General features: G+C 33.2%; 7 protein-coding genes across 20 annotated transcripts; 4 read left to right on the top strand and 3 right to left on the bottom strand.

The window, feature by feature from the left end:
• Nucleotides 1–35,344: 35,344 nt before the first annotated feature.
• Nucleotides 35,345–40,680, bottom strand: LOC105345993 (uncharacterized). Its single transcript, XM_011454445.4, has 4 exons — nucleotides 40,489–40,680; nucleotides 37,707–37,958; nucleotides 36,106–36,238; nucleotides 35,345–35,936 (listed from the first exon to the last, which is right to left on the bottom strand). Exons 1-4 carry the CDS (start codon nucleotides 40,663–40,665, stop codon nucleotides 35,458–35,460), a joined length of 1,041 nt encoding a protein of 346 aa, XP_011452747.3. The 5' UTR covers nucleotides 40,666–40,680; the 3' UTR covers nucleotides 35,345–35,457.
• A 14,704-nt stretch (nucleotides 40,681–55,384) lies between these two features.
• On the bottom strand, nucleotides 55,385–57,726 carry LOC105340558 (uncharacterized). Of its 3 annotated transcripts, none has more exons than XM_066079381.1 (5): nucleotides 57,266–57,726; nucleotides 56,815–57,066; nucleotides 56,554–56,686; nucleotides 55,884–56,057; nucleotides 55,385–55,853 (listed from the first exon to the last, which is right to left on the bottom strand). In XM_066079381.1, exons 1-5 carry the CDS (start codon nucleotides 57,437–57,439, stop codon nucleotides 55,459–55,461), a joined length of 1,128 nt encoding a protein of 375 aa, XP_065935453.1. In that variant the 5' UTR covers nucleotides 57,440–57,726; the 3' UTR covers nucleotides 55,385–55,458. The 3 variants fall into 3 exon arrangements, with proteins under 3 accessions (XP_065935453.1, XP_065935454.1, XP_011444988.3); XM_066079382.1 differs by having other exon boundaries at nucleotides 55,388–55,823; nucleotides 57,266–57,717; XM_011446686.4 differs by having other exon boundaries at nucleotides 55,388–56,057; nucleotides 57,266–57,720.
• A 13,422-nt stretch (nucleotides 57,727–71,148) lies between these two features.
• LOC117692749 (uncharacterized) lies at nucleotides 71,149–72,383 on the top strand. The gene is made up of 4 exons (XM_066079380.1): nucleotides 71,149–71,261; nucleotides 71,407–71,495; nucleotides 71,612–71,781; nucleotides 72,045–72,383. The coding sequence occupies exons 3-4, from the start codon at nucleotides 71,623–71,625 to the stop codon at nucleotides 72,300–72,302; spliced, it is 417 nt and encodes a 138-aa protein (XP_065935452.1). The 5' UTR covers nucleotides 71,149–71,261; nucleotides 71,407–71,495; nucleotides 71,612–71,622; the 3' UTR covers nucleotides 72,303–72,383.
• A 3,618-nt stretch (nucleotides 72,384–76,001) lies between these two features.
• On the bottom strand, nucleotides 76,002–252,132 carry LOC117692745 (fibrinogen-like protein A). 9 transcript variants are annotated; one of them, XM_034481637.2, is made up of 7 exons: nucleotides 251,880–252,122; nucleotides 250,814–251,756; nucleotides 250,651–250,726; nucleotides 250,410–250,543; nucleotides 248,236–248,332; nucleotides 247,601–247,765; nucleotides 246,324–246,780 (listed from the first exon to the last, which is right to left on the bottom strand). In XM_034481637.2, the coding sequence occupies exons 2-7, from the start codon at nucleotides 251,693–251,695 to the stop codon at nucleotides 246,527–246,529; spliced, it is 1,608 nt and encodes a 535-aa protein (XP_034337528.2). In that variant the 5' UTR covers nucleotides 251,696–251,756; nucleotides 251,880–252,122; the 3' UTR covers nucleotides 246,324–246,526. The 9 variants fall into 9 exon arrangements, 5 of the variants coding, with proteins under 5 accessions (XP_034337528.2, XP_034337530.2, XP_034337531.2 ...); XM_034481639.2 differs by having other exon boundaries at nucleotides 250,814–250,851; nucleotides 251,880–252,121; XM_034481640.2 differs by having other exon boundaries at nucleotides 250,651–250,716; nucleotides 251,880–252,119.
• LOC105342159 (complement C1q-like protein 2) lies at nucleotides 85,434–192,701 on the top strand. Of its 3 annotated transcripts, XM_066079377.1 has the most exons (3): nucleotides 85,534–85,781; nucleotides 185,287–185,510; nucleotides 192,185–192,701. In XM_066079377.1, exons 2-3 carry the CDS (start codon nucleotides 185,465–185,467, stop codon nucleotides 192,595–192,597), a joined length of 459 nt encoding a protein of 152 aa, XP_065935449.1. In that variant the 5' UTR covers nucleotides 85,534–85,781; nucleotides 185,287–185,464; the 3' UTR covers nucleotides 192,598–192,701. The 3 variants fall into 3 exon arrangements, 1 of the variants encoding a protein (XP_065935449.1); XR_010712064.1 differs by lacking the exon at nucleotides 185,287–185,510 and having other exon boundaries at nucleotides 85,434–85,781; XR_010712065.1 differs by lacking the exons at nucleotides 185,287–185,510; nucleotides 192,185–192,701 and adding an exon at nucleotides 85,983–86,129 and having other exon boundaries at nucleotides 85,434–85,781.
• On the top strand, nucleotides 197,029–216,429 carry LOC105326188 (perlucin-like protein). The gene is made up of 4 exons (XM_034481644.2): nucleotides 197,029–197,277; nucleotides 211,464–211,564; nucleotides 211,669–211,768; nucleotides 216,178–216,429. The coding sequence occupies exons 1-4, from the start codon at nucleotides 197,121–197,123 to the stop codon at nucleotides 216,408–216,410; spliced, it is 591 nt and encodes a 196-aa protein (XP_034337535.2). The 5' UTR covers nucleotides 197,029–197,120; the 3' UTR covers nucleotides 216,411–216,429.
• Nucleotides 252,133–270,797: 18,665 nt separating the features above from the next.
• LOC117692746 (galactose-specific lectin nattectin-like) lies at nucleotides 270,798–285,750 on the top strand. Of its 2 annotated transcripts, XM_066079378.1 has the most exons (5): nucleotides 270,798–271,058; nucleotides 272,010–272,093; nucleotides 277,331–277,431; nucleotides 277,536–277,635; nucleotides 285,114–285,750. In XM_066079378.1, the coding sequence occupies exons 1-5, from the start codon at nucleotides 270,914–270,916 to the stop codon at nucleotides 285,347–285,349; spliced, it is 666 nt and encodes a 221-aa protein (XP_065935450.1). In that variant the 5' UTR covers nucleotides 270,798–270,913; the 3' UTR covers nucleotides 285,350–285,750. The 2 variants fall into 2 exon arrangements, with proteins under 2 accessions (XP_065935450.1, XP_065935451.1); XM_066079379.1 differs by lacking the exon at nucleotides 277,536–277,635 and having other exon boundaries at nucleotides 270,802–271,058; nucleotides 285,114–285,250.
• Nucleotides 285,751–288,358: the final 2,608 nt, after the last annotated feature.

The following is a 288,358-nucleotide window of genomic DNA, read 5'->3' as shown; positions in this document are numbered from 1 at the left end:
AACCATAAGCCGCTGCCTTTTCATGTTTAGAAGTTGATGACCGAGCACAAACTTGTATTGTGACAAACAGACAGGAGAAAATTCAAACGGAGGTTTGTCCCCTTTCTAAAACAATATACTATACTGTAATCAGTAAGACACTCGATCCTTACAAAACCAACTAAAGATATCTGTGTCTTTTTAAATCAAAATGAAAAGTCAGAAATGTTTGCGTTTTTCTGTTTAGTTACAAAAGTTTTACACTTTCGGCAAATATGCAGTTTATAAATAAACGCACTTAAAAGCACGGTTTATCAATTCCAATTAATTTATTTTCTGACCAGGTCGGACAGTAAACATGCATTTTTGGAAACATTCATTAGTACGTGATAAGAAAAGCTAATTTAGAACATACACAAGATGTCGACGCGAAAACGTGAATAACGCGTTCGGAGAGAAAAGAATGAAAAACTCAGTTTGACAGAGAAGTTTGTAAAATGAGAATCAATATACCATAAGTTTGTCGGCTTCTCGCAAGACAGATGGGTCACCTAGCGGTGTGTGTTTTGTTTGTTTAATACGATCATTACTCACTACGAAAAAGAAGCTCGTGTCTATGGTATGATATGCATAGTCTGATAATGATTTAACTTGTATGGCTATCACCTGAATACTTTCAAAAACTCGTATGTTTTCAGTCGAGGGACTCCGGAAATAATGGTCAATTGCTAAAGAGCTATCATCGATTGTCATCGACACCGATACGCAGCCATGCTCATAAAATGCAGATAAAAAATTCTGAAAGGTGACTGAAAGGTAACTGAAATATGACTGAATGGCAAAGCTATGCCATTCAGTCACCTTTCCAGACCATTCAGTTAACATTCAGTTGACTGAATGGCAGAGCTTTATCCTGTGATTTCCCTTTTACGGCACAAACACCCGTTTACATGAATTCAGTCAATTTTAAACAAACCTGCCGTGTTGCCTCGTTCTTAACGCTGCTTTCCTAAATTACTATTCCCGCGCACCGGCGCAAATCCACCTCAAACGTCCATTGTGTATAAATATCCATAGGTAAGTCGCCGTTAATCATTTTCAAATAACTTCTTTTTGATATATTATCATGCTGACAAATGTTGAGTCTATTGTACATCGCAAAATTGCTGTTAAAAACAGCTATTATACCTTTAAATGACCCCTGAAGTTTTTATACATTTGTCAAAGTCATTAAGTGACGAACAGGAAGACTTTTATAACATGGTAGGGGGGTATTTAAACGTAAATGTTCAATTTTATCTTTTTTTTTAAATTCAACAAAAGTTTTAATAATTTTGTATTTAATTGCATCGATTACCAAAAAATATCTTGACATGACTTTATGTTGTGTCATTGTATTTTTCGGAATTATTTTTTGTCTCAGTACTGATTTTGTTTTCTACTCTGTACTTTCGGTTTATTAAGCGCGAGTTTTGTTTTGGTCACAACTCCCATCAACAATTTCTTCTAATTTTAAAAGGCAACCCTTTAAACATTTTTAGACCAGTATTCTATGCTGGTGTTTATTTTAATAATTTTTGTTTATATCTGTAATAAACGATATCGCTAGCGCTATTTTTAGTATCTGTTAGAGTATCTTGCTAATTTTAGCGCAGATTTTTCTAGGCTTTTTATGTAGAACTACAAACAGCCAGAGCATAATTCCTTTATGTGTAACAGTGATATAGGAACAGTTCCTTTATTGTTTGTATCAAAAGAAAGCATAATTGTACATTTTTCAGCTTTCACAGATTGTCCCTCAAAAGGGCCGGTGTCTGTCTCCAGAGTGACGCTTTTTGATAAATAAAGAAACAGAAACTTTAAGACGTTTTGTTTAACTGACTAAACACTTTAGTTATTCCGAACTTGACATCATTGAGATGGGATCCCGCTTAAACAATGAAAAATAAAATGAAAGCATTTCAGAGGATTTTACTTTGACATTGACCTAATTGACATAGAAATTTCCAGAGTGGCATATAACTTTTAGTGAAGCTCATTACCCTTGCCAAACAGACTTTTTGTGGTTTAATACCAGCAATATAAAGCCAATGGAAATACTGTATACGTATTACATTCAACGTGTACGATATTTGGCGGAAATAGAATTTTCAAAAACTTGGCGTTGATTTGAATTAGTGGATTTTATCCAATGAAAGATTTGATTTCGCGGATTTTTTTTTTTATTAAATTCTGCTATGTAAAACCAAGATACGCTCCCTTTGTGTACAAAAAACAAGAGCCAAGAGTCCTTACTAAGATGAGTACTAATCGTGAAACAGTATAAACATTGGCTCGTGTAGGCATTTTAACCCGAAGACGCACAAATCTTTTCAAAACAATCATGCTGCGAAGTAGCCTTAAAAAACAAATGAAGTTCCGCCGCCTTCTCCCGATCTACCAGATCCACGGACAGCCAAATCTCAGAATGATTCACAAACAATAGTTGCAGCCAATTCGGGAATTAATTCCATTTCAAGTTCTTCCGTTAAACGACAGCGCCTAGCGTGCAAAGAATGCAAGGCATGCCGTTGATCACGGTGTGGCTATAGCTGCTAGACTCTTTTCAAAATCATTGCCGATAAATGTAAACGAAAGCACCATACAAAACCTGAAGAAGAATTTCTTCGAATTAAAAAAAAACCCCAAGTGGTTCAGATCCAACGACGCTTACTGAAACTGAACGCAGGGCACTGCTACTCTTGGGGAAATTATGACGATAATGTTAAAACTTAGCTTGAATACGTTTGAAATTATGGTGGATGTGCAAAGTGGACCATCAAGAAATTAGGACAGATACTCAACGAGTACGGTGATCCAATAAATATCTCTAAAACCTAAGCCCAGTCATTTTTACGCAGGCATAATTATGTGAAACGCAAGGGCAGGGTAAATTGTGGTCTGAAACTATATTATAAAGAGATATGCTAGGATATTAACAATTGACCCTGAAGCTTGGTTTATAGTCACTGCACACCCTTTACCAAATAGCTCTGTTTATGCGAAGCATGTGCCAGATAGTGTAAATGGGAAAGTATACAGGCTCAGAATTTTTGGCATGGTCTGATATGACCTTTATTCTTGACCGAGAGAAGTCGTTCAAGGTCACTGCGCATTGTTTGACCAAAGGCTCTCTGTATATGTAGTATGAGCCAGATTGGACCAATGGGAGATAATTAAGATCCGGACAAGGATTTTATTGATACTATCGCTATGACCTTAACTTTAGATCTAGAAGCTGGGTTCAAGGTCACTGCACATTCTTTACCTAAAAAGAGCACTTTGTAGGTAAAGTAGAGCCAGACTGGGTGAAGGGGAGAGAAGATAAACCCAGGACAAAGTATCTCGGGCGGTCAGACTGATTAATATATAGAGTGCCCACAAAGCGGGGCCCTAAGTTGTGTCCAATGTTTACATGTATGTGTTGGGGGGGGGGGGGGGGGGGGTGAGCATGGAATTGATTATAATTCGGCGGTTTGTAATATTCATAATGCTGCGCTCACCCCAGCGGTCGTGCTTTACAATAAACTAACTTGAAAACCATGTGTAGTTTTGAAACTAACTGCACGGATGCCAACGATAATTTGGTCTACTGCCATGGCCATTATATCTTAAATTTAAATAGAACAGTTTACAACCATTTTTGGCTTTCCACTTCATATTGTCTAATATGCAAATGGCATTTGTAACAAGTAACTAGTACACTGAACTTGGCAAACGAAATACTTAAATTTTACAATGTATTAAAACAAGATTATGAAGATCGCCGACGAAAATTTTTTTTCATGGATAAGAAACTCATTTAATACTAGCCCCTCCTCCCACTTTGAATGATCCTCCTCCCACTTTGAATGATTTCCGATGCTCATGCATACTATTTTAGTCTTCCTTAATAATTGTTCAACTAACTTTTTGACAATTTTAATAAAAAATTCGTATACCTGTCAAAGAAGTACAATTAAAATCCATACAAAGGACTTCTGGATTTTTTTTATTTGCAACTCACGTATTTTTACCCGGGGAAATTAACAGGAACGAAATTCGATTTTTGGAAAAAAAATCTTTTGCCTCTTCGCACCATTTTCACCAGTCCCATAAGGGAAAGTTTAGTAGTTTGTTTACAACCCGTTAAAATTGCCACTCTCTAACTGCATGTGATTTAAACATAATTCACTTTTCAGTTAGCGTGTTAGAGAAAAAATCTGAGACAAGTAAAGCAAAACCATCAGTGATAAATCGTCTAAAGATTTTTATGATATTTAGTATTTCCACTGATTTGTCCAAAGCTATTATAAAAGTGCAAGTTTTTGAATGTGAGAAAATATTGCATGTTATTTAAACCCGAATTTTTCCCGTAGAACTACAGATATGCAGCTAAATCCAGGGTTGCTTATTATTAAAGCAAATGAAAGAAACACGAGATAAAATAATTTGTTCTTTTTAGGTATCATTTGTGTTTATTGTATAATTTACTATTTATATGACCATAAAAAGGACTTCATCATTGTACTGCAGAAATACTTTTTAAAATTATTTTTAAAGTAATCTCCGTTTACAATAAAGATGCCGTGTCGTGAATTGCTGTCCTAAACGAAAAAGCACAAGAAAAGATATTAAAAAATAACAACTTTCTGATCTGTCAATATGTTTATAAGCATTGCATGGCGAAATCATCAGTTAAATTGAAATAACTGTTTTCATTCACCCCATTAAATCTCGGAAGAGAGTACATTTTAGATTAATTTACGGCAATTTCAGCAAACCAGTGTTTTCTAGTATTTCCCCCATCGCCAACGTTTTATATACTTGGCAGTTCGATAAAACAACATAAAACGATGCAATGACAATCACTAGAAGCAATGCGCATCAACTATGTTTGTACTAGATACCGTGATTATCATATTGCGGCGTTTAAACCCCAAAGGACAAAGATACTGAATTGATAGAAGGATCAGACTGGTGGATATCAATGAGATATGAAATGTGCAACTTGTGTTGGACGTACTGAAATGAATCAAAACAGAATCTTTCGGCGTCAAAGGGAGCTGATCCTAGCGGATATATGTAACTCTCATTGCGTGACATTAAACAAATGACTTGAATTAATAATAATGAATAACATGGAGTAAAACAAGTAAAATTCGTTGGATAACCATTATCTAATCGAACTTCAAATATTATTACGTCCTTTACTGAAAGTTGTACAAAGTGCAACAAACCTAATCTTCATGTGTCTGTTTGATTCCTATTATGGCGTATCTGGACTTAGTCTAACATTTTTTATATGATATTGTGTTTACATGTGAGTTATATATATAATAATTTAATAATAACATTAATTAACTTTACACAGAAAACGAGTACTTCTCCGAAAGTCGCTCTCTGCTATAGTACACGTATATTACCTACATAAATCGTTGTGTTTCTGTTTTATTTGAACGAAACATACGTTTTCAACACCACTGTAAATGAGCGCAGTAAGACCATTCAATGAACATGTATTAATTTTGTACATTTTAAATCTGGTGTTAACTATTTTCTATAATTTGATTACGAAAAAATACGCAATATGTCCGTAATGTCTTCCTTTCCAATCTTGATCGCCAAATTTGTCCGCGATATAATACATGTATGAAAAATATATTGATCATTAAAAAGCTAGAATTTAAATCATTACCGTACTGGTTATGTGTATACAGTGTAGTTATGACACAACACAAAATAGTACTATGTAATAATGTTTAAATGGTGTCAGATGGCAAAAATGTTGATCTTTTTTGTCCGATAAGGTAAACTATTTTGAAAAACAATAATGAAATCAAGAGATATTTGTGAAACACATATGTCCCCTTCCTTCTCTTGAAGACCTCTGCGAAGAAATGAATAGAAACTGCAAATAATTGGAGGCTTTCAAAGTCCGATGGACATATATTCTCAGTCGATCAAACCTAACATCGAACATGGCCAAGGTATAATTATAATAAATATGTATAAAATTTCATTTCAGTAAGTGCTACCTCTCAGAGAAAATGAACGAAAACTGGAATTATTGGATTTTTTCGAAGTCCAAGGGGTGTAAATCTGTCATAAATTGATCGGTTGTACCCAAATCGACCTTGACCTAGAAAATGAACGGAAATTGTTGGTGGACCGACCGACCGACAGCAGCAGACCAATATGCCCTTCCTTCTTCGAAGGGGGACATAATAAATGTCCTGTACAAGCAACCTTCGGGTTGTAGCCAAATGGTTCCAATAAGGATACATGTAATAGTGGCTTTCTTTAATTGTTTAATTGTATGGAGTTTTTATACTTCAGTTTAAAAAATTGTTAAAGTTTCAACACTCCATCTCCTCGTTTTGAAATAAGATTTTATACATATCTATTTTTCGCCGGGCAATAATGCACGGATTCGTCGCTTTAAAAGTATCATCCTTACAGGATCATTGTCAAGGACATTCTAACGTCATAACTAAAACAAAACTTGATATTCACAGCAGTTATTTAGCATTGAGTTTTCAGAATACATGAAGATTTAGTAAAACATTAAATGTAACATGGATTCTTAGATTACGGTTTTATTTAATAGATAGTATACCATCTTATATTAGAGTTGGGGCACACCTCGGAAAGGTTCGATTTTCCCCCTTAAATTTCAATGATCATAGAAACTTTAGGCATTTTAAAACAAATTTTAGAAAAGACAATAGCAAAGCTAAAAGTAGGACTTTAAAAGTATTCGAATTATCGCTTATTCCCGTCAAAGAAAAGAAGTAAGTAGTCGTTTGCAGGGTGACTTATTTTGAATGACCATCATTCTTAATTAGTTTCAATAAAATCCGTATTTGTTTTGTAGAGAATGTTAAATTGACAATGAAAATTTATTTAACCAAACCTGTTCGTAAATAAAAACTTTTTCACAATAGTGCTTATGATCGAGCTCTACTACTGCATTTATGTTTTATTTTATTGTGACGAGAGAAATCTTAAAATTATATTCATCTCACCATTGCAGTTTGTGAACATTTTTATATTCCCGCCCTAATTATGACGTTGTGCCCTAATTATCACGTTGTATTTTGTACGAAAAGGGACCCACCTAAAGACGAAAAAAGAATTCATAATTCAATAAAATCAACTGTAAATGCGTCCCGTTCTTCTTTTTTGAGTATGTTTAAAAAACATTGTTTTGCATCTAAAAATCCTGTTCCAGTGGTTGAGGTTTTGTCAAATATCACACATTTTTAATCTACACGTGAACTTTCCAATTGACAGAAAATTAGATAAGTCAATTCGTTCAAACGATATTTTGCCACATGTTTATTTAATAAAAATGTCAGTTTCCAAAAAGAGTGTTGCTTCGTGCCTGTCTTGTAGACTAGTTACATATCTAATCGGCATTTTTAACGATTATATATATCAAATTACTTACGAACGCTGCAACCCCAGAGACAAGCATAGAGGACAAAGAGAGTGATATTACAATGCGCTATAAGATATCACCCATTAGTGTCAAAGGAATTCGGTGTCTTCGACATGGCAGAAATTATGTTTATTGATCTTGTAGTATATGGTTTTTTTTAATTTGGCTTTCAATAGTACGGCGGCGTGGAAGGGCCAGATGAAAAAATAAAAAATTCTTATTTGTTCGGACAAATAAGTTATTTGTTCGGACGAATTACGATTTGTTCGGACGAATAAGTTATTTGTTCGGACGAATTACGATTTGTTCGGACGAATTAGGATTTGTTCGGACGAATAAGTTATTTGTTCGGACGAATTACATATTTGTTCGGACGAATAAGTTATTTGTTCGGACAAATTAGTTATTTGTTCGGACAAATTATTACGATTTGTTCGGACGAATAAGTTATTTGTTCGGACGAATTACATATTTGTTCGGACAAATAAGTTATTTGTTCGGTCGAATTAGGATTTGTTCGGAGGAATTACGATTTGTTCGGACGAATAAGTTATTTGTTCGGACGAATTACGATTTGTTCGGACGAATTAGATATTTGTTCGGACGAATTAGGATTTGTTCGGACGAATTATGATTTGTTCGGACAAATAAGTTATTTGTTCGGACGATTTAGGATTTGTTCGGACGAATTATGATTTGTTCGGGCGAATTAGATATTTGTTCGGACAAATAACTTATTTGTTCGGACAAATAAGTTATTTGTTCGGACGAATTAGGATTTGTTCGGACGAATAAGTTATTAGTAGTGGTACATGTATGAGAGAGAGAGAGAGAGAGAGATGTCATAATCATGGATACATAAATGTGAAAAGTCTAATCAGTTTACATGATCATGCGCGGATCCAGAAAATTTTACCGGGGTAGTGGTGGTGGTGGTGGTGGGTCTGATAGATAGTTTTGTTTGCGGGGTGGGGGTGCAAGGCCCCCGACTACCCCGGCTCTAGATCCGCGTATAGATGTATGCCAACTGTAGGCAGCGCAGGTTTTTTCTTTGTTAACTATAAGTTTTATTTCGCGCAATGCCAGAAGAAATGATTCCAATAGTTATAATTATATGATTCCGCAGGTGGATTTCGATTGTCGATGTTTATATTGAAAATGTAGTCATTCTCCTGTTTACTTGGGACACTGGACATACGAAATTATCTTTCGCCTTAACTTTATACATATACATGTATACGATCAAAGTTAACTGATATGCTTCGTGGAATTGTAATAATCGCACAATTACTTAAGTGACTTATAAAACAAACTAGTTTTTACTTATACTTTATAATATAAAGTCAGCAAAATAATCTATCGGACCCACCACCACTACCCCGGTAAATTTTTGTGGATCCGCGCATGATCATGTAAACTGATTAGACTTTTCACATGTATGTATCCATGATGATGACATCTCTTTCTCTCTCTCTCTCTCTCTCTCTCATACATGTACCACTATTAATAACTTATTCGTCCGAACAAATCCTAATTCGTCCGAACAAATCCCAATTCGTCCGAACAGATAAGTTATTTGTCCGAACAAATAGCTAATTTGTCCGAACAAATCCTAATTCGTCCGAACAAATAAGTTATTTGTCCGAAAAAATCTTAATTCGTCCGAACAAATAATTTATTTGTCCGAACGAATCCTAATTCGTCCGAACAAATCCTAATTCGTCCGAACAAATAACTTATTCGTCCGAACAAATAGCTAATTCGTCCGAACGAATAAGATTAATTTTTTTTCTCATCTGGCCCTTCCACGCCGCCGTACAATAGCACATATTATTTCAAAGTTAAAACTTCAGTACTTTTATAAAAAGGAGTATCGAAGTACAGTTTTCATCGAGACAAATTGTTTAACATTCGATATCTCAATAGTGTAATCTTTAGCTAAAGGCTTTTCGGAAAAATAAAACAAGACACTGTATTTTGCATACTTACCTTAATGTAACACAGCTATTGATTATTTTTTTTTTTTTTTTACTTTTTTAATCTTTTTTATCCACTTTTAAGAAGAATTTTCTAGAAATAACTCAAACTTGTAAATGTTGAAATGTTCTTTTCCAAATAAGACCAAAAGATTGAAGAATGAAACAACAAATGCATTCCCAGTAAGACATGGGGACAATTTCTGAGACACCCTTTCATTATTTCTCGGAATGACGTCCAAGATTATATTATTAACTGGGGGAAAGACCTCAATCTAGCTTCATACGTCATGACCACTGTGCTTCCGACATTCACTAATTAGTCTTCCTATTTGATCTATTTCTTCTACAGTTTTGACACCCTATTCCACAGAGCTCGAGACCCGATGAGTGCAGACGACGTCGACCCGCTGATGCTTTCAGCCATCATAATTCTTGAACATTCGAAAAGACAATAAAGTCATATATGAGCAACTTAAGTGTAATGAGTCACTTGTTTTATACTTTACTATCAGTTGAAACAATCATTTTTCGTTATCTAGGTTATCTAATTATAATATCGGTACTGTTCTAGGTTATTATAATATCGGTACTGTTCTAGGTTATCTAATTATAATATCGGTACTGTTCAGAAAATAAAATTCAAAAACACAAGCGATTGTGCAGACTATCTGTACAAGAGTTGATTATAGATATAAAATATGAAATTGATTTGTCATGTTTACAATGTATGTTTTATACATCAACCATATACAACAGTGTTTACACACAATAATTGTGTGCACATTATTAAAATCTCATGAGATGAAACGGCGTCTCTTCTTCTATGGCTCTAAGTAGATATAATCGAATTGTCATTTTTGTATCGTATTTTATCTACAACCAAATACCAAATAAGCTTATTCTTCAGAGAACCGCACTTCTAGAAGCCACCGAACAAATTAATCAGTTGGGTATACACGGAATCTCATTAAAGAAATTAATAACGAGAATATATATATGGCAACGCGTTAGGTGGAGAAAGCCAAACGCAGATCGTAAAACTGTGCAGAACTCCATTGGGCATAGGATGCAAAATTTGTTTTCTGCCACATTGACGCCGAAGAGATCGAGGGAAAAATCTAATGCGATGTGTTCATTAATTTGATTTGCCAAATGCCAATTTCAGCTCAAATCTCTGACAGTTGCTCCAAGGTTGTCGCTGCAAGCATGACTTGAAACTAAAACGCGAATCATCATGGAATTACTGATCAGGTCCTGAATAGACTCCCATCATTGAATCTTCTTGACAATAAGCGTGTTTATAGACAACATGCCCTAGACATATGTGATGTGAATATGCATCGGGGTTTACTTTCCCTCTAAACTATTTTTTTAATCAGTGTATTATGCCTGCCCGTGGCAGGTCATTAGAAGAAATTTGTTGTTCTCCCAACTGATGAGTTCTTAATGGTATCGGTCTGAAGGCATACATATCTATTAGACGCTCTCAAACATCTAACTGGTCATAACTATGATTTGAATACGCCCAGGGACAACTTAAAGATAAAAGATCCCACTCTTAAACTCAATACGGACGAAAAGTCAGCATTTGAAATATTACACATAAAGCTAGTTCTAAAATTGATATTACAAGAATAGCTCGCAATATATGATGTGGATACGTTTTGTTGATAGTTACCTTGACGTACATGTAAAGCTTTAAGTTTACGACTCCAAAACAAACCACATACGCATATTTAAACATTTATTAAAACTATTATAGATGTAGAACTATAGATCATTTGAAATTGTATTCCCTTAACTGTTGTAATATTTTTGACTTTTTGGGTGACAGGATATGTAGCAGATAGAATAAATGCAAACAAGAACTTGTTAATTCGATGAACTAGGATTTTTTCCATGGTGGCATATTTCTTCCATATAACTTTTGGTTTACATAGCTATTTCGTCGAATCACGTTAGCTATCTATAAAAAACCAACATAATTTTTAGTTATGTCGATAAAATACTAACTTTTTTCGCGTCTAGTTAAGATAATTTATCATCATTATTTGTGAGAGCTATCACAACTATAACGAGAACATCTTGCTGAAAATTTGCTGCTTTGACCAATGCTGCCATCCACATAGCTTTTAGTCACAAGAGCTTTCCACAAACGAAATTAAATGATTAACACTGTATTGATAGATTAAGGAGTTGATTTTATTAACAATGCTTATTTAACTTATTAAACAAATTATGGGGACGGATGTTATTATAACATTTATATTTATAGGGTAAATATAAATGTTGTGAAACATAACAAGAGGCCAATTGGCCTTAACGGTCACCTGAGTAGCATATATCCCATACACAAACTTGTCATGGAGTCTCATATATGCATCTAATTAATTAGGTTTCATACTGGAGTAGAAAAATTATAAATTTGTAATGACGACCACATTTCAAAAAGAACTGTGAAACCTATAATTTGGGTGAAAATCTAAAAGATCTGGTCTACAAAATCATGAATTAAGTTTACCTTTCAGGTGTGTGGGAGTAAAGAAGATAATTTTTTAACGTTATATGCATTAACATCTATACATCCATTTTGGCCCCACCCTAGAGCCTGAACACCTAACAAAGGGGTCATGAATTTCACAATTTTAGTAGAGGCCCTCATGGACATCATAACCATGTATTCAGTTTTTTGCTCACGTGTGGGAGTAGAGAAGAAGATTCAAAACATTTTTACTATATGGCCATATTGGCCCCACCCTAGAGCCTGAACACCTAATAAAGGGGTCATGAATTTCACAATATTGGTAGAAGGCCTCATGGACATCAATCATAACCATGCATTTAGTTTTTAACAAATATATATGGTAGTAGAGAAGAAGATTTTCTAAGATTTAATACATTTTTACTATATGGCCATATTGGCCCCACCCTAGAGCCTGAACCCCTGACCAAGGGGCCATAAATTTCACAATTTTGGTAGAGGGCTTCATGGACATCATAACCATGCATTTAGTTTTTAACAAATATATATAGGAGTAGAGAAGAAGATTTTTAAAAATTTGGCTTTTTTGTATATTTGGCCCCGCCCGTGGTACCCCAGGGGTGGTAGATCCATGAATTTCACAATTTAGATTCTTCTTGCCATAGAGATGCTTCACACCAAAAATGGTAACGTTTTCAAGAAGAAGTTAAAAATGTAAAATTGTTAACGCACGACGACGGACGAAGACCAATTGCAATAGAATTAAATAAAAATTAATATATCAAATGGGAATTAAATGTAATATCAAGCACACTGTCAACTGCTTTTGATACATACTAAGAGTAAGGCATAGGATCAGTGTAGGAATGGATATTTGCATCATTTTGCTTATAAAAATGAATCCTTATTGATATTTAATTCTATTGGTAATAATTATTCAGATTCCTTGACGTTACACACCTTAGTAAAGGCTATACCCTTGTGACCCTTTATCATAGTATAAACAAGAAGTTCAAAACAAAAAAAATTATCGGTAGAAACTATGGTTACAAACACTTATGTGAATAGCAACATCGGTCAATGCAATAATATAAAGCCGAAATACCAGATAGTTACCTTCTCAAATCAAGAAAGCGAAAGTTGGAATTTGTTGTAATAACATGAAAGAGAAGATAATTATGTTGACCTAAAATTAAAGGATGGCAGAAATATGCCACCATAGATTTACTTTGCCTTTTAGTGTTACAAAATTAATATTGACCGATTTCATTTTTTAAGTAACCACTCTTCGAACATGCCTCTCATTCGTTGAAAGGGGGCTCAAATAATCGATCTGGAATCACCTTAATTCAGTAAATATTCGTAGATGTAAATCAAAATTTTCTTCGATTAAAACTCTATGGTTGGCAATTTTCCCCCTAAATATCCCTGGACAGAAAGATTATAAGCATTGTATGTAAATCACGAGCTGAAAGGAGGTAAAAAACTTTTTCTATCTTACGTATTTATAACGCGTGTTTAAAATGGTTTGGTGAAAGGTTTGAAGAGTACTATTTAACTATTTGACGGTTTGGTTACTTTGAATTTGAGAAAACTTGCAGCGACGTATTTGACACCTGCGTCATAGTTGTGTCCTATTGATCTTCGCGTATACATATCTGTTAACGTGCGAAGTGTGTCACGTGCTGGTGTTTAAGTTTAAAAATCGTTCAGCCTATGAGCATCGAATAAGCAACCTGAAGGTAACTAAAAACTCGTTTATAGCATAAGTGAGGAAGAAGAAATAAAATGTGAAATTGATGACCGAGCCCATACGTTTTGAACACAATATTCAAAATTGCTTAATCAGTTATACATGAGACCAGCAATAATACATCAAATAACTTGTAGTACATGGGCAAGGTAAGAAAGTGTACGTATCAAATACAACTTGTCCAACAGTCTATTTAATGGTCTCTGTGTTTTGATAAGGTATTTATCTCAAGGTTTGATATTGAATATGCATTCATTCTTTAAACGTTTCTTTTTTTAATTGTATATTATCAATTTGTCAAAATCAAAGTAGTAAAAATCTACACTTTAAATTCTCCAAATATGGACTGATTTGGTATCTATTGACATATAGTTAACATTAATTTTTCCTCTTTAATTTTTTAGAGCCTTGCAGAAAATCTAATACATACATGTAAAATATACTCTTCAAAAAAAGAAACGCATAGCATTATTTTTTTCTTGAAAAATAGTTTTAAAACAGTGTGCAGTTTAAATTATTTTTTTCCGAAAATTGATAATAAAGGACTGTTTTGAATTCAAACTGATTGTTTTGATTAAAGGTAATTTAAAGGGACTGTCCTGAATTTTGGTCAAATTTGTACACGCTCGCTTTTCACGAAAAGCAAATTTAAATCGACAACGCATGCTTTTAATGCTAAACTGCGTCTCTGGACATTTAAAAATCAGAGGTGTTCGATGTAGAAATCGGTTCTTTCTTTAGACAGTAGACTAGCACATTATGCCACGTCTAAATGAAGCCCAGCGCAACAATGCTATCGGTAGATTAGAAGCAGGTGAATCTCAGACAGCTGTAGCGAGGGTCTTTAATGTAAACCAGAGTACCATTTCTCATCTTCGGAATAGGTTTCGACAGCATGGGTCAACCCGTGACCTTCCAAGGTCAGGCCGACCAAGGGTCACAACTGCTTCTCAAGACCGCTACATCAGGTTACAGCACTTGCGTGAACGATTCAGAACAGCAACCTCAACTGCTTCATCCATTCCTGGAGGGCGTAGAATCTCCGATCAAACAGTCAGAAACCGACTACGAGATGCTGGTATCCGAGCAAGACGTCCTGTAAGAGCTGTTGTTTTGAACCGGCAACATCGTCAAAACAGGCTTCAGTGGTCTCGCACGCATAGGGTGTAGCCACAGCAGCGCTGGAATACCGTTTGGTTCAGTGATGAATCAAGGTTCTTGTTGCACCGTGCAGATGGTCGAGCAAAGGTCTACAGACGACGACATGAACGCTTTGCGGCTAATTGCGTCCAGGAAGTCGACAGATTTGGAGGCGGAAGTGTCATGATGTGGGCTGCAATATCCCATACCGGAAGAACAGACCTGGTACACGTAAACGGTACTTTGACGGCTCAGCGTTACTGTGACGAAATACTGCACCCACACATTGTTCCAATAATGCAGAATAATGGAAGAATTGTTCAACATGACAATGCCAGACCGCATACAGCAATACTTACTACAACTTTCTTACAGACAAACAACATTACTCTCCTTCCTTGGCCCTCCAAATCACCAGATCTGAACCCAATAGAGCATCTTTGGGATGAACTAGACAGACGTGTCAGACAGCGGCAACCTGCACCCCAGTCGCTGCAACAACTTGTGCAAGCGTTACAAGCAGAGTGGACCAACATTCCCCAGCGACTGATAAGGAACTTGACGTCATTAATAGGGAGACGATGCCAGGCCGTTATTGATGCCAATGGTGGGCATACAAGATATTGAATATGTGTGACCTTGAACTTTTGATTTGCAGGAAACTCCTATTGAAAATGGTCATTCAAAACTTTATGTGATGTTGAATTAATTTATTTGATTTAAAATATCATATAACTTTTTTATATTGTTTGCCTTAGTATCTACTAAAATGACTTCATGCGTTTCTTTTTTTGAAGAGTATACTATGAGAGTAAAAGCAACTGCATGTAGACATAATTTTGCCCCCTATAAAATTTTACCTCCTGCATAGATTAGTGTGAACATTTTTCAATATGTTAAACACAATCTGAATATGTGCACCTGCAAGTTGTATTAAAATATGACAAGTTTTTCTTTTTCATTTGCTTATCCTTTATACATGTATTTTACACTTGGTTTCTGGGGAATTCAAAATTTAAAAATTGTTTCTAATAATAAGTTCTTCTTTTTACTTTTAAATAATGTTTGTTTTGTGTTTTTCTTTAACTTAACAAGCTCATTAAGAATATCATAGTTCAATGGGACCGATTTAATGATCTTGTGTTGCATTGTACGAAAACGTGGGGGGAATTTTGAAAAGACTAATTATAGCATCTATTAAGACTTTGTTAAGAAACGTATTCAAGGTTTAATCCACAGAATACGGTATTCAAAACAGTCGGTATTATCCATTTTCTCTCTGTACTTCTTATGGTCATAAACCCAAATAACATAAAAACACTCTTCGATGAAATAAATTTAGATGATAATAAAAACAAACTGAGCACTAAGGATTTAAGCAATGTATCGTTGACAATGCGACCAATCGATAAATACATTAATGCTTGGCATATTAAGACACGCCATCATGTTGTTTAGGAATATAATCCCTGAATTTAATAGCCAGAAAGAGATTCATTTGATTCGAATAATAGATACAACGAAAAAGAAAAAAATCAGCTTTTATGATAGTAGCTGGATGCGTGCTGGGATCGTTATAACAATGTCGGTACTGGTACCATCAATATATATGGCTACATTTGATGTTTATCCTGAAAAAAAAACCACGATGGAAATATGTTCAAATAAAGCAACATTATTAAGGAGAAGATAAAGGAGGCCTTGATATGAGAAACTAATCGAGATATAAATCAAACCAAATTCACGCATGCAAAACCATTTGATATGAAAGCAAATGACAGTTGTTCCAAATTTGTCAGAAACGAAAAACCAGTAATAGGACTTGATTGTTATTTTGCGTTATTTAGCATCTAAAGTTCAAGAAGGAAACAGAGGCAGCTTTATTGTGGTTCAGGATAAAAACACATTTATACATATAAAAACTAAGAAAAAAAAAGAGTTATCATATTCAAAGGCAATAAATCTCTATACACTCTACTGGAATATATCATTTTTTTTATTTTTTAGCTATTGGATGCTAGCGGTTTTTATAACATAAACTAGTTCTCATTTTTTGGTCGAATAACGCAATGCTTTTTTATCCAGACCGATATTTGTTATATAAGGCATTTTTAAAGCGCTAAGCATAGCTGCAGCGCTTTTTTGTCGCCAGATTTCTGATCCTACTTCCACTTTCGATTTTGCATTTCCGAAATACCGCCACCTACTGGCGGATGCTAGAAAAGTCGTACCCTGGAGAAGTAGTACTCGGGAGAACTCATAACTATGCAGTAGGGAAAACATTTCTTCAAGTTATCCTGCATGCAGATACATTTGTTCTATCAGTATTAAATTGGGAATAAATTCAATTAATGAATATTATTATTATATATCGGGTATGGGTGCTCCTAAGGATATCACATTCATGATAATGATTTCTTTCCAATTATAATTTTTGGGGGGAAAATGCATTTGTTAGTGTATTGTGGAATAACTTAGCAAAAACACATGTGCATCCATCAAGGCGTGAGAGTTTGTTACGTCGAAGTTACACGTGAGCTTAATAAGCACAAGACCATAAGTCAAGAACATTTCAACCTTCTTCCCCTTAAAAAAACATGCATAAAAAATTCAAATGATCTTGCATTATTACAAAATTTGGATCGTCAGACACCTTACACATGCTTTTTCATTACATAAAAGATTATCCCTTGTCGCAGGTGGAAATGGCCCAAATTCGAAGGAAAAATCGGTAATCATTTTTCCTCAGCCCTGTTTTGACGTGACCTAAGATGAAATACTGTTGTGACATTTGAATCGGCGTCCATGACAACACCCTTTAAATTAAATTATGTTGGAACACGCTACTTTTTACGTATGATAAGATGTGAGCTAGAGACGTCATTAAATTTATTGATATACCCTAAAATATACCGCAGAAGATACTGTCTATGATTTAACACTTTCTTCCCGGCTTAGCGCTTTCCAGTACTTTAAGTACTTTGATTTGATATATACCATTGAAGTTTCTTCCTAGTCGAACGAAGACAAATTCTAACTGTAACACAGTCCTCTCTGTTATGAATCATCTAGCATAGCAATAACTTGGAAGTAAGTGAAATTCTAATGTGAAAGTTCAATATATTTATCTTAAACAAAAAGGTTAATGAGCCATAATCACCCACAAATGTTTTTATCAATATTGTCTTAGACAATATTGCATGCTAGCTATTATGATCAATGACTCAATAGTAAATATTTACATGAAAATTAAAATATTTTATTAACTAAAAGAGATTTCAAGAAACTTCATCGCAACATAACATAAGCAGTTTGAAGACGATTTTTATTTAAAGGGGTCTCAACCATTTAGCCAATTTTAATTAGATTAATTAAGGTTATCATTTTTAAATTCAAAATTTTCCAATTTTGACGACAAAATTATAGTAAATTAAATTTGAATGTCACTTGCACAGATTCGAAATATGCATTGCATTTCACGACATTTCAACGCTAGACAAGTGAAAAGCTGTCAATGTGACAGCAAACCGGGTTTTTGTTTTATGTGAACTATATCCATAATCCATGGCAACCCTGAATTCATAAACACTTACTACCGTATCCAGTTAAATAGAGTACCCTATATGCAACATTTACCCTATATGCAAAATATTACTAAGTTCAAAAGCTGGTATTTTTTTTTAAATAATCATAAATTAAACTCCTAGCAATATGCAAACCTCTGATATATATACAACTGATCTGCAAAAGTACAACTTCCTATCTTAAAAAACTGTAGGAGGAGTTATCCGTACAATGAGGGTACCCTTTTGGCAGCCGCCCGCCCGCCATTTTCACCTAATTTAAAAAACCAGTGATACTACTAACCAAATACAGATTAAACATCTTTATTTGCACTAGAAACTGCTGATATGTAACTACAGCTTGTTTTGCTGCCATTAGAACCTCATCACTTGGTTTGTTTTCAAAACAACAAACATCTTGATTTTGTTTAGAACAAATTAAGGAACATATGGTGTCATTGTTTAAGTCTAGATCTGATCTCATCTCTGTTTGATTTTTCTTCAGCATGGAAAAGATTCTCTCTGGATCAGCATCGCTGACAGGTATCACACAACAAGCTAAAGCTAATTTAGCCAGTAGTCCAAATCTGCATTTGCTACTAAATGGTTCCATAACTTTGGCCATCTGGCTCCAGACTTTGTCAGCTCTCAAGTCAGCAGGTGGTAGCTCTTCTTTTGGTGTTTGCTGATAGTCCAGAAATTCCTCCTGTAATTCATGCAAACTGCATGTATCACCAAGAATCTGGGGAAATCTTTTAGCAAGTTTCAAGACTGAAAATAAAATATGGAAATGTTTAGGATCGGATATTCAACAATGTTATGAATTACAAAATATAATATTTGATTTAAAAATAAAATACTTACCACAATCAGTTTCCAGTTGTTCTTTAAACTCTGGGTTCAAAAAAGCCATATTTTTCAATGCATCATCATGGCAAGGGAACTTTTGCAGCATTTGTTTGGTTACAGCCATGTAGAATTCCCTAATGATGCTGAAATAAACATTTGAATAGTGTATTATGTTTACATTCGAAATAATGAATTTTTGTAATTTGATGAAGTTAATCAAAGTATTGAAGTACTGAAAGCCGGGCTCTTTTGGTGTGTCTATGCATATTGTGTAGTAAAGACTGAAAATCTCAATCAATCTCTCTCTCTCTCTCTCATGCTTTTAATGTCGGCAAAGCGTCAAAGAGCGACCAAATTTTGTAAGTGGCTTTAAACAAAAATATGTCTGTGTAGTAGAAAAAATTCAACAGTTGCTGCCTTGAATTTTGCAAGAAGCGTTATATATACATGTATCAATCCCCATTTCTTCAACGCGCAGCAAAGAAATTCATGGAAATTCATACGCATCGTACATGTATGTGTCCAAAATACATAATCTGTTTTTAAAACACGTTATTAATAAGAAAACTGATACAGATTGACAATTCTAGCGAAATTAAAAACAAAAGAAACAAAATGCCAATACTTTTGACAAAACTTGGCTCTTCGTGTAACTATTTGGTATGGCGGAATCTTTTAATTTGACGCTATTTGGTTTTTTGTTTATTTTTTAAGTTGTGCTATTTATAGTAACAATGGCGATTTGCCTGCCTACAGCCAGGACTCTGCTTTCAGCAGAGCCCGGCTAAAAATACAGTTAAACGTTAATTTGAAATTGAAGCGGAGATGAAGCAACAATATTGTAAATCTTTCTGTGCTCAATATATATTTTATTTCTTCACTATGAGCAGGTATATTAATTTACATTTCTTCAGACTAAACCAAACCGAATTTCTTTCCAAATCATAGTTCCATGATTATACACCTCTTTTTCACACCGCTCATAATGAATCACCTGTTTATTATGAAAATCTAGGATAATGATACTAATTAAAGTAATAAAGACGAACCTTATTGCTCCTATATATTCGAATGATTATTCTATGGTAATAACTTTTCACTCCTTTCATACAGAGCTTGGTTGGTGGTGTTAAATGAGAGCATACTCAAAACTCAAAATTTTATTGATACATGTTTATCTGAAAGCTGCTTGGTCCGATTTTATACTAAATTTTATGTACGCTTTAGAATGATGAGTATGCTTAGTATGTGTATAATAAAAGGCATTGCAGTAGTTTTCCCAATCAACTAAGCCATATTTCAAAAGGAAAAAACAAAATTTATTTACCAAACAAATATTACATACAAGGTTCGCCCCTTATTTAGATTCGCTCCCTACGTCGACTCAAATTTGATGTGTTACGACTTTGACATTCGCTATAAACAAAGAAAATAAGAATTCAAAATTGATTTGGCAATTGAAAAATAAACATGCGTACATTTTCCCACTAACATGTTTGAAGTTTGCTTTGTTTTCAATCGATACATAAAATGCGGATTGAATAAACTCAATCAATCGGGGGAGTCCGATTCTGCTGGGGGTAAATAAATGGTTTATACGGAAAATTAACTGATATTGTAATGGCCAAAAAAATCGCGGACCAACCAGCAGTATTCTGTCTGTTAAAGTGTACATGTTTCATATATATTCTAAAGCATTTAATTTCATGGATTAAATAAAATATTTTATAGTTGGTAGGATGCATACTTATTCTATCGTGAACTCAACTCCTTTCATTGCCCAATGGTTCAGTGTTTTTCTAATGTTTCTTGACTGATGTATCGCATACAATGGTGATATAATAGTTACTAGTATCGCATATGTGATATTACTACATATTTAGTAGCTCCGCTTGTTTAACCTTATCGGTCAACTCGAAAAAGATGCATTTTCACGTAATGTTTTATTTTACGGCCAAACTAACAACCCACCATCTCAAGTTTACAATTGAGTAAAAAGCCTATCTGAATTTCTACAAGCCAAAAATACCCCCTTCTCGCCATTAGAAAGAATAACACCGTTAAACAGCTTAAGAAAACCAAATACACAAATGAGGAAATATTAAGGCAAATCAATTTTCAATTCAGCAGGTATCCATATCTATAATAAATTATCTTCAGGACCATGTAAACCCACGGTCATTAAATGCAATGTGCAGCCGATGTAGACTATGTATGTGATGTGATACCTGCATCCACTGAAAATATTCAGCTTCATAGTAAAAAAAAAAAGATTCCAAATATGAATATTACGAAGATTCTATTGATGACGACGCGTTTTTTTTACATGGTGCGAAAATGGCTAAACTTCTGCAATATTGATGGTATACATGCACACATTCACTGCAAAACCGATAAGGGAAGTTTTAAGACACCATTTGACAAATCCGTTGCATGATTGACACCTCGAGCATTGTTGACTTTGACACTCGGAGGCTTCGCCCTCTCGTGCCAAAAAGCTTCGCGATATATTGCATCAAATTAACTATAACATACAAATCATTATCATTATTTTGACTTCGATGAACATGAAATAATAAAATATGGACTCGACAACGATATTTTGAGTTCAGTGAGTATTAATGAAACTTCAGTTTTTTTTACCGGGGCCCATAAGTGCACTCGTCCTTTAAATGAGAAATATTGAGATTGACCTTTGTTTAAATCGATCGAATAAAGAAAAACAATGAACCGTAGCATTCTGAATTCCAAATCGAATGAACCTGAATTTTTCCAGACTTTAAGTTCATTATTACCGAACATTTAATTCTTTTCAGTTTTTATACAAATATTATATCTATTATTTCTTGATTTAAAAATATTTGTTTCATAGTCAAGAGCTAGATGCTCCCTATCAATCTTGATTTAGTATATTTATCTCACTGCATACAAATACCACCTGCAATGTCATGCTAGGTAGTACTAAGAAATTCATTTCGTATACTTCGTTTTAAAGAAATCCCTACCTGCCTACTCCATTTTTTTATGTTACCGGAACCACACATTTTTTTCATTTGGCCTTAGCAGTTCATATTTGTTATTGAAAACGCGTGTGCAACAAAGAACCGGGGGATAACTATTGTAGATATTCCTTAGGCTAATCAAAAACATTAGGCTTATCAAAAATCTGTGATTAAGAAAATTGTGCATTTGATTCACTTTTGATTTGCTCAGACAGAGCAGCCGAATCTCAAATCGAGCCCAGAAACGTGTTTTTTTTTAACAAAGTCGTAGTTAACTTTATATAGATATCTGTATTCTCTAAGACATTTTAGATTCAGATCGTGTATATGATTGCCCAGAGAAACTCTCAGTTAATGTAATATGAAGGTTGTAGAAACATACATGTAACTCCTCAATTTGCAACTGTTATAAGGACGTTATATTCCTCCTAAAATTCTTTGAGATACCCACTGGTGCATGACCTTGTCCGAACCTACGTCCAAGAACTGGAGCCAGACAAAAGAAGAAATATGATCATAATGCAAAACGGAACCAATACAAAATTCAAAAAAATTAATCCAAAATTATTAGAAATTGAGAAGGCCCGTACACAGGAACTAACTTCAAGAGAATTTCAGATACAGCGAGGTTCTTCTGGAATCTGGAGACCAAAAAATTATCCACTTTTTTCTTCTGACTAAAACGCCTTACCATTGGAAGACAGACATTCTTGAATATATACTATTAGTCAAAATGGAAAATGGAAGTTAATTCTACATAACAATTTATGTATATTATTTTTTCTGACATAATTAAACTCGTGCTTCTTATATATGCGTATTTTCATTTTACTAACAGATGTTTAACTGCACAGCTTATCAAGGATCCCTCACGCCCATGAGGTAGCTAGATCGCCAATTTTTAGAAGTACATGGTAACTATCTGGAATGTAACTTTGTAAGTTCAACCTTAACTTTCAACCATCTGGGACTGGGAATTATTTTTGATACGTCAGACAATCTCACAATAGATGCGCGGAAAATTAGTTATAACCCAAGCAACAAGATGCGAGGGGTATTATAATAATGATTTAGACTGGGCCGTCACTCAGTAAGTCCTGGGTTTTGTTTTTTGACAGCGCAACGTCTTTAAAACCGCTGTACAGACTTTGCACATATTAGTATGTAGATATGTGTTTATTACAAGGAAATTCCGATTCCAGTATTTTTTCTTGAAATTTCGGCAAAATTATTGACGTGTATATTTAAATTTGCAGAAAATTTCAATAGGATGGTTTTTTGTTAATCATTCCTCTTTCTTGAATTATTTTGAGTATTTAATGCGTATCCTGCCATTCATCCCGTGTAGCATTGTAAAAGGGGAGCTTGGGGTCCGTAAGCTTCTTTATTTCTTCCTCGATGTGGACACAGAGATGTATTCATCAGTTGAGTTTCGATTTTAACCTCGATCTTATGAGTCAGACCACCTCGGCAAGAGACTTCTTCCCAAGACCTTCTCAGCCTTCACTCAGCCTTATCACCAGAAGTCTTCTAATGATATAAAGGATTTCTCCTATACTCTGATGATCCTGCTCTTCAGCCACCATGTACGCTATTCTATGGAATCTGGATAGGGCAATGTTGCTCACTACCGTTCCATCAAGGTTGGGGTCGATAATGCAATGGAAAACCCGGTTAAAAATATAATTGAAATAAAATTCAGAGGAAAAATCTCAGGTGAAATATTCAAGTATATTACAATAATTATATCAGGAGTCAAGTCGGCTTCAGGAAAAAAATCATCAGTTTAAAAAAAGCAGTTGATTTAAAATACTTGGAAAATGAAATAATATTTTTTGGTACCTTAAAGTTATTCCAAAACAATCAGCAGCAATTAATTACACGATTCAATTTTCCTTTTTATTCAATACGATACTCAAAATGCTTTTTTTCAAAAAGTATTATAAAAAACGATGATGGAAGTCAATTTGCCACGAAACACCAACTTTGATAATGTTTTGAAGTCATCATTTCTTGTGAAGACTTGTTTAATTGGAGAAAGGCGCATTATCAGTAGTTCTTCAGAAATCACAGTGAAACTAACCCAAACGTCAAAAGGGAATATTGTATTGCAGTGCCACGGTCTTTATTACTAGACGTATACGATTTCACGGTTGATCAATACAGTCCAAAATTATTGCTGAATTTTAAAGAGCAAAAGATTGGTCTTCAGGGTCATTTGAGTAGAAAACAACCATGTGAAGGATAAAACAAATGGCAACAATTTAATACTGTGATCAAGGATTATCAAGAAATATCTCTTTCGGATTCCCAGAGGTTATTTTCATGGATTGCCAAATAATTATAGTAGAGGAAACTAAGTTCCAATTTTGAAAGAATGTATATATCTATATCTCATGTTGAAATATTGAAAATATACTTATCTTTACATAAACCGACATTAAAACACTAGAGGTCTTGAACCTTAATGGTCACCTGAGTATAATAGAACATTGTATGGATCCATTGTTTTGAATTCATAAACTTTCCCTGTAGGTTGGCTTCGTTCAACACCAGATCAAGGGAATTTAACAATCGTCACAAAAGTGCCCTTACCATCCTTACAAAGCACTTTCTCCTCTAATTATATAAATGTCAAGTATTTTTTATGGAGAGAATTTGTTGCATTTACACTTTATGCTTAAAGTCGTCCCATTCTGGCCATTCCAGAGTCCCAGAACCAAGGGTCATGAATTTAACATTTTTTTCTGAAAACCTCTACGCTCATTTTATTCATGCAGTGAAAGTGCCTTAGTATTCAGATGAGAATTCGTTTGCAAATTGGCCGAATGACTGCATTTTAACACGACCCATAGGATTCGACGTTCACAAAACTATTTTGAAAGATGCTTCTTTAATATTCAATTTGTCTGCTAGATGCCAACGCTGCAATGCACATCAGTTATTACCGCTACATTATCTTTTCTTGGATTGATATACATTGTTAAGTATATAATTCATTCATCTACAAATTATTCACCCCTAAATGGGGTCAATATAGTTAAAATGTTTTAAAAAATTCGAACAAACCACGACGACATATGTAGGGTAACGACAGGCCAAAAAATAAAGTATATCTTATGATATATTGTCTAGTCTATAAAGCTACGGCTTTTATGATCAAATATCAAGAATTTTGAAATTATTCACATGGATTAAAAAAATTGATATAGAAAGCTAACATTATACATTATCTTCCAAATGCCTTCACAAAAAAATGGACAAATAAGACGCCACTTATGCAACTGTACTCGCCCAAAGGGTACTCATTATAAACTCACTAAAATGTGAATATTAATTAGGCAGCGCAAAACATTTTAAATAATGCAAACGTTTGACTGGGAAGTCAACTTTTTTGATTTAATACCTCATGCCTTTGTTTGGATCAACCATTTTCTGAGATCGACCTTAAATATAACGATTCCAGGAAAAACTGAGAAGAAAAATTACGCATATGGAAAATTGAATCACCAATCACAGACGGCTGTTTGACACGTCATGTTTGATTTCTACCCGATACAATCAAAATTTGACAGATGTCGCATGCCTGATGATAGATTCGAAAGCAAATGATTCTATGGTTATTTGTTATCAAAAAAATTAAAAACTGTTCTTCTTTATCGTGTCAAGAAAATATTACGTTTATTTTCGCATTAAACCCCACTTTCTCCAATATTTGTCCGTGTTTCAGGAACTGACTGGCTTAAACAGTGCGGCTGTCACGATGAAGGAAAGATTATAATGAACAGATAAGAATTATTTATCTCCCCTTTGTACTGCAGGATATCGTCACGTATCCTTAACGTTTGCCATTAGGTAACCAAGTTGTATCATACCTCACGTGATAAGGGGCAATTCTTGTTCATGCATTAACGTTGCAGGAGTATTAAATGGTGTATTGGCATGTTCTTTTCTTCCATAATTATTTATTGCTCAAATCTTCATTGATTTTCTTTCGAATTCCGGCGTTGCATCCTTGAAGTTAACTTGTTGGTTAAATCAAAGATTTTTTTTCCAGAAAATAAAAATTTTAATACACTTACGTAACAAAAGTGATATATATCTTGATAATATAAAACATAATCATTTCGTGTAGATGGTTTTGAAGTCACAAGAATATACTCAAGACCTCACACTCACGTCAGTATATATGCAATTTGCGTTTTGACTATAATTCATTTCCATTGTTAAAAAAACAACTCTCCCATCAATGAACCGTCCTCATAATCTGTGACTTCAGTTGACTGACTCACTTTATATCAAATAACTGAATAGCCGTGCATATGATTTTGATGACTTACTTACAGTACAGTACAGTAGCATTAATGAACTGTTTGGTACAATACTACATACTGCAAGTAAATAAAAGGTAAACATCAAATGCAGAAGTCATTAACTTTTCAAGTTTTAAAGGTTGAATATCTACATGTATACACAATCTGTATGAAAATTATACATTGTTTCACCACCTGTAGTATTGTAAATATTTATTTTGAGACGACTGAATGGTAAAGGAATTAGCCATTACATCATTCTAAAATTTTAAGATATCATTTAGAAAAGAAAAGAAAAATCAAGATATTTTACCTTGTAAGTTTGAGTATTTTCCTGTAATGTTATATGGAACTCTTCTTCGAAAGGAGATCAGTACAGTATAAAAAAACAGCCACGACCATCGTGCAGTCTTAATTATTGTATGTTTAGTTTAAACAATATTTATTTAGTAATTAGCATCATACATATTACAGCAACAGTGTATAGGAGATTGAGAAACAAGCCAAAAGACTTATGTTAATCTCGCTTTCGTAATATGAAATATTCATGGAACAGCCATATTAACATGTTATTTTGTTTTTCTTAACGAGTAGGCTAGATATGATTAAACGATTATTTTTTAAGAAGTACATATCAAATAGATTATGTAAGATTGAACGTTTTATTTAATCTAACAAAATTAAATATTGGTACACAAAACGCGTGATTACGTTTATATTTGTATTCATGGCGCTTGTAAAAGCCAAGTGTGTTCAAAGGAAACTGAACGTCGCAAATTTCCAATGCAAACATTGGCGTAGCTACCATGCATGCGTATATGACTGAGCATTCACATCATTTGGGGAAAAAAGAAAGAAACTTAGTAAAAAAAAATAAAGAAAAAAATTAAAAAAAGAATTCAAGTATTAAGGTCCATACTTAGTTATTCCATCAACTTGATTGCGTCACCCGGTCCTACTTTATCTGGAATCTTTGTATCGACATCCCAGCGGTCATCGACAAATCTATCGATGCTAAATAAAGACGTCTTAAGTACCAAATATAGACATGCAGTGTGGTTTTACAGTACCGTATTAAAGAAACAGTACACAATGCATGTACCTAATAAAGCAAAGATTTATTTTGCATTTGAACTTAGATTAACACATCATGTAAATTCCCCCTCCCCCCCCCCCCCCTAGAATATCGCAGCTTTTTTGAGATATTCATTACCATAAACTAGGTGGAAATGAACTTAAGAATAAAAGCTTTGAGTGGGTCAGCAACAAACGTTAAAAGATTTTTCTTCTTTTCGTTTTTGAAGAAGTTTTGTGATTTTATTATATGCCTAAACTATAACCAAAACAATTTTAACTGCCTAAAAATATGCTTAAATAGTGAGCATTCCTTTCAATTTCTGCAACGATTTTTAGTGTTAAAAACTGTCAGAATCCATGAGCTTCCGGGGCCTTGGCCCCCACCAGGCTTCGCCCTGGACCCACTGGGGGCCTCATGGCGGCCCTTAGACCGCCTGCCATCTTAAATTGCACTTCGTGTCTGGTCTAGCTACGCCACTGGCAAACCTAAGCCTGATATGGGGAAATATACATTGAATGTAAATATTTGTTATTTAACTCTTTTGCGATATCTGTAACAAGATGCAGTTTGCTAAAGATAATTTTCCATTTGTCTCAATTTAACAAAGTCAACTTAAATCATCATAGATTTGTGTTATACAACTATCAAATTGTGACGGTTCTTCTGACCGTCGGTGATTTGATAACATTGTTGAACAGTTGCAGTTCTACGACTGAATGAAATTACGATGAACCTCTATATTTTTTGTAATATTATATCGATCTCTCTACGCCTGATAATATGTTTAAGATACGCCTTTATCTAAATTATAAAACGGTTCTACCAAGATTTACCTTATAATTTCATTACTTTTATTGAAAAAAGATAATTTTCTACAATTACATAAAGAGGTATTTTTACATAAACATGTATTTTAAAACAAGAGGCCCTGATTCATAAATTTGTCTACCATGAGGGAGGAGAAAAAGAGTGGCATGCAACTCAATAACATGCCACAAGTTTTTAATACCAATTTCTCTTGATACAGAATCATTCTAGGAAAACGATGTTTGATACATAACCACAATCAGTAAGCAGCGCCTCAAAACAAGAATCCCTTATTTTAAACAACACTTTATTTACAATCTAGTAGCAAAAACACACGTACAATCAGCGAGACATGAGATTTTGTTTGGGTCGAAATTACACACGTGCTTGAAAATCAAGCCTGGTCCTCCGGAAACAACACAAATCAAAATTTCAAATCTTGCGGTGATACAAAACTTGGACAGTCAGACACATTGTTTTTCAGCTCATAAAAATCAGCTTCTGTCCCGCGCGGAAACGCTCCAAATTCAAACGAAACTTCGGGAATTATTTTGCCAAGGGAACCTTCAGGGAATAACTGTAGTGATACCTTAAAGACAAACCAACATGGAAATGCCCAAAATCTTTAAAAAAAAAAGTTTTCAAACCTTATCACTTATCATTTCGGTTATTAAAATCTAATAAAACAAGATAATTTTGGTCTACTGATATATGATATAAAAACATTTATTAAACAGATGGAATTTCAAAGAGTTTAATTTCTCGTGTAAAACTTAACTGTTCTCCTCCACATTCGCTTTGCCCGGAAGCAAATCTTATGGTACTCTGATACAGTTTCTCAATATAAAAATCACTCTCATTCCCACCACCGAAACCACTAACCGAGGATGTACTTTCAGTAAAGGCCTCGTTGCTTATCTTTATGAAGCAATTTGTTTGCCTACTAGTGGCCATAAATTTAAATTGAATAAATATTTACTCAAAACTAATGGTCCCTGGGGTGGAGTCTTGAATTATTGCGTTAATGTTCATCTTTTCCTACATTTTTTAAATATCATATTTGTTAGATAAAACTGAAAATGTTTACTCACGACATACGACGACGAACGGAGGCAGATAGCTATAGGTCACATGAGAGACTCAGGTGCCCTTAAAATTAAAGTCATATACACTTATGATTTTATTCAAGACCCAATCTACTTAATGTGATCACTGTAAATAGGAAAAAAGTAGAAAGTTTTTTGCTACTTCCAAAAAGTATCGATTAATAAGGTATTATCAGTTTCACTGCTTATTGATGATAGTGTTATGCATACGGGCTATTAAAGGGATGTCAGTGGATTTAAACAAAATGATAAGGAGCATATTGAACTCACAATTCCATCGTCGCAAATTTTGTAGTAAACATATCAAGCCCCTCGTATCATTTTTTCACTATTCGATGAAACCGGAAACAGCAGAGTTATTTGCATGCTTTTTGCCTTCTAGGCGTGATTAGAGTCGTAAATCTGTGGACCTGCAAGGTACTTCGGCGTTTCTGCTGGTCGCCAGCCTCATCAAAGCGTAGAGATCCGGGTAATTACGTATACAATCTTACTTGAAATATGTCTTCTGTCACATTTTCATCATTAATCTGAAATATCACAAACGTCATGTTTAGCAATTCTATTGATTTTTATACCACATTAGAAACCCTTCTTTGAGCTGATGCGTTTGTAAAAAATTACAGAATCGTATTATAATAACGTGTCAAGAAGCGACGTCTATGTCTCTGCCATACCATTGCCTCGTCAGTACTAAAATTACTTACTATATAGGATATTGTACTCAACCCATTTTAAATCAACGTAACATTACAAACATTGTACCTACCAATAAACTAATTTTCTTTTGTATTTTTTTTGTTATATAATTTTATTATCTTTAGAGAAACATTATATGTTATATATTTTTATTATCTTTAGAGAACACATAAAAATTCCGGAATTTGATCCCAAAAAATTCAGGTTTTCTCATAGCACATATTCATACTTCTGTCATTATTACAAATGGTGTGCTATCATCCGGCTGATTGGAAACTTGAAGAAAATTCTGAACAGACAATTTTGAAATAATGACGTTTCTTGCAAGATCATTTTTTTGGTAAATGAGATATATGCACGCATCGACAGTAAATTCCCAGGTGAAAAAAAATGTTTTGAAATAACTATCATGTTAAGCTAGGCTATGGGGAGCCATCAATCCATAAAGGAAGGGAGACAGGTATATCTCCGTAATACACTTCTCCTGTACATGTATAAGGCTAGGCAAAGAGGGAAAGAGAGTGGGTGGTATGTTATTAATATTATTATTAATATTAACAAGAATAGAATTCCTGGGTCCCCCGCCGGTCAAGCAGTATACTAGTATACTGTATATTGGAATATTTTCAAACATTCAGGGCTGTTCCAGAATTAAATGTGTGGGGAGGTAGGGAGGATCATTTTTTTTACCCCCACCACCCATTTTTTTCCTATTTTTCCTGTCGCAAATATTTCCAAAATACTACAATCTTAAAGAACTTGACCAAAGTATTAGTGGTATAAACATTTGGTATAAATTTAATGAAAATCCATCAAAATTTGTAGGCATGAGAGCGCTTACAGGGTCACAAAGTCCCATAACTCCAACAAAAAGTATCGACCAATGCTAATTTTCGAACTTGACCAAGGTAATAGTGGTATAAACATTTGGTATAAATCTAATGAAAATCAGTCAAAATTTGTAGGCATGAGAGCGCTTACAAAAAAATGTGATAAATCCGTCACAAAGTCCCATAACTCCAGCAAAAAGTATCAACCAATGCTGATTTTCGAACTTGACCAAGGTAATAGTAGTATAAACATTTGGTATAAATTTAATGAAAATCCGTCAAAATTTGTAGGTATGAGAGCGCTTACAAGGTCAATTTTTTGATAAAACGGAGTCATTATTGTGGTCAAAGTCCCATAACTCCAACAAAAAGTATCGACCAATGCTGATTTTCGAACTTGACCAAAGTATTAGTGGTATAAACATTTGGTATAAATTTAATGAAAATCCGTCAAAATTTGTAGGCATGAGAGCGCTTACAAAAAAGTGTGACGGACGGACACACGGACGCACGGACGGACGCCCGGCATTTCTATGTCCCCGCTCCGCGTTGTGGTGGGGGACAAAAACATATCAGAACATGTAAATGAAATATTAATAGGACATTCATGGCTTTTTTCAGTACTCATCACAGGACAAAGCTATGCCATTCAGTCACCTTTCAGTAACCGATCAGTCACCTTTCAGTTCACTGAATGGCAGAGATTCATCCTGTGCATATGGATTTTATGTGTAGCATTGATTAGTTCCAATAGTGTAATTCCAGATGGCATTAGTTTGGAAACGTATATGATTTCTTTTACAATTATAATCATATATGTTGATCACTTAGTAGCTTGTTTTTATTATTAAAAAAAAATTACATTCCTATTTTCTTTGTGGTAGCATTACAAATGTAAATTGTGATTTATAGTCCAATACAGGTTTAAAATGATGCAAATGACGTATTGTACGCAACGGAGTATATATGCATAATTAAATGAAATAAAAATAACGACGTAAAAATGTCATTAGTATAATATGTAATTGTAAGTTGCGGAAAAATATACAAAATGTAAGCAAGATGGAATCATTCATTGGTTATTATTTATCATAAAGCCCAAAGAGCTTTATTGGATTTTCATAGAACGATTCCTTATTCCTTAATTCACCTTGATCATTTCCTTTATACTGTATATGTTGTAAATAGATACATATCGGTGGTTTCCAACATAATATTGGAAAATAAATAATAAAATACTTGTTTTTGATCTACGAATTTTTACAATTCAAACGTGGTTTAAAATGTCTACCCTCTCCAAACATTTTTGTTAAAAAAAAGTCACGCTGATATAATTATTTGTTCAAACCAGATTGCTTAAAGAGAGATAACTCATAATAATCGAACTGAAAATTTTTAATACTACCAATCAAAACGTTATTTTAAAATGTCTACCCTCTCGAAACATTTTTGTGAAAAAAAGTCATGCTGATATAATTATTTGCTCAAGCCAGATTGTTTTAAGATAGATAACTCACAATAATAGAACTGAAAACTAACAATTGTCTTTTTAATACTAACAATCAAAACGTTATTAAGGATAATTCTTGGCTGCAGGTCTGTAGTTCTAGTGCTGAAAAATTCAGACGGACGACCTGGGAGCTAACGTTCCGTGAAAAGTTGACTAGCAATGTACAAGAACTTTCGCTTATTTTAGACTGATTAATCTTACTTCGGAGACATTCAGTACAAATATTTAATTTTGAAAAATATTCCAAAGACATTTAACTACATCTATCGTCTCTTTACTTGCCTCTGCTGTTCTTTTGAACACCATCATCAGCCCCGTAAAATTAAGTGGTGTAGCCTATCTGCGCGCCAAATTGAGGACTTCAGATCTGCACGTAAAAATATACGTCGGTTTGTGTGTTTAAGGTGACTCTACACACAAGTGCATTATTTGATGAATCGATAAAGAATCTTTTTTGAGGAATAATTTTATAAAAAAGGCGAAGTCGGCTCACAATTATTTTGTATATTTTAACAGAAAACGAAAATATTATTTTGGCGGCAAACAGGGTGTTTTAGAGCTAAAATGTTGGCATCAACTGATGCACAATACAGTTTGCCAAAAATACATGTAATAGACGGACAAATATAGTCTGGTACTTGCCCCCGCCACTGCGTTTTCACTTCGTTTTGGGGTCAGGTAAAAGCCAGCGCCATTTTCACAATGGCGACCTCGAGGACTGGAAAGAGGTAGGAATTTAGCACCGAAGAAAAAATCGAAAATATCTTCTTATGACTGAAAATTAATTTAACCAACCCATCCCAAGTGTAAATGAGAATCAATTGTATCGAAAAATGTAGTTTTTTGAGTATGCCAGAGCCCTTTTATTTATTAATCAGTTTTTTGCAATATTTACAAACCCCCGAATTAAATCATTAAATATCGATCTATATTTAACCAAAATTGGCTTAACTTTTTTGATGAGTTGACAAGTTGACCTAAGCTATATACTAATATAAATCACCAAAGAATCCGCAGGGCCACGCTTGTACTATAGCTCGAATTTCCTCTACGACAATCATTAACATTATTTTATAAGATTAAGCTTTGAATATTTAAAAAAAAAATGTTTTGCATAGTTTGATAAGGACATACATGATGATATAAATCATTTATCAATAGTTGATACATCCAGTCCTTTTCCAAATTAGGACAAATAAACTCTAAACTATTTCTGACAAAAAAATATTTAATATTAAAAGAAAATCAAGAACCCAAGATATTTTTTAACCTATGGATTAAAATTTTAAATCAACTGTCACATTTAACAATTAATTAGTTGTTGTACAATCATATTTCAACAAGAAATTGAAACATAGTGGAATTCAAGAAAAAATGGAAAATCTTTAATTCGAAACGATCTTGTTTGTAAGTAAACTGATCCCGACCAAAATTATTCAAATTTGGAATGTATCACAATTTTGCAAAAATTCCAGGTATAGTTTAGATGAAGAATGGTTTGTTCATTTACTTATCATATACTTCAGGCCCTGACCTAATTTATGGGCGGTGCAATATTCGCCATTACGGTTCTGACAACGGTTAACATTTACTACACCGACTTTGTCTCGTTGTGTGTTTGGAACATCAACAAAGTAGCAAAAAGTACTAGAAAAAATTCTACACTATTCAGTATTTTCCATCTTTAGTTTCTAACGCACTGCATTGCACTGCACAGCTAATCTTTAAGGAGCTTAGGCATCAAACTTCAAAGAAAACCAACTACCTTTACTACTTTGTTCATATTTTGACCGATTTTATTGAAATAATGCTGTTCAAAATTCTGTAAGATTTCATTCATGATATGAGATTCCTATGCAATGCTGTAAGATTCCTACGCTATGCTATTTTGAATTTAAATGAAATGTTATATAATATAATAATTTGAATAACACATCATTGGAATCATACAACAAAAAATTGGAATCTTAAAGCATATCACTTGATTCTCATTCATCATAGCATAACATAACCTAGCATTGCATACCATATCATGTAATTTCATATTATATCATCATATAGCATTTCATTTCAATTCTTCAAAGAATAGCATAAAAGTGCAATGCGATGAGATTTCTGTGCAATGCTAGGATATTTCTATGCTATTAATTTGTTAACACAAATTACTACTTTGTTATAACAAAATACTAATTTGTTATAAACTAAATAGCTCTTCCCCTATTGTGAATCCCCAGTCAGCCATAACTTCATCGTTTGCATTTAACGACATGTAGTCTGACGTTTTGGTGATAAATCTATTATTTGCTCTGCCCCCAAAACACTTTGACAAAAATATCATGTATGCATTTGGTGCTATACAAACAATAAATGTTAATGTATTGTGTGACTTGTAACTGCTATAAGTTGCGGTCCTGGCTTTCAGGGACAGTGGCCTCTGAAGGTGCACGTCTGTAAAATCTATGATGACTGTAGTTTTGGAATATGTGTTTCAAAAAGAAGTTGTTAGAGATCATTAAATAGCATCCTTTGGCAACCATATTATCAAATATTTCAATTGAACATCCACGAATTAAACATTCTGCTATCAAGCTAATGAGAAATTCCAAATCGGTTCCCAAAGACTTGAAACTGTAAACCTGAACGTAATCGAACTAATGTTATGAAAACTTGTTCTTCAATTGATAATAAATAAGGTCAGTCTTTGACATGTACCCTCATTATATGTCCTAAAGTAGTAATACGCCACTCCTATTTAAAACTTCAACAGTTCATAATGAATAACATGATTGGTTTGCAATTTTATTTCCTTATTTACAGTCTTTTGTTATTATTCTTTCAAAAAAAAGTGTAACAGTAAATGTTAAATTTCTTCATGAATTGCTAGATTAGAAAATAAAGTAGGTATAAGTTAATTGCAATCACAAAAAAGATTTACGTGGTACAAATCCGCTCCATTTTTGACAAGAAACGCGCAAAAATCCGGTCCTAGGAAGTCGTCATAAACTGTTTTGACTTTGCAGATGGCATTTTTTACAGAAGGGGCAGTACAGTTGCATGTTACGGTTTGGGTATTAGGTAAGGGTGTCGTACGTGGAAGTGAAGGTGATTTTGTTAACCAAGAGTTATCCCCTGGGATCGGTTTTGCTGTTATCGGAGCTTGCGTTGCTGGTTGCGCTGTCGCTGGACGTGCCGTGGCCGGTTTATTTGTTGCGGGGGCTTGTGTAATTGGCATTGCAGTGGCTGGTCTGACTGTTGCAGGTGCTTGAGTTGCAGTGTCGACCCCGCCACTGCTTGGCAATATCTTAATGTCGGCGCAATTCACGAACGTCTCTTGTGGTCCGCAACCAAGTTTGTATTTTTTATTCGGACATTGTCCCCAGGAATTACCTATTAATGAAAAAAGAACAATAAAAGCTTTTATGCACTGTTACGCCTGGCTTCGTATTAAACTTAAATTGTTGAATCGTCTTTTTATCAAGTGATATTAATACTAGTTTGCCGTTTTTAGTATTAACATTTTAAAAACTGAAAAATAACAATGTTAAATGTACCATACCTGCCGTGTACCACCATTGAAAAACACAATGGTCACAGGTAAAATCGGGCGGAAGTTGCAGTTTCATGGGAAGTTTGGACCAGGTAGTTGCTTTAACTTCATAATAGTCTTTGTATGTTCCGTTGTCTATCACCTGTAGATTCATTACGGTATATCCATTTACAGGCATGTATATAATATAAAATTTAAGTGAAAATTATAATACTTTTTAATTAACGTAATCTATTAATAACACGAGAAAAATATTGACTGAATAGTGTAACAATTGTCAAACACGTTCAAGATAATACAGGAACATAAGCTGCACATAAATTGATTGACCTCTGATTATTTTAAAGCGACTTTTAATTAATTGTTTATATATAGTAATGGTTAACTAGTTTAAAACTCCATCCAAAGGACAAACACTCGAAATCTGCGTTCGTTTGAAAATGCGTTAATATTAAAGCTGCTTGGTCCGATTTTATATCAAATTTTATGCACGCTTTTAAACGATGGTTATGCTTAGTATATGTATAATAATAGACATAGCAGTAGTTTTTTCTAGTCAATTAAGCCAAATTTCAATGAAGAAAAATACGTACAATATTTGCTAACAAACAAACGACATAAAAGGGTACCGCGTTATTTCGTCCCATGTTAAATTTCACCCCTGATGACGAGACGGGTATCATGGTTGTATTACGACTTTGACATCGTATTAAATAAAGGTCTAAATAATCAGACAAATTACAAATAAACAGTTGTTCGTTTTGTTCGCTAATATTTCTGAAGTTTGCTTTCTTTACAATCGATGCATAATATGCGGTTTGAATACTAGTAACCCCAATCATTCGGGGAACGAAACCAAACGGTTTTCTTTTCTAAAAATCCCCGTGATCCACTTTGGTTTGTTTTTTCGTTTGCACAAAAAGAAATTATTTTCATTTACTTTGAATATTTCTAACTTTGAAAGGAGACTGATTCTGCTCGTGTAAATAGGAGAAAGTCCATAACTTTTTAAGATAAATGGTTTGTATGGAAAAAATTATCATACTGTAATAACAAAAAATTCGGACCAAGCAGCTTTAATAGTTACACATTTTGTATGTTACACAATTTTAGGACTTGCAATATACACGAAGCTCCTCATTAACCAATTTTAAAATGTTCTTAAAATGTTTAAAATGTTCTTCCATGAAAAATAAGTTCGGAGGTATTCTCCTAAGTTTCTTTCTTGGTATCATACTTTTAAAATTCAGGGTAAAATATATCAATTGTTTTGTTACATTCTTTCGTTGCTAAACATTCCGATGTTCATAAATACCCGTATTATTTAAACTACATCATTAAATATAATTTAAAAGTCAGAGTTTCTTTCGAGTCATCCGGATCCTCCCTATTATCATGAATATCGCCAGCAAGTTACGGAAATGGATGCATGGAAAATAGTTAAATTGATAATACGTTCTTGAATTGTAATATTTATTTTTATATTTAATACGTGTAATCATGGCACCACACTCCAAACCATATAACACTTTTGAGTTTCCTTATTTCTAATTCATATGAAAATTTGGCATAATTGTTAGATATCGGGAGAGGGGAAGGATGCATCTTACCTTTAATGGAGTTTTATCCAAGCATTCTTGTGTGACCTCCTTGCTTTCATCAGTTTGCTTACATATTTTAAAGAAGAACTTTCCCCTGTGTGGAGCTGTTAGCTCGACCATCACATCAATTTGTTGTCCCTGTGTGTACGTCTCTGTGATAAAGCGCGTAGCGTAGCGGCCACCCGCCTCGTGAGGTTTTACTTGTGCATCGTAGGCGTCGCCACAAATCCCACATTTTCCCTCGTTTCTTTTCCACTGGGTCTTAAAATTAAACAAACATAGTACTTGAATGTATATAATAGTGATTATATATATCACCGTGAAAAATTCACTGTTCAATTATAACTTTATTTTGGACTTTACTTTTAAAATTTAACATATGTTTTTAATATTTTCTCACAGTCTATTTCTTACAAAGTTACTTATTTAATTAGTGATTAACACTTTTCGGACTCTATGTGATTTCAAAGAGACAGAGTGCCACGTCTCAAGGACTATTAATCTCTTAAAACAACAATGTGAAATTATCAGCTTTACATGTCTTGGACATCAAAGACTCATTGAGTTTATTTAATTATTTTATATCTGGGAACCTTTCACTCAGCTTACTTATGTCATCACCTGTCAATTTATACTTATTGTTCAGATTCTTATAAATAATTATGTACAATTGTCAATGGGCAGTCTGGAATACGGCGGCCAGCCTTGGCCACGTCCGACTCACCCAGAGTCTTGAGTCCGGAGGCCACTACTGGCCATATCCGACTTGTTTGTAACATGTCTGTCTGTTAAAATGTTATAATGTTGCCATCGTTAAATCTCGTCAAATAAAAACGGAATCCTGCATCAATTGCCTGTTTATTTCTGTGGAACTGTATACTGGTGGACCTTCGGGAATACGGTAAACCTACCCTTCGTTTTTACCTTACGGCCCACAGCGCGCCTCAACCTTATACTTTATACCCTTTACGCCAACATTCCCTCATCCCGTCCGTACTGCACACGGCGGATATACAGCTCCAGAAGAATTTCCTAGCACCGTAGAAACTACGCGGTCACATAAGGTACATTTGACCCCTTATCAGAAATATTTTATTATAGAAAATTTTCCTATTTTCTACATATTGTATCTTTATATTGTAATTGTGTTTCAAACTATTTCAGGAACAAAATGCACAAAACGTAACTAATATCTTTTGTCACTATAAAACCCATTTCGCCGCAAGGAAATACTTTCTTTCACTTGATAATCAGTTTCGTAAATATTCACACTTATCACGGCGATGAGTGAAATATCTATCTAGTTAAGGTCAAACAAATTTTACGTAACAAATCACTTCTCAATTAGAAATTTCTTTTGATGTTTGATCTACTCAGTTAGTGTCAGGTCATCGGATTAAGCCCCTTTGTCTGAACCCACGCTATACCTATCTTTTTGTCAAGAGGCCCTCGCAAGGGAATCCTCTCTTATTTTTATTGATACAATAAGTAATTAACCTATAATGTACCTCACCTGGTCTAAGTCGATTTTTGTCCCAAGATCCCAGCGCGTCACTTTATGCTGGACCCTTGTGGAATAAATATCTTGATTGTATATCGACTCCATTTATCAATTACAGGTAGGACATTATTTTATATACATTTTAATATGCATTTTTACTACAACTATTTGTCTTTTTAAAGGGTAAAAGATTCAACTTTTTCTGTCATTGAATTTTACAATATCTTGAAATTACATTTATATACATGTATATTACATGCTTTGATAAGAAAATATTGTTAGCCAGAAATATTAACTTGAATGTTTATTTTCTCAATCATTTTATGTTCATAACCATTTTCCCATCTGTTCTTTATATTTTATTATTTGATTTATTTTTGATTTTCTTACTTATCAATTACCCCGCTTTTTACTTCGATAATTGCTAACGCGTCTTCCGGAATAACCACGTGATTGGTTCTAAATTTAGTCATTGTTTATACTTCCGCCCAAGAGGAAATGCGGGTTTTACAAATCTATTTCGTTAAGAGAATGCGTATTTCATTATATAATTACAATCGATCGTTCCTAAATTATAATGTAAGTGTTTAACATGTTTATTTTTATCTACGCTTTCTTTTATTTGAACTTAAGATCTATATTTAACTTTAATCACTTTACGTCTTTATTTCGGCTCGTCAACATAGCCGAGTACATGTGTACTCGCGCTAAGTATAGGTTCGTAGCTTACTACTACATGTAAATAAACATGGTTGACTTTTCAATAATTATGGTCCTCATCATAGCCAAGCGATCTCTCCATTTTAGTTAATTTTCCCCTTATTTTAATTTTTATTTATAATCATATGATATAGCTATGTACTTATAAAACACAGATTTAATGTGGTCAATATTCACTTAGCATGTGTATATGTTACAATTGTGTTAGAGTATGCAAAGACTCATTTTTATTGTGGTCCTTTTTATGTTGCATCTCTATACATATTTTGTAAAGACTCATTGTTTAGTACTCTGTTTTATTTGTCATCACTTTTATCATTTGTTTATAATTCACTTTATGCTGGACCCTTGTGGAATAAATATCTTGATTGTATATCGACTCCATTTATCAATTACAGTACAGAAAACCAACTTTAACAACAACAATCCTAAGCACAAAACATTTTCGTGACATATATGACGCTTATTACGACAGAGTCCTTTCATCGTTAAAAGGATTTTTGTACCAGAATTAAAAAGTTCACCCCATTTGTTGTAGACGATACTTTGCTTTAAGAATCAATACATTACCCTCTTTCCACCACAGAACAGTCCCATATCACGGTAGTCTGCCTTAAATCTGTTTCTTCCGTAGGATCGCCACAAAGACCCCCGCTGGCATGGTTTCATTAAACGTCCATGAGCATCAGCATGTTTGGCCGACCAAAGACCAAGAGTGCAGAAAATTAAGAAAATGTACGGCTTCATGCTGTGAGAGAGAAATCGAATGATGACTCGGGGTCTCCAGCGAAATTTTATTGTGACCTCCACCTACGTGAAGGAAACCAAACACTAACCCTTCTTAACCCGCACGCAAAAGAATCTTACAACTCAGGCTTTGTATTGGTACATGTATTTACTGTTTAAAACGTGATTTGGTTTCAGATAGATTTAAAGAAAGGAATATTGTTATAAACTGAAAACATTTCAAAATTGGTTGCTATCACGAACTTTTATATACAAGAATTCCTTTAACAGCAACTTGAAACGTGTTAGGGCAACATAAGACGCCCACTCAATTAAAAAAGTTTTATTTTAGTTCAGACGTTTACGTTGAATTAGGAATGACATTAGTTTTTTGGTTTTTTTTTAAATTTCATTTGTTAAAAAAGTAAGGAATTGCAACCAAATATTAAATGAAATTTTATTTTGATTATCTAGATTACCAGAAATATATTTCGATGTTTTGGGCCTAGTATTCTCTGTCTATCAATGTTGTAGTCAACTTGTTGTTAAAAGTCAACATGTAGTTAAAAAACCATTTTTAATCCTAAAATTTGAAATTTAAACTCTGAAAAAACCAAGCTTTTAGAAAACACAAAAAATTAAAAAACAGTTTATAATTCAATTGCTCTCACAGATATTAAAAAGTATTTCATAAGTAAAGGCAACACAAACAAAACCATTTTCCATCAATGTTAAATACTCATTTATAAATAGAAGAAAATTTCTGTCCAGCATATAGTCAAAATAACCTATGCATAAAAACATAGGGGCTTTACGGAATTGGAATTCCACTTCGGATATCTCAAACCCCTGGGATATCTTGAGGTCTCCCATGTTCGAGATACCGATATTTGCCTGTATAAACGTTTTTACTCCAGGAAAAAAATTAATTTATTATATATGATTCTTTTTATAATACATTTAGCATGTAATGAAATAGTTCATGTTGTTACTGGTATTTTACCATACCCAATATTATTAACTGAATATTTTTAAAACTCAATTATCACTCTCAAAATATACAGTATAAAATGAAGGATTAGTCTAAATGGTCGTTATTTAAGCTGAACATTTCCCATTCTTTATATTTGCATTGCTTAATAACATTTCTAATTGTCAACTAAAATTAGAATGTCAGTCGTTTTTAGCTCACCTGAGCTGAAAGCTCAAGTGAGCTATTCTGATCACATTTTATCCGTCGTTCGTCTGTAAACTTTTCACATTTTGAACTTCTCCTCTTAAATTGCTTAGCCAATTTCAACCAAATTTGGCACAGAGCATCTTTATGGGAAGGCGAATATAAATTGCAGAAATTAAGACCAATCTTTATTCCAAGCGGAGTAAACCTCGAAACTGTAGAAAAAAGGGGGTGCATTTTTAAACATCTTCTTCTCAAGAACTACTGAGTCAAATTCAACGTATTTAGCATAAATCATCTTTAAAGGAAAATTTAAATTGCAAAAAATAAGGGTTAATTCTGTTTCACTTTTGAGTAATTTATGAAAATAATAATGACACAGAGAGAATGGGGGTTAATCAGTCAAACTTCGGGCTCGGTATTGCATATATCGAAAACCAGTTTAGAGGACCAGTCTATGTTAGAAGCAGTCATCTTGAACAAAGATGAATTTGCTTGTTAGTCCCCTACCGGTTTTCATCGGAGGGGACTATAGCTTTCCTCTGAGTCCGTCTGTCCGTCCGTCGGTCTGTCTGTCCCAATTCAGTTTTCCACACTTTGCTGCTGTCTGTCGGTCGGTCGGTAGGTCCACCAACAGTTTCCGTTCATTTTCTTCGCAGAGGATGAACATATTGGGATGAAATTTGGTATACAGGTTTATCATGATAATATCTAGGTCAAGTTCGATATTGGGTACGATCGAGCAATTTTCGACAGAGTTATGGCCCTTGGACGTAGAAAAACTCTAGTTTTTTGCAGTTTCCGCTCATTTTCTTCGCAGAGGATGAACATATTGAAATGAAATTTGGTGTACATGTTTATCATGATACTGTCTAAATCAAGTTTGATATTGGGTACGATCGAGCCATTTTCGACAGAGTTATGGCCCTTGGACGTAGAAAAATTCTAGTTTTTTGCAGTTTTCCCTCATTTTTCTTCGCAGAGGATGAACATATTGAAATGAAATTTGGTATACAGGTTTATCATGAAAATATCTAGGTCAAGTTTGATTTTGGGTATGATATAGAAATTTTCGACAGAGTTATGGCCCTTGGACTTAGAAAAATTCCAGTTATTTAAGTTTATGTTTATTTTCTTTGTGGATGTTTCCAAGGGAGGGGGGCATTTATAAGTGTTTCACAAACATCTCTTGTTCTCTATGCGTTTGAGGAATAATATGAAAATTGCTGAACAGCTTCAAAATGTCAAACTACAGATCAAGTTTACACTTTTGTAGCGTCTGGTTGACATATTTTCGAGAAAATTAATTTTTTATATTCCAATTTTTTAATGATCGGATTCGATATTCTGCATAACAGTGCATTGTTTTCACAATTTCCACAAACCGGTAGGGGACGTGTATTGCTTATGCAATACTCTCAGAATGCTTGTTGTGCAACGGTTTACGTGCGAAGGGAATATTTGAAATATCCAAAATATATTTGTGCTGTTTATGTGAAGTAAATTGAGGTTAAATATTTCAATGCGTGACATTTCATTTGTGACGGAGATTCAGCTTGTATAGTTTTTGTTTAGCATGTTTATTTTCTTTCTATTCAACTTGAGAGGTACCATCGTTTTTATTTTTAGGATTTGAAATTTTGACGTGTAGACCAGTAATTCAGACAGCTGATTGTTTACATATACCTACGCAAAATCTTATGCACTAACAACATATCATAAAATACTATTCATTATGTTGGTACATGTAATTAGGTATGATCTCTACGTAATGGTTGATTAATGCAACATGTTTTATTAATATGCCCCGCAATTTCAATCTAAACGGAGATTATTTTCGCTCCTAGAAATATATAATTATATATATATATATATATATATATATATATATATATATATATATATATATATATATATATATATATATATATATGATGAACAAAAATTGTGTTTTTACTTTGTTTTAGTGCATTTTTCTTTTGTTTTAATTGTTTACAAATTTCTATTACTTTTTCTATACTAATCTGAGAGTCAATGTTCGAGTTACAAGCAAGATACAGAGCTTCGCGCTCAATGCTACTGTATGTTTGTACACGAAGCTGAGGCCATGCCTTAGTTCGTTCATATTTTAAATGCAGCTATGCTGAATAGAAAATACCAAGTTTAAAATTCTTAAGTTGAATTTAATAAACTCACGTGAACAAAAACCTGACTCAAACCAAGCTATCAATGTTTAATGCTTATAATTCAACGATTGACGCTGAAATTTTGGTTGATCAATAGAAATGTCTTGCTAAACGGATGTTATGCTGTAACTACTTTCTGGTGCCTCTTCTTAAACGATGAATTGCTTAAAATCTACATAAATTTTGGATAGTTTTTCGAACACAATAAAAACGACGTCTTTTAAAGAGTTTCCATAGTCCTGACTCATTATTATTATGGGAATAAAAGAATTATCGTTTGTCTTAAAAAAATAGTACAACGGAAAATCATCTTTGTAGATAATTGTTGTGTTTTAATAAAGATGAAATTAATGGATGGGCCTTGGTACAATAGAGCGGCATGCCTGCCAATACACTGATTTTAATTATAGCTCTTTAACATATGTGACAACATTTTTCAGTTAAGTTTATTCATCAGTCAAGTGAGTAAGGATATGAAACGTCATACGAAACGAATTCATGCCTGGTAAACGACAATCATTTATAATCGAGAAGGCTAATTAAAATTTTCAATGTTATTAATTAGAGGAATTGAGCGCATTTATTCTGGTGCATTGAGGTACACTTTCTTTTTTCACATATATGATTTTTAAAAATAAAATACAATAACTAGCAAGTAGAGGAGGGAGAAATGCTCTCATGTATTTTAATCGTTTTATAAATTAAAGTGATGGGGGGATTAAAATAAAGGGAACTGGAAGATAACCGTGAACAACTGAAAATTTAATTATTTATATTGCATATGATTTTTTTTCGGTAAAAATGGCATTCCATAAAGGTAAATATGTCAAAGATTAAGTATATGTAAAAACTAGTGGGTATTGTTTTTTTTTTTTTTTTTTTTGTTTTTTTTGTTTTTTTTTTTACAAAAAACACGTCTCCCCTTCTCCCCAAGGATTGTAATATGGGGCAAATTTAACATTTGAAAAAGAATGATGTCAGCTATATGTTACCCAGACCCAGACAATTTTATTTTAACTTTTTCTTAATTTGACCGTGAGTAAAACATGGTCAAGGTAATATTTAAATCAATAGCACATCTAAGTGTATTATTAATGTTCTTTGTTTAAAGTTTGAAGTCCTTCTGTCAAAGTATACTCAGAAGTTGAACAATGAAGTTTTTTTCTAATATGACCTTGAAATAAATTTTTTAGGTCAAGGTCAAAATGTTTGGCAAGGTTCAACTAGGTTATATACCATCTATCTATGATACAAGTTAAAAGTCTGTATGTTAAAGGAGTCATGTGTTATGGTCCGGACAATATTTTTTATGAAAAGCTTGACATTGAAGAACAAAATAAATCAAGGTCAAAACTTTTGGTGGCGTGCACTCCTTCTCAATACCATCTACCTATGTATCAAGTTTGAAGTCTTTGTGTCAAAGGGTATTTAAGCTACGGCCTGGACAAATTTGGATGAAGAAGAATAAGAACTAGACACGATCTCGTTGCGAGCAACGAGGAGGTCTTCCGTCCGATTTTTAAAAGGTAAATCACGTCATCGCCTTAATTTTCGACAACAAAACATGATATGGAAATAGGAGTGAAGTACTAATGCTTACCTGTAATGCTTTTTATAAGTTCTCGTACGTTGCTTTTTTAAATACTTGCATTTCTTTCAATGGAAATTGACAAGATTAAACTTTTTTACCTCTGGCCCCTAATATCCCTAGTTAGGTAACGCATGAGAAAATCATTATATTGTAAGGATATATAAACGTATTATACCTAAAGTCTGTCCCAAGATATTTTTGCCACACATTCTCCTTAATTATTTGATATTTGTAAATATCTCTTGATTCAGACGATGTTCATTCGATAGTATGAAAAAATCCCAAGATTTCCCTTTTGAAACGCCCCCTCTAGCTTGTCAGGTTTTAATACACGGCTAAAAAAAGAACGTCTACGGGGATTTTGCATTGCATCAGCCATTATAAAGCCCGGGTGATAACTTTAAAAAATTGTGCTAGATATTCCTAAAGACTTCCGAATTGAGGAAAGATGTAAACATTCCCCATTATAAATATCCGTAGGAAATCTGTTTTCGATCCTGTGAATGTTTACGAAAGAAAAATGGTAATTTGTAAATGAAGTTTGACCCCTAAAAACGTTATTACCTAATTACGTAACACATGTTAAAATCAATAGATTTCTTGGATACATAACAGTTGAGATCGACACAAAATTTTAAATTTTGTTTAATTCATGTGATTTTGAATGACAACAGTTGTGAATGGAATTGGAGATCATTGTGGAGAATAAGCAGGTATTGAAAATAATTAATGCACATGATCATGCACATGACAAATAAAGTGTCTTACACATGTAAATCTTAATGTTAAAGCTGCTTGGTCCGATTTTCAATAAAATAATTGTAAGCTTTTAAACGATGGTTATGCTAAGTATGTGTGCAATAATATACGTTGCAGTACATGTAGTTTTCCCTGTCAATTAAGCCATATTTCAATGAAAAAATTATGTACATGTTGAAACTCGTTGAATCCGGATGTTGTTTATTACGGCATGCTGCCCAATCCGGCGACATTATTCAGCCCCTTGACATTTTCCCATCATTTTTGTTTAAAAAAAATTTGTGCAATCCGGATCCTATCTATTCTGTTAACCGGCGCAATGAAAAAGCCTACTGCATATTATTAGTGAGAGTTATCTCCCGTAGTCCGTCCACTTATCGATCGATCGGCCTTCTGCGAGATATCAATGCTCAATTATTGACAAATTTTTCTGTCGTTGCTATTGATTTAAACAACTGTTAATATAGACCAAAGAAGCAACTTTTTTCAGTTAATACCGTAAAGTCTTGTTATGAATTGCAATTGGATAATTAGATTATAGTTCATCCAATTTTTTTCAGGCCGTGATTCAGGATACTGCGGGAGTAAGACTGCCGATATCGTTTGTTATCCCCGTTGCATGGCTACACGTACAGAGTTGCATATTATTCTGTCAAAATGCTCAATTTTTTTTTTATATAAAATTCTCATTTATATTAATATTTATCTATTGTTTCCCTGCATCAAAACAGTTCTCGCCATCAGGTATTTCAGCCACCTGTTGACTTGTTAAGGTTTTGTTCAACAATTTACGGTTAAGCATGCACTTTTCAGGTAAATCGGATGTTTTAAAGGTTATCAATAACGACGATTTAATTCAAGGATTTCCATCATATGTATTCCGTTATGGATTTATTGTTTGAAAAAAAATATTTAAAATGAAAATTTGTACCGTAAATAAGATCGATGAAATCTATTATAATTCAGAACAATTGAACATTTTGCAAGAATACACGATCAGGACCTACTGCATTAAATACTAAAATTAATTTGCAACAATATCCTCTAAACCGGATGTTGCCTAATCCGGCCATTTTTTTTTTCAGAACCACCCTCCGCCGGAGTAGACAAGTTTTGTTGTGTATTCGCAAAATAATCGACATAAAAGGGTTTTGCGTTATTTCGCCGCGTGTTTAAACTGGCCCCTTACGTCGAAGCTAGTATGATTGTATTACGACTTTGACATCTGTTTTTCTTTTTATATAATCTATTATAACATATAAAATATACAGCATGACTATTTAAACAAAAATAAAGCAGTGTACATTTGTTCATTAATAGTTTTGATGTTTACGTTGTTTATAATCATTGCAAAACATGCAGGATGAATAAACTCAATCATTCGGAGGATGAAACCCAACGATTTCCTTTTTCAAACATTCCAATGATGTATTTTGGTGGGTTTTTGTATGCCCCAAATTTATTTTTATTTACTTTGAATATTTCTACGTTGAATGGAGAGCACTTCCGTTTAAATACGTCTATAAATTTGTAAGATTATTCATTAGGTTTGCAAGGAAAATTATCTGATACTGTAATGGCCGACAAATCGGAACATGCAGCTTGAAGAAATTTCTCAACTTATTATACCTCGAAACGTTATTTCAAATCAGGCACCAAACAATGAAGGGAAATGGAAATATTCGGCGGATCCAAATGTTAAAATATTCTTATGATAAAAATTGGTATTTATGGCAAACAGATTAATCATTTTTTATCTTAAAGATATAATCGCACCTGTGTTTTGTATCCATCTCTTTTAAACTCTTTGTAGCCAAATCTGTCAAAATTCGCGGTCGTTTCACCCTCTTGTTGCAACCCCAAACCCCGCTGAAATGTTCACAATCGATGCGCTGATGAACGAAAGACTCGACTAGAAAAACTTGCTGCATGGGCCGTCTAACATTACTAATTTTAATGATGAATTCAGAAACTTTTACATTTCAAAAAAGTGTCATTTTTTGTTAAGTTACAGGAACATTGTCATTCATGCACATAAAATTTGTACAAATTAAGTTATAAGTTATTCAACCAGTGTTTGAAATTTGAGACCGTTCTTGAAATATTTGGGAAAGAAATTTTAGGGGTCATCCTTTCATCTTCTTATCGGGCCCGTGTAACAAATTTGAGCCATTTCCGAATAAATGTGTGCAGAAAATCGTTAATAAAAGAATGCAGGTAACGGGAGCTTTTAACACGGGAGGGAGTGCTTTAAAACTCATATTTACATGTATTAATTTACCTTGTAAAATTATCAGTCATAGGCATTAGATAACTGATATTGCCTGATTGGCGAATTTGATTTGGCCTATTGACTCCATGACATCTACAATTTCGCTTAGTTAAACGTACACATTTTAAAAAAATTGTATATAACACTGGCGTCGGAAGCAAATTGAAAGTGTGGGGGGGGGGGGGGGGGGGGCTAGACTAATCCTCAGAAATATTGAGAAAAAAGTAATTCCCAAAATCATGGAAATCCTAATCCGGGGGGGGGGGGGGCTGGACTGCATCTGAATCCAACTTCTCAGTCTTTCAAGGTATATTTAGGAACAATAATCTTTCCTGCGAGAAAAAGTGGGGGGGGGGGGGTTAAGCCCCCCCCCTAGCCCCCCCCCCCCCCCCCCCGGTTCCGACGCCTATGTATAAGCATGTACTCCAATCAGGTGTTGTACTTTACAGAACGTTTTTTACGCGATCGCCGAGCGCTTCTTTTTGGGGAAGAACAGTCCTAATCAGACACCAAATACATAATACAGCATACAGACGTTTTTATTAATATAATTATATATAATTTATGAATAAACTATTTAAGTGTGCTTGATTCGATTTGTATTAGACAATTAATCTACTAAGTCTAGTGTTCGCTACTCCATCTTCAACTGTCCGAATACAGTCAAAACTTTTACAATGAATGTACATGTACATTACATTTTTAAAACTCACATATTCTTTCAGAATCAAAAAAAATTAATTAATTTATAAATGAATAAAATCAGCAATGAGTTTGCTTTTTAATGAATCTGACTACCACTGAGAAGAGGTTATACCAATATTGTGACCCTTATTATTTTATGGCCTGAATGTAAATAAAACCTCAACTTGTTTAAAAATGGTTTGTTTTATCGTGCCCGTACCTACCGCAAGCATGTAACATTGGACTTCTTAAGCTGCCTTATCTCGAACGCTTTTTAAATATATTTCAACTTTTACTTACTACATCCTGCTTAACACTCTCTCTCTCTCTCTCTCTCTCTCTCTCTCTCTCTCTCTCTCTCTCTCATAACTCATAAAAATTCTAATATTTTGTTAGCCAAATGAAGTATCACATTATCATAGATATGTGAATATCGCCAATATTTTGTTGAAATTGGTAGTGTAATGCATTTAATTCTCAGCAGCAAAATGTCACAAACGGACACAAGTGAATTTATTAACATTTCAAATCGTACGACTGTAAAACCTACAATTGTATTATATTCATTGATGGCAGCTTTTTTTTCCTTTTATTATGCGAACTATGATTTAAATCAATGGTTTGATGCATCGTTAACCAATATAATTGGAAATGAAAATAACAACGAATCAATGGGCATTGGAATGTGTGATAACGTATAAACACGAGAAGCATGTGTCCTACAGTGAATCGGCTGTCCACTAGCGCGGCATCTCCTCGGCCCGTGTTTAAGAAAATGTACACTCAACGTGGTGGGTTTGAACTGTTAACGTTTGCAGTTTGATAACTGAATTTTATTTTCCAACAATAAAACTGTTTCATGACATAGACAAGAACACAAAGAACGCCTTTTTTCAATGACAGCCATACTATCTATTTTTTTTTTTTTAATTACGAGAGCAAAACAGCAATACTTCGTAGGTAATAATATAGTCTTTTTTTATTTACTCTTTAATATCGTTAAAATCTGAATTCATTGTGTTTGCAGCTACATAAATAAACCCGTGTGTGCATTACAACAATGCGTATATCTTGTGTATTGGATAACGGCAGACCGCTCGCTAGTCCAGCCGCGACCTATTTTCTCGGCCACGGGCAAGGATCGGATACGTATAATTGTTTACATACATGAAGCTCGGAATACAGCTAGCAAGATTTTAAATGCGACTCAAATACATTGCATAGAAGCAATTCTTATACACATAATATATTTCCCTAGAAAAGAATTAAACTGTTTAAACACTTTCCGAATGCAAGCTAGTACACTGTCTATGGTATTAGGTAAAGGTATAATCTTTTTTATTTACTATTAAAATCATTAAAATCGGAAGTTTTGTGTTTGCAGCTACATAAAAAAACCCATGTGTGCATTACAGCAAGACGCAAATCTTGTGTATTAGATAACGGCAGACCGCTCGCTAGTCCATTCGTGACCTATTTCCTCGGCTGCGGCAAGGGATCGGATACGTAATTGTTAACATACACAGTTCGGTATACAGCTAGATTTTAAATGCGACTCAAATGCATTGCATAGAAACAGTTCTTTTATCCATAATGTGTTTCACTAGAAAATAACTAAAATGTTTAAACACTTTCCGTGTGTAAACCGGTACCCTTTATGTCAGTTATACGCACAAATACCCCGTTTATTTGCCAAATAAAACACAAATACATGGTAACAAGTCTGGCTTTTTACACACATATTACGCAATACCCGAACAAAATATTATTGTAACGACATTAATAAGATTATAATGAACAACTTTTGCCGCGACAGCCATATCGAAATCTTAACCGCTTTTGAGTTATAAAGTGAAAACTTTGAAGGGTTCTAGGTCCTTAATTTGAGGGGCCAGCCCCTTTTTCTAGGAGTCAAACAAAAGATCTTGTAAATATAAATTTTTGTTCTTCTACATGTCTTAACAAAATATTTGTGAGAAAAAAGATAATCTAAGAAAACCAAGCAAAATCACAACGCTTTTTTCATCTCATTTTTCGAGCCCTACCGAGCTTTAGCGCCTTTTGTGCCTGAAATTTATTAATGCCTTATTACATATCTACAATCTTTTGTCTATCGTTCCTGAAATTTTGAACTTAATATCTTTTATAGTTTTTGATAACTCTCTTGGACAAGCCGACACTCTGAAAATCAAGAAAACGTCGATATTTCAAAAACGGAAATGACGTCATCAACCAAAAAAATTTCCGATCAAGTTTAAACTAATGTCAATAAGATCTGCAAATTTTATTAAAATCGATCAAACAGTTTTCGAGTAATCGCTGACACAAAATCGGTAAGAAAAAAAAAGGAGAAGAATGAGAAAAAAAAACCGAAGAAAAACAATAAGGTCTTCCGTTGGAAACGGAAGACCTTAATAAGAAAGTTGACAAAAACAATATGTCTCCCCTTTGAAAGGGGAGACATAATAAGTGTAAAATTCAGATATTCATTTGTGGTTAATCTACATAGGGGCCATATGGCACAATATCCTTTGAACACCCATAAAAAGCCAGTGTTGCTCAGGTGAGCGATGCGGCCCATTGGGCCTCTTGTTATAAAATATGTTCGAAACTTTAAAGAGTTTATTTGACAACTTTAAGCAAAAACATGGTACGACCCTTGACTACTAAACAAAAAATTGTAGAGCTCTCTATCTTTCTAATAAATCGATAACTGGCATTCTGTTGAGCACCCGGAGTTATGGTTGAGCATTAGATATACTTTTGTCGGGCAAACATCAACAAAAGAAAAATGGAGAAAAGAAAACTCAAATCGTGACGATGCATCTTTAAGCGGAATTTCGACCTTTATTTCAACTCAATGCTTAGCTGGCACTATTGTCTCCACCGACAGACGTGTCACCCGAAATAATATCCTATTTAAAATATGATTTATAAAAAAAAAAACAATGCATAACAAAAACAAATACAAAACAACTTTGATAATGCCATGATAAACTATCTGTATGAATCGAAAGGCGATGTTGTTGAAGAAAAACAAACAAAAGCGCATTTTGAGAGGCTTATGAGATAAAAGAGGACAACATTCAATGAAGCTTTTTATTTTAAAAGTTGTTGATAAATGATTTCCTAAGAATTACTACCTTGAAAAATCCTTCAGGTGGCTACGTCGGAAAATCACGATTTGGATTAAATTGTAGTATTTAAAATTCCAGTGGCCGAAGAACGTCCTGGAAGAATTAAACGTTCATCGGCCACTTTGAAAAGTTTGCACTGGACATGGTTAAAAACCTTAGAAAGTTAAGGGGTCTGTCTTAAAAACAATTTGATTTATTTTATATGCACTACTAAAGTCAGTTGGACGTCCATTGATGCAATTGCAAGTATTGGCGGTCTTAAAATGAATATAAATAAAGTCCTATAGACATTTAACATGTGACTCAGAAGAGAACCGTTTAGTTTCACCCCCCCCCCCCCCCACCCCGAATGTTTGAGTTTATTCAACCAGCATGTTATGCATCGATTGTAATTTGTAAACAAAACAAAATTAAGAAATAATAGTGAACAAAATGTACAAGTTTGTTTTTGGTTTGCCAAAACTTTGGGACCCTTATTAAATGCGATGTCAAAGTCGTAATAGAACCATCCCAGCCTCGACATCAGGGGCAAATCTTTATATGAAGCGAAATAACGCGATACCCTTTTTATGTCGTTTGTTTTGTAAACAAATTTTGTACATGATTTTTTTCATCGAAATAAGGCTTAATTGACGGAAAAACTACTGTTATGTCTATTATTACATACCATGCATAGCATAACCATCATCTAAAAGCGTACAAAAATTATTATATAAAATCGGACCAAGCAGCCAGTCCATCCATCACTAAGGCGAATTTATCAAATTTGATTGATCTATACTACATCAAATATGTGTTTTAAAGTTATTATGAGGCGGACGTAAATCAAACTAGGGAGTATGTACATGTATTTAGTACATATTTTTTTGCACTTAAATTTTTTTTAAAGAGTTCTCTGCCCTTTAGGAAAAAATTTTAAAATCTTTTTCTGAAAATATGTACTGTAAATTATGAATGATTATTATAGCATATTCAAAGAAAGGAAAAGCTTTTGAAACTATTTACCAAGAGAAATGTGAGAAAATTACTTGTACTAAAGACTTCAATGTTAACTTTGACACATAAATTAAATTAGTTATAATATTTTTTTTTAATTTCAAAGGTGAATCTTAATTACTTAATAAACCCCTTAAAATCACACTAAGATTTTAGCGATCAAACTTGCAATCCATTGGATATGAAATATGATTCTTATGCATGGACTACCTTAAAAAGTGTTTTAAGTTATATCAAAATATTTTTTCATTCTGCTGGCAAAGAAGAGTTTTATTTATATATGCTAATGGTACATTTTTATCTATTTTTCACATCAAATGTCATGCACTACATTGTAGCAGTAAATGACGTCAGACGTGACGCTTTCTTGCAATTCAGCAATCGAAACATCGCTCGGCCTTTTCCTTCAAGTCGAGAAAAGGCCGAGCGATGATCCGATTGGTAATTCAGTCAAATTAGCTAACTAATGTGGGTTTTTTCGTATCATTTTTTGAGTGGAAAACGCAAGGAGCAACTTTAAACAAGCACACTTTTTCAATAACAGTTGTTAGTGTTTGGTGGATAAATTTTTAATGTCATTGAGTAAAATGCATTATACTAAGCAGTTTTCTGGAAAAAGAGTAAAAATGGCGGAAAAGATTAACTTTATTTTGGTTAATCAAATCTAGAAATAAACAGGTAGTGAGAATAATTCTAGCACAGGTCCATGCACATGACAAATAAATCGTCTTTACTTCCTCTTAATGTTAAGAAAGTTCTACACTTGTGACGACCTCAAAACGTTCTTATGAATAAGGCACTTTATGAAGAAAGGATATAAAAATTCCTTGGCGGATCTCGATGTTAAAAATTATTCTAATAATAAAACAAGCATTCTGAGAGTATTGCATAAGCAATACACGTCCCCTACCGGTTTGTGGAAATTGTGAAAACAATGTACTGTTATGCAGAATATCGAACCCGAACGTTAAAAAATTGGAATATTTTCTAGAAAATATGTAAACCAGACGCTACAAAAGTGTAAACTTGATTGACATAGTTTGACATTTTGAAGCTGTTCAGCAAATTTCATATTATTCCTCAAACGCATAAAGATAAAAAGTGTGTAAAACTGAAGTGGGACAGACAGACGGACGGACAGACAGACGGACGGACGCAGAGGAAAGCTATAGTCCCCGCTGGTGAAAACCGGTAGGGGACTAATAATGTATTGATGACAAAAGTAGATTTATTATTTTTATCTCTTACAGATATACAGTTCGCACTTCTGTTTTGTTCCATCTGTTTTGATCAACTTTTAGCAAAATATGTCGAAATTCGTGGTCTTTTCACCCTTTTGCTGAAAGTCACTGAAATATTTCCAATTGTGCTGTTGAAAGAAAAGCTGGGCTTGCAATATTTACTATATTGTCTGTCTAAAACTGTTAGTTTTGGCGATAAATTGAAATTTTAAGATTTCACAAAGCGTAATTTTTGCTTAGTTCAAGCTTAGTTGTCATTTCATGGAATTTGCGCAAAATGAGCTGTAGTGCCTCTTTAATAATTCGCAAGTTCCTTGGCCTCTACAGGTTAAACGAAACCACATATTTGGTTACGCCTGCATTCTTGAAAACCGTGCAGTAAATAAAAAACATAGTAATGAAAAACATTTCTTTCTCTCTCTCTGAGATTTCTTGAAAATATTTGCTTTACTTGACGATATCCGAACGCACTTCTATTATTTTTGTTGATATAATGGACGATATATGTCTCGAAGCATTTCAGCCAAACTTGATAACTATAGTTACTATGTGTACCGATTTGTCACTTTCCAGGCATATTCTATATTTTCTGCCGTAGTAAATGAAAAAACAAAGCAGTATTTTAAAAAATAACAAATTATTGCAAATTTACTACTTTTAATTAGAAAAGACTGTAGAAAAGATTGCTCATTTGAAGATGTGATCAAAGTTCAGAGTATTTGATCATTTGAAGCTTTGATCAAAGTTCAGAGTGTTTTTATTATAGTATTACTAATTGCAGTCACAGACGAGTTTTACGGCATCAACATAGGCACTGTCTTGCCTGAGGAAACTGCAGAGGGCTGGTCCTAAAAGACATTGACCGGAACCTCCGGATCCGCTAGAGCTTGAATATTTGCAAGTACAGGAACAGAACAGAGGCTTACAGTTAGGCGAGTTGGCCCTGCAATATTGGTCGCACCATGTATCGTATCCCCTATTTCCTGCAAACACACCTGCAGCCGTACAAGAGAGGTACTGTCCAGCAGTGCAGGATGTGACAATACCCCCGGGGGATACCCTTGGAGTCGTGCGAGGAGCCTGGGTTACTGGAGCTTGTGTTACAGGTCGCCATGTCGCTGGGGCCTGAGTTGCAGGTTGCCATGTTGCTGGGGCCTGAGTTGCAGGTTGCCATGTTGCTGGGGCCTGAGTTGCAGGTTGCCATGTTGCTGGGGCTTGAGTAGTAGGTTGCATTGTTACCGGAGCTTTTGTTGCTGGCTGCGGATTCCCGTCACTCGGCGTGATTTTGATGTCGGCGCAATTCACGAATGTTTCCTGTGGACCACAACCTTTGCATCCAGGCTGTCCTGGAAATTTTCCCCAACTGTTGCCTTACGTTACAAAAGAAACATTTTTAGCCATTCACTTACTGTGGAATCATTAGATTTCGTGGTGGCTCAATTTTCGTGGTATTCGTGGGTACCTCTCATCCACGAATTTACATCCTCCATGAGTTAATAAATGATGGTAATTAAATCATATTTCTTTTGTAGGTTTATGAGAATGCACGAAAGTTCGTCCCCACGAACCTGTAAAATTTAAGGAATCCACGAAAATTGGCCCCCACGAAATTTAATGATTTCACAGTATATAAAATTCCTAATTTTAGCTGGGAAAGTCATTTTCAATATAGTGTACTTTTTAACGACAATTCTTTTCCCTTTTGTGTAATATACATGTACGTTTTGTTGGATTCAATGTTTGTTGTACAATTTAAAAAAAGAAAAAGATAAAACTATACAATATTATATAGGATTCGACAATAGTGTTTAGAATCATACACACAGCACTGATCTACATGTACCATAGATATATATATTGCACTACCTGTTTTGTACCACCATTGGAACACGCAATGATCGCAAACCATATCAGGGGGAAGCTGGACCTTCAAGTTCACCTTAGCTGCACCAGTTTCTTTAGACTCATAGTAATCTTTTGCAACGCCATTTTCTATCACCTATAGTTAAAACATCGAATAAAATTTTAAACTAGTACAATCCTGCACATCCTTTCCAAATGTTATCTTTCTAGTAATTCGATATCATTGTACATTGTTTTGATATTCATACATCATTAGTAACGTACCTTTAATTGGTTTTGATCCAAGCATTCTTGGGTCACCTCTTTGGTCTCGTCAACTTGTTTACACACTCTGAAGATGAATTTTCCGAGATGTGCAGCAGTCAGTTGTACCATTACATCAATTTGCTGTCCCTGGCTGTAGGTCTCTGTTATAAATCCAGTTGCAAAGGGACCGCCTACCTCATGGCGTTTGAAACTAGAGTCGTATGCGTCCCCACATACCCCACATTTCCCTCCGTTTCTATTCCATTGTACCTGTAATATTTTTTTCAATAAGTAATTTTAAAATTCGACCGAGCAAATGACAATAACATATTTAACTTTTTATAAAATTATTAATTATTAAAAACCAATTAAATAAATTGACTGAAATGTTGTAAAAACGTTCCTTATTCAACTAATTGCCCAAAACCGAAATACTAGTTCATCAGTGAAATTGAACAAATTTTCTTACTTGCGTTCCACCGCAAAAGTTGCCCATATCATCGAAATTTGACGCGAATTGGTTTTGATCATAACACCTCCACAGAGAGCCTCTTTGGCATGGCTTCATCAAGCGCCCATGAGCATCGGTATCCCCAATCAGGGTCATAACAACAAAGCAGAGAATTAAACGAAGACTCGCCATCTATCCCTCTGGATTTATAAAAACTACTGGTGTCGGTACGAGACATTTGCCTTATATTAAACCACGGTCCACCCACAAAGATGAAATACAATACAGTCTTATTTTCTTTTCTTTGTAAAACAGTCGCACGCAATCAAGGTAAGGCATCATTGAGCATTTTAGGCCGACCAAAGGCCAAGAGTGCAAAAAATAAGGAAAATGTACGGCTTCATGCTGAGAGAGAAATCGAATGATAACTCGGGGTCTCCAGCGAAATTTTATTGTGACCTCCACCTACGTGAGGGAAACCGAACACTAAGCATATTAAACCCGCACGCAAAAACAATCTTACAACTCCAGCTTTGTATTGTGATTTACTGTTTAAAACGTGATTTGGTTTCAGATAGAGTTAAAGAAAGGAATATTGTTATAAACTGAAAACATTTCAAAATCGGTTGCTATCACGGACTTTTATATACAAGAATTCTTTTACAGTAACTTAAAACGTGTTAAGGCAACATAAGACGCCAACTCAATTAAACAAGTTTTATTTTAGTTCGTTTACTTTGAATTAGGAAAAACATCAATGATATTTTTTTTCACATTTCATTTGTTAAAAAAGTAAGGAATTGCGTGTAATCGCAACCAAATATTAAATGAAATACATGTATCATTTTAATTATTTAGATTACCAGAAGTATATTTCGATGTTTTGTGCCTAGCATTCTCTGTCTATCTATGTTGTGGTCAACTTGTTGTTAAAAGTCAACATGTAGTTAAAAACCTTTTTTTTTTCATTCTAAAAATACGAAAAAAAAAATTAAACTCTCTAAACAAAAAAGACCAAGCTTTTAGAAAACACAAAAAATTAAAACCCTAATAGTTTATAATTCAATTGCTTTTCACAGATATTAAGTATTTCATAAGTAAAGGCAACATTAACAAAACCGTTTTTATACTTTTTCGACCTTTATTTCAACTCAATGTTTTGCTGGCCCTTTAAGAAAACTCCATAAAAATTTTACACTATGATTGAGATTTTTTTAATTGTGAAAATAATACAAATTGCTTAACTCTTTAACAAATGAAATACAGTTTATGAATGGTAGTGACATTAAATAGATACAAAGCATTAAGTTTTCATTCACAATTTTTATAGATTTTCTAGTTCGAATTTCCTCTATCAGTTTTCAAATTACTACCCATTTTTGATTCAATATAACAAAAAACTAAAGATGATAATGCTAAAACATTTATAGCATTAAACTAAGTAAATTGACCTTTCTCTGCTAGCATAAAATTTATATGAGGTCAATGATCATAATTTTGAGATATGGTATCTGTTATCATTTTTAAGCATTTTTTAATATTTTTGTAGTGTGCGCCATACAATTATCTAACGAAAAATATTTCAGTGGAAAACAAAATCTGAAATTTATTCCGAATTTCCTCTGTTTTGCTAAAAAGTCAAACTTTGTCAGAGCCTAATTCCACAATTTAGTAAAAATATCGATTGTTATGTCAATAATAATTCATTTCATGAATACGTTTTGTATTTAAAACAAATTTTACTCATAAAATTGAACTTTTAAACAATCCGGATTTGAAAACTCAAACCCTGAGTAAACAACGTCCTTAAAATATGATTTATAAAAAACAAAAAGTATGTCCAAATACCAAACAACTTTGATAATGCCATGATAAACTATCTAAAAGATATGAATCGAGAGGCGATATTGTGGAAGAAAAACAAACAAAAGAGCAAATTTGAGAGGCTTACAAGATAAAAGATGAAGCTTTTTATTTAAAAAGTTGTCATTAAATGATTTCTTTAAAATTACTACCTTGAAAAATCCTTCTACGTCGGAAAATTACGATTTTGATTGAAATGAAGTATTTAAAATTCCAGTGGCCGATGAATGTCCTGAAAGAATTAAAGGTTCATAGATAGTTTGAAAAGTTTGGACTGGACATGATTAAATGTGCTTAAATAGTTATGGGTCTGTCCTAAAACCAATCTGTTTATTTACTAAGCACACCGTATGTCAGTTGGACGTATATTTATGCAATCTCAAATATTGGATGTTTTAAAATGAATATAAATAAAATCTTATAGACATTTAACAACCTTTAGACCCAATTACAATTGTTGTGTAGATGATCATCTTAATTTTCAAGAAAAATGTAGGCAGGCGGGTTTATGATTATTTTTGCATTAATTTGGCAGAGTTATTAACTAATTACAAGTTACCAAAAAATTGTAATATCAACACGAAAAGTAATAAACATTGGTTGTAATTTTCAATGCACAGTAGACTACATGTTGCATCACCCCGTATTTATACCCATAAAAGATATGACAATCGAATAATCACAAAAGTGGTTAACTGAGGCTGTGGAAACGTCTTTTGAATTAAATGATTATCATTTTAATGTCTCCGGGGTTAATTAACACGATCGTGAACTCAGAATACAGGTCGACTTCAACTCTTTCGGAGGAAATTCCGGCGAAGTTGCCTATCTTAAAGCGAGTATTTCGCCCATGTTGATGCCCCAGACAATCAAAATGATTGTAAAACAAAAAAGATGTGGGTCTTCTAAAAGTATTAGAATAAAATCAGGTTTCTTTTTAACTATTTGTATTCTTTTCAATGTGTTAAATAAACAGTTCAGTCGGAATTTAATTGGGTCGGTCGCGTTAGGGGACACAGAGATATTTTTAATTTTGGCCTTGGCCTTTTATTTAACTCCGGTCCACCCACAAAGATGAAATACAATACAGTCTTATTAATCAAGGTAAATCAACGAATTTGAGAGGTTGTTCATTTTTTGCTGAGTTTATGTTCTAAATGAGGATTTGATTTCAAATAGAAACTAGAATAAAGTTTTTTTTGTTTGAGAAAAAATGTCGTGATAGTAAATAAAGACCCACACAAATTTCATTATAATTAATGATTTACATCAAGAAAAGTGTTCAATTGCTCACTACGTAGATATTTTCTTAGTATTTCGTGCAAGTTCGTAAATAAAATACCGGTAGCTAGATCCTTTACCCAGAGAAATACAATGTACAAGGGTTGATCCAAAAGTAATGTCACACTATGCACCGCGCTTCTCATTGGCGCTGTATTGTATAAAATGATACATCAAAGTTTTCCATATCAATATTCTAATTTGAAGTAAAATTTTTATTAAATTTCGCTGAACACCTATTGATGTTTAGAGCATGATATATAAATAAGTCTACACTAATTTTTAATTTGTTTAACTATTTTTTTGATTTCTCTATTTTGATAAAGGCAATTTACTAAAACGTATTAGGTATCCATTTAAATAATAAGCAAAATATGCAGATATTTCTTGCGGCATTTTGATTTTACCATTTAGTGCTGTGTCACTCTTTTCCTGATAAATGGAATTAATACATTTTATTGTGGCCCAAGTGTTCTTATTTTGAAATCTGGATTTATAGTCAAAACTTAGCATTGTGGTATATTATACGTGACATCAGTGCGTCAAAAATTTAGGTCTTTTTTAAGGTTTAATGAATTCATGAATAAATTACATGCTTCAAAATTTGAAATAGCCCCAAACAACACAATTTTTTAAAACAGATATTAACTTTTTTCTATATATGTTAAAAAATTAGGGATCGTTATCGTCCATTTCGGATATGTACACAATGCTTTTTGTGTCCAGGTCAATGAATAAAACGACTGGACATGCGAATAGTGATACTATGAATTTTTTATACTAGTAATTAATGTACTTTCATTTTTTTTTTTTTTTAGAAAAACTATATCATTGTTTTAAAAAATCCAAATATTTTGGGAACAATTTTTCAGATTATATACTTAATTAAAGAAGTGTAAGTCATGGTTGTATTATATATAAGATATTAGTAATTGTGTGCACGTAACTGCAAATTAATGGTCCTTAGTCTAGATACTTAGTCTTTTTATTGATTATAATTTCATTTGTGCACGATTGGGTGACCGGGTGCAAAGTGTCAATACTGTTATCATGAGGCATATATGTCAATTAACATTTCTTATCACATGGAGTAACTAGTGCAAATATTATTTGACTCTTCAATAGGATACTTCAAATCAATACGGGTATTGGATAAATTTTATTTGGCAAATTAAAGTACAATGTAAGACAAGCTTTTTTTTTTACCGGTCTGTGTTTTGATACATAATGTACTAAGTATCTATTTGTGAAAAAAAATTGGTTAACAAATTGCAGTTTCCTTTGTTTTACATATATTATACATGTATGTGTGCCCATTCTCCAACTTTAATCTGTGGCAACCTGTGACTACTGCGAGTATTTTCTTATAGGACAAGTTCCATATTTTGAAAAATATACTCCCAGTGTACAATTATAATTATATGAATTGTATATGCACAATGCACTAAACCGCAACATGAATAAACAGATACAAAAACCTTTCTAGCTATCTTTTGTTTACTTAAAATCATCCTAGCTACATGTACCTACAGTGTTTGAAATCCTACCGTTATTAAGTATAAGAGGGTTCTTACCCATTCATGATGTTATTAGTCCTGATTCAATAAACTGCCATTCTAATATCTGCTTTTAAAATGGAAAAACCGTGGACCCGATTTATTACACAGGTCAGATTAGTTACGGCTAAGGTTATGAATGTAGAGTTTCAATCGCATAGTTGTACATGTAATTCTTACATAACGTTATCGCTTACATATTTGTTATCTTTGACGTCGTATCGTATAATAAAAGTAACAAACGGTTTATTTGGTCAAATTAGATAAAATATAACGTTATACCGTAATAAACGTCTATATCCTGCAAGTAACGTATAGTTGCAGAATTAAATCTATTTCAAAAGTTTTGTTTCCCACTGTTCTACTTTAGGTTGTTTTGGCCACAAGAATTCTGAACGAATGCATGGTACAAACACTAATAAGAGATCATGTTGACGCAAGCTTTTTTTAAGCGTCCGCTAAAAATTTAATTGTTGTATAAATCATCAGTGGTTGTTTATATAAAAAACATATCACAAAGAAGAAAGCAACGAGTTTGTTGTAATAATTTTTATGGTAAATTTTGATATATTTTCAGCAACACGTTTTGAGGTTTAACATTTTACTATTATTATTATTAAGAATCGAGTTCGTTGCAGTAAGCATTTCTAACGGTAATTGTATGATCATCGCCGTAGTATGAAGTAATGCAGAACACCTTGATTTGTACATTATTCCAATATATTCATTATTCTCTTGGGGATTATGTATTTCAAACCATTTTGTTTTTTGAATTTTTTTGTTACCTTTTTAATTAAAACTAAATGCATTAGTTTTTATGATTTAAGGGGACCACATAATAAAATAGAAAAAGCTTATTTTAAAAGTACATTTAAGACCTTGCTCATCCGGTAGAATCTGCACTATTTTAAAGGTAAAATATAAGCCGGATAATTTTTTCCTAAATGGAATTATAAATCTTATCTGCATTTCAGTTTATGAAGATAATCATGGTTATTAAATTGCATGAGGTTCTCTAAAGAATTAAAAAAAAAATCAGGTTAGCTGCAATTTTAAGGTCAATTCAAAATTTGATTTTTTTCATATTTTTGCGTAAATAATGAATATGGATGTCATTTAATGATATTTATCTACCAGATTTCACATTGAAATATAATAAATAGACACACAAAGTCATTTTATTGACGCAGCACATAGAAATTCAAATATATCATTTTATATATAAAATTTCAATAAATAAAAGAATGAAAAACTTTATTAAATAGATTAAAGTCTCGATAAAAACGCGCCTAACACAGCAGTCGATGATTAATTTACATTTATAAGTAAAACAAAAATATGTAATATCTTTTAAAAAGGCATAAAACATTAATTTTCTAAATACAATTTTGCTTTTAATTCATAAAAATAAGCATGATATTAATTATATCTAAAAAAAAAAACCTATCCCGAAGAAACGCATCTACAATATTTAAATGTATATCAAATGACGGACCGCTTTCTGGCGGCCTGTAAAAATATAAGAGCTCTTCCATAGCTATGTTAAAAATGTTTGAGATATCAATTGTGTGAAAAACCTTTTAATGTTTACATATACACATGTATAGAGAATACCCATCGAATATACAATTATCCGTCAGGGTTTGTTAACCTCTCCATTAATAATGAGGGGGAATATCGGTCTAAATTATTGCTACGTAAAATGTTTATCTATATGTAAACGACAGTTAACTCCCGATTTACTGTTGTACCCGGAACATTTGTTATTTTCTTATAGTTTTACGTGTACATTATCAAGTTGAAGTTTTGCTGAGCATAGAAAATTAATCGGTTTAATTAGCCAAATTTGTATTTATTTTAACATTTCAAGTGGTTTTGACAGCATTTACTTCGACTACTTATTGTGTGTTTCTCAAGGTATGTGCTACTTTTCATAACCAAAGGCCCAATGTGCAACATCGCTCACCTAAGCAACACTGGCTTTATATGGGCGTTCAAAGGATATTGTGCCATGAGTCCTCTCGGTAGATTAACCAAAAATTAATTTTACACTTATTTTTGCATATACTTAATGTTTGACATATTTACCTTTATGGAATACCAAAAAGATCATATGCAATTATATAAATAACTAAATTTTCAGTTGATGTTCACGGTTAACTTCCAGTTCCCTTTATTTTAGCCCCCTCCCCCCAAATCACAAATACATGAGTGCATAAAGGTACATTTTCTCCTTCCACTACTTACTAGTTATTGTATTTTATTTTAAAAAATCCTCTATGTGAAAGAAGAAAAGCGTACCCCAATGCACCAGAATGAATGCGCCAAATTCCTCAAATTAAAAACATTGAAAAATTGATTGGACTTCTCCATTATAAACGATTGTCATTTACCAGGCATGAATTCATTTCGTATGACGTTTCATATCCTTACTCACTTGATTGAATAATAAACCCAACTAACAAATGTCACATATATTAAAGAGCTATGATTCAAACTAAAGTATTGGCAGGCATGTCGCTCTGTTGTACCAAGGCTCACCCATTATTTTCATCTTTATTAAAAAACAACAAATGTCTACAAAAAATATGATTTCCGTTGCAATAAATTTTTAAGAACACCAATAATACTTTTATCCTCATAATAATAATGTGTCAGGACTATGGAAACTGTTTAAAAGACGTCGTTTTCATTTACTTGTATTAAAAAAACTATCAAAAATGCATAGATTTTATGCAATTCATCGTCGAAGAAAAGGCACCAGAAAGTAGTTTCAGCATATCATCCTTTTAGCAAGACATTCCTATTGATCAACCAAAATGTCAGTGTCAATCGTAGAATTATAAGCAAGATACATAGCTTGGTTTGAGTCATGTTTTTATTCACATGAGTTAATTACATTCAACTGAAGATTTAAACTTGGTATTTCCTATTCAGCATAGCTGCATTTAAAACATAAACAAACTAAAGCATTACCTCAGCTTTGTGTACAAACATAAAATAGCAATGTGCGCAAAGATCTGTATCTTGCTTATAACTCGAGGCTTGAAACTCAGGTTAGTAAAATTATAGAAATTTGTAAACAATTAAAACAAGAGAAAAATGCACTAAAACAGAAAAAAATTTCAATTTTTTTTTCATATATATATATATATATATATATATATATATATATATATATATATATATATATATATATATATATATATATATATATTTATATATATTTCTAGCAGCAAGAATAATCTCCGTTTAGATTAAAATTGCTGGGCATCTTATTAATCATGATGTATTAATCAACTATTACGTAGATATCGTACCGAATTAGATGTACCAACATAATGAATAGTATTCTATAATATGTTGCTAGTGCATCCGATTTTGCGCAGGTACATGTAAACAATCAGCTGTCTGATTTACCGGTCTACAGGTAAAAAATTTCGATTCTAAAATAAAGACGATAGTGTCTCTTAAGTTAAAAAAAAAAAGAAACTAAAGATGCGTAACGAAAATCAAAACAAGCTAAAACCACCGTCACAAATGAAAATGTGAACGCATTGAAATATTTAATCTCAAATTACTCCACATTAACGGCACAAATATATTTTGGATGATTCAAATATTTCCTTTGCACGTAAACTATTTCACAAGAAATTAAATATAATTGAAATTTATTTGATCCCCCACTTATCAATCCAGGTATCTTAAGCTTTAGGGTAATGGAACAGCTCTCTTAAAGCCGCTGTTTTGGCAAGCTGTCTATGATTGCCAACGCAGCGGCTTTAAGAGAGCTGTTCCATTACTCTAAAGCTTGAGATACGATACCTGGATTGATGAGTGGGGGATCAAATAAATTTCAATTTTATATTCAACGAAATACACAATAATAAAAAGGAAAAAATCAAAACAAGACAATTTCTGTTACCATCCGAATAAACAATGACACATGCTAAAATATATCAAAGTTAGACTGTTAAATGGGCAAAACGTGCCCTTTTGGGGTTTTTTATTCAGGTTGACAGGAGTTGGACAATACACATCATTTTCTTGTGATGTACATAAATCTCTTGCTTCAATGTCTAGTATCAAATTTAGACACGTGGACGAATCATAAACTGTATGTTATTCAGAGCAATGAATGATGTCTTTAAACCATGCTATACAATATATTTAGGACCTTTGCAATTGATTTCAGAACCTGTGTATTGGCCGTTAGGGTTACTTTCGAAGCAGCATTTGAACCACCCTGCCGATTTCCAGTAGGTGGCACATTTTCAACTATCATTATGTCTCCCCTTTCAAAGGGGAGACATATTGTTTTTGTCGACTTTCTTATTAAGGTCTTCCGTTTCCAACGGAAGACCTTCTTGTTATTGCTTTGTTTCTGTTTCCCTTATTATTATTCTTTTTTTTTCTTACGCATTTTTGTGCACGCGAGTTCTCGGGAACGGCTTGACTGATTTTAATGAAACTTTCAGAACTAACACATATCGATCTGAACCTTATTGGAAATTTTTTATATTGATGACGTCATTTCCGTTTTAAAGATATTGACGTTTTTACGATATTTAGAGGGTTGGCTTGTCCGGTGATTTTCTCCTAAACGAAAACAGATATTTGATTCAAATTTTCAGGGTTTGTAGAACTATGATTGTGGATATGACAGAAGCATTTTCATTGTTCTGTGACAAAAAACACCGAAGCTCGCCTGAGCCTAAAAATTGAGATAAAAAGCGTCATGATTTTTTTGTGGTTTTCTTTGGATATCTTTTTTCTCAAAAGTATTTTGTTAAGACTTGTAGAACAAAAAAACTCTAAAAAGTCAAGAGCTTTCATTTGACATCATGGAAAAGGGGCTGGCCCTTTAAATTAAGGGCCGAAAGGGCTCTAAAGTATTCTAATAATATCTTTTACTGTGAAATATTTTGTAATACTTTATAGAAGCAATTATGTTCATCGTAATTTTATGTACCTATACATGCCAATTGTTTATTCCTTTGTAACATAATTAGGGATTTTAAGGGGCCAGCAGTCCGAAATTTTGATCTTATATATCTGAAAATGGAGAGAAATTTTGAAAAGCAATGTTGAACAAAAGATGCTCCAAATAATGTCGTTAACAATTTGCAACCATAATTTGTTTGTTATCCGGTCCCTAACAGGAGTTATAGGGTCGGCCCCTAAAACGATCTCTTCCAGATATCTCGAGAATGGTATATAATTTCTACATACTTGTTGAAAAAAATGTGTTTGAAATGACAAGAGCTTCCTTTTCACACCAAGAAAAAGGGGCTGGCCCTTCAAATTAGGGGCCGATAGAGTTCTAAAGTCTTTTAATCATAACTTTTAATTGTGAAATATTTTGTAATACATTACAGAAGCAATTATGTTAATCGAAATGTTATGTACTTATACATGAATTTTTTTTACTCCTATGTTCCTTAATTAGGGATTTTAAGGAACCAGAAGTCCGACATTTTGATCTTCAAAATCTCAAAATAAAAAAATTTGAAAAGCAGTATTCAACAATATATAACCATAACTTTATTTGTTAACCACTTCCTTAAAGGAGTTATAAAGGTTGGCCCCTAATATGATCTTCTCCAGATATCTCTTGAACGGTACATACTTTCTAAACACTTGTTGAACAAAATGTGTGTAAAATGAGAAGAGCTTTCTTTTCACATCAAGAAAAGGGGCTGGCCCTTTAAATTAAGGGCCGAAAGGGCTCTAAAGTATTCTAATAATATCTTTTTACTGTGAAATATTTTGTAATACTTTATAGAAGCAATTATGTTCATCGTAATGTTATGTACCTATACATGACAATTGTTTATTCCTTTGTAACATAATTAGGGATTTTAAGGGGCCAGAAGTCCAAAATTTTGATCTTCAAAATCTCAAAATTAAAAAAAAGCAGTATACAACAATATGTAACCATAACTTAAGTCCGAACTTATTATCAACGTCCCAAAATAAAAAAAAAATCAATTTTAAGAAGCAATATTGAACAAAACACGCTAAAAAAAAATGAGGTTAACAATCTGCAACCAAAACTTGTTTGTTATCTATTCCCACGATCTCTTCCAGATAAATCAAGAACGGTAACAAAATTCTAAACTTAATACACAAAATGTATTGAATTCAAAAGACCTCTTATTTGATATGAAATAAAATGGGATTGGTCCCTCAAATTAATGTTCCAATGGGGTGTATAATCCTTCATCCATCGCTCTTTTAGATCACATCTGCATTTCTTGATATGTTTCGTTGATGAAGATGAAAGGCAAGGTCATTTCCTCTTCTAAAAATCGGACGGAAGACCTCCTCGTTGCTCGCAACGAGATCGTGTCTAGTTCTTCTTCTTATTCTTCTTATTCTTCTTCATCCAAATTTGTCCAAGCCGTAACTTAAATACCCTTTGACATTAAGACTTCAAACTTAGAACATAGGTAGATGGTATTAAGAAGGAGTGCACGCCACCAAACTTTTTGACCTTGACCTATTTTCTTTTTCAAGGTCAAGCGTTTTATAAAAATAGAGTTTGGACTATAACACAAGATTCCTTAAACATACAAACTTTTAACTTGTATCATAGATAGATGGTATATAGTCCAGTTGAACCTTACCAAAATGTTTGACCTTGACCTTAAAATTTTATTTCAAGGTCAAATCAGAAAAAACTTCATTGTTCACCTCCTAAATATTCTTTGACAGAAGGACTTCAAACTTTACACAAAGAACAATTATAATACACTGAGGTGTACTATTGATAAAATTTGACCTTGACCTTGTTTTACTCAAGGTCAACTTGAGAAAAAATAATTAAATTTTGTCTGGGTGATAACTTACATACCTTTTGACATTAAGGCTTCAAACTTTTAACGTAGGTAGATGGTATTAAGAAGAAGTGCACGCCATCAAAATTTTTGACCTTGACTTATTATCTTCTTCAAGGTCAAGCGTTTTATAAAATATATAGTCCGGACCATAAGACAAGACTCCTTAATCATACAATCTTTTAACTTGTATCATACAAAGATGGTATATAGTCCAGTTCAACCTTACCAAAATTTTTGACCTTGACCTAAAAATTATATTTCAAGGTCAAATTAGAAAAAACTTCATTGTTCACCTCCTAAATATTCTTTGACAGAAGGACTTCAAACTTTACACAAAGATTAATTATAATACACTGAGGTGTACTATTGATTAATATTTGACCTTGACCTTGTTTTACTCAAGGTCAAATTAAAAATAATTAAATTTTGTCTGGGTGGTAACTTGGATAGCTTTTGACATTAAGGCTTCAAACTTGGAACATAGGTAGATGGTATTGAGAAGGAGTGCACGCCTCCATAATTTTTGACCTTGACCAATCTTGTGTCTCAAGTTAATTCATTTTCTAAACTGTATCATATATGGATGATATCTAACATATAGCTGACTTCATTCTTTTTCACTTATTAAATTTGCCCCATATTACAATCCTTTGGGAGAAGGGGAGACATGTTTTTTTTTTTGTATAAAAAAACAATACCCACTAGTTATCATTATCCTGGTCCAGCGTAGAAAATTTTATGTCATTGCTGTTATAAAGACTTTCCCCTGAAATAAAATAAAACATGTTAATTGCGGTATTAGGATTCCTTTTTAATGTTTTGCATTGCTTCTTCTTTAATTATGTCTTACTGTTCATTTTATGGTGGAATGCTACATCGTCACAATATGTCTGACTTCCGTTTGAAAAGCCATTTTGTTCCGGAATGGTAAGATTCTGCCGTGGAACAAAATAGCTACACACTGTTTAATTGAACTCTTCTTACGAAGGAGATAACAAAAGTATGAAATCACCAAAACGCTTAGATAATAAGTCGATTTTTATATTCGTAAACAAAGCGTTTGGCAAACCTTGATCATCAGCTGTTAAAATTGCTGCGAGAGTGAATATCGTTTTGGTTTGCTGTTTTGTACACCTGTCTTGTGATCTAACAAGTATACAGCGCACGGCCATACATACGTGAGCGATGATAAATGTAAGCAGATATTGTATTTCTATAGAAATGATATTTAGAACGAATATATAGCTCTAGCTATCGTTTAATTTCATTCCAAATGTAAAATATTTGCATAGAGGATAATCGAAAGGTAAAAGTTATGTTAGAAATTTAAAAAAAACCTGTATCTTAATTAACAAACTAGGTAGCGATAGCAGTGGTAGATTTACAAGCCAAATGGTGGATCATGTAGATTCGGATGAGGATCTTGTTTTACATGATCATACGTATATGTGTATGGACAACTTATGTATGTGTAATTTATACACAGGAAATTTTTATATAATTGTTATTTGTATTTTTCTAAACTAAAAGAATTTTACCAACTGAAACTACGTTTAAACATGTTAGATATAACATATCATAAATTAAATACAAATATTTTTTTTTCAGGTTCAAACAGTGATGTCCCACTGGAGGAAGAGAAGGTCAAGGCAGACGAATATGTTGCCTCAGAAGCTGATGATGATGAAGCAAAAGATATGGGTAAAATTTTAATACATCTATTTATTAAAATTGATAAATGCAAAGATGTTATCTACTTTCTTCCTGTATTTTAATGCAATTATATATTTATGACTAGCAATATATGATGCCTTTATTTAATTATTAGGTGGAAACTTCTATGAGTTGCAAGGGCGACACATTGAGGACATATATTACCTAATAGAGGGCTTTATTAGAGGATGTCATTCCTGCAAAGAACCTCTGCGGTTGTCGTCTTGCATTGGAGATACCAGATATGGCCCAGGTATTATGTAATACTTATACTTAAAATTTGTAGGTTAAAGCCATTATACTGGTACATGTAACACGAACATAAACATAAGTTATTGCAGCTTTTGCATAAATAATCAACTTAATTTTCATTTTTATATATTTTTAAAAAGGTAGTTTACTTCACATTGATTGTATAAAGTGTCATAAAGTAACGCTCGTCCCAACTGGAACAAGACATGGTCACAATGTATGGGATATAAACTCCAAATTGGGTGTAGGTATATTTACTTTTTTTCAAATATGAAAGTTTTATTTCTTATGTGTGCATAATGAATTATTTTCAGTGAATAATAATTATGATTTTCAGCTATGTATTTCTGTGGCATTGGGGAAACAGCTGTAAACACTTTCCTTGGAGCATTGAATTTACCATGTTTCCCCCACAACACTGAAAAAGAGAGAAAGAGAGGCAGGAGTAGCTTTCGGGGCAGTGGCGGATGAAACCTGCTGTGAAGCGCTATTAGAGGAAAAGAGCAGGCAAGTGTCCATTATATATTATGTATTATACTCTGTAAGAAAATTATATAATTTACTTATTGTCATCGTCTTTATTTTCATTCCATAAATTTATTGTTAAAAATTTGTACAACAATTGACAATGGAGATCATTTTGAAATTATAGGTGTGAAAGCACAGACTGTGTGGAGACTGTAAGTTTTAATGCTGGGTGGCAAACTCATGGAAGTGGCAGAAACTATGCTAGCCAGACAGGTATTACTAATAGCATATATATAGCTAGCCAGACAGGTATTACTAATAGAATATGGATATATATATATAGTACAGAAATCCTGGTTTTTCATAAAAGTGATTTTTTTTAATTTAAGGTCATGGAAGTATGATAGGTATGAATACGGGGAAAATGGTATCCTATTCTTACAGATGCAAGACCTGTAGGTTTTGCGACAGGGCTAATGATGGTCCTGCAAAACAACACGATTGTCGCAAAAGTTTGGACAAGTCTTCTAAAGCAATGGAATCTGATATGGCAATAGAGGTAAAGCATACTTGAAAATTTTAAAAAATATAATGAAATATACTTTTGCGCTACATAATGCAGCTAACAAATGCTTGTGTATTGTTATAGATGCTACAAGACCTGAAAGTGAGAGGATTTCATGTAAAGAAATTGGTTATGGACAATTACTCAACAACAATTTCAAGGTATTTGTGCTTGATAAATAATGGAAAATTACATTAGGGTAAAAAAAATTAAATTGACATTCATATTTTTGTTCTTTTTTTTATTTGTATTTTCAGAGCAATGCTTTTGATAAAAATCTTGAGAAGCATTGTGATTTCAACCACACCAAAACAAACTTCACTAACAGACTGTTTGAATTAAGGAAGGAGAAGAAGTACTCTGCTTTAGGCCCAAAGGCAATCAAACCTATCACAAAATGTTTTACCTATGCTGTCAAAGGTAATACAGAGAGGGAATCATTGAAAAATAATTTGAGAGCAATACCATTTCATGTAACAGGAGACCACTCAAAATGTGGAGACTTGTGCGGTTAAGAACCATTATATAAATGGACATATTCTCACATTATCAATGAAAATTATATTTGTTTTTGCATAAACTTTCATAATACAATATATTCATTCATATTTTTAGATTTGTAAAGAAGCCGGAGCCTTATAGGCCCCAAAAACCTGCCAAATGGAAAGTATTTACCAGGAGAGCAATTGTTGGAAGATCTTCAGAAAATACTTGACTCTTTCATCAACAGTGCTGAGAGACTTTTAAAGATGGGCAGCACGCAAGGAAATGAGAGCTTTAATAACATCGTGGCCTCTTAGAATCCCAAGAACAGGTTCTATGGTGGTTACGAGTCCACCGCCTTCAGAGTGGCGGCAGCTATTTCACAAAAAAATATTGGTCATGATGCTCTTTCTAAGGTTTGTTTATATTCATATTTAAATTTGTATTATATTTATATATTATTTATTTTTCATTCATATTTACATGTATCAATAAATTTGTATACTATCGTAATATTTTTATTCTCTTTGTGTTCTATATTTTTAGGTTTATGAAAACCTATTACTGTCACCTGGAAAGAATACACAACTGTTTCTTGCACGTGCTGCGAACAAACGCGCATATAACAAGAACATCAAATCCAGCATTGCATACAATAAACGCCGCCATGAACTCGTCTTCAACGACAAAACAGGTGAACATTTTGACTGATTTGCAGGTACTTGTATAAGGTTTGCATCAGTGACATTGATATAAAATAAAACACAATTTTAAAAAATATACATAATGTCTTTACCTAAAGACATGTGAATACATTAAATTATCAATGTTTACCAATTATTTCTATCATAACAGGAGTCAACAGCTGAAATTAAGGAAGGGACAACATATCAATCTGGTGACCTAAATCCTTCTGCAACATCTTCAGCATCCACAGAGGAAATACCAGATACAGTTGTACGACCAACCCCAACAGTGGTGGACAAAGGAAATCATACATTCATCTATTTTGACTTGGAGACCACTGGCTTGGGTAGATAACATTTATGTTTTGACGTAATCAAATATGAATATTCATTGCAATTTTTATCAAAACGTTGCAAGTAAATATCATGTAATAAGATATTTGATTTTATGTTTTCAGGAACTTCCTGCGATATAATTGAGTTGGCATGTGTGGCTGGAGAAGACAGTTTTAATAGGTACGTTTTTCCTAAGTCACCAATCACAGACGGTGCAACAGCTGTAACTGGATTATATGTTGCAAATGGGAAGATGTATTTTCACAAGAATAAGGTTGATAGTGTTTCTGTTGAAGGGTGTTTAGATGATTTTACTCAGTGGTTAAAACAGTATAGCAACCCATTACTTGTTTGTCATAATGGTCGAGCATTTGATTCCATTAATTTATTGAAAACTTGTCAAAATAATTCTTTTTCATTACCAATTGAAGGTTTTGTTGATAGTTTATTTGTATTTAGAGAAGCTTTACCAGACAGGAAATGCTACAAACTTGAAGCCTTGGTTAAAGATTGTATGTCCATGTCCTTTAAAGCTCATTCAGCCCATGAAGATGTAAAGGCATTGCAGTCATTGGTTTTGCAGTGTAAAATAAGTTGTGATGTGTTATTGAAACATAGTTTTAGCGTAGAGTATATAACATCTTCCATAGATTATAAATCAAAGACAGATGAATGCTTAGAGTCTCTACAACCACTGTCAAATTGTCTTTCAAAATACATGTTAAGAAAAATAGCACAATCTGGTTTGTCATACCAACACCTTAAGATGGCATATGAAAGAGGAGGACCAGATGGTTTAGAGAATACCCTAAGTGAGACAAACTCTGACGGTATTTTAAGGGTTGCCAAAACACGGTCCATTTTTTCCAAGATCATAAATCATTTTTCAAATTAAAATTATATTTCTCACAACCAGGAATTTTAATCTGCTGGGGGTTTTTCCTCTTTGCAAATGTGTAATGTATTATTTCTTTTTTTCTGTATTGTTGTTGTTAATTGCATTAATTTAATTTTAATATATATTGAAAGAGGGGTATCATAAAAGGTATGGCAGACAATGTAAGTATGATTCCATTTCTCTTTGAGATGTTTGTAGAGATTGAAAGGTAACTATATATATATATATATATATATATATATATATATATATATATATATATATATATATATATATATATATATATATATACTCATTTCTTATAAAATATAACTGCTTTAAAGAATGTTCATGTGCCATGTGATTTAAATGTTTGCGTTGTGTACGTCTCTGTGTACATGTTTTAACTCTGCTTTTTTGTTCATGTCTGCTTTGTGTGTGTCAGAACTGTGCTTTGTTATGTCTCCTTTATGTGTATGTCCTAAATGTGCCTTATTCCTGCTTTGTGTACATGCATATGTCCTAAAATTGCCTTAATTGTTTTTCTCTATGCAAATTATATTTTATTTGATTTTTGCCCACACATGCACAAATATATGTATGTCATTTTGGTTATCTGATTTTTCTGTATATCTTGCTTACATTATTATTCATGGTATTCATTACTATAAATTTCCTTATATCTAGATATTTGACATTAACTTATTCCTTAATAATCTTTTTTGGTGATTATTATAAGTTTTATAGGAAATTTGTTAAAGTTATTTGAGACCAGGTAAAATAAAGATAACTCTTAAATAGGATCTTTCATACCATAAAGTATTTCTTTGGATTTTTCAATTTCATTAAATTTCTTTTTTTCATCTTATTAACCTATATATATTCTTTATATTTGTAGATTTTTGTGGCATTTCATCCAGCTGTTTTCTTGAAAATCATTTTTTATATGTTTAAATATCACTTTTTTGTAGATTTAAATAAAATTTATACAAACTTCAATCTTGATTTTTTGTAACTTATTTCACAGTTTTATAACATTTCACAACATAAAAATATTTAACCTGAAAACTTTGAAAATTAGGAAATTTTGGGTGTTTCCTGGAAATTGAATTATATAGTTAATTTAAAAAAAAAAGAGGTGCTATACTTTGGGGTCTTATATTGTTGGTTACTGGGACTACTGTTAGCAACAAATGCATGCAGCAAAAATCTCCAGCACTTATTTGGTGTAGAGATCCACCCTAATATTTCCACATTATTAGCCCTGTACATGGGAACTTTTATTTGCTGTATTTCCGCCTGTCAGGCCCAACTCGATATTTTTTATGATTTTAGGAATTTATTTTAAATTTTCTATGAAGCTAAATAGAAGAAATTAAGACCAACATTGAGTTTTGTTAAGATTTCTTAAAAGTAATGAAATTAATTCTAAATGTCTTGTGGGTTTTCTCAAATCATGTTTATCCTTAAGAATATCTGTTTGAGTTTTCTTAAAACCTCTTTAGCACTTAAAACGGCATTTCTTTAAAATTGTCGTAAAAGGAAATCTGTTGTCGCTTAAGCAGTTCTTTCAAAATGCATTTTTCTTCGTTTTTTTTAAATATATTTATTTTGTTAATTCTTTTCGTACAGACGATTTCTTAAATATATCAAGTAAATGTCGTTGAAGTTTTTCACATTAGAAAAAAATAATTTCAACTGTTAATGTTTCGGTTGAATTTTTTAGAAACATTTTAATTGTTGACAATATTTGAGACTTTCAAATTTTTAGTGAAAATAAGTCCTCGGACACAATTCATTATCTGAGTTTGGAATTTCAAAATAAATGAAAATAACGTTTTTATACATATAATACATGAACCTATAATCATCAACCAATTTAATCAACTGTAGTTTTTAATATTGTCAGTGTTAAACATTTAATTGTATATCTGCAGTTCCATTGTAGCCTTTCACATTTAGTTTATATTTACTCTCCTCGTCACCAACAAAAAAGTTAGAATATATTGCAAAGGCCTTTTCCGCATTGAATCTCTGTATGTCTAGTCGCAGTTCCTGGGGCTTCAGTGTTGTCAGTCTATGCAGCATATAATTCCCTGTATTTGATACTACATGTTTTATTTAAAATTAAATATTTAATTAGATTAATATTGTTCAAAACTGTGTATTAATGGATTTGATGACAATGTTTCCAATTTGTATATATTTTGTATGTTTTAGTGACAATATATTGTAATGCATCGTTACTTTTGAAAATAAATTCGAAAAAGTTTTGATGTGTAGTTACATAACTTTTAAAGATGGATTTATGTAAATTAAAGCATGTTAATCAATGTTTGCAGTTTTGAAGCATATCTTAAAAGTAAATTATATCTGATATACTTTTCTAGAAAGTATTGCATCAAAATAATCAAAATTACATGTATATCTTGTCTGAGGATAAAGTTAGAGTTCAATGCAAACGTACCAGAGTGCATGTATTTAAAAAAACTTTGAAAATGCATAAAGACAATCTGTGTATACATGTATCTCCTGATCTTGTAAATTTAGCACATAATAAAATAACCTATCCAATATTCATGATCAGCATATCCAAATCCATTTTTGTATTCTTTCCAATTGCGGTAAAAGTTCACAGATCCATTGATTCTTCGCTGAATAACCTTTCAAAAATGACGACAAAGAAATTATAGTTATTGAAAACATTGGCACAAAAATATACGAAAAGGGAATATATATATATATATATATATATATATATATATATATATATATATATATATATATATATATATATATATACACACACACACACACACACAAACCAGCAAGTTCTACTACATCGATCAAAATAAACAATATATGTCATATTTTAACAACTATCATTTAAGACTCATTATAACAACGTCAGTTATATTCTGTATATGCTTTCCATAAATAGAATATATAGTAATCGTTAATACATTTATGGAAAGATGAACATAAAAATTCATATTCATTTTCCTAACAAGATGTCTGGTTTTATTTTACATAATTGCACAATCTGAACAATTTAACATTGTGATATTTCAAAACAATGTTTAATGTTATGATGATAACATTTATATAGATATATTCTTGTATTCCTAAAAGAAATTTAATACAACACTTAGACTAAAAGAAATTAATAGATCGGACTTAAAAAAGATTCAAGGACAGGGGCGTACAATGCGTTATATATCCCCCATTTGGAGCAATTACACTTTTTTTTAAAGTTGTTAAAATATTTATCTTTGGCTTGTATACATGTACATTGCTTATTTTATAAATTTCGCGATGCATGTTAATAACAAGCTCTTATTCTGTAAACACAAGAGGTATTGGTTTTCAAATTAAACAACACGACCTTTTATGCCTGAATCTAAAGCAATTACTGCGCTAAATTACAGCGTTTTAGTATGAATAAGTCTAGACTCCATCCTAACAGCAATTTTATTAAAAAGATTAATTTCTTTCTTTTTTCATATTGATTTTTTTTAAGTGGAGGCTAGACCCAGTATGGGTCAAAATTCGTGGTTTTCACAAAAACCTTTAATTTGGAGTTTGTCAAACTATTAAAGTTATTATGTACCATTGTAGCTCAGTGTGATAGGCGGTGGGTTGTAGATAATTCCTCTCAGCTGAAAGGCTGTTCGAATCATCGTGGGCGTTTTCTTCTTAATTTCTGCGCTTTAACTTCCTTTTAGATTAAACATTTTTTATTAATAAAATATAATTGTTTTGGAAATATTTAACACCCCTTCAGACGCACACGTTAAAAGGTAAGATTTCTTTATATAAGATGTACATATAGATCGTTTGAATATCCTACATGTAGGCTCAGGGGATTCGACAGGCATTGTACGCTCTTCTCCTTTATTTCTTTTTGCTTGAAAGTAATCATTCAGACAGAAAATATTGTTTCTTTTATGAAAAAACGAATAAAAGTTAGGTATAGTATGACTATAATGACGGGTGGAAAATATTTATGTTGTCTTTATATATGATTAGAGACTAGAGCATCTTAAACTAATTCTAAAAATGTAATATTAGAATTAAGCATATATTACCGTCCATCCTCCGTTGTCGGTGGTCATATCGCAATATACGGATTTTGTATTACCGGTATTTTTTAAAAAACCGTTATATTGTAAACGCCATCCTTCCCTCTGGTCTTAGGATATTTCTTCAAAATATCAGCACAATCAGAGCCTGCAAATAACTTTTCAGTGTACATATACTCATGTCAATCCAACTATTCTTATACCTTTTGATTTCTCAAAAATATGGATCGTCTTGATTGATAAAAATATACATACCTGTTATGGTATTTGAATCATTTTTATAGGTAGTTGTACGTTCAAATGATGAGGATTCCGCATCGTTAAAAGGTACTGATGTAGCATTTCAATAGAAGACCTATTTAATCCAACAACAAGTACTTCATCTTTTGTAGAAAACTGTACCGATATATTCCCTACCTCTCTAAGAAGACTTTCTCTTTCCATCCGTGTCTTTTCTAAAATAATGGTAAAATCGTTAATCCATCTATAAACATTTTTTCAAGACTAAGTTCTTTGTCGCCAAATTCACCTGCCATTGTTTTTGTACAAACTGACCCCGTCTGGTTCGTCATTTTGAAAAGAGACTCAAACGCAGAAACTATTGCGGATAAATTGTTTTGTAACATTTCCTGAAATATTTGAAGGTCTCTCGTAGTTCCTCTGTTGCCCGTCAATCAATTCTTTTTTGATATTAAACCTATTCATATCACTGTTATTTAAAAGAGTTTCCGCTTTTCCATCTAAGTAGGTTGTAAAAGATAGCATATCCTGTCTTAAGATTTGCTGTTCCGACTTCATTGTAGAAATGCTTCCATAAAGCAAATCTGCAAATTCTTGTCGGTCGATGAAATTTTTAAACTTTTCTGTAAGATTATTTAGCTTTGTTTCCATGCCTTTTAAAATGTCCATTGCGCTACGTGTTGTATTTGTGAGATCAATTTTTTCCATCCTTTTTGACTAAAGAATGTGAACTTACGTTTCTGGCGATGATCATTTTCTTTTCAACAATTTTTAGCTCACCTGAGCTGAAAGCTCAAGTGAGCTATTCTGATCACATTTTGTCCGTCGTCCGTCTGTCCGTCCGTCTGTCTGTCCGTCTGTAAACTTTTCACATTTTGAACTTCTTCTCTAAAACCACAATTCCAATTTCAACCAAATTTGGCACAAAGCATCCCTATAGAAAGGTAATTATAAATTGCAGAAATGAAAGACCGATCTTTATTTAAAACGGAGAAAACCTCAAAAATGTAGAAAAAGGGGGGTGCATTTTTAAAAATCTTCTTCTCAAGGATTACTGAGTCAAATTCAATGTAATTTTGCATAAATAATCCTTATGGTAAGGAAAATATAAATTGCAAAATTTTTCAGCGAATTCTGTTTCAAATTTGAGTAATTTACGAAAATAAAAATGGAGATAATCGCGGTCAGTCAGTTTATAACTTCGGGTTCGGTATTCCATATCGAAAACGAAAGTTCTTTGTATAAAGCAGCAATGTTTGAATGTTGACGCATGACAAACGGGTCAAACTGACAAAGATGTATTTGCTTGCTGTGCAACAGTTTACGTGCGAAGGGATACTTGAAACATGCTAAACATATTTGTGCCGATTTCGTTAAGTGAATTGAGGTTAAATCTTTCAGTACGTTTACATTTTCAATCGTGACTGTGGTTTTACGTTGTTTTGAATTTCGTTTATGCATTGTAAGGGGAAATATCGCCTGTGTTTTGGAATTTTTACGTATCGAATGAAATATAGACTTCAGTAAATCAGACAGTTCATTGTCTACCTGTGCAAAATGAGCAAAATCTGATGCACTTACAACATATTATATTATAAATAATATACATTCTATTGGTAATTCGGTACGATCTCTACGTAATGGTTGATTATAATGCAACGTACAATTTTGTCTTTACAAACCATATTCAGCTGTGTCAAGTTTCGAATTATAAGCAAGGTACAGAGTTTTGCTCACAGAACTGAGGCCATGGTTTTGTTCATTCTGAATAGGAAATACCAAGTTTAAAAATCTTATGTTGAATGTAATTAACTCTTGTGAACAAAAAATTCACTCAAACCAAGCAGAATTGTGAGTTCTGTATCTTCCTTATAATTCTGCAATTGACGCTGTAGTTTATCACTAGAAATGTCTCACTAAACGTTAAATATTTGTACAGAAAAATTAGAAGGATTATATGCTGTAACAACTTTTTGGAGCCCTCTCCTTATACGATGAATCTACACCAATTTTGTTGGTTTTTCAGACCTCTTTAAAATAGTTTAAAACATTACTGTTACTGGGATAAATGTATTATCGCTATTCTTAACAAAAATATTACAGTGGAAAATCATCTTGATTTGTAGCCATTTGTAAATGTTGATTTTGAATAAAGATGAAAATAAAGGACGGGCCTTGGTAAAATAGAGCGATATGCCTGTCAATACATTGCAGACTGAGGCTCATTGAGGTGGGGGAGGGGGCGTGGATAGACTTACCAGAAATCTTGACAAGCAAAAAAGAAAAAGATTTTGAATACGGCTATGTCCGACTTTGCCAAAAAAAGTGTGGGTGGAGGGGAGGGGGAGGGGGGTCCGACGCCTATTCATTGATTATACATGTAATAGCTCTTTAACATATCACATGATAGCATTTTCAATCAAGTGTATTCATCGATCAAGTGAGTAAGGTTAAAAAACGTCGCACGAGTTCACACCTTGTAAACAACAATCGTTTATAATGTGAAAGACCAATCAAATTTTTGAATGTTCTTGATTTGAGTGCCCTGAGGTACAGTTTTTTTCTTTCAAATGTAGGAATTTTTTAAATAAAATACAATAACTAGCTAGTACAATGTAGTTGAAGATGAATATGCACCTATATATATGCATATTCTCATATAAAGTTAGATCGTCTTTTAGTGAGGGGGCAGAACTAAAATAAAAGGTTTGAGAGTTAACATTGTACCCCATCCAAAAATTTTGTTTTATATCTTGCACAGGATCGTATTTTTGAGTAAAAATGGTATTTCATAAGGGGACAATGGCAAAGATTAAGTGTAGGAAAATAAGTGTAAAATTTTGTTTATTTTATGGTATTCTTTTTTTTCAAGTGAAGGGCCATATGGCACAATATCCTTTGTACACTCATATAAAGCCATTGTTGCTCAGGTGAGCGATGTGGCCCCATGGGCCTCTTGTTCTTATTGTAGTCTCTATCATCTGACTAAATTTTGTTTCCATTACGTTTCCCACTTCATCAATTTTATCCATCAACTTTTTTTCAATACCTTCAGATAATTGCTGATGTACACTTTTGGTGAAGTCCAAGTTTAAGTTGTTTTGTTCCTGTCGAGCTCCAAGATTATCAAACAGCATTTGACCGGTTAGGAATTCAAATCAATAAATGCAAATTACAATTATAAACAGTCTCTTCATAACTATTTTATTCGTCAAGTATGTTCCACGTTATCTCTTAAGTTAAATTAAGACACATTCACTACAAGAAAACAGCAATGTCAATGAAATAAAAACAAGCATTGTTAGCTTTTTATTTAGGATAAATGTGAATCCTATACATGTATAAACGTCTACGTTTCAAAAAAAATAAGAATAAACTATTGAAACTTACTTATGTTGTACAACGGAAGAAGGTTGCTTTTTGTTTACGTGTTATCTTATATAAATGGGGCCATTCCAATAAAAAATGTACAAGATATATAAAGTCAAAACAAAAGCTACAAAACACTACACTACCATTCAAGCATTTCGATATGGTAACTTTCCAGCAGATTTTTAAAATTTTCTTCGAGTGGCCTCCTGTATTTAGCCACTAGGTTGAAAGTGGGTTTGTTTTCATAAGTTCGTATGTGCTCAGCCTCGGACAGTTTTTTTATAAACAAGAGCAGGGTGCAAAAAGGATAAGTAAATTAATAAGCTGCAAGGCACTGGATCATAAGCTTTCAAAGGGTTTGTTCTTAATGATACGATGATTTTGGGGACGAAGATCAAGAGACTTGAAGGAGAATCATGTGAGAATAATAGACGACACTTCGCTAACACAGAATTATATTCAAAACTGATGTTGTATGTTACATGTAATGTCTAGAGTGATCAAAGTAAATCGCACTTTAGGGACTGTAATCATAAGTTTAAATTGATCGTTGTTATTCTGAAATCATATTTTTGTATTTATTTTTAATTAGATCCACGTATCTATTAATCATGTTGAAGGTTTGAAAGATTTCGCAAAAACTTGTTGGTATTATCTACCCCCAAAACAATTTACAGGTGTGGATATCATGAAAGAAGGACCAAAGTAAATCAAGATTTGATTAGTATTTTGACGACTATATTTAATTTAACCGATATTCGTCCTATACCATGCCTTGAAACAAATTAAATACTGTATGATATTTCGTCAGCTTAACATAATTTAAAATCCTGATATAAATTATGAATTCAGCGCTAAGATCTGTGTTTACTTTGTTGAAGATTGTGTAAATGTATTTTTATTTAATTGTATACATTTTGGGTCACCTAAGTCACTTACTTGCAACTAGTATTCGTCCGTCATCGTATGACAAGCGTCGTCTATTACCAATTGTACATTTTTAACTTCTTAAAAACTACATGGCCAATTGTTACCATTTTAGCTCACCTGAGCTGAAAGCTCAAGTGAACTTTTCTGATCACTTTTTGTCCAGCGTCCGTCTGTCCGTCCGTCAGTCTGTAAACTTTTTTCCATTTTCGACTTCTTCTCAAGAACCACTGGGCCAATTTCAACCAAACGTGGCACAAAGCATCACTGGGTAAAAGGGATTCAAGTTTGTTAAAATGAAGGACCACGCTAACTTTCAAGGGGATATAATTCTGATTTATTGATAATTTTTAAATATTTTTAAAAAATCTTCTTCCCAAAAACTATTTGACCAGAAAAGCTAAAACTTGTGTGGAAGCATCCTCAGGGTAGATAAAAGTTTGTTCAAATCATTGTCCCCGGGGGTAAGGTGAGGCCACAATAGGGGGGCGGGGGGTCAAAAGTTTTACATGAATATATAGAGTTTATCTTTAAAAATCTTCTTCTCAGAAAGCAATTAGCCAGAAAAGCTAAAAATTGTGTGGAAACATTCTCCTGTAGGATAGATTCAAGTTTGTTCCAATCATTACCCCCAGGGGTAGGGTGGGGCCACAATGGGGGGGTCGAACTTTTACATATGAATATATTGTGTTAATCTTTCAAAATCATCTCAGAAACTAATCAGCTAATCAGTGAAACAACAAACCCTTTGGTATAGATATTCTAAAACATGATATTTAAAACCTCTCAAAAGGAACTTTTGTTTTACGGGGGGGGGGGGGGGTAATTTTGAGAAAAAAAATCGTTTTCCGTTAGTTTCTATTATGAAATGAGTTATTTCAACCCAAATACAAAGATATCTCTCTTTGTTTTACCAAATCATTTATATTTAATGAAAAGATACATAAATGTTTACATTATAATAAAAAAAAATAACAAATTTAAAAAATCAAATATCAAAAAATGACTTTTATTTAAGAGGCTAGACAATGCTATCGTTCGCAGTCCTTTTAAGTGTTTAAATACAAAATTGTATGTATTTTTGCATATATGAACTACATGTATATATTCTTCTGATGCACTTTGCTACATTGTATCTTTTATAAATCCAGCAATTTGAAAAACTATTCCAAGGTGTAGTCTCGAGTCAGTTAAATACAAGTACCTTACGGCTTCCATTGGTGATTCACCAAAGTACAGGAAGTAAAAATATTTTGTAATATAAAGCTTTCCTAAACTTTTTTTATCACAATTTTTTATTTTAAACGCATGATTACAATGAACTCGAAGAAGGTAAGAGAAAAGGGGGGAAGGGTGTCCTCGACTGCCGGCAAGTTTGATAAGCAACCTCAATTAAAAATATCATCGAATGAAAAAGAAATCGAAATGGGAATGATTGGGCTGCACTTTAAAGATGGTAAAAACAAATTGTTGTTCATGGTTCACAATATAATTTGCACACACATATACACTCTGTGAAAAAGAGGGTGTGTTACACGTGTAGTTTTCTGTTTAAACAACGTAGTATACAAATTAACTTTCACACACTTAGTGTGTAAGAATCACATTATTGATTAAAACACTGTAAAATACTTTACTGTTAAATGTATTTCTGTTTTCTTCGGACTTGAAAAAACATTATCGTGGGCTGATTTCATTGACAGGTGTAGTACGTGAATTCTGACTGAAGCTGCTTTGTTGGATTCTATCACAATGTGCATTACTTGAACGATAGAAAGGTTATTAATATATAGAAACTACTACTAGCATTTAAAAAACAATGCCTCATATTGTGAATTACATGTGAAATGTACCTCCTCTCTTTCTCTATCTTTCTCTCTCTCTCTTTTATTTCTTCAAACAAATGATGTCTAAACAAATTGTCCCATAAAGATGAAGTCGAACACTTAAAGACAAGATCACAGCAGGAACTCTAAATGTTTAAAGTGTCCGATAAGATGGAGTCAAAAACTATAAGACAACATCAATATAGCACTGTTTGACGAGGCGAAATAACAAATGGAAAACGTAGTTCTGCAAACAGTCGAATATTTTAATCAAATGAATCAATTTGACATGTAGAGGTAGCTATATATATATACCTCAAGAGAGTAGTCTGACCTGGATTTTTATGTCATTGCAAAATGGAGAAAAGTTCCTCAGAATAACATGAGTTGTCATTATTTCATACTGTACGCGTAGCGCAAATTTTAGCATATATTTAGAATTTTACTGTACACACAATTCTTATGCACATACAGAGGTGAGATCACACTCGAAAACTTGTATTATAACAATAGGATACAATAAACAAACTCTACACTTTGTTCAAGATTATCTACTTTGGAAAGAAATCGGTAAAAAAAAAGTATTGAATTGTATTTTTTTAAAGTAAATCAATCTAACAACGATTCCAAATCTGTATGAAAAAAATTATTTGAGGAAAATTGTAACAATTCAATTTAACAAGTTTCCAAATTCGTTCAGCTTTCAAGGAGTAAATGAAAAGAACTTCCATAGTATAAAAGTTATGAAATAATATATATAAAAAAGTCCATAGGCCTTATACAAAATACAAATACAAAATACAAAAAATACAATACAAAAAGTTATTTCATTCGGGATTAACAAAATATGAAAAACGAGAAGAACAGATTTCCTTCCGCAAGCAGGAAATGTTCATTTGAATCTAAACTTAGTTCCTATTTGCTTATTACTACCTTCCTCTTGTATATTGTAAACTGACTTGAAACATAACAAGCATCATATTTACCACATATATGTACAGCCTAATTATAATCAATATGATGAGGAACCGTTATATTTGTGTATTTCTCTTGGCCGCTCTTGGTTTAACAGTTTCTCAACAGTTATACTCTAGAGAGATTGCAGATGATGACGAAGTCCTTCGAATTCAAAACCAGCTCAGAAGAGAACTTATTGCCATCAAGGGTATGTTAAAAAATTATAACACTTTTACAAATTCGTTTAGTTAAATAGTTATTAATCAGGGAATTCAAATTATTAGAATATTCATCAGAAATATGGAACTTGGAACAAAAGCATAAATCAGTACTAGTATGTGTATAAAGTTACTACCCCTGTGAATATATATCTTATTTAAAAAGAAATTGTAATTAATCTTTTTCAAAGATAAAGAGGCCGACTTGGCTAAGACAGTCCTTCGAAATCAAGATGAAATGTACAAGCTCAAAAGAGTACTTGATGCCATCATGGGTATATTAAAAAATAAAAAACTTTTACAAATTCGTTTAGTTAAATAGTAACATGTTTTAATTATTAAATTCAAATTATTCAAATATTCATCAGAAATATCGAACTGCGAACAAAAGCATAAATTACTTTTTTTTCAATAATAAAAAGACTGAGACAGTCCTTCAAAATCAAGATGAAATGAACCAGCTCAAAAGAAAACTTGTTGAAGGGTTATATTTTGAAATGTCATAAGAAGTTCTATGATATCAATGAAAAGGTTTTTTTTTATATATAATCGTAAACAAAAAAGATGAAACCTCATTATTACGCTGATTTTCGAAAAAACTTGACCTTTGATATGTTATTAAGCCAAGGTGGACACACACATCCCAAGTGGTCCAACGTCTCTAAGAAGAATAGTAAAAAACTAGACTCTTGTTGCAAAAGCAACAAAAAGGTCTTCCGTTTTGATATACATGTATTAATTTAACTGTAAGACATTGCTTCTCTCACATAGAAAAAAAAGTGGATATGATAATTATTGTGAATGATATATCCAGACGTTACTTACATGTAAAACAACGAGAATGAAAAAGAAATCAATTTTTGAATAATTTCTGTGACGACCGGAAGTAACGCCGAACTAAACAAAAATGTTAACCATTTGTACAATCATGTCAATCTCTCCTCAAAGTTTTGTTGTTCACGTCTCTGCAAAATTTGAGATCTCTTTGAAACAATATTTTTTGTCTCGGGACCGAAACGGACGAACGAAAGTGATTACTAAAAACAAAAGCTGGTATTTCTCATACATTTGCTTAATGTACATCACTGTTTATCAGGCTAGATGAAATTCCAAGAAAGTCAGTTAAACTTGTTAAAAACAGGATTTGTTTGAACCCTTCCGGTAAGAACCGGAAGTGACAGTTGACAAAGTTAAAACCGTTAAACACATCCCCAATCCAAATTCTATCAATCATGAAAGATTTGTGTCTCAATCAGTTACAATGACGAAAATCTCGCGGACATCAAATTTGTTAAAAGGAAAGCTACGTAGAGATATTTGAGATATCTCACCGGAAGTAAAATTTATTTGCCAATTTAACATTATATAGATGACATGTGTAAGATTGTATAGTGTTATTTTCATTTTATGTAAAATGAATAAAACAAATTTTTGAAGTGCTTCCAGTGACGACCGGAAGTTACGCCGAACAAAACAAAATAGTGTATACACATGTACATACATAGGTCTATCATCCCAAAAAGTTTGATCGTTCAAGTCGTTACCGTTTTTGAGATCTCCAGGAATCAAGGTTTTTTGTCTCGGGACAGGAAACGGACAAACGGAAGTGCTCAATGTAAATTGTAATTAATATTTTTTTTATACTTGCCCTTTCTACTTAATTTTTTATCGACTTCACTACAAATTTCAATGGAAAACAGTTAAACTGATAAACAGCTTTATTTGTTTGAACTCTTTTCTGTGTGGACCGGAAGTGACGGAAGACAAAATGAGACCGGTTAAACATATCTTCAATTAAATGTCTATCATCCATGAAAGTTTTGTGCTTTGATCTCTTATAGTTTCTGAGATCTCGTTTGTACAAAATGTGTTTCAAAAAAGCTACCTGAGATATTTGAGATATCTCACCGGAAGTAAAAATTTTTTGTTAAGTTAACATCGCATAGACAACCTATGCATAGTTTTATACTTAAATATTTATTTTATGGAAAAGGAATTTTATGCGGAAAAAGTAGTTATTTTTGAAGAGCTTCCGGTGACGACCGGAAGTAACGACGAACAAAACAAAATAGTTTAAACACATCTACAGCTATGGGTCTATCATCCCACACAGTTTGGATGTTCAAGTCTTTACCGTTTCTGAGATCTCGTTGATACAAGCTTTTTCATCGCGGGACAGTAAACGGGCAAACGGAAGTGCTCAATCTAAATTGTATTTAATATTTCTTGTATACTTGCCCTTTGTACTTCATTTCTAATCCAGCACACTACAAATATCAATGGAAATAAGTTAAACTGATAAATAGCTCGATTTGTTTGAACTCTTCCTGTGTGGACCGGAAGTGACGGAAGACAAATGAAACCGGTTAAACACATCTTCAATCAAATGTCTATCATCCATGAAAGTTTTGTGCTTTGATCACTTATAGTTTCTGAGATCTCGTTTGTACAAAATGTGTTTCAAAAAAGCTACCTGAGATATTTGAGATATCTCACCGGAAGTAGAATTTTTTTGTTGAGTTAACATCGCATAGATTACCTATGCATAAATTTATACTTATATATTTAATTTGTGGAAAATGAATTTATTGCGTGAAATAATTATTTTTGAAGAGCTTCCGGTGACGACCGGAAGTTACGACGAACAAAACAAAAGTGTTTAAACACATTTACATACACAGGTCTATTATCGTACAAAGTTTCGTTGTTCAAATCTTTACAATTTTTATGATCTCGAGGTGACAAGGTTTTTTGTTGCGGGACAGGAAACGGACGAACGGATATGAATTTTGAAAAAATGAAAAAAAACGTCCCTAGCGTTTATCATTTCCTAGTATTCCTGAAAATTTCAAGGAAATATATCCAGTCATCTCTGAGAAAATCGGGGAAAAAAATAAGAATAATAATAAGAACTAGACTCTTGTTGCAAAAGCAACAAAAAGGTCTTCCGTTTTGATATACATGTATCAATTTAACTGTAAGACATTGCTTCTCTCAGTATTTCATAACCATTAGACAACAGGACTTAATTGACTATCAATTTGTCTTCTTTTGTCAAACAAAAACAGTAAATCTCCTAAACAACACGGATTGTTTGAACTCTTTCGGTGTGGACCGGAAGTGACGGTTGACAAAATAAAAACGGTTAAACACATCTTCTATCAAATGTCTATCATCCGTGTAAGTTTTGTGTCTTGGTCACTTACAGTTTATGAGACTTCGCTGTCATAATATTTGTTTTAAAAAGACTACCTGAGATATTTGAGATATATCACCGGAAGTAATTTTTTTTGTTTATTAATCATCGGATAGATGACATATGAAAGCGTTTATACCTTTATATCATTTCAGTGTTAAACAAATAAAATGCGTAAAAACATAATTTTTGATGTGCTTCCGGTGACGACCGGAAGTTACGACGAACAAAACAAAATAGTTTAAACACATCTACAGCTATAGGTCTATCATCCCTCAAAGTTTGGATGTTCAAGTCTTTATCGTTTCTGAGATCTCATTGTCCATAGCTTTTTATCGCGGGACAGGAAACGGACGACAGGAAGGGAATTTTGAAAAAATGAAAAAAAACTCCTCTAGATTTTATTGTTCCCTATCAGTCCTATAAATTTCAAGAAAATCCATCCATGCATCTCTGAAAAATCGAGTTAAACTTTTAAAAAACTTGATTTGTTTGAACTCTTCCTGTGTGGACGGGAAGTGACGGTCGACCAAATAAAAACGGTTAAACACATCTTCTATCAAATGTCTATCATCCCTGTAAGTTTCGTGTTTTGATCACTTACAGTTTCTGAGATCTCGGGGTTCAAACATTTGTTTAAAAAAAGGCTACATGAGATATTTGAGATATCTCACCGGAAGTAGAATTTTTATGTTTATTAATCATCGGATAGATGACATATGTAAGCATTTATACTTATATTTCAATTCTCCGAGAAATATATTAAATGCGAAAAAGCATAATTTTTGAAGAGCTTCCGGTGACGACCGGAAGTTACGACGAACAAAACAAAATAGTTTAAACACATCTACAACTATAGGTCTATCATCCCTCAAAGTTTGGATGTTCAAGTCTTTATCGTTTCTGAGATCTCATTGTCCATAGCTTTTTGTCGCGGGACAGGAAACGGACGACAGGAAGTGAATTTTGAAAAAAAAAAAAAAACGCCTGGAGATATTATAATTTTCTGTCAGTCCTGAAAATTTCAAGAAAATCCATCCAGCCATCTCTGAGAAATCTTGTGGACAAAAAACGGACAAAAAAAAAAAAATAATAATAACTAGACTCTTGTTGCTATAGCAACAAAAAGGTCTTCCGTTCCTCATGTATTAATCTGCACAAGAAATCCAGTTATCTTGTAAACAGAAAATGAATAATATATATAAGTTTTGTGTCTTGATCTATCATAGTTTCTGAGATCTTATTTATTCTTTGTTTTCAAAAAAGAAGGCTATCTGAGATATATGAGATGTCTCACCGGAAGTAGAACTTTTTTTTACCATGTGTAGATGACTTTTTGTATTTCTATAGCTAAAATGTTACTTCAATGCTAAATAACCAAAATATTTTTAAAAATATCAAAATTGGGTGTACTTCCTGTGCAGACCGGAAGTTACGCCGGATGAAATAAAATAGTGTTAACACGTGTCCATACACATGTCTATAATCCTACAAAGTTTGGTTGTTGAAGTCGTTACCGTTTTTGAGATCTCGTCGATATAAGGTTTTTTGTCTCGGGACAGAAAAAGGACAAACGGAAGTGCTTAATGAAATTTAAATTTTTTATATCGTGTTACTTTACTATTTTACATTATTATTCATCGAAGTAGCTAAAACTATCAAATTAAAACAGTTAAACGGATAGACAGTTTGATTTGTTTGAACTCTTCCGCTGTGGACCGGAAGTGACGGAAGACAAAATGAAACTGTTTAAACACATCTTCAATCAAATGTCTATGATAAGTAAAAGTTTCGTGTCTTGATCACGTACAGTACCTGAGAACTTGCGGGTACAAAATATGTTTTAAAAAAGCTTCCTGAGATAATCGAGATATCTCACCGGAAGTAGAATTTTTTTGTTTATTCAACATTGTATAGATGACATATGTTAGGATCTATACTTATATCTTTATTCTATGGAAAAAACATTAAATACGTAAAAACAAAAAAATTTGAAGAGCTTCCGGTGACGACCGGAAGTTACGCCGAACAAAACAAAAATGTTTAAACACATCTACAACTATAGGTCTATCATCCCTCAAAGTTTGGATGTTCAAATCTTTATCGTTTCTGAGATCTCGATGTGACAAGCTTTTTGTCGCGGGACAGGAAACGGACGACAGGAAATGAATTTTAAAAAAATAAAAAAATCGCCTAGAGATATGATCATTTTCTATCAATCCTGAAAATTTCAAGTAAATCTATCAAGCCATCTCTGAGATATCTTGTGGACAAAAACTGGGAAAAAAATAATAATAATAATAATAACTAGACTCTTGTTGCTATAGCAACAAAAAGGTCTTCCGTTCCTCATGTATTAATCTGCACAAAAAATCCAGTTATCTTGTAAACAGAAAATGGATATAATATATATATAAGTTTTGTGTCTTGATCTATCACAGTTTCTGAGATCTTATTCATACTTTGTTTTTAAAATAGAAGGCTATCTGAGATATATGAGATGTCTCACCGGAAGTAGAACTTTTTTTTACCATGTGTAGATGACTTTTTGTATTTCTATAGCTAAACTGTTACTTCAATGCTAAATAACCAAAATATTTTTAAAAATATCAAAATTGGAATACTTCCTGTGACGACCGGAAGTTACGCCGGATTAAACAAAATAGTGTTAACACATGTAGATACATAGGTCTATCATCTCACAAAGTTTGGTTGTTCAAGTCGTTCCCGTTTTTGAGATCTCGTCGAAATAAGATTGTTGGTCTCTGGACAGGAAACGGGCAAAAGGAAGTGTTCAATGTAAATTGTATTAAATATTTCTTGTATACTTGCCTTTTGTACATTATTATTCATTTATCTAACTAAAATATCAAAGGAAAATAGTTAAACTGATAAACAGCTCGATTTGTTTGACCTCTTCCGGTGTGGACCGGAAGTGACGGAAGACAAAATGAAACCGGTTAAACACATCTTCAATCAAATGTCTATCATCCATGAAAGTTTCGTGTCTTGATCACTTATAGTTTCTGAGATCTCGCGGTTACAAAATATGTTTTAAAAAAGCTACCTGAGATGATTGAGATGTCTCACCGGAAGTAGAATTTTTTTGTTGATTTAACATCGCATAGATGACATATGTAAGGATATATACTAATATCTTTATTTTACGGAAAATAAATTAAATACGTAAAAACAAAAAAAATTCAAGAGCTTCCGGTGACGACCGGAAGTTACGCCGAACAAAACAAAAATGTTTAAACACATCTACAACTATAGGTCTATCATCCCACAAAGTTTGGATGTTCAAGTCTTTACTGTTTCTGAGATCTCGTTGGTACAAGCTTTTTCAACGCGGGACAGGAAACGGACGACCGGAAATGATTTTTGACAAAATGAAAAAAACGCCTCGAGATATTGTCATTTTCTTCCATTCCGGAAATTTTCACATAAATCTATGCAGTCATCTCTGAGAAATCTTGTGGACAAAAACTGGGAAAAAAATAATAATAATAAAAAACATTACAATCACTATAAGGTCTTCCGTTGGAAACGGAAGACCTTAATAACTAGACACTTGTTGCAAAAGCAACAAAAAGGTCTTCCGTTTTGATATACATGTATCAATTTAACTGTAAGACATTGCTTCTCTTACATGCAAAAAAAGTTGATATGATAATTATTGTGAATGATATATCCAGACGTTACTTACATGTAAAACAACGAGAATAAAAAGAAATCAATTTTTTAAGTACTTTCTGTGACGACCGGAAGTAACGCCGATATAAACAAAAATGTTAACCATTTGTACAATCATAAGTTAATCTTGCCTCAAAGTTTGGTTGTTCACGACTCTGCCAAATCTAAGATCTCTTTGAAACAATATTTTTTGTCTCGGGACCGAAACGGACGAACGAAAGTGATTAATAAAAACAAAAGCTAGTATTTCTCGTACATTTGCTTAATGTACATCACTGTTTATCAGGCTAGATGAAATTCCAAAAAAGTCAGCTAAACTTGTTAAAAACAGGATTTGTTTGAACCCTTCCGGTAAGAACCGGAAGTGACAGTTGACAAAATTAAACCCGTTAAACACATCCCCAATCAAAATTCTATCAAACAATCTATGAAAGATTCGTGTCTCAATCACTTACAATGACAAAATATTGCAGACATCAAATTTGTAAAAAGAAAAGCTACATAGAGATATTTGAGATATCTCACCGGAAGTAAAATTTATTGGCCAATTTAAAATTATATAGATGACATATGTAAGATTGTATACTGATATTTTCATTTTATGTAAAATGAATAAAACAAATTTTTGAAGTGCTTCCGGTGACGACCGGAAGCTACGCCGAACAAAACAAAATAGTGTAAACACATGTACATACATAGGTCTATCATCCCACAAAGTTTGATCGTTCAAGTCGTTACCGTTTTTGAGATCTCCAGGAATCAAGGTTTTTTGTCTCGGGACAGGAAACGGACAAACGGAAGTGCTCAATGTAATTGTAATTAATATTTCTTTTGTACTTGCCCTTTGTACTTAATTGTTCAACGACTTTACTACAAATATCAAAGGAAAACAGTTAAACTGATAAACAGCTCGATTTGTTTGAACTCTTCCTGTGTGGACCGGAAGTGACGGAAGACAAAACGAAACCGGTTAAACACATCTTCAATCAAATGTCTATCATCCATGAAAGTTTTGTGCTTTGATCGCTTATACTTTTTGAGATCTCGTTTGTACAAAATGTGTTTCAAAAAAGCTACCTGAGATATTTGAGATATCTCACCGGAAGTAGAATTTTTTTGTTGAGTTAACATCGCATAGACAATCTATGCATAGATTTATACTTATATATTTATTTTATGGAAAAAGAATTTTATGCGAAAAAGTAGTTATTTTTAAAGTGCTTCCGGTGACGACCGGAAGTTACGACGAACAAAACAAAATTGTGTGAACACATCTACAGCTATGGGTCTATCATTCCACAAAGTTTGGATGTTCAAGTCTTTACCGTTTTTGAGATCTCGTTGATACAAGCTTTTCCAACGCGGGACAGGAAACGGACAAACGGAAGTGCTCAATCTAAATTGTATAGAATATATCTTGTAAACTTGCCCTTTGTACTTCATTTCGCATCCAGCACACTACAAATATCAATGGAAATAAGTTAAACTGATAAACAGCTCGATTTGTTTGAACTCTTCCTGTGTGGACCGGAAGTGACGGAAGACAAAACGAAACCGGTTAAATACATCTTCAATCAAATGTCTATCATCCATGAAAGTTTTGTGCTTTGATCACTTATAGTTTCTGAGATCTCGTTTGTACAAAATGTGTTTCAAAAAAGCTACCTGAGATATTTGAGATATCTCACCGGAAGTCGAAATTTTTTGTTGAGTTAACATCGCATAGATAACTTATGCATAGATTTATACTTAAATATTTATTTTATCGAAAATGAATTTTATGCGAAAAAATAGTTATTTTTGAAGTGCTTCCGGTGACGACCGGAAGTTACGACGAACAAAACAAAATAATTTAAACACATCTACAACTATAGGTCTATCATCCCTCAAAGTTTGGAGGTTCAAGTCTTTATCGTTTCTGAGATCTCATTGTCCATAGCTTTTTGTCGCGGGACAGGAAACGGACGACAGGAAGTGAATTTTGAAAAAATGAAAAAAACGCCTAGAGATATTATCATTTTCTATCAATCCTGAAAATTTCAAGAAAATCCATCCCGCCATCTCTGAGAAATCTTGTGGACAAAAAAAGGGAAAAAAAAAATAATAATAAGAAACATTACAATCACTATAAGGTCCTCCGTTGGAAACGGAAGACCTTAACTAGACACGATCTCGTTGCGAGCAACGAGGAGGTCTTCCGTCTGATTTTAGAAATTGAGATTTATGTTCGATCTTGATTTTGCTATTTAACAGCTATACATGATTTAAAACAGGAAAACAGGATCTTCATTTTAGGTGCCTGATACTATTTTGTTTCAGGTGTAAGAGTTTTGTTCAACAAGTGTTTAGAAATTCGTCACCATTCTTGAGATATCTCAGAAAGAATATTTTAGGGGCCGGACCTTATCTCCTTATTGGGGCCGCTGAAAAAAAAATTGTAAGGTTGCATGTTATTATGGACATTATTTTGAGCATCTTTTCTTTTATACTGCATTACAAAATATTTTTTTTTTTTTAGATAAGGGTGATCAAATTTTTTGACTTTTGGCCCCTTAAAACCCTTAATTATGTAACACATGATAAAATCATAACATTGCTTGAATACAGAATTATAAGATAAACACATTTGCTTCTATAATATTTCACAAAATATCTCTCAGTAAAGGGCTACAGATTAAAGATTTTAGAGTCCTTTGGTCCCCTTATTTGAGGGGCCAGCCCCTTTTTGTTGATTTCAAATAAAAGGTCATTTAATTCTACACAAATCTTGTTCAACAAGTGTTTAGAAATTCGTTACCGTTTTGGAGATATATGAGAAAGAAGGTTTTAGGGGCCGGTCCCTTTTCTCCTTTTAGGGGCCGTTTAACGAAATTTTGACGGTTGCATTTTGTTGAGAATATCATTTTGAACAACTTTTCTTCTGTACTGCATTACAAAATATTTTTCCTTTGTGAGATATTGGTGATCGAAATTTTGGACTTTCGGCCCCTAAAAACCCTTGATTACGTAACACATGATAAAATCATTATATTGCTTGAATACATAACTGTGAGATAAACATATTTGCTTCTATAATCTATTACAAAATATCCCTCGGTGAAGAGCTATGGGTAAAAGACTTTAGAGCCTTCTAGGTCCCTAATTTTAGGGGCCAGCCCCTTTTTCCTGATATCAGCCGAAAGGTCTTGTAAATATTAGCCTTTTTTACATTACATGTCTTAATAAAATATTTTCCAGAAAAAAGATAAAGAGAGAAAAGCACAAAAATTTACGACGCTTTTTTAATGTCAATTTTCGAGCCCTAGCGAGCTTTGGCGCCAGAAGTGCTAAACTTACAAAACAACAACCATGCAAAACTTCAATCTTTCCTTTACCAACCGTAGAAATTTGAGCTTAATATCTCTTATACTTTAGGAGAACGACAGAAGACAAAATACCCATATGAAAATTAGAAAAATCTCAATATCTCAAAAACGGATGTGACGTCATCAACACAAAAAAAATTTAATCAGGTTCAGACCAATATCTATCATATCTGAAACTTTAATTGAGATCGGCCGAGCCGTTTCTGAGAAATCGCGTGCACAAAAATAGGAAGAAAAAAAATAATAATAACTAGACACGATCTCGTTGCGAGCAACGAGGAGGTCTTCCGTTCTATTTTTAGAATGAAATATGACATCATCGACTTTGATTTTCGACAACAAAACATGTTATGAAAAAAAGGAGTGAAGTACTAATGCTTTATAGTATCGCTTTTTATAATTTCTCTTGCTTTTTTAAATACTTGCATTTCTTTCAATTAAGATAGAAAAGATCAAACTTGTTTACCTCTGGTCCCTCAAAAACCCTAATTGGGTAACGCAAGAGAAAATCATTATATTGTTGGGATATATAAACGTATTATACCTAATCTAGGTTTAATAACCTTTCACAAAATATCCCTCAATAAAGGGCTATAGATAAAAGATTTTAGAGCTCTTTGATCCCCTAGTTTAAGGGGCAATCCCTTTTTCTTGGATTCAAATGAAAGGACATTTAATTCTAAACACATTTTGTCAATAAGTGTTTAGAAATTCGTTACCGTTTTGGAGATATATGAGAAAGAAGGTTTTAGGGGCCGATCCCTTATCTCCTTTTAGGGGCCGTTTAACGAAATTTTGAAGGTTGCATTTTGTTGAGAACATCATTATGAACAACTTTTCTTCGTACTGCATTACAAAATATATTTCCTTTCTGAGATATGGGTGATCAAAATTTTGGGGTTTTGGCCCCTAAAACCCTTAATTACGTAACACATGATAAAATCATTACATTGCTTTGATACATAACTATAAGATAAACACATTTGCTTCTATAACATTTCACAAAATATCCCTCAATAAAGGGTTATAGATAAAAGACTTTAGAGCCCTTTTGCATCATTTTGAACAACTTTTCTTCTGTACTGCATTTCAAAATATTTTACCTTTCTGAGATATGGGTGATCAAAACTTGCGACTTTTGGCCTCTAAAAACCCCAAATTACAAAACACATGACAAAACCAATACATTGCTTTGATACATAACTGCAGGATAAACACATTTGCTTCTATAACATTTCACAAAATATCCCTCAATGAAGGGCTATAGATAAGATACTGTAGAGCCCTTCGGTCCCCTAATTTTAGGGGCCAGTCCCTTTTTCTTGATATCAAATGAAAGGTTATTTAATTCTAAACAAATTTTGTTCAACAAGTGTTTAGAAATTCGTTACCGTTCTGGAGATATATGAGAAAGAAGGTTTTAGGGGCTGATCCCATAACTCTTTATAGGGGCCGTTTAACGAAGTTTTGAAGGTTGCATTTTGTTGAGAACATCATTTTGAACAAATTTTCTTCTGTATTGCATTTCAAAATATATTTCCTTTCTGAGATATGGGTGATCAAAATTTTGGGGTTTTGGCCCCTAAAAACCCTTAATTACGTAACACATGATAAAATCATTACATTGCTTGAATACATAACTATAAGAGAAACACATTTGCTTCTATAACATTTTACAAAATATCTCTCAGTAAAGAGCTACAGATTAAAGACTTTAGAGCCCTTTGGTCCCCTAATTTAAGGGGCCAGCCCCTTTTTCCTGATATCAAATGAAAGGTCATTTAATTCTACACAAATTTTGTTCAACAAGTGCTTAGAAATTCGTTACCGTTCTAGAGATAGATGAGAAAGAAGGTTTAAGGGGCCGGTCCCTTATCTCCTTTTAGGGGGCGTTTAACGAAATTCTGACGGTTGCATTTTGTTAAGAACATCATTTTGAACAACTTTTCTTCTGTATTGCATTACAAAATATTTTTCCTTTCTGAGATATGGGTGATCGAAATTTTGGACTTTTGGCCCCTAAAAACCCTTAATTACGTAACACATCATAAATTCATTACATTGCTTGAATACATAACTGTGAGATTAACATATTTGCTTCTATAATCTATAACAAAATATCCCTCGGTAAAGAGTTATGGGTAAAAGACTTTAGAGCCCTTTAGGTCCCTTATATTAGGGGCCAGCCCCTTTTTCTTGGTATCAAATGAAAGGTCATTTGATTATAAAGACATTTTGTTCAACAAGTGTTCAGAAATTCGTTACCATTCTTGAGATATCTGAGACAGAATGTTTTAGGGGCCGGTCCCTTATCTCCTTTTTGGGGCCGCTGAACCAAATTTTTTAGGTTGCATGTTGTTAAGTACATCATTTTGAGCATCTTTTCTTTATACTGCATTTCAAAATATTTTTCCTTTTTGAGATATAGGTGATCAAAGTTTTGGACTTTTGACCCCTAAAAACCCCTAATTACGTAACATATGAGAAAATCGTTATACTGCTTGGCTTCATAATTATAAGATAAATATATTTGCTTCTATAATTTATTACAAAATATCTCTCGGTAAAGAGTTATGGGTAAAAGACTTAGGAGCCCTCTAAGTCCCTTATTTGAGGGGCCAGCCCCTTTTTCCTGTTATCAGCAGAAAGGTCTTGTAAATATAAACTTTTTTTACATTTCATGTTTTAACAAAATATTTTCCAGAAAAGAGATAAAGAGAGAAAAGCACAAAAATTCACGACGCTTTTTTAATGTCAATTTTCGAGCCATAGCGAGCTTTGGCGCCAGTAGTGCTAAACGTACAAAACAACAATCATGCAAAACTTCAATCTTTCCTTTACCTACCGTAAAAATTTGAGCTGAATATCTCTTATAGTTTAGGAGAACAACAGAAGACAAAATACCCATATAAAAATTAGAAAAATCTCAATATCTCAAAAACGGATATGACGTCATCAATACAAAAAATTTCCAATCAAGTTCAGACCACTATCTATCACGTCCTAAAATTTGATTGAAATCGGCTGAGCCGTTTCTGAGAAATCGCGTGCACAAAAAAAGGCAGAAAAATAATAATAACTAGACACGATCTCGTTGCGAGCAACGAGGAGGTCTTCCGTCTGATTTTAGAATTTGAGATATATGTTAGATCTTGATATTGCTAAACATGATTTAGAATAGAATAACGGGGTCTACATTCTAAGGGCCGGATACTATTTTGTTTCAGGGATAATAGCTTTGTTCAACAAGTGTTTAGAAATTCGTCACCGTTCTTGAGATATCTGAGAAAAAAAAGTTTTAGGGGCGAGTCCCTTACCTCCTTATTGAAGCCGCTGAACCAAATTTTGAAGGTTGCATTTTGTAAAGTACATCATTTTGAGTATCTTTTCTTCTACACTGCATTTCAAAACATTTTCCTTTTTGAGATATAGCTGGTCATAGTTTATGGACCCTTGACCCCTAAAAAATCCTTATTCCATAACACATGAAAATATCATTACATTACTTGGATACAGAACTGTAAGATAAACATATTTGCTTCTATAGCCTTTCATTAAATTTCCCTCAGTAAAGAGCTACAGATGAAACATTTTAGAGCCCTTTAGTTTCCTAATTTTAGGGGCCAGCCCCTTTTTTGATATCAAATAAATTGAATCTCAACACATTCTGTTCAACAACTGTTTAGAAATTCGTTACCGTTCATGAGATATATGGGAAAGAACGTTTGAGGGGCTGATCCCTTAACTCCTTATAGGGACCATTTAACGAAATTTTGAAAATTGCATCTTATTAAGTACATCTTTCTGAGTATCTTTTCTTTACTGCATTTAAAAATATTTTTCCTTTCTGAGATATTGGTGATCAAAATTCTATAATTTTGGCCCCTAAGAAACCCTTATTATGTAACACATGATAAAATCATTACATTGCTTGGATACATAACTGTAAGATAAACATATTTGCTTCTATAACCGTTCACAAAATATCCCTCAGTAAAGGGCTACAGATTAAAGACTTTAGAGGCCTTTGGTCCCCTAATTTAAGGGGCCAGCCCCTTTTTCTTGGTATCAAATACAAGGTCATTTAATTCTACACAAATTTTGTTCAACAAGTGTTTAAAATATCGTTACCGTTTTGGAGATATATGAGAAAGAAGGTGTTAGGGGCCGGTCCCTTAACTCCTAAAAAGGGCCGTTTAACGAAATTCTGACGGTTGCATTTTGTTAAGAACATCATTTTGAACAACTTTTCGTCTGTACTGCATTATAAAATATTTTCCTTTCTGAGATATGGGTGATCAAAATTTTAGACTTTTGGCCCCTAAAACCCCTTAATTACGTAACACATGATAACATCATTTCGTTGCTTGAATACATAACTATAAAATAAACACATTTGCTTCTACATCATTTCACAAAATATCTCTCAATAAAGGGCTACAGATTAAAGACTTTAGAGGCCTTTGGATCCCTAATTTAAGGGGCCAGCCCCTTTTTCTTGGTATCAAATAAAAGGTCATTTAATTCTACACAAATTTTGTTCAACAAGTGTTTAAAATATCGTTACCGTTTTGGAGATATATGAGAAAGAAGGTTTTAGGGGCTGGTCCCTTAACTCCTTTTAGGGGCCGTTTAACGAAATTTTGAAGGTTGCATTTTGTTAGAAACATCAATTGAAACAACTTCTCTTCTGTATTGCATTACAAAATATTTTTTCTTTCTGAGATATGGGTGATCAAAATTTTAGACTTTTGGCCCTTCAAAACCCTTAATTACGTAATATATGATAAAATCATTACATTACTTGGATACATTACTGTAAGATAAACATATTTGCTTCTATAACATTTCACAAAAAAATTCTCAGTAAAGGGCTACAGATAAAAGACTTTAAAGCCCTTTGGTCCCCTAATTTGAGGGGCCAGCCCCTTTTTCTTGATATCAAATGAAAGGTCCTGTAAATATTCACCTTTCTTACATTACATGTCTTAACAAAATATTTTTCAGAAAAGAGATAAACAAAGAAAACAAGAAAAAAATACGACATTTTTTTAAACTTAATTTTCGGGTCCAGGCGAGCTCCGGCGCCTTTCAATCCAGTTCAAAATGAAAATAAAATTGCAAATCTACAATCTGTTGTCTACCATTCCATGAAAGTTTGAACTCAATATCTTTTATAGTTTAGGAGGAGTTAGAGGAACAAGCCACCCCTCTAAAAATCGCTAAAACGTCAAAATTTCAAAAACGGAAGTGACGTCATCAATATCATAAAAAACCTATAAGGTTAGATCACTATCTATCATATCTGAAAGTTTCATGAAAATCGGTCGAGCCGTTTCTGAGAAATTGCGTGCACAAAATTTGTAAGAAAAAAAAAAGAAAAATAATAATAACTAGACACGATCTCGTTGCGAGCAACGAGGAGGTCTTCCGTCTGATTTTTAGATGGAAATATGACATCATCGACTTTGATTTTTGACAACAAAACATGATATGGAAAAAGGAGTGAAGTACTAATGCTTTATTGTATCGCTTTTTATTAGTTCTCTTACATTGTTCTTATTAATACTTGCATTTCTTCCAATTAAGATGAAAAAAATTAATCTTGTTTACCTCTGGTCCCTAAAAACCCTTATTGGGTAACACAAGAGGAAATCATTATATTGTTAGGATATATAAACGTATTATACCTAATCTAGCTTTAATAAACATTCACAAAATGGCTCTTATTAAAGGGCTATAGATAAAAGACTTTAGAGCCCTTTGATCCCCTAATTTAAGGGGCCAGCCCCTTTTTCGTGATATCAAATGAAAGGCCATTTAATTCTTAACAAATTTTGTTCAACAAGTGTTTAGAAATTCGTTACCGTTCTAGAGATATATGAGAAAGAAGATTTTAGGGGCCGATCCATTATCTCCTTAAAGGGGCTGTTTAACGAAATTTTGAAGGTTGCATATCGTTTGTTTAGAACATCATTTTAAACAACTTTTTTCCTGTGCTGACCTACAAAATATTTTTCCTTTCTGAGATATGGGTGATCAAAAGTTTAGACTTTCGGCCCCCGAAAACCCCTAATTACATAACACATGATAAAATCATTACATTACTTGGATACATAACTGTAAGATAAACATATTTGCTTCTATAACCTTTCACATAATATCTCTCAGTAAAGGGCTACAGATTAAAGACTTTAGAGCCCTTTGGTCCCCTAATTGGAGGGGCCAGCCCCTTTTTCTTCATTTCAAATGAAAGGCTTTTTAATTCTAAACAAATTTTGTTCAACAAGTGTTTAGAAATTTGTTACTGTTCTAGAGATATATGAGAATGAAGGTTTTAGGGGCCGATCCCTAATCTCCTTATAGGGGCCGTTTAACGAAATTTTGAAGGTTTCATTTTGTTGAGAACATGATTTTGAACAACTTTTATTCTGTATCGCCTTTCAAAATATTTTTCCTTTCTGAGATATGGGTGATCAAAATTTTGGAATTTTGGCCCCTAAAAACCCTTAATCACGTGACATATGATAAAATTATTACATTACTTAGATACATAACTGTAAGATAAACACATTTGCTTCTATAACCTTTCACAAAATATCTCTCAGTAAAGGGCTACAGATTAAAGACTTTAGAGCCATTTGGTCCCCTAATTGGAGGGGCCAGCCCCTATTTCATGATATCAAATGAAAGGTCTTGTAAATATAAACCTTTTTTACATTACATGTCTTAACAAAATATTTTTCAGAAAAGAGTTAAACAAAGAAAACCAGAAAAAATACGACATTTTTTTAAAACTCAATTTTCGGGTCCAGGCGAGCTTCGGCGCCTTTCAATCCAGATCAAAATGAAAATAAAATTGCAAATCTACACTCTTTTGTCTACCATCCCTGAAAGTTTGAACTCAATATCTTTTATAGTTTAGGAGAAGTTAGAGGAACAAGCCACCCCTCTAAAAATCGCTAAAACGTCAATATCTCGAAAACGGAAGTGACGTCATCAATATAATAAAAAACCTATAAGGTTCCGATCACTATGTATTATATCTAAAAGTTTCATGAAAATCGGTCGAGTCGTTTCTGAGCAATCGCGTGCACAAAATTTGTAAGAAAAAAAAAGAAAAATAATAATAATAATAATAGGGAAAAAGAAACCGAACGAAAACAATAAGGTCTTCCGTTGGAAACGGAAGACCTTAATAACTAGACACGATCTCGTTGCGAGCAACGAGGAGGTCTTCCGTCCGATTTTTAGAATATGGAATGACCTTACTCTTGACCTTCATCAGCGAAACGTATCGGGAAAAGGAGGCGGGATCTATGAGTAATGGGTGAAAGACTATCTATCCCTTTGGTGTCCCTTATTTGAGGGATCAGCTCCTATTCATTCATTTTAGTCAAAAGGTATTTTTGTGTACCACTAATAAGTATTTAGAAATTGGTTACCGTTTTTGAGATATCTGGGAAAAATCGTTTTGATATCCGGTCCTAATACTCCTTTAAGGGTCCAGATAAAAACAATATATGGTTGTACATTGTTAAGCTCAATATTTTGAGCATCTTTTGATAAATATTGCTTTCCAAAGTTTTCCTCCATTTTGAGATATGGAGCATCAAAGCCTTAGACTTCTGGCCCCTTAAAATCCCTAATTACGTAACATAAGAGTAAATGATTGCCATGTACAGGTACATTACATTAGAATGAACATAATTGCTTTTATAACGTATCACAAAATATTTAACAGTAAAACGTTATCATTAAAATACTTTAGAGCCCCCTCAGCCCCTTATTAGAAGGACCAGCACCTTTTTCATTTCAAATGAAAGCTCTTGTCAATTCAAACACTTTTTGTTCAACAAGTAATTACAAATTTTGTACGTTCTTAAGATATCTTGAGAGGGTCGTGTTAGAGGCCAACCCTGTAACTCCTTTTAGGGACCGCAAAACAAAGAAATTATGGTTTCAGATTGTTAAGCTCAATATTTTGAGCATCTTTTGTTCAATATTGCTTATCCAAATGTTTCTTCATTTTGAGATATTAAGCATTAACGTTTTGGACTTCTGGCCCCTTATAATCCCTAATTACGTAACATATGAGTAAATGATTGCCATGTATAGGTAAATAACCTTAGAATAAACATAATTGCTTATATAACGCATCACAAAATATTTCACGGTAAAGGGTTATCATTAAAAGACTTTAGAGCCCCCTCAGCCCCTAATTTGAAGGGCCAGCCCCTTTTTTATGATTTCAAATGAAAGCTCTTGTCAATTCAAACACATTTTGTTCAAAAAGTGTTTACAAATTTTGTACCGTTCTCGAGATATCTGGAGAGGGTCGTTTTAGAGGCCAACCCTGTAACTCCTTTTAGGGACCGCATAACAAGGAAATTATGGTTTCAGATTGTTAAGCTCAATATTTTGAGCATCTTTTGTTCAATATTGCTTATCCAAATGTTTCTTTATTTTGAGATATTGAACATCAAAGTTTTGGACTTCTGGCCCCTTAAAATCCCTAATTACGTAACATAGGAGTAAATGATTGCCATGATTAGGTTAATAACCTAAGAATAAACATAATTGCTTCTATAACGCATCACAAAATATTTCACGGTAAAAAGTTATCATTAAAAGACTTTAGAGCCCCCTCAGCCCCTAATTTGAAGGATTAGCCCCTTTTTCATGATCTGAAATGAAAGCTCTTGATTTAGTTAAGTTTTTTTGTTCTACATGTTTTATCAAAATGCTTTCAAGAAAAGAGATATTCAAAGAAAATCAAGAAAAATCATGACGCCTTTTTTATCTTAATTTTCAAGCTCGGGCGAGCTTCGGCGCTCTTTGAGATAAAGTTGATTAATGACCATTAGACACTATTTCAGTCTTTCGTCTATCAGCCCTGAAAAGTTCAACATCATATCTTAAATGGTAAAAGAGGAGTTCTCCACACAAAATACCCCTATAAAAACTGATAAATCCACGATATCTCAAGACAGGAAGTGACGTCATCAACAAAAAAAATTTTCCAACAAGGTTCAGATCAATACCTATCAGAACTGAAAATTTGACGTAAATCGGTTGAGCCGTTTCCGAGAAATCGCGTGCACAAAATCGGTAAGAAAAAAAAAATAATAACTAGACAGGATCTCGTTGCGAGCAACGAGGAGGTCTTCCGTCTGATTTTAGAATTTGAGATATATGTTAGATCTTGATTTTGCTAAACATGATTTAGAATAGAAAAACGGGGTCTACATTCTATTAGAAGGGCCAGATACTATTTTGTTTCAGGGATAAGAGCTTTGTTCAACAAGTGTTTAGAAATTCGTTACCGTTCTGGAGATATATGAGAATGAAGGTTTTAGGGGCCGATCCCTAATCTCCTTATAGGGGCCGTTTAACGAAATTTTGAAGGTTGCATTTTGTTGAGAACATCATTTTGAACAACTTTTCTTCTGTACTGCATTTCAAAATATTTTTCCTTTCTGAGATATGGATGATCGAAATTTTGGACTTTTGGCCCCTAAAACCCCTTAATCACGTGACACATGATAAAATCATTACATTGTCTAGATACATAACTGTAAATTAAACACATTTGCTTCTATAACCTTTCACAAAATATCTCTCAGTAAAGGGCTACAGATTAAAGACGTTGGTCCCCTAATTTGAAGAGTCAGCCCCTTTTTCTTCATATCGGATGAAAGGTCCGGTAAATATAAACCTTTTTTACATTACATGTCTTAACAAAATATTTTTCAGAAAAGAGATAAACAAAGAAAACCAGAAAAAATACGACATTTTTTTAAACTCAATTTTCGGGTCCAGGCGAGCTTCAACGCCTTTCAAGCCGGATCAAAATGAAAATAAAATTGCAAATCTACAATCCTTTGTCTACTATCCCTGAAAGTTTGAACTCGATATCTTTTATAGTTTAGAAGAAGTTAGAGGAACAAGCCACCCCTCTAAAAATCGCTCAAACGTCAATATCTCAAAAACGGAAGTGACGTCATCAATATAATAAAAAATCTATAAGTTTCCGATCACTATCTATTATATCTGTAAGTTTTATGAAAATCGGTCAAATCGTTCCTGAGAAATCGCGTGCACAAAATTTGTAAGAAAAAAAAAGAAAAATAATAATAATAGGGAAAAAGAAACCGAACGAAAACAATAAGGTCTTCCGTTGGAAACGGAAGACCTTAATAATAGGGAAAAAGAAACCGAACGAAAACAATAAGGTCTTCCGTTGGAAACGGAAGACCTTAATAATAGGGAAAAAGAAACAAAGCAATAACAATAAGGTCTTCCGTTGGAAACAGAAGACCTTAATAAGAATAGGGAAAAAGAAACAAAGCAATAACAATAAGGTCTTCCGTTGGAAACGGAAGACCTTAATAATAATAAGAAGAAACATTACAATCACTATAAGGTCTTCCGTTGGAAACGGAAGACCTTAATAACTAGACTCTTGTTGCAAAAGCAACAAAAAGGTCTTCCGTTTTGATATACATGTATCAATTTAACTGTAAGACATTGCTTCTTTAACAGAGAAAAAAGGTGGATATGATAATTATTGTGAATGATTTTACGGACGTTACTTACATGTAAAACAACAAGAATGAAAAAGAAATCAATTTCTGAAGTACTTTCTGTTACGACCGGAAGTAACGCCGAACAAAACAAAAATGTTAACAATTTGTACAATGATAAGTTAATCTTTCCTCAAAGTTTGGTTGTTCACGTCTCTGCCAAATCTAAGATCTCTTTGAAACAATATTTTTGTCTCGGGACCGGAAACGAACAAACGGAAGTGATTAATAAATACAAAAGCTGGTATTTCCTATACATTTGCTCAGCGTACATCACTGTTTCTCAAGCTAGATGAAACATCCAAGAAAGTCAGTTAAACTTGATAAAAACATGATTTGTTTGAACCCATCCAGTGAAAACTGGAAGTGACAGTTGGCAAAATTAAACCCGTTAAACACATCCCCAATCAAATTTCTATCAATCATGAAAGTTTCATGTCTAATTCGCTTACAGTGACAAAAATCTTGCGGATATCAAATTTGTAAAAAGGAAAGCTACATAGAGACATTTGAGATATCTCACCGGAAGTAAACTTTATTTGCTAATTTAACATTATATAGATGACATATGTAAGATTGTATACTGATATTTTCATTTTATGTAAAATGAATAAAATATGGAAAAAAAAACAAATTTTTGAAGTGCTTCCGGTGACTACAGGAAATTACGCCGAAACAAAACAAAATAGTTTATACACATGTACATACATAGGTCTATCATCCCACAAAGTTTGATTGTTCAAGTCGTCACCGTTTTTAAAATCTCTAGGAAACAAGGTTTTTTGTCTCGGGACAGGAAACGAACAAACGGAAGTGTTCAATGAAAATGAAAGTAAGTATTTCCTAACCATTACACAACAGGACTTTATTGGCTATCAACATATCTTATATTGTCAAACAAAAACAGTTAAACTCTTAAACAACTTGAATTGTTTGATTTCTTCCGGTGTGGACCGGAAGTGACGGTTGACAAAATGAAAGTGGCTAAACACATCTTCTATCAAATGTCTATTAGCCATGTAAGTTTTGTGTCTTGGTCACTTACAGTTTCTGAGATCTCGCTGTATTTGTTTTAAAAAGAGTACCTGAGATATTTGAGATATCTCACCGGAAGTAAAAATTTTTTGTTAATAGATGACATATGAAAGCGCTTATACTTATATTTCAATTTTGTGTTAAAGAAATAAAATGCGTAAAAACATAATTTTTGTAGTGCTTCCGGTGACGACCGGAAGTTACGACGAACAAAACAAAATAGTTTAAACACATCTACAACTATAGATCTATCATCCCTCAAAGTTTGGAGGTTCAAGTCTTTATCGTTTCTGAGATGTCATTGTCCATAGCTTTTTGTTGCGGGACAGGAAACGGACGACAGGAAGTGAATTTTGAAAAAATGAAATAAAACGTATGGAGATATTATCGTTCCTTATCAGTCCTAAAAACTTTAAGAAAATCCATCAAGCCATCTCTGAGAAATCTGGTTAAACTTTTAAAAAACTTGATTTGTTTAAACTCTTCCTGTGTGGACCGGAAGTGACGGTCGACAAAATAAAAACGGTTAAACACATCTTCTATCAAATGTCTATCATCCCTGTAAGTTTCGTGTCTTGATCACTTACAGTTTCTGAGATCTCAGGGTTTAAACATTTGTTTTAAAAAAGGCTACATGAGATATTTGAGATATCTCACCGGAAGTAAAATTTTTATGTTAAGTTAACATCGGAAAGATGCACTATGTAAGCATTTACACTTATATTTCAATTCTCCGAGAAATATATTAAATGCGTAAAAGCATAATTTTTGAAGAGCTTCCGGTGACGACCGGAAGTTACGACGAACAAAACAAAATAGTTTAAACACATCTACAACTATAGGTCTATCATCCCTCAAAGTTTGGATGTTCAAGTCTTTCTCGTTTCTGAGATCTCATTGTCCATAGCTTTTTGTCGCGGGACAGGAAACGGACGACAGAAAGTGAATTTTCAAAAAATGAAAAAAACACCTAGAGATATTATCATTTTCTATCAGTCCTGAAAATTTCAAGAAAATCCATCCAGCCATCTCTGAGAAATCTTGTGGACAAAAAAAGGAAAAAAAAAAGAATAATAATAATAACTAGACTCTTGTTGCTATAGCAACAAAAAGGTCTTCCGTTCCTCATGTATTAATCTGCACAAGAAATCCAGTTATCTTGTACACAGAAAATGAATAATATATAATTTTGTGTCTTGATCTATCATAGTTTCTGAGATCTTATTTATTCTTTGTTTTTAAAAAAGAAGGCTATCTGAGATATATGAGATGTCTCACCGGAAGAAGAACTTTTTTTTACCATGTGTAGATGACTTTTTGTATTTCTATAGCTAAAATGTTACTTCAATGCTAAATAACCAAAATATTTTTAAAAATATCAAAATTGGGTGTACTTCCTGTGAAGACCGGAAGTTACGCCGGATGAAATAAAATAGTGTTAACACGTGTCCATACACAGGTCTATAATCCTACAAAGTTTGGTTGTTGAAGTCGTTACCGTTTTTGAGATCTCGTCGATATAAGGTTTTTTGTCTCGGGACAGGCAACGGACAAACGGAAGTGCTTAATGAAATTTAAATTTTTTATATCGTGTTACTTTCCTATTTTACATAATTATTTATCGAAGTAGCTAATACTATCAAATTAAAACAGTTTAACGGATAAACAGTTTGATTTGTTTGAACTCTTCCGCTGTGGACCGGAAGTGACGGAAGACAAAATGAAACTGTTTAAACACATCTTCAATCAAATGTCTATGATAAGTAAAAGTTTCGTGTCTTGATCACGTACAGTACCTGAGAACTTGCGGGTACAAAATATGTTTTAAAAAAGCTTCCTGAGATAATCGAGATATCTCACCGGAAGTAGAATTTTTTTGTTTATTCAACATTGTATAGATGACATATGTTAGGATCTATACTAATATCTTTATTCTATGGAAAATAAATTAAATACGTAAAAACAAAAAAATTTGAAGAGCTTCCGGTGACGATCGGAAGTTACGCCGAACAAAACAAAAATGTTTAAACACATCTACAACTATAGGTCTATCATCCCTCAAAGTTTGGATGTTCAAATCTTTATCGTTTCTGAGATCTCGATGTGACAAGCTTTTTGTCGCGGGACAGGAAACGGACGACAGGAAATGAATTTTAAAAAAATGAAAAAATCGCCTAGAGATATGATCATTTTCTATCAATCCTGGAAATTTCAAGTAAATCTATCCAGCCATCTCTGAGATATCTTGTGGACAAAAACTGGGAAAAAAATAATAATAATAACTAGACTCTTGTTGCTATAGCAACAAAAAGGTCTTCCGTTCCTCATGTATTAATCTGCACAAGAAATCCAGTTATCTTGTAAACAGAAAATGAATATAATATATATAAGTTTTGTGTCTTGATCTATCATAGTTTCTGAGATCTTATTTATTCTTTGTTTTTAAAAAAGAAGGCTATCTGAGATATATGAGATGTCTCACCGGAAGTAGAACTTTTTTTTACCATGTGTAGATGACTTTTTGTATTTCTATAGATAAAATGTTACTTATACACTAAATAACCAAAATATTTTTAAAAATATCAAAATTGGGTGTACTTCCTGTGAAGACCGGAAGTTACGCCGGATGAAATAAAATAGTGTTAACACGTGTCCATACACAGGTCTATAATCCTACAAAGTTTGGTTGTTGAAGTCGTTACCGTTTTTGAGATCTCGTCGATATAAGGTTTTTTGTCTCGTGACAGGAAACGGACAAACGGAAGTGCTTAATGAAATTTAAATTTTTCATATCTTGTTACTTTCCTCTTTTACATTATTATTCATCGAAGTAGCTAAAACTATCAAATTAAAACAGTTTAACGGATAAACAGTTTGATTTGTTTGAACTCTTCCGCTGTGGACCGGAAGTGACGGAAGACAAAATGAAACTGTTTAAACACATCTTCAATCAAATGTCTATGTTTAGTAAAAGTTTCGTGTCTTGATCACGTACAGTACCTGAGAACTTGCGGGTACAAAATATGTTTTAAAAAAGCTTCCTGAGATAATCGAGATATCTCACTGGAAGTAGAATTTTTTTGTTTATTCAACATTGAATAGATGGCATATGTAAGGATCTATACTAATATCTTTATTCTATGGAAAATAAATTAAATACGTAAAAACAAAAAAAATTGAAGAGCTTCCGGTGACGACCGGAAGTTACGCCGAACAAAACAAAAATGTTTAAACACATCTACAACTATAGGTCTATCATCCCTCAAAGTTTGGATGTTCAAATCTTTATCGTTTTTGAGATCTCGATGTGACAAGCTTTTTGTCGCGGGACAGGAAACGGACGACAGGAAATGAATTTTCAAAAAATGAAAAAATCGCATAGAGATATGATCATTTTCTATCAATCCTGTAAATTTCAAGTAAATCTATCCAGCCATCTCTGAGATATCTTGTGGACAAAAACTGGGAAAAAAATAATAATAATAATAATAACTAGACACTTGTTGCAAAAGCAACAAAAAGGTCTTCCGTTTTAATATACATGTATCAATTCAACTGTAAGACATTGCTTCTCTCACATAGAAAAAAAGTGGATATGATAATTATTGTGAATGATATATCCAGACGTTACTTCTAATAAAAACAACGGAATGAAAAAGAAAATCAATTTTTGAAGTAATTTTTGTGACGACCGGAAGTAACGCCGAGCTAAACAAAAATGTTAACCATTTGTACAATTATAAGTCAATCTTACTTAAAGTTTGGTTGTTCACATCCCTGATCTCTTTGAAACAATATTTTTTGTCTCGAGGCCGGAAACGGACGAACGGAAGTGATAAATGAAAACAAAAGATGGTTTTTCTCGTACATTTGCTTAACGAACATCACTGTTTATCAGGCTAGATGAAACACCCAAGAAACTCAGTTAAACTTGTTAAAAACAGGATTTGTCTGAACCCTTCCAGTAAGAACCAGAAGTGACAGTTGACAAAATTTAATCCGTTAAACACATCCCTAATCAAATTTCGATCAATCATGAAAGATTCGTGTCTCAATCACTTACAATGACAAAAATCTCGCGGACATCAAATTTGTAAAAAAAGAAAGCTACATAGAGATATTTGAGATATCTCACCGGAAGTAAAATTTATTTGCTAATTTAACATTGTATAGATGACATATGTAAGATTGTATACTGATATTTTCATTTTATGTAAAATGAATAATATATGAAAAAAAACAAAAATTTTGAAGTACTTCCGGTGACGACCGGAAGTTACGCCGAACAAAACAAAATAGTGTTAACACATGTTCATACAGAGGTCTAATATCCCACAACGTTTGGTTGTTCAAGTCGTCACCATTTTTTAGATCTCGTCGAAATAAGGCTTTTGGTCTCGGGACAGGAAACGGACATGCGGAAGTGCTCAATGTAAAATGTATGAAATATTTCTTGTATACTTGCCTTTTGTACATTATTTTTCATTTATCAAACTAAAAATGCCAAAGGGAAACAGCAAAACTAAAAAATGGCTCGATTTGTTTCAACTCTTCCGGTGTGGACCGGAAGTGACGGAAGGCAAAATGAAACCAGTTAAACACATCTTCAATCAAATGTCTATCATCTGTTAAAGTTTGGTGTCTTGATCACTTATAGTTTCCGAGATCTCGCGGGTACAAAATCTGTATTAAAAGAGCTACCTGAGATGATTGAGATATCTCACCGGAAGTAGAATTTTTTTGTTGATTTAACATCGCATAGATAACTTATGTATAGATTTATACTTATGTATCTAATTTATGAAGCGTAAAATTACTATTTTTGAAGTGCTTCCGGTGACGACCGGAAGTTACGACGAACAAAACAAAATAGTTTAAACACATCTACATACACAGGTCTATCATCCCACAAAGTTTGGTTGTTCAAGTCTTTACCGTTTTTGAGATCTCGAGGTGACAAGCTTTTTCGTCGCGGGACAGGAAACGGACGACCAGAAATAAATTTTGAAAAAATAAAAAAATCCTTCCTAGACTTTATCATTTCCTATTATTCCTGAAAATTTCAAGAAAATCTATCCAGTCATCTCTGAGAAAAACGTGGAAAAAAATAAGAATAATAATAATAAGAAACATTACAATCACTATAAGGTCTTCCGTTGGAAACGGAAGACCTTAATAACTAGACACTTGTTGCAAAAGCAACAAAAAGGTCTTCCGTTCTGATATACATGTATCAATTTAACTGTAAGACATTGCTTCTCTTACATGCAAAAAAAAAGTTGATATGATAATTATTGTGAATGATATATCCAGACGTTACTTACATGTAAACAACGAGAATGAAAAAGAAATCAATTTTTTAAGTACTTTCTGTGACGACCAGAAGTAACGCCGATCTACACAAAAATGTTAACCATTTGTACAATCATAAGTCAATCCTTCCTCAAAGTTTGGTTGTTCACGACTCTGCCAAATCTAAGATCTCTTTGAAACAATATTTTTTGTCTCGGGACCGAAACGGACGAACGAAAGTGATTCATAAAAACAAAAGCTGGTATTTCTCGTACATTTGCTTAATGTACATCACTGTTTATCAGGCTAGATGAAATTCCAAGAAAGTCAGCTAAACTTGTTAAAAACAGGATTTGTTTGAACCCTTCCGGTAAGAACCGGAAGTGACAGTTGACAAAATTAAACCCGTTAAACACATCCCCAATCAAAATTCTATCAAACAATCTATGAAAGATTCGTGTCTAAATCACTTACAATGACGAAAATATTGCAGACATCAAATTTGTAAAAAGAAAAGCTACATAGAGATATTTGAGATATCTCACCGGATGTAAAATTTATTTGCCAATTTAAAATTATATAGATGACATATGTAAGATTGTATACTGATATTTTCATTTTATGTAAAATGAATAAAACAAATTTTTGAAGTGCTTCCGGTGACGACCGGAAGCTAAGCCGAACAAAACAAAATAGTGTATACACATGTACATACATAGGTCTATCATCCCACAAAGTTTGATCATTCAAGTCGTTACCGTTTTTGAGATCTCCAGGAATCAAGGTTTTTTGTCTCGGGACAGGAAACGGACAAACGGAAGTGCTCAATGTAAATTGTAATTAATTTTTTTTTTGGCACTTGCCCTTTCTACTTAATTGTTCATCGACTTCACTACAAATATCAAAGGAAAACAGTTAAACTGATAAACAGCTCGATTTGTTTGAACTCTTCCTGTGTGGACCGGAAGTGACGGAAGTCAAAACGAAACCGGTTAAACACATCTTCAATCAAATGTCTATCATCCATGAAAGTTTTGTGCTTTGATCGTTTATAGTTTCTGAGATCTCGTTTGTACAAAATGTGTTTCAAAAAAGCTACCTGAGATATTTGAGATATCTCACCGGAAGTAGAATTTTTTTGTTGAGTTAACATCGCATAGACAATTTATGCATAGATTTATACTTATATATTTATTTTATGGAAAAAGAATCTAATGCGAAAAAGTAGTTATTTTTGAAGTGCTTCCGGTGACGACCGGAAGTTACGACGAACAAAACAAAATAGTGTGAACACATCTACTGCTATGGGTCTATCATCCCACTAAGTTTGGATGTTCAAATCTTTAACCTTTTTGAGATCTCGTTGATACAAGCTTTTTCAACGCGGGACAGGAAACGGACAAACGGAAGTGCTCAATCTAAATTGTATTTAATATATCTTGTAAACTTGCCCTTTGTACTTCATTTCTCATCCAGCACACTACAAATATCAATGGAAATAAGTCAAACTGATAAACAGTTCGATTTGTTTGAACTCTTCCTGTGTGGACCGGAAGTGACGGAAGACAAAACGAAACCGGTTAAACACATCTTCAATCAAATGTCTATCATCCATGAAAGTTTTGTGCTTTGATCACTAATAGTTTCTGAGATCTCGTTTGTACAAAATGTGTTTCAAAAAAGCTACCTGAGATATTTGAGATATCTCACCGGAAGTAGAATTTTTTTGTTGAGTTAACATCGCATAGATAACCTATGCATAGATTTATACTTATATATCTATTTCATCGAAAATGAATTTTAGGCGAAAAAATAGTTATTTTTGAAGTGCTTCCGGTGACGACCGGAAGTTACGACGAACAAAACAAAATAGTTTAAACACATCTACAACTATAGGTCTATCATCCCTCAAAGTTTGGAGGTTCAAGTTTTTATCGTTTTTGAGATCTCGTTGATACAAGCTTTTTCAACGCGGGACAGGAAACGGACGACAGAAAGTGAATTTTCAAAAAATGAAAAAAACGCCTAGAGATATTATCATTTTCTATCAGTCCTGAAAATTTCAAGAAAATCCATCTCGCCATCTCTGAGAAATCTTGTGGACAAAAAAAGGAAAAAAAAAATAATAATAACTAGACTCTTGTTGCTATAGCAACAAAAAGGTCTTCCGTTCCTCATGTATTAATCTGTTAAGTCAATTTCTCTTGTAAACAGAAAATGGCTATAACATATACTGAGAAAGAATTCCAAAGAAATAAAAAAAAACAAAAAGACAAAATGTTAATTTTTGAGTACTTTCTGTGACGACCGGAAGTTACGCCGGATCATACAGTACATAGTAAACATGTATTCATACATTGTTTTGTCTTTCCTCGAGGTTTTGATGTTCAATTTTTGTAAGTTATAATATCTCTTTGAAAAAAGGTTTTTAGTCTCGGTACCGGAAACGAACAAACGGAAGTGATTTAAGAAATTAAAAGTAGATATTTTAGTACATTTACCTACGGTACGTTTCTGTGCATCAAATTAAGTAAAATATTAAAACAAATCTAAAGTTAAAAAAAACTTCTATTCCTTGAACGCTTCAATTGAGAACCGGAAATGACGTACGACCAAATGAAACCCGTTAAACACATGTTCAATCAAATGTTAATTATACATATAAATTTTGTTTCTTGATCTCTCACAGTTTCTGAGATCTTGTCGGTACATTGTTTTTTTAAACAGAAGGCTACCTGAGATATTTGAGATGTCTCACCGGAAGTAGAACTTTTTGTTGTTTATTTATAATGTATATATGAACTTTTTTATATCTATAGCTTAAATGTTACTTCCATGCTAATTAACCAAATATTTTTAAAAAATCAAAATTGGGTGTACTTCCTGTGACGACCGGAAGTTACGCCGAACAAAACAAACTAATGTGAACCCATGTACATACATAGATCTATCATCCCACAATGTTTGGTTGTTCAAATTGTTACCGTTTTTAAGATCTCGTCGAAATAAGGTTTTTTGTCTCGGGACAGGAAACGCACAGACGGAAGTGCGCATTGTAAATTGTATTAAATATTTCTTGTATACTTGCCTTGTGTACATAATTGTTCATTAAAATAACTTAAAATATCAAAAGAAAACAGTTAAACTTATAAACAGCTTGATTTTTTTTAACTCTTCCTGTGTGGACCGGAAGTGACGGAAGACAAAATGAGACCGGTTAAACATATCTTCAATCAAATGTCTATCATTCATAAAAGTTTCATGATTTGATCATTTATAGTTTCTGAGATCTCGCGGGTACAAAAAGTGTTTTAAAAAAGCTACCTGAGATAATTGAGATATCTCACCGGAAGTAGAATTTTTTTGTTGATATAACATCGCATAGATAACTTATGTATAGAATTATAGTTTTATGTTTATTCTATGGAAAAGAAATTCAATGCGTAAAAATAATTATTTTTGAAGTGCTTCCGGTGACGACCGGAAGTTACGACGAACAAAACAAAATAGTTTAAACACATCTACAACTATAGGTCTATCATCGTACAAAGTTTGGTTGTTCAAGTCTTTACCGTTTTTGAGATCTCGAGGTGACAAGCTTTTTCGTTGCGGGACAGGAAACGGACGACCGGAAATGATTTTTGAAAAAATGAAAAAAACGCCTAGAGATATTATCATTCTCTTTCATTCCAGAAAATTTCAAAAAAATCTATCAGGCCATCTCTGAGAAATCTTGTGGACAAAAAAAGGAAAAAAAAAAATAATAATAATTAAAAACCTTACAATCACTATAAGGTCTTCCGTTGGAAACGGAAGACCTTAACTAGACTCTTGTTGCTATAGCAACAAAAAGGTCTTCCGTTCCTCATGTATTAATCTGCACAAGAAATCCAGTTATCTTGTAAACAGAAAATGAATAATATATATAAGTTTTGTGTCTTGATCTATCATAGTTTCTGAGATCTTATTTATTCTTTGTTTTCAAAAAAGAAGGCTATCTGAGATATATGAGATGTCTCACCGGAAGTAGAACTTTTTTTTACCATGTGTAGATGACTTTTTGTATTTCTATAGCTAAAATGTTACTTCAATGCTAAATAACCAAAATATTTTTAAAAATATCAAAATTGGGTGTACTTCCTGTGCAGACCGGAAGTTACGCCGGATGAAATAAAATAGTGTTAACACGTGTCCATACACATGTCTATAATCCTACAAAGTTTGGTTGTTGAAGTCGTTACCGTTTTTGAGATCTCGTCGATATAAGGTTTTTTGTCTCGGGACAGAAAAAGGACAAACGGAAGTGCTTAATGAAATTTAAATTTTTTATATCGTGTTACTTTACTATTTTACATTATTATTCATCGAAGTAGCTAAAACTATCAAATTAAAACAGTTAAACGGATAGACAGTTTGATTTGTTTGAACTCTTCCGCTGTGGACCGGAAGTGACGGAAGACAAAATGAAACTGTTTAAACACATCTTCAATCAAATGTCTATGATAAGTAAAAGTTTCGTGTCTTGATCACGTACAGTACCTGAGAACTTGCGGGTACAAAATATGTTTTAAAAAAGCTTCCTGAGATAATCGAGATATCTCACCGGAAGTAGAATTTTTTTGTTTATTCAACATTGTATAGATGACATATGTTAGGATCTATACTTATATCTTTATTCTATGGAAAAAACATTAAATACGTAAAAACAAAAAAATTTGAAGAGCTTCCGGTGACGACCGGAAGTTACGCCGAACAAAACAAAAATGTTTAAACACATCTACAACTATAGGTCTATCATCCCTCAAAGTTTGGATGTTCAAATCTTTATCGTTTCTGAGATCTCGATGTGACAAGCTTTTTGTCGCGGGACAGGAAACGGACGACAGGAAATGAATTTTAAAAAAATAAAAAAATCGCCTAGAGATATGATCATTTTCTATCAATCCTGAAAATTTCAAGTAAATCTATCAAGCCATCTCTGAGATATCTTGTGGACAAAAACTGGGAAAAAAATAATAATAATAATAATAACTAGACTCTTGTTGCTATAGCAACAAAAAGGTCTTCCGTTCCTCATGTATTAATCTGCACAAAAAATCCAGTTATCTTGTAAACAGAAAATGGATATAATATATATATAAGTTTTGTGTCTTGATCTATCACAGTTTCTGAGATCTTATTCATACTTTGTTTTTAAAATAGAAGGCTATCTGAGATATATGAGATGTCTCACCGGAAGTAGAACTTTTTTTTACCATGTGTAGATGACTTTTTGTATTTCTATAGCTAAACTGTTACTTCAATGCTAAATAACCAAAATATTTTTAAAAATATCAAAATTGGAATACTTCCTGTGACGACCGGAAGTTACGCCGGATTAAACAAAATAGTGTTAACACATGTAGATACATAGGTCTATCATCCCACAAAGTTTGGTTGTTCAAGTCGTTCCCGTTTTTGAGATCTCGTCGAAATAAGATTGTTGGTCTCTGGACAGGAAACGGGCAAAAGGAAGTGTTCAATGTAAATTGTATTAAATATTTCTTGTATACTTGCCTTTTGTACATTATTATTCATTTATCTAACTAAAATATCAAAGGAAAATAGTTAAACTGATAAACAGCTCGATTTGTTTGACCTCTTCCGGTGTGGACCGGAAGTGACGGAAGACAAAATGAAACCGGTTAAACACATCTTCAATCAAATGTCTATCATCCATGAAAGTTTCGTGTCTTGATCACTTATAGTTTCTGAGATCTCGCGGTTACAAAATATGTTTTAAAAAAGCTACCTGAGATGATTGAGATGTCTCACCGGAAGTAGAATTTTTTTGTTGATTTAACATCGCATAGATGACATATGTTAGGATATATACTAATATCTTTATTTTACGGAAAATAAATTAAATACGTAAAAACAAAAAAAATTCAAGAGCTTCCGGTGACGACCGGAAGTTACGCCGAACAAAACAAAAATGTTTAAACACATCTACAACTATAGGTCTATCATCCCACAAAGTTTGGATGTTCAAGTCTTTACTGTTTCTGAGATCTCGTTGGTACAAGCTTTTTCAACGCGGGACAGGAAACGGACGACCGGAAATGATTTTTGACAAAATGAAAAAAACGCCTCGAGATATTGTCATTTTCTTCCATTCCGGAAATTTTCACATAAATCTATGCAGTCATCTCTGAGAAATCTTGTGGACAAAAACTGGGAAAAAAATAATAATAATAAAAAACATTACAATCACTATAAGGTCTTCCGTTGGAAACGGAAGACCTTAATAAAAAACATTACAATCACTAGAAGGTCTTCCGTTGTAACGGAAGACCTTAATAATAAGAAACATTACAATCACTATAAGGTCTTCCGTTGGAAACGGAAGACCTTAATAAAAAACATTACAATCACTAGAAGGTCTTCCGTTGTAACGGAAGACCTTAATAACTAGACACTTGTTGCAAAAGCAACAAAAAGGTCTTCCGTTTTGATATACATGTATCAATTTAACTGTAAGACATTGCTTCTCTTACATGCAAAAAAAGTTGATATGATAATTATTGTGAATGATATATCCAGACGTTACTTACATGTAAAACAACGAGAATGAAAAAGAAATCAATTTTTTAGTACTTTCTGTGACGACCAGAAGTAACGCCGATCTAAACAAAAATGTTAACCATTTGTACAATCATAAGTCAATCTTGCCTCAAAGTTTGGTTGTTCACGACTCTGCCAAATCTAAGATCTCTTTGAAACAATATTTTTTGTCTCGGGACCGAAACGGACGAACGAAAGTGATTAATAAAAACAAAAGCTGGTATTTCTCGTACATTTGCTTAATGTACATCACTGTTTATCAGGCTAGATGAAATTCCAAAAAAGTCAGCTAAACTTGTTAAAAACAGGATTTGTTTGAACCCTTCCGGTAAGAACCGGAAGTGACAGTTGACAAAATTAAACCCGTTAAACACATCCCCAATCAAAATGCTATCAAACAATCTATGAAAGATTCGTGTCTTAATCACCTTCAATGACGAAAATATTGCGGACATCAAATTTGTAAAAAGAAAAGCTACGTAGAGATATTTGAGATATCTCACCGGAAGTAAAATTTATTTGCCAATTTAAAATTATATAGATGACATATGTAAGATTGTATACTGATATTTTCATTTTATGTAAAATGAATAAAACAAATTTTTGAAGTGCTTCCGGTGACGACCGGAAGCTACGCCGAACAAAACAAAATAGTGTGAACACATGTACATACATAGGTCTATCATCCCACAAAATTTGATCGTTCAAGTCGTTACCGTTTTTGAGATCTCCAGGAATCAAGGTTTTTTGTCTCGGGACAGGAAACGGACAAACGGAAGTGCTCAATGTAAATTGTAATTAATATTTTTTTTGTACTTGCCCTTTCTACTTAATTGTTCATCGACTTTACTACAAATATCAAAGGAAAACAGTTAAACTGATAAACAGCTCGATTTGTTTGAACTCTTCCTGTGTGGACCGGAAGTGACGGAAGACAAAACAAAACCGGTTAAACACATCTTCAATCAAATGTCTATCATCCATGAAAGTTTTGTGCTTTGATCGCTTATAGTTTCTGAGATCTCGTTTGTACAAAATGTGTTTCAAAAAAGCTACCTGAGATATTTGAGATATCTCACCGGAAGTAGAATTTTTTGTTGAGTTAACATCGCATAGACAATCTATGCATAGATTTATACTTATATATTTATTTTATGGAAAAAGAATTTTATGCGAAAAAGTAGTTATTTTTGAAGTGCTTCCGGTGACGACCGGAAGTTACGACGAACAAAACAAAATAGTGTGAACACATCTACAGCTATGGGTCTATCATCCCAAAAAGTTTGGATGTACAAGTCTTTACCGTTTTTGAGACCTCGTTGATACAAGCTTTTCAAACGCGGGACAGGAAACGGACAAACGGAAGTGCTCAATCTAAATTGTATTTAATATATCTTGTAAACTTGCCCTTTGTACTTCATTTCTCATCCAGCACACTACAAATATCAATGGAAATAAGTTAAACTGATAAACAGCTCGATTTGTTTGAACTCTTCCTGTGTGGACCGGAAGTGACGGAAGACAAAACGAAACCGGTTAAACACATCTTCAATCAAATGTCTATCATCCATGAAAGTTTTGTGCTTTGATCACTTATAGTTTCTGAGATCTCGTTTGTACAAAATGTGTTTCAAAAAAGCTACCTGAGATATTTGAGATATCTCACCGGAAGTAGAATTTTTTTATTGAGTTAACATCGCATAGATAACCTATGCATAGAATTATACTTATATATTTATTTTATCGAAAATGAATTTTATGCGAAAAAATAGTTATTTTTGAAGTGCTTCCGGTGACGACTGGAAGTTACGACGAACAAAACAAAATAGTTTAAACACATCTACAACTATAGGTCTATCATCCCTCAAAGTTTGGAGGTTCAAGTCTTAATCGTTTCTGAGATCTCATTGTCCATAGCTTTTTGTCGCGGGACAGGAAACGGACGACATGAAGTGAATTTTGAAAAAATGAAAAAAACGCCTAGAGATATTATCATTTTCTATCAGTCCTAAAAATTTCAAGACAATCCATCCCGCCATCTCTGAGAAATTTTGTGGACAAAAAAAGGAAAAAAAAAAAATAATAATAAGAAACATTACAATCACTATAAGGTCTTCCGTTGGAAACGGAAGACCTTAATAACTAGACACTTGTTGCAAAAGCAACAAAAAGGTCTTCCGTTTTGATATACATGTATCATTTTAACTGTAAGGCATTGCTTTTCTAATAAAGAAAAAAGTGGATATGATAATTATTGTGAATGATATATACGGACGTTACTAACATGTAAAACAACGAGAATGAAAAAGAAATCAATTTCTGAAGTACTTTCTGTGACGACCGAAAGTAACGCAGAACTAAACAAAAATGTTAACCATTTGTACAATCATAAGTTTATCTTTCCTCAAATTTTGGTTGTTCGCGTCTCTGCCAAATCTAAGATCTCTTTGAAACAATATTTTTTGTCTCGGGACCGGAAACGGACAAACGGAAGTGTTTAATAAAAACAAAAGCTGGTATTTCTCATACATTTGCTCAGCGTACATCACGGTTTGTCAGGCTAGATGAAACACCCAAGAAAGTCAGTTAAACTTCTTAAAAACATGATTTGTTTGAAACCTTCCGGTAAGAACCGGAAGTGACAGTTGACAAAATGAAACCCGATAAACACATTCCCAATCAAATTTCTATCAGTCATGAAAGTTTCGTGTCTAATTCGCTTATAGTGACAAAAACCTCGAGGACATCAAATTTGTAAAAAGAAAAGCTACATAGAGACATTTGAGATATCTCACCGGAAGTACAATTTATTTGCTAATTTAACATTATATAGATGACATATGTAAGATTGTATACTGATATTTTCATTTTATGTAAAATGAATAAAATATGAAAAAAACAAATTTTTGAAGTGCTTCCGGTGACGACCGGAAATTACGCCGATCAAAACAAAAATAGTGTATACACATGTACATACATAGGTCTATCATCCCATAAAGTTTGATTGTTCAAGTCGTCACCGTTTTTGAAATCTCAAGGAAAAAAGGTTTTTTGTCTCAGGACAAGAAACGGACAAACGGAAGTGTTTGATGAAAATGAAAGTTAGTATTTCTTAACCATTACACAACAGGACTTTATTGGCTATCAATTTGTCTTACATTGTCAAACAAAAACAGTTAAACTCTTAACCAACTTGAATTGTTTGAACTCTTCGGGTGTGGACCGGAAGTGACGGTTGACAAAATGAGAGCGGTTAAACACATCTTCTATCAAATGTCTACAAGCCATGTAAGCTTTGTGTCTTGGTCACTTACAGTTTATGAGATTTCGCTGTAATAATAGTTGTTTTAAAAAGAGTACCTGAGATATTTGAGATATCTCACCGGAAGTAATTTTTTTTTTGTTTATTTATCATCGTATAGATGACATATGAAAGCGTTTATACTTATATTTCAATTTTGTGTTAAAGAAATAAAATGCGTAAAAACATAATTTTTGAAGTGCTTCCGGTGACGACCGAAAGTTACGACGAACAAAACAAAAAAGTTTAAACACATCTACAACTATAGGTCTATCATCCCTCAAAGTTTGGAGGTTCAAGTCTTAATCGTTTCTGAGATCGCATTGTCTATAGCTTTTTGTCGCTGGACAGGAAACGGACGACAGGAAGTGAATTTTGAAAAAAAAAACCTGAAGATATTATCATTTTCTATCAGTCCTGAAAATTTCAAGAAAATCCATCCATGCATCTCTGAGAAATCGGGTAAAACTTTAAAAAAAACTTGATTTGTTTGAACTCTTCCTGTGTGGACCGGAAGTGACGGTCGACAAAATAAAAACGGTTAAACACATCTTCTATCAAATGTCTATCATCCATGTATGTTTCGTGTCTTGATCACTTACAGTTTCTGAGATCTCGGGGTTCAAACATTCATTTTAAAAAAGGCTTCATGAGATATTTGAGATATCTCACCGGAAGTAGAATTTTTATGTTTATTAATCATCGGATAGATGACATATGTAAATATTTATACTTATATTTCAATTCTCTGAGAAATATATTAAATGCGAAAAACATAATTTTTGAAGAGCTTCCGGTGACGACCGGAAGTTACGACGAACAAAACAAAATAGTTTAAACACATCTACAACTATAGGTCTATCATCCCTCAAAGTTTAGAGGTTAAAGTCTTTATCGTTTTTGAGATCTCATTGTCCATAGCTTTTTGTCGCGGGACAGGAAACGGACGACAGGAAGGGAAATTTGAAAAAATTAAAAAAACGCCTAGAGATATTATAATTTTCTATCAGTCCTGAAAATTTCAAGAGAATCTATCCAGCCATCTCTGAGAAATCTTGTGGACAAAAAACGGACAAAAAAAAATAATAATAAGAAACATTACAATCACTATAAGGTCTTCCGTTGGAAACGGAAGACCTTAATAAAAAACATTACAATCACTAGAAGGTCTTCCGTTGTAACGGAAGACCTTAATAATAAGACATTGCTTCTCTCACGTAGAAAAAAAAATGGATATGATAATTATTGTGAATGATATATCCAGACGTTACTTACATGTAAAGCAACGAGAATGAAAAAGTAATCAATTTTTGTAACGACCGGAAGTAACGCCAAACTAAACAAAAATGTTAACCATTTGTACAATCGTAAGTCAATCTTTCCTCAAAGTTTGGTTGTTTACGTCTCTGCCAAATCTAAGATCTCTTTGAAACAATATTTTTTGTCTCGCGACCGGAAACGGACGAACGGAAGTGACTAATAAAAAAAAAGCTGGTATTTCTCGTACATTTGCTTAATGTACATCACTGTTTATCAGGCTAGATGAAATTCCAAGAAAGTCAGTTAAACTTGTTAAAAACATTATTTGTTTGAACCCTTCCGGTAAGAACCAGAAGTGACAGTTGACAAAATTAAACCTGTTAAACACATCCCCAATTAAAATTCTATCAAACAATCTATAAAAGATTCGTGTCTCAATCACTTACAATGACGAAAATCTCGCGGACATCAAATTTGTAAAAAGGAAAGTTACATAGAGATATTTGAGATATCTCACCGGAAGTAAAATTTATTTGCCAATTTAAAATTATATAGATGACATATGTAAGATTGTATACTGATATTTTCATTTTATGTAAAATGAATAAAACAAATTTTTGAAGTGCTTCCGGTATATTCCGAGATATTTCACCGGAAGTAGAATTTTTTTGTTTAGTTAACATCGCATAGACAACCTATGCATAGATTTATACTTATATATTTATTTTATGGAAAAGGAATTTTATGCGAAAAAGTAGTTATTTTTGAAGTGCTTCCGGTGATGATCGGAAGTTACGCCGAACAAAACAAAAATGTTTAAACACATCTACAACTATAGGTCTATCATCCCTCAAAGTTTGGATGTTCAAATCTTTATCGTTTCTGAGATCTCGATGTGACAAGCTTTTTGTCGCGGGACAGGAAACGGACGACAGGAAATGAATTTTAAAAAAATGAAAAAATCGCCTAGAGATATGATCATTTTCTATCAATCCTGGAAATTTCAAGTAAATCTATCCAGCCATCTCTGAGATATCTCGTGGACAAAAACTGGGAAAAAAATAATAATAACTAGACTCTTGTTGCAAAAGCAACAAAAAGGTCTTCCGTTTTGATATACATGAATCAATTTAACCGTAGACATTGTTTCTCTTACATAGAGAAAATAGTTAATATGATAAGTATTGTAAATGATATATCCAGACGTTACTTCCATGTAAAACAACGAGATTGAAAAAGAAATCAATTTTTGAAGTACTCTCTGTGACGAGTAATGCCAAACTAAACAAAACAGGTTACAAAGTTTGGTTGTTAAAAATATGATTTATTTGAATCCTCCCGGTGAAAACCGGAGGTGGCAGTTGACAAAATAAAACCCATATCATCAATCAAATGTCTATCATTCATGAAAGCTTTGTGTCTCATTCACTAACAGTGACAAAAATCTTGCGAGCATCAAATTTGTAAAAGGGAAAGCTACATAGAGATATTTGAGATATCTCACCGGAAGGAAGTTATTTGAAAATTTAACATTATAAAGATGACACCTCTAAGATTGTATACTGATTGTATACTGATATATTCATTCCATGTAAAAGAAATAAATAAAGAAAAAACATATTATTTGTAGTGCTTCCGGTGACAACCGGAAGTTACACCAAACAAATTAAAATAGTTTTAAAAAATGTACATATATAGGACTATCATCCAACAAAGTTTGATTGTTCAAGTCGACATCGTTTATGAGATCTCGTCGAAATAAGGTTTTTTGTCTCGGGACAGGAAACGGACAAACAGAAGTGTTCAATGTAAATTGTATTAAATATTTCTTGTATACTTGTCTTTTGTACATTATTGTTCATCGAGCTCACTACAAATATCAAAGAAAAACAGTTAAACTGATAAAAAGTTCGATTTGTTTGAACTGTTCTTGTATGGACCGGAAGTGACGCAAGACAAAATGAAACCGGTTAAACATATCTTCAATAAAATGTCTATCATCCATGAACGTTTTGCGCTTTGATCACTTATAGTTTCTGAGAACTCGTTTGTCCAAAATGTGTTTCAAAAAAAGTACCTGAGATATTTGAGATATTTCACCGGAAGTAGAATTTTGTTGTTGATATAACATTGCATTGATAACGTATGTATAGACTTATACTTATATATCTATTCTATGGCAAAAGAATTTAATGCGTAAAAATAGTTATTTTTGAAGAGCTTCCGGTACAACCGGAAGTTACGCCGAACAAAACAGAATAGTGTAAACATATGTACATACATAGGTCTATCATCCCACAAAGTTTTATTGTTCAAGTTGTCACCGTTTTTGAGATCTTATCGAAATAAGGTTTTTTGTCTCGGGATAGGAAACGGGCAAACGGAAGTGCTAATTGTAAATTTCATAAATTATTTTTTGTATACTTGCCCTTTGCATTTTATTGTTCATCGAGCACACTTCAGATATCAAAGACAAAAAGTTAAACTGATAAACAGCTCGATTTGTTTGAACTCTTCCGGTGTGGACCGGAAGTGACGGAAGACAAAATGAAACTGGTTAAACACATCTTCAATCAAATGTCTATCATCCATGAAAGTTTCGTGTCTTGATCAATTATAGTTTCTGAGACCTCGCGGGTACAAAATATGTTTAAAAAAAGCTACCTGAGATGATTGAGATGTCTCACCGGAAGTAGAATTTTTTTGTTGATTTAACATCGCATAGATGACATATGTAAGGATATATACTAATATCTTTATTTTACGGAAAATAAATTAAATACGTAAAAACAAAAAAAATTGAAGTGCTTCCGGTGACGACCGGAAGTTACGCCGAACAAAACAAAAATGTTTAAACACATCTACAACTATAGGTCTATCATCCCTCAAAGTTTGGATGTTCAAGTCTTTATCGTTTCTGACATCTCGATGTGACAAGCTTTTTCTCGCGGGACAGGAAACGGACGAACGGAAGTGAATTTAGAAAATCTGTTACAAAAAACCTCTAGATGTTAATATTTTCAGTCATTCCTGAAAATTTTATAAGAATTCATCAAGACATCTTTGAGAAATTCATAAGACAAAAAGGGGAAAAAATAATAATAACTAGACTCTTGTTGCAAAAGCAACAAAAAGGTCTTCTGTTTTGATATACATGAATCAATTTAACCGTAGACATTGCTTCTCTTACATAGAGAAAATAGTTAATATTATGAGTATTGTAAATGATGTATCCATACGTTACTTCCATGTAAAACAACGAGATTGAAAAAGAAATCAATTTTTGAAGTACTCTCTGTGACGACCGGAAGTAATGCCGAACTAAACAAAACAGGTTACAAAGTTTGGTTGTTAAAAATTTGATTTATTTGAATCCTACCGGTGAAAACCGGAGGTGGCAGTTGACAAAATAAAACCCACTAAACAGATCATCAATCAAATGTCTATCATTCATGAAAGCTTTGTGTCTCATTCACTTACAGTGACAAAAATCTTGCGGGCATCAAATTTGTAAAAGGGAAAGCTTCATAGAGATATTTGAGATATCTCACCGGAAGGAACAGTTATTTGAAAATTTAACATTATAAAGATGACACATCTAAGATTGTATACTGATATATTCATTCCATGTAAAAGAAATAAATAAAGAAAAAACATTATTTGTAGTGCTTCCGGTGACAACCGGAAGTTACGCCGAACAAATTAAAATAGTTTTAAAAAATGTACATATATAGGTCTATCATCCGACAAAGTTTGATTGTTCAAGTCGACATCGTTTTTGAGATCTCGTCGAAATAAGGTTTTTTGTCTCGGGACAGGAAACGGACAAAACGGAAGTGTTCAATGTAAATTGTATTAAATATTTCTTGTATACTTGTCTTTTGTACATTATTGTTCATCGAGCTCACTACAAATATCAAAGAACAACAGTTCAACTGATAAAAAGTTCGATTTGTTTGAACTCCTCTTGTGTGGACCGGAAGTGACGGAAGACAAAATGAAACCAGTTAAACATATCTTCAATAAAATGTCTATCATCCATGAACGTTTTGCGCTTTGATCACTAATGGTTTCTGAGAACTCGTTTGTACAAAATGTGTTTCAAAAAAGCTACCCGAGATATTTGAGATATCTCACCGGAAGTAGAATTTTTTTGTTGATATAACATTGAATTTGTTAACGTATGTATAGATTTATACTTCTATATCTATTCTATGGCAAAAGAATTTAATGCGTAAAAATAGTTATTTTTGAAGAGCTTCCGGTGACGACCGGAAGTTACGCCGAACAAAACAGAATAGTGTAAACACATGCACATACATAGGTCTATCATCCCACAAAGTTTTATCGTTCAACTTGTCACCGTTTTTGAGATCTCATCGAAATAAGGTTTTTTGTCTCGGGACAGGAAACGGACAAACGGAAGTGCTTAATGTAAATTTTATAAGTTATTTTTTGTAAACTTGCCCTTTGCATTTTATTGTTCATCGAGCACACTACAGATATCAAAGACAAAACGTTAAACTGATAAACAGCTCGATTTGTTTGAACTCTTCCTGTGTGGACCGGAAGTGACGGAAGACAAAATGAAACCGGTTAAACACATCCTCAATCAAATGTCTATCATCCATAATAGTCTTGTGCTTTGATCTCTTATAGTCACTGATATCTCGTTTGTACAAAATGTGTTTCAAAAAAGCTACCTGAGATATTTGAGATATCTCACCGGAAGTGGAATTTTGTTGTTGATATAACATCGCAAAGATTACTTTTGTGTAGATTAATGCTTAAATATTTATTCTATTGAAAAGGAATTTAATGCGTAAAAGTTGGTAATTTTGAAGTACTTCCGATGACGACCGGAAGTTACGACGAACAAAACAAAATAGTTTAAACACATCTACAACTATAGGTCTATCATCCCACAAAGTTTGAATGTTAAAGTCTCTACCGTTTTTGAGATCTCGAATGTACAAGCTTTTTCAACGCGGGACAGGAAACGGACGACCGGAAATGATTTTTGAGAAAATGAAAAAAACGCCTCGAGATATTAACACTTTCTATTAGTCCTGAAAATTTCAAGAAAATCTATCCAGCCATCTCTGAGAAATCTTGTGGACAAAAAAAGGGGAAAAAAAAAAAATAACTAGACTCTTGTTGCAAAAGCAACAAAAAGGTCTTCCGTTTTGATATACATGAATCAATTTAACCGTAGACATTGCTTCTCTTACATAAAGAAAATAGTTAATATGATAAGTATTGTAAATGATATATCCAGACGTTACTTCCATGTAAAACAACGAGATTGAAAAAGAAATCAATTTTTGAAGAACTCTCTGTGACGACCGGAAGTAATGCTGAACTAAACAAAACAGGTTACAAAGTTTCGTTGTTAAAAATATGATTTATTTGAATCCTTCCGGTGAAAACCAGAAGTGGCAGTTGACGAAATAAAACCCACTAAACATATCATCAATCAAATTTCTATCATTCATGAAAGCTTTGTGTCTCATTCACTTACAACGACAAAAATTTTGCGGGCATCAAATTTGTAAAAGGGAAAGCTACATAGAGATATTTGAGATATCTCACCGGAAGGAACAGTTATTTGAAAATTTAACATTATAAAGATGACACATCTAAGATTGTATACTGATATATTCATTCCATGTAAAAGAAATAAATAAAAAAAAAACATATTATTTGTATTGCTTACAGTGAGAACCGGAAGTTACGCCAAACAATATAAAATAGTTTTAAAAAATGTACATATATAGGTCTATCATCCCACAAAGTTTGGTTGTTCAAGTCGACATCGTTTATGAGATCTCGTCGAAATAAGGTTTTTTGTCTCGGGACAGGAAACGGACAAACGGAAGTGTTCAATGTAAATTGTATTAAATATTTCTTGTATACTTGTCTTTTGTACATTATTGTTCATCGAGCTCACTACAAATATCAAAGAAAAACAGTTAAACTGATAAAAAGTTCGAATTGTTTGAACTCCTCTTGTGTGGACCGGAAGTGACGGAAGACAAAATGAAACCGGTTAAACATATCTTCAATAAAATGTCTATCATCCATGAACGTTTTGTGCTTTGATCACTTATAGTTTCTGAGAACTCGTTTGTACAAAATGTGTTTCAAAAAAGCTACCTGAGATATTTGAGATATCTCACCGGAAGAAGAATTTTTTTGTTGATATAACATTGCATTGATAACGTATGTATAGATTTATACTTATATATCTATTCTTTGGCAAAAGAATTTAATGCGTAAAAAAAGTTATTTTTGAAGAGTTTCCGGTGACAACCGGAAGTTACGCCGAACAAAACAGAATAGTGTAAACACATGTACATACATAGGTCTATTATCCCACAAAGTTTTCTTGTTCAAGTTGTCACCGTTCTTGAGATCTCATCGAAATAAGGTTTTTTGTCTCGGGACAGGAAACGGACAAACGGAAGTGCTTAATGTAAATTGTTTTAGTTATTTTTTGTATACTTGCCCTTTGCATTTTATTGTTCATCGAACACACTACAGATATCAAAGACAAAAAGTTTAACTGATAAACCGCTCGATTTGTTTGAACTCTACCTGTGTGGACCGGAAGTGACGGAAGACAAAATGAAACCGGTTAAACACATCCTCAATCAAATGTCTATCATCCATAATAGTCTTGTGCTTTAATCTCTTATAGTCACTGATATCTCGTTTGTACAAAATGTTGTTTCAAAAAAGCTACCTGAGATATTTGAGATATCTCACCGGAAGTAAAAAAATTTTGTTGATATAACATTGCAAAGATTACTTTTGTGTAGACTTTTGCTTAAATATTTATTCTATTGAAAATGAATTTAATGCGTAAATGTAGTTAATTTTGAAGTACTTCCGGTGGCGACCGGAAGTTACGACGAGCAAAACAAAATAGTTTAAACACATCTACAACTATAGGTCTATCATCCCACAAAGTTTGGATGTTTAAGTCTCTACCGTTTTTGAGATCTCGAATGTACAAGCTTTTTCAACGCGGGACAGGAAACGGACGACCGGAAATGATTTTTGACAAAATGAAAAAAACGCCTCGAGATATTAACACTTTCTATTAGTCCTGAAAATTTCAAGAAAATCTATCCAGCCATCTCTGAGAAATCTTGTGGACAAAAAAAGGGGAAAAAAAAAATAATAATAACTAGACTCTTGTTGCTATAGCAACAAAAAGGTCTTCCGTTCCACATGTATAAATCTGTACAAAAGATCCATTTCTCTTGTAAACAGAAAATGGATATTATTTACACTAAAAAGGAATTCCCAAGAAATAAACAAAACAAAAAGACAAAACGTCATTTTTTGAGTACTTTCTGTGACGACCGGAAGTTACGCCGGATCATACAAAACATAGTAAACATATCTTCATACATTGCCTTGTATTTCCTCAAATTTTGGATGTTCAAGTTTTTGTTAGTTATAATATCTCGTTGAGAAATGGTTTTTGTCTCGGGACCGGAAAGGAACGAACGGAAGTGATTAAGAAATTGAAAATACGTATTTTAGTACATTTACCTATGATAAGTTATTGTTCATCACATTGAGTAAAATGCTAAAATAAATTCTAATTTAAAAAAAAACAACCTTTTATTGCTTGAACACTTCGAGTGAAACCCGGAAGTGACGTACGACCAAATGGAACCCGTTAAACACATGTTCATTCAAATGTCCATTATCCATACAAGTTTTGTGTCTTGATCTCTCAAAGTTTCTGAGATCTTGGGGGTAGTTTGTTTTTTTAAAAGAAGGATACCTGAGATATTTGAGATGTTTCAACGGAAGTAGAACTTTTTTGGTTTTTTTTAACCATCTGTGGATGACCTCCTGTATTTTTATAACTAAAATGTTACTTCCATGCTAAATAACCAACATATTTTTAAAAAATCAGAATTTGGTGTACTTCCTGTGACGACCGGAAGTTACACCGGATGAAACAAAATAGTGTTAACACGTGTCCATACACAGGTCTATAATCCTACAAAGTTTGGCTGTTGAAGTCGTTACCATTTTTGAGATCTCGTTGATATAAGGTTTTTTGTTTCGGGACAGGAAATGGACAAACGGAAGTGCTTAATGAAATTTAAATTTTTTATATCTTGTTACTTACCTATTTTACATTATAATTCATCGAAGTAGCTAAAACTATCAAATAAAAACAGTTTTAAGGATAAACAGTTTGATTTTTTTGAACTCTTCCGCTGTAGACCGGAAGTGACGGAAGACAAAATGAAACTGTTTAAACACATCTTCAATCAAATGTCTATAATTAGTGAAAGTTTCGTGTCTTAATCACATACAGTACCTGAGAACTTGCGGGTACAAAATATGTTTTAAAAAAGCTTCCTGAGATAATCGAGATATCTCACCGGAAGTAGAATTTTTTTGTTTATTTAACATTGTATAGATGACATATATAAGGATCTATACTAATATCTTTATTCTATGGGAAATAAATTAAATATGTAAAAACAAAATTTTATGAAGTGCTTCCGGTGACGACCGGAAGTTACGCCGAACAAAACAAAAATGTTTAAACACATTTACAACTATAGGTCTATCATCCCACAAAGTTTGGATGTTCAAGTCTTAACCGTTTCTGGGATCTCGTTGGTACAAGCTTTTTCAACGCGGGACAGGAAACGGAAGACCGGAAACGATTTTTGACAAAATGAAAAAAACGCCTCGAGATATTGTCATTTTCTTTCATTCCAGAAAATTTCACATAAATCTATCCAGTCATCTCTGAGAAATCTTGTGGACAAAAACTGGGAAAAAAATAATAATAATAAAAAACCTTACAATCACTATAAGGTCTTCCGTTGGAAACGGAAGACCTTAATAAAAAACCTTACAATCACTATAAGGTCTTCCGTTGGAAACGGAAGACCTTAATAATAAAAAACCTTACAATCACTATAAGGTCTTCCGTTGGAAACGGAAGACCTTAATAATAACTAGACACTTGTTGCAAAAGCAACAAAAAGGTCTTCCGTTTTAATATACATGTATCAATTCAACTGTAAGACATTGCTTCTCTCACATAGAAAAAAAGTGGATATGATAATTATTGTGAATGATATATCCAGACGTTACTTCTAATAAAAACAACGGAATGAAAAAGAAAATCAATTTTTGAAGTAATTTTTGTGACGACCGGAAGTAACGCCGAGCTAAACAAAAATGTTAACCATTTGTACAATCATAAGTCAATCTTACTTAAAGTTTGGTTGTTCACATCCATGATCTCTTTGAAACAATATTTTATGTCTCGGGACCGGAAACGGACGAACGGAAGTGATAAATGAAAACAAAAGATGGTTTTTCTCGTACATTTGCTTAACAAACATCACTGTTTATCAGGCTAGATGAAACACCCAAGAAACTCAGTTAAACTTGTTAAAAAGCAGGATTTGTCTGAACCCTTCCAGTAAGAACCGGAAGTGACAGTTGACAAAATTTAATCCGTTAAACACATCCCCAATCAAATTTCGATCAATCATGAAAGATTCGTGTCTCAATCACTTACAATGACAAAAATCTCGCGGTCATCAAATTTGTAAAAAAAGAAAGCTACATAGAGATATTTGAGATATCTCACCGGAAGTAAAATTTATTTGCTAATTTAACATTATATAGATGACATATGTAAGATTGTATACTGATATTTTCATTTTATGTAAAATGAATAATATATGAAAAAAAACAAAAATTTTGAAGGACTTCCGGTGACGACCGGAAGTTACGCCGAACAAAACAAAATAGTGTTAACACATGTTCATACAGAGGTCTAATATCCCACAACGTTTGGTTGTTCAAGTCGTCACCATTTTTTAGATCTCGTCGAAATAAGGTTTTTTGTCTCGGGACAGGAAACGGACATGCGGAAGTGCTCAATGTAAATTGTATGAAATATTTCTTGTACACTTGCCTTTTGTACATTATTTTTCATTTATCAAACTAAAAATGCCAAAGGGAAACAGTAAAACTAATAAACGGCTCGATTTGTTTGAACTCTTCCGGTGTGGACCGGAAGTGACGGAAGGCAAAATGAAACCAAATAAACACATCTTCAATCAAATGTCTATCATCTGTTAAAGTTTGGTGTCTTGATCACTTATAGTTTCTGAGATCTCGCGGGTACAAAATCTGTATTAAAAGAGCTACCTGAGATGATTGAGATATCTCACCGGAAGTAGAATTTTTTTGTTGATTTAACATCGCATAGATAACCTATGTATAGATTTATACTTATATTTCTAATTTATGAAAAATGAATTAAATGCGTAAAATTACTATTTTTGAAGTGCTTCCGGTGACGACCGGAAGTTACAACGAACAAAACAAAATAGTTTAAACACATCTACATACACAGGTCTATCATCCCACAAAGTTTGGTTGTTCAAGTCTTTACCGTTTTTGAGATCTCGAGGTGACAAGCTTTTTCGTCGCGGGACAGGAAACGGACGACCAGAAATAAATTTTGAAAAAATAAAAAAATCCTTCCTAGACTTTATCATTTCCTATCATTCCTGAAAATTTCAAGAAAATCTATCCAGTCATCTCTGAGAAAAACGTGGAAAAAAATAAGAATAATAACTAGACTCTTGTTGCTATAGCAACAAAAAGGTCTTCCGTTCCTCGTGTATTAATATGTACAAAAAGTCAATTTCTCTTGTAAACAGAAAATGGATATAACATATACTGTAAAAGAATTCCAAAGAAAAAAAAAACAAAAAGACAAAATATCAATTTTTGAGTACTTTCTGTGACGACTGGAAGTTACGCCGGATCATACAGAACATAGTAAACATATCTTCATACATTGTTTTGTCTTTCCTCGAAGTTTTGATGTTCAAGTTTTTATAAGTTATAATATCTCTTTGAAAAAAGGTTTTTAGTCTCGGTACCGGAAACGAATCAACGGAAGTGATTTAAGAAATTAAAAGTAGATATTTTAGTACATTTACCTACGGTATGTTTCTGTTCATCAAATTAAGTAAAATATTAAAACAAATCTAAAGTTAAAAAAAAACTTCTATTCCTTGAACGCTTCAAGTGAGAACCGGAAATGACGTACGACCAAATGAAACCCGTTAAACACATGTTTAATCAAATGTTAATTATACATGTAAACTTTGTTTCTTGATCTCTCACAGTTTCTGAGATCTTGTGGGTACTTTGTTTTTTTTAAAAAGAAGGCTACCTGAGATATTTGAGATGTCTCACCGGAAGTAGAACTTTCTGTTGTTTATTTATAATGTGTATATGACCTTTTGTATTTCTATAGCTTAAATGTTACTTCCATGCTAATTAACCAAATATTTTTAAACAATCAAAATTGGGTGTACTTCCTGTGACGACCGGAAGTTACGCCGGATAAAACAAACTAATGTGAACCCATGTACATACATAGATCTATCATCCCACGATGTTTGGTTGTTCAAATTGTTACCGTTTTTAAAATCTCGTCGAAATAAGGTTTTTTGTCTCGGGACAGGAAACGGACAAACGGAAGTGCGCAGTGTAAATTGTCTTATATATTTCTTGTATACTTGCCTTTTGTACATAATTGTTAATCAAAAAAACTTAAAATATCAAAAGAAAACAGTTAAACTTATAAACAGCTTGATTTTTTTTAACTCTTCCTGTGTGGACCGGAAGTGACGGATGACAAAATGAAACCGGTTAAACATATCTTCAATCAAATGTCTATCATTCATGAAAGTTTCATGATTTGATCATTTATAGTTTTTGAGATCTCGCGGGTACAAAATGTGTTTTAAAAAAGCTACCTGAGATAGTTGAGATATCTCACCGGAAGTAGAATTTTTTTGTTGATATAACATCGCATAGATAACTTATGTATAGAATTATAGTTTTATGTTTATTCTATGGAAAAGAAATTTAATGCTTATAAATAATTATTTTTAAAGTGCTTCCGGTGACGACCGGAAGTTACGACGAACAAAACGAAATAGTTTAAACACATCAACAGCTATAGGTCTATCATCCTACAAAGTTTGGATGTCCAAGTGCTTGCCGATTCTGAGATCTCAAGGGAACAAGGTTTTTTTATGCGGGACAGGAAACGGACGACCGGAAATGAATTTTTAAAAAATGAAAAAAACGGCTCGAGATATTATCATTCTCTATAATCCCTGAAAATTTCAGGGAAATCTATCAAGCCATCTCTGAGAAATTCTGCCGACAAAAAAGGGGAAAAAAAAAAAGAAAGAAACAAAGAAAAAACATTACAATCACTATAAGGTCTTCCGTTGAAAACGGAAGACCTTAATAATAAGAAACATTACAATCACTATAAGGTCTTCCGTTGGAAACGGAAGACCTTAATAACTAGACACGATCTCGTTGCGAGCAACGAGGAGGTCTTCCGTCCGATTTTTAGAACAGGAAATGACCTTGCCTTTTATCTTCATCAACGAAACATATCAGGAAATGCAGCTGTGATCTAAAAGAGCGATGAATGAAGGATTATACACCTGTAGGATCCTTAATTTAAAGGACCAGTCCCATTTTATTTCATATTAAATAAGAGGTCTATTGACTTAATAACAGGTCTAATAACCTGTAATAAAAAGAAACCAAAGAAAAAAAGAGGGCCTTCCTTTGTAAACGGAAGACCCTAATAACAATAAGAATAGAAGGGTCTTCCGCTGAAGACGGAAGACCCTAATAATAAAAGACTGTATTTGTCTAAATCTTAATTGAAGAGTGTTTTTCAACTTGTACTACAGTCCAACAACCCTTTTATGTTGATTATTTTAGTTAGAAAATTAAATAAAAAGCAGAGAAAGAAATAGAGAGAAAGAACAAATCTTGGCTCCGGCGAGATTAGAACACACAGCCTTTGCAGGTGTCTCAAAACATGGCTGACGCGAAATAATTCCCGAATTTGTGTTTGAATTTGGGGCGTTTTCGCCCGGGAGAAGAGCTGAGTTTTTGTATGAGATGAAAAACAACGTGTAAGATGTCTGACTATTTAGGTTTGGTAACAGTGCGAGGTCATTTGAAATATTGACGCGTGTTTTTGTCTGGAGGGGGGTGAAAAGACCCGAGCTTGATTTTCGTCGTAAATAAATCGAAAATAGAATTTTGAGGTGTGGATCTCGGATTCGTGTAACAACTATTAGGGGAAGTCCTAAAACAATGACTGATGCAGTTTACCCATGTATTTCAGTGTTGAGAATTTTTGTTCGTGTCGTTTACTATTATGTTTGACTGTTTTATTTCAGCAGGATTGATAGAATCTTTATAAATGTAGAAATAACGAAATCAGTAACACGTAAATTTATTCGGTAAAAATTTGATGCAGTAATTTCCACAGTTCTAACATTCATAAGTAGTTCACACGCTATCGTAGATTCAGACTAAACGGAAAAAAAGAAATATACATGCAACAGAAATATTACGTGGCTGCACAGGGGCCAAGCCCATTTCAACATTAATTTCAATGAAACCATACATAAAGAAGGAGGTCGAACTCTGACCCAGATAGAAAACTACCAGCTCGCTTCAAAATCCTAAAAAATCAATTAATCTTTAAAACACTCGCAACGTGCATGTATTTTTCATAAAAGTAATGTCTGAGATACACTCCTGCCGAATTTTAAGTTGATGGGTCTTACAATAGGGGAGATATACGCATTATTCTCTCGAAGTCGCCAGTTTATTTTTACTCGGACATTTACCGGTCCAGAGCTCACGATGGGATTTTGCCTATGACGACAGCAGTATTGCAACAAGTCGAGAAACATTTGCAATAATTTTTTAAAATCTTGCATCAAACGCAATTTATGGATTTACTTTTTACTTTTAAAGTTTTCAGAAATAAAATATATAAAATGCCATAACATTTAAATGCTAAACACTACATATGTATGATGAGAGAGAGAGAGAGAGAGAGAGAGAGAGAGAGATTAATCAGAAATCGATTTGATCAGAGACATAAATAACATTTACGTCTCTGATTTGATAAAGAAATTTATAATTGTTTTATCTGCTTTTTCATATGTATTATATTTCTTTTTGTCTCAAGTTTTTCTTTGCCGACAATAACTGCATGATAAAAAATTCTGGTAAGTCAGTAAATAATATAACCTACATCATTAGAAATATAGTATGATTATTTATTCCCCATTTTCCCGAATCCAAACGATACCCAAGTGTTATGTCTAAATGACCAATGTTAAGCATTCAGTTGATAATAAAAATCGGGGTTTTTTTAATCCCAGACAGTCAATAGATTTGTTATTAAATCATTGAACAGTGAATTTCAAAAAATAACATCCGTAGACAATATCCCGTAACTAGAAAAAAATACGTATTTACTTTTTTTGACGTCAAATGTACATTAGCCTCTAGCCTCATTACTCCATGTTACCTGTAGTAGATCTTTTAGAGAGAGAGAGAGAGAGAGAGAGAGAGAGAGAGAGAGAGAGAGAGAGAGAGAGAGAGAGAGAGAGAGAGATTTTAGTGTTCAGGAATTCAATATAAACGCAACATTTGTCAATAAACGCATGTATACATGCATACATGTACATATCTAAATGTTTGAATAAATACAAAACAACCTTTCTTTTTAAGCCATGTGAAATACTAAAAACGTTGGTGCATTGCTAAATGATGTGTGTATACAATCATTGAAATGGCGGCATTTCTTTGATGCCGGCAAAGCGATCCAGTGAACTCTAATGCGGTCGAACCGCAGGGGTGCTTCGGCGGCATGTCTTTGATGCCGGCAATGCGACAATCGTCCGAATTTAGCGAGCAGTTGACAGAAAAGAGCTCTATATTTGTACTGAAAAAAGCCGCTATTATTTTTATTAATGACAAAAAGAAAACGGAAAACATTCAAATCCATCATTATAAAGATAAACAAAAACAAAAACAAAAAACGTTAAACAAAACACAGTTAGCAAGAACAAATAATCGGCACTCGGGGACTGAACCCGGGTAGCCTGGACACAAGTCCACCACTCTAACGACTGAGCTACGCGGACTCTCGCTTCAGAACTTTGGAGCCCAAAATCTCGATAATGCATGGATCGATTTTAAAACAGATTTCATATTCAGAGGTTTTTAGAGTGTCTCTATCGAATAGTAACATTAAAAAAATTCAAGTTCAAAAAATTGAAAAATTAAGGTTTTTCATTTCCTTCCGCTGACGACCGGAAGTAACGGCAGACGTTTGGATATGCGTAGTAGACTGCGGCCGTTCACTCTCTACGATCTCTGAAAATTTGAAAGTTCTATCTTAAATACTTTTGGAGAAAACTCGTGAACAAGCAAAAACATAAAATCTTTAATATCTCGGGACCGGAAGTGACGACCAAAAAAATCCCACGTACTTTTCTTACAAATGTTGTCATAAACAAGATCTGAAAGTTTTATCAAAATCGACTGAAGCGTTTTCGAGAAAACGTGGGAGAAAAAAAAAATAATAATAATAATAGAGGAAAAGAAACAAAGCAAAAACAATAAGGTCTTCCGTTTCCAACGGAAGGCCTTAATAAAAAACATTACAATCACTAGAAGGTCTTCCGTTGTAACGAGATATTTCACCGGAAGTAGAATTTTTTTGTTTAGTTAACATCGCATAGACAACCTATGCATAGATTTATACTTATATATTTATTTTATGGAAAAGGAATTTTATGCGAAAAAGTAGTTATTTTTGAAGTGCTTCCGGTGATGACCGGAAATTACGACGAACAAAACAAAATAGTGTGAACACATTTACAGCTATATGTTTATCATCCCACAAAGTTTGGATGTTCAAGTCTTTACCGTTTTTGAGATCTCGTTGATACAAGCTTTTTCAACTCGGGACAGGAAACGGACAAACGGAAGTGCTCAATCGAAATTGTATTTAATATTTCTTGTGTACTTGCCCTTTGTATTTCATTTCTCATCCAGCACACTACAAATATCAATGGAAATAAGTTAAACTGATAAACAGTTCGATTTGTTTGAACTCTTCCTGTGTGGACCGGAAGTGACGGAAGACAAAACGAAACCGGTTAAACACATCTTCAATTAAATGTCTATCATCCATGAAAGTTTTGTGCTTTGATCACTTATAGTTTCTGAGATCTCGTTTGTACAAAATGTGTTTCAAAAAAGCTACCTGAGATATTTGAGATATTTCACCGGAAGTAGAATTTTTTTGTTTAGTTAACATCGCATAGACAACCTATGCATAGATTTAAACTTATATATTTATTTTATGGAAAAGGAATTTTATGCGAAAAAGTAGTTATTTTTGAAGTGCTTCCGGTGACGACCGGAAATTACAACGAACAAAACAAACTAGTGTGAACACATCTACAGCTATATGTTTATAATCCCACAAAGTTTAGATGTTCAAGTCTTTACCGTTTTTGAGATCTCGTTGATACAAGCTTTTTCAACTCGGGACAGGAAACAGACAAACGGAAGTGCTCAATCTAAATTGTATTTAATATTTCTTGTATACTTGCCCTTTGTATTTCATTTCTCATCCAGCACACTACAAATATCAATGGAAATAAGTTAAACTGATAAACAGTTCGATTTGTTTGAACTCTTCCTGTGTGGACCGGAAGTGACGGAAGACAAAACCAAACCGCTTAAACACATCTTCAATCAAATGTCTATCATCCATGAAAGTTTTGTGTCTTGATTACTTATAGTTTCTGAGGTCTCGCGGGTACAATATGTGTTTTAAAAAAGCTTCCTGAGATGATTGAGATATCTCACCGGAAGTAGAATTTTTTTTCTGATGAAACATTGCATCGATAACTTATGTATAGATTTATACTTATATATTTAATTTATGGAAAATGAATTAAATGCGTAAAATAACTATTTTTGAAGTGCTTCCGGTGACGACCGGAAGTTACGACGAACAAAACAAAAGTGTTTAAACACATCTTCATACACAGGTCTATCATCGTACAAAGAGTGGTTGTTCAAGTCTTTACCATTTTTGAGATTTCGATGTGACAAGCTTTTTCGTTGCGGGACAGGAAACGGACGACCGGAAATGATTTTTGAAAAAATGAAAAAAACGTCCCTAGCGTTTATCATTTCCTATTACTCCTGAAAATTTCAAGGAAATATAACCAGTCATCTCTGAGAAAATCGGGGAAAAAAATAAGAATAATAATAATAATAATAACTAGACTCTTGTTGCTATAGCAACAAAAAGGTCTTCCGTTCCTCATGTATTAATCTGCACAAAAAATCCAGTTATCTTGTAAACAGAAAATGGATATAATATGTACATTTTGTCTTTTCTCAAAGTTTGGATCTTCAAGTTTTCGTTAGTTATAATATCTCGTTGAAAAAATATTTTTATCTAAGTTCCGGAAACGAACAAACGGAAGTGATTTAAAAAACGGAAAGTAGATATGTTAGTTCATTTACCTACGTACGTTACTGTTCATCACATTGAGTAAAATGTTTTTAAAAATGTTAAAAGTTTTAAAAAAAGTTCTATTGCTTTTGAACATTTCAAGTATTAACCGGAAGTGACGTAGGACCCAATGAAACCCGTTAAACACATGTTCAATCAATGTCCAATATCTATATAAGTCTTGATCTATCAGTTTCTTGTGGGTACTTTGTTTTTAAAAAAGAAGGCTACCTGAGATATTTGAGATGTCTCACCGGAAGTAGATCTTTTTTTTACCATGTGTAGATGACTTTTTGTATTTCTATAGCTAAAATGTTACTTCAATGCTAAATAACCAAAATATTTTTAAAAATATCAAAATTGGGTGTACTTCCTGTGACGACCGGAAGTTACGCCGGATAAAACAAAATAGTGTTAACACATGTACATACATAGGTCTATCATCCCACAAAGTTTGGTTGTTCAAGTCGTTACTGTTTTTGAGATCTCGTCGAAATAAGGTTTTTGGTCTCTGGACAGGAAACGGGCAAACGGAAGTGTTCAATGTAAATTGTATTCAATATTTCTTGTATACTTGCCTTTTGTACATTATTTTTCATTTATCTAACTAAAATATATCAAAGGAAAACAGTTAAACTGATAAACAGCTCGATTTTTTTAACTCTTCCGGTATGGACCGGAAGTGACGGAAGACAAAATGAAACCGGTTAAACACATCTTCAATCAAATGTCTATCATCCATGAAAGTTTCGTGTCTTGATCGCTTATAGTTTCTGAGATCTCGCGGGTACAAAATGTGTTTTAAAAAAGCTACCTGAGATAATTGAGATATCTCACCGGAAGTAAAAACTTTTTGTTGATATTACATCGCAGAGATTTCCTATGTATAGATTTATGCTTATATATTTATTCTATTTACAAAAAATTTGATGCGTAAAAATAATTATTTTTTAAGTGCTTCCGGTGACGACCGGAAGATATGACGAACAAAACAAAAGTGTTTAAACACATCTACAGCTATAGGTCTATCATCCCACAAACTTTGAATGTTTAAGTCTTTACCGTTTTTTAGATCTTGAGGTGACAAGCTTTTTGTCGTGGGACAGGAAACGGACGACCGGAAGTGAATTTAGAACATTTTTAATTAAAATCCTCTAGATCTTTTTATTTTCTGTCATTCCTGCAAATTTTATAAAAATCCATCAAGACATCTCTGAGAAATTCACGAGAGAAAAAGGGGAAAAAAATAATAATAACTAGACTCTTGTTGCAAAAGCAACAAAAAGGTCTTCCGTTTTGATATACATGAATCAATTTAACCGTAGACATTGCTTCTCTTACATAGAGAAAATAGTTAATATTATAAGTATTGTAAATGATGTATCCAGACGTTACTTCCATGTAAAACAACGAGATTGAAAAAGAAATCAATTTTTGAAGTACTCCCTGTGACGACCGGAAGTAATGCCGAACTAAACAAAACAGGTTACAAAGTTTTGTTGTTAAAAATTTGATTTATTTGAATCCTACCGGTGAAAACCGGAAGTGGCAGTTGACAAAATAAAACCCACTTAACATATCATCAATCAAATGTCTATCATTCATGAAAGCTTCGTGTCTCATTCACTTACAGTGACAAAAATCTTGCGGGCATCAAATTTGTAAAAGGGAAAGCTTCATTGAGATATTTGAGATATCTCACCGGAAGGAACAGTTATTTGAAAATTTAACATTATAAAGATGACACATCTAAGATTGTATACTGATATATTCATTCCATGTAAAAGAAATAAATAAAGAAAAAACATATTATGTGTAGTGCTTCCGGTGACAACCGGAAGTTACGCCGAACAAAATAAAATAGTTTAAAAAAATGTACATATATAGGTCTATCATCCGACAAAGTTTGATTGTTCAAGTCGACATCGTTTATGAGATCTCGTCGAAATAAGGTTTTTTGTCTCGGGACAGGAAACGGACAAACGGAAGTGTTCAATGTAAATTGTACTAAATATTTCTTGTATACTTGTCTTTTGTACATTATTGTTCATCGAGCTCACTACAAATATCAAAGAAAAACAGTTCAACTGATAAAAAGTTCGATTTGTTTGAACTCCTCTTGTGTGGACCGGAAGTGACGGAAGACAAAATGAAACCGGTTAAACATATCTTCAATAAAATGTCTATCATCCATGAACGTTTTGCGCTTTGATCACTTATAGTCTCTGAGAACTCGTTTGTACAAAATGTGTTTCAAAAAAGCTACCCGAGATATTTGAGATATATCACCGGAAGTAGAATTTTTTTGGTGATATAACATTGCATTGATAACGTATGTATAGATTTATACTTCTATATCTATTTTATGGCAAAAGAATTTAATGCGTAAAAATAGTTATTTTTGAAGAGCTTCCGGTGACGACCGGAAGTTACGCCGAACAAAACAGAATAGTGTAAACACATGCACATACATAGGTCTATCATCCCACAAAGTTTTATTGTTCAACTTGTCACCGTTTTTGAGATCTCATCGAAATAAGGTTATTTGTCTCGGGACAGGAAACGGACAAACGGAAGTGCTTAATGTAAATTTTATTAGTTATTTTTTGTATACTTGCCCTTTGCATTTAATTGTTCATCGAGCACACTACAGATATCAAAGACAAAACGTTAAACTGATAAACAGCTCGATTTGTTTGAACTCTTCCTGTGTGGACCGGAAGTGACGGAAGACAAAATGAAACCGGTTAAACACATCCTCAATCAAATGTCTATCATCCATAATAGTCTTGATCGCTTATAGTCACTGATATCTCGTTTGTACAAAATGTGTTTCAAAAAAGCTACCTGAGATATTTGAGATATCTCACCGGAAGTGGAATTTTGTTGTTGATATAACATCGCAAAGATTACTTTTGTGTAGATTAATGCTTAAATGTTTATTCTATTGAAAAGAAATTTAATGCGTAAAAGTTGTTAATTTTGAAGTACTTCCGGTGACGACCGGAAGTTACGACGAACAAAACAAAATAGTTTAAACACATCTACAACTATAGGTCTATCATCCCACAAAGTTTGAATGTTAAAGTCTCTACCGTTTTTGAGATCTCGAATGTACAAGCTTTTTCAACGCGGGACAGGAAACGGACGACCGGAAATGATTTTTGAGAAAATGAAAAAAACGCCTCGAGATATTAACACTTTCTATTAGTCCTGAAAATTTCAAGAAAATCTATCCAGCCATCTCTGAGAAATCTTGTGGACAAAAAAAGGGGAAAAAAAAAATAATAATAATAAACTAGACTCTTGTTGCTATAGCAACAAAAAGGTCTTCCGTTCCTCATGTATTAATCTGTTAAGTCCATTTCTCATGTAAACAGAAAATGGATATAACATATACTGAAAAAGAATTCCAAAGAAATAAAAAAAAAACAAAAAGACAAAATGTCAATTTTTGAGTACTTTTTGTGACGACCGGAAGTTACGCCGGATCATACAGTACATAGTAAACATATCTTCATACATTGTTTTGTCTTTCCTCGAGGTTTTGATGTTCAAGTTTTTGTAAGTTATAATATCTCTTTGAAAAAAGGTTTTTAGTCTCGGTACCGGAAACGAACAAACGGAAGTGATTTAAGAAATTAAAAGTAGATATTTTAGTACATTTACCTACGGTACGTTTCTGTTCATCAAATTAAGTAAAATATTAAAACAAATCTAAAGTTAAAAAAAAAAACTTCTATTCCTTGAACGCTTCAATTGAGAACCGGAAATGACGTACGACCAAATGAAACCCGTTAAACACATGTTCAATCAAATGTTAATTATACATATAAATTTTGTTTCTTGATCTCTCACAGTTTCTGAGATCTTGTGGGTACTTTGTTTTTTTAAACAGAAGGCTACCTGAGGTATTTGAGATGTCTCACCGGAAGTAGAACTTTTTGTTTTTTATTTATGATGTATATATGAACTTTTGTATTTCTATAGCTTAAATGTTACTTCCATGCTAATTAACCAAATATTTTTAAAAAATCAAAATTGGGTGTACTTCCTGTGACGACCGGAAGTTACGCCGAACAAAACAAACTAATGTGAACCCATGTACATACATAGATCTATCATCCCACAATGTTTGGTTGTTCAAATTGTTACCGTTTTTAAGATCTCGTCGAAATAAGGTTTTTTGTCTCGGGACAGGAAACGGACAGACGGAAGTGCGCATTGTAAATTGTATTAAATATTTCTTGTATACTTGCCTTTTGTACATAATTGTTCATTAAAATAACTTAAAATATCAAAAGAAAACAGTTAAACTTATAAACAGCTTGATTTATTTTAACTCTTCCTGTGTGGACCGGAAGTGACGGAAGACAAGATGAAACTGGTTAAACATATCTTCAATCAAATGTCTATCATTCATAAAAGTTTCATGATTTGATCATTTATAGTTTCTGAGATCTCGCGGGTACAAAAAGTGTTTTAAAAAAGCTACCTGAGATAATTGAGATATCTCACCGGAAGTAGAATTTTTTTGTTGATATAACATCGCATAGATAACTTATGTATAGAATTATAGTTCTATGTTTATTCTATGGAAAAGAAATTCAATGCGTAAAAATAATTATTTTTGAAGTGCTTCCGGTGACGACCGGAAGTTACGACGAACAAAACAAAACAGTTTAAACACATCTACAACTATAGGTCTATCATCGTACACAGTTTGGTTGTACAAGTCTTTACCGTTTTTGAGATCTCGAGGTGACAAGCTTTTTCGTTGCGGGACAGGAAACGGACGACCGGAAATGATTTTTGAAAAAATGAAAAAAACGCCTAGAGATATTATCATTCTCTTTCATTCCAGAAAATTTCAAAAAAATCTATCCGGCCATCTCTGAGAAATCTTGTGGACAAAAAAAGGAAAAAAAAAAATAATAATAATAATAAAAAACCTTACAATCACTATAAGGTCTTCCGTTGGAAACGGAAGACCTTAACTAGACTCTTGTTGCAAAAGCAACAAAAAGGTCTTCCGTTTTGATATACATGTATCAATTAAACTGTAAGACATTGCTTCTCTCACATAGAAAAAAAAGTGGATATGATAATTATTGTGAATGATATATCCAGACGTTACTTACATGTTAAACAACGAGAATGAAAAAGAAATCAATTTTTGAAGTACTTTCTGTGACGACCGGAAGTAACGCCGAACTAAACAAAAATGTTAACCATTTGTACAATCATATGTCAATCTTTCCTCAAAGTTTTGTTGTATACGTCTCTGCCAAATCTAAGATCTCTTTGAAACTATATTTTTGTCTCGGGACCGAAACGGACGAACGAAAGTGAGTAATAAAAACAAAAGCTGGAATGTCTCGTAGATTTGCTTAATGTACATCACTGTTTATCAAGCTAGATAAAATTCCAAGAAAGTCAGTTAAACTTGTTAAAAACAGGATTTGTTTGAACCCTTCCGGTAAGAACCGGAAGTGACAGTTGACAAAATTAAACCCGTTAAACACATCCCCAAACAAAATTCTATCAATTATGAAATATTCGTGTCTCAATCACTTACAATGACGAAAATCTCGCGGACATCAAATTTGTAAAAAGGAAAGCTACATAGAGATATTTGGGATATCTCACCGGAAGTAAAATTTATTTGCCAATTTAACATTATATAGATGACATATGTAAGATTGTTTACTGATATTTTCATTTTATGTAAAATGAATAAAACAAATTTTTGAAGTGCTTCCGGTGATGACCGGAAGTTACGCCGAACAAAACAAAATAGTGTAAACACATGTACATTCATAGGTCTATCATCCCACAAAGTTTGATTGTTCAAGTCGTTACCGTTTTTGAGATCTTCAGGAATCAAGGTTTTTTGTCTCGGGACAGGAAACGGACAAACGGAAGTGCTCAATGTAAATTGTAATTAATATTTTTTTTGTACTTGCCTTTTCAACTTAATTTTTCATCGACTTCACTACAAATATCAAAGGAAAACAGTTAAACTGATAAACAACTTTATTTGTTTGAACTCTTCCTGTGTGGACCGGAAGTGACAGAAGACAAATCGAAACCGGTTAAACACATCTTCAATCGAATGTCTAACATCCATGAAAGTTTTGTGCTTTGATCACTTATAGTTTCTGAGATCTCGTTTGTACAAAATGTGTTTCAAAAAAGCTACCTGAGATATTTGAGATATCTCACCGGAAGTAGAATTTATTTGCTGAGTTAACATCGCATAGACAACCTATGCATATATGTCTACTTATATATTTATTTTATGGAAAAGGAATTTTAGGCGAAAAAGAAGTTATTTTTTAAGTACTTCCGGTGCCGACCAGAAGTTACGACGAACAAAACAAAATAGTTTAAACACATCTACCGCTATATGTTTATCATCCCACAAAGTTTGGATGTTCAAGTCTTTACCGTTTCTGAGATCTCGTTGATACAAGCTTTTTCAACGGGGGACAGGAAACGGACAAACGGAAGTGCTCAATCTAAATTGTATTTAATATTTCTTGTATACTTGCCCTTTGTACTTCATTTCTCATCCAGCACACTACAAATATCAATGGAAAAAAATTAAACTGATAAAAAGTTCGATTTGTTTGAACTCCTCTTGTGTGGACCGGAAGTGACGGAAGACAAAATGAAACCGGTTAAACATATCTTCAATATAATGTCTATCATTCATGAACGTTTTGCGCTTTGATCACTTATAGATTCTGAGAACTTGTTTGTATAAAAATGAGTTTCAAAAAAGCTACCTGAGATATTTGAGATATCTCACCGGAAGTAGAATTTTTTTGTTGATATAACATTGCATAGATAACGTATGTATAGATTTATACTTATATATCTATTCTATGACAAAAGAATTTAATGCGGAAAAATAGTTATTTTTGAAGAGCTTCCGATGACGACCGGAAGTTACGCCAAACAAAACAGAATAGTGTTAACACATGTACATACATAGGTCTATCATCCCACAAAGTTTTATTGTTCAACTTGTCACCGTTTTTGAGATCTCATCGAAATAAGGTTTTTTGTCTCGGGACAGGAAACGGACAAACGGAAGTGCTTCATGTAAATTTTATTAGTTATTTTTTGTATACTTGACCTTTGCATTTTATTGTTCATCGAGCACACTACAGATATCAAAGACAAAAAGTTTAACTGATAAAAAGCTCGATTTGTTTGAACTCTACCTGTGTGGACCGGAAGTGACGGAAGACAAAATGAAACCGGTTAAACACATCCTCAATCAAATGTCTATCATCCATGAAAGTTTCGGGCCTTGATCACTTATAGTTTCTGAGATCTCGCGGGTACAAAATGTGTTTTAAAACAGCTACCTGAGATGATTGAGATATCTCACCGGAAGTAGAATTTTTTTGTCGATTTAAAATTGCATAGATAACTTATGTGTAGATTTATACTTATATATTTAATTTGTGGAAAATGAATTTATTACGTGAAATTACTATTTTTGAAGTGCTTCCGGTGACGACCGGAAGTAACGACGAACAAAACAAAATAGTTTAAACACATCTACATACACAGGTCTATTATCGTACAAAGTTTCGTTGTTCAAGTCTTTACCATTCTTGAGATCTCGAGGTGACAAGCTTTTTTGTTGTGGGACAGGAAACGGACGACCGGAAATGATTTTTGAAAAAATGAAAAAAACGTCCCTAGCGTTTATCATTTCCTATTATTCCTGAAAATTTCAAGGAAATATATCCAGTCATCTCTGAGAAAATCGGGGAAAAAAATAAGAATAATAATAATAAAAAGAAACATTACAATCACTATAAGGTCTTCCGTTGGAAACGGAAGACCTTAAAAACCTTACAATCACTATAAGGTCTTCCGTTGGAAACGGAAGACCTTAATAAGAAAGAAAGAAAAAACCTAACAATCACTATAAGGTCTTCCGTTGGAAACGGAAGACCTTAATAACTAGACACTTGTTGCAAAAGCAACAAAAAGGTCTTCCGTTTTGATATACATGTATCAATTTAACTGTAAGACATTGCTTCTCTTACATGCAAAAAAAAGTTGATATGATAATTATTGTGAATGATATATCCAGACGTTACTTACATTTAAAACAACAAGAATGAAATAGAAATCAATTTTTTAAGTACTTTCTGTGACGACCGGAAGTAGCGCCGATCTAAACAAAAATGTTAACCATTTGTACAATCATAAGTCAATCTTTCCTCAAAGTTTGGTTGTTCACGACTCTGCCAAATCTAAGATCTCTTTGAAACAATATTTTTTGTCTCGGGACCGAAACGGAAGAACGAAAATGATTAATAAAAACAAAAGCTGGTATTTCTCGTACATTTGCTTAATGTACATCACTGTTTATCAGGCTCGATGAAATTCCAAGAAAGTCAGCTAAACTTGTTAAAAACAGGATTTGTTTGAACCCTTCCGGTAAGAACCAGAAGTGACAGTTGACAAAATTAAACCCGTTAAACACATCCCCAATCAAAATTCTATCAAACAATCTATGAAAGATTCGTGTCTCAATCACTTACAATGACGAAAATATTGCGGACATCAAATTTGTAAAAAGAAAAGCTACATAGAGATATTTGAGATATCTCACCGGAAGTAAAATTTATTTGCCAATTTAAAATTATATAGATGACATATGTAAGATTGTATACTGATATTTTCATTTTATGTAAAATGAATAAAACAAATTTTTGAAGTGCTTCCGGTGACGACCGGAAGCTACGCCGAACGAAACAAAATAGTGTAAACACATGTACATACATAGGTTTATCATCCCACAAAGTTTGATCGTTCAAGTCGTTACCGTTTTTGAGATCTCCAGGAATCAAGGTTTTTGGTCTCGGGACAGGAAACGGGCAAACGGAAGTGTTCAATGTAAATTGTATTCAATATTTCTTGTATACTTGCCCTTTCTACTTAATTGTTCATCGACTTCACTACAAATATCAAAGGAAAACAGTTAAACTGATAAACAGCTCGATTTGTTTGAACTCTTCCTGTGTGGACCGGAAGTGACGGAAGACAAAACGAAACCGGTTAAACACATCTTCAATCAAATGTCTATCATCCATGAAAGTTTTGTGCTTTGATCACTTATAGTTTCTGAGATCTCGTTTGTACAAAATGTGTTTCAAAAAAGCTACCTGAGATATTTGAGATATCTCACCGGAAGTCGAATTTTTTTGTTGAGTTAACATCGCATAGACAATCTATGCATATATTTATACTTATATATTTATTTCATGGAAAAAGAATTTTATGCGAAAAAGTAGTTATTTTTGAAGTGCTTCCGGTGACGACCGGAAGTTACGACCAACAAAACAAAATAGTGTGAACACATCTACAGCTATGGGTCTATCATCCCACAAAGTTTGGATGTTCAAGTCTTTACCGTTTTTGAGATCTCGTTGATACAAGCTTTTTCAACGCGGGACAGGAAACGGACAAACGGAAGTGCTCAATCTAAATTGTATTTAATATATCTTGTAAACTTGCCCTTTGTACTTTATTTCTCATCCAGCACACTACAAATATCAATGGAAATAAGTTAAACTGATAAACAGCTCGATTTGTTTGAACTCTTCCTGTGTGGACCGGAAGTGACGGAAGACAAAACGAAACCGGTTAAACACATCTTCAATCAAATGTCTATCATCCATGAAAGTTTTGTGCTTTGATCACTTATAGTTTCTGAGATCTCGTTTGTACAAAATGTGTTTCAAAAAAGCTACCTGAGATATTTGAGATATCTCACCGGAAGTCGAAATTTTTTGTTGAGTTAACATCGCATAGACAATCTATGCATAGATTTATACTTATGTATTTATTTTATGGAAAAAGAATTTTATGCGAAAAAGTAGTTATTTTTGAAGTGCTTCCGGTGACGACCGGAAGTTACGACGAACAAAACAAAATAGTGTGAACACATCTACAGCTATGGGTCTATCATCCCACAAAGTTTGGATGTTCAAGTCTTTACCGTTTTTGAGATCTCGTTGATACAAGCTTTTTCAACGCGGGACAGGAAACGGACAAACGGAAGTGCTCAATCTAAATTGTATTTAATATATCTTGTAAACTTGCCCTTTGTACTTCATTTCTCATCCAGCACACTACAAATATCAATGGAAATAAGTTAAACTGATATACAGCTCGATTTGTTTGAACTCTTCCTGTGTGGACCGGAAGTGACGGAAGACAAAACGAAACCAGTTAAACACATCTTCAATCAAATGTCTATCATCCATGAAAGTTTTGTGCTTTGATCGCTTATAGTTTCTGAGATCTCGTTTGTACAAAATGTGTTTCAAAAAAGCTTCCTGAGATATTTGAGATATCTCACCGGAAGTCGAAATTTTTTGTTGAGTTAACATCGCATAGATAACCTATGCATAGATTTTTACTTATATATTTATTTTATCGAAAATAAATTTTATGCGAAAAAATAGTTATTTTTGAAGTGCTTCCGGTGACGACCGGAAGTTACGACGAACAAAACAAAATAGTTTAAACACATCTACAACTATAGGTCTATCATCCCTCAAAGTTTGGAGGTTCAAGTCTTTATCGTTTCTGAGATCTCATTGTCCATAGCTTTTTGTCGCGGGACAGGAAACGGACGACAGGAAGTGAATTTTGAAAAAATGAAAAAAACACCTAGAGATATTATCATTTTCTATCAGTCCTGAAAATTTAAAGAAAATCCATCCCGCCATCTCTGAGAAATCTTGTGGACAAAGAAAGGAAAAAAAAAATAATAATAATAATAAGAAACATTACAATCACTATAAGGTCTTCCGTTGGAAACGGAAAACCTTAATTAACACGTGTACATACATAGGTCTATCATCCCACAAAGTTTGGTTGTTCAAGTCGTTACTGTTTTTGAGATCTTGTCGAAATCAGGTTTTTGGTCTCTGGACAGGAAACGGGCAAACGGAAGTGTTCAATGTAAATTGTATTCAATATTTCTTGTATACTTGCCTTTTGTACATTACTTTTCATTTATCTAACTAAAATATATCAAAGGAAAACAGTTAAACTGATAGACAGCTCTTTTTTTTTAACTCTTCCGGTATGGACCGGAAGTGACGGAAGACAAAATGAAACCGGTTAAACACATCTTCAATCAAATGTCTATCATCTATGAAAGTTTCGTGTCTTGATCGCCTATAGTTTCTGATATCTCGCGGGTACAAAATGTGTTTTAAAAAAGCTACCTGAGATAATTGAGATATCTCACCGGAAGTAGAAATTTGTTGTTGATATTACATCGCAGAGATTTCCTATGAATAGATTTATTCTTATATATTTATTCTATTGACAAAAAAATTGATGCGTAAAAAAATATATTTTTTAAGTGCTTCCGGTTACGACCGGAAGTTATGACGAACAAAACAAAAGTGTTTAAACACATCTACAGCTATAGGTCTATCATCCCACAAAGTTTGAATGTTAAAGTCTTTACCGTTTTTTAGATCTCGAGGTGACAAGCTTTTTGTCGCGGGACAGGAAACGGACGACCGGAAGTGAATTTAGAACATTTTTAATTAAAATCCTCTAGATCTTTTTATTTTCTGTCATTCCTGAAAATTTTACAAAAATCCATCAAGACATCTCTGAGAAATTCACGAGAGAAAAAGAGGAAAAAAATAATAATAATAACTAGATACGATCTCGTTGCGAGCAACGAGGAGGTCTTCCGTCCGATTTTTAGAAGAAAATATGACATCATCAACTATGATTTTTGACAACAAAACATGATATGGAAAAAGGAGTGAACTACTAATGCTTTATTGTATCGCTTTTTATAAGTTCTATTACATTGCTTTTTAAAATACTTGCATTTCTTCCAATGAAGATTGAAAAGATTAAACTTGTTGACATTTGGTCCCAAAAAACCCTAATTGGGTAACGCAAGAGAAAATCATTATATTTGTAGGATATATAAACGTATTATACCTAATCTAGCTTTAATAACCTTTCACAAGATGGCTCTCATTAAAGGGCTATAGATAATTTTTTTAGAGCCCTTTGATCCCCTAATTTAAGGGATCTTTCATTTAATATCAAGAAAAAGGTTTCTTGATATTAAATAAAAGGTCATTTAATTCTGAACACATTTTGTCAACAAGTGTTTAAAAATTCGTTACCGTTCTGGAGATACATGAAAAAGAAGTTTTAAGGGGCTGATTCTTTATCTCCTTATAGGGACCGTTTACGAAAATTTGAAGGTTGCATATTGTTAAGAAAATCATTTTGAACAATTTTTTTTTTGTATTGCATTTCAAAATATTTTTCCTTTCTGAGACATGGGTGATCGAAATTTTGGATTTTTGGCCCCTAAAAACCCTTAATTAAGTAACACATGATAAAATCATTACATTGCTTGAATACATAACTGTGAGATAAATATATTTGCTTCTTTAACCTTTCACAAAATAACTCTCAGAAAAGGGCTACAGATTAAAGACTTATAGCCCTTTGGTCCCCTTATTTGAGGGGTCAGCCCCCTTTTTCTTGATATTAAATGACAGGTCATTTATATCTAAACAAATTTTGCTCAACAAGTGTTTAGAAAACCGATACCGTTCTGGAGATATATGAGAATGAAGGTTTTAGGGGCCGATCCCTTATCTCCTTATAGGGGCCGTTTAACGAAATTTTGAAGGTTGCATATTGTTTAAAACATTAATTTAAACAACTTTTCTTCTGTATTGCATTACAAAATATTTTTCCTTTCTGAGATATGGGGGACAGAAATTTTGGACTTTTGGCCCCTAAAAACCCTTCATTACGTAACACATAATAAAATCATTACATTGCTTGGATACATAACTGTGAGATAAACATATTTGCTTCTATAACCTTTCACATAATATGTTACAGTAAAGGGCTACAGATTAAAGACTTTAGAGCCCTTTGGTCCCCTAATTCTAGGGGCCAGCCCCTTTTTCTTGATATTAAATGAAGGGTTATTTAATTCTAAACAATTTTTGTTCAACAAGTCTTCAGAAAATCGTTACCGTTCTGGAGATATATTAGAAAGAAGGTTTTAGGGGCCGATCCCTTATTTCCTTATAAGGGCTATTTAACGAAAATTTGAAGGTTGCATATTGGAAAAAACATTAATTTGAACAACTTCTCCTCTGTATTGCATTTCAATATATTTTTCCTTTCTGAGATATGGGTGATCGAAATTTGGGACTTTCGGCCCCTTAAATCCCTTAATTACGTAACACATGAGAAAATCATTACATTGCCTGGATACATTACTGTAAGATAAACACATTTGCTTCTATAATATTTTACAAAATATCTCTCAGTAAAGGGCTATAGATAAAAGACTTTCGAGCCCTTTGGTTCCCTAATTTAAGGGGCCAGCCCCTTTTTCTTGATATCAAATAAAAGGTCACTGAATTCTAAACACATTTTGTTCAACAAGTGTTTAGAAATCTGTTACCGTTCTGGAGATATATGAGAAAGAATGTTTTAGGGGCCGATCCCTTATCTCCTTATAAGGGCTGTTTAACGAAATTTTGAAGGTTGCATATTGTTAATGACATCATTTTGAACAACTTTTCTTCTATACTGCATTTCAAAATATTTTTCCTTTCCGAGATATGGGTGATCAAAATTTTGGACTTTCGGCCCCTAAAAACCCTTAATTACGTAACACATGGACAAATCATTACATTGCTTAGATACATAACTGTAAGATAAACATATTTGCTTCTATAACATTTCACAAAATATCGTTCAGTAAAGGGCTACAGATTAAAGACTTTCGAGCCCTTTGGTCCCCTTATTTGAGGGGCCAGCCCCTTTTTCTTGATTTTAAAAGAAAGGTCATGTAAGTAGAAACTATTTTTACATTACATGTCTTAACAAAATATTTTTCAGAAAAGAGATAATTAAAAAAAACCACGAAAAATTACGACGATTTTTCCATCTCAATTTTCGGGTCCAGGCGAGCTTCGGCGCCTTTAAAGCTAGATCAAAATGAAAATAAAATTGCAAATCTACAATCTTTCGTCTACTATCCCTGAAAGTTTGAACTCAATATCTATTATAGTTTAGGAGAACTTAGAGGGACAAGCCACCCCTCTGAAAATCGATAAAACGTCAGTTTCTCAAAAACGGAAGTGACGTCATCAATAAAATCAAAAACCTATAAGGTTCAGATCAGTATCTATCAGATCTGAAAGTTTCATGAAAATCGGTCAAGCCGTTTCTGAGAAATCGCGTGCACAAAATTTGTAAGAAAAAAAAAGAAAAATAATAATAACTAGACACGATCTCGTTGCGAGCAACGAGGAGGTCTTCCGTCCGATTTTTAGAAGGTGATATGACGTCATCGACTCCAATTTTCGATGACAAAACATGATCTGGAAACAGGAGTTGAGCACTAATGCTTTCCTGTAATGTTTTTTATAAGTTCTCTTAAGTTGCTATTTTAAATATTTGCATTTCTTCCATTTGAGATAGAAAAGATTAAACTTTTTTACCTCTAGCCCCTAAAATCCCTCGCTAGGTAGCGCAAGAGAAAATCATTATATTGTTAGGATATATAAACGTACATGTATACCTAATTTTGCTTTAATGACCTATTACAAAACATGACTCAGTAAATGACTATATAGATAAGAGACTTTAGGCCCATATTGATCCCAAATTTAGGGAGACAGTCCCTTTCTCTTAATATCAAATGAAAGGTCGTCTAATTTTAAACACATTTTGTTCAACAAGTGTTTAGAAATTCATTACCGTTTCTGAGATATATGTGAAAGAAAGTTTTTGGGACCGATCCCTTATCTCCTTATTAGGGCCGTTTAACGACATTTTCTAAGGTTGAATATTGTTTTGTGCATCATTTTTAGCATCTTTGCTTCTATACTGCATTTCCAAAGATTTTTCCTTTCTGATATATGGGTAATTAATTTTTTCGGACATTTGACCTTTGAAAACCTCTAATTATGTACTGCATGGTAAAATCATTACATTGCTTGGATACATAACTATAAGATAACATATCTGCTTTTATGATCTTTTAAAAAATATCTCGCAGTAAAGACTTAAAAGCCCTCTGGTCCCCTACTGTGGGAGGCAAGCCCTCTTTTTTGATATCGAATGAAATTTCAAATATCAAATGATATATGGGTGATCAAATTTTGGACGTTAGACCCCTAGAAACCTAATTACGTAACACATGATAAAATCAATATATTCCTTGGATATATAGCAGTTGAGATCGACTCAAAATTTGAAATTTTGTTTAACGTGATTTTGAATGACAACAGTTGCGAATGGAATTGGAGATCATTTTGGAGAGTAAAAAGGTATTGAAAATAATTCATGCACAGGATTATGCATATGACGAATAAAGTGTCTTACACAGGTAAATCTTAATGTAAAAGCTGCTTGGTCCGATTTTCATTAAAACAATTGTACGCTTTCAAACGATGGTTATGCTAAGTATGTGTGCAATTTAATATACGTTGCAGTAGTTTTCCCGGTCAATTAAGCCATATTTCAATGACAAATAATGTACATGTTGAAACTCGTTGGATCCGGATATTGTGTATTCCGGCATGCTGTCCAATCCCGCGACATTATTCAGCCCCTTGACATTTTCCTAACATTTTTGTTTAAAAAGTGTTGTGCAATCCGGATCCTGTCTATTCTGTACACCGCCGCGATGAAAAAAAACCAAGTATTCCTTTTAAAGGAATGATCGGCAATAATGATATATTGATAGCTAGAAGCAATCAACATGAACAGTTTGATGTATAATAATTTAAAAAGTACTGTACTTTTACAAAATATAGAATATTTTGAATCTGTACACCATTATTTCATCATTATAAACCGTCAACAAAGGACTATGTGCGGTATGATCAAATATCTGCCCCCGATTTCAACCAATTTTTAAATAGTATCGTATAAAAATAAAATCTTTATCATTGTATAGAGGATGCCTATAACTTTAATAATGATTTTAGTCATCATTACTCATTCGCTGTGTATCTATGACGTCACCTAAATGGCCCAAATCTCGCAAATATGCAAACAAATGAAAATATTCTCATTTTTGCTATATATTTTGCATTCGGAAATATAGAGCGCAGGTCTGCTCAAGTGCGATTTTAACATATGTTTTTCTTCAGATAGTTATACACATTATACTAAAATATGGTACTTGAGCAAGCCTGCGCTCGATGTTTCCCAGTCGAAAAACCATCGGAAAACACCCATATTTCGCTACAAAACATCAATTTATCAAAATAATGCAATCTTCATGACGTCATATCTACATTATGACGTCACTGTGGTGATAACCTTTTACACCTTTATTTCCAATATGATTTTAACTATCTTTTACCTTATTTTTAAAGCTCTTTCTAAAACTTTGATTTTGGGGGCAAAAAATGCATAAAACCGCACTTAGTCCTTTAATTTTGAAATAAATTTTGGGAAAGCCGTTCGTAAACTCCATGTCTAGTTTTATATTTTTAGCGTTATTATTAAATGTTAATGTATCTTTTTCTTCTTCAGCATACTGAGTAGGGCTCTTCAAAGAGCATTAACACGTATACAAAGAAAGAGTTAAAATAATTTAATGCGACTGAAAAACATTGAATGTCATCATAACTTGCTATTGAAGACGCATTATAACGTAACCTTGTTTATAAATCAAGCCGTCTTCCTAGCTACTATTATGCAACATCAATAGATCGAGGTCAGTTCATGGAGCATCTTCTTATGATTGAGGTCAGTTCATCGAGGTCAACTGCATTACTGAATGAATCTTTCGATCGAAATTCTTACGCGCGAGACAAAATTTGCATTCTTGAATTAACAGGTCGAACTGTATTTTATGTATGTTTGCATCTCTTAGGGTAAATGAATTGAAATAAAACTGAGTAAAATGTTATATATAAATACTAAACCAAACTTCAAGTTTTTATAAGAATTACTTATGCAAGCGGAATTTGTGCACACGTGGAAGCATTTGCCGGATGCCTTATATGGACACTACAGTGATCGGCCGAAGCCGGTCACAAAAACCCAACTGCTTATAATTAGTAAGAGTTATCTCCCGTAGTCCGGCCACTTATCGATCGATCGGCCTACTGCGAGAAACTTAATTCTTAATTATCGACCAATTTTTCTGTCGTTGCTATTAATTTAGACAACTGTGAATATAGATGGCAAAGTAGCAACTTATTTCAGTTTATACCGTTAAGTCTTGTTATAAATAAATACGCAATTTTTCCCATAATTAGATTATAAGATAACCCCATTTTTTTCAGGCCGTGATTCAGAAAACTGAGGGAGTAAGACTGCCGATATCGTTTGTCATCCCCTCATTATACCTCGAAACGTTATGATTTCAAATCAGGCACCAAACAATGAGGAGAAATGGAAATAATCGGCGGATCTAAATGTTAAAATATTCTCATGATAAAATTTTGTATTTATGGCAAACGTAGATTTATTATTTTTTTCTCCTACAAAATATAATCGCACTTGTATTTTGTATCCATAACTTTTAAACTCCTTTTAGCCAAATCTGTCAAATATCATGGTCGTTTCACCCTTTTCTTGCAAACCAAGCTGAAATGTTCAATCGATGCGCTGTTGAACGAAAGACTCGGCTAGAGAAACTTACTGCATGGGTCGTCAAAAAGTATTAATTTCAATGATAAATTTAGAAACTTTAAGATTTCACAATGTGTAATTTTTGTTACGTTACAGGAAAATTGTCATTTCATGCACACATAATTTGCACAAAAAAACTTAAATGTTATTAATGCAACCAGTGTTTGAAATTTTAGACCGCTCTTGATAGATATATTTGAGAAAGAAATTTTAGGGGTCTTCTTATCGGGGCCGTGTAACAAAATTTGAGCCATTTCCGAGAAAATGCGCGCACAAAAATCGTTAATAAAAGAAAAGAATGTCGGAAACGGAAGCTCTTAACAAGGGGACGGGTAGTGCTTTAAAATTCCTATTTACATGTATTTAACTTACCTTGTAAAATTATCAATCATAGGCATTGGATAACTGCTATAGCATAATTGGCAAATTTGATTTGCTTATTGACTCCATAACCTCTACAATTTCGCTTTTATAAAATACATATAATCATGTTCTTCAATCAGGTGTTGTACTTTACAGAACGTTCTTTACGCGATCGCCGAGCGCTTCTTTTAGGAAAGAACAGTCCTAATCAGAAAGAAAATACATAATAAAGCAAACATATGTTTTATAAAAGTATATATAATTTATGTATTAAATATTAGAGTGTGCCTGAATATGCAAAGCCCATTTGATTTGAAAATTTCCCTTATCTACTAAGAAGTATTTTTAATCATGTGAGTGTCCACTACTCGATCTTAAACTGTCCGAATCCAATCAAAACTTTTACTCATCGAATTTACATAAACTTTTTTTAAACTCGCATATTCTTTCAGAATAAAAATTTCAATAACAAACAATAAAATCTAATTAATAAAAGAATAAAATCAGCAATGAATATTCTTTTTAATGAATCATACTACCATTGAAAAAAGGTTAAACGAATAGTATGACCCTTAGTCTTTTACGGCCTGAATATAAAAAAAAACTTGTTTAAAAATTATTAGTTTTATCGTGCCCGCACCTACCGCAAGCATGTAACATTGCCTTATCTCGAACGCTTTTTAAACATATTTCAACTTTTGCTCTCTCTCTCTCTCTCTCTCTCTCTCTCTCTCTCTCTCTCTCTCTCTCTCTCTTAACTCATAAAAAGATTCTTATATTTTGTTAGCCAAATGAATTATCACATATTACAATTACTTACGATGTGTGTGTTGGAATAATCATTTTGTGAATATCGCCTATATTTTGTTGAAGTAGGTAATGTAATGCATTAAATTCTCAGCAGCAAAATGTCAGAAATAGACACACTCAGGTGAATGTATTTACATTCCAACTAGTACGACTGTAAAACATTGTATTATATTCATTGATCGCATTTGTTTTTATTTTACGCACTTTGATTAAAATCAATGGTTTGATGCATCGTTAACCAGTATAATTGAAAATAAAAATAATTTAACAAAGAATGAACATTCAATTGTGTGATAACGTATTTACACGAGAAGCATGTGTCCGACACTACAGCTAATCGGTTGTCCACTACCGCGGCATCTCCTCGGCCCGTGCTATGTCAATGTACACCCAACGTGGTGGGTTTGACATGTTTGCAGTCTGATAATTGAATTTCATTTTCCAACAATAATACTATTTCATGACATAGTCAAAATCACAAAGAACGCCTTATTTCAATGACAGTCATACTATTTATATATTTTTTCAATTACGATACAAAAAACAGCATTACTTCGTAGTTAATGGTATAATCGTTTTTCTTTTACTCTTTAATATCGTTAAAATCGGAATTCTTTGTGTTGTTGCATCTACATGAATAAAGCCATGTGTGCATTACAACAAGGCGCAAATCTTGTGTATTGGATAACGGTAGACCGCTCGCTTTTAAGTCCAGCCGCGACCTCGGCCGCGGGCAAGGGATCGGATACGTCTAATTGTTTACATACATGCAGCTCGAAATCCATTTAGATTTTAAATGCGACTCAAATGGATTGCATAAAGGCAATTCTTTTATCCATAATGTGTTTCCCTAGAATAGAATTAAACTGTTTAAACACTTTCCTCATGTAACCTGGTACACTTTATATGGTAGTAGGTAAAAGTGTAATGTTTTTTATTTACTCACTTTATATGGTAGTGGGTAAAAGTGTAATCTTTTTTATTTTCTATTAAAATCGGAGTTTTTGTGTTTGAAGCTACCTAAATAAACACGTGTGTGCATTACAGCAAGACGCAAATCTTGTGTATTAGATAACGGCAGACCGCTCGCTAGTCCATCTGCGACCTATTTCTTCGGCCGCGGGCAAGGGTGTTCACATACGCAGCTCCGAATGCAGCTAGATTTTAAAAGCGACTCAAAGGCATTGCAAAGAATGAGTTCTTTTATCAATGATGTGTTTCACTAGAAAATAATTTAAATGTTTAAACACTTTCCGTATGTAAACTGGTGCCCTTTATGTCAGTTATACGCACAAACACCCCGTTTATTTGCCAAATAAAACACTAATACAGGGTAACAAGTCTAGCTTTTTACACCCATATTACGCAATACCCGAACAAAATATCATTGTCACGACGTTAATAAGATCCTAATGAACAACTTTTGCAGCGACAGCCATATCGAAATCTTAACCACGTTTGAGTTATAAAGCGATAACTTTCAAGAACTCTAGGCCCCTAACTTGAGGACCCAGGTCCTTTTTCTTGGTGTCATATGAAAGATCTTTTAAACATAAATCTTTTCTGTTCTACATGTCTTAACAAAATATTTCCGGGGAAAAAAGATAAACTAAGAAAACCATGCAAAATCACAACGCTTTTTTGTCTCATTTTTGGAGCCCTGCCGAACTTCGGCGCTTTTTGCGCTAAAAAATTATAAATGCCCCATTACATATCTACAATCTTTCGTCTATCATTCCTGAAATTTTGAACTCAATATCTTTTTTAGTTTATGAGAACCTTCGTGGACAAGCCGACCCTCCAAAAATCGTTAAATCGTTAATATCTCAAAACCGGAAGTGACGTCACCATTCAAAAAAATTTGCAATAAGGTTCAGAGCAATATCTATCAGATCTGAAAGTTTCATGTAAATCGGCCGAGTAGTTTTTGAGAAATCGCGTACACAAAATACGTAAGAAAAAAAATAATAGGGAAAAAGAAACCGAACGAAAACAATAAGGTCTTCCGTTGAAAAACGGAAGACCTTAATAACTAGACACGATCTCGTTGCGAGCAACGAGGAGGTCTTCCGTTCGATTTTTAGAATGAAATATGACATCATCGACTTTGATTTTCGACAACAAAACATGTTGTTATACCCCTGTACAACAGTTACTATATAACTCTATACGAAAAAAAGTCCAGCATTTCGACTGTTGGACTGGAACTGTTAGATTGGAACTGTTAAAATCGACTGTTAAAAAAGACTGTTGACCGGTGACGTCACATTCCGCGAAAACGTGTTATTGATTAGAAGGGGTATAACAAAACAGTTGTTGACTGTTTCTCGGGCAACAGTTGATCTGTCGGACCGGCTCGCAAACTGTTGCCCGCGGCCTTCGACCCCAGTCAACAACTGTATATTATGGAAAAAGGAGTGAAGTACTAATGATTTATTGTATCGCTTTTTATAAGTTCTCTTGCTTTTTTAAATACTTGCATTTCTTTCAATTAAGATAGAAAAGATCAAAGTTGTTTACCTCTGGTCCCTAAAAACCCTAATTGGGTAACGCAAAAAAATCATTATATTGTTAGGATATATAAACGTATTATACCTAATCTAGCTTTAATAACCTTTCACAAAATGGCTCTCATTAAAGGGCTATAGATAAAAGGTTTTAGAGCTCTTTGATCCCCTAATTTAGGGGCAAGTCCCTTTTTCTTGGATTCAAATGAAAGGACATTTAATTCTGAACACATTTTGTCAACAAGTGTTTAGAAATTCGTTACCGTTCTGGAGATATATGAGAAAGTAGGTTTTAGGGGCCGATCCCTTATCTCCTTATAGGGGCCGTTTAACGAAATTTTGAAGGTTGCATTTTGTTGAGAACATCATTTTGAACAACTTTTCTTCTGTACTGCATTACAAAATATATATCCTTTCTTAGATATGGGTGATCGTTGGACTTTTGGCCCCTTAAAACCCTTAATTACGCAACACATGATACAATCATTACATTGCTTTGATACATAACTATACGATAAACACATTTGCTTCTATAACATTTCACAAAATATCCCTCAATAAAGGGTTATAGATAAAAGACTTTTGAGCCCTTTGGTTCCCTAATTGTAGGGGCAAGTCCCTTTTTCTTGGTATCAAATAAAAGGACATTTAATTCTGAACACATTTTGTCAACAAGTGTTTAGAAATTCATTACCGTTCTGGAGATATATGAGAAAGAAGGTTTTAGGGGCCGATCCCTTATCTCCTTATAGGGGCCGTTTAACGAAATTTTGAAGGTTGTATATTGTTAAGAACATCATTTTGAACAATTTTTCTTCTGTACTGCATTTCAAAATATTTTTTCTTTCTGAGATATGGGTGATCAAAATGTTGGACTTTTGGTCCCTAAAAACCCCTAATTACAAAACACATGATAAAATCATTACATTGCTTGAAAACAAATTTTGTTCAACAAGTGTTTAGAAATTCGTTACGTTCTGGAGATATATGAGAAAGATGGCTTTAGGGGCCGGTCCCTTATCTCCTTTTAGGGGCCGTTTAACGAAATTTTGACGGTTGCATTTTGTTGAAACATCATTTTGAACAACTTTTCTTCTGTACTGCATTACAAAATAGTTTTCCTTTCTGAGATATGGGTGATCAACATTTTTGACTTTTGGCCCCTAAAAACCCTTAATTACGTAACACATGATAACATCATTACATTGCTTGAATACATAACTATAAAATAAACACATTTGCTTCTACATCATTTCACAAAATATATCCCAGTAAAGGGCTACATATTAAAGACTTTAGAGGCCTTTGGTCCCCTAATTTAAGGGGCCAGTCCCTTTTTCTTGGTATCAAATAAAAGGTCATTTAATTCTACACAATTTTTGTTTAACAAGTGTTTAGAAATTCGTTACCGTTCTGGAGATACATGAGAAAGAAGGTTTAAGGGGCCGATCCCATAACTCCTTTATGGAGCCGTTTAACGAAATTTTGAAGGTTGCAGTTTGTTGAGAACATCATTTTGAACAATTTTTCTTCTGTACTGCATTTCAAAATATTTTTCCTTTTTGAGATATGGGTGATCAAAATTTTGGACTTTTGGCCCCTAAAAACCCTTAATTACGTAACACATGATAAAATCATTACATTGCTGTAATACATAACATTGATAAAAAACACATTTGCTTCTATAACATTTCACAAAATATCTCTCAGTAAAGGGCTACAGATTAAAGACTTTAGAGCCCTTTAATCCCTTAATTTGAGGGGCCAGCCCCTTTTTCTTGATATCAAATAAAAGGTCATTTAATTCTACTTAAAATTTGTTAAACAAGTGTTTAGAAATTCGTTACTGTTCTGGAGATATATGAAAAAGAAGGTTTTAGGGGCCGGTCCCTTATCTCCTTTTAGGGGCCGTTTAATGAAATATTGACGATTGCATTTTGTTGAGAACATCATTTTGAACAACTTTTCTTCTGTACTGCATTACAAATTATTTTTCCTTTCTGAGATATGGATGATCGAAATTTTGGACTTTTGGCCCCTAAAAACCCTTAATTACGTAACCCATGATAAAATCATTACATTGCTTGAATACATAACATTGAGATAAGCATATTTGCTTCTATAATCTATTACAAAATATCCCTCAGTAAAGAGTTATGGGTAAAAGACTTTAGAGCCCTCTAGGTCCCTAATTGGAGGGGCCAGCCCATTTTTCTTGATATCAGCTGAAAGGTCTTGTAAATATAATTTTTTTTTACATTACATGTTTTAACAAAATATTTTCCAGAAAAGAGATAAAGAGAGAAAAGCACAAAAATTAACGACGCTTTTTGTTTTAATGTCAATTTTCGAGCCATAGCGAGCTTTGGCGCCAATAGTGCTAAACATACAAAACAACAATCATGCAAAACTTCAATCTTTCCTTTACCAACCGTAGAAATTTGAGCTCAAAATCTCTTTTAGTTTAGGAGAACGGCCGCAGACAAAATACCCATATAAAAATTAGAAAAATCTCAATATCTCAAAAACGGATGTGACGTCATCAATGCAAAAAATTTGCTATCAGGTTCAGACCACTATCTATCACATCTGAAAATTTGATGGAGATCGGTTGAGCCGTTTCTGAGAAATTGCGTGCACAAAAATGGGAAGAAAAAAAAAGAATAAAAACTAGACACGATCTCGTTGCGAGCAACGAGGAGGTCTTCCGTTTGATTTTTAGAAGGAAATATGACATCATCGACTTTGATTTTTGACCACAAAACATGATATGGAAAAAGGAGTGAAGTACTAATGCTTTATTGTATCGCTTTTTATAGGTTCTCTTACATTGCTGTTTTAAATACTTGCATTTCTTCCAATTTAGATGAAAAAGATTAACCATGTTCACCTCTGGTCCCTAAAAACCCTTATTGGGTAACACAAGAGAAAATCATTATATTGTTAGGATATATAAACGTATTATACCTAATCTAGCTTTAATAACCATTCACAAAATGACTCTCATTAAAGGGCTATAGATGAAAGATTTTAGAGCCCTTTGATCCCCTAATTTAAGGGGCCAGTCCCTTTTTCTTGATATCAAATGAAAGGCCATTTAACTCTAAACAAATTTTGTTCAACAAAAGTTAAGAAATTTGTTACCGTTCTGGAAATATACGAGAAAGAAAATTTTAGGGGCCGATCCCTTATCCCCTTAAAGGGGCCATTTGACGAAATTTTGAAGGTTGCATTTTGTTAAGAACATCATTTTGAACAACTTTTCTTCTGTACTGCATTACAAAATATTTTTCCTTTCTGGGATATGGGTGATTAAAAGTTTGGACTTTTGGCCCCTAAAAACCCCTAATTACATAACACATGATAAAATCATAACATTACTTGGATACATAACTGTTAGATAAACATATTTGCTTCTATAACCTTTCACAAAATATCTCTCAGTTAAGGGCTACAGATTAAAGACTTTAGAGCCCTTTGGTCCCCTTATTTGAGGGGCCAGCCCCTTTTTCTTGATATCAAATAAAAGGCCATTTAATTCTGAACAAATTATGCTCAACAAGTGTATAGAAATTCGTTACCGTTCTGGAGATATATGAGAAAGAAGGCTTTAGGGGCCGATCCCTTATCTCCTTTTAGGGGCCATTTAGCGAAACTTTGAAGGTTGCATATTGTTGAGATCATTTTTTTGAACAACTTTTCTTCTGTATTGCATTAGGAAATATTTTTTCGTTCCGAGATATGGGTGATCGAAATTTTGGACGTTTGGCCCCTAAAAACCCTTAATTACGTAACACATAATAAAACCATTACATTGCTTGGATACATAACTGTGAGATAAACATATTTGCTTCTATAACCTTTCACAAAATATCTCTCAGTAAAGGGCTACATATTAAAGACTTTAGAGCCCTTTTGTCCCCTTTTTTAAGAGGCCAGCCCCTTTTTCTTGATATTAAATGAAAGGACATTTAATTCTAAACAATTTTTGTTCAACAATTGTTCAGAAAATCGTTACCGTTCTGGAGATATATTAGAAAGAAGGCTTTAGGGCCGATCCCTTATCTCCTTATAGGGGCCGTTTAACGAAATTTTGAAGGTTGCATATTGTTAAAAACATTAATTTGAACAACTTTTCTTCTGTATTGCATTACAAAATATTTTTTCTTTCCGAGATATGGGTGATCGAAATTTTGGACCTTTGGCCCTTAAAAACCCTTAATTACGTAACACATAATAAAATCATTACATTGCTTGGATACATTACTGTGAGATAAACATATTTGCTTCTATAACATTTCACAAAATATCTTACAGTAAAGGGCTACAGATTAAAGACTTTAGAGCCCTTTGGTCCCCTTATTTGAGGGGCCAGCCCCTTTTTCTTGATTTCAAAGAAAAGGTCTTGTAAATACAAACTTTTTTTACGTTACATGTCTTAACAAAATATTTTTATAGAAAAGAGATAATCAAAGAAAACTGGAAAAAATGACGACGTTTTTTCCATCTCAATTTTCGGGTCCAGGCGAGCTTCGGGGCCTTTTAAGTCAGATCAAAATGAAAATAAAATTGCAAATCTACAATCTTTTGTCTACTATCCCTGAAAGTTTGAACTCAATATCTTTTATAGTTTAGGAGAACGTAGAGGGACAAGCGACCCCTCTAAAAATCGCTAAAACGTCAAATTCTCAAAAACGGAATTGACGTCATCAATATGATAAAAAACCTATAAGGTTTAGATCGTTATCTATCAGATCTGAAAGTTTTATGAAAATCGGTCGAGCCGTTTCTGAGAAATCGCGTGCACAAAATTTGTAAGAAAAAAAATTAAAATAATAATAATAATAGGGAAAAAGAAACCGAAGAATAACAATAAGGTCTTCCGTTGGAAACGGAAGACCTTAATAATAGGGAAAAAGAAACCGAAGAATAACAATAAGGTCTTCCGTTGGAAACGGAAGACCTTAATAAGAAAAGTGAAAAAGAAACAATAGAATAATAGAAGGGTCTTCCGCTGAAGACGGAAGACCCTAATAAGAAAAGTGAAAAAGAAACATTACAATAATAGAAGGGTCTTCCGCTGAAGACGGAAGACCCTAATAAGAAAAGTGAAAAAGAAACAATAGAATAATAGAAGGGTCTTCCGCTGAAGACGGAAGACCCTAATAATTGAAGAATGTTTTTGTGTAAATCTTAATGTACGAGTGTTTTCAAGTTGTTCTACAGTCCAACAACCCCTTTATGTTGAATATTTTAGGTAGAAAATAAAAAAAAAAAAAAAAAAAAAAAAAAAAAAAAAATGGAGAGAAAGAAATAGAGAGAAAGAAGAAATCTTGGCTCCGGCATAACAGTCATTTCAGCAAGGGTTCACGTCAAAACATGGCTGACGCGAAATAATTCCCGAATTCCTCTTTGAATTTGGGGCGTTTCCGCCCGGGAGAGGAGCTGAATTTTTGTATGAGATGAGGAACGATGTGTGAGATGTCTGACTACACAGGTTTGGTAACAGTGCGATGTCATTGCGATGTCATTTGAAATATTGATGCGTGTTTTTGTCTGGAGGGGGGTGAAAAGACCCGAGCTTGATTTTCGTCGTAAATAAATCGAAAGTAGAATTTTGAGGTGTGGATCTCGGATTCGGTTAACGACAATTAGGGGAAGTAAAGTCCTAAAGCAATGACTGATGCATTTTACACATGTATTTCAGTGTTGAGATTTTTTTTAGTGTCGTTTACTATTGTGTTTGACTGTTTTATTTCAACAGGATTGATAAAATCATTATAAATGTAGAAATAACGAAATGAGTAACACGTAAATTTATTCGGTAAAAATTTGATGACAGTAATTTCCACAGTTTTAACATTCATAAGTAGTTCACACGCTATCGTAGATACAGACTAAACGGAAAACAAGAAATATGCATGCAACAGAAATATTACGCGGCTGCTTACATCCCTTGCACTGTGTAAATTTGAAGTCCCCGTACAGACTATAAACGCCGCTTGATCTCAGGAATTTCTTCTGAATTGTTCAATCCGCTGCATATTTGGCAGATAATAAGAATGGGGTCCGAGGTATATTTACACAAAATTTCATTAGGATTGTGTGAAGGGCTCGGGAGTTAGAATTTTTTTCTACAGTACATGTCAAGCACGCCAATCGAAACTCAAATGTCCCAAAATTCATAACTCTCTTAAAAGTGAACGAATTGGTCTGGTAATTAGTACAGTAATCTAGAATGGTACTAGGTTGAAAATAAAGGTCCAAAATGAAAGATTCAGTCAAATCAGTCCAGAAAAACTGAATGATTTTGTGAATGGGGGGGGGGGTGGATGCGTGTAGTGTGTAAATTTTATTTCCGCGTATAGGCTATAAGCGCCGTTTGATTCTTCTTAATTGTTCAATCCGCTGCATATTTGACAGACAATAAGAATGGGGTCCGAGGTTTATATTCACGAATTTTCATTAGAATTGAGTGAAGGACTCGGGAGTTAGATTTTTTTGGTACAGTACATGTCAAACACGACGATTGAAACTCAAATGGCAAAAAGTTCATAACTCTGTTAATAATGAACGAATTGGTCTGGTAATTAGTACAGTAATCTAGAATGATACTAAGTTGAAATTAAAGGTCCAAGATCAAAGATCAAGTAAAATCGGGTCAGAAGAACTAAATGATTTTATGAATGGGGGGGGGGGGTCGGTCAGTGACTTCTATATTAAATGGAGAATATTAAATTCTAAATATCACATATTACACAATTCTTAAACAAAATACATATGTTAGAACAATGTATAAGCGTTGTTTTAAAGATGTAACTTTTGATTTGTTTCAACATGTTAACTTTATTTCAGTATAATTACATAGCTATGGATCTCAATACTCAAATACGGGGAAAAGCGATATTATTGTAGCTTCTTTTACTAAATCAAAACAGAAAAGAACAGAATCCATCATTTTAAAGATAAAAAAATCAGATCTAAGCACAAAAAGAGGGGGAAAGAAATTGGGCACTCGGGGCTCGAACCCGGGTCGCCTTGGCAATGTCCACGACTCTATCGACTGAGCTACTCGGACTCTCGCTTCAGGACTTTGATGCCTAATATCTCGAGAACGCGTGGATCGATTTTTAAACAAAATACATATTCTGGATCAGTAAAAGGGTCACTATAAGATGTAAAAATCTCAAAGAACAATGTAAAAAAATAAAAAATTCGAAAAATTCAATTTTTCAAATTTCCTTCCGATGACGACCAGAAGTAACGGCGGACATTCTCATGACCGAGGTACATTAGAAAAACGGTAGATCTATCATATCTGAAAATGTCAGCCTTTTATCTTCACTCGTTTTTGAGAAACCCGACAGACAAAATTGACTTTTTAAAATCGTAAACGGACGATAACTTCTGACCGGAAGTGTTTTTTCAAAAAATAAAAATTATATATCAGCTTTAGATAAAAACACGTTTATATTGAAAATTTGGGCGTAATCGAGTCACAAATCTCCGAGAAATCGTCTGCACAAAATCGGTAAGAAAAAAAAAGAATAATAAGAATAAGACTAGACACGATCTCGTTGCGAGCAACGAGGAGGTCTTCCGTCTGATTTTAGAATTTGAAATATATGTTCGATCTTGATTTTGCTATTTAACAGCTTAACATGATTTAGAATAGAAAAACAGGGTCTACATTCTAAGGGCTAGATACTATTTTGTTTCAGGGATAAGAACTTTGTGCAACAAGTGTTTAGAAATACGTCACCGTTCTTGAGATATCTAAGAAAAAGAAAAGTTTTAGGGGCCAATCCCTTATCTCCTTATTGGAGCCGCTGAACCAAAATTTGAAGGTTGCATTTTGTAAAGTACATCATTTTGAGCATCTTTTCTTCTATACTGCATTTCAAAATATTTTCCTTTTTCAGATATAGGTTGTCATAGTTTATGGACTCTTGACCCCTAACAAATCCTTATTACATAACACATGAATAAATCATTACATTACTTGGATACATCACTGTAAGATAAACATATTTACTTCTATAGCCTTTCATTAAATTTCCCTCAGTAAAAAGCTACAGATGAAAGATTTTAGAACCCTTTAGTTCCCTAATTTGAGGGGCCAGCCCCTTTTTCTTGATATCAAGTAAAGGGTCATTTAATTCTCAACAGATTTTGTTCAACAGCTGTTGAGAAATTTGTTACCGTTCTTGAGATATATGAGAAAGAACGTTTTAGGAGCTGATACCTTAACTCCTTATAGGGACTGTTTAACAAAAATTTGGGAAATTGCATATTATTTAGTACATCATTCTGAGTATCTTTTCTTCTATACTGCTTTTCAAAATATTTTTCCTTTCTGAGATATTGGTGATCAAAATTCTGGACTTTTGGCCCCTAAAAAACCTAATTACGTAACATATGATAAAATCATTACATTGCCTGGATACATAACTGTAAAATAAACATACTTGCTTCTATAACAGTTCACAAAATATCCCTAAGTAAAGGGCTACAGATAAAGGACTTTAGAGCCCTTTGGTCCCCTAATTTTAGGGGCCAGCCCCTTTTTCTTGATATCAAATAAAAGGTCATTTAAATCTCAACACATTTTGTTCAACAACTGTTTAGAAATTCGTTACCGTTCTTGAGATATATGGGAAAGAACGTTTTAGGGGCTGATCCCTTAACTCCTTATAGGGGCTGTTTAACGAAATTTTGAAAATTGCATATTATTTAGTACATCATTCTGAGTATCTTTTCTTCTATACTGCTTTTCAAAATATTTTTCCTTTCTGAGATATTGGTGATCAAAATTCTGGACTTTTGGCCCCTAAAAAACCCCTAATTACGTAACACATTACAAAATTATTACATTGCTTGGATACATAACTGTAAGATAAACATATTTGCTTCTATAACCGTTCACAAAATATCCCTCAGTAAAAAGCTACAGATAAAAGACTTTAGAGCCCTTTGGTCCCCTAATTTTAGGGGCCAGCCCCTTTTTCTTGATATCAAATAAAAGGTCATTTAAATCTCAACACATTTAGTTCAACAACTGTTTAGAAATTCGTTACCGTTCTTGAGATATATGGGAAAGAACGTTTTAGGGGCTGATCCCTTAACTCCTTATAGGGGCTGTTTAACGAAATTTTGAAAATTGCATATTATTTAGTACATCATTCTGAGTATCTTTTCTTCTATACTGCTTTTCAAAATATTTTTCCTTTCTGAGATATTGGTGATCAAAATTCTGGACTTTTGGCCCCTAAAAACCCCTAATTACGTAACACATGACAAAATCATTACATTGCTTGGATACATAACTGTAAGATAAACATATTTGCTTCTATAACCGTTCACAAAATATCCCTCAGTAAAGGGCTACAGATGAAAGACTTTAAAGCCCTTTTGTCCCCTAATTTTAGGGGCCAGCCCCTTTTTCTTGATATCAAATGAAAGGTCTTGTAATTATAAACTTTTTTTGCTTTACATGTTTTAACAAAATATTTTTTAGAAAAGAGATAAACTAAATAAACCATGAAAAATTACGACGTTTTTTAGTCTAAATTTTCGGGACCAGGCGAGCTTGAACGCCTTTTGAGCCTGACAAATATGAATGCCAAATGGCACATCTACAATCTATTGTCTACAATCCCTGAAAGTTTGAACTCAATATCTTTTACCGTTTAGGAGGAGGTCCCTGGACAAGCCGACCCTCTGAAAATCGCTAAAACGTCACTATCTTAAGAACGGAAATGACGTCATCAAAATAAAAAAATGTATATTAAGTTTAGATCAATATCTATTAGAACTGAAAGTTTCATGAAAATTGGCCGAGCCGCTTTTGAGATATCGCGGGCACAAAATTTGTAAGAAAAAAAAAGAAAAATAATAATAATAGGGAAAAAGAAACCGTACGAAAACAATAAGGTCTTCCGTTGGAAAACGGAAGACCTTAATAATAGGGAAAAAGAAACCGAACGAAAACAATAAGGTCTTCCGTTGGAAACGGAAGACCTTAATAATAATAAAAAGAAACATTACAATCACTATAAGGTCTTCCGTTGGAAACGGAAGACCTTAATAATAATAAAAAGAAACATTACAATCACTATAAGGTCTTCCGTTGGAAACGGAAGACCTTAAAAAGTTCAAAGTGTTTTTATTGAAATATAAATACTTCCCTTTAAGTGAACTAAATACATTTGTAAATGATTTAAGTATCAATCTCTAACAGTTTTAACAGGAATATTGATAACAACCATTTCGTACAAAATGGGCAATAACTCTATAAATATTTCAGGAAAGGGACTGAAGAGCTATGTTTTTAAATGTCATAAGTCCTATGACATTCATTGAAAGGTTTTTTATACCATTGTAAACAAAAGAGATATAAAATCTCATTAATACAAATATTTCTAAATAACCTTGATCTTTGACCTTTATGTTATTTTGATGGGCCAAGGTAAATGCTTACATCCCATGTGGTACTAAGTCGTCTTACGATTAATAAAAAAAAGTGTTGTTGTTTTTTTTAAATTTAAGTACCTCAAGGGGCAATTACTCCTAAATGATGGCCTCTGATCCTTTTGTTATAAATTGAAGAACCATCTTTAGACTTTGGACTTTGGGAGAAGTCCCAAGTCTTAACGCTTATGGTTTCAGATAAGTAGCGATAACAAGCATTTCCTTGACAAAGGGCAATTACTTTGTAAGTTCTGTAAGTTATCAGACAAAGGCTCCTTTTGTGCCAAAACTTTTAATTGCTAATTACATAAAGCAAATTTATATGTTTAAATATATCTGATAACAAAAAACCTGTCCCGACAAAAATTGAGAACTTGTGCAGTAATTGTTCTTAAACAATTAAATATTTTAACCTTATTATTTCAATGTTTAAACAAAATTTGTTTCGATAAAATTCATGAAAGTCGTTCTTTGCATTACGTAATGAAAAAATATTATGACAAGATTTGGTATGGTTTCTTTTTTAAATTGACCTTGATGTTTGACTTTTATGTCATTTTGATTGGCCAAGATCAACTTTCCATTTTCAAGTTGCCCGATGTCTTTACAATGTATGGTTCAAATGTTGTAAATGTTTTAAATAAAATTAAAAAACAAACTATCAGGGGTAATAACTGCTTACAGGATACACCGGATCCTTTTGGTATGAATAGAATGAAAGATTCTTGAAGTCAACTAAAGACATTGGTCAAAGTTTCAAGTCTCTATTTCTAACAGTATGAGAAAAGTAGCAATAACAAGCATTTTATACAGTAGGGGCAATAACTCTATAACTATTTCACGACATGGGCTTAAGAGCTATATTTTGAAATGTCATAAGAAGCCCTACTACATCCAAAGAAGTTTTTTTTATACCACTCTTACAAAAGACACATAAAAACTCATTAATATACAGATTTTCGAATAATCTTCACCTTTGACCTTTATCTTTGTCTCCAAGACGCTTGGTACAAAAGTTGGTTTTCAAGATCCTTTTTTTAAGGAGACCATTAACCATTTCTGTGCCACGGGGCCGATTTTGGGCCGATTTAAACATAAGATATTTTATACATCTTTTATGGTTCTAAAGATAACAGTAATGAAAGTTTTGCACATTTAAAATATTATATAATGCAATTTTTGGGGATTATATCTGATTTTTCATAAATTAACAATAAAAAAAATATTATATGTACATATGTCCTACATGTAATATTTTAGGAAAATAAATTTGCGACACAAATGATTCCATGTTACATGAATGCTTTGTTTATAATACGAACGAGTTCTTGCTCATAGCAGTATTGAATAAATGAAATAAAGATCAACTACTTTAAAAATGAAATAGTTTGCACTGAAAATCAGGTTAGAATAATAATTGATGAAACAAATAGAAACACGAAGCGGTTTAAAATGACGTCATTTTACGTAAGTGACGCCATAATTACATGTGCATGCTCGTATATTCTGCTGTTTGGCGTCATGCCCCGCCCACCCAAACAAATGTAATTTACAGCACAGAAAAATGCATATCACTTATCTACAATATTTACGTCTATTTTCTAACTAGAAATCTCAAAATATAGTTATTTGTCATACAAGTATTTGCCGAATACAGTGAAATAATATGAATAAAAAAATGTGAGCCGTGATTTTTATGTGACATGGTGATCCAAACAATTTGCCAGAGTAAAATTCTAGCATGATACCACATGATATTCTGTTTCACAGATAAAAAATTATGGTTTTGAAAATGTTGTATGACTTGATCCCTTTCAATCTTTTACCAACATACAATCTTTAAGTGTAATGCTAATGTTTTACATGCGTCACAATTTCCTGAACATTCATTTTCATATTTACACCTTCCGAGTATAATTAGGGTCTTCCGTTTCCAACGGAAGACCCTATTGTTTTTGTTAGGTTTCTTTTTCTCTATTTTTCACTATTATTAAGGTCTTCCGTTTTCCAACGGAAGACCTTATTGTTTTCGTACGGTTTCTTTTTCCCTATTATTATTTTTTTTCTTCTTACAAAATTTGTGCAGGCGATTTTTCGGAAATGGCTCAGCCGATTTTCATGAAAATTTTAGACCTAATAGATATTCATCCAAACTTAATATACATTTTTTTATTTTGATGACGTCATTTCCGTTTTTGAGAAAATGACGTTTTAGCGATTTTCAGAGGGTCGGCTTGTCCAGGGATCTCCTCCTGAACGGTAAAAGATATTGAGTTCAAACTTTCAGGGATTGTAGACAAGAGATTGTAGATATGCTATTTGGCATTCATATTTGTCATACTCAAAAGGCGTTAAAGCTCGCCTGGTCCCTAAAATTGAGACTTAAAAAACGTCGTAATTTTTCATGGTTTTCTTAGTTTATCTCTTTTCTGAAAAATATTTTGTTAACACATGTAATGTAAAAAAAGTTTATATTTACAAGACCTTTCATTTAATATCAAGAGAAAGGGACTGGCCCCTCAAATTAGGGGACCAAAGGGCCCTTAAGTTTTCCATCTGTAGCCCTTTACTGAGGGATATTTTGTGAACAGTTATAGAAACAAATTTGTTTATCCTACAGTTATGTATCCAATCAATGTAACGATTTTATCATGTGTTGCGTAATTAGGGGTTTTTAGGGGTCAAAAGTCCAAAACTTCGATTACCTATATCTCAAAAAGGAAAAATATTTTGAAATGCAGTATAAACGAAAAAATGCTCAAAATGATGTACTTAACAACATGCAACCTAAAAAATTTCGTTCAGATGCCCCAATAAGGAGATAAGGGACCGGCCCCTAAAACATTCTTTCTCAGATATCTCAAGAATGGTAACGAATTTTTGAACACTTGTTGAACAAAATGTCTTTATAATCAAATGACCTTTCATCTGATACCAAGGAAAAGGGGCTTGCCACTCAAATTAGGGACTTCGAGGGCTCTAAAGTCTTTTTTCCATAACTCTTTACCGAGGGATATTTTGTAATAAATTATAGAAGCAAATATGTTTATCTTACAGTTATGAAGCCAAGCAGTATAACGATTTTCTCATATGTTACGTAATTAGGGATTTTTAGGGGTCAAAAGTCCAAAACTTTGATCACCTATATCTCAAAAAGGAAAAATATTTTGAAATGCAGTATAAACGAAAAGATGCTCAAAATGATGTACATAACAACATGCAACCTAAAAAAATTGGTTCAGCGGCCCCAATAAGGAGATAAGGGACCGGCCCCTAAAACATTCTTTCTCAGATATCTCAAGAATAGTAACGGATTTCTGAACACTTGTTTAAAAAAATGTGTATAAAATCAAATGACCTTTCATCTGATACCAAGGAAAAGGGGCTAGCCCCTAAATGTAGGGACATAGAGGGCTCTTAAGTCTTTTTCCAATAGCTCTTTACCGAGGGATATTTCGTAATAGATTATAGAAGCAAATATGTTTATCTAACAGTTATGTAGCTTAACATTATAATGATTTTCTCATGTGTTACGTAATTAGGGATTTTTAGGGGTCAAAAGTCCAAAACTTTGCTCACCTATATGTCAAAAAGGAAAAATATTTTAAAATGCAGTATAAGGAAAAGATGCTCAAAATGATGTACATAACAACATGCAACCTTAAAAGTTTGGTTCAGTGGCCCCAATAAGGAGATATGGTCCGGCCCCTAAAATATTCTTTCTCAGATATTTCAAGAATAGTAACGAGTTTCTTAACAATTGTTGAGCAAATTGTCTATAAAATAAAATGACCTTTCATCTGATACCAAGAAAAAGGGGCTGGCCCCTAAAGGTAGGGACGTAGAGGGCTCTAAAGTATTTTTCCTATAGCTTTTTACCGAGGGATATTTTGTAATAGATCATAGAGGCAAATATGTTTATCTTACATTTATGTAGCCAAGCAAAATAATGATTTTCTAATGTTTTACGTAATTAGGGGTTTTTAGGGGTCAAAATTCCAAAACTTTGATTACCTATATCTCAAAGAGGGAAAATATTTTGAAATGCAGTATAAAAGAAAAGATGCTCAAAATGATATACTTAACAGCATGCAACCTAAAAAAAAAATTGGGTTCAGTGGCCCCAATTTGGAGATAAGGGACCGACCCCTTAAACGTTTTTCACAGATATCTCAAGAATGGTGACGAATTTCTAAACACTTGTTGAACAAAGCTCTTATACCTGAAACAAAATAGTATCTGGCCCTTAAAATGTAGACCCTCTTTTCCTGTTTTAAATCATGTATAGCTGTTAAATAGCAAAATCAAGATCGAACATAAATCTCAATTTCTAATATCTGACGGAAGACCTCCTCGTTGCTCGCAACGAGATCGTGTCTAGTTATTCTTTTTTTTAACATTTTTCTTAAAACTCAAATATCTCAAATATGCTTCAATGGATTTTTATGAAAATTTCACGGATAATACAAAATATCAAGGTCTTTTATCATGTACATTTTTGTTGATTATGTCACTTCCGGTCGGCCGTTATATTCGTTTTTCTTTTTGTAAAAAGTGATCTTGTCCTCCCTTTTTCGCAAAAACGATTAAAGATAGAAAATTGAAAGTTTCAGGAATGATAGATTTTTGAATTTCTAGGGCCGATCAGGTAAAACTACGATCGGCCGTCACTTCCGGTCCGCTCAAACAGCATTTTTGGAAAATTGTGTTTTAAAATTTTTTTAAATCAAATAATCTACAATTTTTTCCCCATCAGAATATGTTTTAAACTTATCAAATTTTAATATGAGCAGGTCGTCCGTCACTTCCGGTCGTCACCGGAAGTGATACTAATATTTCGATTTTTGGAATTTTAAAGCATATGCGTTTTGTTGACATTTTTGTACTGAATACAAAACTGAAAACCGTTTTAAAATCGGACAACGCATTGCAGAGATATTGAAGTTTAAAAATGACGTTTTCCGGAAATCTGCATTTCGCAGTGTAGGTTGAAAAATTAGTTTAAAAGGAAGTTAATATGTTAGTAAATCTAACCAAATGTCAACAGTTTAATTGAACCCTATCAATTCAAAATCAAATAAAAGACCCACTTGTTGCTCGCAACAAGGTGCTTTCAGGTAATTCAGGCATTCTCGAGAAATTAAGCGTCAAAGTTTTGAAGCGAGAGTCTGAGTAGCTCAGTCGATAGAGTCGTGGACATGGCCCAGGTGACCCGGGTTCAAGCCCCGATTGCCGCAATTTTTTTTTTTTACTATTTTTCGCTGAGATCTACGATTTTATCTTTGAAGTGATAAGTTTAATCTAATCTATTCAAAAATCGGACGGAAGACCCACTCGTTGCTCGCAACGAGATCGTGTTTGACAGGACTTTATATATTCACGCTCCGTTTATGGATTGGTCAAAACCTACAGCAACCTACGAGAAATCACGGACTGCACGAAATTATCATGATGATGTCAGACTCAAATTCCCATGAGAGACGATTTGGCCGTTTCTTTTAGCTAACTTATTGATGTACATTAACAGTAATATAGTGGATTTTACTTACTTTTTACAATCAATTTATTATTATTTTTAAAAGAAAGATGTAAAATATAGACAGCAAAATGCTTTCTTAGATGATTCATGGGGGTTATGAAGGTAGTGATCATTGCAATAAAACATTATGTATTCTTTCTGCAATGTAGCCACCTTCATATCCCGCAAGAATCATCAAAGAAAGCATTTTATTGTTTAAATAATTATCTACATGTGCTTATATCAGTTATCACCTTTAAAATAAATAAAAACCTTTTTTCAAATAGCTATTTGCCATTCAATTATTATCACACGTAAAATTGTATTCATTTTTAGAACTTTGTTATTTATTAATTTCATTCATGTCAGGTTCCTTGAGAAAATAATTCAAAATCTTTAAAGTTAATTAACTGGAACGTAAAATGCATACATAATTTTGAAATCATTCTAAAAGATTAAATGTTCTTATGACAACTAGTGTTAAGATCGAGATCAAGTTAAATCAAGTGTTTTTCTAGGTGGTAGATTATTTTGACAGTTCTGTACGTGTTAACATAAATTGATTATATCAGATACTTAACTCTCTCTGTCTCTCTTGAGAGATCTAGAGCAATATTTAAACAGCATGTTATCTTCTGACTTTTCTTTTTTTTAGGAAAGTTGTCCTATTAATAATATCGTTTACTAGTCACAGAATATATGAACATTTATAATTCTGTCCCGAGTTTTAGCTTCCACCCTTTTTTGCTTGATATTTCGATCATAATAAATACCTTTGTGCTCAAACTACGGTCATCCACTAATATGAAAAATGTCCAGATTATCTGTTTTGAAACGCTCCCTCTACCGCTTTAGGTTTCAATACACTTCTAAAAATAGAAAGTCTAAGGGGATTTTGCATTGCATCAACCGTTAATAAGCCCGGATGATAACGCTGAAAAATTGCGTGAAAAATGATAATTGCTCCATGAAGATATCTTGGATATATTTTCTTTTATCGATTTCAACTGTATTTCTTTCACAGGTATGAGTATTTTTATTAAAAATCATTAAAAGGTGATGGAAGCAATAACTAGGGAAAGACTTTAGTATATCCGTTTGAATGGGATTGCCAGTTTCGTAGGGATGTAAAATTACCGAGATAGAAATTAGTGACATGGTGCTACCACAACCGATTGCGAAATTGGATTAAAAACGAATTCCATGTACACAAGTTTTATGATGAACGCCATTTATATCAAATCGAATAGCGGAAAAACTTTCCTCTCTTCAGTGTGTTTGTCAATGAGTAGCCTAGGAGATGTTATCCGGTCGCAGATTAAATTTAAAATCGAAATTTGCTACTCGTTTATGAATGCATATAACCACAAAAAGCTTGCAACTCTGCTGAATCTTTAGGGACTGTGTGTAGCTTGGAGGCTCTTGACAAATTCTCTGTGAGAAGTGATAGAAAAAACCATTGTCTGATTGGCTGAAAAACTCGTTTGAAAGTAAGATTATATAAAAGAAAGGCGCATGCATTTGCACGCAATGTACTCAGTCGTTTTTAAGACACAAGTCCTACACTCCTAAATCCCACTCTCGAAATATTTACAATTACAGACTATCTTTTGTAAACATGAATTTTGACTTATAGAATAACCCTAAAACTCGGCTCAAAATTCTTTTACGGAATGAGAGATTTACTATCATTCTAAAATCAAAAATCTACAAATATATTAGTGTCTGCTTGAAAGGTTTAAATATTTGTTTGGAAAAATATTCAAAATTATACATAACCGTATTTCACCAAAATAATTAATCGATTTATTTTTATTATCGTCGTTCTTTGTGTGAGAGTAAATTTGACAATAAAGAGCACCCACAGAAAGTGCTGAGATTTGCAGAAAAAAATTCCATAGTTCTCTTGTACAGAACTATGAAAATGCGACCTTAACTGTGTGCAGTAATTGTCGGTTGACTTTTGATCGGTTGAACTTAATGTTAGGGTAAATAAATGTTTTTATCCAATTTCTAGAATGGAAAGAATAATTAAATTCCTACTGTCCTTTACAAAAATTGAGTTTCATTAATATCCAAATTTGTACATGGCAATTTTATAATACGAAGAGAATCAAATTCAATGCAATCAAGAACACCTTGATTTTTTCCAAGGCACTACGCCCACAGTATCCAATTCCCAAGGATGAATGGGTGGCTGTAAACGTATCACATTTGACTGTGTATTCTTTATAGCGTTTATGGTTGAAAACCATTTCGGCATTAATCAAGTTCATCTCTAAATGCAATTCATATACTTGTACCTGTATTAGAATAGATATATATTTAGAAATACGATAATTTAGGCACTTACTTGTTGAATATTATTTCTTGCCCAATATCGTACACGTTAGATATAATACTCAGTACTCCTCAATTGATATTTATCCATAAATAAATAATTAAAATCATTCATCAAGCCAATTTATCCGAAGTTTTACCCGTAATTTAAAATACGCATTTCTTAAAAAGAGCTTTTACTTTTTATGTAGTGTTATTTTACCTTGTTTTGTTTGTTTGTTTGTTTGTTTGTTTGTTTGTTTGTTTGTTTTTTTTTTGGGGGGGGGGGGGGGCTGTTGATGTTTTAGAATATGGAAAAATTATCACCCGCCTTAACAGAAATATGCCTCATAAATTTTGGATAGGACTTAGACATTAAAAAATATAATTTTGGAAGCCGAAACCCATAGTTTTCATTATCACAACAAAAAGTACGTGTGTACAGATCACTGAACTTTAAGTCAAGTACGAGCTAAAGTTTCTTCTTCATTCCGAAAAGATTTTTTTCATGTAATTAATTCCATGTAGCTATATCGATTTATCATGCATTGTATATGTAACTATTGTCATTCATTGCGAAGGTGTTTTAGTGTTGGGTAGTATACATGTACATTGTACTTACTGTACATATATATACGTATAAATGGTTAGCTAAACTAAACACCACTTTCATGCCATCGTTTCTTATTTTAAATTTAATTAAACTCATTGCTGTTGTACCTTGCGTCAATCCTGTTATTATTTTCATGTGTATAACTTTTTTGATCGAGTTGCTCCGTATTAAAAATTGAAAAAAAAACTATTAGCACGCAATGACAATATTTATTTGCGCCATTTTACAAGTGCTTTGATTTTCGGTGGGATGTAACGAACTATAGTTTGCTCAGCAAAACAAGCTGTCAAATAATGATAGCCATTTTATCTGAATCGCTACGAAAAACTCATTATTTATTCGAACGTTTTTATATATCTATGACATCAAACATTTAAACTTTTCTTTCTTATTCTTATGCATAATCTAAATTCTTTCATAACTAAAGAAGTGCTTGCATAATCAACTTGACGTCATTTGTCGTACCTCGTTTTTTTTTTTTTAGCTAAATAAAACTTAAATCAAAGTCCAATATTGTTCGCTATTGAGAAATAATGATAAACATTACAAATTAAGGTTAGAATGAAATAAATACAAATTTCTTCCGGTGAACATGATATTGTAACATCATGTTCGCACTATACCCTCGCTACAGAACAAAATTCAACTTCGTGCATTTTACATGTATGTAACATTATAGAAAAAGAATTACCCATAGTAATACATTCTTCTATCTGTATTAATTGCCTGCATCAAGTCAACTAACCATCTTTGTATCTAGAATTAAATGTTCGTGGCTTAATTACAACCGGAAATAGATATCTTTATTTTTCTGTACATAATCGTTGGTTATGCATGCGATCGATTACATATAGCAGCCGTGATTCATAGACTTTCAAAATCAGAAAGTTCTTTTTTGTTTTTTCTTACAAATGTTGACGCTGTTTTATTAATTAAAATATGCACCCCTAGATTAAGTTAAAAGTAAATTTGAAATGAAAAACGCAAATGTTTTTCTGATGTATATGTACCTTTTTATTGGGTTTGGAAAATTTAACTTAGAAATGAAATATATATATATATATATATATATATATATATATATATATATATATATATATATATATATATATATATATATATATATATATATATATAGAAATGTTACATACATGTAATATATAAAATGTTATTGAACAAAATTCAACTTCGTGCATTTTACATGTATGTAACATTATAGAAAAAGAATTACCCATAGTAATACATTCTTAAACGTTCTTTAATGTTGAACACATCTTCAATCAATTGTCTATCATTCATAAAAGTTTCATGTCTCAATCACTTACAGTGACTAAAATCTCGGATATCAAATTTATAAAATGGATAGCTATTTAAGATATTTGATATAACTCATCGGAAGTAGAATTAGATTGCTTAATTATTTAACATTGTATAATTAAAATATATTAGATCGTGTACTGATATATTCATTCCATGTAAAATATATATAATTTTTAAGTGCTTCCGATGACGACCGGAAGTGACGAAGAATCAATCAAAATAAGGTAAACACAGATAATACTTTAGGCTATCATCCAACAAAGTTTGGTTGTTCAAGTCATCACCGTATTTGAGGTCTCGTGGAATCATTTTTTTTTTGTCTCTTGACAAGGAAGTGGAAAAACGGAAAGTATTTCATGAACATAAGACAACTGTACTTTATTGTTTATCAATTTTACTAAAATTGTCAAAGAAATAGTTAAATTTTCAAACAGCTTGATTTGTTTGAATCCTTCCGGTGAGGACCAGAAGTGACGGTCGACAAAAGGAAAGTGGTTTAACACTTTTTCTATCACATTTTTATCATCTTTCTTAGTCTGGTGTATTGATCGCTTGACTCTCTGACATCTTGTGGGTAAAACAGTTATTTAAAAAAGGCTATCTGAGATATATCTCACCGGAAGTAGAATTTTTTTATTTATTTAACATTGGATAGATGACATATGTAAGGATTAATACTTAACTTTAATTCTATATGAAATAAAATCAATGCCAAAAATTTTTTTATTAGAGTGCTTCCGGTGACGACGGGAAATTATGACGAACAAAATCAAAATTGTTGGAAGACATCTACAACTACAGATCTTTATCCTACAAAGTCTGAATGCCCAAGTCCTAATTATCATTGAGACCTCAGTGTCACAAGATTTTTGACGTGGGACAGGAAACGGACGACAGGAAATGAACTTTGGAAAAAATGAAATAAATTCCTGGGGATAAAGTTTTGTTCTATCACTCCTGCAAATTTCAAGAAAATCTATAGACCCATCTTTGAGAAATCTTGTAAACAAAAAATGGGGAACAAAATTCGTACCCAATTTTTGAGCCAAATTGAGCTCCTAAGAATGGCGCCACTAGCGTGAAACAAAAACAATAGGCTCAAATTCAGACTATGGTCTACCTATCGTGAAAATTTCATATTCATGTCTCTGATAGATTCAGAGTTTTAATGTGCACAAAATAGGTCGTAAAAATGAACAAAATGGCTGATAAATCGGTACCGGAAGTGATGACAACAAAAATATCAAAAATGTATTAAGTTAATTTCAAGTCTAATCATCTGTGAAAAAATGGTGAAAATCGGTCGAATAGTTTTCGAGAAATCGTCTGCACAAAATTTGTAGAAAAAAAATAAGAAGAAGAAGAAGAAGAAACAGTACGAAAACTAGATTCGATCTCGTTACGAGTAACAAGTAGGTCTTCCGTTCAATTTTTTAAACGATGCGATTAAAACATCAATAAAATTTCAGAGTTCCCCCTCAACCCCTTCCTTTCAGATAATGTATACGATTGTCAATATCCTTTAAATTGCTTAACAAAGTGTTTTGCTTTTTCAGATACCGCACATTAAAGATTTCAGATTTAAGTCCCCTAAAATTCCTAATTACGTCATCAATGGGTATGGCAATGAGTTTTACAAACTGATATTGTTACAATCAACAACTTTGCTTCTTTAATGCATTACAAAATCCCGATTGTTTTTAAGGTATGTGTAAAAAACTTAACGAGTTTCTTGGCCCCTAATTTAAAAAGCCAGCACATTTTCTTGACTTTATTCAAAGGGTCTCTAGATTACTAACATTTTTTGTTCTTAAACCCATCTGAATTTGTTGTTAACAATACAATACAAATGATTGAATATTTTAGGGGCTAGCCCTCTAGACCCTTAATGGGGACAGACATTGGTGTTTTGATTAATTGAATCGATTAGAATCATCAATACAGATATTTTCTCTTCTAGAATGCTTAACAAAATATGTCTTCTTTATCGGGTTATGCTTTAGATCCCTGTATAGCATCTGTGCACGCTTCAATGCTTGACTTCTGTTTTTCGTTAACTGAGGTCTAGGATGCTTGAAAGGAAGTGGAGCTTTCCATATAACGTCATCTTTCACAACTCCATTGTCCATGACACTGAGGAAATTACGATCTTCGACAGAGATCCCAACTTCGTCATCATCCTTGTTTCGTTCGAAAATGTGCCCAACATCATGTCGGCAGAATGCGACATCCTCCTTTAGATGGAAACTATTAGGACAGGGTTGGAAAATGGACTTCCGTTCACAGGTAACTACTTTGGTCTAAAACACTTTAACAGCTGATTGTTTCGTGCGACTTACTGAGACATACGTCTCCAATGACTACCCATCCTAGTTTTAGCTGTAATGCAAAGGGTGAGTTCTTAGGTCTAAGTCTCTGAGCTAACACATAATGGGCCTCAAGTAGGTCTCGTCCAATTAGAAGTAGAATTTCCGCTTGTGGATCCATGGGAGCTAAAGGTAAGTCTTGAAGATGCGGGTGGTGTTTCACTACGTCAAGCGACGGTATTTCATGTTTCTCATTTGGAACTCGTTACACTCGGTAATGGTAGGTAGTTCCATAACAAAGGAACCATCACTTGTCGCCACCATTAAACCTGATATTCTACGACCACTCGTCTTCATACGGCCTGCACAAGAGGTAAGTGGAAAGAAATATGTCTGTAAGTGAGGCACATTCATAAAGTCAAACAGTTCTGATCTTGCCAGCGTCGAGTTGCTCTGGTCGTCAATCTAAACATAGATGCGTAAACGCTGTGAAGGGGTTTCTTTCGGATATACATCCACAAGAACAGCCTTTGCACATGAACGTCCGGTGAACTGAGCACCACATACCGCTGTGCACTTTGTGAGGATGTTTTTCGCCCTCCCCGCCATTCTGTATCTGGGTTTCAGGTGGATGAAGAGCTGTTGGGTGCTGTGAGCTTCCACATTCCTCGCATCTTATATCAGCTCGGCAGGACTTGAACCTATGCGTGTCTGATCCGCAACATCTATAACGCAGGTTATGTTCTCTAAGGAATAGTTTACGCTCACGAACAGATTTCTTCTGAAAGCCCTGCACTCGTTTAAGGTATGCTCGGCATTCACTGCAGTCTTAAAGTCTCTTCCTGAGTCTTTAAAGTCAGTTTTCTTGACATTTACTGATTTCACAGGTTTGAAGTTATGCTGGTTGAATCTTGGTGTGTCTTTGACAAAGGCCTGAGTCACTTGTAAGCCAGGGTCATTCATCATAGTCGACATTTCCTTCACGAATTCACAGAATACGGTAAATGGGTGGTAAGTAACTCTATGAGTCTGTTTGTACTTCGAGGCTTTGGAAGTCCACTTATTCTGTAAACCAGGTGTTAACTTCTGAACTATGGAAAGCACACCCACCGATGAGTCAAAATAACTGAATTGCTGGCTGTATTCTGGATTTTCCTTTAATGTCAATGTTTCGCTCAAGATATCTGAGAGTTCATACAAACGTCTTGGTTCGTTCGCACTAAGTCGGTGGAAATTCGTAAGTTTGGTCTTAATTGCTGTTTCGATCAGTTCAGGTGAACCGTATCTTTCCTCCAGTCTAGTCAATAAGGTCTCACAGCCTTGAGTAGAATTTCCTATTGACGCTGCTCGGATGCTATTAGCATGTTTCTTGGAGTTAGGGCCCAAACATCTGATAAGGAGATCAAGTTCTTCAGAGGGAGAAACTGATGCTTCCTGAATAACTGACTTAAAACTGGTCTTCCAGGATACAAAGTTCACAGGTTTGTCATCAAAATTGACCAGCTTATCGATCATGAGATCTTTTTTAAGTAGAAAGCTTGAAATATCAAACATAGTGTTCTTGGATGATTCCAATCCATTGGGAACAAGTGTAGATGTTCTTGTAACTAGGTTGACTGTCTCACTGTTAACTTTCTCTGTTACTTTATGAGGTTCCTCATTCAACGTTTCTGTCAGAGGTTCCTTAAAGATTGTCTCTGCTAGCTGTAGACTAATCTCTTCTACAAAGTTCCTTGCCCGTTCGATCGGGTCCTCGATTTCTACGACAGGTTTGCCCACTGATTCGGAAGAAACGGATATATAGTCAGGCTCCATGTTCTCGAGGGCACGTAGCTTCGCTTCTGCCACAGCAGCATTTCTTTCGGCTCGAAGGACCTCCAGGTCAGCTTGAATTGAGGCTTGCTCTTTTCGTAGCTTGGCTTCCTTCCGTGCGTACTGCAGCTTAGCTTTGGTCTCCTCCACTTCAAGACGTTGCTGCGCCAGGGAGATGGAAGAGGCAGCAGATCGACGAGACCCAGCGCTTCTCCTTGATCGAATAGACTTTCTGTCTTCATGTTCTGCAGGTTTTTGGGAATCTCGAGTCTCTAACTTCACCTGTATATGCTTGGGACTCTTCACTGGGACTGAATTGGGGCTTTTCATCGTGACAGTTTTGAGCTTCATCACAAATGACGACATCTCTGAGTCTAGTCCACGCACAAACTCACTGACTTTGTCCATGAGTAAGTCTGTCACTACTTTCTGTGATGTTTTATCTCTTTCACTCTCCTCTGTATTGGAGCGTTTTAGAAAGGCCAACAATTCTTCCTGAACTCCGCAATACTCTTTATCTGCGCACTGTGCAGAAAGTAGGTCATGTCGGCCGATAGACATCAGGGAGAAATACAGAATTATCATGAAAATGCAAGCTTATGCAATCTAGAATTTAGCTCAAAACTCTGGAAAGATACATATACAATGCGATAAACATGTACTTACACTATGGCACTGCACAATTCACACAAAATTAGAAATTGCTCTGTAGTAAAACAGCTCGGCTCCGGCCGACACGTGAAACTCAAAATGTTCACTCAATAACTCGTACGCAGAATGTTTCTTAAACATCACAGGGACAGACATTGGTGTTTTGATTAATGGAATCGATTAGAATCATCAATGCAAACATTTTCTCTTCTACAATGCCTAACAAATTATGTCTCCTTCTCTAGATATATTGAATTAAAATTAAAGTACTTTGGCCCCTAAAAATCCCTAATTGCTGATAAATGTGCTTTGCGCTGATTTAACCTGATAGATATTGCTACGATCAACAACTTTACTTCTATAATGAATTACAAAATCTTTATCATTTTTGAGTTATCTGTAATATAGTTTAGGAGTGTCTTGATCCAAATTAAAGGGGTCAGTCCCTTTTTCTTGATTTCTTTGAAAAAGGTATTAAGAATACTAATATTTTGGGTTCTTACACCAATCTAAAATTGATGTACATTTTTTTCTACAAATGATTGAATATTTTAGGGGCCAGCCCTCTAGATCCTTAATGGGGACATCCATTGGTCTTTTGATTAGTGGAATTGATTAGAATCATCAATGCAAACATTTATTCTTCTACGTTGCCTGAAAAAATATGTTTCCGTCTTTGGATATATTGCGTCAAAGTTAAAATATTTTGGCCCCCAAAAATCCCTAATTACGTAATAAATAGGCGTGGTAATGATTTTTTCTGATGTATATTGTTAGGATCAAAACATTTGCTTCTTTAATGCATTACAAAATCTTTATCATGTTCAAGTTATTCGTAATAGAGTTTACGAGTGTCTTGGCCCCTAAATAAAGGGGTCAGCCCCTTTTCTTGATTTTATTGGAAAGAACTTTTGATTCTCTACCACTTTTGTTATACGTTATATCAACTGATAAAAAGATACAGATCAAAATGTATGAAAATTTTGAATGAAAATTCGTACCCAATTTTCGTGCCTAGGCGAGCTCCAAGAAATGGCGCCACTGGCGTAAAACAACATAATAGTGCACAACTTTAAACTATAGACTACCTATCCTGAAAATTTCGTATTCATATCTCTAATAGTTTCTGAGATCAGCCCTGCATAAAATAGGTCGTAAAAAAGTAGAATATCAGCCGTAACTCGGTACCGGAAGTGACAATTTCAAAAATTCTAAAAACGTCTAGAATCATGACCTCTGGCAATCATCTGTGAAAAAATGGTCAAAATTAGCCGAATTGTTTCTGAGAAATCGCGTGCACAAAATTTGTGGAAAAAAATAAAAAGAAGAAACAGTACGAAAACAATAAGGTATTCCGTTGGAAACGGAAGACCTTAAAAATAATAATAACTAGACACGATCTCGTTGCTAGCAACGAGGAGGTCTCCGTCTGATTTTAGAATTCGAGATTTAAGTTCGATCTTGAATTTGCTATTTAACAGCTAAACATGATTTTAAACAGTAAAACAGGGTCTACATTTTAAGGACCACATATTATTTTGTTTCAGGTGTAAGATTTTTGATTAACAAGTGTTTAGAAATTCGTTACCATTCTTGAGATATCTAAAAAAAAAAAAAAAGTTTTAGAGGCCGGTCCCTTATCTTCTTATTTGGGCCGCTGAACCAAATTTTGAAGGTTGCATGTTGTTAGGTTCATCATTTTGAGCATCTTTTCTTCTATGCTGCATTTCAAAATATTTTTCCTTTTGGAGATTTAGGTGATCAAAGTTTTGGATTTTTGACCCCTTAAAACCCCTAATTACGTAAAACATGAAAAAAATCGTTATGCTGTCGGGCTTCATAACTGTAAGATAAACATATTTGCTTCTATAATTTATTACAAAATATCCCTCGGTAAAGAGCTATAGATAAAAGATTTTAGAGCCCTCTAGGTACCTAATATAAGGGGCCAGCCCCTTTTTCTTGGTAGCAAATGAAAGGTCTTTTAAATTTGAACGTTTTTTACATTACATGTTTTAACAAAATATTTTCCAGAAAGGAGATAAAGAAAGAAAAGCACGAAAATTCATGACTTTTTTTAAATCTCAATTATCGGGTCAAGGCAAGCGTCGGCCAACCCTGTTTACCAACCCTGAAAAGTTAAACTTTATATCTGCAATAGTTAAAGAGGAGTTCCACCGACAAAATACCCCTAAAAAAATCATAAAATCGACGATATCTCAAAAACGGAAGTGACGTCATCAATGAAAAAATTCTGTAAGGGAAAAAAATTGAAACTCCCGATCCTTTCACTCAATTCTAATAAAATCTCATGTAAATGTACATCGGACCTCATTCTTATTGTCGGCCAAATCTTAAGCAGAATGAACACTTTATAATTAAAATCCTGAAATCAAACAGCACGTATTGATTGTACGGGGAATCAAAATGTACACAGTGCACGGGATGTAAGCAAAGGTATAACTATTCAGATGCATGTATATTTCTTTGTATTCTGTTAAATCAGAAAGCATATGCATTATTTCTGAATGTTGAAACTGTGAAAATTACAGTCATCGATTTTATACTGAATAAATTTACATGTTACGTGTTTCGTCATTTCTTCATTTATCAAGCATATATCAATCCCATTTAATTCAAACAGTAGACTATCCTTGTAAACGACGTGAGAAAAACGTTAAAGGCAGAAATACATGTGCAGAATGCATAACTAATTGTTTATGGACTTCCTTGCGTTGGTGTAAACTGAACCCGCGATTTCTACTTTCGGTTTGCTTTCCGATCGCATCTTTTGAAACTGACATGTTCCCCACTGTTCAAGCAAATACTAACATTATTTAGATCTGGCCTTTCTATTTATGTCCTTAACGTGGCATTAACACACTCTCACGTCCATGAATTAAGTGTTTTTGATGGCACTCTCTGCGCGAACCCAAAGGTGCGTTCCAATCCCACCTCAGACAACATTATTTAACTTATTGTCTACCACTCTTAAACGCCATGCACATAACGATTTCTGTAGAAGATTGTGCAGGATTTGGTATCACTAGATACGACCTCGTTACGAGTAACGAGTAGGTCTTCCGTCCGATTTTTTTTAAAGTTTAAATGATACCATGAAATATCAATACAATTTCACCCCCCCCCCCCCCAAATTTTAAGATAAAGAATAAAAACCCTAATTACGTTAAACATGGGCCTGGCGATGACTTTTTCAAACCGATAATGTAGAGATCAAGAACTTCGATTTTATAATGCATGACAAAATATTTATCGTTTTCAAGTTATTCGTAAGAGACTTTACGAGTCTCTTGGTCCCTAATTAAAGGGGCCAGCCCCTTTGTCTTGATTTAATTGGATAGAACTTTTGATTCTTTATGTCTTAACAAAATATCAACTGATAAAAAGATACTGATCAAAACATATGAAAATTTTGATTCGAAATCTGTACCCCATTTTCGTGCCTAAGCGAGCTCCTAGGAATAGCGCCACTGGTGCAAAACAACTAAATAGTGCACAACTTCAAACCACGCTCTACCTATCCTGAAAATTTCAAAGTCATATCTCTAATAGTTTCTGAGATCAGCTCTGCATAAAATTGGTCGTAAAAAATTACAAAATCAGCCGTAAATCTGGACCGGAAGTGACAACGACAAAAAATTCAAAAACATATAAAATTCAGATAATGTCCCATCATCTGTGAAAAAATTGTTGAGATCGGTTGAGTAGTTTTCGAGAAATCGCGTGCACAAAATTTGGAAAAAAAATAATAAACTGTACGTTGGAAACGGAAGACCTTATTAATAGGGAAAAAGAAACCGAACGAAAACAATAAGGTCTTCCGTTGGAAAACGGAAGACCTTAATAAGGCCCTCCATCCCCCCCTTAAACAGACAAATTTAATAACATCTGTATGTTGTTTAATTACAGAATATATGAGAAAAAAAATTGTTTCATACGTCATTTGAATGTAGCAAGAATTAATATTGCAGGTCAAAATAAATTATAAGAAGCTGACGCAGGATTATATGATTTCTTATTTTTTATTTTTTTTTGGGGGGGGGGGGAGGCTTTGCTATACCATCATACCGGCAATTGCAAAATCACCAAATGATGTATTTATATGTAAAATGAACGAACACTTAAATTACTAGAATTATACACATATAAGTTAACGATTGTTAATTTCAGGTCGGCAGGTTGCCTTTTTTGTCTACATGTCCCAAAATGTTTTGATCAACACAATTTCCAAATACAAAACATTCGTCTACGATCGAGTTGAAACCAATGTTGGAAACGGCTATAACGTGCAAACGGGAAACTTCACTGCGCCAGAAAGCGGGATCTATGTGTTCCATACAACCACGGCCGCAGTCGACAAATCTCACAGTACCATAGAGATCGTTGCCAATGGTCAGGTGAAGGACATCACGTGGGCTGACGCAATGGATCACAACGACAGGACGGTCGCCTCCTCAATGACCGTTCTAAGTCTGACGGAAGGAGACGTTGTTTATGTCCGGGTGGGTTTGCTTTTTGCGGGAAATTATCTGGAGAGTAATCAGTACACCAGAATGAGTTTCTCTGGATTCAAACTGGCCTAAAGAAAAGATTCAATGTTTGTTTTTTTACTCTTACCATTTGTTTACGTGTATATGCGTTGGTCATGTGCTCATTTTTCCTAAATAATAAAGAAATTAAATGATAAGATATTGTTTGCCTGTTTCCTGGACTAGTAGAAAAACAAAAACATAGGGTTTTTGCAGAGAATGATAGTGTACAGAAATACTGCTTATGCGAGGATCTAGAGTGAAACGGCCTGGAGGGGGAGGGGGTCAATTAATAGCAAGCACAGCAGAACAGGGCGTCATACGAACTCGTTTGGTTTGGTTCTTTAATTTTTTTTTTGGGGGGGGGGTGATTTTGCAAGTCTTTCTAAATATTGATGTAATATTCGTATCAAGTGTTGCAAAAAAAGAAAAAAATTCCAATTTACCTTATAGTTTTTAAGCTTACGTGTTCCTTCAGGAAAAATACTGCAAGATTTGTAAAGCAAAAATAATGAAGAACTAGATACGATCTCGTTACGAGTAACGAGTAGGTCTTCCGTTCAATTTTTTTAAACGATACCATTGAAAATATCAATGAAATTTCAGAATTTCCACTCTACCCCTCCCTTTAAGATAATAAGATATACAATTGTCAAAATCCTTTCAAATGCTTAACAAAGTGTTTTGCTTTTTCACTTACAGCACATTAAAGATTTCAGATTTTAGAGCCTAGATTCTCTAATTACGTCATCAATGGGTGTGGCAATGACTTTTACGAACTGATATTGTTACGATCAACAACTTTGCTTCTGTAATGCATTACAAAATCTTGATCGTTTTTACGGTATGTGGTCTCTTGCCCCCTAATTTAAGGGGCCAGCCCCTTTTTCTTGAGTTCATTCAAAAGGTCCTAATAATGCCAACATTTTTTGTTCTTACAGCCATCTAAAATTGTTGTTTATTTTTGAGATACAAATGATTGAATATTTTAGGGGCCAGACCTCTAGATCCTTAATGGGGACAGACATTGGTGTTTTGATCAGTGGAATTGATTCGATTTATCAATACAGACATTTTCACTTCTACAATGCTGAACAAAATATGTCTCATTTTCTAGATTTATTGCGTCAAAGTCTTAGTACTTTGACCCCTAAAAATCCCAAATTACGTAATAAATGGGCGTGATATTGATCTTTTCTGATATATATTGTTACGATTAACAACTTTGTTTCTATAATGCATTACAAAATCTTTATCGTTTTAAAGTCATTTGTAATAGAGTTTACGAGTGCCTTGGCCGCTAATTTAAGGGGCCATGCACTTTTTCTTGATTTCTTTGAAAAGGTCTTAAGAATACTAATATTTTTTTATCTTACACTCATTTAAAATTGTTTGTCAATTTTGAGATACAAATGACTGAATATTTTAGGGGCAAGCCCTCTAGATCTTTAATGGGGACAGGAATTCGTGTTTTGCTAAGTGGAATCGATTTAAATTATAAATTCAAACATTTTCTCTTCTATGATGTCTAACAAAATATGTCTACTTCTCTAGATATATTGCGTTAAAGTTTAAGTACTTTGGCCCCTAAAAATCCCTAATTACGTAATAAATGGGCGTGGCAATGATTTTACCTGATAGATATTGTTACAATCAATAACTTTGCTTCTATAGTGCATTACAAAATCTTTATCATTTTTAAGTTATTTGTAATAGAGTAAAGGAGTGTCTTGGCCCTTAATTTAAGGGGCCAGCCCCTTTTTCTTGATTTATTGGAACGGTCTTAAGAAAACTAATTTTTTGTTTTTACACCTATCTAAAATTGTTGTTCATTTTTTAGATACATATGATTGAATATTTTAGGGGCCAGCCCTCTAGATCCAAAATGGGGACAGACATTGGTGTTTTGTTTAATAGAATCGATTAAAATCATCAATACAGACATTTTCTCTTCTACAATGCTTAACAAAATATGTCTCCTTCTCCAGATATATTGCGTCAAAGTTTTAGTACTTGGCCCCTAAAAATCCCTAATTACGTAATAAATGGGCGTGGCAATGATTTTACCTGATAGATATTGTTTCGATCAACAACTTTGCTTCTTTAATGCATCACAAAATCTTTATCGTTTTTAAGTTATTTGTTATAGAGTTTACGAATGTCTTGGCCCCTTAAAAAAAGGCGCCAGCCCCTTTTTCTTGATTTTGTTGGAGAGAACTTTTGATTATCTACTAATTTTGTTATATATGTTGTAACAAAATAACAACTGATAAAAAGATACAGATCAAAACGAACAAAATAACAAAAATGGATCTAGTTTAGAAAACCCCAAAACATCTGTGAATAAATGATCGAAATCGGTCGAATAGATTTCGAGAAATCCCGTGCACAAAATTTGGAAATAAAAATAATAACTACATGTATGAATAATTTGACTGTCATTTTCAACGCAGCTTCATTAATTTTCTCTGCAAATTTTTGCTACATTACGGGTATATGAGAGGCATTTTAACTGTGGTGAAGGCCTGTCCCGAGACACAGATTATTCTAACTATGCAGAATGTAGTGAAATTAATAGCATTATTATAGGCTTAAAAGCTGCATGCTTATAGATTGGTTATGTAAATGTCAACAATACGGTGTGTCGATGTATATATTTCGTGAATGTCCGATATCATATGCAATATGTCAACCCGTGCACGCACGGGTCAAAGTCTAGTAAATAACTAAATTTTCAGTTGGTGTTTACGGTTAACTTTCAGTTCCCTTTAAAATAGCCCCCCCCCCCCAAATCACTTTATAAAACGAGTAAAATAGCATAAAAGTACATTTTCTCCCTCCACTACCTACTGGTTATTGTATTTTATTTTTAAAATCCTATATGTGAAAGAAGAAAAGTGTACCTCAATGCACCAGAAAGATTGTGCTCAATTCCTCAAATTAAAAACATTAAAAAATTTAATTTGCCTTCTCCATTATAAACGATTGTCGATTGTCGTTAACCAGACATGAATTCATTTCGTATGAAGTTTTATATCCAAACTCACTTGACTGATGAATAAACTGAAAAACGTTGTCACATGTTAAAGAGCTATAATTCAAATAAATGTATTGACAGGCATGTCGCTCTATTGTACCAATTATTTTCAGCTTTAATGAAAAACGACAAATGTCCACAAACAAAGATGATTTTCCGTTGCAATATTTTTTTAAGAACACCGATAATGCTTTTATCCTCAAAATAATAATGTGTCAGGACTATGGAAACTGTTTAAAAGACGTTGTTTTATTTAACTTGTGTTTGAAAAACTATCAAAATTTTGTGTAGATATTATGCAATTCATTGTTGAAGAAGGGGCATCAGAAAGTAGTTACAACATATCATCCTTTTAGCAAGACATTTCTATTGATCAACCAAAATTTCAGTGTTAATCGTAGAATTATAAGCAAGTTCAATAGCTTGGTTTGTGTCTTGTTTTTGTTCATTTGTTTTGTTTATTACATTCAACCTAAGATTTTTAAACTTGGTATTTCCTATTCAGCATAACTGCATTTAAAATATAAACGAACTAAAGCATGACCTCTGCTTTGTGTACTAACATCCAGTAGCATTTTGCACAAAGCTCTGTATCTTGCTTATAACTCGAAGTTTGACTCCCAGGTTAGTAAATAGAAATTTGTAAACAATTAAAAGAAGAGAAAAATGCACTAAAACAAAGAAAAAAACCTCAATATATTTTTCATCATATATATACTTATATATTTCTAGCAGCGAGAATAATCTCCGTTTAGATTGAAATTGCTGAGCATCTTAATAAAACATGTTGCATTAATCAACCATTACGTAGATATCGTACCGAATTACATGTACCAACATAATAAATAGAGCTCTCTAGTATTCTGTAATATGTCAGTGCATCAGATTTAGCGAAGGTATATGTAAACAATCAGCTGTCTGATTTACTGGTCTACACGTAAAAATTTTAAATTCTAAAATAAAGACGATGGTTCCTCTCAGGTTAAAATAAAAAGAAACTCAAACTTAACCCACCGTCACTAATGAAAATGTCAACGCATTGAAATATAAACCTCAATTTACTTCACATAAACGGCACAAATATATTTTGGATGTTTAAAATATTCCCTTCTCATGTTAACTGTTGCACAACAACCAAATTAAATTCATCTCCGTTCAACTTCAAGATAGCTGCTTCTGATCTCTAAACTGGTTTTCGATATATGAAATATCGAGCCCGAAGTTAAAGTGATTGACCCCATTCTCTTTGTCTTATTATTACTTTCGTAAATTACTAAAATTTGAAAGAGAATTAGCCCTTAATTTTGGCAATTTATATTTTCCTTCCCATAAGGATGATTTATCCTAAAGTACGTTGTATTTGACTCAGTATTTCTTGAGAAGAAGATTTTCAGCTCATGTGAGCTAAAAAGTGTCTACTTGAATGTAAATTTAGATCCTGTATGATTAATACTTCCTTTCTCTGTAATATTGTTTATTGACTTGGAAGATACAAGTAGCATATTTACCGTTTATACATTGTATACTTAATGTCAATACGATGAGGAACCGTTATATTGGTGTAACTCTCTTGGCCGCTCTTAGTTTTACAGCTTGTCAACATTTATACTCTACAGAGATGGCAGATGATCATGACGAAGTCCTTCGAATTCAATATGAAATAAAACAGCTCAGAGGAGAACTTGTTGCCATCAAGGGTATGTTAAAAATCAATACTTTTACAAATCCGTTCAGTTAAATAGCTTTTAATTAGGGATAGATATTGCCAGAAAAATCATATTGCGATATTTGGTGGCATATTGCGATAAATATTGCAATATATTGATTATTTTTTCTCGTAAAGGTTTTTAAAGACTAGTTTTCATGTATTTTCATCATTAAACTCAAAGTTAAATAACAACTCTTTAATCTCATTACGTAACATTAAATAAGTGGAAACAAAATACATGTATATATTGTATAAGTGCACTGTAAAAGAACACATAAGTACATCATTAGTTTTTTGACTAGATGTGAGAAACAAGAGGCCAATTGGCCTTAACGGTCACCTGAGTAGCATATATCCCATACACAAACTTGTCATAGAGTCTCATATATGCATCTAATTAATTAGGTTTCATACTGGAGTAGAAAAATTATAAATTTGTAATGACCACCACAATTCAAAAAGAACTGTGAAACCTATAATTTTGGTGAAAAACTAATAGATCTGGTCTATAAAATCATGAATTCAGTTTTCCTTTCAGGTGTGTGGGAGTAAAGAAGATAATTTTTAACGTTTAATGCATTAACATCTATACATCCATTTTGGCCCTGCCCTAGAGTCAAAACCCATTCTAGAGGGGACATGAAAATTAAAATTTCAGTAGAGGACTTCCTGGTAAACATAATTATTAGTCAGTTTTTTTATACAGATGTGTGAGAATAGAGAAGAAGATTTTTAAACATTATATGCATTAACACTATATTGCCATATTGTCCCCCCCCCCCCCATGTCCTGAACCCCTGACGCAGGGACAATGAATTTCACAATTTAGGTAAAGGAGATTGTGGATATCATAACCATGTATTCAGTTTTTTTGCCCACATGTGTGGGAGTAGAGAAGAAGATTTTTTAAGATTTAAAACATTTTTACTATATACCATATTGGCCCCACCCTAGAGTCTGAACACCTAACAAAGGGGTCATGAATTTCACAATTTCAGTAGAGGGCCTCATGGACATCATAACCATGCATTTAGTTTTCAACAAATATATATGATAGTAGAGTAGAAGATTTTCTAAGATTTAATACATTGTTACTATTTGGCCATATTGGCCCCACCCTAGAGCCTGAACCCCTGACCCAGGGGTCATGAATTTCACAATTAAGGTAGAGGGCTTCATGTACATCATAATCATGCATTTAGTGTTTAACAAATATATATGGGAGTAGAGAAGAAGATTTTCTAAGATTTAATACATTTTTACTATTTGGCCATATTGGCCCCACCCTAGAGCCCGAACCCCTGACCAAGGGGTCATGAATTTCACAATTTAGGTTGAGGGCCTCATGGACATCATAATCATGCATTTAGTGTTTAACAAATATATATGGGAGTAGAGAAGAAGATTTTCTAAGATTTAATACATTTTTACTATTTGGCCAAATTTGCCCCACCCTAGAGCCTGAACCCCTGACCAAGGGGTCATGAATTTCACAATTTAGGTTGAGGCTTCATGGACATCATAATCATGCATTTAGTTTTTAACAAATATACATGTATATGATAGTAGAGAAGAAGATTTTCTACGATTAAATACATTTTTACTATATGGCCATATTGGCTCCACTCTAGAGCCTGAACCCCTGACCCAGGGGTCATGAATTTCACAATTTAGGTAGAGGGCTTCATGGACATCATAATCATGCATTTAGTTTTTAAAAAATATATATGTTAGTAGAGAAGAAGATTTTCTACGATTTAATACATTTTTACTATTTGGCAATATTGGCCCCACCCTAGAGCCAGAACCCCTGACCCAGGGGCCATAGATTTCACAATTTTGGTAGAAGGCTTCATGGACTTAATAACCATGCAACCAGGTTTTTCCTCACATGCGTGGGGTAAGAGAAGAAGATTTTTGAAAATTTGGCTTTTTTTGCATATTTGGCCCCGCCCGTGGCACTCCAGTAGTGGTAGAGCCATGAATTTCACAATTTAGATTCTTCTTACCATAGAGATGCTTCACACCAAAAATGGTAACGATTGGTCTGGTAGTTTTTAAGAAAAAGTTAAAAATGTAAAATTGTTAACGCACGACGATGGACAAAGACCAATTGCAATAGGTCACCTGAGTGACTCAGGTGACCGAAAAAACAGGGTGTTGCTAAAACGCAGAACGGAAAACGGAACGGAATGGATTACGAAAAATGTTATATAATGTTATTTACTTTATAGATGTGTTAAACAAGCTTAAAACGATATACTTCATGTATTTTTTTAATATTGTTAAAACTGTTCTCCATATTCAATTTTTTATTTTTATTTTTTTAGAAAATGTATGATTTTTTTACAATTAACATTATGTGCTTTGACCACTAGTCCCAGTTTATCAAACTAAACAACATTTCCAGCCCTCTATTTTGAATTAGTTGAAGGAATTTAGAATCACATAGGTAAACGAACGCCGATATTAGAAGAATTTTAAGGAGGCTTTGCAGTACATCTAGAGCAGTAGTAATCTAATGAAATTATTCTGTTTTCGATTAATTATCTTTAAAATAGCGAGACGAAAAGGTTAGCAAACAGATGTTGCAGCAAAACCTCTTAACAATGAAAGTGGATGTTGTTCGTCGGTCACATTATTGATATCAATAATGCTATTAATAAATTTTTAAAATAGTATGGATCACTAAAAATTCAATGTGGATGAGGGTACATCATGTTTGATTTTTTTTTAAAAATAAGTATAAAATCCCAAATAAGTTTCGAAGTCACGAAAAACACAACCAAACGCTTCAACCAACTGCCCTACACTATTTTTCCAATAATATTCTAAAAGGAAAGTATTTTAAAAGTTATTTTAAAAGCTTATTTAATAACAATGTGTGTACATTTCATTTCTCCGTTTCGTACTTTATTAAGCAATGATTTAGTTGAAAGACATTCGTAGGAATGATATCAAATAATTACGCAACCTTTTGATAATGATTATTTATCAAAGTACTGACGGGAGTTGATTTTATCGATTATCATTTATTTTAAAATAAACTTATCTTGCGCGGCAATTAGTTTCTAGTCTGTATTTAAATTACGCACTTATTATTGATATGAATTTTAATTACACTTTTTAGACAAGAATTTAGAGAAACCCCATATGAATCATGTTGTGTAATATTTAAAGATAGATTTCAAACTATGTTTTAGTAATCGAAACAATTCTAAAAATTGTATGGATCCAAGCACTATTGATATTGAACTCCAGTCTCGTTCAACCAGACGCTCAGCTGTCTCCGTTAATCTCCGACAAGCAAGATAGTCTCTCTGTTTGTCGGAGATTTACGGAGACAGCCGAGCGTCTGGTTGAACGAGACTATATTAAACTCTGGTGTAGGAATACATGAGTCTACATAAATATCTAAATTGTTATATAATATATAACAATTATATATAATATATATATAATTATATAAAATCTTACTATTTTCAAAGTGTTTATAGATAAGTTTCCTTAAAAAACAATGCTTTAGCATTCATTACCTCGATTTTTTCTATTTTATTCAAGAATTAAGACTTGTCAGCGGTGATGATTTGTGCTTAGGTCCAAACACTGCTTCACTTTCGGTTTGCCAGAGTAACTGCATAGGAGAGTTGATTAAAATCAACCTCCAATAAAATATAAATAGCGTTATAAAGTAAAAGTTTTGTTCAATCTATACAATATTTAAGCGATAAACGTCATACTCTTTTTCCGTTCCGTTCCGTTTTCCGTTCTGCGTTTTAGCAACACCCTAAAAACATGACTCTCACAAATAAGTGGAAACATGATACATATATATATATATTGTACATGTATTAGTGCACTGTAAAAGAAGTAGTTTATCATAAGTGCATGACTACTCTCTTTTTGACTAGAGGTGTGGGGAGAAAAACACGACTCAAAAAAAATTAACAAATTTCATGTAAAAATATCAATTACACTTTCATGTTCTTTTTCAAAAAAATGAGATAGTCAACATGCTTGGACTTTAAGGTAGATCGTTGGGAAGATAAAATGTCTCCAGCTGGGGTGGTCATTGATGGGTGCTTACTTTTTTTATGTGCGTACAAATTTGTAGTTCCTCCGGAGTATTAACTTGGACTTTACACAACTTGCAGACAGCAACATTTTGTACAAGTGTTCCATTCTTTTGAATCAGTAGGAAGTCTTTCCAGATTTCGGCTTTTGCTTTGTTATTCTTTATATAAGTATATAATAATAACTTCGGAATGGACATTTTTCTGGCGTTGCGCACCCCTTTCCATTCACAATATCGACCAAGGTTTAGTACCAAATGGTGGTTTTTTTATTCTAAATAAATTTATGGAAAAAAAGTTGAAACATTTTTAGATAGTTTTTTTTAGATATTTGAACTTAAAAGTTCCAACCCCATGGGATTTTAGCTTGGAAAAAATACCCCACAGAAAACCCCATGGGGTTTTGCAATTAACCCCATGGGGCAAGAAACCCCATGAAATTATTTATGGGGGAAAAAAACCACCATTCCCGAAAAAAATCAGATGGGGTTTTTATCCCCATATTTAATGCTAATGTTAGGTTTTTTCCATAAAAACACCCTAAAATCAAAAAGATATGGAAAAATTGGCGTGAGACTTTTAAATTGTTCTTTCATTTTGGTTCTTTATTTGGCGTGCATAACGTATTGATTGAGAAGTATATATACGCCTACATCAAACACAGTCAAGCTATAAGAGTAAAATTATCCTGTTGGTTGTGAAGTTAGCGTTTTTATTGCAAAAACATTATGTCCAATACAGCTTACAGGATGCTTCTAATTGTTCACTAATTGTTAACTTCAAACCCGAATGAAACGGAAAAATATGTATACTGTTTAATCTAAAAGGGCATAATAACCACTTAGTTTGGTATTTTTAATGGTCAACCAAAATTTAATCCTAGTTGTCATGTTATAAGCGATAAACTTTGTTATGTTTTGTTTACATTTTATTTTATATACTAGAAAAAAGTGATGTTTCAAGCTAGTTCGTTATAAAGAAAAATAAACAAATTCTAGTATTTGTCACATTCAATTTCGTTTTAAACTTGCTGTTTAAGATTTAACGCCTAATATGTAAAACTAAGACATGATCTAGCAATTATTTACATTACAAAGGATCTCGCTTGTAACTCGACGACTGACAACATTGGCGGATTATTGTAAAAACCCATATGAAACATTGTTTTTGTCTAAAAAAAAAAATAAAATAAAAATTTTTCTTCTGAAAACGTGACAGTGACTCTTATAGGTCAAGGGGGGATACTTAGTACAAACCGAAAATGATAATAGATACTTAAATGTTCAAGGAAGGGATATACTGAGTACAAACCTCAAATGATAATAGACACTTAAATGTTCAAGGAGGGGAAATACATAGTACAAACCTAAAATGATAATAGACACTTAAAAGTTCAAGGAAAGGAAATACATAGTACAAACCTGAAATGATAATAGACACTTAAGTTTTATGACATCACTCTTCGCCTGGACCCATGCAAGTCATATATATTGGGCCTCGAGTGATTCGTGCAATGACATCATTAATTATACGAAAATGATTATTTCTTAAAAATAAAGTGTTTTATTTATTCAATATTGGATCTCGTAATCAGATTGTTATTACTCTGCACAGTCTACCGAGATTTTCTAGAACATTTAATATTCGTTTATTTTAAAGGGGCATGGTCACGATTTTTGTCAAATTCTATTTTTCTGTTTTTATTATTTACAATGCTTTAGGAATGCATTTCTAGTAACAAAATCAAATTTGATTGCCAGTCGTAGAGTTATAAGCAAGATATAGGGCTTCCACTTCTTTGTCATGTAAACAACGCTCGTGCCCCGTTTTTGTTTACATAGATTCAATATACCCTTAAAAATCTTTTTTAAAGAGGCATGGTCATGATTTTGGTCAAATTCTACTTTTCTTACTTACAATGCCTTAGGAATGCATATCTAATAATCAAATGAAATTTGACAGTCAGTTTTGAGTTATAAGCAAGATATAGTGCTCCAGATTCTTTGTCATGTAAACAAGGCTCGTGCCCTGTGTTTTTGTTTACATACATGAGGTTCAATATACCAATAAATAATCTTTTTTCAAGCTGATTTAACTGTGTTTTTATTCATTTCAAGCAAAAATAAACAGTTCCTAACGTTCAGCATATTCGTTGAAGGTCTAAAATTGGAATTTTCTCTTTAACATTTAAATTGTAAACAGAAGCTTTGTTTACATTGCAAAGAATTTTAAGCTCTGTAACTCGCTTTTAATTCAACAAATGACACTCAAGTATTGGTTGCATATTAAGAATGCATTACTGAGGCATTGTAAACATTAAAATCGGAAAAATAATTTTTGACCAAAATCGTGACCACGCCCCTTAAGCTCATTTGTCTATCTTTTTTTTATTTTGAGCATAAAGAAACAGTTTCCAACGTTTAACACATTCAATTTAGTATGGAGGGTAATCGTGTTCAAAAATCCAGACATGTAAACCTGTAAATCCAAATATGTAATCGTGTTGGTTTGTGAGTCTTACTATTATTGAGTGTAATTTTGATCGTATAACCTATAAAACTCAGGCATAAACACTTCAGAGTTGACAAAGTAGTCCTTCAATCTTATTTTTCTTACAGATGCTTACTTGCAGCTATTATTTACATGTTACCTGCCACTATAATACACACTTTCCATCTGTAGTCTCTGCATTGGTATTTCCGTTATCTGAAATATCACGGTTGACATGTTACAAATCGACAAATGTAAAGTCTACAAGTTTGTCGAATTTTGACATGACCATATATGGAAACAGTGACGTCACCGATAGAAAAAGGCTAGCTGCAGGTAAAGGCATGCCATAATCGCCAGAATAGGGACGGAATTGATAATAAAAAAATATATAGACCAATAGTCATATTATATCTGGATAACAACATTTCTTAGAAAGTATAATTTTTCGGAAAATCAAATTATGAGATTGGTGTACATTTTATCAAGAGAATGTATTAAAGATGCGAGTGAAGAATTTGATCGGCTTCAAATATCTTCTTAGAACTGAAAAAAATGACATAAAATGACTTTGTTTGAATATACGTGTATATTATAGAGATACACACATTTTATTAGAGTACATGCAACAAATTGTTTAAGTACAGAGCTGAATTAAGAAAATATCTCCAAAAGCCTCCTAATCGCCACCACAAAGTTGGGACAAGAACCCCTAACCCCACCCTCCCCTGCGAAAAATTACACGGGGTCCATAGATAAGATACATGTAACTGTCGTAAAATTAAAATGTGAATAAATTACTTTTAAAAATGTTTCATTTTGCATTGTCGGCAATATATTGGGAAAAAAGCCTATCATGCATATGAAAATTGACATTTTTTTTATTTCAAGCAATTATTACGAGAGATGAGTATGACGTCCTGAACGTCGGTTCAATACAGACTCACTTTGTGAAATTTGTTGATCAAAATTTTCTGAAAAGCTATTATAATACAGCTTTAATGCCACTTATGAACATATACTGTTAACCATAAAGCAGCTACTTAATTTTGTAAAATTATCGTCAATACAGTATATATTTTCAAATATTTTATGCTTAAAACTGTACCAGTTCATATACGATCAAATTCATCTGACCCACCCCGTTTCAAAAACAAAAAAAAACAAGAGAAAAGCTGTCAATGTGACAGCAAACCGGGTTTTCTTTTCTGTGAACAGTATTCATAATGCATTTGTCAATCCTGAATTGATAAATACTACCTATCCAAAGAAATGGGGTATTCTATATGCATTTTTTCCATAAATTATCAGAAATCAAAATCTTAGCAATTTGCATACCTCTGATATATGTATAATTGATCTGCAAGAGAACAACTTCCTATCTTGAAAACTGTTCGAGGAGTTATCGGTACAATAAGGATACCTTTTTGGCACTCGCCCGCCCGCCATTTTCACTATTTCAATAATCGGAAAACTCGGTTTAAAATTCTCTCTCAAAATTCTATATTTATGTAGCAATAGAGCTACATGGGACCTCATGGCGGTATCTGAACCCCATGCCGCTCAAAATATACTTACCCACTTTGGAAAATTCTTGATCCGTCTCATTTCTAGAAAAGAGTACGCATTAACTTATATTCCAGTTTAAAATACATGTCAAATTATTTCAGAGAAATAAGATATTAGGCATTTCTTTTTAACCTTTATCGTATAATACCATGAGAATTATATTACAGAAATTAGCAAATTCGTCACATCGGCAATGATTTTTATATACATGAACCTCTTATTGAGGCCAGTTCAGTAAATAAATTAATTCATATTGCGTTAAATCGCAATAGTTATTGCGTTGAAATGCAATCTTTTGCGTTTATTTGCAATGTAGTTTGCGTTTAAATGCAAAAGATTGCGATAAAACGCAAAAAGTTATGCGATTAAACGCAATAATTTTGCGATTAAACGCAAAGTATTGCTTTTAATCGCAGAATTATTGCGTTTAAACGCAAAAACTATTGCCTTTAAATGCAAGGCTATTATTGCGTTTAAACGCAATATATTTTGCGAATAAACGCAAATTTTTTGCGATTAAACGCAATAATTTTTGCAATTAAATGCAATAATTTTGCGATTAAATGCAATGATTTTGCGATTAAACGCAATGATTTTTGATTTATATCACAATCAATTCATTTGCTTACATAAACACTTAGTATATGTACCAAGTCCTTGATTTGATGGCAACACTTGACACATCACAAAGACTCAATTTCTGGTTTTCACTTGGATTAACTTGGGTTAATGAAATAGTAAGCTGTCATAACTTGAAAGCATAAGGCCCTTCTAAGCAAACCTATCCTGAAAAGAAGGATCGCGCTATAAATAAATACAAAAGAAAAAACAAGTCTTTGCTTATTCTTGTTTCCAAATTCTTCCTTAAATTTCCGCGACCCTCGCAAGCATGAGTATCAAACTTTGTTCACTTTATAAGCATGCTTAAAGGACAAACCTTATTAATTTTCAAGGAATTCCTTTACATATTTTTTAAGATATCGTTAAAATTACAACTAAGAAATTTTATGTACCACTTCCGGTTCGTGAAGGTAAATATTTCAAATCAACAACTTGATATTTTGTTGGATGTAAGCCCTGTAAAGGTAAGAAGCAAACATTTTTGAGAAAATGGGGAGTTGAAAGGATGTCCAAAGTGAAAAACTGAAGCAAGCAGGAGATTAAGTTCACCCTATTTTAATCGAAACAATCAGCCGTCTGAGCCGAATTTCGAGTTATATTTAACGAATTACCTAGAGAAGAACAGGTTCATAATTCAGAAGAGACTTTGACAAATATCGTCAACATGATTAATCGAGAATTCATTTCATGTTAATTGCTGAAGATACATACATGTATATGTATGTTACTCTTTTTAAAATTACATGTTAACTCGAATTTTCTCATAGAGCAGACTATAAATCGCAAGATCTTGGCTACGTTTTCTTTTCAATATGAAACTTAAATTTGCCTACACTAATTGTCTTCATGCGTAATTGTATGTCACTGGATAAAGATAATTTATTAAACTATATTACAAAAATTTATCACGTTTGTGGTGTTTTTCCCATAGTAATAGGAGCAATTGTACAACCACTTAAATGCACCCATCCCCAATAGATACATACAGAGCGTGCATGGGAATAGGAATAAACGAAATATTTTAATTCAAATGGTTTTTAACAAGTTCAATATTTGGTCTCTTCAATTACATGTTTATTTCTAAATTATGCATCCCCCCCCCCCCCAATATTTTCATTTCGCGTGGGGATGCTCCGCTTTGCGGTGCCCTTGTTCCTTTTGTTGCAGATGACTGGAAGAAATTACATTTTTTAATGTTTTATTTCAAACCAGGGCGTGGGTGTGTAATGCATCGTCTTTTTTTCTAAATATTGATCTTTAGGTCAAAATTTTATCACTGACCCAAATAAGAATTTCATATAAAAGACAAATAAACCCAATCCCAGAATCCAGCTTCCTCGTTTTATGCATACATCATTGCGTGGACCCTGAGGTCCACGCAGAAAATATATAAGCGAGGTTAAACCGGATGCTATGGGGAAAATTCAGCCTGCGCATGAGCTAGCCTGGTTCCTGTGCGTAATGGGTACCTCAGGGAACCAGGCTAGCACACGTTTATCTGAATCGGGATCGGGATTCCTTGCCATATGCACACATAAGTTCAAAGGCGCTGTAATATGCAAAGTTGTCGGTAACAGTACAGAAACAGTTTTCCTTTTAAAGAAATGATTGGAATGTGATATGAACTATCAGTATTATGAAATAAGTTAATGTTATGCCGAAACTACAACATGCATCAAATAGCATAATTTGCAATGTTTTGTTGTTTTCCGAATACACATGTAACTTAACTTTACTTTTTTAGTAGGAGGACTTCCCGTTTAACTTTTTTAAGCATTTAAGTATGATCGAATAATTATGTCACTGTATAAAAGTTTAAATCTCAAGAAAAATGCATCAAAATATGAAATTTTCATTTCTACAAAGCTGTCACTGCATAGTTAATAAAGTAGTGCGAATCGTAATGTGTGCGCAAATAGTAGAATTCACCGAATGCCTGATACTATACATGCAAACTTCATTCATAGATAGATCAAAATTATTTTAGAAGTATGAACCCTTTAAATTCTGAGATAAAAAGTCCGGGCTATATACGTAATACAACGTACAAAATTTAGTGGTAAAAAGCAGAGGGCTAGAGTCGGTGGATTCTCTGATAATCTTAAGGCTTTCACGTTTTCGTTGGAAACACATGCAAATGGTCCACGTATTGTAGTCCTTTTTTAAAGGACAGCAACTTGTTTATTCATATAGACGTTCTTACAATTTGCTCAGGCCAAAATTAAACATATTTATGTTTCCCCTAACGCGACCGACACAATTAAATCCCGCCGACTGAATTGTTTTTTTCACCACATTGTAAACACATTTTTTTTTTTATAAAGAAACCTTATTTTACCCAAAATCGTTTTTAGACGACCCACATCGTTTTCGTGTTCCAATCATTTTGAAAGCCTCGATCATTAACATGGGCGAAATACTCGCATAATAAATATTTATGTTCCCCCTAACGTGACCGACCCAATTAAATCCTGCCGACTGAATTGTTTATTTCACCACATTGAAAACACATTTTTTTTTTATAAAGAAACCTTATTTTACCCAAAATCGTTTTTAGACGACCCACATCGTTTTTGTGTTCCAATCATTTTGAAAGCCTCGATCATTAACATGGGCGAAATACTCGCTTAATATTAGGTAACTTCGCCGGAATTTCCTCCGAAAGAGAATGTGTTCTGAGTTTACGATGGTGTAAATTAACCCCAGAGACATTAAAATGATAATCATTTAATTCAATAGACGTTTCAATGGCCTCAGTTAACCACTGTTGTGATTGATCGATTGTCTTATCTTTTACGTGTATAAAAACGAGTAAGGCAACATGTAGTCTACTGTGCATTGAAGATTACACGATATGTTTATTACTTTTAGTGTTGATATCAAAATTAAGTTGGTAACTTGTAATTAGTAAATAACTCTACCAAATTAATGCTAAAATAATCATAAAACCATATGCCTTCCATATGTTATCTTAAAATTTAAAATGATCCTCTACACAATAGTTGGTCAAAAGGTTGGACTAATACCTCCAAAATACACAGAAGTACAGAGATTGATTTTATTTAGATTGAATAAGTTTTTAAACCTTTTAGAAGTTGTTTTATTTTTTTTATTAACTTGCTTATAAAGTTTAATCCAATTTTAATCAAGGTTGGATCAGTGTATATCATCATTCTTGTAGGTTATGCTGTATAAGATATTGACAGTCTTCCTGATGTCAAACTTCCTCCTACTTTTCTGTTAAGGAGAAATTAATCTCCCAAAAATTAGGTTGGTACCTGTATGATAAAAGACTATTTACGTTTTGAAAAAATTAAACAGTCAACTTTCAAATCAACAGATACAAAAGAGTTGGTTTTGGTTATGACTATTATTTAAATGAAATTGCATGTAGGCTTTACAAACATCTTTAGTATCTAATTTGGGTTAAAATTTCCTTGTCAAAGAAGAACATTCTCTGCAAGTGTGGTGATTTTGTGTAACCTCACTGTTGTAGAATCATTAAATATGACTTCATAAATATTTACATTATTTTATTATTTACATTTATTACACTATCTTTAGTTTATCAAATATTATTGTTTTAATATACTTTTAGACAAAATTTATATACCAAATATTGAAAAATTAATCGATACTTTGAAGTAGGTACATTATGACCATTAAAATGATATTTAAATATAGGTTTACATGTACATCAACATACAACTGATAATGAATGTATTCATGCACCTCTAGTCATTGAATCAAACATGTTAGAATTTAAGATGAACAATATCAAATTTTGAATCCGATATTAAAAATTTGTTTTACATTCCATCAGTACAAGTATAAAATTAGTTTTACAGCTGGTCATATTTTTTTTAGTTTTGTAATTATTTAAAGAATTGATTTATTCATTATCATTTATAATTTATAATGTATTTTATATTGTGCCATTACAGAAAAAAAAATTATTTACCTACCTACAATGTACCTACCCAACTTCAAAATTTAGGGTCGGGTTAGGGGAAACATAGATATTTTTAATGATGGCCTCACGGTTCACAACTTAATTCATAAGTTTTATTACCAACCTGTCGTGGTATTAATATTAAATATTATGTAATAATTTTTAAACGTGTACGCAGGGGCTTAAAACACGCAGGTTGATTAATTCACGTGGCCGAAAGTGTAGAGTGAGTTACATGTAATCATCGGGTAGATACTATGGAATAACTACTTGCATATCTAAAACCTAAGTTGTCATCCATGATTACAACTTTGGTTTAAGGTATGCAAATAGATAGCAATTTCATTTACTGAACATATGTAAAATCTCAATTGCTATGCATACCATAAATAAGTTTCAAATAAATAAATTTATTCTTTACGTTATCATTCAACATTATTCATAGAAAGTGAGTAATTTGACCCAAACTCCTAATGATCCGCCAAAGCGTGTCCACCTCCTTATTCTCATTTTTAAAGCGCTATGCATAGCTCAGCGCTTTATTATCGTTAGACTTCTACTTCCGCTGCATGGAATAACCGCCCCCTATGAGCAGAAGTTTACATCATTTAAACTGGTTAGGGAACAATTTTCAGGAGTTTGTGCACATAACTGCACGGGCTATTGTGAATTTAATGTACGGGCTATTGTGATTTTAATGTATGGGGTTTACGTTCATCATTCCAAGGGCTGCCACGCAGTGATGAGGAAATATAGTGCGAATACAAAATGTTATATACACATATCTGTTATATACATACAGAAGCTGGGTAAGCACTGGGTACTTTCAGTACTCTGATTGCTATATCGGGGCTGGTTTCTCGTAAATAAGAGTATGTTTTTAATTTATTTTACAATAATTACCTGACAGGTAAAATTCAAGTAAATCATCAATTCAATGTGTTGAAATATAAAAGAAGTAAGCAGTTTGTCTGGTACAGGCATTTTGTAGTTTAATGGCAAAATGTCTTAATTCATAGGTATAGATACTTTAAACATCAAACAATAAAAGGTGGAGGTAACAATCAAAGGAATCTCGGGCTGAGGCACTCAGATGACCGTCCAAGGCATGATAGCCTCTTGTTGAGAATTGTATTATATTTTCCATGTGTAAATCCCAATAATTACGGGGTGTGGCATTTGTGAAATTCATTATAAAGGTTCCCATTCCCGTACAGGTAAAGATATTCATAATTTGGACATAAGAGGCTAAAACGTTTATGTAAAGAAACTGAAACTAATTAAAAGTTTCTGACCTATCGACAGTGAATGATGCGAGACAGCAGACAAAAACTAAATGGAATCTGCATTCCAATCCATAATGAAATATAATTGGTTGTAAAAGCTTCGATAAGTTACAATGACATGTTTAGAATTAATGAAATTTTATATCAACCGATGAATAATATAAATCTTATTCCACTATTGTAGCACGGTTCCCAAAACAGCATTCTTGTCCACCACATTGGACTAGTTTTGAAACATCCTGTTACTTGGTATTGAAAGAAAAGAAGATGCACGAAGATGCCGCTGTAAGTTAATTTGCATGGCTGTAAAGCTACTATATTGGCTAATTATACAACATCATAGCAAACGTATATTACCAGCTAAGCAATCTATGTAGCAATAATTTCAGATGCACTGCATACGATATGGTTCCAAATTGGTGGAAATCGAAACGGCGGAGGAAAATGTGTTTATAAGAAATAATCTACTGGGGTCGTCAGATGACAATGGTATGTTTTTGTAATGTCGTTTAAATTTTAATTCAGCTTTCCCTCAATTATAGTATTATCATGAGATGAAAATATTTTCTAACTTGGTAGCTGCATTAAATGAATCTAAAGCCTATATTTAACTTATTTAATCTGCCTACATTTTCTAATCATGTAACATTACATTCATTTAGAGCCCCTTTCTAACACCAGAGCCCCTGACCCAGCTGCCATGACCTTCATAATTTTTAAAGACGCATTCTTCCTGTTCAGTACTATGTACTTATATTCATTTGCTTAAAATTCACGAGCAAAGGAGACGATTTTCAAATAGTTAATGCATTTCTCTATATAATCATTAAAGCCCGACCCTAACACAAGAACCCCTGACCCTGGGGCCATGAAATTCACAATTTTGGAAGAGACATTCTTTCTCATCATAACTATGTACTTAGCTCATCTGCTTAATATCCTGGAACAGAGAAGAAGATTTTTAAACAATTAATGTATTTTCACTATAGAATCATTTGAACCCAACCCAAGCCCCTGATCCTGGTGCCATGAATTTGAACGAAACTACAAAAACTGCTTTGGTTGTCATGATATCGAAACTTTGACAGACAGCTTCACTAGCTTTTCTAAATATGTATTAATCTATTTCATTACATTTCTTCAGCAGAACAAAAAGATTTTAATCATAATATTCTTCCACAAGACAGAACCCCTACCTTAGGTGTCATGAAATTTGGCATTTTGGTCGTCCTTCATTTGCAGTCAATTTCTATTCAGTGTTACAAGACGTATTTTTAGACATTGTATGTTAATACATTATATTATATAATTAACACTATATGATCATTTTGGCCATGCCTTGCAGTAGGAACCCCTGAACTAGGAACCCCTGAACTGAGCTCGAGGAAACACCCCCTCTCCCTGAGAGATGCATGTACTGAGAGTGTTTATTAATTCTTTATTCAAAAATTCCTCTAAACGAAACCGATAAAATTCCTGAAACACTCTCCAAACTGAACTTTTATTCTGCAGCCTCATCAACTTCTGACCAGACCGGCCATTGTGATAAAAAATGATAAACTGAATTTCATTGGTTAATATTCCTGATTGTCCAATCAGAATCTGTCTTTCTTGAAGACGTCAAAATGGCTGGCCCTGCCAGAAGTCAATGTGGCTGCAGAATAAAAGTTCAGTTGGAGAGTATTTAAGGAATTTTATCGGAATTTAAGGATGTAAGTAGCGTGCGTTTGATGTGAGATTTTAAAAGATTAGTGCGAATGTTTCTCGACTTGTTGCAAAACTGCTGTTGTCATAGGCAAAATCCCATCGTGAACATTTCTTGTAAATAGAGGAGTGTTAAAAAAAGAGGTGTCACTTGACATGTGCGCAGTGTGAAGATACTTAAGCCACGTGCATTGGGGCGTGACGAATCCTTTCTAACAAGCAATGTCGATAATATTTGAAAGTGAATTGGGAAGTCAGAGTGTGTATACCAGCTACCAATGGGGGTTAGCAGGTGAAAAGGTGTGAAACTCAATTGACAGGCGTAATCTTTCTACTGCATTTATCGGAGTACCATTAAATTTAACCACCCGGTTAAGGTGTAATATCCCTCTACTATTGAAGGTTCTACATGCAGGTTTTACATACAGTATATATGATTAATTACCATAATTTCTAATTTTTTAGAAAAGGTTTTCTGTTTTTTATTTTGTATAAGTTAATAGTAAATGATTCCATACGTTTTAGAATGCTAAAAAGTGTAAACCAGAGCATTTTGCTATTATAGCACAAAAAGGAGATAAAATGAAAGATCTTCCAGTAATTGGCATACTTTTAATATAGAGATGTATTATTTGAATAAAATGTGATACTGTTCTTTTTCAAATTTTGTTTTCCCATATCTGATCTTTCAGAATAGAAAAACCTGATTCAACTTTAAATATTTGAAATGTTATAAGTTTCACATGATGATGATTAAGTCTAGAGTTTGCAATTGTCTTAGTATGTTTTCCCAATTATAATTCATTAACCTTTGTGAACGAGCTATTAAGAGAGAAATGGAGATATTCCATCTGAGATTATCTGGCCCAAAATATCAAACACGTATTATTCATGTACTGTTCTAGTATATATAATTATGTTATATTTGGGGGAAAACGATGCATTTGGGGATGGGAAAACGGGGGGTGGGGGGTATAAATATTACCTCATAAAAATTTAATCAATATGATTAGTTTCTTGTAATTTTTAGTGAAACTTTTATAACTTTTTGTCCCCCCCCCTCCCGTAAAAGTCGGGGTTCAATTCGTTCTGTTCAAATTTTGTCTTTTAATACTTGAATTTAAATAAATGTCGCCTTTTTTCAGCACAAAATGGGGACCAATACCGCCTCCCTTGTTGCTACATGCCTTGATAATTGTGAGTTATCAGAAAGAAAGTGGGAATATTTAGAGGGACATTCCACCTTAAATTTAAAAAAAATACAGTTAAACCGTGTTTTATGGTAAAAACAGACCTTTCAGATTTGGAACACGATATTCCAGATATGTGGAACAAAATAACGTATAAACAAGAGGCCAGTAGGCCTTTACGGTCACCGGAGTACTATAACCGACACACAAAATTGTGGAGGAGTCTCATAAATGCATTTAATTGAGTTTCATTATGAAGTAGAAAATTTTATGTTGCAATGACATCCACATCCGGGATCCCTGCCCGAAATATTTAGGAAAGGACTCTTAATCCTATAGATAAGCACAAGACCTATCACGTATTACATTGTGACCTGCTACTGAAAAGGTGCAGAGCTTCCATGTAAACTATTTTTCCCAAGTATGTTAACATTCTAAGAAGGTTTTATATTTGAATGTTTTCAAAGATAAAGTTAAACAAGGTGGCTTGTATACTACTTATTAATTCTACTTGTTTATTTAAAAAAAATTAAAAACTCTTTTTGTTTCAAATGATAAAATTACTTGCATAACTATTTTGATCATAGAACTTCTTATAAATAATTACATGATATTTAATGATTAATTACTAAATATGAAGCAAGGGAAGATAACTCCATTAACTGTTATAATCCTCTTTCTTGAACTCTTTTCAAATGTTTTCACAATATCTTATTGATAACTTTGATGGACAGCTTCATTTTTTTCTTTTCTTAACACATGAATTAACTCATTTCTTTCATTGAAATTCCTGAGCAGAGTAAAATTATAAGACAAATACATTACCTCCTCCCTCCCCCACTACCCAGCCATGACCCTTTCCTTACATGCAGGTTATTATGACAGGATATATTTTTTCTAAATATGCAGTTAGTTTTTATTCCGTGTTCTATGTCTGTAGAGAAGATTTTTTAACATATGCATTAACACTATAAGGCCATATTGCCCTCCCTCACGACCTAAACCCCTGACCCCTGTGGCAATGCATTTCAAAATTTCGGTAAAGGAGTTCTAGACATAATAACCATGCATTCAGTTTTCCCCACGTGTGTTGGAGTAAAGAAGAAGAAGATTTTCTAAGATTTAATACATTTTCACTATATGGCTAAATTAGCTCCGCCCTAGGGCCTAAAAGCCCTGTCCCAAGGATCATGAATTTAGGTTAAGAAGTCCGTAGACATAATAACCATGCACTCAGCTTTATTCAAATATTTATGAATTAATACATTTTCACTATAAGACCAAAGTGGCCCCACCCTACAGCCTGAAACCCTGACCCAGGGTCCATGAATTTCACAATTTTGGTAGAAGGCTTCATGTACATCATAACCATACATTCAGTTTTTTCCTCACATGTGTGGGAGTAGAGAGGAAGAGTTTTGAAAATTTGGCGGTTTTCATATTTTGCCCCGCCTGTGGCCTCCCGCGGGAGGTAGACCCATGAATTCATAATTTAGATTCCTCTTACCATAGAGATGCTTCACACCAAAAATAGTAATAATTGGCATTGTAGTTTTCAAGAAGTTAAAAATGTAAAATTATTATCGCACAGACGCACGACGACGGACGAAGAACAATGGCAATAGGTCACCAGAGTGACTCAGATGACCCCCAAAAAAATCTGTTTCCAAATAAAATCGTCCAATCACATTTATTCTGATAAAAGGTACATACGTGCGCATAGAACGCAAACCAGGTTTATTACCAAAAGAGTTTTGTGTCTGTACACAACTCATGTTCAAAAATATGTACTGTCGCAGGGGATGCTCCGCTTAGCTTGTTTGGATATGCACTTTCAATGTGTCAAAATCTTAATTATATAATTGTATATGTTAATTACATCTGTAAAATTGAAGTGTGAAGTTAACATATTTGTTTTGTAATTATGATATTAATCTTTTCTTACCCGTGAGTTTATTTGATTCTCTTAGAAATTGATAATTGCTCAATTATTTGTTTCAATAGTCCCTTTTTGGACTGGTGGAACAGATGCTGATGTTGAGGGAAACTGGATTTGGTCAATGACAGGAAAACCCTTTACAACGTTCGAAAGCTGGAAAACTGGTGAACCAAATAATGATGATAGAGGAAAGGAAGAAGATTGTCTGGAGTTTAAAAGAAAACTATCCAAAACTTGGAATGATGCAGTATGCAACCTTACCAAACCATTCATTTGTGAGAAAAATGTTTTCTATTAAAAAGTTGCGCATCCATTCAGTTGTGAGAAAAATGCCTTATTTTTAGAGTATATCCTGTCATCAATTCAGTTGTGTGAAAAATGCTTTCTAAATGAAGAATTGATGCGTATCCATTCAGTTGCGAGACAAATGCCTTATTTTTTTATTTCCCGAGTGTCTGATCAAAATGAAACAAATGTATAGGTGTAGGATTCTAAAAATGCATAAATCCTGGTTTGATTATTTGGGTATGAACATTTTTTATCTTATGAATCATATTTATATGAACTAAATCCATTGGTACATGTATGTGTTTATGTTAGTTCAGCACTCGGATAATTGAATTTGATAATAAAATATTCTTTATAATGTTGATCTTTACAATGGGTCACAATCATATTGGAATGAACTTTCTTTCGAAATAAACAATGAAATAAAATAACCATTATGTATTTTTGTTTACAATTGTAGTCTCACAACATTGCTAAGTAGGTTAAAGGGACTTGGACACGATTTGAGCTCAAAATTTTCAAAATTTATTTTTTCCACTTTTTAAGTCTAGAATGGTTGATATGGATATTGTTATTGCTTCCTCAAAATTTTAAAGTCAAATATTGAGTAACAAGCAAAATACAGAGTTTGAAGTTATTTGTTTAGTAAACAAAGCTTGAGTCTTGTTATTGTTTAAATATGTGTTATATTGGAATTAGTTTCAATGAAAAGGCGCTTCCTTTTGTCTTTTGTTGACAATATTTATGAACACATTGAATCATTTATCTTGTTTGCCACCAGTCATTTTGTCAAATAAATGGTAATTTCTTTACTTTATATTATTTGTAAAAAAATATATATGACTCGATCTTTGTTTACATAACAATGAATCCTTATGTCTGTATCTTGTTTGACACTCCACATCTAACATTTATATTTGGTCAATCATTCAAAATGCACAATTAAATCATTTTAAACATAAAAATAAAAAATAATATTTGATTTCAAATCGTGTCCAAGTCCCTTTAAAACGTTATTCTCTTTTGAGAAGTGAACAGGCATAGCCTACATCCACTTTTCTTCGCAAGCCCTCATATTTTGATTCTGGAAAACGTGAAAATATCGGAACTGAAGACGGCCTATGCTTCGACCAATGTTTTGACTCAAGTTTCCCTGAATTTTCGTAACAGACCTATTATTTCTACATTTTAAACATTAATGCATTCATATATCACCAAAACAAAAAATCAAAACTAACCTGCTGTCAAATTATTTTCGCAATTTCTACATTATTATTATTATATAAAATTCATAAAGCGCCATATATAATTATATATTAAATTACTCTATAGCGATGTACATATAAAAGTTATTGGCATAAAAAAGCTAAGAACATAAATTTTAAATACACCTAAATACACTGAATTTTAAAAACTACAAACTTATATAACACTAAATTTTGTTTACATGTAAAATTCAATGCTGTGCTGTCTCTGTCCTCAATAAAATAAAGTTTAAAATGCGTAAATACTGAAGAATAGTCTGGATAAGCCTTGCTGAAAAGATAAGTTTTCAATAAATTTTTAAGATTTTGGGGAAGGTTATTCCACAATGTAGAACTGGCCACTTCGAACTGCCTGTCACCATACGACCTAGTCCGCGCACGCGACTGAACAAGGAGCATAGAGCTCTCTGAGGGCAGAGACCTTTTTGGCTTGTAGACCTGGACCAGTTCTTGTATATAAAATGGCGATGTTCTGTGTAAGGCTTTGAAAGCCTGTAGGATCAGCTTGTATTCAATTCGCTGCTCGATTTGGAGCCAGTGTAACTTGACCAGCACTGGTGTTATGTGGTCATATTTCCGAGTACGCGTTATAATCCTAGCGGCTGTTTTGAATCCTTTGAAGTCTTGACAAGGAACTGGTACATACACCGTGAAGTAAGGCATTGCCGTAGTCACACGAGAGGTCACAAGTGAGCATACAAGGGTTTTACTACCGCTTTCTGATATTAAGGGTCGAATGCGACAAATGTTCCTTAGTTGGTGGTAACATGAATTTGCAATGTTTCGAACCTGGTGATCCATGTTCAGTACCGAATCAAAAATGACACCTTCATTTTTTACAATTCATGAGACGTTAATTTTGTTGGCGTCAAAATTGATGCCGTGTTCTTTGAAGTAATTAATTTTGTGTTTCGGAGTGAAGACAATTAGCTCTGTTTTTCTTGATTCATCTTCAAATAGTTGGAACGCATCCAAGAACCAATATCAGACAGGCAAATCTGCAGACGAGCTGCTATATCTATCCAGTTGCTAGTAGGTGTATTTGCTATATACAACTGAGTATCGTCAGCATAGCACTGAAAACTCATGTTGTGTTTACGGCAAATATCACAAATTGGTTTAGCAAACAGGCCGTAAAGCTTTGGTCCAAGGACCGAACCTTGTGGAACACCAAAATTCATTGAAAGTCTCTAGACTTAGACTGGCCTATAGCAATACTATGATGTCGATCACTGAGGTATGACTGTATCCATGATAAGGCAGCACCTGTTATTCCAAAAGAAAATTAAAGGTAATAATAGAATGTATGACCTGATATTAAAAAATGTTGCAAGACTGATAGAAAATAATTTTCAGATATTTGTAAACTTTCATGATAGGCTTTATGTATATGTTTTCATGGATAATCTAAAACAATGTGGCTAGTATACATGTTTTATCTAAAACAACCTCCCATCCAACATCCCCAGGGGCAGACAAAAAACTCCCTGTGGGCATCTGTACAAAATACAAATGAATGGCTTTAAAGGTAATCATAAGATGCTCATTTCTCCTGTTCCTGTTTTGATTTTTCAACCATCATTGAAGATTAATCACCAACTGGCATTTATATAACAAAATTATTTTACATGTATCAGCGATTTAAGTAATACTTTACTTTTAACAAGTTTATTTGTTTATCTAGAAGGTTAAAAAACTGTTTTTGTTTCCAGTAATAAAAATATGTACTTCCATAACTCTTTTGATCATACAACTTTTTTTAGAATTACATTATATTCAATGATTAATTACTAAATATGAACCAGGAAAGGAAGATAACTCCATTATGAAGAAGCAAGGGAAGATTACTTCATTAACTGCTACCCATCCCCCCTTGAACTCTTTCCAAATGCTTTTACAGTCTTTTAACTTTGATAGACAGCTCCATTCTTACTTTTTGCTATATTTGTAAATTTACTCATTTCTTTCATTGAAATTCCTGAGAAGAATACCCCCCCCCCCCTCTTTCCTAGCTGTAACCCTTGCATTAGATGAAATATTACTAAAATTGACAGCTTAATGTTTTTTTCTAAATATGTATTCAGTTTTTATTCTGTGTCAGTAGACTTTTTTAAAACATTATATATGTTAATTAACACTAAATTACCATTTTGGCCATATCCTGCATTAAGAACCCTACCCTGTATACTATATTAGTGTTTTGGTCCGCCCTAGATTGAAATCCCTACATTGGGAGACATGCAATTTAAAATTTTGACAGACGGATTTGTTTTCTTTTTATTATACAGTCAGATTTTATTCTGTATCGGCTGAAGTAAAGAGGACGATTTTAAAACTTTAAATGCATTAACAATATATGAATATTTTGGCCTCGCCTCAGAGTCAAAACCCTACCTCGGGGGACATGAAATTTAAAATTTTGGTAGAGGGCTTCTTGGTCTACTAAACCTTGAATTCAGCTTTCCTTACAGGTGTGTTGGAGTGGAGAAATAATCTTTAAACAATATATGCATTAACACTATACATTCATGTTGTCTCCGCCCTGGGGTCAAGACCCAAACACTAGGGGATATGTAATTTAAATTTTAGTAGAAGACTTTCTAGTAAACATAATTATGAAGTCAGTTTTTCTTACAGATGTGAGAGAGTCGAGAAGAAGACTTTGAAACAGTATAAAGATTAACACTATGGGGCCATATTGCCCCTCTCCCCCCGAGGTCCTCAACCCCTTACCAAAGGGCAATAAAATTTATAATATACATGTAGGTAGAGGAGTAAGTGGACACAATAACCCATACATTCTGTATTTCGTTGACATGTGTGGGCGTAAAGAAGATTTTCTAAGATTTTTAATACATTTTCTCTCTATGGCTATATTGGCCCCGCCCTAGAGCCTCAACCCCTGTCCCAGGGGCCATAAATTTTACAATTCAGGTAGAAAACTTCAGGGACATTGAATCATACATTTAGTTTTGAACAAATATTAGCTGCAATAATCAATTATGTAGCCCTCTCGATCCCGATATATTTTTTGGGGGGGTGCATTCACTCCTGCAACAATTTTGGCTCAAATTAATCGTATTGTTGAAAGGTTAATTTTGTCCGCCATGTTTACTGACCTTGATCGGTTTTAATTTGGGACAGCCAATGAGAATTCAGGTTGAATTTGTCCGCCATGTTAACTGACATTGATCGGTTTTATTTTGGGTCAGCCAATGAGAATTCAGGAGCAGACCTGAAACTGAATAAAAGAATTCCCCTATTTTAAACATAATTAATGCATTAAACATGAACTTTCCATTATATACTATATCCTTGAATGATATTTTAGTAATATAACGAGGTAAGATCGCTTATAAACAGACATTCACGTTATCGTGCCCATCAAAACTTCAAGCGTAAATCCCATAAAATCACGCGAGAACTGTCAAGGCTGCTGAATAAGACGACTGCAATTGCAACTTCTCGGGCCTTTCCGGCAAGTACGGAAAAACACCTCCAATGTATTACCTAGGCGTCCATGACAACACCCCTTTTTATAAAACTTGATATAAATTCAACACATTTTAAGATGCTTCATTTAAGTTTTTTTGGCTAATTGTATTCAGCGCGCCTGCGCGTCCATCTCATCTCTTTTATTCCAATTAAAATCTTCCCATAGTAAAACACTCAAATGACGTCGTTTTTTCCTTATCTTTAAGCATTATCGCTTACATTCTTGTCAAGAAATTTCGACCCCGATAGTAATTACCTTGACTAATAGTTTGATTCACTTTTATAATGGTAGGCTGTAGAGCTTTTATAAATCGCACATTTATTCATTAGTTACACAAAACAAATTTAATTCATGATTTGATAATGGATATTGTCTGTTTTTTTAACTGAGCGGTTAGAGCTTTTGCTTTTATTTTTATTTTGGACATCACAAACATTTTTTTAATTTTTAATATCACATTGATCCTGGAGTCCGGTCTAATTTTTTAAGACTAATCTTGGCATTAAATGCCAACAGAGACATAAATACTAGTAACATAAACACAAATGTTTTTATGTCTCTGATGCCAAACAGGGTATCAGTGTTTTACAAACACATACTGTCCGTAGAAATTGGACTTGTTGAGTCAATAGTCCAACTGGCCTAAACATTATAAACCAGGGTATGGGGCCGTCCAGTATGTAAATTTAAATGTACAGCTAAAAGTGATTAAATCGCAAGATTTGTCCATACTGTCTTCAGTGTGAATGGTATCAAATATATGTTTACGCACAGCTATCGTCGTCCGAGCAATAATATCGTAAGGTTAATGACTAGAAAGCCCATGGCTTGTACAGAAATTTTCTGTAACTTCCATTTTTCTCCCAATATATTGTTATTTATCAAGTGAGAACTTCTTGCCAATTTTAATAATAATACAAGGTACTACTATACATACATGTATGCGCATGCACAGGATATATATAACCAAATAATAATTATGTTTCCCTCTGGGCCTTGAACCCGTACCTTATTACATGATCAATGAATATACATGTACTTATCCAGGGTACGATTTCACCGCATGGATGGTGGTCCAGGGCACAGATGTTTGGCATTGTAATATTTATTTTAGAAATTATATGATAATATAGTACAGAGAATTATCTCATTATCGCAAGAAATATTTTTAACATCATCCAGCTTCTTCCCTCTCCCCAATGCTCTCGGGAAAAGATAAAGTGATTTTTAATGGTATTTAGCATTATATGAAAATAACATGAAGTTTGATGACAAAAAACGTGAAAATGTTGTATTATAACGAACGCATCAAACAAACAGGATTCATAGTATTAAAACAGTTTTAGATTTTTCTCTCATTCATTTATCATCTCTACAATCTCATATACTCAATGTTTCTAATAGATTTCTATTGAAAAAACACCAAATACCTCATTTAAATCAAACTCATTGCATATCAGGATTATTTATTACTTTGTGCATCAAATACCATCGTTGTTCACTACTCATTCTGGCAGAGTGAAACATCGTGCCCGATGAAAATAAAATCGTATAGTCGATAATCTAATTGACAAACAAAATCTGTTGCGCGAGCGCGCGGACGCGCCGAATACAGTTAGCCTTTTTTTTAATAAGATTTCAGGCAGGGAGGTGGTCGTCATTAAAAATTTATAATTTTCTACTCCAGAATGAAACCCAATTAAATGAATATATGAGACTCCTCGACAAGTTTTTGTATGGGTTATATGTTACTCAGGTGACCGTTAAGGCTATTGGCCTCTTGTTAGAAATAAGACTTTCAAAAAGGAATTTCAAATCAGGTTTTTTTTTTTGTTATTTCTCATTCTTATGATATGTAAAGTCCAACTAGACAAAGATAAAAACGTACAGCAGCCGGGGGGGGGGGGGGGTGCATAAATATTAGAAGTAAACAAGTTGCTGTCCTTCAAAAAAAGGACTGCAATACGTGGAGCATATGCTTGTGTTTCCAACGACAACGTGAAAGCCATAAGATTATTAGAGATTCCATCGACTCTAGCCCTCTTCTTTTAACCACTAAATTTGTACATTGCAGTACGTATATGTAGCCCTCACTTTTTATCTCAGAATTTAAAGGGTTCATACTTCTAAAATAATTATGATCTATATTAATGAAGATTGCATGTATAGTATCAGGCATTCGGCGAATTCTACTATTTGCGCACACATTACGCTTCGCACTACTTTGGTAACTATGCAGTGACATGTTTGTGTAAATTTATTTCATATTTTGATGCATTTTTCTTGAGATTTAAACTTTTATACAGTGACATAATTATATAAATCATCTATTATATACAGTGACATAATTATTCAATCATACTTAAATGCTTAAAAATTTTAATCTGTAAGTACCCTAGCCTCGCCTACTATAAAAGTAAAGTTAAGCTACGTGTATTCGGAAAACAACAAACCATTGCAAGTTATGCTATTTGATGCATGTTGTAGTTTCGGCATAACATTTACTTAATTCATAATACTGACAGTTTATATCACATGCCGATCATTTCTTTAAAAGGAATACTTTGTTTCTGTACTATTTACCGACAACTTTACAATTACAGTACCTTTGAACTTTGTGCAGATGGCATGGAATTCCGATTCAGATAAACGTGTGCAAGTCTGGTTCCCTGAGCTACCCATTATGCACAGGAACCAGGCTAGCTCATGCGCCGGCTGAATTTTCCCCATAGCATCCGGTTTAACCCCGCTTATATATACCTCAGGGTCCACGCAATAAAAATAATTTCAGTACAGTATGTGAATACCAAAAAAAATATGTCAATTTTGTATTCTGCATTCAAATAATCCGTGTTAATCGATGTTGATAAAATACATGAACAGATGAATATGATGTTAATAATATCAATTTCATATTTTTTTTTTCAAATTCTTATTCAATTTTAGATTGATATCTGGAGTATAATGAATTATTGTTTTTTTATGTTTTGTAAGGAAACGTGCTTTTAAAAGTAGTGCTCTTGACGACACGGTCGCGTGAAACCTCTTTGAATTGTGTAGAGTGTAATGAAAAATAGTTCATTATTTGTTTTATATCTTTTAATTAATAGATACGTTGAGTATATTAGAACAATTTGTATATGAATACCTCACAATTTTTGGTGTGAAAATTCATCAATTTTACTTTTCGTACACTAATATATTCATATACGATAGCGTCATCAAGTTTTGTTTACTTTCAAAGAAGATCGAAGGAAACTGCTTATAGGAGAAGAAAAGAAAATCAGGTTTTTGTCAAATCCTATCAAGGTCAAGGTAAATGCTGAAATAACTTTTTACTGCACGAATTCGTATTTTCACAAGAAAGTCAGCAATTCAGTTAGATTAAGCTGTATATGTGCAAACCGATGTTCGATGTTACTAACTGCTATAATGTAGCCCTCTCCCGATTTTTTTTTTGTTGGGGGGGGGGGCAGAAGGCTACAACTCCATAGGATCTCCGTAATGGTTCGTTCATATTTTAAATGCAGCTATGCTGAATAGGAAATACCAAATTTTTAAAATATCTTAAGTTGATTTTAATAAACTCATGTGAACAAAAACCTGACTCGAACCAAGCTATGTATCTTGCTTATAATTCAACGATTGACGCTGAAATTTTGGCTCATCAATAGAAATGTCTTGCTAAAAGGATGTTATGCTGTAACTACTTTCTGGTGCCTCTTCTTAAACGATGAATTGCATAAAATCTACATAAATTTTGATAGTTTTTCGAACACAATATAAACAACGTCTTTTAAACAGTTTCCATAGTCCTGACACATCATTAATATGGGAATAAAAGCATTATCGTTCTTAAAAAAATAGTGCAACGGAAAATCATCTTTGTTTGTAAATATTTGTTGTTTTTGAAATTAATGGGTGGGCCTTGGTACAATAGAGCGGCATGCCTGCCAATACATTGATTTTAATGATAGCTCTTTAACATATGTGACAACATTTTTCAGTTTATTCATCAGTCAAGTGAGTAAGGATATGAAACGTCATACGAAACGAATTCATGCCTGGTAAACGACAATCGTTTATAATGGAGAAGGCCAATTAAAATTTTCAATGTTTTTAATTTGAGGAATTGAGCGCATTCATTCTTGTGCATTGAGGTACACTTTTCTTCTTTCACATATAGGATTTTTAAAAATAAATACAATAACTAGTAAGTAGCGGAGGGAGAAAATGTACCTTAATGCTCTCATGTATTTTAATCGTTTTATAAAGTGATGGGGGGGGGGGGTAAATAAAGGGAACTGGAATATAACCGTGAAAAACAACTGAAAATTTAGGTTTTTATATTGCATATGATCTTATTTTCGGTAAAAATGGTATTCCATACAGGTAAATATGTCAAAGATTAAGTATATGCAAAAATAAGTGTAAAATTCAGATATTCATTTGTGGTTAATCTACAGAGGGGCCATATGGCACAATATCCTTTGAACATCCAAAAAAAGCCAGTGTTGCTCAGGTGATCGATGTGGCCCATTGGGCCTCTTCTTAAAAAATATGTTCGGAACTTTAAAGAGTTTATTTGACAACTTTAAGCAAAAACATGGTACGACCCTTGTCTACTAAACAAAAAATTGTTGAGCTCTCTATCTTCCTTATAAATCGATAACTGGCATTCTGTTGAGCACCCGGTTGAGTTTTGGTTTTGCATTAGATATACTTTTGTCGGGCAAACATCAACAAAAGAAAAATGGAGAAAAGAAAACTCAAATCGTTACGATGCATCTTTAAGCGGAATGTCGACCTTTAATTCAACCCAATGCTTAGCCGGCCCTATTTTCCCTACCGACAGACGTGTCACCCGAAATAATATCCTATTTAAAATAAGATTTATAAAAAAAACAAGTGAAAAGCTGTCAATGTGACAGCAACCCGGGTTTTCTTTTATGTGAACTGTATCCATAATCCATGTCAACCCGTATCCAGTGAAAATGGAGTACCCTTTATGCAACATTTTACCAAAAAATGACTATGTTCAAAAGCTGGTATTTTTTTTGGATAAATTATCAGAAATTAAAATCTTAGCAATATGCACACCTCTGATATATGTACAATTGATCTGCAAAAGAACAACGTCCTATCTTGAGAACTGTAGGGGGAGTTATCCGTACAATGAGGGTACCCTATATGCAATATTTTGCCAAAAAATGACTAAGTTCAAAAGCTAGTATTTTTTCAATAATTATCAGAAATCAAAATCCTAGCAATATGCACACCTCTAATATAAGTATAATTGATCTGCAAAAGAACAACTTCCTATCTTGAGAACTGTAGGGGGAGTTATCCGTACAATGAGGATACCCTATATGCAATATTTTGCCAAAAAATGACTAAGTTCAAAAGCTAGTATTTTTTCGATAATTATCAGAAATCAAAATCCTAGCAATATTCACACCTCTAATATAAGTACAATTGATCTGCAAAAGAACAACTTTCTATCTTGAAAACTGTAGGAGGAGTTATCCGTACAATGAGGGTACCCTTTTTGCAGCAGCCCGCCCGCCCGCCATTTTCACCATTTTAATAACCGGTTTTTTTCCGTTGGAAAACCCGGTTAACAAACAATACATAACAAAAACAAATACAAAACAACTTTGATAATGCCATGATAAACTATCTGTATGAATCGAAAGGCGATGTAATTGAAGAAAAACAAACAAAAGCGCATTTCAGAGGCTTTCGAGATAAAAGAGAAAAAAATTCAATCATTATGAAGCTTTTTTTTTTAAAAGTTGTCGATAAATGATTTCCTAATAATAACTACTTTGAAAAATCCTTAAGGTGGCTACGTCGGAAAATCACGATTTTGGATTAAAATGTAGTATTTAAAATTCCAGTGGCCGATGAACGTCCTGAAAGAATTAAACGTTCATAGATATTTTGAAAAGTTTGCACTGGACATGGTTAAAAACCTTAGAAAGTTAAGAGGTCTGTCCTAAAAACAATTTGATTTATTTTCTATGCACTACTAATGTCAGTTGGACGTCTATTGATGCAATTGCAAGTATTGGATGTCTTAAAATGAATATAAATAATGTCCTGTAGACATTAAACATGTGACTCAGAAGGGAACCGTTAAGTTTCATCCCCCCGAATGTTTGAGTTTATTCAACCAGCATGATATGCATCGATTGTAATTTGTAAACAAACAAACTTAAGAAATAATAGTGAACAAAATGTACACAAGTTTGTTTTTGGTTTGCCAAGACTTTGCGACCCTTATTAAATGCGATGTCAAAGTCGTAATAGAACCATCTCGGCCTCGACATCAGGAGCAAATTTTAATATGAAGCGAAATAACGCGATACCCTTTTTATGTCGTTTGTTTTGTAAATAAATTTTGTACATTATTTTTTTCATTAAAATAAGGCTTAATTGACGGAAAAACTACTGCTATGTCTAATATTACATACACATGCATAGCATAACCATCGTCTAAAAGCGTACAAAAATTTTCATATAAAATCGGACCAAGCAGCCAGTCCATCCATCACTAAGGCGAATTTAACAATTTTGATTGATCTATACTACATCAAATATGTATTTTAAAGTTATTGTGAGGCGGACGTAAACCAAAGTAGGGAGTATGTACATGTATGTAGTAAATATTTTATTGCACTTAAAACTTTTTTTTAAAGAGTTCTCTGCCCTTTAGGAAAAATTTTTAATGTACTGTAAATTATGAATGATTATTATAGCATATTCAAAGAAAGGAAAAGCTTTTGAAACTATTTACCAACAGAAATGTGAGAAAATTACTTGTACTAAAGACTTCAATGTTAACTTCGACATGATAAATTTGTTATAATATTTTTTTTTAATTCAAAGGTGAATCTTTATTACTTAATAAACCCCTTAAAATCACACTAAGATTTTAGCGATCAAACTTGCAATCCATTAGATATGAAATATGATTCTTATGGATGGACTACCTTAAAAGTGTTTTAAGTTATATCAAAATCTTTGTTATTCTGCTGGCATAGAAGAGTTTTATTTACATATGGTACATTTTTATCTATTTTTCACATCAATTGTAGCAGTAAATGACGTCAGACGTGACGCTTTCTTGCAATTCAACGATCGGAACATCGCTCAGCCTTTTCCGTCAAGTCGAGAAAAAGCCGAGCGATGTTACGATTGGCAATTCAATCAAATTAGCCAAACTAATGTGGGTTTTTTATCATTTTTTCGAATGGAAAACGCAAGGAGCAACTTTAAACAAGCACACTTTTTTAATAACAGTTGTAAGTGTTTGGTGGATAAATCTTTAATGTCATTGAGTAAAATGCATTTAACTAAGCAGCTTTCTGGGAAAAGAGTAAAATGGCGGAAAAGATTAACTTTATTTGGTTATTCAAATCTAGAAATAAACAAGTAGTGAGAATAATTCTACCACAGGGCTATGCACATGACAAATAAATCGTCTTTACTAGCTCTATTGTTAAGAAATGTCTACACTTGTGACGACCTCAAAACCTTCTTATGAATAAGGCACTTTATGAAGAAAGGAAATAAAAATCCTTGGCGGATCTCGATGTTAAAAATATTCTAATAATAAAATAATGTATTGATGACAGATTTATTATCTCTTACAGAATATACAGTTCGCACTTCTGTTTTGTTCCATCTGTTTTGATCAACTTTTAGCAAAATATGTCGAAATTCGTGGTCTTTTCACCCTCTTGCTGAAAGTCACTCTGAAATATTTACAATTGTGCTGTTGAAAGAAAAGCTGGGCTTGCAACATTTACTGTATTGTCCGTCTAAAACTGTTAGTTTTAGCGATAAATTGAAATTTTTAAGATTTCACAAAGCGTAATTTTTGCTAAGTTCAAGCTTAGTTGTCATTTCATGGAATTTGCGCAAAATGAGCTGTAGTGCCTCTATAATCATTCGCCAGGTCCTTTGCCTCTACAGGTTAAACAATTGTTGTAATCTTGACGGATATAATAAATTACACTTATAGAGAGGTAAAATCGCCCATCCCTGGCACTTTGTTATAAACATGCTTTATTGTACCCTCTTTTATGCAAGGCACATATATTACAATTAATGTCTAAATCTTCTTTTCTTACTATGCATTTCAGTTTCACTCCAACAGAGAATAGTACAGAATGAGGAGGAAAAGTTGGAAGTCATGAGAGGGCATTTGGATGTTGAGAAGCGCAAGCTGGAGCTCCTTGAGCAGTATGTCCATTGGAGTATGGAGTCAAGGGCAGACAGTACACCATCAGTGTCACCAGTCATACGAGGATTTTTTACATCTTCATTTTAAATATTTAAACCATAAATGTCTGCCATATTTTAAATTTTAAGTATATTTTCATAATTGGGTGGGTGTAAATACAACATTTACAATGTGCTCTTATTTAAGCATTGAATGCATATTTTTGGATATCGTTGATTCTACAGAACAGACCAGGCTATGCAGACAAATTGAATACCACGTTGTATTCAATTTGTCTGCACGGCCTGATGTGTTATAGGACAGACGGAACTTTGCCGGTAAAATTCTTTTTCAAAAATATATATCAATTTGGCTACGTAAGTTTTAATATTTTATTTCATCTTGGAATAATGATTTAATCTCTTAAAAAGCTATGATGACGTTTACTTGTGCGTACATGTACGTGTATTTGCTGTGATCAGATTTGACGTTATATAGAAAATGGAGCGTCACCGATTTCTAATGGAAACATTTGGGAAATTATACAAAGATTTGAACACATTGTATATACGCCCATCCTGTATGTTCAAAGTTTATGACCCAAAACTATATGGATGTTTAATGCCCTTTTGTATGTCTGTCTGTAAACTTCTCACAGTTTTTACTTCTACTCCAGAATCACTGGACCAAAATTGCCATTTTTTTTTACCCTTTAATCATCACCAAGGCTATGTTTTTATGTATTCTCAAACCTATAATATATTTATTTGTTGCAAGTTAAGCTCCCCTTGGCTGAAGCCAATATGAATTTTGCTGATCACACTATGTCTGGCATTTTTATGTCTGTCTGTCTGCAAATTTTTCAAATTTTTACTCCTTTTCTAGAAGCACTGGGTCAATTTCAATCAAACTTTGCACATGTATTTTCATAAGTTAGAACAAAAACACTATGTAACAATTGAACTTTGTATTACCAATTTTTTTTTCATGTGCTTCAAAGTTGGGATGTTTTGTTAAAGAATCATATGTACAACTTCACATCATTTTTACATGTATTGATAATGTTATTATATAAATAGTGCCTGTTTGGGAGGGTAACAGTTGAAATTGACACCCCGAGAAAACCATTGTCAACCGACGCGAAGCGGAGGTTGACAATGGTTTTCGAGGGGTGTCAATTTCAACTGTTATCCTCCCAAACAGGCACTATTTATTTTGTTATACTGAATGTCTTAATTTTTAAGAAAATTTTACTGCTTTTATATAGGAATAACGTCAATTCTACAGCGAACCGTACGCGCATAATTTTCGCGCATGTAACATTTTTTAATGTTACCCGTTGCTAAGTGCGTTACTTACGCTGAGGGTAATAGAAAATATTATTAACTGCGTCTTAACCAATCAGATTTCAGTATTTAACATGAAAGTATAACAACATTTGTTGTTATGTTTGACATATTATAAAGATATTCATTAAGAATGTTTTTAAAATTTACTGAAAATACAGTCATACTTATTTAAAATACACTCATTTATAAAACCGACACTAGCCAAAAGTCTGAATTGATACAAATTTGCATAATTATGTGCAATTCGGTATACATGATTTCTGTTAAATGTAAAGAATGATATATAATTGTTGGCATATCCACACTTATTTTCATTTACAGTTTTTTGTAGACATTTTGTTTTAAAAGAAATTTATTTATATTACATATTTGTTAAAAGTCCATGTTTCATGTATGTAAATGTATATGTGTTTAATTTAATAGATTATTTAATTGATAATTATCACAAATGAAAAATACATATTTGTTAAATGTTCATGTTTTGAACATGTGTCTGTGTTTATCGTTTAATACAGTAGATTAACTAGAAAACTGACCAGTCAGGAAGGGCCCCGCTATGACAATTAATATAGAGAAGTGAAAAAAAATTTGAATTCCATCCTCTTTATATTAACAATGATGAAAAATAAATGCCCGGCAGAAGATGTAAAGAACTGGAATATATAGGATCTCGTGATTTGTAGTTGGATATGATTTTCATCCAACAATTAAAGTGTTTTTTTCTTGAGCCTTAGTGAGGGGATAAAACACACAAGTTGGATAAAAATCATATTATACTACAAATCATGAGATTCTATTTATCCCATATTTTATACACCACAATCAATGTTTACACTGTTTATAAAACTCTACATTATTTTACTTCATTATGCCTAGGCAAATCCCATTGTAAAGTCACAACTGCGGGATATCAAAAAAATATCCAATGAGTCATATCCACGGGATAAAGGGGGTTAACATGGGATGAAATAAAATTTGTTAAAAAAACAAAGAATTGATACCAATGCAATGATACCTAGGCTTTGCCTCTATTCAATAAAATTATTATAAATCATTGTGTACGGTATTTTAACCAAAATAAAATATGAATATTATATTTTAAATCCATATTTCAAAAAATGTACACAATACTACACATCATTCAAAGTTGACCTTAACTTCAAAACAAAGTTCATTTGCAGACACAGGCAGTGCAGTAATTAATCTCAATGTGACAGATAAAGATAAAGCTTAGGATTTTCTTCCTGTGGAAGGTTAATTAATCCCAAAGGAAAAATATTGCACAGCCTTCCATGTATACAATGGTAACATTCTCAGCAGTTATCTCTCTTTGCCCATTCATTCTCAGCAGTTATCTCTCTTAGCCCATTTTTCTTGTGCATAGTTAGGAATCTACCCCACTACCCCAGCTCCAAACCAGAAGACATAGAGAACCAAACTTAGCATCAAAATATGTATTTCTGCCTACTGAACTACCATACCAAATTTGAACTTGATTGGGCAACCATAAAAAAAGTTATTAGAAAAAAACAGGAAATTTGTGGACAGAAGAGTGACAGACGGACGGACGGACAGAAGGACGGACGGACAGAGTGATTACTATAGGGCACCCGCAAATTCTTGCGGGGCCCTAATTAATTCATTGATATCACAAATAGAAGTATCTTGTCATTTTTTCCTGCAAGTGGACTGTAAATAAAATAAACTAGTTATATAGCAAATCTCTGGATGAGCCTTTGTCGTACAGTCTGGCCAGCAGTGTCAGCATTTGCTCCAGGCTGAGTAACCCCCTCATCTGGATGGAAAATGAGCTCCATGTCATCTACTGGCAGCTTGATGTCCATACACAGGTTTTGCAGCTTGAACACAGCTGTGATTATTTGAACACTTTTGGCAGGTGTAAATAAAAGCACCCCTCCAGATTTATGTATGCACCTGAAAGTAAACAAAAAAGTAGGTTTCCTCACTGATTCATGGGTTTGACCCCGTTTGAAAATCGTATGAATGCGTTTAAGGAACAAAATGTATGGATATTTTCAAATCCCATAGGTCATCGTTGTTCATGAGTAATCATTACCTAAATCTGGATTTACAAACACAAAGAGCCCGTTCAACAACAACCCTTGTTTTGCTGTGGGCGGAGTTGTAATTTTCCTCTGCCTGGCTGCTCGGGTTAGCTTTTGGGGTCATCATGTAACTTCGCAGTGCATATGCCGAGTCTCCAAGAAGCCAACCGTCAACTCTTTGGAAAGGGTTTTTATCCAACGAGCCTTCGACATGGTTAAAATATTGTAAATTTTTAATTTATCGTGTGGCAGTAGAAACAGAATTTACAACAAGACAATTAATTTTGTATTTACCGCCACGCGGAAAATTCGAAATTTATAACATATACGTGCAAATTGATAAAATTTATTTATTTTATTAATTTTGTTTAGATTAAATTCCATACCGTGTTTCCATATGGGTTTTCAGTGCGGAGTTTGAAAACATAAACGCACTCGTGAGTTGACCCAGGCAACTTGCAAACTACGTTGGTAAACCTTGAGATTAAAAATAATGCGGATTTCAATTACAGATTCTCTCGGTATTCATTTAATGTAATATAATATTGTAGTTCTGTTGAATGAAAGAAAGAAGGAGAAAATTCACCTTAAAGAAGCATCAGCAACCACTTGTACGTTCATAGCGTGGAAGCCCCTCCGACAGACGTACTCTGGTTCATTGTCTTTGGGTGCTATGATAGGAATCAAAGTCCCATCAACGGCGCCGAGGACGTTTGGAAACCCCGCAATCTGATAAAATTCGTGTTTAGATGTACTAAAATTCAATAGATGTAATAATTATATTTAATACATCCAAAATCAATTATATCTATACATGTATATTGGTACATGTACTAGAAATTTTAACTTGTACACACCAGTTGGAAAATTGATGTTATAGAGCCTATTGCAAATGCTTTTGGTCACGTTGTCAATTGCTCTAGAAACACTAGCCCTAGAAATCCCATGTAGGTCGCCGCACTCTGAGAAAAAAGCTGCTTTCGACAAGTATCTTACTGTCGCTAGAACTGAAAAAAGTGTACGTACCATAAATAATTGAACCTCTATTTTATACGTGTCTGAGAGTGAGAGAGAAAGAGAGAGAGAGATAACTTGCCATACATGTAGATGTAGATAGGGGTGGGGTATTGGAAGAGTATTAAGACCTCGTTTCGTTTTAATTAGTATTCAAACATAAATTCACTTACAGCAAATATTCACAATGTCTTTTTTATATAATAATACGCCAGGTATTTACATTATTTTCAGTACAAAGACCACGTTCAACCAAAATGAATGAATTCAATTTTATTGTGCACTACGATACCTTTATAACATATAATATACAAGAATTTTTTTTATGGGATTATGGTTTCTAATGGTTCAAATATACTTTTATGTATACGTATGTAACTTTCTATTGTATTCTCATCAATTTTCCATATGCCTCTTTAAACACCAGAAGATGCCAAGTTATAGCTGTCGTTTTATCCTTTTTTTTTTTAAAAAGCAAGTTACTTAGTGTTGTGTTATTTGCATTTTACTTGATATATATTTACGAAATTTTGCATAATATTGAAAATGTTCTTATACATGTATTTAAATAGGTGCTATATCGTTGGCGAAATCGTATCTAGGCCTACTTAACCCCCCCCCCCTATGTCTCTCTCTCTCTCTCTCTCTCTCTCTCTCTCTCTCTCTCTCTCTCTCTCTCTCTTACTGCATACCTAATCATAGAGCGAACATTGTCAATGTGTAATTTAAAAAAAAGTTGAAAAAATTAAAAGTATATAGATTTTTTGGTGAGTAATGTCTTTGTATCATAGAAGTTGACACTAACACATTTCTGTGACTGCATGTTGTGTTTTCCCTTCGTGTGTACATAAATATCGGTAGATAACTCTAAATATACATTGTTCAAGTCGGACTCGGTCTTCGGTAAATTTATTCACCTGTGTACAAGGTGACAGTGCATGGCTCCTGTGGGTGTCCGGTTCAACGTCCTCTCTGACGAGATCTATGACACAGAAAAGAAGTTCTCTTGGCAGCCGATAACGCTCTATCACCACAGAGTCGTTCAGGAAGTCTAGGGGGTTAGTCCTGTCTCTAAAAACTCGTTCTCTTCGTAAACTTCTCTGCACTACGTCGTCTGCTAGTATAAACACGGCGGCCATTTTTATTTGTTTACGTGCACGTAAATCGTTTTAAGATTGCCCCTGACTGCTCGTAGACTTAAGAGCAACTTCCATCGTAACTCGCAACTCTTAGTGAAACGCACTTACGTGCTACGGTCACGTTTACGATCTACGATACGTTAGTGAAACGGTCGCCAGGTCCTTGGCCTCTACACGTTAAACGAAACCATATATTTGGTTACGCCTGCATTCTTGAAAACCGTGCAGTAATGAAAAACATTTCTCTCTTTCTCATTCTCTCTCTCTCTCTCTCTCTCTGAGAGATTTCTTGAAAATATTTGATTCACTTGACGATATCCGAACGCACTTCTATTATTTTTGTTGATATAATGTACATGTATGTCTCGAAGCATTTCTAGTTAATATGTGTACCGATTTGCCACTTTTCAGGCATATTCTATATTTTCTGCCGTAGTAAATGACAAAACAAAGCAGTATTTTAAAAAATAGCAAATTATTGCAAGTTCACTATTAGAAAAGGCTGTAGAAAAGATTGCTCATTTGAAGATGTGATCGAAGTTCAGAGTATTTGTTCATTTGAAGCTTTGATCAAAGTTCAGAGTGTTTCTATTATAGTATTACTAATTGCAGTCACAGACGAGTTTTACGGCATCAGCATAGGCACTGTCTTGCCTGAGGAAATTGCAGAGGGCTGGTCCTAAAGACATTGACCGGAACCTCCGTATCCGCTAGAGCTTGAATATTTGCAAGTACAGGAACAGAACAGAGGCTTACAGTTAGGCGAGTTGCCCCTGCAATATTGGTCACACCATGTATCGTATCCCCTATTTCCTACAAGAGAGGTACTGTCCGGCAGTGCAGGATGTGACAATACCCCCGAGGGATACCCTTGAAGTCGTGCGAGGAGCCTGGGTTACTGGAGCTTGTGTTATAGGTTGCCATGTCTCTGGAGCTGGTGTTACAGGTTGCCATGTCGCTGGGGCCTGAGTTGCAGGTTGCCATGTTGCTGGGGCTTGAGTAGTAGGTTGCATTGTTACCGGAGCTTTTGTTGCTGGCTGCGGATTCCCGTCACTCGGCGTGATTTTGATGTCGGCGCAATTCACAAATGTTTCCTGTGGACCACAACCTTTGAATCCAGGCTGTCCTCGAAATTGTCCCCAACTGTTGCCTAACGTTACAAAGGAAACATTTTTAGCCATTGACTTAAATAAAATTCCTGTATTTAGCTGGGAAAGTCATTTTCGCCACATACCCCAAATTTTCCTCCGTTTCTATTCCATTGTACCTGTAATATTTTTTAATAAATTTTTTAAAATAATTTTTTTAAGTATTTTTAAAATTTTTAAATTTTTTTTTTAAAATGAGCAAAAGACGATAACATTAACTTTTTTGTTACATTATTAATTTTAAAAAACCAATTAAATAAATTGACTAAAATGTTGTAAAAACGTTCCTTATTCAAATAATTACCCAAAACCGAAAAACCAGTTCATCAATGAAATTGAAAAAATTTTCTTACTTGCGTTCCACCGCAAAAATTGCCCATATCATCGAAATTTGACGCGAATTGGTTTTGATCATAACACCTCCACAGAGAGCCTCTTTGACATGGCTTCATCAAGCGCCCATGAGCATCGGTATCCCCAATCAGGGTTATAACAACAAAGCTGAAAATTAAACGAAGACTCGCCATCTATAAAAACTACTGGTGTCGGTTCGAGACATTTGCCTTATAGGTCATATGAAACGATATCCTGACCATATTGAGTTATATACGGGAATGAGTTCATAAGTGCCTATTTAATAAGACTGACATAGTTTTGTGGATATTTTATGCAAAATGTGAGCGCCACAGTCGATCAAAATTACTTAATCGGGAAAAGGAACATTGACTTACGCGGCTTACCTCCCTTGCTTATGACGTCAGTAAGACCCAATCGCCTTATAAAGCCATGTTATGAATACAAATATCCATGTCATTTTGCAGCATTTTAAAAGAAAAAAATACTATTTTATATAAAAACTTGTATAATTATACAATAATCAACCACGTCAGTATTTTTTCTCTCAAGAAATGAAATCGTGTGCGTTTTTATTTACATGTAATAGCGTGTACATAATGATATTCAGTTTCGAGACTGCAGGGAGAATAACTGATTTTCTTCATAGATCCACATGCAAGTATAATATAATTTTAATATAAGCATATTTATATGTTTTATTTTGATCTTTTTAATGAAATTGACAAATTCAAAAATAAGTCTGATCGTTTTTTCCCATTTGCACGTTCATGCAATTCATTAAGATTTTTTTTCTAAACAACTTGTAGGCCTCATTGTGCCTCATTCGCTTCACGATTATATTGTTTGTTTCACTTTCAAATTAACAAATATGTTACCATTTAATTATTTTTAGTCTAAGAGAAATTTCTTCAAATGTTTTGTTTTTGAAACGTGTACTTGAATGTGCGGTGTTTTGATTTTAAAACGTGTAAGTGCGGTGTTTACTCACAGATCCCTTTTATCTCACTTTCTTCCGCAATGTTTTCTTTCGTTTTTTTTATCATTATTGATGCTTGTTCTTAATAAAATCTGTTGATTATCTTCACATTCGTTCACAACTATTTTTATCAAACAACCGATTTATTTTACCGATACATTTCTAAATCCTTAAATGCCATATTTCCGCGATCTATATAATAATAAAACGTTAATACACGTGTACACAAAGTATTTTCTAAAGCTAAAGATATTGCTACATGTACATATCAATAAGTCAGAAATTTATATTATTTCGAAATAAAATTAAAGAATAATTTTGCGGCATTTTATAGCAGCTCTTAAATACAAACTATGTACACAATGCCTCAAACATTTTCATTGGCCTGCCTTATATACCGGTACTTTTTTATGTGACAAAATTAATCAAATCAATTTAAATGCTTTAATTCCCTTTAAATGTAGCTCAATCATTATACGTACCGAAGAAGAAAAGGATGTTTCTATTTCAAAAGGCCAGGATAAGGATAATTGATTAATCAGCTGTAAATGTTGGAGCATTTCTTTCGTTAAATTTCCACTCCAGTACGGGATCTTCATCATGATTTTACTTTTGTGAGAAGCTGATATTAGATTTATTCATTAACGACCAATTAAAACTAAGTCATCTGTAGGCTACTACGAAATCAAATGATCTCATTTGAAAAGAAAGACACGTTCATATATGCAAAAATTACTAAAATTTAATCGATATACTATTGTAGAATTACACTAGTTTTAATGCATTGTTTACATTGGTGGGTCTTTGTGACGTCATAAATCCACAAAATCAAGAACGATAAGCGGGCAAGAATTTTTTCAGGTGCTCAGTTTTCACGGTTATTTCTCAGTAATGGAAAGGCCAAAAAATCTTACATCATGTATTTTAACATTTGTTTATACCAAGCTTTATATTCATGAAAGAAAATCATAGTGTTAAAAATCGTTTCATATGACCTTTATATTAAACCCCGGTCCACCCACAAAGAGGAAATACAATGCAGTCTTATTTTCTTTTCTTTGTAAAACTATGGCTCGGGGTCTCCAGCGAAATTTTATTGTGACCTCCACCTACGTGAGTGAAACCGAACACTAACCCTATTAAACCCGCACGCAAAAGGATCTTACAACTCAGGCTTTGTATTGGGATTTACTGTTTAATACGTGATTTGGTTTCAGCTACATTTAAAGTGAGGAATATTTTTATAAACGTAAAACATTTCAAAATTGGTTGCTATCACGAACTTTCATATACAAGAATTCCTTTAAAAGTTACTTAAAACGTGTTAAGGCAACATAAGACGGCCACTCAATTAAAAAAGTTTTATTTTAGTTGTTTACTTTGAATTAGAAATGACATCAATGATATATTTTTACAGATTTCATTTGTTAAAAATTTAAAAATTGCGTGTAATCACAACCAAATATTAAATGAAATCAATGTATCATTTTAATTATCTAGATTACCAGAAATATATTTCGATGTTTTGTGCCTAGTATTCTCTGTCTTTCAATGTTGTTATCAACCTATTGTTAAAAGTTAACATTAAGTTTAAAAACTTTTTTTTAATTCTAAAAATTGGAGGAAAAAATCTTAACTCTGAAAACGAAAAAGATCAAGCTTTGAATTAAACCCTAATAGTTTATAATTCAATTGCTTTCACAGTAGCTGCAGGTCTGTAGCTCCCGGTCTGAAAAATTCCGATGGACGACATGGGAGCTACAGGGCCACCCATTGAAAAAATTGTATATTTATTGCGCAGAAAAACGTGCGCTAGTTTTGGACTGATTATTACCTTATTTATACGCAAATTCTGTGAAAACAATTAGTACCATTAAATTCTTCATGCAATTTACTACTGATATCGCCTCTTTATTTGCCTCAGACTTTCTCCGAAACACGCTACCGACCTCGGAAAATCAAGTATGTTGAACTTGCATCGAGATCGAGAGTCGCCATTTTTACATGTAAACAAAGTGCACCACATGAATTTACGGGACTGGTGATGGTGTTTAAAAGACTATCCGAGGCAAGTGAAGAGACGATATCAGGAGTAAATTGCATGAAAAATTTAATGGTACTAATTGTTTTCACAGAATTTGCGTATAAATAAGGTAAATTAGTCGAAAACTAGCGCAAGTTTTTCTGCGCAATAAATATACAATTTTTTCAATGGGTGGCCCTGTAGCTCCCAGGTCGTCCATCCGAATTTTTCAGACCGGGAGCTTCCTGCAGCTACTTTCACAGATACTAATAAGTATAATTTCATAAGTAAAGGCAACACAAACAAAACCATTTTCCATCAATGTTAAATACTCATATATAAATAGAAGAAAATTTCTGTCCAGCATATAGTTAAAATTAACCTATGTTTAAAAACATAAGGGCTTTACGGAATTGGAATAAGGAAACCACTTCGGATATCTCCAACCCCCCGGATATCTTGAGGGTCCCCCATGTTCGAGATACCGAATTTACCTGTATAAACTTTTTTCCTCCAGGAAAAAAATTAATTCATTATATATGATTATTTTTATAAGCATAGCATGTAATTAAATAGTTTATTTTGTTACTTGTAGGCTGGTATTTTACCTTACCCAATATTGTTAACTGAATTTTGTCTATTGTCTCCACCGACAGACGTGTCACCCGAAATAATATCTTATCAAAAATATGATTTATAAAAAACAAAAAATATGTCCAAATACAAAACAACTTCGATAATGCCATGATAAACTATCTGTATGAATAGAAATGCGATATTGTGGGGGAAAAAACAAATAAAAGCGCATTTCGAGAGGCTAAGCACAAGATAAAAGATGAAGCTTTTTAGTTGTCAATAAATGATTTCTTTAAAATTACTACCTTGAAAAATCCTTCAGGTGGCTTCGTCGGAAAATTACGATTTTGCTGGAAATGAAGTATTACATTTAAAATTCCAATGGCCGATGAACGTCCTGAAAGAATTAAAGGTCCATAGAAAGTTTGAAAAGTTTGGACTTTGCATGATTCAATTGGCTTAAATAGTTATGGGGGTCTGTCCTAAAACCAATCTGATTTATTAACTAAGCACAACATATGTCAGTTGGACGTATATTTATGCAACTCAAATATTGGATGTTTTAAAATGAATATAAATAAAGTCTTAAAGACATTTAACATGTGACTCAGAAGGGAACCGTTTACTTCCACCCCACCCCCCACCCCACCCCCACCCCACCCGAATCTTTGTGTTTATTCAACCGGCATGTTATGCATCGATTGTAATTTGTAAACAAAACTAAATTCAGAAATAATAGTGAACAAAATGTACGCAGGTTTGTTTTTGTTTAGTCAAAATTTTGTGATTTTTATTAAATGTGATGTCTAAGTTGTAATAAATAAATGTAAAATGTCGATAGATGTGGAAAAATGCACTCAACAAGCAAAAATGTTTGTAAAACTTTCCATTGCGCATTATTTGTTAAAATTATTGCAACACTTTAAGGAGGCTAGGGGATCTACAAATAAAGTTTTAAGTAACCATCAGAATTAGCTGATATTCAGAGCTGTCAACATTTTTGGGCAAAGAAAAAAACCTATATATTTTAATTTGAAATTTTAATATCATTTTCGTATACATTGTATATTCATATTGAACTCCCATTTTATAGAAGACCAAATTGGTATAAAAATGGCAGCCACCCCCGAGCCTCCTTAGTCATATTTGCTAATCTTGTAAGACATTGACACTCCGAAAATATAATTTACATAATAATTTACCGATCGATCAGTGCATCTTTGAAGAGAGAGAGAGTTGGATATAGTTATTTCTACTTTTGGTTTAAGTTGATATTTTGGATATAAAGAAATAACCAAAAAATATAAAGATTTATTAGAATTTATTCTTATGAGTTCTTTATCTTCTTTAAATGGACATGTATAATGTCTATTCACTTGAATCGGAATCGGAATCGACCACTAACTGCTTAAGAATTTTTGGCATTTTTTTGTTATAAATTTATTGTATTTAAGGTGATTATATCTAATCAGCTTATTATTGGTGTCTTTTTTTTGGGGGGGGGGGGGGGGAAGGGGGGGCTCTTCTTCATCCTCATCATCATCCTGCTGCATTGCCCTCTTCCTTTCTCGTTTTTTGTTGTCAGGAACGTGCGAGGGGCCAGGAGTTTGCACTTCGGGCTCCTCGGGTTCTGCCTGTGGAGGTGCTGTGTCCCTCACGGCCGCCTCCACCTTTTCCTGAAGCCTCGTCTCTAACTTCTTAGCCCTTTCGACTTCAATGCTACAAGGTACGTAAAATATTGCATAATAAATTTGTGGTTGAAATACTTCATCAATATGATTTGTTACGTTTTATTCATTTTTTTCGATGCCATTTGCCAGATACAAAATAATTTTTTTACTTTTCTTACCGTATAATTTACATACCAACTATCACCGTCATTATCGGCTGTTTTCGCAGCCATCAATTTTCGTAGCTTCCCCCTAGCCTGTCTCTCAGTTTTTTTAATGACCCGTTCCTGTATATTTTCTGCTTCTTTCGGCAATTTTTCTATGTTATCCTTAGTTCTTCTACAATCTCGGACCACAGACAAGGGTGGTTCTGGTATGCCCGAAGAAGCATTAGTGTCTCATTTTATCCTATAGTAACGACCTTTTTACTTTTACTGATTAAAGTTTTGCCTGTAAAGGAAAATAATGTTCAAAAGATTAAATATATCAATTTTACGTAAAATTTCAGGCGTGGATCCAATATTTTTTTTCATTGTTTTTTCCTCAAAATTGTCATTACAGGGTGTATGTGGAGGTAAACTCCATATATATGTCGATAAACGATTTTTTAAAAAAATAACCTTAATAAAGAAAATTGTTGGTGTACATGATGTTAGGTAACAGAATGTTTAAATTGCAAATGTGCTTCTATACTAAATTAAAGTGTTTTGGGAAGGGGTGTGAATATGTCTTCTTGTGCAAATTTAAAGTGTGGAATTTGAAACTAAGATCTTATAGTCTCTTTATCCTTGCATATACATGTATATTTATCTTTTTATAAATAAAATTATTAATTTTATATCTGTAGTATTGAAACAACATCGTTCTAATGACAAATATATAGAAACAAAACTAAATGCTTATCCAAGACTATAGTCTCTTTAATATGAAAATCAAAATTCAAATTCGAATCATTTCAGGTTTTTTTGGTAAACACTTTTTTTTTCAAACACTTGTCCACGTGTTCGAATGGCCGTATACGCATAGTCCAGGATACACGATCATATACAAGTAAACAACGAGATAACTACACATACAAGTAGATTTTGAGATAACGCAAGGTTTGTATTCTTACATATTTCAAATAAAAAAGTTATGGGATGTAGATTGTGAAGAAAATAATCACCTTTCTCCATTCTCTTTCCAACTGCAAGTAGTCTTTTTTTTCACGTGAAAACCGTTTTTAGAAAACCGCTGTCTACAGAAGCAAGTCATTGAACCGTGATATTTAAATGCCCCCCTCTTTGTTTACTCTCTCTCTCTCTCTCTCTCTCTCTCTCTCTATATATATATATATATATATATACACTAGTATATATCTTTCTCCGTCTCCCCCTCTGTGTCTCTTTTCCACATCTCTCACTCCATCTTTCCCTCTACCTCCTCTCTCCCTCTATGTCTCTCCTCCTTTCAGTCTAACTCCCTTCCTGTCTTTCTCTCTTCCTCCTCTTGTTCTCCACTTGCGCTCTTTATTTCTCCTCCTTCTCTCTCTCCCTCCCCTCTTTTACTCCCTCCCTTTCTCTCTCCCTATCTCTTCACTTCTCTCTAGAGATATATATTTCCTCCCACTCTCTCTGTCCGTCTTTCCCCCTCACTCCTATCAGTCTCTTTCCATCCCTATCTTTCTCTCTCTTCCTCTCTTTTCTTACCCTCTCTTTCCTTCATTCACTACCTCACTCACACTCTTCCCGCTCTCTTCTTTTCCACCCCTCTCTCTCTCTCTCTCTAGAAATCTTTATCCCCCCTCTATTTCTGTCTGTATCTCCCCCTATCTCTTCTAAGTCTCTTCCCCTCCCTGGCTTTCTCTCTCTCCATTTGCTCTCTTCTCTTCCCTCTCTCCCTCCCTTCCTCTCTCTTTCTCTCTTTCCATCACTCTCTCCCTTTGTAACTGTCCCCCTCTTTCATATGGGACAGTTAAATCCCACGGTGTCTTAAAGTCTCAAAAGTTAATTCTTTAAAGATTATAATATGCAATCTAGGTTAGTCGCAAAAAAGTTTCAAGAACCAGCCTGGTCATCGCGCGAATATAGGTTTTTGTATAAAGTGCTTCCACTATTTTTGAAAACTTTCATTCAAAATAATTATTTAGTATTATATGTATTCTTTAGGTATGAATGCTGATTTAGCGCTGTTGGCTATTATTTCTACACCCCATCCTTGTGACGACGATTTCCTGCAATTGCTTAGTGAGTTATTAGTGATTTTGTTAATGCAACCCCAAGATGGACTTTCCAGCATTCGTCATCGGCTCGGTGACCCCGGACACCCATTGTTAGGGAGGAATGTGTTTCGCCTCTTTGCTCGGCATCCTTATGAATTTTTTGAGGCCACTGGAGAATCACCTGAATCTCTGCTAGGGATTATAAAGGACATTAGTCAAAGATGTACTCTAAATCGTTACAGCCATATATTATCACCAATAAACAGAGTAATGGCTTCGGTCATACCCATGTTATTCCATCTTATCCCCGCTCTTTGACGTTTCTCCAGCTAATGGTATTAACTCTTTACTACCCATTTTCAACAACATTTATGTGCGCAATATTCAATGGTCGTCGGCATTGGAGTGGGGAAACATGAGAGGTATTTGGGAGGATTACCCGACGCCGTGGGGGTCACTGGTGGGACATCTCATTAGATATACAGGCCTCAAACTGAGCCACAGGCTCTTTATTACAGTGGACACAGACATTACCACTGCATTCACGCGATTGTTATCAGATAATTCAAACACACTCCGCTTCGTACGAAGTGGATTTTTAGGTAACCAAAACGACGCTCAAATATTGAATTTTTTTACCAGCTATAGGCATAAATCAAGAAAATCAAACACAAAAATTAATAAACATAGAGTTATTGTAGAACATGTCATAAGAGAAATTAAATTGTACCGCGCTATTGGCACTCTGTGGAGACATCCGAGGTACAAAATAAGACAAACGGTGAACATTTGTGCTGCATTGTCTTGGAGAAGAAAACGTGTTGAATATTTGATTAAACATAATAAAACCTACTAGATTTTATAGCGTTTTTTACAAGTACATAGAAGCATTACGATAATAATTCGGTTTTTTACTTTTAATACGACCCCTTATTTATAAGCGTACAGAGTACGAATCGCGAAATCTGGAAACGTCTATTAACAAGTCCTTTGAGGCGGAAGTTTAACTACTCAAAGTCATACCAGGTGGACAGAACCGATCAGAAATGTTTATTAACATCTCAACGATTCACGCTAGAATGAATAAAAAAAAAAACAGGATTAAACTTAGTTATTTTCTTAATTAGACCAGTAGCAGCTGGACAATTGGCTTACAATAACTTGATATTAAGATAACTAAGAAAATTAGAATGAATCTACCTTGTGTTGTCAGGTATCTGAAGCATGAGACTAATGTGTCTGTGCTAGTTGCGAAAGACCATTATGATAAATAATATCAGCATAAGTACTGATACATGTAAATGATTTTACCCGTTTATATTATTCAAAATCGGATGCGAATAGGTCTCTACAAATTTTGTCCATGCTCTCTAGCATATCTTTACCAATATCATAATGATCTGGAAGTAGCAGCACAGATTTCAGATCCATTAGAACAATAGCAAAATCGACGTATCTTGATATCATCCTGATTTTTCTTTGCCTAGATTGAATGACTCTGAGGGATTCCTCGATGTACTTGTCTGGTTTGGTTTAATATGATTTATTACTACTATTCTTTCTATCTTTTAGAACGTGCATTCTGTTGAGTATCTCTGAATAATCTTTTTTTGGAAGTCCATTGGTGAAAGTTATATGCTAGTAAACATCAGTTCAAACTTTAATTATGAATATCATCCAAACATTATATTTCACTATAGATTAATCTGTCATATTTCTTTCTATACTGACATGAAAAATCATGTACCAAATGACACAACGGATACGATTCTGGAGGATCATGAAGTGCTATACAAGAGAAAGATAAGTAGAGCAAAGAGAAGATGTAAAAAAAAATATCAGCAGGGAAGGGTATTCATATGCTGCAAAGGTAAATCTAGTGTATCAAATTTGTGAACATGTCAAATTTCTATTTTAATCAAAACTGACTTTTTTAAAAGTTTTTTTTCAGACAGCTGGTCCTAGTACAACGCACAACTATTGGAGATATAGCTTTAACCTCTGGTGTTAAGCTGTTGATCCTCAGCAGGGAAACAATTTTTTGTGCGGGTCTGTTGACTATATCCGCCCGTCAGAAACAATTGTCTTTTCAAGCGGAACGCAAAAACAGCAAATGTATAATGTGCATTTTACATATTTGAATTAAAGTTTATGTTATATACTTATCTTTTATGGCGAGCCTTTGACTGAAGACTACCTCGAGGAGCAGCAAGGTTGACACAAACTCATAAAGAAGATCGTTGTTCTTCGAATTCCCTGTCCCCCACCTGGCCACATTCGTGGAACCTTTAACAATCTAAGAAAGTTTGCCAACACAGCGGCTTTAAGAGAGCTGTTCCATTACTCTAAAGCTTGAGATACCTGGATTGATGAGTGGGTCATCAGATAAATTTCAATTTTATTGAAATACAATAATAAAAAGGAAAATTTCAAAACAAGACAATTTCCGATACAAACCAAATAAACAATGAAACATGCTAAAATATATCAAAGCTAGACTGTTAAATGGGTAAGACGTGGCCTTTTTGTTTTGTTTTGTTTTTCAGGTTGACATGAGTTAGATATTACACATCATTTTCTTGTGATGTACATGAATCTCTTGTTTCAATGTCCAGTATCAATTTAAGACACGTGGACGAATCATAAACTGTATGCTCTTCAGAGCAATGAATGATGTCTTTAAACCATGCCATACAATATATTTAGGACCTTTGATTTCAGAACCTGTGTATTGACCGTTAGGGTTAGTTTTGAAGCAGCTTTTGAACCACCCTGCCGATTTCCAGTAGGTGGCACAGTTTCCACTATCATTATCATTATCCTGGTCCAGCGTCGAAAATTTTATGTCATTGCTGTAATTAAGGCTATCCCCTGAAATAAAATCAAACATGGTAATTGCGGTATTAGGAATTCCGTTTTCATGTTCTGCATTGTTTCTTCTTTATGTCTTACTGTTCATTTTAATGTTTCCACATTATTAGTCCTGTACAGGTGAACTTTTATTTGCTGTATTTCCGTCTGTCTGTCAGTCATTCTGGCCCAACTCGATATTTTTTATGATTTTAGGAATTTATTTGAAATTTTCTGATTTTAGGAATTTATTTGAAATTTTCTATGAAGCTAAATAGGACAAACTAAGATCAACATTGAGTTTAGTTAAGATTTCTTAACAGTAATGAAGAAATTAATTCTAAATGTCTTGTGGGTTTTTTTTCAAATCATGTTTATCCTTAAGAATATCTGTTTGAGTTTTCTTAAAACCTCTTTAGCACTTAAAACGGCATTTCTTTAAAATTGCCGTTAGAGAAAATCTGTTGTCGTTTAAGCAGTTCTTTCAAAATGCTTTTTTCTTTATTTTTTTTATTTTAATATTTTTATTTTGTTAATTCTTTTCGTAGATGATTTCTTAAATCTATCAAGTAAATGTCGTTGAAGTTTTTCACATTAGAAAAAAACTGATTTCAACTGTTAATGTTTCAGTTGAATTTTTTTAGAAACATTTTAATTGTTGACAATATTTGAGACTTCAAATTGTTAGTGAAAATAAGTCCTCGGACACTATTCATGATCTGAGTTTGGATTTCAAAATAAATGAAAATAACGTTGTTATACATATAATGCGTATAATCATCAACCAATTTAATCAACTGTAGTTTTTAATATTGTCAGTGTTAAACATTTAACTGTATACCTGCAGTTCCATTGTAGCCTTTCACATTTAGTTTATATTTACTCTCCTCGTCACCAACAGAAAAGTTAGAATATTTTGCAAAGGCCTTTTCCGCATTGAATCTCTGCATGTCTACTCGCAGTTCCTGGGGCTTCAGAGATGTCAGTCTATGCAGCATATCATTTCCTGTATTTGATACTACATGTTTTAATTAAAATTAAATATTTAATTAAATTAATATTGTCCAAAACTGTGTATTAATGGATTTGATGACAATGTTTCCAATTTGTATATATTTTGTATGTTTTAGTGACAGTATATTGTAATGCATCTTTACTTTTAAAAATAAATTCGAAAAAGTTTTGAGGTGTAGTTACATTACTTTTAAAGATGGATTTATGCAAATAAAAGCACGTAAATCAATGTTTGCAGTTTTTGAAGTATAACTTCAAAGTAAAATATATCTGATATACTTTTCTATAAAGTATTGCATCAAAATAACCAAAATTACATGTATACCTTGTCTGAGGATAAAGTTAGAGTCCAATGCAAACTTACCAGAGTGCATAGATTTAAATAACATTGAAACTGCATAAAGACAATCTGTGTATACATGTATCTCCTGATCATTAAAATTTAGGACATAATAAAATAACCTATCCAATACTCATGATCAGCATATCCAAATCCATTCTTGTATTCTTTCCAGTTGCGGTAAAAATTCACAGATCCATTGATTCTTCGCTGAATAACTTTTCAAAAATGACAACAAAGAAATAATAGTTATTGAAAACATTGGCACAAAAATATACGAAAGGGGTATATAAATATGTATATATATATATATATATATATATATATATATATATATATATATATATATATATAGACGTATAGTCAATAATTGTAATATAAGCTCGTCCGAAAAATATTGACAGGTCAATATTTTTTTGATATTGACCGGCTAGGATTAATATCTAAAGAACATTCCCACTATTTCAAATAATCGCCTCTGATTTGTTTATTCGTAAGCGATGACATAAATAACCCTTCGCGATTCCAAAACAAGGTGACGTCATAATAGACAGTCATTCAAGGCAAGTAAACAATGGACGTGCAATGCAACGGTTTGCTATCATAACGGATATTAGGATTTGCGAATTACTGTGAAGTAAAATAAGGTAGAACATCTGTATGTTAATTCTTACGGTCGGCGGACTATCACCAGTGACCGTTTGATGCTGAGGATATTTTGGAAATGAACTTTGCACAAAATTGAATTCGCGAATTCTTTGTTGAGCTGAGAAAAATTACGGCGATCTGTTTCCAATTAGCTTTCTTAAATTTTGGTTTGTTTCTTCATATAACAAAACAAATGTTGACTGTGTTTACGAGCAACATTTATTAAATTTAGCCCCCTTGGGACGAAAATATTGCCCTCCGCTTCGCGTCAGGCAATATTTCGTCCCTCGGGGGCTAATATAATCAATGTTGCCCTCAACCCCAGTCAATATTTGTATAATATAAATATATATATATATATATATATATATATATACACTTGTATATATATATAAATTTATATATATATATATATATATATATATATATATATATATATATATATATATATATATATATATATATATCAGCAAGTTCTACTAAATCGACCAAAATAAACAATATATGTCATATTTAAACAACCATCATATAAGACTCAAAATAATAACGTCAGTTATATTCTGTATGTGCTTTCCATAAATAGAATAGTAAACTTCAATACATTAATGGAAATATGAACACGCATTAAAATTCATATTCATTTTCCTAACCAGATGTCTGGTTTCATTTTACATAATTGCACAATCTAAAGAATTTAACTTTGATGATATTTCAAAACAATGATTAATGTCATAATGATAACATTTATGTAGATATATTCTTGTATTACTAAAAGAAATGTAATTCAACACTTAGACTAAAAGAAATTAATAGATCGGACTTAAAAAAAAAAAGATTAAAGGACAAGGGCGTACAATGCGCTATATATCCCCCATTCGGAGCAATAACAATTTTTTCAAGTTGTTAAAATATTTATCTTTGGTTTGTATACATTGCTTATTTTAAAAATTTCGAGATGCATGTCAATAACGAGATTTTATTATGTACACACAAGAGGTATTGGTTTCCAAATTAAACAACACGACCTTCTATGCCTGAATCTTGACCATTTACTGGGCTAAATTGCAGCGTTTTAGGATGAATGAGACTAGACTCCACCCAGTATGGGTCAAAATTCGTGGTTTTCGCAAAAACCTTTAATTTGGAGTTTGTCAAACTATTAAAGTTATTCACAGAAGTTATGTACCATTGATAGGCAGTGGGTTGTAGATAATTCTTCTCAGCTGAAAGGCTGCTCGAATCATCGTGGGCGTTTTCTTCTCAATTTCTGCGCTTTAACTTCCTTTTAGATAAAACATTTTTTTTAATAAAATAGAATTATTTTGGAAATATTTAACACCCCTTCAGACGCACACGTTTCAACGTAAGATTTCTTTATATAAGATGCACATATAGGTCGTTTGAATATCCTACATGTAGGTCCGGGGGATTCGACAGGCATTGCACGCTCTTCTCCTTTATTTCTTTTCGCTTGAAAGTAATCATTCAGACAGAAAATGTTTTTTAAATGAAAAAACGAATAAAAGTTAGGTATAGTATGACTATAATGACGGGTGGAAAATATTTATGTTGTCTTTATATATGATTAGAGACTAGAGCATATTAAACTAATTCTAAAAATGTTATATTAGAATTAGGCATATATTACCGTCCATCCTCCGTTGTCGGTGGTCATATCGCAATATACGGATTTTGTTTTATTTAATAAAACCGTTATATTGTAAACGCCATCCTCCCCTCTGGTCTTAGGATATTTCTTCAAAATATCAGCACAATCAGAGCCTGTAAATAACTTTTCAGTGTACATATACTCATGTCAATCCCACTATTCTTATACCTTTTGATTTCTCAAAAATATGTATCGTCTTGATTGATAAAAATATACATACCTGTTATGGTATTTGAATCATTTTTATAGGTAGTTGTTACTTTCAAATGATGAGGATTCCGCATCGCTAAAAGAATCTGATGTAGCATTTCAATAGAAGACCTATTTAATCCAACAACAAGTACTTCATCTTTTGGAGAAAGCTGTACCGATATATTCCCTACCTCTCTTAGAAGACTTTCTCTTTCCATCAGTGTCTTTTCTAAAATAATGGTAAAATTGTTCAATCCATCAATAAATATTTTTTCAAGATTAAATTCTTTATCGCCAAATTCACCTGCCATTGTTTTTGTACAAACAGACCCCGTCTGGTTCGTCATATTGAAAAGAGACTCAAACGCAGAAACTATGGCGGATAAATTGTTTTGTAACATTTCCTGAAATATTTGAAGGTCTTTCGTAGTTCCTCTGTTGCCCGTTTCATTTGTTTTCTCTACTTCAGTTTGTACCTGTATCAGACTGGAGAGTCCATCAATTGCTTCTTTCATATTTAACCTATTCATATCACTGTTATTTAAAAGAGTTTCCGCTTTTCCATCTAAATAGGTTGTAAAAGATAGCATGTCCTGTCTTAAGATTTGCTGTTCCGTCTTAATTGTAGAAATGCTTCTATTAAGCAAATCTGCAAATTCTTGTCGGTCGATCAAATTTTTAAACTTTTCGGTAAGACTGTTTAGCTTCGTTTCCACGCTTTTTAAAATGTCCACTGCGCTACGTGTTGTATTTGTGAGATCAATGTTTCCCTCCTTTTTGACTAAAAAATGTGAACTTACGTTTCTGGCGATGACCATTTCCTTTTCAACAGTTTTCCTTATTGTAGTCTCTATCAACTGACTAAATTTTGCTTCCATTACGTTTTCCACTTCATCAAGTTTATCCATCAACTTTTTTTCAATACCTTCAGATAATTGCTGAAGTACACTTTTGGTGAAGTCCAAGTTTAAGTCGTTTTGTTCCTGTCGAGCTCCAAAATTATCAAACAGCATTTGACCGGTTAGGAATTCGAACCAATAAATGCAACTTACAATTCTAAACAGTCTATTCATAACTGTTTTATTCGTCAAGTATGTTCCACGTTATCTCTTAAGTTTGTTTAAGACAAATTTACTACAAGAAATCAGACAAAGTCAATGAAATAAAACAAGCATTGTTAGCTTTTTATTTAGGATAAATTGAATCCTATATAAACGTCTACGTTTCCAAAAAATAAGATAATCTATTGAAACTTACCCAATACGGTACTACACCACAAGGTTGCTTTTTGTTTACGTGTTATCTTAAAGAAATGGGGTCCTTCCAATTGAAAATGTACAAGATATGAAAAGTCAAAACAAAAGCTACAAAACACTACACTACCATTCAAGCATTTCGATATGGTAACTTTCCAGCAGATTTTTAAAAATTTCTTCGAGTGGCCTCCTGTATTTAGCCACTAAGTTGAAGTGGGTTTGTTTCCAGAAGTTCATATGTGCTCAACCTCGGTCAGTTTTTTTATAAATAAGAGAAGGGTGCAAAAAAGGATAAGTGAATTTATAAGCTGCAAGGCACTTGATCATAAGCTTTTAAAGGGTTTATTCTTAATGATACGATAATTCTGGGGACGAAGATCAAGAGACTTGAAGGAGAATCATGTGAGAAAAATAGACGACACTTCGCTAACACAAAATCATATTCAAAACTAATGTTGTATGTTAATGTCTGGAGTGATCAAAGTAAATCTGCACTTTATGGACATGAATCATAAGTTTCAATTGATCGTTGTAATTCTGAAATCATATTTTTATATTTATTTTTTATCAGATCTACGTATCAATTACTCGTATGTGTTGAAGGTTTGAAAGATTTCGCAAAAACTTGTTGGTATTATCTCCCCCCAAAACAACGTACATGTGTGGATATCATGAAAAAGAACCGAAGTAAATTAAGCTTTGATTAGTATTTTGACGACTATACTTTAATAATTTGACCGATATTCGTCCTATACCATGTCTTGAAACAAATTAAATACTGTATGATATTTCGTCAGCTTAACATAATTTGAAATCCTGATATAAATTATGAATTCAGCGCTCAGATCTGTGTTTACTTTGTTAAAGATTGTGTAAATATATTTTTATTTTATTGTATACATTTTAGGTCACCTAAGTCACTCACTTGCAACTAGTATTCGTCCGTCATCGTATGACAAGCGTTGTCTCTTACCAATTGTACATTTTTAACTTCTTGAAAACTACATGGCCAATTGTTACCATTTTAGCTCACCTGAACTGAAAGCTCAAGTGAACTTTTCTGATCACTTTTTGTCCGGCGTCCGTCTGTCCGTCTGTCTGTAAACTTTTTTTACATTTTCTACTTCTCCCGAACAAATGGGCCAATTTCAACCAAACTTGGCACAAAGAATCATTGGGTAAAAGGGATTCAAGTTGTTAAAATGAAGGGCCACGCTAACTTTCAAGGGGAGATAATTCTGATTTATTGAAAATTTGAAGATATTTTTTAAAAATCTTCTTCTCACAAACCATTTGGCCAGAAAAGCTAAAACTTGTGTGGAAGCATCCTCAGATAGTGTAGATTAAAGTTTGTTTAAATCATTGTCCCCGAGGGTAAGGTGGGGCCACAATGGGGGGTCAAAAGTTTTACATGAATATATAGAGTTAATCTTTAACAAGGGCACCGCAAAGCGGAGTATCCCCTCGCGACATGACTTGTTGTAGGGGGAAATGCATTATTTAGGAAAATACATGTACATTTTTCAGATCAAAATTTATCAGATCAAAATAAATATGACACATGTATTTCTAAAAACTACTTTGAATTCATAATATCTATTTTATCCTAATCCCCAAGCTTTGTGGTGTATAAATTGGGGGAGGGGGGTTACATGTACGTGGTTGCACATTTTTCCTATTTCTAGCAGAAACTCAACACATGTACAAATATTCTTTAAAGTTAAATAATTTAGATTCATTAAGTGACATTCATTTTTATATAAGCATACATAATCGATCCGTATATATTATGAAACGTAGCTGAAGATCTAGCGATCTGTAGTCTGCTCTGATGGACAATTCTAGTTGCTTATGGTATGTCAACCCATATAGTAGATATGCAGCTATTATTAATATGAAACAATCTTCGCGTGATAAATATGCGATATCTGTCAAAGTCTCCTCTGAATTTTGGACTAATCTATTTTAAGTATTACGGGAAAATTTGTCCGAAAGTCGACTGCTTGTTTCGATGTCAATCGGATGACTTTAATTTTTTGCCCGCTTCAACTTTTACCTATGGGCAATCTTCTAACCCTTCAATACTACAAACCGTTTGGTTTTTTTACCTTTACTAGATTAAAATCCCAAAAATATCAAGTTGTTGATTTGAACTGCATAGGGTAGCTATTTACTTAAAGTCGTACATAAAATTACCGGAAATGTCTATTGTCAAGTCGTATATAAAATTCATGTTTTAACTTCGCATTTTTACGATAATTTACAAAATATTGAATCAATTGACTTGGAAATCAATAGGGTTTGTCCTTTAACCATGACAAAGAAGTGTACAAAGTTTAATGAATATTCATGAGAGGGTTTTCTTGAAATATTGCTAAAGAGCTGACAATGGACACACACACACCTAGCAGCGATGCTATATCCCCCTCGCAACAAGTTGCGCGAGGGGATAAAAATCTTCTTCTCAGAAACCAATTAGCCAGGAAAGCTAAAACTTGTGTGGAAGCATCCTTAAGTAGTGTAGATACAAATTTGTGAAAATCATGACCCCCCAGGGGTAGGGTGGGGCCACAATGGGGGTCGAACTTTTACATACGAATATTTGGTGTTAATCTTTCAAAATTTTCTTCTCAGAAACTTATCAGCCAGGAAAGCTTAAAGTTGTGTGGAAGCATACTGCTGTAGGGTAGATTCAAGTTTGTTCCAAATATGATCCCCGTGGGTAGGGCGGGGCCACAATGGGGGGGTCTTAGTTTTTTGTTTTATATAGAATATATAGAGAATATCTTTAAAAATCTTCTTTAAAACCAATCAGCCAGGAAAGCTGAAGCTTGTATAGAAGCATCCTCATGTAGTGAAGATAAAAATATGTGAAAATCATGAACCCGGGAGTAGGCTGGAGCCACAAATGAGAGGGGGAAGCTGAAATCTGTACGGAAGCATCCTCAGATAGTGTTATTTAAAGATTGTTCAAATCATGATGCTCGGGGGTAAGGAGGGGCCACAAAGGGGGTCAAAGTTTTACATGGTATATACATGTATAGAGTAAATCTTCTTCTCAGAAACCAATCAGCCAGGAAAGCTGAAACTTGTGTGAAAGCATCCTTATGTAGTGTAGATACAAATTGGTGAAAATCATGATCCCGGGGGTAGGGTTGAGCTACAATGGAGGTTGGGGGGGGGTCGAACTTTAACATAGGGATATATAGTGTAAATCTTTTAAAATCTTCTCAAATACTAATCAGCCAGGAAAGCTTAAACATGTGTGGAAGCATCCTCAGGTAGGGTAGATTCAAGCTTATTCAAATTATTATCCCCGGGGTAGGATAGGGTCACAACATTGGGGGGGGAGGGGGGGGCAAATAGTTACATAAGAACATTTTTAAGATAGGGTGGGGCCACATTGTGATTCTAACTTTACAAAGGAAAATATTTTAATTAATCACAACTAGCGAAATGTAATGATATATGGATCCGGATTTACATTAAATGCAAGCATTCTGACATATCGCTGATTCTTTCAAATTGTTTAGACTTCGGTCCTTAGACGATTGTTGGGCCACATAAGGGGTTCAGAGTTTGATGAAGGTTTATATTACATATATAAACAATTTTTTTTTATCTTTTTGAGAACTACAATGCGCAACAGGTGATATGACTTTAAAATCATCCTGTTAAAAAAGGGACTTGATTATGAACATAAAATTATCCAGGGTAAAAAAGGGTTTTTTATTTATACAGGATATACATTTATTATACTATATTGTCCTGATAGTTTGTATTATATTTCTGTTAAGCTGATTTAATCATACCTATTGTTGCTCAGGTGAGCGATGTGGCCCTTAGGCCTCTTGTTTGGTTTGCAGCATCCCTAGGATAAAATGAATCTAATTTGTGAAATCTATTACCTTACTCCTCCCCTAGGCCTCAAGGGCAGGTCAAAAAAATTTCAAAATCTTCTTCTGTATTCCCACAAATGAAGAAGAAAAAATTAACGCATGGTTATGGTGTCCATGAATATCTCTTCCAAAATATTGAAATTTCTGGGCCCTAGGTCAGGGGCTCAGATTCTAGGATGAGGGCAAAAGGCAATGTAATTAATTTATAATAAATCTTAGAAAATCTTCTTCTCTACTCCCGGATAAAGACAAGGAACGTTATTGACAGAAATGTGCTGTGTTTCAAATGTGCACAGCACAAAACATTCATAAAACCTTGAATTTATCAAATCCAATGGTATATAACTTATATGACTTAAACATACACATCATGAAATGCATGCTGAAAACTGTTCCGTTTTTAGCAAGAGGTAGAAATTTTAAACGCGACGACGTGCATATTTAATGAGAAATTGCCCATTTGCTGTTAATCTGTGTTGTAAAAACATACCGATAGCTGTGCATGAGTTTCGGGCTTGTTAACCGCATATCACAAGTTTAAATCTGCAAGCGGCATATTTCATTAAACTTATGAAAGAACTGCGAACGCCAACACGCTTTTCCCGCCTACAATTTACATCAAAATATATCGGAATTTCTGTCAGATATTCAAAAACAAATTTATCTACTAACAAGTATAATCAAATCCTAATTAAATCATATCAAAATAAAATTTGTAGTTAAATTATTAATTTTTAAACTAGAGTTTTTTTGTTTTTTGTTTTTTGGGGGGGGGGTCTAAAAAAATTCATTCAAATCGGTATCTATGAGTGAGGAAAATATTATTTAGCAGCCGATTAGGGCATACAAACTTAATAATCATATGTTTAAGTTGGATATTAAAGTAAATTTTCATTTAAGTCCTATTTGTTAATTATTTTTTTAAAACGTAACAAAGCAAAGATCTTGTCTTGGAATGTATTTCGGTCTGTAGAAATATTTTCCCCCAGTAAAACAACAAACCCTTTGGTATAAATATTCTTAAAAAACCATATTTAAAACCTCTCAAAAGGAACTTTTGTTTTACGGAAGGGGGGGGGGTGTTTTTTTAAAAAAAAAATCGTTTTCCGTTAGTTTTTATTATGAAATGAGCTATTTTAACCCAAATACAAAGTTATCTCTCTTTGTTTGACCAAATCATTTATATTTAATGAAAAGATATATAAATGTTTACATTATAATAAAAAACAAATTTATTTATTTAAACGATTATCAAAAAATGACTTTAAGTTAGGCGGCTAGACAATGCTATCGTTCGCAGTCCTTTTAAAGGTCATATGAAACGATTTTTAACACTATGATTTTCTTTCATGAATATAATGCTTGGTATAAACAAATGTTAAAATACATGATGTAAGATTTTTTTGCCTTTGCATTACTGAGAAATAACCGTGAAAACAGGGCACCTGAAAAAATTCTTGCCCGCTTATCGTTCTTGATTTTGTGGATTTATGACGTCACAAAGACCCACCGATGTAAACAATGCATTAAAACTAGTGTAATTTTACAGTAGTTTATCGATTAAATTTTAGTAATTTTTGCATATATGAACGTGTCTTTCTTTTCAAATGAGATCATTTGATTTCGTAGTAGCCTACAGATGACTTAGTTTTAATTGGTCGTTAATGAATAAATCTAATATCAGCTTCTCACAAAAGTAAAATCATGATGAAGATCCCGTACTGGAGTGGAAATTTAACGAAAGAAATGCTCCAACATTTACAGCTGATTAATCAATTATCCTTATCCTTTTGAAATAGAAACATCATTTTTTTTCTTCGGTACGTATAATGATTGAGCTACATTTAAAGGGAATTAAAGCATTTAAATTGATTTGATTTATTTTGTCACATAAAAAAGTATATAAGGCAGGCCAATGAAAATGTTTGAGGCATTGTGTACATAGTTTGTATTTAAGAGCTGCTATAAAATGCCGCAAAATTATTCTTAAATTTTATTTCGAAATAATATAAATTTCTGACTTATTGATATATACATGTAGCAATATCTTTAGAAAATACTTTGTGTACACGTGTATTAACGTTTTATTAAATTAGATCGCGGAAATATGGCATTTAAGGATTTAGAAATGTATCGGTAAAATAAATCGGTTGTTTGATAAAAATAGATGTGAACGTATGTGAAGATAATTAACAGATTTTATTAAGAACAAGCATTAATAATGATAAAAAGACGAAAGAAAACATTGCGGAAGAAAGTGAGATAAAAGGGATCTGTGAGTAAACACCGCACATACACGTTTTAAAATCAAAACACCGCACATTCAAGTACACGTTTCAAAAACAAAACATTTGAAGAAATTTCTCTTAGACTAAAAATAATTAAATGGTAACATATTTGTGAATTTGAAAGTAAAACAAACAATATAATCGTGAAGCGAATGAGGCACAATGAGGCCTACAAGTTGTTTAGAAAAAAAATCTTAATGAATTGCATGAACGTGCAAATGGGAAAAACGATCAGACTTATTTTTGAATTTGTCAATTTCATTAAAAAGATCAAAATAAAACATATAAATATGCTCATATTAAGATTATATTATACTTGCATCTGGATCTATGAAGAAAATCATTTATTCTCCCTGCAGTCTCGAAACTGAATATCATTATGTACACGCTATTACATGTAAATAAAAACGCACACGATTTCATTTCTTGAGAGAAAAAATACTGACGTGGTTGATTATTGTATAATTATACAAGTTTTTATATAAAATAGTATTTTTTTTCTTTTAAAATGCTGCAAAATGACGTGGATATTTTTATTCACAACATAGCTTTATAAGGCGATTGGGTCTTACTGACGTCATAAGCAAGGGAGGTAAGCCGCGTAAGTCAATGTTCCTTTTCCCGATTAAGTAATTTTGATCGACTGTGGCGCTCACATTTTGCATAAAATATCCAAAAAACAATGTCAGTCTTATTAAATAGGCACTTATGAACTCATTCCCGTATATTACTCAATATGGTCAGGATATCGTTTCATATGACCTTTAAGTGTTTAAATACAAAATTGCATATATTTTGGCATATATGACTTACATGTATATATTCTTCTGATGCATTTTGCTACATTGTATCTTTTATAAATCCAGCAATTTTCTGTTGATTTGAAAAACTATTCCAAGGTGTAGTCTCGAGTCAGTTAAATACAACTACCTTACGGTTTCAAATGGTTACTCACCAAAGTAAACATATTTTGTACTTAAAAGCTTTCATAAACTTTTTAATCACAATTTTTAAATTTAAATACATAATTACAATGAACTCGAAGAAGGTAAGAGAAAAGGGGGGAAGGGGGTCCTCAACTGTCGGCAAGTTTGATAAGCAACCTCAATAAAATACCATCGAATGAAAAAGAAATGGAAATGAGAATGATTGGGCTTGACCTAAAAGATGGTAAAAACAAATTGTTGTTCATGTCTCACAATATCATTTTCACACACATATACACTCTGAGAGACAGAGGGTGTGGTACACGTTTAGTTTTCTGTTTAAACAATGTAGTGATGATTGGCAGGTGTAGCACATGAACTCTGTCTGAATCTGCTTTGTTGGATTCTATCACAATGCATTACTTAAACGATAAAAGGTTATTAATATTTAGAAACTACTAGTATATTAAAAACAATGCCTCATATTGTGAATTACATGTGAAATGTACTCTCTCTCTCTCTCTCTCTCTCTCTCTCTCTCTCTCTCTCTCTCTCTCTCTCTCTCTCTCTCTCGTTTCTTCAAACAAATGATGTCTAAACAAAATGTCCGATAAAGATGAAGTCAAGAACTTTAAGACAAGATGACGGAAGGAACTCTATCTAAATGTTTAAAGTGTCTGATAAATATGGAGTCAAAAACATCAACATCATATAGCACTGTTTGACGAGGCGAAATAACAAATAAAAAACGTAGTTCTGCAAACAGTCGAATATTTTAATCAAGGAATCAATTTGACATGTAGATGTAGATATATACCTCAAGAGAGTAATCTGACCTGGATTTTTATGTCATTGCAAATAAAAGTAGAAATATTCCTCAGAATATCATGAGTCATTATTTCATACAGTAAGCGTAGCGCAAATTTAAGCATATATTTATAGAGTTTTACTGTACGCATACTTCTAATAGTTTCAAGATTTCAAAGCATTGGTTTCGAATTGTAGGTTTAACTCAATAGAATGATAAAGATGAATTAAAAAAAAAATTGAGACAAGATCACGGAAGGAACTCTATCTAATTGTTTAAAGTGTCTGGTAAAGATGGACGCGGGCATGTTTTAAAAGGCTTCCCGAGTGATTTTACAGCGATATATTTACATTCCAAATATTTTTTGCATGTAAAGTGTGTGAAAAGGTACTGCAGTTATAAGACCGTAACACACATAAGGTACTCAAAGGTTAAAATGACGAGTTTTATTATGACGTCACAAACGTTGAACGCTGTAAAATGCAACGTCACAAGTGAGAATCAAAGTTCACGCTTTCGGCTGTTACATTGGTTCTTTCATTAATTTGAACTTACCCTTAGGATAAAACAGAAATTTTGACCTATAAATCACATTTGCAGACAAGGCAAGAAGTTAAAAAAATGTAAATATAAGCATTAAATCATTATTTTTTAAAAGATATCGTCTCATAACTGCAGCGGTGTGTGCATACAAATTTTCATAACGCGCTAGCGCGCGTTACTCAATTTGTATGCACACACCGCTGCAGTTATGAGACTATATCTTTCAAAAAATAATGATTCAATGCTTAAATGTAGAAAGTCACTTGTCTGTACTTCATACGATATGACGTCATAATTAACTTTGACGTCACGATCTGCATTCCTGTCGATAGTTCTCAGGGAATGTATCTCAACGTTAAAAGTGAATTATATCAAACCACTATAATACCGCATGTTTCGTTTACATAGATGCTGGCGGTAATGTTAGACATACAGAATTCATTCATATTAAAAACCAGTATCAAATAATCGGCAGTTATAAAGCTTCGTTTTGAGTAAAAGACTATTTATAAACTAGTGGTTTGGAGACTCTCCCTGCTACGTGTAAACAATTCCATGCATGTAAAACCAGCTTGGCGCAGATGAAAGATGAATACAATTTTTGAATATTTTACGCAATATTGGTAGAGAATATAAGAACTAATGTGAATCGTGCTTGGGAAACCTACGGATTTACCCTAATTTTTTGTAAATCGCTTTTGATTAGTAAAAATATGCATTATTTTGATGATTTTGTGGAATGTTTCAACAATATCTACCATAAACGAAATATGTATTTCTTTCCCAAGCAAGAACTTCAAAGTATATGACTTAACAAAGGATTTTTATTAAAAATATGGATGATTTAATGTCATTAATCACCAGCGCCGATGCGAGTTATATAGATCATTCGCATGAATAGGATTCGCCCGTCACGTGATTACAAAGTACATATGACGTCACAAAAATGCATCAAATGTAATGTTTAACATCGGTGTCAATAAATGTATCATAGATTTTAAAGTAAATCCACCCTCCTGTGACGTCATACATTTTACATAAACCATGAATTCATTAAAATTCTTGCAAGTAGATTTGTAATTTCTATGTTATCATAGGTGCACATCAAAAACTCAAATCATTGTTTACTTGGAGATATTTAATAAGGTTTTTCATCCTTATATTCGACATAATTCAATAATGACAAAGGGAAATAACTCTTTTCTACTTTTCTCTAAGTGATATATCTAAATGCTTAAGTTTTTGTATACAAATAATGTAAACAATTTTTTCTTTTTTTTAACTCAATTATAGTTTTCTGGCAAAGTAAGCAATACAATTTAAATAGACAAACAAGTATCCATCCACTTATATTTAATTTTTAAACAAAAAAAAGGGTGATTTTCAGATGATAATTTCAGCCTTTGGTTTTTATTACCTTACATCTTAAAAAGTATGGATACATATATATTTTATTTATTTTTTGATGAAATTCAAGTCTAATAAGTTAAAAAAAAGTTAAGTTTTTAACTTTGAACCCATGATTTTATAGGTACGGAGTAACCTTAAGAAATACTCCCAGTCAAAGTATTTTTGCGATGATTCAAATAATATCGTTTTCCAGCCGTATTTTATCATCGGGACGCCTAACATTGCTGCGGAGTCAAGATCACGGAAGGAACTCTATCTAAATGTTTAAAGTGTCTGGTAAAGATGGAGTTAAAAACTTTAAGACAAGATCATGGAAGGAACTTTATCTAAGTGTTGAAAATGTCTTATCAAGATTAAGTTCCTCAGAATATCATGAGTTGTCATTATTTCATACTGTACGTTCAAAATTTCAATGATGAAAAACAAATATTTTTGCTGCGATTACTTTTGTAATTATTAGGTTTTAATCGGCCTTGCACATCCTTTTACACAGCTGTCATATGCTAAACTGAAGACAACTATCAAGGTTTTGGAATAATGACATTTTAAAACGGAGTACTAGTTATTTATTAGAATTTAGATAGGCCTTCATATATTTATATCGACAAGCGGACCAGAAACTTCGAATAAAATATACTTACAGTATAGTATATAAATAACTAGATGACATCCCATACAAATGCGGGAAAAACGCTGATAATACAAATTAATGGGCTTTGTTTTTTTGTACACATTTATTTATGTCTAATTTTTTTCTAAATTGGTTTTCTTAACCTTTATAAAAACGAATCTTACAAACGTAATTTTGTTTACATACATCATTGTTATATTTTAACTAACAGCTTGTGGACAATTTATCGATCAAACGATACTTTTAACAAGAGGCCCAGGGGCCACATCGCTCACCTGAGCAACAATTGCCTTAATTCTGATCAAATTAGTATTACAGTATCAAAATATCTTGACAACTAAGTACAGTAGATCTTGCTAAAAAAAATTAAAATCTGCCAATTTTTATCCACCTCTTTCTTTTGGTAAATACCAAGCCCCTTTTGTTGTTGTACCTGTAAGATGATTTTTCTCTATTTCTATATACCCCCCCCCCCTCCATTTTGTTGCCCCACTTTTCTCTAGGGTATCATGGTTTCATCAAACTTATATCTGCATAACCTGTGCTTTCACACCAAGTACTGAGTTTTGGACCGAAAAACTTTCCCAGAATATTTTTAAAGATGTTCTCTATATATTCCTATATAAAAATTCAAACCGCCATCACGGCCCCGCCCTACCACTAGGGACTGTGATTTTGAATTCACACAACCCGAGGATGCCTCTACACAAGTTAAAGCTTTTCTGGCCAAATGGTCTTTAAAAAGAAGATTTTTAAAGATTTTCAAAGATTTTCTCTATATAATCCTATGTAAAAATTCATCCCCCACTGTGGCCTCACCATACTACTGGACTATTATTTTAACAAACTTGAATCTATACGATTTGGAAATGCTTCCTATCAGATTTGGGCTTTCCTGGCCTAATAGTTTTGAGAAGATTTTTTAGAGATTTTCTCTATGTATAAAAATGTATCCCTCATTGTGGCCCCGCCCTACCCCCAGGGACAATGATTTTAACAAACTTGAATCTGCATTATCTGAGGATGGTTACCCGCCAATTTGAGCTCTATATATTCCTATGTAAAACTTGATCCCCCCATTCTGGCCCCACCCTACCCCCAGGAACTATGATTTGAACAAACTTGAATCTACACTACCTGAGGATGCTTCCATTTTAATTTGATCTTTTCTGGCCTTATTGTTTTATTGTTTTTGAGAAGAAGATTTTTATAGATTTTCTCTATATATTACTAAGTAAAACTTGATCCCCCAATTGTGGCCCCACCCTACCCCCGGGGACCATGATTTGAATGAGCTTAAATCTAAACTACCTGAAGATGATTCCATTATAATTTGAGCTTTTCTGGCCTAATAGTTTTTGATAAGAAGATTTTTTAAGATTTTCTCTATATATTCCAATGTAAAAATTTATCCCCCTATTGTGGCCCCACCCTACCCCCGGGGACCATGATTTGAACGAACTTGAATCTACACTATCTGAGGATCCTTCCACTCAAATTTGAGCTTTCCTGGCCTAATAGTTTTTGAGAAGATTTTTAAAGATTTTCTCTATATATTCCTATGTAAAACTTGATCCCCCAATTGTGGCCCCACCCTCCTCCCAGGGACCATGATTTGAACAAATTTGAATCTACACTACCTGTGGATGCTCCCATTTTAATTTGAGCCTCTTGGTCTAATAGTTTTTGAGAAGAAAATTTTTAAAGATTTTCTCTATATATTCCTATGTAAAACTTTATCCTCCAATTGTGGCCCTACCCTACCCCCGGGGACCATGATTTGAACAAATTTGAATCTACACTACCTGTGGATGCTCCCATTTTAATTTGAGCTTTTCGGGCCCAATAGTTTTTGAGAAGAAGATTTTTAAAGATTTTCTCTATATATTCCTATGTAAAACTTGATCCCCTTCTTGTGGCCCCACCCTACCCCCGGGGACCATGATTTGAACAAACTTGAATCTACACTACCTGAGGATGCCTCCACACAAGTTTTAGCTTTTCAGGCCAAATAATTTTTGAGAAGATTTTTGAAAAATACCAACAAATTTTCAATAATTCTCAATCATCTCCCCTTTAAAGAGGGCGTGGCCCTTCATTTGAACAAACTTGAATCCCCTTCACCTAGTGGTGCTTTGTGCCAAATTTGGTTGAAATCTGCCCAGTGGTTCTTGAGAAGAAGATAAAAATGTGAAAAGTTAACAACAACGACGACGACAACGACAGACAACGGACAAATTGTGATCAGAAAAGCTCACTTGAGCCTTTGGCTCAGTTGAGCTAAAAACAAAAAGATATGGAAAAAATTGGCGTGAGACTTTTAAATTGTTCTTTCATTTTGGTTCTTTCTTTGGCGTGCATAACGTATTGATTTGGAAGTATACGCCTACATCAAACACAGTCAAGCTATAAGAGTAAAATTATCCTGTTGGTTGTGAAGTTAGCGTTTTTATTGTAAAAACATTATGTCCAATACAGCTTACGGGATGATTTCTAATTGTTCACTAATTGTTAACTTCAAACCCGAATGAAGCGGAAAAATATGTATACTGTATAATCTAAAGGAGCATAATAACCACTTAATTTGGTATTTTTAATGGTCAACCAAAATTTAATCCTAGTTGTCATGTTATAAGCGATAAACTTTATTATGTTTTGTATACATTTTATTTTATATACTAGAAAAAAGTTATGTTTCAAGCTAGTTCGTTATAAAGAAAAATAAACAAATCCTAGTATTTGTCACATTCAATTTCGTTTTAAACTTGTTGTTTAAGATTTAACGCCTAATATGTAAACTAAGACATGATCTAGCCATTGTTTACATTACAAAGGATTTCGCTTGTAACTCGACGAATGACAACATTGGCGGATTATTGTAAAAACCCATATGAAACATTGTTTTTGTCAAAAATAGAAAAATAAAATAAAAAATTTTCTTCTGAAAACGTGACAGTGACTCTTAAAGGTCAAGGGGGGATACTTAGTACAAACCTGAAATGATAATAGACACATAAAGATTCAAGGAAGGAAAATACTTAGTACAAACCGAAAATGATAATAGATACTTAAATGTTGAAGGAAGGGATATACTGAGTACAAACCTCAAATGATAATAGACACTTAAATGTTCAAGGAAGGGAAATACATAGTACAAACCTGAAATGATTATAGACACTTAAATGTTCAAGGAAAGGAAATACGTAGGACAAACCTGAAATGATAATAGACACTTAAGTTTTATGACATCACTCTTCGCCTGGACCCAAGCAAGTCATATATATTGGGCCTTGAGTGATTCGTGCAATGACATCATTAATTATACGAAAATGATTATTTCTTAAAAATAAAGTGTTTTATTTATTCAATATTGGATCTCGTAATCATGATTGTTATTACTCTGCACAGTCTACCGAGATTTTCTAGAACATTTAATATTCGTTTATTTTAAAGGGGCATGGTCACGATTTTGGTCAAATTCTATTTTTCTGTTTTTATTATTTACAATGCTTTTGGAATGCATTTCTAGTAACAAAATCAAATTTGAGTGCCAGTCGTAGAGTTATAAGCAAGATATAGGGCTTCCTTTTCTTTGTCATGTAAACAAGGCTCGTGCCCCTTTTTTGTTTACATAGTTTCAATATACCCTTAAAAATCTTTTTTAAAGAGGCATGGTCATGATTTTGGTCAAATTCTACTTTTCTTACTATAATGCCTTAGGAATGCATTTCTAATAATCAAATGAAATTTGACAGTCAGTTTTGAGTAATAAGCAAGATACAGTGCTCCAGATTCTTTGTCATGTAAACAAGGCTCGTGCCCTGTGTTTTTTGTTTACATACATGTAGGTTCAATATACCAGTAAATAATCTTTTTTCAAGCTGATTTAACTATGTTTTTATTCATTTTAAGCACAAATAAACAGTTCCTAACGTTCAACATATTCGTTGAAGGTCTAAAACTGGAATTTTCACTTTAACATTTAAATTGTAAACAGAAGCTTTGTTTACATTGCAAAGAATTTTAAGCTCTGTAACTCGCTTAAAATTCAACAAATGACACTCAAGTATTGGTTGCATATTAAGAATGCCTTACTGAAGCATTGTAAACATTAAAATCAGAAAAATAATTTTTGACCAAAATCGTGACCACGCCCCTTTAAGCTCATTTGTCTATCTTTTTTTTTATTTTGAGCATAAAGAAACAGTTTCTAACGTTTAACACATTCAATTTAGTATGAAGGGTAATCGTGTTCAAAAATCCAGACATGTAAACCTGTAAATCCAAATATGTAATCGTGTTGGTTTGGGAGTCTTACTATGATTGTAATTTTTGATCGTATAACCTATAAAACTCAGGCATAAACACTTTAGAGTTGACAAAGCAGTCCTTCAATCTTATTTTTCTTACAGATGCTTATTTGCAGCTGTAAAATGTTGTTTATTATTTGCATGTTACCTACCACTATACTACACACTTTCCATCTGTAGTCTCTGCATTGGTATTTCCGTTATCTGAAATATCACGGTTGACATGTTACAAATCGACAAATGTAAAGTCTACAAGTTTGTCGAATTTTGACATGACCATATATGGAAACAGTAACGTCACCGATAGAAAAAGGCTAGCTGCAGGTTAAGGCATGCCATAATCGCCAGAATAGGGACGGAATAGATAATAAAAAATATATTAGGTAGACCAATAGTCATATTATATCTGGATAACAACATTTCTTAGAAAGTATTATTTTTCGGAAAAACAAATTATGAGATTGGTGTACATTTTATCAAGAAAATGTATAAAAGATGCGAGTGAAGAATTTGATCGGCTTCAGATATCTTCTTAGAACTGAAAAAATGACATAAAATGACTTTGTTTGAATATACTTGTATATTATAGATATACACACATTTTATATAGTGCATGCAACAAATTGTTTAAGTACAGAGCTCGGCTGAATTAAGAAAAATACATTGTATCTCCAAAGGCCTCCTAATCGCCACCACAAAGTTGGGACAAGAACCCTTAACCCCACCCTCCCCTGCGAAAAATTACACGGGGTCCATATATAGATAAGGTACATGTAACTGTCGTGAAATTAAAATGTGAATAAATTATTTTTAAAAATATTTCATTTTGCATTGTCGGCAATATATTGGGAAAAAACCCTATCATGCATGTGAAAATTAACATTTTTTTATTTCAGCAATTATTACGAGATATGAGTATGACGTCCTGAATGTCGGTTCAATACAGACTCACTTTGTGAAGTTTGTTGATAACAATTTTCTGTAAAGCTATTATTATACAGCTTAAAACCACTTGTGAACAGGTACTGTTGACCATAAAGCAGCTACTTAATTTTGTAAAATTAAAGTCAATACAGTATATTTTTTAAAATATTTTATGCTTAAAACTCTACCAGTTTATATACGATCAAATTCATCTGACCCACCCCGTTTCAAAAAAAAAACAAGAGAAAAACATTGACAGCAAACCGGGTTTTCTTTTCTGTGAACAGTATCCATAATGCATTTGTCAATCCTGAATTGATATACGTATACTGTAAACGTATTATATTTGGCGTGTACGATATTTGGCGGAAATTAGTTTTTGAACAAGTTGGCGTATATTTGAATTACAATGTAGCATATTCCTGAATTTAACTTTTCTTGTGCATATATGAATGGCATTTAGCGATGTACTTGATTTAGCGGTAGCCACATTCCGTCAAAAGCGCTAAATAGAGTACACAGCAAAATGTAGTACGTTTACAGTACTACATTTCCAAAGAAATGGGGTATTCTATATACATTTTTTTCCATAAATTATCAGAAATCAAAAGCGATTTGCATACCTCTGATATATATATAATTGATCTGCAAGAGAACAACTTCCTATCTTGAAAACTGTACGAGGAGTTATCGGTACAATAAGGATACCTTTTTGGCAGGCACTCGCCCGCCCGCCATTTTCACTATTTCAATAATCGGTAAACTCGGTTTAAAATTCTCTCAAAATTCTATATTCATGTAGCAATAGAGCTACATGGGACCTCATGGCGGTATCTGAACCCCATGCCGCTCAAAATATATTTACCCACTTCGGAAAATTCTTGATCCGTCTCATTTCTAGAAAAGAGTACGCATTAACTTATATTCCAGTTTAAAATATATGTCAAATTATTTCAGAGAAATAAGATATTAGGCATTTCTTTTTAACCTTTCATCGTACAATACCATGAGAATTATATTACAGAAATTAGCGCATTTGTCACATCGGCAACGATTTTTATATACATGAACCTCTACCTACGGAAGCTTATTGAGGCCAGTTCAGCAAATAAATTAATTTATATTGCGTTAAATCGAAATAGTTATTGCGTTTAAATGCAATCTTTTGCTTTTTTTTGCTATGTAGTTTGCGTTTAAATGCAAAAGATTGCGATAAAACTCAAAAAGTTATGCGATTAAACGCAAAGTAGATTGCGTTTAAACGCAAAGTATTGCGTTTAATCGCAAAATTATTGCGCTTAAACGCAAAAAATAATGCGTTTAAACAAAAAGCTATTATTGCGTTTAAACGCAATATATTTTGCGAATAAACGCAAAAGTTTTTGCGATTAAACGCAATTATACTTTTGCGATTAAATGCAATGATTTTTGCGTTATATCACAATCAATTTATTTGCTTATATATACACTTAGTATACGTACCAAGTCCTTGATTTGATGGCAACACTTGAAACATCACAAAGAATCAATTTCTGGTTTTCACTTGGATTAACTTGGGTTAATGAAATAGTAAGCTGTCATATCTTGAAAGCATCAGGCATTTCTAAGATGCAAAACTTTGCGTTTAAACGCAAACCTTTGCCTTAAAACGCAATGTTCTTTGCGTTTAAACGCAATAGGTATTGCGTATAATCGCAATCTTTTGCGTTTAAACGCAAAACTTATTGCGATATAACGCAAAAGATTGCAATTAAATGCAGTATATAGTTATTGCGTTTAAATTCAAAAGAAATTATTGTTTCTGCTAAGCTGGCCTCAATAAGCTCCGTATCTTCCTGTTTGGTCCAGTTTTAATCATACCTCAAACATTAAAAGCTTCTTGCAACAGTTCAGCAGAATATTAAGTTTATTTTTCGTCCATTCCGACGATTACGGCATGCCTTTTACCGCAGCAAGGCAGTTGTCATATAAGGTCAGGTCAAAATGGCTCATCGACAAACTTGTAGACTTTACATTTGTCAATTTGTATCATGTAAGATGTGCTATTGCCGAGCCTGAAGATACAAATGCAGAAACTACCGATTGAAAGTGTGCAAAGTTGAAGGTTTAATTAACTAATGAAAACAATAAAGCTGCAAAATGTGCATCATGCGAAGGAACCGAGTCAAATCTTACATGTGTTTATGCCCGAGTATTATAGGTTACACGATCAGAACTACACATTCATAATCAGGCTCACACACCAACACGATCGCATATTCGGATTTACAAGTTTACATGTCTGGATTTTTGAGCTCCATATTTTAGATCTAAAACTGGAATTTTCGCTTTAACATTCAAAATGCAAATAAAAGTTTTGTTTACATTGCAAATGATTTCAAAACTTCTAACTTTCTTATAATAATAACTTGTAAAAAAAAAAATGACACTCAAATTATGGTTACCTATTAAAATACCTTACTGAAGCAATGTAAATATTAAAATCGGAAAAATAATTCTTGACCAAAATCGTGACCATGCCCCTTTAAAAACTAAGGTAGGTATATTGCACTAAATGGTAAAACTGTGATTAATGCATTGATATATATATATATATGTATATATTTGTAATTCTTTAATTAAAAACCATGTATATATAACTAACAATGACATGTACCTCCGAGTACACCCCTTAGTTCAACTTGCCTTCTACGAAAATATTATTCTTCAACATGCATGATAAAAAAATACGAGACATACAGGTGAGATAAAACTCGAAAACTTGTAATATAACAATAGGATACTATAAACAATATTACTCCCACGTTTCTCAATCGTTTACTACATTATACTATACACTTTGTTCAAGACTATTGACTTGGGAAAGAAATCAGTAAAATAAAAAGTATTGAATTGTATTTTTTTTTAAAGTAAATCATTCTAACAACGATTCCAAATCTGCATGAAAAAAATTATTTGAGGAAAATTGTAACAATTCAATTTAACAAGTTTCCAAATTCGTTCAGCCTTCGAGGAGTAAATGAAATGAACTTCCACGGTATAAAAGTTATGAAATAATATATACATAATTAAAGTCCATAGGCCTTGTACAAAATACAAGTTATTTTATTCGGGATTAACAAAATGGGAAAAACGAAAAGAACAGATTTCCTTCCGCAAACAGGAAATGTTCACTTGAATCTAAACTTAGTTCCTATTTGCTTATAACTACCTTTCTCTTGTGTATTGTAAACTGAATTGAAACTTAACAAGTTTCACGTTTACCATATATATACAGTCTAATTATAATCAATAAGATGAGGAACCGTTATATTGGTGTAACTCTCTTGGCCGCTCTTGGTTTAGCAGTTTCTCAACAGTTATACTCTAGAGAGATTGCAGATGATGACGAAGTCCTTCGAATTCAAAACCAGCTCAGAAGAGAACTTATTGCCATCAAGGGTATGTTAAAAAATGAAAACTTTTACAAAGGACTGCGAACGATAGCATTGTCTAGCCGCCTAACTAAAAGTCATTTTTTTAAAGTTGTCTAATTAAAGTTATTTTTTTTATAATAATGTTAACTAATAATGTTAACATTTATGTATATTTTCATTAAATATAATATGATAATATCAATATAAATGTTTTTGTCAAACAAACAGAGATAAATTTGTATTTTTGGTTAAATAGCTCATTTTATAATAGAAAATAACGGAAAACAGAAATATTTTTAAAAACATCCCCCCCCCCCACCCCGTGACACAAAAATTCCTTTTCAGGGGTTTTATTTATTTTTATTTAGCATATTTTTATCAAAGGGTTTGTTGTTTAACGGGGGAAGGGGGGGGGGGCATACGTCTACAGACCGAAACACATTCCAAAAAAGAATTTTGCTTTGTAAATTTTCGAAAAATAATTAATAGATATTAAATAAAATGAAATTTTACTTGAATATATATCGTAAATATGTTATTATTAAGTTTTTATGCAGATATTGGCCCATTAATTATATTTCCCTCACTCATAGAGACCGATTTCAATGAAAAAAAATTTAAGACCCCGCGTTAGCAAAACTTTTGTTTAAAAATAAATAATTTGATAACAAATTTTATTTTGATATAAATTGATTAGGATTTGATTATACATTTTAGTAGAAAACTTAGTTTTTGAATATCTGGCAGAATCCGAAATATTTGGATGTAAAATGTAGGCGGGAAACGGGCTTTAGCGTTCGCAGTTCTTCGTTTAGTTAAATAGTTATTAATGAGGGAATTCCAATTATTAGAATATTCATCAGAAATAAGGAACTTGGAACAAACGCATAAATTACTACTAGTATGTGTATAAAGTTACTGCCCCTGTGATTATATATCTTATTTTAAAAGAAATTGCAATTAATCTTTTTCAAAGATAAAGAGACCGACTTGGCTAAGACAGTCCTTCGAAATCAAGATGAAATATACCAGCTCAAAAGAGAACTTGTTGCCATCAAGGGTATGTTAAAAATTTAAAACTTTTACAAATTCGTTTAGTTAAATAGTAACATGTTTTAATCATTAAATTCAAATTATTCAAATATTCATCAGAAATATGGAACTACGAACAAAAGCATAAATTGCTGTGTATAAAGTTACTGCCCCTATGATTTTATATCTTATTTTAAAAGAAATTGCAATTTATTTTTTTCAATAATAAAGAGACCGACTTGGCTAAGACAGTCCTTCAAAATCAAGATGAAATGAACCAGCTCAAAAAAGAACTTGTTGAAGGGCTATATTTTGAAATGTCATAAGAAGTTCTATGATATCCAATGAAAACTTTTTTTTATATAATCGTAAACGAAAAAGATGAAACCTCATTATTACGTTGATTTTCGGAAAAAAATTGACCTTTGACCTTTGTTATGTTATTACGCCAAGGTGGACACACATCCCAAGTGGTCCAACGTCTCTAAGAAGAATAGTAAAAAAGTTTGAAGTGTTTTTATTGAAATATAAATACTTCCCTTTCAGTGAACTAAAGACATTGGTAAATGATTTAAGTATCAATCTCTAACAGTTTAAAAGGAATATCGATAACAACCATTTCGTACAAAATGGGCAATAACTCAATAAATATTTCAGGAAAGGGTTATGTTTTGAAATGTCATAAGTCCTATGACATTCATTGAAAAGTTTTTTATACCATTGTAAACAAAAGAGATATAAAATCTCATTAATACACATATTTCTAAATAACCATGATCTTTGACCTTTATGTTATTTTGATGGGCAAAGGTAAATGCTTACATCCCATGTGGTACTAAGTCGTCTTACGATTAATTTAAACAAGTGTTGTTTTTTTATAATTTAAGTACCTCCAGGGGCAATTACTCCTAAATGATGGCCTACGATCCTTTTGTTATAAATTGAAGAACCATCTTTAGACTTTAGACTTTGGGAGAAGTTCCAAGTCTTTGTCGCTTATCGTTTCAGATAAGTAGCGATAACAAGCATTTTCTTTACAAAGGGCAATTGCTTTGTAAGTTCTGTGAGTTATCAGACAAAGGCTCCTTTTGTGCCAAAACTTTTAATTGCCAATTACATAAAGCAAAAATTGTTTTTATTTATCTGATAACAAACACCTGTCCCGACAAAAATACAGGACTAGTGCAGTAATTGTTCTTAAACAATTAAATATTTCAACCTTATTATTTTAATGTTTAAAAAAAATTTGTTTCGATAAAATTCATGAAAGTCGTTCTTTGCATTACTTAATGAAAAAATATTATGATAAGATTTAGTATGGTTTCTTATTTAAATTGACCTTGATGTTTGACCTTTATGTCATTTTAATTGGCCAAGATCAACTTTCCATTTTCAAGTGGCCAATGTCTTTACAATGTATGGTTCAAATGTTGTACATGTTTTAAATAAAATTAAAAAAAAAACAACTTCCAGGGGCAATAACTGCTTACAGGATACACCGGATCCTTTTGGTATGAATAGAATGAAAGATTCTTGAAGTCAACTAAAAACAATGGTCAAAGTTTCAAGTCTCTATTCCTAACAGTATGAGAAAAGTAGCACTAACAAGCATTTTATACAGTAGGGGCAATAACTCTATAACTATTTCAAGGAGGCCATTAAAAAGAAACAATGCATTATATATATATATATATATATCATAGGTCGACCATTAAGTGACCTGCAGGTCTCTTTTTAACAAACGTTTACAATTTTGGGCACCTTGAGTTAGGTTATATTTAATCCAAAATTCTCCCGACTCTTGCCCCCCCCCCCCCCCCCTTTAAACATTATTGGTACTTGAAGATTACCGATTTGTTTCTGGGGGGTTTTTTTCAATCAAACTTCGCTAATTAATTATCAGCGAAAATTCCTCAAAAAGGTCCGAATATCGTCTGGATTTTTTGGATTTACAATTTTGTGCATGCACATCACATTCACGCTAAATCACGATAGGCTCTTATGTTTCCATAATATCACATTTTAATGGATAAACTCAGAAACGATAATACAAATGCGTGTAAATTTACATTTGAAATTTGCTGGTGTGTAAATTTGAAGCGAGTAAGAAGCGTTGGTGAAAAGCAGGCACGTAGCATCGTTTTTGAAAGGGGGCAGACTCATCCCCAAAAAATCTTGACAACTTCAATTTCACTGATTATATCCTTATTCTCAATTCAATTTTTCACATGGTCCCATAAAAGTGGGGGGGGGGGGGGGGGGGCAACACCATGTTAATTAAATGTGTTGTATGTAAATTTAAGGAAAATCTTTGCTGCGTAAAAAGTGCCCCCCCCCCCCCCCCCCCGATGCTACGTGCCTGAAAAGTGTTGAATTCTTCAAAAATATGAATTAAATTTTTAGATGAAAGGTATAAACAGCCTCAAAATGGTATGTTTTAAATAATTTGACTCTTATTTTCAATGCAATTTCATTAATTTTCTCCAAAATTCGTTTCGCAGCGATTCTACAATTTTCTACTACATTACGGATATATGGGAGGCATTCTAACTGTGGTGAAGGCCTGTCCCGAGACACAGTTAGATTATTCTACTTAGCAGAGTGTCGTGAAATTAATAAGATTATTGTAGCCTTATAGCTTTGTTATGTAAATGTCAACAATAGGGTGTGTCGATGTATCTATTTAGTAATTGTCAGATATCATATGCAATGTCATCCCGTGCACGCACGGGTCAAAGTCTTGTATATACATATAATTCCTTTCCTTTATTATCCCCTCGCGCAACTTGTGGCGAGCGGGATATAGCATCGCTGCTGTGCGTGTGGGTGTATCTATGTATGTATGTATGTATCTGTGTATGTATGTATGTATATATGTATGTGTGTCCATTTCCGCATTTTTGGCAAAATTTAAAGAAAACCCTCGCATGCATGTGTATCAAACTTCGTACACTTTATAAGCATGTTTAAAGGACAAACCTTATTTATTTTCAAGGAATTCCTTTATATATTTTTCGAAGATATCGTTAAAATTACAACTAAGAAATTTTATGTACGACTTCCGGTTCGTGAAGGTAAACATTTCAAATCAACAACTTGATATTTTGTTGGATGTAAGCCCTGTAAAAGTAAGAAGCAATCATTTTTGAGAAAATGGGAGTTGAAAGGATGTCAAAAGTGAAAAACCGAAGCAAGCAGGAGATAAAGTTCACCCTATTTTAATCGAAACAATCAGCCGTCTGAGCCGAATTTCGAGTTATATTTAACGAATTACTTAGAGAAGAACTGGTTCATAATTCAGAAGAGACTTTGACAAATATCGTCAACATGATTAATCGGGAATTCATTTCATGTTAATCGCTGAAGATAAATACATGTATATGTGTGTTACTCTTTTTGAAATTCCCGGTTAACTCGAATTTTCTCATAGAGCAGACTATAAATCGCAAGATCTTAGCTACGTTTCCTTTTCAATATGAAACTTAAATTTGGCTACACTAATTGTCTACATGTATAATTGTATGTCACTGGATAAAGATAATTTATTAAACTACATTACTAAAATTTAACACGTTTGTGGTGTGTTCTCCCTAGTAATGGGAGCAATTGTACAACCACTTAAATGCACCCATCCCCCGTGGATACATACAGAGCGTGCATGGGTATAGGAATAAACAAAATATTTTAATTCAAATGGTTTTTAACAAGTTCAATATTTGGTCTCTTCAATTACATGTTTATTTCTAAATAATCCATTTCCCCGCACAATATTTTCATTTCGCGAGGGGATGCTCCGCTTTGCGGTGCCCTTGTTCCTTTTGTTGCAGATGACTGGAAGAAATTACATTTTTTAATGCTTTATTTCAAACCAGGGCGTGGGTGTGTAATGCATCGTCTTTTTTTCTAAATTTTGATCTTTAGGTCAAAATTTTATCATTGTCCCAAATAAGAATTTCATATAGAAGACTGTCAAATAAACCTAATCCCAGAATTCAACTTCCTCGTTTTATGCATACATCATTTATTCATATAGACGTTCTTACAATTTGTTCACGGTTCACAACTTAATTCATAAGTTTTATTACCAACCTGTCGTGGTATTAATATACAAAATTATGTAATATTTTTTAAACGTGTACGCAGGGGCTTAAAAAACGCAGGTTGATTAATTCACGACATGGCCGATAGTGTAGAGTGAGTTACATGTAATCATCGGGTAGATACTATGGAATAACTATTTGCATATCTAAAACAAAGTTGTCATCCAGGTTTACAACTTTGGTTTAAGGTATGCAAATAGATAGCAATTTTATTTATTGAACATCTGTAAAATCTCAATTGCTATGCATACCATAAATAAGTTTCAAATAAATAAATTTCACAGGATGAAGCTCTGCCATTCAGTCAACTGAATGTTAAGTGAATGGTCTGGAAAGGTGACTGAATGGCATAGCTATACCATACAGTCACCTTTCAGTAATCATTCAGTCACATTTCAGTTGACTGAATGGCAGAGAATCATCCTGTGTTTACTCTTTACGTTATCATTCAACATTATTCATAGAAAGTGAATATTTTGAACAAAACTCCTAATGATCCACGAAAGCGTGTCCACCACCTCATTCTCATTTTTAAAGCACTATGCATAGCTCAGCGCTTTATTATCGTTAGACTTCTACCTCCGCTGCATGGAATAACCGCCCCCTATGAGCAGAAGTTTACATCATTTAAACTGAGTAGGGAACAATTTTCAGGAGTTTGTGCACATAACTGCACGGGCTATTGTGAATGTAATGTATGGGCTATTGTGATTATAATGTATGGGGTTTACATACATCATTGCTAGTGCTGCCACGCAGTGATGAGGAAATATAGTGCGAATACAAAATGTTATATACACATATCTGTTATATACATACAGAAGCTGGGTTAGCACTTTTCAGTACTTTGATTGCTATTTCGGGGCCGGTTTATCGTAAATAAGAGTATGTTTTTAATTTATTTTACAATAATTAACTGACAGGTAAAATTCAAGTAAATCATCAATTCACATGTGTTGAAATATCAAAGAAGTAAGCAGTTTGTCTGGTACAGGCATTTTGTAGTTTAATGGCAAAATGTCTTAGAATAAATGGAATCTGCATTCAAATCCATAATGAAATATAATTGGTTGTAAAAACTTCGATAAGTTACAATGAAATGTTTAGAATGAATGAAATTTTATATCAACCGATCAATAACATTAATCTTATTCCACTATTGTAGCACGGTTCCCAAAACAACATTCTTGTCCACCACATTGGACTAGTTTTGGAACATCCTGTTACTTGGTAGTGAAAGAAAAGAAGATGCACGAAGATGCCGCTGTAAGTTAATTTGCATGGCTGTAAAGCTACTTTATTGGCTAATTATATAACATCATAGCAAACGTATATTACCAGCTAAGCAATCTATGTAGCAATAATTTCAGATGCACTGCATACGATATGGTTCCAAATTGGTGGAAATCGAAACGGCGGAGGAAAATGAGTTTATAAGAAATAATTTACTGAGGACGTCAGATGACAATCGTATGTTTTTGTAATGTTGTTGAAATCTTAATTCAGCTTTCCCTCAATTACAGTATTATTATGAGATGAAAATATTTTCTAACTAGATAGCTGCACTAAATGAATCTAAAGCCTATATGTAACTTATTTCATCTGCCTACATCTTTTAATCATGTAACATTGCATTCATTTAGAGCCCTTTTCTAACACCAGAACCCCTGACCCAGCTGCCATGACCTTCACAATTTTTTAAGACGAATTCTTCCTATTCATTACTATGTACTTATAGTTCATTTGCTTAAAATTCACGAGCAAAGGAGACGATTTTCAAATAGTTAATGCATTTCTCTATATAATCATTAAAGCCGCACCCTAACACAAGAACCCCTCACCAAGGGACCATAAATTCAAAATTTTGGAAGAGGCATTCTTTCTGGTCATAACTTTGTACTTAGTTCATATGCGAAATATCTAGGAGCAAAGGTGATATGAATTAATGTATTTTCTTTATACATAATCATTAGACCCCTGTCCTAACACCAGAACCCCTGACCCTGGGGCCATGAAATTCACAATTTTGGAAGAGACATTCTTTCTCATCATAACTATGTACTTAGCTCATCTGCTTAATATGCTGGAACAGAGAAGATTTTTAAACAATTAATGTTTTCACTATAGAATCATTTGAACCCAACTCAAGCCCCTGATCCTGGTGCCATGAATTTGAACGAAACTACAAAAACTGCTTTGGTTGTCATGATATCGAAACTTTGACAGACAGCTTCACTAGCTTTTCTAAATATGCATTAATCTATTTCATTACATTCTTCAACAGAACAAAAAGATTTTAATCATAATATTCTTCCACAAGACAGAACACCTACCTTAGGTGTTATAAAATTTGGCATTTTGGTCGTCCTTCATATGCAGTCAGTTTCTATTCAGTGTTACAAGACGTATTTTTAGACATTATATACTATTACATGATATAATTAACACTATATGATCATTTCGGCCATGCCCTGCAGTAGGAACCCCTGAACTGAGAAAACGCCCCCTCTACCTAAGGGATGCATGTACTGAGAGTGTTTATTAATTCTTTATTCAAAAATTCCTTTAAACGAAAATCCACTTGTGGTTTATAACTTATGAAGTAAAGAAATAGAACACATGGAGCACGAACCTGGCTAGCAAAACCCCTTTTAACTTCATGATGGAAACTTAAGTTTAACTCGGCTCTAATTTAATTCCTATTTCATCAATGTACAAGGTCTCCGATGACAATCTTCCCATTGTTCCTATCCTTGTCAGTTTGTCTCTTTTTTCTTTCATTGCCAAATCTGTCAAACCTAACGGTATACATGTACCTATCTTTCTCGTCGTCGCCATTGTTGTTGATAGACCGAGATGGATGTCACGTGACACATTTAAGGTGGGGTATTCAAATCCTTTGTATTTTTTACCGTGCCATAAAATTTAAAAAAATATTTTTTTTATTAAGGTCTTCCGTTGGAAACGGAAGACCTTATAGTTTTCGTACTGTTTTTTATTATTTTTTTCCCCAAATTTTGTGCACGAGATTTCTCGAAAACTGTTCAACCGATTTCAACTATTTTTTCACAAAAGGTGGGACTTGATGTAAACTTAATTAGGGCTTTTCGACTTTCGGTCGAAAAGACCTATTGTTTTCGTTCTGTTTTATTATTATTATTCTTCTCGACAAAGTTTCGTCATGGATTTTTTGAAAACGGAACAGAAAAATAGAAATTTAATGTTAGATTCTTTTAGCAATTGTTTAGTTCTCCCGTATGTCCTTTTTTGGACTTCTGGTCTATATACTTCCGGTTTACACATGCAAAAAACAAAATATTAAAAGGATCTTTGTATCTATTTTATTTTCTGATTATAAACTAAGAAACTTTGGATTTAGATACTTTATAGTATGATATACAAAATCGTGAGCGCCAACTTTTTTGTATCTCTTGCTGTTTTTGAGATATTAAACTTTAAACTATGAAAAAAGGAAGGATGAAAAAACTGAAAATTGAAATAACCACCAAATGTTTTAAATAAGGAATGGAAAATGTTAAAACTGTTATAATCATCATATATTTAAAGTTTTGTTTGAAACCATTGAGAACTTCCGGTTTTATAAGTTGATAAAAAAATCGTCTATGGGTGTTTTAATGTTAAACTGAATTCACGCGTGCCACTTTTTCTCAAACAGTTTTCAAGTAAATATTTTCATATTTAATATTTATATTGAGGGACCTAATTTTTAGACCGGAAAATGTTTTGAGATAAAACTTTTGAAAGATAAGGGATCTAGAGGGGTCAAAGCTAAAAACAACCCTTTAGCTGTATCTTTTTTTATTTTTCATCCGATTTTAAAATCTTTTCGGTTTGAAGTTTTGACTAAAGAGTACAATTTAAAAATTTTGGTCCGTAGGGCCATTTTTTTACTTCTTATAGGAGTATTAAGGGTGAGAATATTGCAACTTTTTAAAAGTTTAAAAAGTGATTTACAAAGAGTTATCTCGCTTTGCTCAATGAACGTAGAACATTAATACGCTAGGCATACCACGTTTTCTTTTTGAGAAAGGAATGCTTACTTTTTTATGATTTTTTTGGAAATATTCTTTTAGAAATTAAAAAAGTATCTTTACTTTTAAAAGTGCTGAAGTTATCTTTTTGTGACATTGCATTATTTATAAGGTTTTATTTCTAATAGGCAACTGATTATACCAAGGCGGTGAATAATTTTTAAATAAAAAATAGATACGATTTAACCATCATTTACAATCAAAAAAGGGAAAAGAGATGTCGAAAAGCCCTTACTTTTTGTTGAAGACAAAAAAAGTTCTAGTATATTTTTGAGATTTTTCCTGTCGTCACTTCCGGTACCGATTTATTGGCCATTTTGTACATTTTTACGACCTATTTTGTGCAGAGCTGATCTCAGAAACTATCAGAGATACGACTATCAAATTTTTAGGATAGGTAGTCTATAGTTTGAAATTGTGCACTATTGTGTTGTTTTACGCCAGTGGTGCCATTCCTTGGAGCTCGCCTGGGCACGAAAATTGGGTACGAATATTTATTCAAACTTTTCACACGTTTTGATCAATATCTTTTTATCAATTGATATTTTGTAAAGACATACATAACAAAAGTAGTAGATAATCAAAAGTTCTTTCCAACAAAATCAAGAAAAAGGGGCTGGCCCCTTTTTTTAGGGGCCAAGACACTTGTAAACTCTATTACAAATAACTTAAAAACGATAAAAATGTTGTAATGCATTATAGAAGCAACGTTGTTGATCATAAAAATATCTATAAGAACAAATCATTGCCACGCCCATTTATTACGTGATTAGGGATTTTAATGGGCCAAAGTACTTAAACTTTGACGCAATACATCTAGAAAAGGAGACATATTTTGTTAAGCATTGTAAAAGAGAAAATGTTTGCATTTATGATTCTAATCGATTCCATTAATCAAAGCACCAATGTCTGTCCCCAATAAGGATCTAAAGGGCTGGCCCCTGAAATATTCAATCATTTGTATCTTAAAAATGAACAACAATTGTAGATAAGTGTAAGAACAAAAAATGTTAGTATCCGTAAGATCTTTCCAATGAACTCAAGAAAAAGGGGCTGGTTCCTTTAATTAGGGGCCAAGACACTCGTAAGGTCTATTATACATACCTTTAAATCGATCAAGATATTGTAATGCAATTAAGAAACAAAGTTGTTGGTCGTAGCAATATCAGTTTGTAAAACTCATTGCCAAACCAATTGATGAAAAATTGCGAGTTTCATGAATTAAAAAAAAATATGAACAAAACAACATGTACCCTTTTCATGTGATTGAGTATTACGTTTCCTGTTCCGTACCGATTTCCGTTCTGCGTTTTAGCATAACTATACATTCCTACTACATGTATAATTCATAATTATAGTAAAGCCTCATTTATCCGGACTATTTCGTTCCCATGTCCAATCGTGCGGATAGGTGAGGCGTCCGGGTATCTGAAATGAGTCTATCGTTGTCATTAATTATAATTTATGTTTTAATGAGTGTTAATACTGTTTTCTTGCCTTTCATATTGAATAGCAACAAATTAGTTTTCCTTTGAAATTCACCTGAGTGTTTTAAGTACAAGAAATCCTGTTTTATTTTGTTGTTGAGTCAGAAAATATTAACCAAACTATAATGATAGCAAAATGTAGCTTAATATATTGTGTCCAAGTGTGAAATGAACCTATTTATGTTATGTTTTTAACAATCTACATCTAGACACGTCATTTTTCCACCAATGTACTTCCAATCAATTGAAATGCTTTCCTTATTTTTTTTATTTCCTATACTAGTACATCAGCTTAATCTAAAAAAGCATTCATGAGACACTTCGATTAAAATAACGTTTATTTAATAAAAATACCACAAAGCTATGAAACACGTTCAAGATTTATTAAGCACACTCTTTCTTGGAAATAGAGAAGCGTTTTAAAAGTGGTGTGACTTGACATGTGCGCAGTGTGAAGATACTTAAGCCACGTGCATTGGGGCGTGACGAATCCTGTCTAACCAGCAATGTCGGTAGTATTTGAAAGTGATTTGGGAAGTCAGGGTGTGTATACCAGCTACCAATGGGGGTTAGCAGGTGAAAAGGTTTGAAACTTAATTGACAGGCGTAATCTTTCTATTGTATTTATCGGAGTACCATTAAATGTATCCACTCGGTTAAGGTGTAATATCCCTCTACTATTGAAGGTTTTACATGCAGGTTTTACATACAGTATATGATTAATTACCATAGTTTCTAATTTTTTAGAAAAGGTTTTCTGTTTTTTATTTTGTATAAGCTAATAGTAAATTATTCCATATGTTTTAGAATGCTAAAAATGTAAACCAGAGTATTTTGTTATTATAGCACAAAAAGGAGATCAAATGAAAGATCTTCCAGTAATTGGCGACCTTTTAATAGAGGGGTGTATTATTTGAATAAAGAATGATATTGTTCTTTTTCAAATTTTGTTTTCCCATATCTGATCTTTCAGAATAGAAAAACCTGATTCAACTTTAAATATTTGAAATGTTATAAGATTCACATGATGATGATTAAGTCTAGAGTTTGCAATTGTCTTAGTATGTTTTCCTAATAATAATTCATTAACCTTTGTGAACGAGCTATTAAGAGATAAATGGAGATATTCCATCTGAGATTATCTGGCCCAAAATATCAAACACGTATTGTTCATGTACTGTTCTAGTACATATAATTATGTTATATTTGGTGGGGGGGGGGGGGGGGGGGTATAGATATTACCTCATAAAAATTTAATCAATATGATTAGTTTCTTGTAATTTTTTGTGAAACTTTTGTAACTTTTTGCCCCCCCCCCCCCCCTCCGGTAAAAGTCGGGGTTTAATTCGTTCTGTTCAAATTTTGTCTTTTAATACTTGAATTTAAATAAATGTCGCCCTTTTTCAGCACAAAATGGGGACCAATACCGCCTCCCTTGTTGCTACATGCCTTGATAATTGTGAGTTATCAGAAAGAAAGTGGGAATATTTAGAGGGACATTCCACCTTAAATTAAAAAAAAAGACATTTAAACCGTGTTTTATGGTAAAAACAGACCTTTCAGATTTGGAACGCGAAATTCCAGATATGTGGAACAAGAGGCCAATAGGCCTTTACGGTCACTTGAGTACTATAGCCCACACACAAAATTGTGGAGGAGTCTCATAAATGCATTTAATTGAGTTTCATTATGAAGTAGAAAAGTTTATGTTGCAATGACATCCACATCCGGGATCCCTGCCCGAAATATTTAGGAAAGGACTCTTAATCCTATAGATAAGCACAAGACCTATCACGTATAACATTGTGACCTGCTACTGAAAATGTGCAGAGCTTCCATGTAAACTATTTTTCCCAAGTATGTTAACATTCTAAGAAGGTTTTATATTTATATGTTTTCAAAGATAAAGTTAAACAAGGTGGCTTGTATACTACTTATTACTTTACTATTAACAATTCTACTTGTTTATTTTTAAAAAATTAAAAAACTCTTTTTGTTTCAAATGATAAAAAACTTGCATAACTATTTTGATCATAGAACTTCTTATAAATAATTACATTATATTTAATGATTAATTACTAAATATGAAGCAAGGGAAGATAACTCCATTAACTGTTATAATCCTCTTTCCTGAACTTTTTTCAAATGCTTTCACAATATCTTATTGATAGCTTTGATGGACAGCTTCATTATTTTTCTTTTCTTAACATATGAAAAAACTCATTTCTTTCATTGAAATTCCTGAGCAGAGTAAAATTATAAGACAAATACATTACCTCCTTCCTCCCCCACTACCAAGCCATAACCCTTGCCTTACATGCAGGTTATTAAAAATGACAGGATATTTTTTTTCTAAATATGCAGTTAGTTTTTATTCCGTGTTCTGTGTTTGTAGAGAAGATTTTTCAACATGTGCATTAACACTATATGGCAATATTGCCCCCCCCCCCCTCCCTCACGACCTGAGCCCCTGACCCCTGTGGCCATGCATTTCAAAATTTCGGTAAAGGAGTTCTAGACATAATAACCATGCATTCAGTTTTTTCCCCACATGTGTTGGAGTAAAGAAGATCTTCTAAGATTCGATACATTTTCACTGTATGGCTAAATTAGCCCCGCCTTAGGGCCTAAAGCCCTGTCCCAGGGATCATGAATTTAGGTAAAGGAGTCAGCTTTATTCAAATATATATGAAAGTAGAGAAGAAGAATTAATACATTTTCACTATAAGGCCAAAGACTGAAACCTTGACCCAGTGTCCATGAATTTCACAATTTTGGTAGAAGGCTTCAGGGACATCATTACCATACATTCAGTTTTTTCCTCACATGTGTGGAAGTAGAGAGGAAGAGTTTTGAAAATTTGGCTTTTTTCATATTTTGCCACGCCTGTGGAGCCATAAATTCATAATTTAAATTCCTCTTACCATAGAGATGCTTCACACCAGAAATAGTAATAATTGGTATTGTAGTTTTCAAGAAGTTAAAAATGTAAAATTATTATCGCACAGACGCACGACGACGGACGAAGAACAATGGCAATAGGTCACCAGATTGACTGAGATGACCCCAAAAAAAATCTCTTTCCAAATAAAAGCGTCCAATCACATTTATTCTGATAAAAGGTACATAGAACGCAAACCAGGTTTATAACAAAAGAGTTTTGTGTCTGTACAACTCATGTTCAAAAATATGTACTGCCGCAGGGGGATGCTCCGCTTAGCTTGTTTGGATATGCACTTTCAATGTGTCAAAATCTTAATTATATAATTGTATACGTTAATTACATCTGTAAAATTGAAGTGTGAAGTTAACATATTTGTATTGTAATTATGATATTAATCTTTTTTTACCCGTGAGTTTATTTGATTCTCAAAGAAATTGATAATTGCTCAATTATTTGTTTCAATAGCCAAGTTTTGGACTGGTGGAACAGATGCTGATGTTGAGGGAAACTGGATTTGGTCAATGACAGGAAAACCCTTTACAACGTTCGAAAGCTGGAAAACTGGTGAACCAAATAATGATGATTATAGAGGAAAGGAAGAACATTGTCTGGAGTTTATAAGAACACTATCCAAACCTTGGAATGATTCAGTATGCAACCTTACCAAACCATTCATTTGTGAGAAAAATGCTTTCTATTAAAAAGTTGTGCATCCATTCAGTTGTGAGAAAAATGCCTTATTTTTATAATATCTCCTGTCTTATCAATTCAGTTGTGTGAAAAATGTTTTCTAAATGAAGAATTGTTGCGTATCCACTCAGTTGCGAGACAAATGCCGTATTTTTTTATTTCCTGAGTGTCTGATCAAAATGAAACAAATGTATAGGTGTAGGATTCTAAAAATGCATAAATCCTGGTTTGATTATTTGGGTATGAACATTTCTTATGGTACATGTATGTGTTTATGTTAGTTCAGCAATCGGATAATTGAATTTGATAATAAAATATTCTTTATAATGTTGATCTTTACAATAAGGAGGATGGGTCACAATCATATTGGAATGAACTTTCTTTCGAAATAAACAATGAAATTAAATAACCATTATGTATTTTTGTTTACAACATTGCTAAGTAGGTTAAAGGGACTTGGACACGATTTGAGCTCAAACTTTTCAAAATTCATTTTTTCCACTTTTAATGTCTAGAATGGTTGATATGGATATTGTTATTGCTTCCTCAAAATCTTAAAGTCAAATATTGAGAAACAAGAAAAATACAGAGTTTGAAGTTATTTGTTTAGTAAACAAAGCTTGAGTCTTGTTATTGTTTAAATATGTGTTATATTGGAATTAGTTTCAATGAAAAGGCGCTTCTTTTTGTCTTTTGTTGACAATATTTATGAACACATTGAATCATTTATCTTGTTTGCCACCAGTCATTTTGTCAAATAAATGGTAATTTCTTTACTTTATATTATTTGTAAAAATATATATACGACTCGATCTTTGTTTACATAACAATGAATCCTTATGTCTGTATCTTGTTTGACACTTCACATCTAACATTTATATTTGGTCAATCATTCAAAATGCACAATTAAATCATTTTAAACATAAAAATAAAAAATAATATTTGATTTCAAATCGTGTCCAAGTCCCTTTAAAACGTTATTCTCTTTTGAGAAGTGAACAGGCATAGCCTACATCCACTTTTCTTCGCAAGCCCTCATATTTTGATTCTGGAAAACGTGAAAATACTAGTATCGGAACTGAAGACGGCCTATGCTTCGACCAATGTTTTGACTCAAGTTTCCCTGAATTTTCGTAACAGACCTATTATTTCTACATTTTAAACATTAATGCATTCATATATCACCAAAACAAAAAATCAAAACTAACCTGCTGTCAAATTATTTTCGCAATTTCTACATTATTATTATTATATAAAATTCATAAAGCGCCATATATAATTATATATTAAATTACTCTATAGCGATGTACATATAAAAGTTATTGGCATAAAAAAGCGAAGAACATAAATTTTAAATACACCTAAATACACTAAATTTTAAAATAACACTAAATTTTGTTTACATGTAAAATTCAATGCTGTGCTGTCTCTGTCCTCAATAAAATAAAGTTTAAAATGCGTAAATACTGAAGAATAGTCTGGATAAGCCTTGCTGTAAAGATAAGTTTTCATTAATTTTTTAAAACTAATAAAATTTCCCTCTAATCTAAGATTTGGGGGAAGGTTATTCCACAATGTAGAACTGGCCACTTCGAACTGCCTGTCACCATACGACCTAGTCCGCGCACGCGACTGAACAAGGAGCATAGAGCTCTCTGAGCGCAGAGACCTATTTGGCTTGTAGACCTGGACCAGTTCTTGTATATAAAATGGCGATGTTCTGTGTAAGGCTTTGAAAGCCTGTAGGATCAGCTTGTATTCAATTCGCTGCTCGATTGGAAGCCAGTGTAACTTGACCAGCACTGGTGTTATGTAGTCATATTTCCGAGTACGCGTTATAATCCTAGCGGCTGTTTTGAATCCTTTGAAGTCTTGACAAGGAACTGGTACATACACCGTGAAGTAAGGCATTGCCGTAGTCACACGAGAGGTCACAAGTGAGCATACAAGGGTTTTACTACCGCTTTCTGATATTAAGGGTCGAATGCGACAAATGTTCCTTAGTTGGTGGTAACATGAATTTGCAATGTTTCGAACCTGTGATCCATGTTCAGTACCGAATCAAAAATGACACCTTAATTTTTTACAATTCATGAGACGTTAATTTTGTTGCCGTCAAAATTGTTGGCGAGTTCTTTGAAGTAATTAATTTTGTGTTTTGGAGTGAAGACAATTAGCTTTGTTTTTCTTGATTCATCTTCAAATAGTTAGAACGCATCCAAGAACCAATATCAGACAGGCAAATCTGCAGACGAGATGCTATATCTATCCAGTTGCTAGTAGGTGTATTTGCTATATACAACTGAGTATCGTCAGCATAGCACTGAAAACTCATGTTGTGTTTACGGCAAATATCACAAATTGGTTTAGCAAACAGGCTGTAAAGCTTTGGTCCAAGGACCGAACCTTGTGGAACACCAAAATTCATTGAAAGTCTCTAGACTTAGACTGGCCTATAGCAATACTTTGATGTCGATCACTGAGGTATGACTGTATCCATGATAAGGCAGCACCTGTTATTCCAAAAGAAAATTAAAGATAATAATAGAATGTATGACCTGATATTAAAAAATGTTGCAAGACTGATAGAAAATAATTTTCAGATATTTGTAAACTTTCATGATAGGCTTTATGTATATGTTTTCATGGATAATCTAATACAATGTGGCTAGTATACATGTTTTTATCTAAAACAACCTCCCATCCAACATCCCCAGGGGCAGACAGAAACACTCCCTGTGGGCATTTGTACAAAATGCAAATAAATGGCTTTAAAGGTAATCATTAGATACTCATTTCTCCTGTTCCTGTTTTGAATTTTCAACCATCATTGAAGATTATTCCCCACCTGGCATTAATATACCAAATTTATTTAATTATTTTACATGTATCAGCGATTTAAGTTAATCAATACTCTACTTTATGGTAAACATTATATCGAATGCGATTGCAGCATCACTGATGCGTTTTACCCGAAGTCACGCGCGATTGGACGTGACTTAAACAAACTGGGTGCAAAG

Source organism: Magallana gigas, chromosome 3, assembly GCF_963853765.1.
Source record: "Magallana gigas chromosome 3, xbMagGiga1.1, whole genome shotgun sequence".
Classification (NCBI taxonomy): Eukaryota; Metazoa; Mollusca; class Bivalvia; order Ostreida; family Ostreidae; genus Magallana; species Magallana gigas.
Note: the sequence above shows the minus strand (reverse complement) of the source record. Positions and strands in the feature narration are given on the sequence as shown.

What these genes read in the sequence shown, in the direction of transcription:
- LOC117692749 (XM_066079380.1), top strand. Translation starts at nt 71,623, where the DNA reads ATGATAGGTATGAATACGGGGAAAATGGTATCCTATTCTTACAGATGC. An exon ending in AATCTGATATGGCAATAGAG is followed by an intron (nt 71,782 to 72,044) that starts GTAAAGCATACT and finishes TTGTATTTTCAG; the next exon opens with AGCAATGCTTTTGATAAAAA.
- LOC105326188 (XM_034481644.2), top strand. Translation starts at nt 197,121, where the DNA reads ATGAGGAACCGTTATATTGGTGTAACTCTCTTGGCCGCTCTTAGTTTT. An exon ending in AGATGCACGAAGATGCCGCT is followed by an intron (nt 211,565 to 211,668) that starts GTAAGTTAATTT and finishes CAATAATTTCAG; the next exon opens with ATGCACTGCATACGATATGG. An exon ending in GGGGTCGTCAGATGACAATG is followed by an intron (nt 211,769 to 216,177) that starts GTATGTTTTTGT and finishes TTGTTTCAATAG; the next exon opens with TCCCTTTTTGGACTGGTGGA.
- LOC105342159 (XM_066079377.1), top strand. Translation starts at nt 185,465, where the DNA reads ATGGAAACTATTAGGACAGGGTTGGAAAATGGACTTCCGTTCACAG. An exon ending in AAATGGACTTCCGTTCACAG is followed by an intron (nt 185,511 to 192,184) that starts GTAACTACTTTG and finishes TGTTAATTTCAG; the next exon opens with GTCGGCAGGTTGCCTTTTTT.
- LOC105340558 (XM_011446686.4), bottom strand. Translation starts at nt 57,439, where the DNA reads ATGGCGAGTCTTCGTTTAATTCTCTGCTTTGTTGTTATGACCCTGATT. An exon ending in TGGATCAAAACCAATTAAAG is followed by an intron (nt 56,687 to 56,814) that starts GTACGTTACTAA and finishes TTTTAACTATAG; the next exon opens with GTGATAGAAAATGGCGTTGC. An exon ending in CCAATGGTGGTACAAAACAG is followed by an intron (nt 56,058 to 56,553) that starts GTAGTGCAATAT and finishes TTGTAACGTAAG; the next exon opens with GCAACAGTTGGGGAAAATTT.
- LOC117692745 (XM_034481636.2), bottom strand. Translation starts at nt 251,695, where the DNA reads ATGAATAGACTGTTTAGAATTGTAAGTTGCATTTATTGGTTCGAATTC. An exon ending in CCGACAACGGAGGATGGACG is followed by an intron (nt 248,333 to 250,409) that starts GTAATATATGCC and finishes CATTTTTGAAAA; the next exon opens with GTTATTCAGCGAAGAATCAA. An exon ending in AGGCTACAATGGAACTGCAG is followed by an intron (nt 246,781 to 247,600) that starts GTATACAGTTAA and finishes ATTTTATTTCAG; the next exon opens with GGGATAGCCTTAATTACAGC.
- LOC105345993 (XM_011454445.4), bottom strand. Translation starts at nt 40,665, where the DNA reads ATGAAGCCGTACATTTTCTTAATTTTCTGCACTCTTGGTCTTTGGTCG. An exon ending in TGGATAAAACTCCATTAAAG is followed by an intron (nt 36,239 to 37,706) that starts GTAAGATGCATC and finishes ATGAATCTACAG; the next exon opens with GTGATAGACAACGGAACATA. An exon ending in TCAATGGTGGTACACGGCAG is followed by an intron (nt 35,937 to 36,105) that starts GTATGGTACATT and finishes TTTCATTAATAG; the next exon opens with GTAATTCCTGGGGACAATGT.
- LOC117692746 (XM_066079378.1), top strand. Translation starts at nt 270,914, where the DNA reads ATGAGGAACCGTTATATTGGTGTAACTCTCTTGGCCGCTCTTGGTTTA. An exon ending in AGAACTTATTGCCATCAAGG is followed by an intron (nt 271,059 to 272,009) that starts GTATGTTAAAAA and finishes TCTTTTTCAAAG; the next exon opens with ATAAAGAGACCGACTTGGCT. An exon ending in GAGGACGTCAGATGACAATC is followed by an intron (nt 277,636 to 285,113) that starts GTATGTTTTTGT and finishes TTGTTTCAATAG; the next exon opens with CCAAGTTTTGGACTGGTGGA.